Source organism: Balaenoptera musculus, chromosome 15, assembly GCF_009873245.2.
Source record: "Balaenoptera musculus isolate JJ_BM4_2016_0621 chromosome 15, mBalMus1.pri.v3, whole genome shotgun sequence".
In the NCBI taxonomy this organism is placed as follows: Eukaryota; Metazoa; Chordata; class Mammalia; order Artiodactyla; family Balaenopteridae; genus Balaenoptera; species Balaenoptera musculus.
Window position 1 is genome coordinate 79092657 of NC_045799.1, and position 274066 is coordinate 79366722.

General features: G+C 45.6%; 5 protein-coding genes and 1 non-coding gene across 8 annotated transcripts; 1 reads left to right on the forward strand and 5 right to left on the reverse strand.

The window, feature by feature from the left end:
• Positions 1-5646: 5646 nt before the first annotated feature.
• Positions 5647-158432, reverse strand: HIP1 (huntingtin interacting protein 1). 3 transcript variants are annotated; one of them, XR_005016555.1, is made up of 32 exons: positions 158265-158384; positions 57040-57103; positions 52948-53090; positions 52653-52709; positions 44882-44962; positions 42396-42472; positions 41887-41948; positions 38287-38427; positions 36519-36576; positions 33279-33354; positions 33038-33178; positions 32685-32782; positions 32249-32321; positions 31492-31675; positions 30875-30963; positions 30385-30501; positions 29291-29392; positions 28916-29059; positions 28345-28480; positions 26555-26641; positions 26235-26342; positions 26017-26153; positions 24212-24322; positions 23378-23436; positions 22884-22977; positions 15962-16062; positions 15173-15278; positions 13600-13723; positions 13090-13151; positions 10227-10335; positions 9161-9462; positions 5647-9035 (listed from the first exon to the last, which is right to left on the reverse strand). XR_005016555.1 is itself a non-coding variant. In XM_036826525.1 (32 exons), the coding sequence occupies exons 1-31, from the start codon at positions 158382-158384 to the stop codon at positions 9410-9412; spliced, it is 3114 nt and encodes a 1037-aa protein (XP_036682420.1). In that variant the 5' UTR covers positions 158385-158432; the 3' UTR covers positions 5647-9035; positions 9389-9409. The 3 variants fall into 3 exon arrangements, 2 of the variants coding, with proteins under 2 accessions (XP_036682420.1, XP_036682421.1); XM_036826525.1 differs by having other exon boundaries at positions 9389-9462; positions 158265-158432; XM_036826526.1 differs by lacking the exon at positions 158265-158384 and adding an exon at positions 90422-90567 and having other exon boundaries at positions 9389-9462.
• LOC118882112 lies at positions 54405-54537 on the reverse strand. Its single transcript, XR_005016667.1, has one exon. It is a non-coding gene; the product is annotated as a small nucleolar RNA SNORA25 (small nucleolar RNA).
• A 28855-nt stretch (positions 158433-187287) lies between the features above and the next one.
• Positions 187288-190998, reverse strand: CCL26 (C-C motif chemokine ligand 26). The gene is made up of 3 exons (XM_036827458.1): positions 190803-190998; positions 190599-190713; positions 187288-187478 (listed from the first exon to the last, which is right to left on the reverse strand). Exons 1-3 carry the CDS (start codon positions 190873-190875, stop codon positions 187382-187384), a joined length of 285 nt encoding a protein of 94 aa, XP_036683353.1. The 5' UTR covers positions 190876-190998; the 3' UTR covers positions 187288-187381.
• Positions 190999-217969: 26971 nt separating this feature from the next.
• CCL24 (C-C motif chemokine ligand 24) lies at positions 217970-220720 on the reverse strand. The gene is made up of 3 exons (XM_036826142.1): positions 220524-220720; positions 220166-220283; positions 217970-219088 (listed from the first exon to the last, which is right to left on the reverse strand). Exons 1-3 carry the CDS (start codon positions 220594-220596, stop codon positions 218920-218922), a joined length of 360 nt encoding a protein of 119 aa, XP_036682037.1. The 5' UTR covers positions 220597-220720; the 3' UTR covers positions 217970-218919.
• A 39171-nt stretch (positions 220721-259891) lies between these two features.
• LOC118881391 (probable ribosome biogenesis protein RLP24) lies at positions 259892-260816 on the reverse strand. The gene has a single exon (XM_036826272.1). It carries the CDS (start codon positions 260776-260778, stop codon positions 260293-260295), a length of 486 nt encoding a protein of 161 aa, XP_036682167.1. The 5' UTR covers positions 260779-260816; the 3' UTR covers positions 259892-260292.
• Positions 260817-265049: 4233 nt separating this feature from the next.
• Positions 265050-266460, forward strand: LOC118881867 (glia maturation factor beta). Its single transcript, XM_036827159.1, has one exon. The coding sequence runs from the start codon at positions 265063-265065 to the stop codon at positions 265489-265491; it is 429 nt and encodes a 142-aa protein (XP_036683054.1). The 5' UTR covers positions 265050-265062; the 3' UTR covers positions 265492-266460.
• The last annotated feature ends 7606 nt before the right edge of the window (positions 266461-274066 follow it).

Here is a 274066-nt window from a genome sequence, read left to right on the forward strand (position 1 = left end):
GTCACATCTCACCCCACCCCCTCCCCATATCCTCAAGTCCATTCTCTAGTTGAACCTATTTTTAAGTAGACATATTAGAAAACAAAATTATTGTTGAAAAGTTTATTTATAAACTTTTTTCATTCGTGTCTATTTAATTCTCTTGTTCTTAACACTTTTGAATTAGCAATGCTTGACTTGCTTGTGAAAATGTCATGAGACAATAAACAAAGCGAGCCATCATCTCAAGTTATTTTTCTTGTTGACAAATCAGGCACGTATCAAAAATATCGCAGAAGCAAAGAGCCTTCAAAGTTAAACATAATTTTTTTTTAAATTGCCATGCTTGACACATCAAGCAATTCATTTCTATTGTGAATATTGTTCTTAGGTTGGATTTATAGTTTTATAATCTTAAGTATCTAGTAGAGATAACTTAAGCTTGTTTGACTTAGTATAAACCTAGGTAGGAAAAAATTGTATGTCTGCATTATATTTAATGCTGACAACTCCAAAGACATGCCCATTTTTATTTTGCCAACAATTTTAAGACTAGCTTTATTTACCAAATATTTATCCCAGATCATGTGAACTTAAAAAAAAAATTGGGTTAGTTTCTATACTTCTCACTCATTTATCTCTAAGCCAATTCAAATAGAACTTCTTTAATGGATTTTATAACTAATTTGGTAATACCATCCAAAGGTAGAAAAATATCACCTATACATAACATACATGCATAGACATACACATACAGACAAATGCAGTGATCCTAGAGCTTTCATTTTATAATTTTAAGCATGAGTCAGTAAAACTTAGTAATACAAACTCACTGGTTTATACCTACTTTATATATATATTTTAAAATATTTATTTGGCTGAGTTGGATCTTAGTTGCGGCACGCAGGATCTTTGTTGTGACGCACAGGCTTCTCTCTAGTCGTGGTGTGCAGGCTCTAGAGTGCACGGGCTTAGTTACCCCGCAGCATGTGGGATCTTAGTTCCAGGGATCGAACCCACGTTCCCTGCATTGGAAGGTGGATTCTTAACCACTGGACCACCAGGGAAGTCCCTATACCTACTTTATATTTTTAACCAAATTGTGTTTCTGGCAAATGGGACAAGTTGAGGTTACCTGCTCAATATGAGGGCTAATTCTTTTTATCAATATTTGTGGAGCAAGTTTCTAGGATTTTCACTTGACCTGATAGGTAATCTTATGGAGGCTGAGAACTATGCCTTAGGTGAGTGACTGAGGAGACATCTAGCGGCTGTCTGGATGTCTCCAAAGCTCATCTGAGTGGATAAAATATTCAGCCTTTTTGCAATTAGCCTTTTTCCTTTTCAGCCTCAGGTAGTTGCTACTGGGGGACCCTCAGTCCCTTGAGAGCAGGGGCCTAAAGTTCAAGTGGCTGAAGGGCTGGTGTATAACAAGGTCTGGCAGAGGTGGACAGAAGGATGGAGGAGCCAGGGGCTTGAAGGGAGTCACAGCAGAGGACTCAAGGGAAGTGACGGAAGATCAAAGAAGGCACAAGGGAAAAAGAAGCAGAAGCAATGGCAAGGGAGAGGTTGAAGAGGGGCCAGTTCGGGGAGATCTTATGTTTCCCAAAGAATCCAGTGACGATCCAATTATCCTCAGCAGCATCATGTCAACAAGAAGGAGGAAGACAGGGCTTCCCTGGTGGCACAGTGGTTAAGAATCCGCCAGCCAATGCAGGGGACACGGGTTCGAGCCCTGGTCCGGGAAGACCCCACATGCCGTGGAGCAACTAAGCCCGTGCGCCACAACTACTGAGCCTGCGCTCTAGAGCCTGCGAGCCACAACTACTGAAGCCTGTGCGGGTAGAGCCGGTGCTCCACAACAAGAGGAGCCACCGCAATGAGAAGCCCACGCACCCCAACGAAGAGCAGCCCCCACTCGCTGCAACTAGAAGAAAGCCCGCGCGCAGCAACGAAGACCCAATGCAGCCACGAAGACCCAATGCAGCCACAAATAAATAAATAAAATTAAATTAAAAAAACATTAAAAAAAAAAAAAGAAGGAGGAAGACGGATCTGGTGCACCATACAGTTGGCAGGGGCTCGAGAAGGGGGTTTCAGTTGACAGCAGTTCCCAGGGAGCAGCAGGGCCACACAAACAAGAGACGCCTTAAAAAACAGCTCCTATCAGGGTCTGAATATCAGCTTCCAATTAAGCCAACTTCTGACAACAGAGCTCGTTAAAAAAAAATTTTTTTTTTTGGCGCGGCTTGCAGGAATCTTAGTTCCCCAACCAGGGATTGACCCCAGGCCATGGCAATGAAACCGAGTCCTAACCACGAAGCCGCCAGGGAACTCCCCTCGAAAAAAATTCTTTCAAATATCTTATCATCAGCTGAGATAAACAACAAATATTCCTGGCAGTGTTGACTACCCCCTCCTTTTTTTCTTTTTTTAAAACCAAAGTCATACCTATGCCAACTGACTCAAAACCAAAACTAGTAAAAGCTGTTTATGACCTAACAGAGGACACAAGAGGCCTCCGCACAGAGGGTGCAAGTATGCAGTCCTCCTATGATCTGGAGCCACTCCCAAAGAGAGCCAAAAGAAAGAAAGAAAGATCACTGTTTCCCCCAGAGAGCTGGGAACAATTGGCAGGATGTTAGCTGCAAATGAGGTGCAGCCCACATTTCTGTGCAGCCATATTCTTGGGGACCCTACCCGCTGGTTGGCCTCCTGCACAGGCAAGAACTGACAATTTTCATGCTTTGGCAGGAGGAAAGCCAAGACAAGCCCCCAGGACACAAAACAAGACAAACAGGAAAGCAGGAGCTGACAAACAGGAGAGCAAGATCAATAACCAATGGGTCCCCCAAACCAAATTTAACCAGAGTCACAATCCAAATAATTTTTTTAAAATATTTATTTATTTGGGCTGTGCCTGGTCTTAGTTGTGGCACATGGGATCTTCGTTGTGGCCCGTGGGGTCTTTAGTTGTGGCATGCGGACTTCTTAGTTGGGGTTATGCATGTGGGATCTAGTTCCCTGACCAGGAATCGAACCCGGGCCCCCTGCATTGGGAGTGTAGAGTCTTAACCACTGGACCACAAGGGAAGTCCCACAATCCAAAGAATTAATTTTGACAAATGTTTTTCTCGTGCTAATCTGAATTTGAAAAGGAAGGGACAAGGAGATATTTTTTACCTTGCTCTCTCAACTGGGCCCTACAGATGGAGATCCGGGAGAGCTGACTTTGGTAGTACATTCTTACCTTTCACTGGTTTTGGTTAGTTTTCCCAGGATCCTATCTACAGGCCCCAGATCCAATGAGGTGTCCCAGCCATCCCTCTGTGGTTGCCAGAAACTATAACAGAGGGAAAAGGTCATTTCCCTTTACCCTTCTATGTTCGCAGCTGGGGCCCTTGTAACAAAAGACTAACAAGAGAAAAGCACACAAATGTCTTTGATGTAAGTTCTATGTGATGTGGGAGGCTTCATAAGGGAATGAAGACCTAAAGAGGCAGTCACACCTGAGTGTTTTTATGCTCGATTGGATAAAGAGCGGAGAATTAAGGGAAAATGGGAGAGGACGAAAGGACATGAGCTGAGCGTAGGAAACTGGGAAACAGCGAGGTCTGCTCAGATTCCTCTCGGCATCCCTCACGTGGAGATAAGGAGGTTCCTTCCCTCTGGGTACAAGGAGGGCACCTCTCACATTATCTGCTTCAGAGGAAGGTCAGAAAGTCCCTCCTCCGTATGCCATTCTCAACTTCCTTCAGTTTCAAATATTCCATAGGCCAAAGTGCTATATTTGGGGGTAGCATGTCCTGAACCCCATCAAAAGAAAACAGTCCAGGTAAAAACGAAATTCCCTTTGTACCCCACCCAAGTGGCATCCTTACATGCTCTCAGAGAACTCTGTCCCGTTCCTTTACTGCACTTCCTCCAGTTGTCGTTACACACTTGTTACTGTGATTATTTGATTGTCCTGTTTGTCTCCTCCTGTAGCCTGTAAGCTCCAGAAGGGCGGGACCACGTCTATTTTTGCTCTCCACCGTGTTCCCAGTGCCTGGTAGATTAGACACTTAACAACGACTAATGAATATGTTAATGTAAGGACAGGGAACGGAAAGGCTTCACTGGAAATTTCAGAGCCTGCGCAATGAACGGATGCATAAAATATGTGTATAACTAAGCATGTGGTGTAAAAAGAGTTCATTCACTCCAAAATGTTTAAACAGACGTTGGGTAATGTGTTAGAGGCTGAGTACAGCCATGGTGAGCAAGGTTAAACCTCACTGGCTTTAAATCACAACAGTATAGTATGTAGGATATTTTGGCTATATGCCCTTGGCTTCAATTTCATCTAGGCTACCCTCCCACTTGCCCATTTCAACCCTTTGTTCATTTTCACTTTGCCAGGGCCACGCCTGGGTCCCAAACAAATGTGGCTCCTGTCTGTATAAACCCTAACTCCCCCTCCTTCCTTCTCTATGGCTTGTTAGCCATAAAACATTCTGGTGGCCTGATCTCACGATTCCCCGCAAGAAATACTCCACTGGCCAGAGTGACCAGCCACCCAGGCTGCCCTCTTAGAACTGGGGCCTGGTCACAGGGCCCCGGGAAGACCCCTAAGGGGGTAAGTACCAGAGCCTCTGGGGCATCTGGTCAACGTCATGTGCAGGTTTCGGGAGAAGGCACTTCAAAGCCTGGGGCCCCTGTTTTCTCCAGGTAGTCCTCTACTTGGCTTTCTGGACCTCTCAGTTTCACACTCAAGCTCCAGGAGTGACATGCAAGAGGGCTGTGAGCAAGAACCGTCCATTCTATCAGCAGGGCTTTAAATGGAGCGGGCTCACCTTTGTATCCTGCTAGAGAGAGCAGAAAAACACAGCTGTAGGCAAGTGTTTCCCATTTTCTGTATTCATCCAGATCATCTTCCCCACTGGGCACTTTCAACACTATTTTCCTTCAGTTTTCCTGGTTATTTGACCTCCTTAGTTATAGACTCTACCGATGGCTTTCTTCATTCTCTCTGTCCTTTATGAGTCATTTGGGCAATTCTCCTGATTGCCAACCCCAGGCCTTCCCCATCTCCCTTCCTCCCTTGCAGGTCCCCTGGGCTTAACACACTGGCAGCATGAGGTTACAGACGATCCTGCCAGGGAAAGTCACCATGCAGCCGGCCCCATTCTGTCAGCTCCCTCTGCAAATCCTCTGGTAGCTGTGACTGGCTTGCTCTGAATCCCCTTATGATTGGCAGCTTCTGGCCCTGAGCAGAATTTGCCCCATGCATTTTTAAGGTGGCAGATTATTTTTACATCTTTAGGGTGGAGAAGGGAATATCCATAGCTCAAGACCCCAGATTTCATGCAGTGACCTGGCCTTCTAGATAAATTACAGTACTATATTGAACACTTAGACACTGTCTGTTTGATCACTCCCAAGGACAAGAGAGTGTACAGTCGATGGAAAAGTGCTAAGGGGTGCAAACTAATGTTTCTTTTTTCTAGAGTAGCAAGGGAAATGCAATAGTTTTACGCTTCAGAAAATGTCCTGTTTTTAAGACATAGTCCCAGAGGTGCAGAGCTAAGTGGATTCAGTGAACCTTGGGATATAAATGTAGGCTTTTCACTGAAACCCCAGACCTCAAAACCACTTTGATTGGTCAGTTATCACCACTACTCTCCATTGCCAGGTTGAAATATTTATTGAAAAATTGAAAACACAGATGCAATGTATTATACAAAGAAAAGTCTTAATACCATAATAAAAGTACTGTTGGAAGGAAACAAAGCCAGTGGCTACCTGCCCTGGGAAGGTAGGCACTCAGTGAAAAATGAAATTCATTTATAGGAACTATTCTAATGGAAAATTGGGGAAAAGGTTAAAAACAGAAGAAAAAACCCAATCCCATCCCTGAAAACCTAAATGTGAGAGTTTGTTGTAAGTTTGAGACAATTGCATTATCACCAAGATTTATCTGAACCCCCTCAGTTTGTCCCTGTGAGTAGTAATCAGCCTAATTTAGGGCCTTCAAACCTGAGGTAGTTGAGGGTCACCTGAAAGACATGTCTGGAAATCACCTACTCTCAGAATCGGACCCAACGATGTTTGACCAATTGTTTCATGTTGCTTTGGCTCCTGGGGTGAGAGGCCAAGTTGCCACTGTGGGTTGCTAATCCTGTATTTGCTCTGGACCTGGGAGATGTGAGCAGTAGACAGCTGGCCTGGTTTGCTGTGTTGATGGCTGGCAGGCCCGAGGTGGTGGTTTTCTATGCAACAGGCAGCGCGGTCTCTGGAGGACCGAGGATGGTGGAGAGAGGGCAAAGCCAGTCTGGTTGGAAGGCCAATGCCAGGACTGAAGGCTTTCACTGGCAGAAAGGATTTCCAGAGACGCAGAAAGGTGGTAGAAGGTAGCAAGAATATCACCACTTGGTAAAGACCAAGGTAAGTGGAGCCAGGAGATCCAGACTAAGGAGCTGCCCAAGAAGCAGGCAGCAGCACCCAGGTGTGAGCCCAGAACCGGCTTCTCAGTGAGAGGCTGAAGCAAACCAACCGGCCTGGAGACACGCGCTCGTGATCCCCGTGGTACCCGGTGTAAACCCTGCTCTCTGCCTTGGCAGCCCAGACACTTCCAAGAAAGGATGCTCTGGACAGTGGTTCTTCCAGCCACTGGGTCAGGGACTCAAATTCAGGTAGGATCCTAGGGATCCTGCTGTGGGCAGCAGAATCAGCAAACAATCTAAATTCGAGTCTCATTGAAACTCCGTGCTCAGATATAAATAACCCCACAAAGGTAGGTCTTTCCTTCAATTTTTGTTCCTTATTATGTACACTCATATCCTTCCTTACTCTAGAGATATGAGACACTGTGCTACACAATTAAAATACTGGATACGGCTGTATTTCGGCCTCTCGTCAACCCTAAGCCATCACTTCATTGTTGTCCTGCCTTGCTCTGACCCATTTACACTGACCCATGAGACTCAAGTCACGAATGATGCTCAGTGACTAATTTAAAAGGCTGTGAGGTTCATTTTTAGCCTGAGGATGTGATTCCTGTTTTAACCAAGGCATTTCACACCCAGGATAGCACACTCATTTTTAGAGTAGCCAAGGTACGACATTTTGATTTGCGCTAGAGAACGGACTAGCTTCTAAGTCAAGCGATTATGAAAGTAATTATACTAATTCTGACATATATTTCCTCATGTGAGACTGAATTAGCCTGTGTTCCTGTTTAAGTGCTTTCTTAACTGTTTTATTACTCCGGAGAAGCCCATGAAGGTTTTAAAAATGACTGTGGCTTCTTTTTAGAGGGAGTGTTACTCAGGGAATCCTAATCTGGTCCCATATACTAGATTTTTCCCCCATTGGTAATTTGGAGCACAATAGTCTGAATGGCTGAGATTCTGGAAGTGAGGACCAGCCACCTTTGGAAATGTTGACCCACGCTGAGAACACACCAATTGGCTTAACTGGCACAGCTGGGCCAGGGGTGCTACACATCATTCCTTCTGAGGCTTGGGTGGAAAAATAGTTGAGCACAAAGAAGCAGTAAACGTAAGACCGGTCAATTTCCACTGCTGCTATCTCGTTAGCCCAGTATGGAGATCACACGTCTGAGTCTCATAATCTGAGCTAATGGGACGCAGCTTTTTGAGTGCCCTAGTTAGAAATTGCAGAGAAAGGGAGTTGGCGGTGGGGGCTTAGGAAGGAGAGAGAGTTGATTCACAGTGATCAAACGAGAGTCTCACAACCTGTCACGTAGCGACACTCAGCAATGGTCCCTGGGGACAGGTCCTGGGAAGTGCTTGTTGGCTACTACCTATGAATCGCTACAGATAAAGGAAGACATTGTTTGTCCAAGATGGGAAGGTCACTTAAATGCTGGGGTCCATCTGGAGGTGAAGAAGTGCTGGCGGGCCGCCCATCTCCAGGACATCATTCATGCTCCTTCTGTCCTCATCCTGTCCGCAAGGCATCCAGGGCCCGGGATGTGTGGTTGGAAGGGGTTAGAGCCAGTGGTCCCCCTCTCTTGTTTTCCCTGACCCAGATGCTCTGAGGAACTTTCTTGCTTCAAGATCCAAACCAGCAATGACAGATCGGGATGGCCTCTAGGTCTTGTTTCCGATTCTTGAAGGCGGATGTACTCAGGCAGCAACGCAAGCCCAGCCATAGTCACACCTGAAATCCTGCTTGCTGCCAGCACTGCTGCTGATGGGGATTAGTCATAATATTCAAGGTACCAAACCAAGCCCAGGGTCTTTCCTGCTGGGAGCAAGTTGGCCTGATCTTCTGGGTCTGTCGATTAGGTAGAACATGGAACTATCTTCTTGAGATTCAAGAGGATGCCAAGGCAGACATTTGGAGAAAGGGATTGGAAACCCCTCACGTGTTCCCTCTTAGGGCCCTGCCTGGGTATGAAGGGAGGTGTCAACTTGACGGGCCATGGAAGATTCCTTCTGGGGGGAGGAAGTGTGGCTACTCTCACCGGCTGGGTTCAAGCATGGGATAAGGCTTTTCAGCCCGGTCACAAGGAGTTTCCAAGAAAGGTGGTCTCCTGAAGACCTGGGCTGTGTGCACCCTTCCTCTCCCTCTCTCTGTCGCCCCTCACTTGTGAAGGTGGGCAGAGGCTTTCGGCTGGGCTCCAGCTTTAGAAGGCAAGGCACTCGCTCTCCTTCCGCCCGACCCCGGGGAGTGGCCTCGGCCGACCCATACTCGCTCAGCAGGACACTTGGCTCGGGGGGCCGGCGGGGAGCACCGTGGCGAAGCCTAGGCAGCACCATTGCTGTGAGCTGCTGTGGTTAGGGGCCCCCAATAGCTCAGGGCTTCAGGGGCGATCCCCTGGGAGTGTTGGCTATGTGAGTGAAACTTGGGAAAAAAAGACCCGACCACCATGAGAAGCAGTGGGAATCCATGGAACTGCCAAAAGAGGGGGGCACTGCCTTGGCGTTCTCAGCCAGGACACTCCTGCTCTTCTTCCGACTCCGTGCAGCCTCAGGGTCGGGTCACGGTTTGGAATCCACCAGTCCCCCAGTGTTCACAAGTTTGTGCAAATGATGAAACGGAAAAGGCTGAGAAGAAAACAGAAAAGAAAACGCGTAAGATCTTCGCTCTCCAGCTCAACAGCGGTAGCAACAAGCCTCCCACCCCACCCCCCAACAAGGACACCAACTGTTGGGGGTAAAACAGGCAGGACCTGGAAGGAGGTCCCCTCTGTCAGGGTGGCCCTGGGCTCCCCTCTTTTTGGCGGTCGGGGGGGCGGGTAGTGAAAGAACACAGAACATGGGCTGTGGAGGGAGTCTCTGGAAGGCCGGGCAGGTCCTCAGCACTGGATGACGGGCGTGGCGTGGACCCCCAGGGTCTGGCCCGTGACTGGGGGAGTCACACACACACACAGATGGGCAGCAAGGATTTACACTCTGACCTGTGGGATGTCGGTGTGACTCTATTCTTTTTCGGTGATCGCTTCTTGCAGCGTAGGTGGTGATGCTTCTGTTCCTAAAAGACAACAGTCACTTATGTTTCATAGTGTTTGGTGCACGCACGCACTCATCTAGCCAACAGAAACGGCCGCCAGGGTGGGCTCTAAAATACATTATCATAACCACCTATTCCTGGGTCAGGTGTCCAGGAATGTCTGGGCGGCATCTGTTCTGGGTTCCCAGAGTCAGTGAGCCCAATGAGAATCACGATCTTGCTTGTGATCAAGTTGGCCCCTTTGGATGTTCAGAAAAGCAGCCCGCACAGACTCCGGGCGACCAAGAGTCCCTGGGCTGGTGGGGTGAACCTTACTCCACTCCACACTGTTTCTAGCTCCTGACCCTTTCTATCTCTCGCCATTGCTACCCATCGCTGGCTCTAGGCAGCCAGAAGCTTGGATTTCACTTGCCCTGTCTGCTGGACCTTCACTGACCACTATTCATTCATTCACTACTCAACTTGATGCTGGCCTGAAACTAAACTCCTGGGGAGAAAAACCAGGCTAACTGGGTCTGGAAGGCAATGGGGTGAGTGAGTGACCATTCAGTCTACTGGTCAACATTCAGGTCTTGAAAGATGACCACAAAAGCTTTCTATTCACCACAATGTGCCCCAGTTTGGGGCTTGCGGGTTATTCACCACTGGAGAAAAAAGATGCCCTGTGAATAGAAGGGAGGAGGGAGAAGTTCCTGGTTCCGCTGTATGGGAGGGGGAGGCCCTCATCACACAGCAGCCCCCCACCTCCCTCCCTGGGGGCTGTGCCAGTCCTCGGCCAGGCTCACCTTCCTCCCAGCCCTCGGCGACACCAGCGAGCTCGTAATGCTTTTTCCGAAGCTCTCCCAGTTTTTGACGCTCCTTTTGCAGTTCGTTTTCTAGCTCCAGCACCCTAACCTGTGGGGAAAGTGGCCTTTGCTTTGAGCAGGGACCTGAGAACGGTCTCACGTCAACCTAATCCCTTTCCTCTGTGGGCCAGGACTCATTGTCTATGTTATCCATCGCTTACCCAGTCCTCAATTTCACTCTTGTCTCTGTTCTAATTTTTCCATCCTCTCGTTCATCCATCTATCCCAATGGCTTTTATGCTTTCTCACTGGGACCCTCTACTGGAAATGAATGATACTTTACGGTCCAAATGCCTAAATGGGAGTAGGGCTTATCTTACGTTCCTCTGATAAATCACTAACTAAAAACATACTACTCAGCTATTAAAAAAAACCCCAAAATCTTGCCATTTGCAACAACATGGATAGATCTAGAAGGTATTCTGAAAAGTGATGTAAGTCATAGAAAGACAAACACCATATGATCTCACCTAAATGTGGAATCTAAAAAACAAAACAAACAAAATAACATGAAAAGAGACTCACAGATACAGAGAATAAACAGGTAGTTGACAGAGTGGAGGGGAGGTTGAGGGGTGTGAAATACGTGAAGGGGATTAAGAGGTACAAACCTCCAGTTATAAAATAAATAAGTCACAGGATATAATATACAGCATAAGGAATATGGTCAGTATTATTGTAATAACTTTGTATGGAGACAGACGATTACTAGACTTATTGTGATGATCATTTCGTGATGTATGCAAATGTCAAATCACTATGTAGTATACCTGAAACTAATCTAACAGTGTATGTCAACTCTATTTCAATAAATAAAAAGAGAAAAAATGGAAAGAAAAGGACAACTCTCATGTTTAGTCTATCTATATGATACATTCTAATCCAGTTGTAACCCATCTCCTTCAACCCCAGTTCTCTGGAAGTCTAGGCAGGAACCAAATACAATGGTTCTGGCATTTTTGAGGGGTTGGTATAACTTAGGGTTATTATTGTGCAGGAAAAGGTACAATCTCGCTAAAGGAAGGGTTGGTTCTTGGCTATTCCTCCTCCTCATTAATTATTTTATTTACTATTGCAAGAAATATTTGCTGAGCACCCATAATGGACCCCAGGCTCTGTTACAGGTGCTGGAGACACAGTGGTGCACGGACAGACAAGGTCCCTGCTTACCTCATGAGGGGAAGAGACAAACTAATGAACAAGAAAAGACCCGATCATAAAGCAAATGACACAGGGCGACTTAGTGATAAAGACTAAGGGTGAGCAGCAAAGGCTACTCTCAGGAAGTAACTTTCGACCGGGAGAGAGTCATGAGGTGAGGTTGGAGAAATAGGCAAGGATCATTACGCCTGCGGCCCACGGGCCAGGGGAAGGAGTCTGGGTATTACTCCAAGTCCAAAGGAAGCCAGTGGAAGATGCGGAACTGACATGTCGTCATTTACATTTTTACAATATGTCGAGGCTGAATGCATTGAAGATGGGCAGAGTGGAAGCAACTAGACTCAGTAAGGTGGCTCGTATTTTTTGCTTTTTAAACTTTTTATTATGGAAAATGTAAAACATATACAGAAGGGTGGAGACTGGTACAGTGAACCCCACCATGTGCCTTTCATGTTATTCCATCAACTACCAACTCGTGGCCAGACTTGTCTCAGCAATACTCTTTCCTGTTCTCCCTGCCCCACCACGGGATAATTCTAAAACACATACTTGCATACAATATAGGTAAGCTGCTTCTGCAGTAGCTCAGCAGAGACAAGTGGCTTAGACTAGGTTAGGGAGATGGAAGAGTGGAAAGGTTAAGGCTATGTTTTAGAGACTGAGAGTTGACAGGACTTGCTGGTAGGTTGCATGTGGAGGGGGAGGGAGAGGAACCAAGGACGACTCCCAGGTTTGGGGCTCAGCACCCAGGTGGGTGGTGGTGGTGCCATTTACTGCGATGGAGAAAACCAGGGGAGGGACAGATGTGGGTGAGAGGGAAACCAAGAGACCTGTTTTGGACACATTAAGTCTGGATGCCTGTACTTCTTGGGCATGAAGTGGAGACATCACATAGGCAATTGAGCAAGTACAGAGCTCAAAGAGAAGAACGTGGGGACCTAAGTTGGGGAGAAGAATGGGGTATTTGTCGGCATATAGATGGTATTTAAAGTCAAGAGGGATGGGATGAGAACAGTAAGCAGGAGGGTGTAGGCGGAGGAGACTCAGGCCTGAGCCCAGTTCTTTCAGTGTCTACAGACATCTGGCACATGACTTTTCCTAAAAGTCCTGAGTGACCCACCTATAGACTTCACCAGTCTCAATCTGGACTTTACCCCAGGCCTGTGACCAGAAATTCTAGAACAAGGATGTCAGGTATTTTCCAGGATCCTATTTTGCATGGCATAACTTTACTAAAACTGAGAAATGGCGTTGCCTTTGATGGGTTAACAGTGGACTGACTTTTTAAAAAAAAACCCTGAAGGTCATATACAAATAACTCATATTGAAAGTTTTCAAAAAATTGTCAATATAAGACTATTAAATACCAGTTTATGGTCTGCTTAGGAGAGAGCTGATAACATTTTGAGGGATGCCAGACTAAGACGGGTGGGCAAGAGTTAAGATTCTGATCTTTACTAATCACCTCTGTCCACCTCTGCTGTTTCTTCCAGCATCACTTATGTTCATTCTTGGGGTGCAATGTACCTCTGTGTTCATTTCCCCCGTGAGTTTCTCTCTGACTTCTCCCCATGGGAATAATATTTGGGGTCAGTGTCATAGGCAATAGAGTCTGACCAGACTTAGAGATGGGAGTTCCTACCTGGGAATCCATCTCCTGGCGTTTGATCTGGGTCAGCGTCATGCTTGAGAAGTCCATGCTGTCTGCAATGATGGAAATAGGAGGGTCTTGTCGAATGACACCCCAGCTGACACTTACCTGAGAGGCGGCCGGTGCCAACGCTCTGCTGAAATGCTTGGTTTGTCATTTACCAACACACGCGTGAATGTAAGTGAGGGGTGGAGAGGGAGGAAGGCAATGACAGGGTAACTAGGGTCAGACCCCACCCCAGTGGACAATCAGGCCTGTGGAGTCATTTCTCTGAATTCAGAGAAATAGCCAAATGGAAAATCTAGCTAAGGCCTGTCCCTAGAGTCATCAATAGCATGCTTATGTGGTGTCTCAACTTTTGAGAAGGTAAGTTTGAATGTACAAAGATGAAAAATAAGAGAGAATTTGGAAACAGGACTGTGGGAAATCGGAATCGTGGAGAAGAATGTAACGAGCAGCCACATAGGATGGACGAGAAAAGCATTGCTTCTGAAAGGCTACCTGTGTCCTCGATCTGTGATTTGCCGGAAATGGTTGAGGCCACAACTGCGGCGGTGGCCTGGTTCACGCCCCGAGAGGCCTGCTGCAGCTGGGTCAGGTTTGGGCTGTCCTTATCCGCTTTCACCTGCCAGGACCAAGCAGATTTAGGGTCACACAACATAGAGCAGCAAGGATGGAATCAGATAGTCGGTCTGATGGTTCTTGACAAATATATGGGCTCTGCTGTGGTCACCAATCAACTTCTCAAAAATCGCTACCTAGGGGGTCAACTCCTGGCATCTCTCTCTAATATCAAAAATCATTCCTGGGGCTTCCCTGGTGGCGCAGTGGTGAAGAATCTGCCTGCCAGTGCAGGGAACACGGGTTTGAGCCTTGGTCCAGGAAGATCCCACATGTCGCGGAGCAACTAAGCCCGTGTGCCACAACCACTGAGCCTGCGCTCTAGAGCCTGCAAGCCACAACTACTGAAGCCCGTGAGCCGCAACTACTGAAGCCCGCAAACCACAACTACTGGAGCCTGCGAGCCACAACTACTGAAGCCCGTGTGCCTAGAGCCCGTGCTCCGCAACAAGAGAAGCCACTGCAATGAGAAGCCCGCGCACCGCAACGAAGAGTAGCCCCCGCTTGCCGCAACTAGAGAAAGCCTGCACGCAGCAACGAAGACCCAACACAGCCAAAAATAATAAATAAATTAAATAAATAAATTAAAAAAACAATCATTCCTGGCTTATTTGCTTGGTGGCCTCGAACTCTAGCTTTATCACTTATTTTGGGACAACAATAAATAAGGACAGTAAAAGAACACTCCCCGGGGAACTCTACAACTCATGGAAGGATTTTGGTGATGAGCTTTGCATTAGGATTGGCTGGGGCAATGGTTCAAATTTGGACCCTTTTTTTTTTTAAATTAATTAATTAATTAATTTATGGCTGTGTTGGGTCTTCGTTTCTGTGCGAGGGCTTTCTCTAGTTGCGGCAAGTGGGGGCCACTCCTCATCGCGGTGCGCGGGCCTCTCACTATCGCGGCCCCTCCCGTTGAGGAGCACAGGCTCCAGACGCACAGGCTCAGCAGTTGTGGCTCACAGGCCTAGTTGCTCCGCAGCATGCGGGATCTTCCCAGACCAGGGCTCGAACCCGTGTCCCCTGCATTGGCAGGCAGATGCTCAACCACTGCGCCACCAGGGAAGCCCTGGACCCTTTTGAAGAGAGGCAGACATTAATTGTGGAACTGCAGAGCCAAGCCAGGTAACCAGCTTACTGGGCCAGCATTTTCCTTATTTGAGCGCTCCTTGAATGTACGATTGCTCATCAGAGGTCGGCATGGCTGAACCCTTAAAGGCCACTTGCAATAAAAATGATGAAGCCAAAAGGCATGCACGTGGAGAGGTGGGTTAGAGGGGCTCCCTGCCGAAAGGCTTTTAGGGGACCCTTGGAGGCAGAATTTTTATCTGGGACTCAACTTACCTGGATGCTGGATAAATAATCAGTTCTTGGGGCCAGTGCCATGGTCCAGGTATATTTTCTAACCCAGTCAGAACTTACAGTGTCCTGGGGAGCCCAACACAGGTCCTACCTTGGATGCGGCCACAAGCTGGGCGGTGCTAGCAGCAATTTCATGCGAACAGACCATCAGCTCCTCGAATTTCCCTCGGCCTTGTACCACCAGATCAGCTGCATCCCTGAGAGTCAGGAGACAACCAGACGGGTTATGAAACTGATAGCTGCAACCCCTAATGATCTCACCTTTAGACCACTCTCATCACCCTGGCAGACAGGAAGCCCAGCCTGCCTGCCCCACCCCTGTGTTGCTCCAGGAGACACAGACTCCTTTTTTTTTTGAAATTTATTTTTTTTATACAGCAGGTTCTTATTAGTTATCTATTTTATACATATTAGTGCATACATGTCAATCCCAATCGTCCAATTCATCCCACCACCACCACCCCCCACTTTCCCCCCTTGGTGTCCATACGTTTGTTCTCTACATCTGTGTCTCTATTTCTGCCTTGCAAACCGGTTCATTTGTACCATTTTTCTAGATTCCACATATATGCGTTAATATACAATATTTGTTTTTCTCTTTCTGACTTACTTCACTCTGTATGACAGTCTCTAGGTCCATCCACGTCTCTACAAATGACCCAGTTTCGTTCCTTTTTATGGCTGAGTAATATTCCATTGTATATATGTACCACATCTTCTTATATTCAGACCCAGACTCCCTTTTAAACTTTCAGTCCTATTAACTTCCCTATCAACAGTTCATTTCTAGGGGGCAGATTTTTCCCCTTAGTTGTTCTCTGGGGTGGATCACTGGAAAGCAGGGTGAAGGTGAGGAGCCTTAGGACGGACGGATACTTACACCATGACAGTGGCTCCCCAGCCCACAGCTTTAGAGGCTGAGATAAGTCCTTCCGTCCATCGAGAATTCTTGGCATAAAACTCTTTAGGGGATGCTGTACCCTAGGGAAGTGAAAAATAATATTAGCTATCTTTTATTGTGTGCCTACTATGTGCCAGGTGCTTTTATATATATTATCCCATGCAGTCTTCACAGTAACCCCGAGGGGTGAGCATTATTATTCCCATTTTTAAAGATGAGAAAACTAAGATTCAGAGAGGCAAAAATACTTTCCCTAAGGATATGCAGGAAATAAATGGAAATAAATCCTAGGCTTTTCTGACTCCAAAGCCTATAGCATTTCTATCACATCCCAATATCTCTATATTGTATATATAAGAATATATATATTATTTATATGTATATACAAATAACTTATGATCTGAGGGGAGTCTAGCCGCTCTCTGTGATTTGCCAAAAGAGGACAGTGAGTACACAGTGAGTGATTAAAAAAATAATTGCTGAGGGGTGGGGGAGGGAATTGGAGGAAGGGAGCCAAAAGGTGTAACTTCCAGTTATAACATAAATAAGTACTAGGGACGTAATGTACAACATGATAAATATAATGAACACTGCTGTATGTTATACATGAAAGATACTGAGACTAAATCCTAAGAGTTCTCATCACAAGGAAAAAACTTTTTTTATTTCTTTCATTTTGTATCTATAAGAGATGACAGTTGTTCACTAAACTTACTGGGATAATCGATTCATATGCATAAGTCAAAGCATTATGTTGTACACCTTAAACTGATACAGCGCTGTGTGTCAATTATATCTCAATAAAACTGAAAGAAAAATATAATAATTCCTACTTGGAATTTTAAAATGCTTTTATGCTTCGGAAGTACCTGACAGTCTGAGAATCTACAGATACTCCTTGCTCAGTCCCTCTTTCTATTTTGGGGGCAGAAAACATCACCTCTCAGACTGATAAAAAGCGCCACCAAAGCAGATATAGCTTTGTTCTTTTTTTTTTTTTGAATTTTATTTATTTTTTTACACAGCAGGTTCTTATTAGTCATCAATTTTATCCACATCAGTGTCAATCCCAATCGCTCAATTCATCACACCACCATCCCCACCCCCCTGCAGCTTTCCCCCCTTGGTGTCCATATGTTTGTTCTCTCCATCTGTGTCTCAACTTCTGCCCTGCAAACCGGTTCATCTGTACCATTTTTCTAGGTTCCACATATATGCATTAATATACGATATTTGTTTTTCTCTTTCTGACTTATTTCACTCTGTATGACAGTCTCTAGATCCATCCACATCTCAACAAATGACCCAATTTCGTTCCTTTTTATGGCTGAGTAATATTCCATTGTATATATGTACCACACCTTCTTTATCCATTCGTCTGTCGATGGGCATTTAGGTTGCTTCCATGACCTGGCTATTGTAAATAGTGCTGCAATGAACACTGGGGTGCATGTGTCTTTTTAAATTATGGTTTTCTCTGGGTATATGCCCAGTAGTGGGATTGCTGGATCATATGGTAATTCTATTTTTAGTTTTTTAAGGAACTGCCATACTGTTTTCCATAGTGGCTGTATCAATTTACATTCCCACCAACAGTGCAAGAGGGTTCACTTTTCTCCATACCCTCTCCAGCATTTGATGTTTGTAGATTTTCTGATGATGCCCATTCTAACTGGTGTGAGGTGATACCTCATTGTAGTTTTGATTTGCATTTCTCTAATAATTAGTGATGTTGAGCAGCTTTTCATGTGCTTCTTGGCCATCTGTATGTCTTCTTTGGAGAAATGTCTATTTAGGTCTTCTGCCCATTTTTGGATTGGGTTGTTTGTTTCTTTAATATTGAGCTGCATGAGCTGTTTATATATTTTGGAGATTATTCCTTTGTCCGTTGCTTCGTTTGCAAATATTTTCTCCCATTCTGAGGGTTGTCTTTTCGTCTTGTTTATGGTTTCCTTTGCTGTGCAAAAGCTTTGAAGTTTCATTAGGTCCCATTTGTTTATTTTCGTTTTTATTTCCATTACTCTAGGAGGTGGATCAAAAAAGATCTTGCTGTGATTTATGTCAAAGAGTGTTCTTCCTATGTTTTCCTCTAAGAGTTTTATAGTGTCTGGTCTTACATTCAGGTCTCGAATCCATTTTGAGTTTATTTTTGTGTATGGTGTTAGGGTGTGTTCTAATTTCATTCTTTTACATGTAGCTGTCCAGTTTTCCCAGCACCACTTATTGAAGAGGCTGTCTTTTCTCCATTGTATATCCTTGCCTCCTTTGTCATAGATTAGTTGAGCATAGGTGCGTGGGTTTATCTCTGGGCTTTCTATCGTGTTCCACTGATCTATGCTCCTGTTTTTGTGCCAGTACCATATTGTCTTGATTACTGTAGCTTTGTAGTATAGTCTGAAGTCAGGGAGTCTGATTCCTCCAGCTCTGTTTTTTTCCCTCAAGACTGCTTTGGCTATTCGGGGTCTTTTGTGTCTCCATACAAATTTTAAGACTTTTTGTTCTCGTTCTGTAAAAAATGTCATTGGCAATTTGATAGGGATTGCACTGAATCTGTAGATTGCTTTGGGTAGTATAGTCATTTTCACAATATTGATTCTTCCAATCCAAGAACATGGTATATCTCTCCATCTGTTGGTATCATCTTTAATTTCTTTCATCAGTGCCTTATAGTTTTCTGCATACAGGTCTTTTGTCTCCCTAGGTAGGTTTATTCCTAGGTATTTTATTCTTTTTGTTGCAGTGGTAAATGGGAGTGTTTCCTTATTTTCTCTTTCAGATTTTTCATCATTAGTGTATAGGAATGCAAGAGATTTCTGTGCATTAATTTTGTATCCTGCAACTTTCCCAAATTCATTGATTAGCTCTAGTAGTTTTCTGGTGGCATTTTTAGGATTATCTATGTATAGTATCATGTCATCTGCAAACAGTGACAGTTTTACTTCTTCTTTTCCAATTTGTATTCCTTTTATTTCTTTTTCTTCTCTGATTGCCATGGCTAGGACTTCCAAAACTATGTTGAATAATAGTGGTGAGAGTGGACATCTTTGTCTTGTTCCTGATCTTAGAGGAAATGCTTTCAGTTTTTCACCATTGAGAATGATGTTTGCTGTGGGTTTGTCGTATATGGCCTTTATTATGCTGAGGTAGGTTCCCTCTATGCCCACTTTCTGGAGTTTTTATCATAAATGGGTGTTGAATTTTGTCAAAAGCTTTTTCTGCATCTATTGAGATGATCATATGATTTTTATTCTTCAGCTTGTTAATATGGTGTATTACATTGATTGATTTGCGTATATTGAAGAATCCTTGCATCCCTGGGATAAATCCCACTTGATCACGGTGTATGATCCTTTTAATGTGTTGTTGGATTCTGTTTCCTAGTATTTTGTTGAGGATTTTTACATCTATACTCATCAGTGATATTGGTCTTTAATTTTCTTTTTTTGTAGTATCTTTGTCTGGTTTTGGTATCAGGATGATGGTGGCCTCGCAGAATGAGTTTGGGAGTGTTCCTTCCTCTGCAATTTTTTGGAAGAGTTTGAGAAGGATGGGTGTTAACTCTTCTCTAAATGTTTGATAGAATTCACCTGTGAAGCCATCTGATCCTGGACTTTTGTTTGTTGGAAGATTTTTAATCACAGTTTCAATTTCATTACTTGTGATTGGTCTGTTCATATTTTCTATTTCTTCCTGGTTCAGTCTTGGAAGGTTATACCTTTCTAAGAATTTGTCCATTTCTTCTAGGTTGTCCATTTTATTGGTATAGAGTTGCTTGTAGTAGTCTCTTAGGATGCTTTGTATTTCTGCGGCGTCTGTTGTAACTTCTCCTTTTTCATTTCGAATTTTATTGATTTGATTCCTCTCCCTCTTTTTCTTGATGAGTCTGGCTAAAGATTTATCAATTTTGTTCATCTTCTCAAAGAACCAGCTTTTAGTTTTATTGATCTTTGCTATTGTTTTCTTTGTTTCTATTTCATTTATTTCTGATCTGATCTTTATGATTTCTTTCCTTCTGCTAACTTTGGGTTTTGTTTGTTCTTCTTTCTCTAGTTCCTTTGGGTGTAAGGTTAGATTGTTTATTTGAGATTTTCCTTGTTTCTTGAGGTAGGCTTCTATAGCTATAAACTTCCCTCTTAGAACTGCTTTTGCTGCATCCCATAGGTTTTGGATCATCGTGTTTTCATTGTCATTTGTCTCTAGGTATTTTTTGATTTCCTCTTTGATTTCTTCAGTGATCTCTTGGTTATTTAGTAACGTATTGTTTAGCCTCCATGTGTTTGTGTTTTTTACGTTATTTTCCCTGTAATTCATTTCTAATCTCACAGCATTGTGGTCAGAAAAGATGCTTGATATGATTTCAATTTTCTTAAATTTACTGAGGCTTGATTTGTGACCCAAGATGTGATCTATCCTGGAGAATGTTCTGTGCGCACTTGAGAAGAAAGTGTAATCTGTTGTTTCTGGATGGAATGTCCTATAAATATCAGTTAAATCTATCTGGTCTATTGTGTCATTTAAAGCTTCTGTTTCCTTATTTATTTTCATTTTGGATGATTTGTCCATTGGTGTAAGTGAGGTGTTAAAGTCCCCCACTATTATTGTGTTACTGTCGATTTCCTCTTTTATAGCTGTTAGCAGTTGCCTTATGTATTGAGGTGCTCCTATGTTGGGTGCATATATATTTATAATTGTTATATCTTCTTCTTGGATTGATCCCTTGATCATCATGTAGTGTCCTTCCTTGTCTCTTGTAACATTCTTTATTTTAAAGTCTATTTTATCTGATATGAGTATTGCTACTCCAGCTTTCTTTTGATTTCCATTTGCATGGAATATCTTCTTCCATCCCCTCACTTTCAGTCTGTATATGTCCCTAGGTCTGAAGTGGGTCTCTTGTAGACAGCATATATATGGGTCTTGTTTTTGTATCCATTCATCAAGCCTGTGTCTTTTGGTTGGAGCATTTAATCCATTCACGCTTAAGGTAATTATCGATATATATGTTCCTATGACCATTTTCTTAATTGTTTTGGGTTTGTTTTTGTAGGTCCTTTTCTCCTCTTGTGTTTCCCACTTAGAGAAGCTCCTTTAGCATTTGTTGTAGAGCTGTTCCTTCATCTGGTACACAGCCCTCTGCCTTTTCATCTTGTCTATCTTTCCGTGAATGTGGTTTTTGTTCCACAGGCTGCAGGATTGTAGTTCTTCTTGCTTCTGCTGTCTGCCCTCTGGTGGATGAGGCTATCTAAGAGGCTTGATGGGAGGGACTGGTGGTGGGTAGAGCTGACTGTTGCTCTGGTGGGCAGAGCTCAGTAAAACTTTAATCTGCTTGAGTGCTGATGGGTGGGGCTGGGTTCCCTCCCTGTTGGTTGTCTGGCCTAAGGCAACCCAATACTGGAGCCTACCTGGGCTCTTTGTTGGGGCTAATGACAGACTCTGGGAGGGCTCACGTCAAGGAGTACTTCCCAGAACTTCTGCTGCCAGTGTCCTTGTCCCCATGGTGAGCCACAGCCACCCCCTGCCTCTGCAGGAGACCCTCCGACACTAACAGGTAGATCTGGTTCAGTCTCCTATGGGGTCACTGCTCCTTCCCCTGGGTCCTGATGCGCACACTACTTTGTGTGTGCCCTCCAAGAGTGGAGTCTCTGTTTCCCCCAGTCCTGTCGAAGTCCTGCAATCAAATCCCACTAGCCTTCAAGGTCTGATTGTCTAGGAATTCCTCCTCCTGTTGCCAGACCCCCAGGTTGGGAACCCTGACGTGGGGCTCAGAACCTTCACTCCAGTGGGTGGACTTCTGTGGTATAAGTGTTCTCCTGTCTGTGAGTCACCCACCCAGCAGTTATGGGATTTGATTTTACTGTGACTGCGCCCCTCCTACCATCTCATTGTGGCTTCTCCTTTGTCTTTGGATGTGGGGTATCTTTTCTGGTGAGTTCCAGTGTCTTCCTGTTGATGATTGTCCAGCAGCTAGTTGTGATTCTGGTATTCTCACAAGAGGGAGTGAGAGCACGTCCTTCTACTCCGCCATACATTTATGATGAGCCAGAAACATTTTACTCATCAAAATATTAAACAATTCTGGAACCTGACAAGTTCAAACTCAGGGTGCTGGCAGATTTTACTTTTGATGAGACCCTGCTTCCTAGAAAACTGTCAGTCATTTCACTGTAACATCACATGGTAAATGGTATAGCTTCGTTCTTTATAGGTTGTTTTTAGGCTCATAGCCCCCTCTCTGGACCTTTGTCTCCTGAGCTGCAGCCGCACAAAGGGATGTGAGAAAGGAAAAAAGAGGCTGATGACGCCAGCAAAGAAGCAAGATAACTGAAGTGATGATGTCAACAAGGGATGGAGGCAGAGTCTGTCTGAATCATTGCGAGTTAACTGCTGTCGGAAAGAGACGGCAGGGACTTCCCTGGCGGTCCGGTGGTTAAGACCCTGCGCTTCCACTGCAGGGGGTGCGGGTTCGATCCCTGGTCGGGGAACCAAGATCCCGCATGCACAGAAAGAGACACGGGCAGAGCCTATAGTGGAGAGTCAGTGCCAGGTTGGCATTGCTGATTTGCCTGGTTTTAAAAGTCCTCACTCCCTCCTCCGAGAGCCCAGACTTGCAATGCACACTGGGCTTCCATGGCAGGTTCCGGTGACGTCCACCGGGGTGAATGAGCCTGCCGCTGGAGGCTCTGGCCGACTGCCCTCTGGGGACCTGGCCATACCCCAGCTTCTTTCCATAGCATTTGTTGACGTCCATGGGAGTGGCAGCTGTGCCCTCAGGTGGACACACACGGCTGGACGGCAGCACACCTAGACCTCACTGTATGTGTATCAAGTAGACTCCACCTCTCACTGAGCTGGGAATCAGTAACTGATGTTTGCTCTGTCTAGGGCCCTCACCCACGCTTACCCGGCCACTCTCCACTATCTCTCTCTGGAGCTCCTTTGAGGCCACGATCAGGACCTGAATAGCCTGCATTAGGCTGGTACAGGAGCCAAGGATCCTGCAATAAGCAAAAACACAACAAAAATGTCAGGGACACAAAACAGATACCAAAAACAATGCGGAAGACTTGTTTTCTTTTTCTCTCCTGAACACAGGCAAACTTGGGATGGGAAAAAAGGCAGGGAATATTCTGGAGGTGAAGCTCTGAAGGAAAGGTGGGTGAGAGAGGAGACTTGATTGTGGATCTTCTTCATAAGGAGTAGGTAAGTAGTGGCTCTTGGGGTTTCTTTCCTCTATAATGCAATATTGATATCATGGTCATCATTAATACTGATACTGACAATTCCATAGACTCAGCCCTTCCCTGTGGCGGCTAATGTTCTATTCTAATCAGTATGATCCAGTGCAGGAAAGACGGATCCTGACCACCTAGGTGTCACCACGCCGCTCAGACTGACCTTTCATTCACCTCCAATTTAACTCCTGTGTCTCCAGCTCGGGATTTGCTGAGCATCTCCTATTAAAAAAGAAGCAGAGTTTCTCAGTACATCACAGGTACTGAGAACCCACTGGTGTCCTGCTACACCTGGGGTCCAACATCCTGCAGTAGCTGAGAAACCTAGAAGTGCCCACCCATGTCCTCGTGAGAGTCAGGAAAAGAACCCAGACCTCTGATCTACTCAGTGGGAGGCAGCTGGAGCTACAGTCTGTGTCTTGACATTTTGGCACCTGGGCTGACGTGCACAGAACTCTGAGAGCTACGGCACCATGCCAACAGGGGCAGCTGCTACCAGGTCCTCGAGGCAGGCAGCACACCAAGGCAGGTGCCTGAGTCTTCCATCAAAGGAGTAATACGTGACCTTTCCAACAGTGCCCGCTCAGCTTTTCCCTGAGACAACAGTTACCGCTGGTTTACTGAGTGCCTGGCACTGAGATCCATGTGCATTACCTCACTGAGCTCTTTACAACACCCCTCTGGGGAAGGTACTGTTATCGTCACCATCATATAGAAACGGAAGCCAAATCTTAGCGGGGTTAACGTAACTTAGCGGTCAGTCTGGAACTCGAATGTAGGATGGCCTGACACCAAAGTATGTGATCCTTGAGGAAACTGCTCATTTTCCCTTGGAGAACTTTCTATTTTCTGTACCTCAGCGATCCCAGGGGATTTGGGTTTTGGTTTGTTTTACAGGGGGCTCTGCAGAGAACGGCTGAGATATACCCAGCGGGCAATGCTGCCGAAAGGTAGCTGCATGGCATCACTTCAGGTGATCCTGCAGAGACTTCCATACCTCTATTCTGGCCGTAGCGGTTTCAATGGCAGCGGAAGTGGCAGCCATCTCTTTGTCCACCAGGTCCCCCAGTTCCTCCTGTTTGATGTCCAGGCCTCTGGGCAGGAGCTCCTGTGAACAGCATCATGAAGGTGGAAATGACCCTTTGACCTCCTCTCTACCCTCCCGTGGTGGACAGGTAACCCCCACATGACGGCAGAAGGTAGGAGGGTCCCACCACGTAACACACTTCTGCATGCCGTGGTGGGACTTGTCTGGAACTCTCTACCACATGAGCTCTGCAACTCCACGCTCCTCCCGCCTCTATTCTCACTCAGAACCCACCTCTTTCCAGAAGGCCATCCCTGTCGAACCCCACAAGGCCATTCAGTTGCAGCCGCTCAGACCCTGACCCCACCATTGTGCAGCACTGACTGTATTTGCTGCTTGGGAGGTACTTTAAAAACACCTTCAGGGCTTCCCTGGTGGCGCAGTGGTTAAGAATCTACCTGCCAATGCAGGGGACACGGGTTCGAGCCCTGGTCCGGGAAGATCCCACGTGTCGCAGAGCAACTAAGCCCGTGCACCACAACTACTGAGCCTGCACTCTAGAGCCCGCGAGCCACAACTACTGAGCCCACGTGCTACAACTACTGAAGCCCATGTGCCTAGAGCCCATGCTCTGCAACAAGAGAAGCCACCGTGATGAGAAGCCCGCGCACTGCAACGAAGAGTAGCTCCCGCTCGTCGCAACTAGAGAAAGCCCGCGTGCAGCAACGAAGACCCAACGCAGCCAAAAATAAAATAAATAAAATAAATAAATTAAAAAAAAATTCAGATGAGGGAATTCCCTGGTGGTCCAGTGGTTAGGACTCTGCACTTTCATTGCCAGGGGTTGGATCCCTGGTTGGTGAACTAAGATCCTGCAAGCCACTCGGCGGAGTTCGAATGAGAGATGATGAGGATATGACCTCTGGCCCTGGTCTCTTCCTTCTCTGAATTTATCATTCCCACTATTTTAGGTGGCAATATTCCTACTATTCTAGGAATTAGAAGCTGCCTTGCACTGTACTCCTTAAATAGATCTGTATCACACTGTATAGAAATGGTTGATTTCCAGGACTCCCCTGATGGTCCAGTGGTTAAGAATCTGCCTTTCAATGCAGGGGACCCAGGTTCAATCCCTGGTCAGGGAACTAAGATCCCACACGCCACGGGGCAACTAAGCCCATGTGCCACAACTACTGAGCCTGCGCACTACAACTGGAGAGCCCGTGTGCCACAAACTACAGAGCCCACATGCTCTGCAGCCCATGTGCCACAACTAGAGAGAAGCCTGTGTGCTGCAACAAAGATCCCGCAACTAAGACTCAACACAGCCAAAAAAAAAAAGGTTGATTTCCTTATTTTTCTTCCCCAGGGAGGCCATGCCTTATTCGTCCCTGTAGAACTACACCTGGCACAATTCACTGTACATAGGTCACAGTCACTACATCGTTATTGAGTGAATAAATATATTATCTTCATTTTAGGTGTTACCTGCCCAGCTAGATAAAAACCCTTAAAAACAGGAAAACTGTGCTCATCCTTCTTTGACACCGCTTAGCACGGTGATGATCACACAGAAGACTCTCCATTAATAATATCCAGTGAATTAAATATAACTGGAAAGTCATTCAGAAGGTCAAGTTTTACAGTTCTAACTCTACTTTCCAGAGTCAAGTTTAAAGTACAGAAAGAACTGGCTTAGAACATCACTGATCCCTGAAGAAATCCCCAGCGCTCATACCAAAAAACGACCTTCCCAGGGATAACACTGATGATACCTCGCCAATGGCTGTGATCCTGCTGAGGCAGCTCCTCATGGCTGTGCTGTCGGCATTCTCGACGATTCCTTCATCCTCCAGGAAAGACAGATAGGTGAGGGTCTCCCTGCCATACTGCTTACAGGCCTCGGTCAGAGCTGCAGAGGCAAGGCGACAGAGACTTTTAAAGGCCCCCCGCTCCCCGTGCTGTGGTGGTGACCCCTCACCCTGGTACTTACAGTCGGCAGGCTCTGGCGGGGCTCTAAGGCAGGTGGTGCTGCCATGAACAATGGTGTCACTGGTTAAGTGGGCCAGGAGGGTTACCGAGTGGAGAAGCCCACTGATATCTGCCAGGAGTTTAAAGGAAACTTTCTCAGTCCTGCTGGAGGGGTGGTGGGGGTGGCGGTCACTTTCATACCTCCTTCCTCCCCGCTGTGCAAGTTAGACACACACACTCCTTTCTGGGTGCCTAGGAACTGGTCGCCATTGCCACGTTCCAGCGTTTCGGACCCCTGCCCAGCTGTCACTAGCGACAGACCCTATCCTTCACCTCTCTTACCTTCTGGGCAGGCCAGATACTGGCTCCAGCATTTTTCCAGTTGCTCGATGCAGCTGGAAACGGACCTGACCGTGGAGAGTAGGTGATCTGTGAGAGGGAAGACAGGGCAAAGTCAGAGTCAGAGTTGTCTCAGCTCGCTTCATCCCTGTTAGTTAAGCTGCCTGACGGATGGCCTTCCCAGTGGGGGGCCCCAGCCCTGCAGGAGCTTCCCTAAGTAGGGGGAGGGAGGAGAGATCAATGGCTATGCTGGTACGTGATTCTCTTACTGTAGCTTCAAAGGCTGTACTTCTGAGCCTACCTGGTCCTTTAGCCAAGAACCACGGCAATGGCATCACGGTCTAGCTTCTGCCCCTCATTTCCCATCACTGCCCACTGAATCAAATCCAGGCCTTCCTGTTAAGTCTTTCAAGGCCCTTGGACTCTCATTACTCTTGGGCTCAGACCCCTGGCTCCATGAGGGCTAATCTACACTCACGTTCTGCCCACAACACCGTCATTCCCACTGCTGTGCCTCTGTGCACTGGTCCACGGAGACTGAATCGCACACACAGGAGTTAAAGTATGGGCTCTTGCGTCTCGTGGCATACGTGTTGTAGCTCCTGGCTCTATCACTACTGGCTGTGTTCTCAGGCCACATGCGCCTGCTTCCTCATCCGACAAAGGAGGAATAATAGTACCACCTCCCGGCATCACAGTGAGATTGCTGGGCCAAGGCACATAAAGCGCGCACAATCGTGCCTGGCATATTGCAGCACTCGGTAAATGTCAGCTGTTTTTATGATTATTATTCCCCACTCTTGTTCCTCTCCACGGCTTTATGTCTCTCCTCTTCCTTCAAAACCCAGCTCATACCATCTCTTGTGGAATCCGCCCACAGCTGCCCCATGTCCTGGTGTTCTCGCAGTACATGAGGTACCCAGTGCGCTACTTCATTTGCAACTGTTGGATTTCCCTACAGACGGGTTCCCCGCTGAACAAGATATCACAGTCCTTCCTGAAACACTTCACTGAATCGAGACCTTTCTAGCTGATAATAAAAATCACCCGTCAGCTGTTTCCTCCCGTCTGCCTTGTTCTGAACGGGACCTCTCAAGACTACCGACAAGTCCCCTCTGCTCGAAAATGAGCTGTAATGAGATCTGTTCATGGCTACGTCCAGGACTTCACAAATGCCCCGGGCCTGGATGCTCTCCCATCTACTGTGCACCAAGGCCCTCCTCTCATCACGGGGGCTCCTGACTTCACCACACGCCCCGAGAACTCTGGGGCAAGCGGAGTGGGCCCTTGCTCGTGCCCGGGACCCTCTGGGGATTTTATTGTATCTGCCTCTCCATGCTTAAGGATGATGACTCCCTGTCTAGATTTGAAGCTCATGGCAGCCGCCTCTGGATTCAGACCACACTGTTCTCCTCAGAGACACAGAGGCCCGTCTGTTCCTCCTCCTCCCGGCATTCAGAATTGTTATCAGGCCTCAGCTCCCGGGATGCATTTCATCAGCGTGATCCATGACCAAAGCAGTAGTTATCACACCCGGGGGTGAGGGGTGAAGGCTGGGCGGCGGGGAGGGGGGGTGTTAGAAAATACTATTGCGCAGGCCCTGTGCTGCAGAGCTGCCGACTGAGTAGAACTTAGGCGGGGGGGTGGGCATCCCTGGGCATCCCCAGGTGATCCTGACGTGCAGCTGGGCTGGGAACCCCTGAGATCAGGGTCTCACGGGATTCAAGGCCGATGCCGAAGAGCATTGGGCTGTAAGGATCCGGCACCTGCAAGCCGGGCAAGGGGAAGGGCACCTGCAGATCCGGCGCAGCTGAAGAGAGTGGGCTCCTCAAACCGCCTCAGGGCCTCCTGCACCACCTGCACAGCAGCCCTCCTCGACTCCGCCAGAAGCATTTTTCGTTGGTCCTTCGCGAGCCGGCTTACAGATTCCTAGAGATGGTCCAGGGAGGTGAGAGTCGGCCATGGGCCCCCTAATGAGCCTCCATGCAGCAGCCACCTGTGACACAGCTGGGATTCCTGGCACCTGAGCTTGAGCTGCTGCTAATGAGGCCGAAGCCAGTTAGCTTGACACAGAGGAAAAAGCCTTTAACTTTGTCCACAGGTGTGTGCCACGGAGCACAGGAGGCTATGGGGATGGACCACGGCAGCCCGTCCTCCACCCTTGGGGAGAGAGTGCCAGGTGCATCCCTTCTCACCTGCTCTGTGTGCTGGCATTAGGAGCTATGCCCGCAGAATATTCGCCTTCGCGATCCGGCCAAAGGCCCCAAACCCCTTTCACAGCCCCCCTGCCTCCATGCATACACTGCCGAGGCCCACGGGTATGAAACTGGACTTGGTCAGCCCCAGTGGGTGTCCGTTACTTGCCTGTGTGCTGGACAGTTTGATCTGGGTGTATTCCAGCTGTTCCCGAAGACTGGACAGTTCCTCCTCTCGACAAGCCACGGCATCCACCAGGCTGCCCCGCTCCTTCTCCAGCTCGGCGATCTGGGCGGTCCATTTTGCTTCTGACTGCATGGCGACCGAGTGGGAAGAGGGAGTTGCTGGGAGAATTAAACTGTTCCCTTTCCAGAGGTCCAAACCCACCACCAGGCCACAAGGAATCTGCCCCTTCCCAAGGACACACCGATACCAGATGGGACCAAGGTGGGCCATGTGCTGATGGTGATGGATGCCGGGTGCCAGCAACACCAAAGCCAGAGATGGAAAGGAATGAGGAAGGGAAAGACAGATGACGCTTACCTGGGCAGAACTTTCCAGGCTGCCTTGGACAATACGGAGTTCCTGTTTGCTGGTGGCAAGTTCTTGCTTCAAACTCTCTAGTACTTCCGTCTGTTCTTGAGTCTGAAAGAGAAGAAAAACAGGAGTGCTCCGACCTGGGTGGTGATTTCACGGGATAAACACGTGTAAAAATTCCCAAGCTATACTTGTGAGATTTGTATACTCTTTTATATAGAAGCAAGTTTTACCCTGACAAAAAAGCAGGGGGAAGGTGAGAGCTCAGAATGTTCCAAAAATTCTTTTTCCAGCTTCAGGAAATGTCAAGGGAGCGGGGCGGTGGGTGGGGGGGGGTAGTTTTAGGGACATTTCCCAAATGTCATGCTTGAGCCCATAATACTAATTAAAGCAGAACCAGATCTTTAATTCAGGCATCCCAACACCCGGTGGTAGGTATATTGCTGACTCACCCCATCCCACCGTCTTGAAACAATTTCCCTTCTTTGATTTCTAAGTGGTGTTTTTCAAAGAGCGGGTTGTGACCCATGAGTAAGAATTCACAGCTAACATTTTTAAAAGAATGCAGTAAACAGAGCTTCCCCCGCCAAAAAAATCCACATGCATTCACATAATAAGGATAAGTATTGCTCTGTGAAACTTTGATTTCCATTAGATGTATTTTTCACTTTGGGTCACAGGAAAGCGTGAAAGCCACTACTCTAAGTGTAAGGCATTCCATTTTATCCACCCAACATCTCTTTACTCCAGTCGGACCTGCCGCCAACCCCATCCCAACTCATGGGAGTTCTGGCTGTGGGTCTTTATAAATGCCACTCCTCTCTGACATCCACCTGCTTCCACTTCAAAACCTCCTCGAGACTCGTCCTAGCTGATGAGCCCCACTCAACTTCAGACCCTTCATCACGTCATGCCTCTAACCCCTTACACATGGGTAACCACGTCCTGTCCTGTACGGTCCCTTGTCACCCTCCCACAGGGCTCTACCTGCTCGTGAAGCAGACGACGAGGTCTTTCAATCTGTGCAGTGCTCAAGGCCCACCTCCATCTCGGACAGACACCCTCCCCCCCACCAATTCCCACCTAGTTCGTCTACTCACCTTCCGCTGGGCCTGGTCGCTTATGCGCTGGAAAGAATCCTCTAGCTCTTTTTTCTCTCGTTCCAAATCCACTTGGGCTTGTCTGGCCACGGACACCTGTTTGGTCACCTCTGCATTCTGTAAGAGAAGAACAGTGTCTCGAACTAGCTTATCTCCAGCATAAAGGCCATCTTCCTTCCGGAACAAATGATGGCATTCAGACCGTGAGTGCCCTAGAGTCGGACACAGACATCACTTTCTCACCCAGAAGGAAGCTGTCACCTTCAGATGCTCAACTCTCAACTATTTGCCAAAATGATAAAGATGGGGGATAATGCTAACGCTAGTGGGGTTGGCACCTAAGGTGGAGCTCGAGATAGAGGAGGCCAGGGAGCTGTGGTTTCCAAGAAACGGAGGGGGCGCCAGCCCTGGAGAAGCCACGTGGCCCAAGTCACCGTCTCCCCCGTGCAGTGGGGCCTGCGCATGCCGATGGGGGCGGTGAGGGGCCTACCTTCCGCAGCAGGTCGGCGTGGTTCTGCACCAGCTCGCTGTACTTCTCTTTTAGCTTGCTGTAGCGCTGCTCGTTGGCTTGGGCTTTCCCTGTATTGTCATGGACCAAGGTGAGGGGTCTACACTGGCGGGGACCCTCTGCCCTCCTTCCAATAAGGCAGAACCCCTAGAAGATCGTCCCTCCTTTTCGCAAGCATATATACCTCCTTCTTCCTCGAAAACCCTACTGAAATCAAGTCCTCTGGGAAGTCTTCTTTAATGAACAATTCACCTAATTCAAATCCCTCCACTGATGAACGCCCTGAGCATTTCATGCTCGGCATTTACTTTATCAGAGTTTTTGGTTTTTATGCCACGAATTTTCTTAGGCTCCCTCTCCTTCGTCATCCTCTGTATCCCCATCTCCGTGTTCCCAGCAGGGCCTCAAGTGGGGCTCTCAACCTGCCGGACGCCAACCTGCCCTTCTGACTGGTGACACTGGCATCCACGGTGGCCTCCCGGACAGACTCGAGGCGGGGGCTCTGGCGCCGGGCCTCAGCCTCCATCCAGGGTCTCGCTGGGCTCCGCCCCCCCCACCCCGGCCCGACCCTCACGCCCAGCCCAGTGGCAGCCCCTCACTCTCGATCTCCGTCAGGCTCCGCTGAGCCTTCTCTGTGTCCTCTCGCTTCTTCTTGAGCTCGTCCAGCTCGGCCCGGAGGAACTCGCTCTCGTCGGCCGCCTGCTGCCGCAGGTGCTGCTGCTCGGCCAGCTCGGCCTCCAGCTCGCTGACGCGGCCCTTCAGCTGCAGCATGGCTCGATGGCTCTGCGGGAGGGCCCGGGGATGAGCGCTGGGCGGGCCGAGCGGGGCCGACCTGCCGCGTCTCCAGCGCCAGCCGCATCAACACCTCGGTCTTCCTAAGAAGCCCACTCCCAAGGCCTCATGAGAGCGGACCCCTCTGGTCACAACAAGCCACCCACCCAACAACAACTGGGGGCGACGGCAGGGGAGTTCTGGTCCTGTTAGAGGGGCCTGGGAGCGGTGATGGACCAGCTGGAACGAAGAAGGAGAGGACATTTGCCGGTCCCAGGGTAAAGCCTCAGCACCAGACACTGCAAACTGCCAGCAGAGCTACAAGTCAGACCTTCTCATCGCCAAGTGAGAAGAATAGGTCTCTCACCGCACAGCTTCACAGCCAGCTGGTGATCACAATTATCTCTCACTATCACAGGGCCCCTGGAGCGTGGCTTAAATGCTGCTCTCAAGGGTAAGTGCACTGGAAATGCGTAACGACCTGGTGAAGATGTGGCCCAACAAGGGTGGATGTGAAGCAAATGTAATATTAAAAGCTGTCATGTTCCGGTGAAGCCCAGCTGCGGATCAGAGCCCAATTCATACCTCAGTCTTCATGTTTTCCAGCTGTGCTTTCAGCCCACTGATCTCTCCGTACAGTTGATCAATTAAGTGATCCCTGGGAACAGAAGGAGAGCAAGTTTGCTTCCACTGTGCTTCTATCCCTTGCCTTTTAAATGCGAGCTAGGAGACCCAGGGAGGAGGTTAAAAGCCGATGTTAATTTGGGAACAATTCTTTGAAATCCTGTAAGTTATACTCTAAGACCGTCAGTGTTTCCAGATACTAATCTACCACCCACAGGTCCATGGGTATTTCAGCCTCATTCGATTTTCCTCTGGGATTTTAAAGGGGCCAGTATTCGAAGGTCAAGACATTTATCGAAGAAGCCCAAGAATTCCTCTTTGGTTGGGTGTGGCAAGTGAGATCGTGGCTTAATTTAGCTTTTGCACCATGTGCTTTAACTCCACAGCCCGGACTCACTTCTCGTCCTTGTTCACGCCGTTCTGACTGTTGAAATTGAAGGGATCGCTGCTGGAGGAGCTGCCAAAGATGTCATCGAACTTGCTGTCGTATGAATTCTGCGGCGACCAGAAAGGAGTAAGGACAAGGTTAGAGACCCAGAGAGGTCTGCGTGGGTCTCACGAGTGCCACGTGGGAACGGATGCTTTCTTAATCTGGTTCAGGTCCACTTACGGCACCTCCTAGGGACCGCAGGGCAGCATGATCAGCCTAGGTCAGCGCTTGGGTTAGAAGGTGGCTGAACTTGTCCCGGGTCCTCCCGCCCTCCCCGGGGGCAACGGGAAGGCCTGAGCTTCCTCCTAAGTGGTCCTCACCTGCTGGGACGCATCCATGTCCATGAGGTCATCCTTCTCTAAGACTGGCTCGCTGTCGGGGGACGAGGCCTCGGCTGGGATCACCACCACGGGGCTGATGTGCTCTGACAGGGCGGAGGCTCGTAGGAAGTTGGGTGGGTTCTGAAAAGGGAAGACGCATCCTCAAACCCTGCCCACCTGCCAGCCTCTAAGACAGCCTCCAGGACTCAGCAGCTCCCTGGGTGTGGCCGGGCACACTTACGTCTGGCAGCTGAGGGATCTGAATGAGCCGCTTGAAGTACTGAAGGTTGCTGGAGCGGTAGAAGAGATCTTTCAACCTAAGGGTGGAGAAAGGCCTGAGGGCTGCTGGGGGCCTTCACCAGCCCTGAGGAGGGGACACCCTGCTTTCCTACTGCCTGCCCAGCCCCCGGGCACAGGCTGCCAAGGAGATGGCCTCCATGGTTCTAGGATGCAATTATGATGCTGCAGGGAGAGATTATTTATAGCCAGTCCTCACTGAGGAAAGAGTAATTCAAACCACAAAATCCTTTGGAAGAGTAGACAGTCCAAAAACTAATTTCTGCATCACCGTAGAATATATGCTGTTGTTTGGCAGATGTATCTTCCTAGGAATGTTTGGCTTAGAGTAATATTAAAATAAATTTCTGAGGATAAACCAACTAATGATACGAAGAGGGAAGGGAACTTAATTACTAAGGTAGATCTCTTTTTAATGAATTCCCCTTATTTGAGCGCTATGTGTTATCTCCTCAACTAGACTATAAGCTTCTAGAAGGCAGAGACTGGGCCCTGCTGAGCTAGGTTTAAAGTAGTACCGGGCCAGCCATAAAAAGGAACGAAATTGGGTCATTAGTAGAGTCGTGGATGGACCCAGAGAGTGTCATACAGAGTGAAGTGAGTCAGAAAGAGAAAAGCAAATATCGTATATTAACACATACATGTGGAATCTAGAAAAATGGTATAGATGATCTTATTTGCAAAGCAGAAATAGAGACATAGACGTAGAGAACAAATGTATGGATACCAAGGGGGAAAGGGGTGGGGAGGGAGGAATTGGCAGACTGGGATGGACACATATACATTATTGATACTATGTATAAAATAGACAACTGATGGGAACGTACTGTATAGCACAGGGAACTCTACCTAATGCACCGTGGTAAAATGGGAGGGAAGTCCAAAGGGAGGGTATATCTGTTATGTGTGTGGCTGATTCATTTTGTCGTGCAGTGGAGGCTAACAGAACATTGTAAAGCAGCCATGCTCCAATAAAAATTAATTAAAAAATAAAAATAAAGTAGTACCAGGCATGGAGGAATTACTCAGCAATATTGGTTGAAGAAAAACCATTTATACTGTGTCCTAATCTTGGATGAATATGGGAATAAAGAAACCCCAATTTTTTCTCTTCCTCAAGTCTCCATTTTGAATCTAAACACTGAAGGCCAACAAAACTGAGGGCACCAGACATATTTTCTGAGATATAATAAAAGAGGGTCAGGGATCTCAGCACCCTCTCTCTGCAGCACAGAATTTTCTCCAGCTCAGCCCAATAAACGAAACTCCTGGGGTCTCACGATAACCCTTCAGACCCCAAGGTTAGGACTGTCCCTGTGACATCACTGTTGCTTTCCCCGAATTCGGGGACATTGAGGCCTCAGCCGCCGTGTCTGTGGAAGAGAAGGTGAGGCGGCACTCATGGGAAGTGCTTTTATAAGCTCAAAAAATGAAAGGAAATAGAATCACCTGACCATACGTTCCCCGCTTTCTGGGCTGGAGCCAACAGTAATAGGCTCTGCTGCTTTCCTAAGCTACTGGAATTTAACATTCCAGGAAATCAGCCCCAGGGCCTGTCTCCTAGCATTTAATAAGTCATTTATTATAGAATAAACATACGAGGCTTTTCAAACGGAACAAGGAAACCGGGAGGATAGCACAACCCCGAACTTGCCCTCTCTGATTGTTGCTCAGGAACCAGCAAAAGAAGCCTAAGCTTGGGATCCGGGGGGTGGGGGTGGGGGGGCGATGCTTTTCCTGCAGTCAAGGGTGAAGAAATTAACAAGGAAAACATCATGCTAATGCTTTTCCCGCCCCGCCCCGCCCCGCCCGCAGTCCTCCTGTCTCTCCCTTCATTCCGTCCCTTCTTCTTGGGGCATGCTTGATTGAAAGATGAGCTGGACTTCTCATCTCGTCACCAATTTTCTTTCCCAAATGCACCAGAATAACTTGCCCTTTTGTCAGACAAGCTCTTCCTCTTCTAGACTAGCTGATTAGCTTATTAATTCATTCAAACATGACTGAACACTATAGGCTTAATTGACTGCTGTGAATCAGTTGCTAGAGATAAAATAATGGGCAAGACAGTCAAACAAAAATAAAGTCATCCTAAGAACTAGGAAGGAAATAAACAGGGTGCTGTGATGGAGAATATGAGGGTGGGGTTGGAGGAGCAGAAGGTAGGGAAAAAGACCCCAAATGAGGGGCCAGAGACTGCCTTTGTGTGGGGGTGACTGAAGATGACCTGGATGGAGCTGGCCAGGCTGGGAGAAGAGCATACTGAGGACAGGGAACAGCAAGTGCTAAGCCTCTGAGCGCAGGCTATGTTCCGGGAACTGGAAGAGGGCCTTATGTGGCTGAAACACTTGGAGAGCTGGAGACAAGGTCACAGATGGCGGGCTGGGGCCAGATCATGTAGGGGCCTTGCAGACCACAGAGAGGAGCTTCGAATTGATTCTCAGTGTAATCAGAAGCCATTGAAAGGTTGTAAGCAAGGGATTTATGTTTTTACAACTGCTGGGTGGGGACAGGATTGCAGGGGGCAGGAGCTGAAATCCAGAGCATCCCGTCCATATCGGAGGGTCCTGGTAGACAGCAATGGAAGTTGAAGAGATGGGAGGTATGACCAGAGACAAGATCTCTTTGTCAATTATCACCTGAACTTGCTAATAGATTGGACATGGGGAGTGAGGAAAATGGTGAGTTCCGGATCTCTGTCCTAAGTGGATGGTGGGCAGCATTTATTGAGATAGAAGGGAAAGAAAAAGGTTTTTGAAGAAAACCTAGAGTTTAGTTTGAGATGTAAGTTTGGTATAGTGATGTCAAATAGACCACTGGGGATGTGAACCTGGAAGTCAGAGGTAAGGTTCGGCTGGAGTTGTATCTTTGGGAGTTGTCAGCATGTATACGGTATAAAACCATGAGAACTTAGGGAGAAGAAAGACGGAAGAGGATGAAGCCCTGGGAATAAAGCAGGATGACTGAATGAATGAAACTGTCTTTCTCTGTGAGATTTATTAGAGAACCGATAGCTTCCCCAGCCATTGGTAGGTTTGCTGCCATCTTCTTTTTCCTTCGCTTTTTAAAGCATTAAAGCAGATACCCTCGCCCCTCGATGATTTAAAAGCAAGTGCTTCCTGCATGGATTAATTGACTTTATAGCACTTTTAGATTCGCCTTCCCTTCTCTCACTTAAGCCGCTTACTTTGTGAACTGCTCCATGAAGCGGTCCCGGTGGCCTTGCAGGGTGTCGGCTGGAAGACCTGGAAGAAATTGGAAAAGACTGAGAGGGAACAGGAGGACCAGAGGGCAGGCAAGACACAGCAGGAAGGGACCATCCCTCCTGGGGCTGGGGGCCAGCCCTGCAGGAAGGCATTCTTGACCTAGAGTTGCCCTGGGGCTGGTAACCAAGAGGGCCCAGTGGGGCCAGCAGGGACTCTGGGGCTACTTATCAGTCAAATCTTTCCTTCTGTTTGCTCCTGGACTGCAAGCCACTCTCGGCAGAGCAGGATGGAAGTTACGTCCCTGACTACGGCAGCGGTGACCTGACCCAAGCAGCAGGGTGGACCACGGCAGGCCCCAGAGGGGGGCTCTCTCCCAGGGGTTGTGTGCAGTGGGCACACTGGGTGAGGCCCAGCACAGACATGAGTCTGGGAGAGATCCAGAGAGCCTGCCAGAGACAGGCAAAGACCGCAGGACTGAGACCCTTGGGTTCAGGGGTATATGGGAACTCTCTGAACTATCTCTGCCACTTTTCTGTAGATCTCAATCTATTCTAAAAGAAAACGTTTATTTTCAGAAAAGCATATACTGTATGGAGCATCCCTTTTGCCCTGACCACACAGTTCTCGAAGGTCTTGTGTATTGCTCTGCCTTTAAAGAAGGCCTTTAAACCCGAATAATTACCTGTCTCTTATCACAACTCACCACTTTATAGAAGGAAGTGGGGATGTCCTAGTGTGCAACTGGTTCTGTAGTATCTTAGGAACAAGTTCATCTGTATTCAGAGCTTCTACGCAACTGCCTGCCTTCTTTTCTTGGGATTTAGTCTACCCTCTCTGCTTCCTTCAGGCATGCCCCCCTGCTCCAAAACCCTTCTAACCCTTGAACATAGAATTCCAACCTCCCTCCCACGAAACCCTCCTAGATTAATGACAGTGACGCTGCTTCCCTTGTTCTGGTCTAAATAACCAGATCTACTCCTTGTCAGTGACCTGTTCCAGAGTACCCCGTGTCCTAGACTTCTGCAATAAAACCTTGCTAATATCCATTTGAGTCTTGATTTTTCTCGGTTTTCCATCATCCATGCACTCTGAATGTGTATACCCTTCACGATGGCCACCTCACAGTGTGACCCAGGGACCACCCACATCTGATTCATCTGGGATATGGTTTAACAATGCAGACCCTGAGGAAGCAGCACCCACGCACATCGTTTTCAATAAGAAGCACATAAACGGATAAGAACTTCCACAAGACCAGTAGTTTCCAAAATACATTCCGCGAAACCATCCCAAGGATCTGTGGCTAGGGAAGGTATGGCCTTCCATTTCTTTGAGCAGCCCTGTTTTATATTTTACATTTCTCCACAAAAACCCACTTGTACGAAGAGGCTGCGTTGATGAACTCTTTGGAAACTGCTGCCTTTGCTCCTGTGGGTCTAGGCCAGGTCTGTTCTCATCTGTGTGGTCTGGAGACTACATGACACATATGGATGGAGACGTGGTCAAGCTGGAGGTGGAGGGTGAGGGCCATCCTGAGTCACTGCTCTGGAAGGCCAGGTGCTTCCCTGAGCGCAACAAGGCTTGGCCCTGCTCTTCTATTCTCAAGACAGCCGGGAGCTCCAGGACCTTCTGGATCAGGAGCAGAAAGCCAAGGGCACTGGGGGGGAGCTGCTTCCCTCCAGGGACAGCCTCAGGCTGTGAACCTCTTTCCGGCCAGAAGCTTCCAGAGATCAAGGCTGGTATACTCACAGGAGTGGAGTTTGAAGAGAAGTTTGACAGTGTAATCATAGAGGTGGCTGCAGTCCAAGATGACCTGGATCAGCGGGGCGAGGCGGCACTGCCCAGCTGTTGTCACTGACACGGAACGGGACATGTCCAGGGAGTTGAACACTAGGGGACAGAAAGGGGAGAGGCAGCAGAGCTGGGAAATTAGAGGCGACCTTCTCAGACGGCAGAAGGCAGGAGTCTAACACACGAGGACCTATTCTGTGCAATCATGATCTCATGTAATGCATTTAACCCTTTCAACACTCCTATGGGGTAGCTAAGAGTATCCCCATCATACAGGGGAGGAAACTGAAGGTAAGTAACTTGAAGGTGGTCACAAAGCCAAGAAGCGGTTTTGCTGAGAGATGGTGAGTTAAAAGCCAGAGCCCCTGTGGCCAGCGACGGCTAGACCAGGAGCCTGTGGCCCTGGCAGCCAAGATGCTCTGTGTGTCACAAACAGGTGAAATGTGGGGAAACTACCAAACATTGATCAGAACACGAAGAAGGAAATAATTCAGCCTTGGCTTCCTGCTGGCTTGTCACAGGGTTCTTGGAACACCACAAGGGGGGAAATGCAGGAACCCTGGTGGACAATTGGAGGAGAGGCTGCGAGGACCCAGGGCAAGGAGCCAGGAAGAGGACGAACCATCAGGATCAAGGCTGACGGAGGTCCTTGGGGGAGCCGGTCAACAGAAGTACTGCCCTCCACTCTCCCGGGCTCCAGAGAGCAAGCTGCTCCCACAGACCCCTCCACGTTAACCCCCTGCCCCTCGCTCCTAAACCAAGCAACTAGATGCCTGGCCGTGGACCCTGAGTGCACACCACTGGCCAGGGCTGATTTCCTCCCTGCAGAGGCTGCCCACCACCTCCGGAGTCCCTGCACGTGGCCGGCACCAAAAGACTTTCCCTGCAGTCCCTCAGCGAGTGGGACTGCCCCGGAGAAAAGCCCAGAGCCACTGTGTTCGGCCTTCCCTGGCTGTACTAGTCCCTGTTAACAGGCTTAGTCTGGCAAGTGAAATAAAAAAAAAAAACCCAACGGTTCTAATTAAAAGGCAGCTTTTCTTCTTGACACAAATTAAAAGCAGCTGTCACTGCGAGGCGGCCATCCCCAAATCTCCTGGCTTCCTTAGGCTCCACGCTGGCAAGGAATCCCAGGCTGCTCCATCTCCCGGCCTGCCCCATCTCCCGGCCTGCCTGCCGCTTTCCAGGAATGCCCCTTGGCATCTAGAGCTGTGTGACTGTGGGCAAGTTACTCAACCTCTCTGTGCCTCCAGATGCTTTTCTGTAAGATGCAGATGGTTCTAATAGCACATACCTCTTAAAGGTCTTGTAAGGAGGTCTCGTAAGGATTAAATGAGAATGTCCTATAAAGTTCATGGCAACGTGCAGTGGTCCTTCCCATTTGCTTTGAGATTGATTAAAATCACCTGGGGAAATTTGAAAACTACTAATGTCTGCCTGCAACTCCTCCATGCCTCCTTCTTTTTTAATTGGTCTGGGGTAGGGTTGAGCCATTAGTGGGTTTCAAAAGCCCACCAGGTGATTCTAATATGCAGCCAGGGTTGAAAGCTATTTTCTAGCTCAGTGCTTCTCAAACTGTAGCATGCATCAGAATCCCCCCATAGGATCACTCCATTAGAATTCTGTGATGATGGAAGGGCTCTGTACGTGTGTCCAATATGCTAGCCGTGTGTGGCTGCTGAGTGCCTGCAACGTGGTGAGTGCAACTGAGGCCCTGACTTTTGAATGTTACTTAATCATAATTAATTTAAATAGTCACACGTGGCCAGTGGCTACCCTGTTGGACAGTGCAGACTTGGGGAGTTTGTTAAAACAGATGGCTGGGCCCCACCCACAGAGATTCTAATTCAGAAGGTCTGGGGTGGGACCCGAGAATGTGCATTTCTAATACGTTCTCAGGTGATGCCGATGTTGCTGGTCCAGGGACCACACTTCGAGAATCACTGCAAGTGCACCAAACAAATGTTAATTGTAATTGGCCCACGTTTCCCGCAGTTGAAAACGCAGGGCCTCCTTCCGAAGGTTCTGGTCCCAATCTTACAGGGTCACAGACTAGGACTCAGAAGCTGGACAGACTTCTTCTAATACCAGCTCTCTCGATTTCTGTGGCTCACAAGAGGTGACTGAGGATGGGGCGCGGGTGGGGAAACGTGCAGAGGACGCTCTTGATTCCAAATCACTGCTCTGTGGGGAATGAGAAAACCACTGCCATTTCACCATGGAAGGGTTTGTGCGAAGACTTGGGGGAGCTCTCTCTAGAAAACTCTAGCTAATTCTCCCCAGATAATTCCAGACCATTCAGCTGGATGTTGACAGTATTTTTTTAAAAATAAATTTATTTATCTATTTATTTTTGGCTGAGTTGGGTCTTTGTTGCTGCGCACGGGGGCTACTCTTCGTTGCGGTGTGTGGGCTTCTCATTGCAGTGGCTTCTCTTGTTGCAGAGCACGGGCTCTAGGCGTGTGGGCTTCAGTAGTTGTGGCTCACGGGCTCTAGAGCACAGGCTCAGTAGTTGTGGCTCGCGGGCTCTAGAGCACAGGCTCAGTAGTTGTGGCTTGCGGGCTCTAGAGCACAGGCTCAGTAGTTGTGGCTCGCGGGCTCTAGAGCGCAGGCTCAGTAGTTGTGGCTCGCGGGCTCTAGAGCACAGGCTCAGTAGTTGTGGCTCGCGGGCTCTAGAGCACAGGCTCAGTAGTTGTGGCTCGCGGGCTCTAGAGCACAGGCTCAGTAGTTGTGGCTTGCGGGCTCTAGAGCACAGGCTCAGTAGTTGTGGCTTGCGGGCTCTGGAGCGCAGGCTCAGTAGTTGTGGCGCATGGGCTTAGTTGCTCTGCGGCATGTGGGATCTTCCTGGACCCGGGCTCGAACCCGTGTCCCCTGCATTGGCAGGCAGATTCTTAACCACTGCACCACCAGGGAAGCCCGTTGACAACATTTTATGAACTCTGTCCACCTGTTGTTTCTTCACTGCTGTTAATCCAGAAAGCAAGCATTCTAAACTTGGTTGTCGAGCACTTGCTATATGCCAGGAATGGGGCTGGAACAGAGGTGAGCAGGCATGGTTCCTGATTTTTGAGGAGGAGCTCAGCGTCTATTGCTAATAACCCAAGTGATCAATGCATATGGAAACAGAGCCGGGTATCATGGGATGCCAGGGCAGAAAGGGTGACTGCGCAGGCCACCTGGGCAGAAATACACCCTGAGGGCCAGCCCAGCTGAGCAGCAGACAGGCCTGGGCCAAAGGACCAGCCAGTGCTGGGGCCACAGTCTAGGGTCTGTCAGAGGCCGGAACTATCTTTGGACTCTTGGAGGCCTGGGCTTAGCGGGGAGGCCAGCAGGGTGGGGACCGCAGTCTTTCCGCTCACGTGAAAATGCCCTTGGGCTTCAGCCCCTCCCTGCACCAGGGCCAAGAGAACAGGCACGGTGTGGGCAGCTCCATCTCCCTGGCCCTGAGCTGCACAACTTGTATGGAGACGGGGGCTAGGCCAGCTGGTCCAAGCAGGGAACCAGGCTGGGGGTTAGGTGATGCCCAGGAAAGCCTGGGCCAGACAGGAGGGAGAGACTCACCAGTTTGGAAGAGGTTAAGTTCACACTCCAGGTAGTCGAACATTTCCACTGTCAGCTGGAAACTGGACCCAAGAGGAAAGACAGCTTAGACTCCACGGCCCGAGGCCAGCGCTCCCCCTGTCCCTGCCGCCAAGCCCTGTACTGCCGCCAATGTACACGTGCACACACACACACACACACACACACACACCAGCTTCAATTCTTAGCCCCGACCTAAGTGGGTATTAAGGCCATTGGAAGATCAAGCAGGGCGAATTCAACAGTGACAGCAGCAAAGAAAGAGGGCAGAGGGGCACAGAGACGGGAGGCCTGGAGTGGGAGACGCCCTGGAAGGGTTCTTGAGGAGGCGCCAGGAGTAAGTGGCCCCAAGGTCAAGTCACTCAGGGGCTTTAGTCCCCACCCCAGCCACTGCCCTTACCCTCAGGCCCTCTGTGACCCTAACCGGAAGTGGCAGCATCTACCCAAGCTTTCTCTCCCATCGGGTCCAGAATGTGAGGACAGCCACTTACAAGTTGTTAACATCACTCTCTCCGGCCTCGTCCAGCTGCCGGTCACTCATCTGAAGGTTGCCTGGGAACCTAGGATTCTGGAAGGGAGGCAGAGGAAGTCAGAACAGGGCACCTCAAGAGCTCTCTACACAGACCAACTAAGCCGGCATCAAGCAAGCCAGCCCCGCTGAGCTCGGGCCTCAGCAGGTGGATTCTGCTTGGCGCAGGTGCCTGCATGCTCCCTGGGGAGGTGTGGCAGCGCTCACAGCCTCACACACGCACACACAGGCCCTGCGATTGGTTCACAGCAAAGAACACCCACCGCCCACCATCACAGGGGAAGGCTTCATCCCAACCGTGGGACCCAGCGGAGGGCCGCTCTCTCACAGCCTGTGCCACGGACATCTTCTCCGTGGTGCAATGACACCGAGCGTGTGAGAGTGGTCGGTCTTCAACTTGACACCCACACCATGCAGGCAGTGCAGCCTTTGCTTGTTTCCAATATGTTCTGAATACTATCCAGGCTTCCCGCTGCCCTCTGGCCATTTCCTGAAGCTGCTATTGTGAGCTCAGGGCAGGCAAACCCATTCTCATATTAACTTTAGCAAAACATAATTAGTAAAATAAACTTGAAGGCTGGAAAATATTACATCAAGCACCCGCACAGTCAGGGGAAATTATGTGGGATCATCAGTTGTCGAGTATCTGTATCCTGCTCTCTTTCTCGGTGTGGTCTGTCTGGAGCGTGTGGAACACAGGGCAGCGGGGCAGGTGGAGGGGAGCACAGAGAGATGGGTGGCCAGGCCACCAAGGGGGCTCTAAATGCCAGTGTGAGCTCTTCAGGCTCTGAAGACAGAAATCCTCCACTCCGGCACCTCCCTCTCTGGCTGTAACACCCAGCGCTCTGCCCTTACAGCCCCTTCCTGCCCTCAGGCCCACCACCCCTGCTCCTCTGCCTCAGAGACTCAGGCCGGTTCCTTTATCCTTCTGGTCGCATTTACTTCCTCACTCAGTCTGGACATTATGATGACCTGGTCCCCTTCTCTATTTCCACCGCCAGCTCCCTAATTCTGGCCATTTTCCCTCCCACCTGGCACGCCATTCTTCCTTACCTCCTATCTGCCTCATAACCACCCTTCAAGGACCACCTCAAGACCCACTTCCTGCCCTTTAGGATGCCATATTCCTCCATCATTTCAAAACATCCCTGGCACTTTTCTGCAGGCACACATACTTGCCTGGCACTATTACACAGCTACTGCAAGTGTATAAGCTTCTCTCCCCAACAGATCTGTAAACGCCTAAAGAGTAGACCCTTTTTTCTTATTCTTATATGCCACTTGGCACACAGTTTTACATGCATTAAATGTGTAAGAAATACCAGCTAGGGCTTCCCTGGTGGCGCAGGGGTTAAGAATCCACCTGCCAATGCAGGGGACACGGGTTCAAGCCCTGGTCCGGGAAGATCCCATGTGCCGCAGAGCAACTAAGCCCGCGAGCCACAACTACTGAGCCTGCGCTCTAGAGCCCGCGAGCCACAACTACTGAAGCCCACGTGCCTAGAGCCTGTGCTCCGCAACAGAAGAAGCCACCGCAGTGAGAAGCCTGCACACTGCAACGAAGAGTAGCCCCCGCTCGCCACAATTAGAGAAAGCCCGCGTGCAGCAAAGAAGACCCAACGTGGCCAAAAATAAATAATAATAAATAAAATAAATATAAAAAAATCTTAAATATATAAAAAAGAAATATCAGCTAAAGTCATATCTTGATTAGAAGGTCCTGTGTGGAAACTTACTATATAAATGGAAGGCGTGGGGCTTCCCTGGTGGAGCAGTGGTTAAGAGTCTGCCTACCAATGCAGGAGACACGGGTTCGTGCCCTGGTCTGGGAAGATCCCACATACCGCGGAGCAACTAAGCCCGTGAGGCACAACTTCTGAGCCTGCGCGTCTAGAACCTTTGCTCCGCCATAAGAGAAGCCACGACAATGAGAAGCCCGCGCACCGCGATGAAGAGTAGCCCCTGCTCGCCGCAACTAGAGAAAGCCCACGCACAGAAACGAAGACCCAACACAGTCAAAAATAAATAAGTAAATAAATAAATTTTAAAAAAATAATAAATAAATAAATAAATAAATAAATGGAAGGCGTTGTTTCTATTAACAGTCAAGTCAGTGCTTCTGAAGTATTTTTATAAGGCCACCTGGTGGATTGGGTTCCTCTTTCTATTTGCAAAATGGGGAACAAAAGGTGCAGAAGACCCGGGCCAAAATCCCAGGCCCCTTGTCACATCCCAGGGGCCTGACTGCAGTCACTCTATAAAATGTCTCCTCTTATGTAGCTGGGATATGGTGTGAACACTCCCTGAGAAGCCAGGCTGTCTCATTACCTGGAAAACCTGACAATTAAGCCCAGCCAGGTGTGAGGGGGCAGGGCGGGGAGGTGGGGGAAGCAGGGGCGGGGGGAGTGCACGGCTGGCAGTGGCAGCAGGATTGTCACAAAGACTCACTTTGGTGTGGTACTCCATCTTCGTTCTCAGCAGTTTGAGGTAGATGCTGCAAAGCTGCCCATACCCCTCACTCAGGTGGCCCTTTCAGGATGAGGAAAGAAAGCAGGGTGTCAACACGAAGAACACTGGGTTGAAAGATCTACAGCCAGGATTTCTTTTTGAAAGAATATATATTTTTTCTGAGTATGAAAATTACATACATCCGCTGTTGAAAATCTGGAAAACGTAAAAAAGTACATATGCAAACAAATCACCCTTAACCTAACCACCAGATATAATCATATATATACTATTGATACTATGTATACGATACATAACTAATGAGAACCTACTATATAGCACAGGGAACTCTACTCAATGCTCTGTGGTGACTTAAATGGGAAGGAAATCCAAAAAAGAGGGGATGTATGTATACATATTGCTGATTCACTTTACTGTACAGTAGAAACTAACACAATATTATAAAGCAACTATACTCCAACAAAAATTAAAAAAAAGAACTACAATGAGATACCACCTCACATCTATTAGGAAAGCTAATATCAAAAAAAAAAAAGTGCTGGGGAGGATGTGGAGAAATTGGTACCCTTGGACACTGTTAGTGGGGATGTAAAATGGTACAGCAACTGTGGAAAACAGTATGGCAGCTCCTCAAAAAATTACAAATAGAATTACCATATGATCCTGAAATTCCACCTCTCAGTATATACTCAAATGAATTGAAAGAAGGATCTTGAAAATATTTGCACACCCATGTTCATAGAAGCATTATTTACAATAGCTAAAACATGGAGGCAACCAAAGTGTCCATCGACAGATGAATGAATAAACAGAATGTGATATACCCATACAACGGAATATTATTCAGTCTTAAAAAGGAAATTCTGCCACGTACTACAACATGAATGAATCTTGAGTACATTATGTTAAGTGAAATAATCCAGTCACAAAAGGACAAATAGTGTATGATTCCATTTATATGAGGTACGTAGATTAGTGAAAAATCTTGAGACAGAAAGTAAAATGGTGGTTTCTAGGGGCTTGAGGTGGGGAGGGGAATGGGGAGTTATTGTTTAATGGATATAGATTTCCAGTTTTACAAGATGAAAAGTTTCAGAGATGGATGGTGTGATGATTATACAACAATATGAACGTACTTAATACCACTCAACTGTACACTTAAGAAATGGTTAAGGTAGTAAATTTCATGTTATGTGTATTTTACCACAATAAAAATTTGGAAGAATTTTAATAAAATGTTGATATACATTGAAAAACAAAATTAGAAAGAACATTTGAAAAATGTAAAAAAGTACATATGCAAACAAATCACCATTAACCTAACCACCAGATATAATCATGGCTAACATTTTGGGGTTCACGATGTTATTTTTTCAATTTAAACAGACTTAATTTTTTAGGGGAGTTTTAGGGTCACAGCGAAATGGAACAGAGAGTACAGAGATTCCCCATGTCCCCCCTGTCCCCACACATACACAGCCTCTTCCACTGTTAACATCCCTCACCAGAGTGGGACATTTGTTATAATTGATGAAACTGACACATCGTTATCATCCAAAGTAAAGTTTACATTAGGGTTCACTCTTGGTGTTGTACATCCTATGGGTTTTGACAAATGTATAATGACATGGATTTACCATTATAATATCATACAGAGTAGTTTCACTGCCCTAGAAATCCTCTGTGCTCCACCTTTATTTTAAAAGATAAAATGGGATCAATATGGTTTTTTTCACTTAATACACTGCAATTTTTTCCATCTTCTTAAATTTTCTTCTGTATCATTATTTTTCGTGACTACTCAGTACATTATAAGTCTGTACTGTAATTTATCAGACCAGCTCCCTACTGTTGTGTGTTTTAGTTGTAGGCAAGTTTTTCTATGTAAACTATGTTTCGATGAACATTCTTACAGTATCATCTTGTGTACAAACATCCTTTGGGTAAATTCTGGACTATGCTACTCATCTAAGAACCTTAAGTCTCCCATCCTTAGTAATCACAGTCTGACTATAGACTCTCTCCTTCCTTTTGTCTCTCTATCTAAACACAGGAGAGGAAACACCTCCTCCAGATGGATTTCAACAGACTAAGAGCATCTATGGTATTATACCTGGGATGGGGGTTTGAAATGGGACTAAACCTAGCTGGTAAAGAAGAAGCCTTCCCATGGAGTCTGCCCATGCAGTCATGTCCTAGGTGCCTGGGCAGAAGCTAGGCTTAGCAGAGTGATGCTGGCAACTCCCCATTACATACAAAAGAAAAGGAAAATGGGGCACAAAGAACCTTAAACTGAATAACTATGGCTCCCACGTGAGTCTTGACTTCTACATCCTCTAGCGTAGAGGAATCCCTTTGAAAGATGTCTCAAGGGGCACCAAAGAGAGTTGAGTAATCAAAGGAGTTTAAAAACATCAATGCCAGAGATGACAGTATTTCATAATGTATTAATTTTCTATGAAAATTCGTATTTTATGATATACTTGTTCATTATAGAAAAATCAGAAAGTAGTGAGAAGTAGAAAAAGCAAAAATATGATCATCATCAAAGACAACTATACTTCATGTGAAAATGTATGAGGATCAAAAAGGTGGGGACTTCCCTGGTGGTGCAGTGGTTAAGAATTCACCTCCCAATGCAGGGTATGCGGGTTCGATCCCTGGTCAGGGAACTAGATCCCACATGCATGCTACACCTAAGAGTTCCTATGACACAACTAAGGAGCCTGCTGGCTGCAACTAAGGAGCCCACCAGCCACAACTAAGACCTGGCACAACCAAAAATAAATAAATAAAATGAATAAAAATTTAAAAAATGGATTATATTAAAAAAAAGTAAAAGGTGAATGGATCAAAGACTTAAATGTAAAATACAAAACTATAAAACTCCTAGAAGATCACAAAGGAGAAGACCTGGATGACCTTGAGTATGGTGATGACTCTAGATACAACACCAAAGGCACAATCCATGAAAGAAATGATTGATAAGCTGGGCTTCATTAAAATTAAAAACTTCTACTCTGGGACTTCCCTGGTGGCGCAGAGGTTAAGAATCCACCTGCCAATGCAGGGGACATGGGTCCGAGCCCTGGTCTGGGAAGATCCCACATGTTGCAGAGCAACTAAGCCCATGAGCCACAACTACTGAGCTCACACACTGCAACTACTGAAGCCTGCACGCTCTAGGGCCCATGCTCCGCAACAAGAGAAGCCACGGCAGTGAGTAGCCCATGCACCACAAAGAAGAGTAGCCCCCACTCGCCGCGACTGGAGAAAGCCTGCGTGCAGCAACGAAGACCCAACACAGCAAAAACAAACAAACAAACAAACAAACAAAAACTTCTACTCTGCAAAAGACATTGTCAAGAGAATGAGAAGATAAGCCACAGACTGGGAGAAAATATTTTCAAAAGACATATCTGGTAAAGGACAGTTATCTAAAACATATATACTCCTAAAACTCAACAATAAGAAAACAAACAATCCAGCTAAAAAATGGGCCTAAGACCTTCACAGAAACCTTATGAGAGAAGATGTTTAGATGGTCAATAAGCATATGAAAAGATGCTCCACATCCCATGTCAACAGGGAAATGCAAATTAAAACAATGAAATACCACTACATACCTATTAGAATGGCCAAAATCCAGAACACTGACAACACCAAATACTGATGAGGATGCAGAGCAACAGGAACTCTCATTCACTGCTGGTGGGAATGCAGAGTGATACAGCCACTTTGGAAAACAGTTTGGTAGTTTCTTACAAAACTAAACATACTATTACCATAGGATTCAACTATGGAGCTCCTTGGTTTTCACCCAAAGGAGTTGAAAACTTAAGTCCACACAAAAACCTGCACATGGATGTTTTTAGCAGCTTTACTCATAATTACCAAAACTTGGAAGCAACCAGGATGACCTTCAGTAGGTGAATGGATACATAAGCTGTGATGCATCCAAACAGTGGAATATTACTGAGCAGTAAAAAGAAATGAGCTATCAAGCCATGAAAAGACGTGGAGGAAACTTAATTGAATATTACTAAGTGAAAGAAGCCAGTCTGAAAAGACTACATACTATATGATTCCAACTATATGACATCTGGAAAAGGTAAAACTATGGAGACTGTAAAACGATCAGTGGTTGCCAAGAGTTGGGGGGGTGGGGTGGGATGAACAGGTAGAGCACAGAGGATTTTTAAGTTGGTGAAAATATTCTGTATGATGGACACATTTGTCCAAACCCACAGAATGCACAACACCACAAGTGAACTGTAATGTAAACTATGGACTTTGGTGACTGTGATGGATGTGTCAGTAGGTTCATCCATTAGGGGAGGCTATGCATGTTTGGGGGCAGGGCAGGTATATGGAAACTCTGTACTTTCCACTCAATTTTTCAGTGAACCTAAAACTGCTCTTAAAAAAAATTAAGGTCTTAATTTTTAAAAAAAAAGTAAAAGAAGTTTCTAACTTCAGAAACTCTTAGTCAAATGGAAGAGACAGACTACATAGGAAAAAAGACCTAAAAGAATTCTATTTTGGATAACAAGGCAGGCAGGCTAGGTACCTGGGTTGACCTTCCCACTGAAAACTACTAACAATATTGAGTGAAATATTAAAAATGCTTTGAAGGCATTAATGAACTTGCAAGAGAGTAAGGAATCCTCAGGCCAGGAACTGAGTAATTCAGATATTCAGAGAGCAAATGACTTGACGGGGTCAGGGAATGGTGGGGAGGGGGCACTTTGCCACACCAAGTGAACCTGAGTTTTGGTTTTCTGGGCCTTAAGGCCCAGGTGGTGAACAGGAGGCAGGGCTCTCACCTGCCCAACTTGAGGAGTCTAGTTGAAGAGCCAAAAGACTTACTCCTCGGTGCAGGGGAATTAAGGGTCAATTGGAAATAACACACATGTACTCCTACACTGAAGGAGTCCCCCCTGAGGACTGCAAAGAAAATCTACTGCCTTAAACCACTGTTGTGATCAGAGGGCGGAAAAAACTACTGCTGAGAATTGGACCGGTGAGCCAGTCCTCAAGGGGATCTGCTCAGAATTCACAAAACTTTTAAGCTGAGAATTTAATTTAGAGTGATCTTAATGGATGCAAGTGCCAATTCCCTCTGGAGGAAGCTGCCTTTGTTAGAATTCAAAGAATTCCCACCAAAAAAATCTCCAGGAAAATGAGCAGCTCACAGTAGAAAAGTAACTAAATACAAAAAGAAACTACACAGCAGGAGCAAAATTCATCAAAACAACAGATGGCAGAAACAGACCTCTAAGGGCTTTAGATACTAGAATTATAAAAAGTGATATATAAAACCACTATATTTAACAAGCCTAAAAAAATTAGAGACTGTTTCAAAATATATGCAGGGCACAATAAATTATAAAGAATGCCGAGCAGATTAGAAAAAACCAAACCAAACCAAACCTAAAATTCCAAGAAATGAGAATGATACTAAAATTGAAAACCTTATGGAGAGGTTTAGCAACAGATTAGACCCAGCTGAAGAGGGAATAAGTGAACTGAAAGCTAGATCTACTGAAATCATCCAGAATGCAGTATAGAGACAAACAGGTAGAAGAAAATGAAATGGTGGTTTAAAGACATGGGGAATAGAGTGAGAAAGTCTAAAATACTGCTAACCAAAGTCTCAGAGGAAAACAAAGAATGAAGCAAATCAATATTTAGAGACAATGAGAATTTTTCATAACTGATAAAATATAATAATCTACAGATTTAAAAAGTCCAAAGAATCTAGAATAAATTCACACCTAGATAAATACTAAGAACTTAAAAACAAAGAAACAAACACAGATTAGCTTCAAAGAAGCAATGGTAAGTCTGACAGCAGACTTCATAAAAATGATGGAAGCCAGAAGTCAGTGGAAGGACATCTTGACTAATATCTTCCATGTGCTGAAAGAAAAGAACTATTACCCCAGAATTCTAAAGTCAGAGAAAATATCTTCCATGAATGAGGGTGAAATAAAGACATTCTCCATCAGGTAAAAGTGGTTGTTTGCCACCAGCAGACTCTCACTAAAGGAAGTTCTAAAGGAAATAACTCAGGCAGAAAGAAAGAGATCCCAAATGGATGGCCTGAGATGTAAGAGGAAATGAAGAGTGCAGAAGAAAACAATTAAAATAAAATATCTTCTAGGGTCTAAAAGCAACAAAAATTAAAATGCATGACAACAACATACAAGGGAGTGAATGGGGTTAAAATATTCTAAGGTCTTTGCTATACTGGAAAAAGATATGATATTTAGACATTGATATGAATTTTAGACATTGATAACCTAAGCATGCACTTTGTAATTGTTAGATAACATTATCAAAAAATTAAAAAAAAAACAAAACCTCTGCTTTTATTTTTTATCTTCCCACTAGTAATGAGGGGGAAATTGAATGAGAAAGAAAATACCCAATCAATCCAAAAGAAGGCAAACAATGAGAGAAATAGAAACAGAACAGATGGGACAAATAGCATAAAATAAGATGGGAGATATATATCTAAACATATTATGAATTATAATAAATGTAAACAGAGTAAACGTCCAGTTAAGACAAAGACTGCTATCTTGAATTTAAAAAAAAATCCAACTAAATGCTATTGACAAGTATATTTCTAAGACAAAAGACTATAGAAAAGTCAATCAGTCAATCACTATGCTGTACATCTGAAACTAATATAGTATTATAAATCAACTATACTTCAATTTTAAACAAAAACTGACCATGAACTAGCTCACACAGCAAGTCGCAAAAAACCTTTGAAAATCAGTATCATATTGATTCTCTGGCCACACTGCAATAAATATATATGTAAAAAATATTAAAAAGAATATAGAAAAGTCAAAAGTAAAAGGATGAAAAAAGATATACCAGGTAAATTCTAGCAAAAAAAGGAAAAAGACCTAAGCTTTCCATGTTACAGAAATGTAATAGAAAGCTCTCTAGCATACAGTTGGGAGTTTTGGGGACAAACCTCTGCTTTGTTTAGGTTAACTAGACTTGTGACATAGGAAAAGCTGCTTCCCTCTCTGGGCCTGTATTTCTCATCTATAATGGGTAGATTGGAAAACATAATTGCTAACATTTTGTGAGTTCAGACAGACACAGGTAAGAATTTGAAGGAAAGGGCTAACATAGTAGTTCTTAACCAGTGGGGCAAAATGACACATCAGAATCACCTGGGGAGATTCTTCAAAAGGCAGATTACCTCCTGTCCATACACATACTCCTTGAATCTAGAGGGATTCCGGTATGTGTACAAAACCACTCTTTTCAATGTATTCTGATATTGCCACCTACCTCCTCCCTCTTCCTAAGGCACTAAGAATCCCTAGACAGTAAAGAAAAACCACTGGCATTAAGGATTGGGAATGCCAGTTCTCAATGTACTGTGACCCCAATGGGACCAGTAGAAGGAAAGAAGTAGGAACTGTGACAGTGTCACTGCGGAAGGATCCCAATGCCCAGAGAGCATTATGACATGAGCTTCCATCGGCAGGAGAAACTCCCAGGCCCTAGAACTTCCCTACAGCTTTCAGGGACCCCAGGTAAGACTGTGGATATCATGGTTCCATTTGGGGGCATCTTTGACTCCCTCCCTGATGTTCATGAGAGAAATGCTAAACAAGCTGAAAGAGATGAATTTGTTCCATTCCACAGTCCTTGTTCTGTGGCCTCTGGGAAAGGATAAGGTGGCACAGGTGGCCCCTGGGTGCGTGTCCAAACTCACCCACATCCTGCTCATGTCACTCAGTTCGTTTTTGTATCTCAGAGAGTCCTTCAGGACCTGGAGAGAGAAGGAGAGGAGACAGAGGATGGTGAAACATGGGTCTGGGGTGGAGTAGAGAGGGTGATGGGAGAGAGACGAAGCCGTCTCTGAAATTGGTACCCAAGAGGCCAGGAGATGCGGGCAGATGCCATCCCCTGTGCGAGAGTGGATAGTGGCTCTTGGGACTCAGGCAACTGCACTTTCCCCACGTGGGTCCCTGGATCCCTGCCCATCCCCTGCAGCCCCAGGAACTCACATTTGGGTGTCCATCCCGGAGGAGTTTGTGGAACACGTGGCAGAACTTCCAGCAGAGCACAGCGTTGCTGGAGAGGGGCAGCCGGTTGACAACAGACCAAAAGGTCTGTGCCCCCTTTTCATGGTGGGTGCCCAGTATGCACGGTGAGGGAAGGTCATGGAAAACAAAGACAACCAACCCTGGGATGAAGCCTCTAAAGGCCACCATGGGGGCTGTGTGTTGTTCATGGCGCCTGGCACTACCCGTCAGAGGGCACCGCTTATAATGAAGGCACCACAGATCTGTATAAGTATCCTGGCAGTTTTCTGACAGATGGCAAAAAAGTGCCTCCTTCTAATAAAATCCATTTTATTAGACGATTTCCAAAGAGACAGCAATGTCTTTTGGGAGGGGTGTCTTTTCCTAGTTTGCACAAGTGCGTTCTGGGCCAGCAGCGGCTCTGGTTGGCCTTAGTGGGAAGATGATTCGGTTGGAATTAGGGCTTTGCTGTGGGAAGACAGACTCTGCCCTTCCTCTAGGTTTGCTGAGTTTGTGGTGGGGCCTTTGTGGGGAGGTGGGTGGAGGGTGTGGTGTGTGTTTATAATTACAGCTAACATTTTAACAACACAATACAGCCTCTCAAAATTCTTTCTTATGCACTATTCCAAAGCAAGGGTGTGCTTCAGCTCTTCAAGTGCCCCGGCCCCTGCTGGGGACCTTACCCCCTGGCTACTGACACCCTTGGCTCCTCTTCCAGGTAGCATCTGACTCCTCTCCCATTAGACACTGTGCTCTTACCCTGAAAGCGGCAGTCTTTGTTTAAAATGTATTTTCCCTAAATTTAAAATGACGCTTTCGGGGCTTCCCTGGTGGCGCAGTGGTTAAGAATCCGCCTGCTGGGAAGATCCCACGTGCCGTGGAACAACTAAGCCCGTGCACCACAACTACTGAGCCTGCGCTCTAGAGTCCGTGAGCCACAACTACTGAAGCCTGTACGCCTAGAGCCCGTGCTCAGCAACGAGAAGCCACCGCAGTGAGAAGCCCGCGGACCGCAGTGAAGAGTAGCCCCCGCTCACCGCAACTAGAGAAAGCCCGCACGCAGCAACGAAGACCCAACACAGCCATAAATAAATAAATAAATAAATAAATAAATAAATAAATTAAAAAAATGACGCTTTCACTCCACCTCTTCTAAAAACCTTCCTGGCCTCGTTCAGGGGTGCCTTCATTTCCCAACACCTTGAATTCCCTGTATGCGGACTCCTGGGGCCACTTCCTCGTGAGATCCAATTCCAAACACACCCGCCACATGGAGCGGCTGCCACGCTTTGCGTGTAATAAATGTCCTTCTGGCCTCGAGTGACTTTAACAGAGCTCCAGACCTCCGTAATTAGGGAGCCCCCCCCTACTTTTTTTTTTAACATGGAAGACATTTACATTTATTTTTACTTTCCCACATCACCAGTCATGGATGAGTGGCTTGTATCTCCATCAGGAAAACATAGCACTATCGAGTTACTATTAATATTATATCCAATAGAGAACTCAATCTTTGGTCACAGTGTTAACAGCTCCTGGATTTAGTCCCATCAGCCCTCTCTGAAATGACCTAAGGGAGCCCTTTTTGAGGCAAGTAGAGGATTTCCACATTTCCTTTGTAATGGATGCTTACACAGGCTTCACACACTCGGTAACTGGGCACCATTAACCCCAAGTATGGCAATGTCCTCTGAACTTTCGGCTTTTTAATCCAGGCTCAGGTAAGAAGCACCACACCATTTAGGAAAGACTTGCCTCAGGTTAGAAACTATGGGACTCACCCAAAAGACGTGTTGTTTTGCTTCTGAGCTGGAAAGTGTGGTAAAGTTCCCTCCCTGGACTGAAATTTGCATTTTGAGAGGGGCTGCCTTGAACACGGACTTTTGGGTCTAGAAGCTGAAATCAGCTTTTGGTCTTCGAGTGATTCTGAAATAACTTATGGTTTCACCTCAAGCACAGCCCCCTGGGACTCGAAGGAAGCCGAGAGGAGAGATGGACAGCCCCCTACCCTCAACTGAGATGATTTCTCACGGCAGATTGTGGCTCCTTTACCGCAGAGCAATCTACTGAAACAGTAGCCAGGGACGTGTGGAGCTGGCTGGGCACCCTGGCTTGGAAAGAGGCAAGCAGACCTTTCTGTCTTTCTTTAATTTTCTAAGCATTTTAACGCACCCAATTCGTGTCAGGCACTTGGGGATATAAAGAAAATAAGACTTCAGTCCTCAGCCCTCTAGGAGCGGATACCACGGTCGGGGGTGTCAACCTGTTTACCAGTCAGGCACCCGGGATAAATGGTTGTCTGAACAGCATTTCTAAATGAAGCCAGGTTTCCAAATGCTCATTCAGTTGGTAGTGAGGGTAGCTGATGATCTTTAAAAGTATTGATAAAGAATAAATGTTCTGTGAGATCTTTAGGCTTTAAAACCCTACTGTATGGAGCGGATCTTTTCAACATTTATCCACCCCTTAGAAATTGTGAGGCAGAGAGACTCCCAGAATGTCAGAGCTGGAATGTTAGGCCTTTGAAAGCTTCTTTGGCCAACACTTTCATTTGACAGACAAGGGAATCAAGGCTCACAGAGGTCCCACTGGGCCCACTCGAGGTCCCAGAGGAAGTCAGAGAGCTCCAGAGATGAGATTTCGGAATGTCCCTCCAGGTCTGTTCCATCGCCCCAGGGAGCCTCCCTGGCAAGGCGTGACCTGGGTCGGCCACTACAGGCCTGGCCCTCTCTGCTCACACCCGTCCAGAGGAGCACACTGCCCTGTGACAACTGTCTCTCTTACTTCATATCTTGCACCAGACTGACTGATCAGTATTCTTAGCAGGGAACGGTCAAGACTGGGTAACTCCCTGCGAAAATCAATTGGGCCACTAATAATGAGGGCTTTTCTTGGTTTGGTTTTCTTGACTCAGTAAAGCATCAAGGGAATAAAAAGGCAAGGTCTGGCTAGGCTCACGGTTGGGCCAGGCTTCTGGGGTACCCGGTAGAGGTTCTAAAGCCCCATCTTGCAGCAAAGCCCTAATTCCAACCAAAGCATATTCTGCTAAAGACAAGCTGCTTTCCTTCCAGTGCAGAGCGGTACATGCTGTTAGCGACATTTCCGGAGGGCCTGACCTGTTCTGGGCATCGCACTGGCAGTGCCGGGCTTCCATGGCCTTCTAACCTGGAGGGTCTCCTCCACGGAGGGGCGGGGGTGGGATGGCTTCAAGACGGGTTGTTCCAACCCGACTGGCTGGGAAGGAGCTTCCCATCGCAGACAGAAGCCCAGCCTCCCCTTGCCCTGTGCTTGGCCCCAGCACACACAGAGACAAAGCCTTGGCCCACTGGCAGCCTCTCCTCCAGGCTTTGGGGATTAGCACTCGAGCACCTGGACTTGACCTCAAGGGCAGGTCCCGAGGGATCCATCGGCCAGGCTGCCTGCACTTCCCTCCAAAGCCACAGACCCATGACGGTGGCCGCCCAGGACCTCCACCAACTCGGCGTGGGGGGCTTGGCGAAAATCTTCAAATCGTCAGTTCCCTAGTCTACTCTGACCTTCTCATCTTCTTCCCTCTGGTTTGGGGTGAACCAGTTCACACAAGTGGCTCTTATTTCCATGGTAGAGCCCTTGCGTCGGCTTAAGGCCAACCGCTGCCGCCAAGGTCTCTATTTTGCTTTCATGTTCAGAGAAGGGCATCTGATCATGTCCCCAAGGGGGTGGTCAGTGTGGCAAGGTGCAGGGCCAGAGCGCTTTGATGATACAGGTGAAAACCCCTCCAGTGCCCCGAGGAAATCTCTCAAAGGAGAGTAAATTCAAAGGACTCGGCAGTTCTGAAAAGCTAAGTCCCAGGAGAGAGGCGAGACTGGGCTAGATGGCCGCTTTGGTCCCTTCCACCCCAACGGGCTGTGGGCCCTGAGGCCAGCTGTTGCCAACCCACACTGTTCAGACCCTGCTGGGGCCTGGCCGGTGGGGGGCGGTTCTCCTTCCTGAAGCTGAGCAAGGATGCCTCGCCCCGACCTCATTCCCACCCCCCGCCCCCCGCCATTTGACCCCCCTTGGGGTCGGTCCTCCGAGCAACATCCAAAAGGATATTTCTGGCGTGTTTTTCCTTTACAGCCACTTCCTGCGTATTAATGGCCTTATTGATGCTGACAGTCTGAAAAACAAGAGGGAGGGGGGAGGGGAAGGAGGATGAGATGAATAAGCTTCTGACAGTGGCTGGGACCCTCTCAGACGCCCCGCCCCTTCCCCTCCCTCCGCAGACCCCTCTGCTCCACTGTCCCCTTGCAGGGCCCCCTGCGGGGGTTAGAGGTGGGCAGCACTCCCAGGCCAGCTGGCCCGGGCTGTCCTAAGGCAGCGGGCTTTGCTGCCTGGCATTGGCTGTGCCCAGCTGCTGCGCCTGCATGCCACTCATTCACTTGGCCCAACATGGCAATTAAAGCCTGCACAAAGGGATGCCTTTCATCCCCCAGGGAAACATTATTTCTCCGGGAGCAGGAGGAAGAGGCGCTGAGATCAGGGAGGGGCTGTGGCTCAAAGAAGGTCCGGCCACCCCTCTCTCACAGCTAGAACCTTCCATGGAGCCTACCCTAGCTGGCCCGGGGTTGACAGTGGTCACTCTCCTCTCTTGTTTCCCTGCTCTTGGGCACCTTCCAGCTCCTAACCAAATTCCCTTTTATTTTCTTACTTCTGTCATAGGACATGACGAATATTCACCCCTTTCTGGTCGTTTTAAAAATTGTAACTCTCTTTTGAAGTAAGCAAAGCACGTTATACATGTAAATATAACTTACACACACACATACATGGGATCGTATCATGTAGGCTGTTTTTTGAAATATAGCCTTTTTCTGTTTTGCTTTGCTTCCTTCCACAGACATCATTCTACCCCAACCCATGTTAGCAACTTGTTATGCATCCTGCACGCGTGCACGTGCGCGCGCACACACACACACACACACACACCCCTACATTCCGAAGGGGTTATTTTTGTCACTGTTCTATAAAACTGGGACTGTCATGCACAGACTTTTTTACATCTTGCTCTTCTCACTTGAAAATATCCCATGAAACATTCTCCAAGTGAACTGGTAAAACGCTAGTTCATTCTTTAAAAAGATAACATAATATTCCAAGGCATGGGTGGATGTGATTTATAGCATCCTGTATTGGGAGGCAATTTATTTCCAGTAAACTATTTTAGTAAACATCCTTATACATATATCCTTATTAATTGAGGCTTTCGTTTCCAAGGGATAGCGTACTAGGAGTGAGATTACTGGGTCCACTTTATTTTATTTTTTTTAAACTTTTCATTATGGAGAAGTCCAAGCACACACAAATATGATGATTAGTCTAATAAGCCCTCATATAGTCAGTCCCCAGCACCAATTATTATGAACTTGCAGCCAAACATGCATCCTTATGGGTGAGGGGTCACAAACATTTTCTGTAGCGCCAGTTAGTAAATATTTCAGGCTTTGCAGGTCACATGGTCTCCATCACAACTATTCAGCTCTGCTGCTGGAGGGAAAAAGCAGCCTCAGCGATACTAAATGAATACGGAACTGAAAGACTGTGGCTGAATTCCAATAAAACTTTATTTACAAAACCAGGAGGTGGTCTGGATTTGGTCTGCACCTCTACTGTGCTGACCCTTGCTTTATACCATTGGTCACTGATGCCCTTGCTCCCTGGATTATCTGAAGTAAATTCTAGGCGTTATACCATTTTACCAGTAAATATTTCAGTATGAACTTCTAAGAAAAAAAAAAAAAAGACTCTTTAAAATTTAACCATACTATGATCACACCTAAAATTTTAAGGATAATTTCTTAATGTCATCAAATGGTTAGTGTTCACACTTTTCTCTTGTGTTAAAAAAAAAAACAAACAACTTTCTTGCAGCTGTTCTAATCAGGATCTAAACAAGGCGGCCATCAGGCTTTGTAAACAGGCTACAACAATTCACATTTCCACTGGCGATGATCAAAAGTACCCCCTCCAACAGGGGTTATCACTTCTTTTCATTTTTGCTGGTCTTACGGGTATAGCGACATTTCATCATGAACTTGTAATTTCCTGACTGCTAGTAAGTTTTGAGTATTTTCTTATATGTTCTCATGGTTGTTGATTGCCTTACCTAGTGAAGTATGTTCATCTTATCTTTTATAGCTTCTATGTTTACTTACGGTTTCTCCTGCCCCATGTTTATACTGGTAGACTCTCACGTTTTCCTCTAAGTGTTTTATTGTTTGTATTTTATTGTTTGTGTTTGAATCTTCATCTGGAAAAAATACATACTTATGTATATGTCATATATGTATATGTACATGTATATGTGTATGAGTATATTTGGTACAAAATAGGTTATACCAAGATATGGTCTTTTATATCTGGTTTACATAACTTTTAGGTGTGTTCTTTAAGTCCACTATTGCACGTATTTTTTTTCCTCTACCAGAATCAACACTTTTGTGTTAGTTTCAAGTATACAGCAAAGTGATTCAGTTATACATATATATATATTCCTTTTCAGATTCTTTTCCCATGTAGGTTATTATAAGATATTGAGTATAGTTCCTTATGCTCTACAGTAGATCCTTGTTGTTTACCTATTTTATATTGGGTTCGCCAAAAAATTCGTTTGGTTTTAAGTACAAATAAAAGACGTTTTTCATTTTCATGAAGAACTTTATTGAACAACGTATTCACTAACCGAACGAAACTTTTGGCCAACCCAATATATAGTAGTGTGTATACATACGTTAATCCCAAACTCCTAATTTATCTACCTCCCTCCCCCATAAATTTGTTTTCTATGTCTGTGAGCCAGACTCAACTTCTTTAATAGCATAAGCTCTGTTGTGGGTTGAACTGTGTCTTCCCAAAAAAGACACGTTCAAGTTCAAATCCCCCAGCGCCTGTGAATGTGATCTCATTTGGAAACAGGGTCTTTGCAGATGTAATTAGTTAAGATGATGTCATACTGGATTAGGGTGAGTCCTAAATCCAGTATGACTGGTGCCCTTATAGGAAGGCCAGGTGAAGACACAGGGACACAGACACTCAGGAAGAAGACAGCCATGTGAAGATGGAAGCTGACACTAAAGTGATGTGTCTACAAGCCAAGGAATGCGAAAGATGGCCAGCAACCACCAGAAGTTAGGAAGAGGCAAGGATGGATTCTTCCCTAGAGCCTCCAAAGGGAACATGGCCCTGCTGACACCATTATTTTGACCTTCTAGCCTCCAGAACTGGGAAAGAACAAATTTCTGTTGTTTTAAGCCACACACTATGTGGTAATTCGTTATGGCAGCTCCAGGAGACTAACACAGGGTCCTTTCCCCATCATGCTCAGTCACCTCCGAAGACAAGGAGAGGGCAGATACTCTTTTCCCTCTTCCTTACAGCACACACAGGGGGCTCCACTGAGCACAGCTGTTGGCTGTCAGTGCAACGGTAAGACCAGTCCAGAAGGAATCTCATATAAGAGATGCTGCAAGAAAGAAGTAAAAAGTTTATCCCCCTAAAATCTCCCAGTGAGGCAGCACTTGTGTCCTGTGGAGACCCAGTGCTTCCAGCTTCCTCTTCACAAGTCCTTCCTTGGACCTTGTTTCTCAGCTTCTGCTTCCAGGCCTGTCCCACGTCATCCTCTTTCCTTCAGATTTCCTCAGGTGAGTTACACGCTTTCAACTATGTTTCTCTCCTGGCTCTAGAACAATGATGGGATCCTGGCTGCAGACAGACCTCTGGGCAAAGTGACCACATTTGCCGAGCCTTTAAAGGTTGCCTGCGTTCATAAGGAGTTATAAGGGACCTAAATATGTAAGGTGACACCAAGAGATGCAAATCCAGTAAGGTGCGAACTGGATGTGGTCAAGTTCTAGGGGGTTGGTAGAGACAGCCAGTAGCACAGGCTGTGATGGAAAAAGAGAAATCCATGTTGGCCGGAAATGCTAGAAACTGCGTCAGGGCCTTGAGGGAGGACTGTGATGGGTGGGGTTTAGACTTAGTCCACAAATATCTATTTATACTGATGGACCAAAGACCAATTGCCCAAGCCTGTGGTCAGTATGAGCCTTGCTTACAAAAACAAACAAAAAATCCTTAAAATTCCCTTAAGCCACATAAAATAATATACCATGAGTTTGTAACTGTAGACTGTGTGTGTGTGTGTGTGTCTGAAAACTGAAAATATCCTGTACTCTACATGTTGAAAGGAAGCAGAGATCCTGTGAAACTGCGATGCTGCTCAGGGAAACTTTGTCGAAGGAAGAAAGGGGTCACCTGTCTGTCCCCGGTGCTTCCCCTGCCATTGACTGACTTCTCTCAGTGACACTGCCTACAGATTTGAGGGGCACTTATGGTTGTTGCACAGAAAGGCTAAGCCACTTGCCCAAGGTCATACTATTCGGGCGGCCGGATCCTCGAGCCCAGCTCTGGAAAGGCTTGGAACACGAGGGCTGGTTCTGCTGCAGGGCCACGTGTGTGCAAGGGCAGAACGGGGGATGAAGGCAGAAAGGGAGGTAGCGCTGGGTGCGGGGGGCCAGTGGGTTTCGGAGGGGGCGGGAAAGGATGGAAGCAGCTGAAGGGAAGAGAGTTGAAGGAGGCAGCTATTAATAGCAGAGAAGTGAAGGAATAAAGGCCTTAATCTAAAAGGTGGAAGTGAAATGGAAAGAACCCGACACAAGGTGGGCTATGAAGCAATTCCAATAGGATTGGCCAGTAGGAGCTCCCAGTTACAGGGAACACAACAGAGGGAAGAATCAATGGTGCTGCAGAGGTTTTGAAGCTGGGCAGGTGGCAGAACAGAGGCAGGCATCTGGGGCTGAGGGGACACTGTAAACAAAGGACAATGAGGCTGGGGGGGCTTGGGGTGAGAAACAGTCATTTTTAAAAGATTGAAGAAGTAAACTAGCAGTAGCAGTGGTTATAATCATCAAGATAATGGCAGCTAATGAGTACTTACTACCCAGCCCTGCGTTAATAAGTATTTTGTATGAATTATCTCATTAAAGTCTTATAACTCTACATCCTACGAGTGAGTATTAGTATCAGTCATCTTCATTTTACAGATGAGGAAACCAAGGCTTTGAAAGGCTATGTAAATTGCCCAAGGCTGCTCTACCAGCCAGTGTAGAGCTGGAACTCAGACTCGGAAGTGGGGCTCCACAGCTCAGGCTCTGGATCACAATCCCCACATGAGACATGGCCCTCCACACCCCAGAGACACAGAACCAGAGTCCAAATGATTTCCACAGACTGGAAAAATGGGTGAAACTTCACTGGATGCAATCCAGCAGGTATAAAGGAAGCTTCCTATATTTAGGTCTAAACTCGCTGGCACAGGGGAGATATGAGTCAAAGCAGCACTTGTGAAAATGATTTAGGTGTTTTATTTGGCTGCCAACTTAATACAAGCAACGCTGTGATGTGGCTGATCAAAATGCAAGTCTGAGCTCTGGAGGTATTAAAAGGAATACAGTGTTCAGAATGAGGGAGGGGATGGTTCTAATTCTCTACGAAGATAAATTCACAGGTAAAACACTATTCAGTTTTAGACCTTGTACATTATGAAGGAAACCAACAAACTAGACTGCTTCTAAAAGAGAGTGACCTGGACTGGGATAAGCCTGGGGCCTGAAGAAAACTTAGAGGAATATCAGTATTCTTAAAGGTGGTCATGTGGAAGGAGGAATAACTCCAGGGATCAGAACCAGACCAACGGGGGCTTCCCTGGTGGCACAGTGGTTGAGAGTCTGCCTGCCAATGCAGGGGACACGGGTTCGAGCCCTGGTCTGGGAAGATCCCACATGCCGCGGAGCAACTAGGCCCGTGAGCCACAACTACTGAGCCTGCGCGTCTGGAGCCCGTGCTCCGCAACAAGAGGCCGCGATAATGAGAGGCCCGCGCACCGCGATGAAGAGTGGCCCCCGCTTGCCGCAACTAGAGAAAGCCCTCGCACAGAAACGAAGACCCAACACAGCCATAAATAAATAAATAAATAAATAAAAATTAAACTTAAAAAAAAAAAAAACAAACAAAAAAACTAGACCAACGGGTAGAAGTACAGTCAGGCCGTTTCTGGATAAACTTAAAGCTGTCTCATGAAAGAGAGAATTCCCCATTATTAGAAGTATACAGGTAGAGGCATGGCAACGTCTCCTTACAGTTACTGTGAAAAAGATTTACAGGCTCAGGCTGGATTAGGTGATTTTTAGGTTCCTTCTCACTGTTAGACTCTGTAAATGTCCTTCAGATGATGGAGGGCTTTGGATATAAGGGCAAGAAACTGTGACCTGGTGGACACTGAGATGCACAGAAGGCTCTTCTGTTTTTATGTTTTTTATTTTTGGCTGTGCTGTGGCATGTGGGATCTTAGTTCCCTGACCAGGGATCGAACCCGTGTCCCCTGCAGTGGAAGCACGGAGTCCTAACCACTGGACCACCAGGGAAGTCCCAACAGAAGGCTCTTGAGCAGGGGAGGGACCGGATACAAACGCCCCTCCATCCTCCTGAGTTTGAGGAGTTACCTTTTCAGTGCCCTGAAAAAGGAAAGTGTGAAAACAACTTGTGTGTGGACATTCAGAGTCACAGCCCCAGTACGAGCCCAGGACCCCAACACAGCACCTAGCCTAGCACTGGGCTATGGAACGAAGTCTCTACCCAAATCAATAGCTACAAGACACCTGCAAGCCTTGTCTGCCCTGGTCAGGACTGCCCCAGACCCTTCTCTTGCAGCTCTGGCAGGCTCCTGGGAGTGCCCACCTACTGCAGCCAACATGCCCAAAGTTCTCCAACCAACGCTTCCCTACCGAGAAGTTGGGCAGGGTCCAGCCCACAGCTGCAGGCCCACCGCCCGGTTTCTGTAGCAAGGCTTTCTGGGCTCAGAGGCAGGGCTGAGCCTCTGGGCCCGTAAAGGCAGGCTGTGGTCCTCCAGGGTCCTCGGAATCTCAGACACTGGACACATCCAGGGCGGAAGTACCACGCCAGGCTGAGTTTCCTGTACTTGTGCAATGCTCGGTGCCTGGGATGCCACCCCGCGTCACACGCCCCTCACTTCCTTCTGCATCCCAAATGCTGCCCCGTCTTCTTTCTTTTTAAATTCCTATTTCTCTTCGTGTGTTTGACAACAAGTATATTGTCTTACCTCCCCGTCAAGATTAAAATCCCAAGGGCGAGGACCCTGCCTTCTGCCCTTGTGGGCCCGCAGCTGCTAAGGCAGGGAAGAGTCTTAATAAATTATTAAATCATTAAGGACTTAATGACTGCTTCCCAGTGCGCCTGCCTCTAAAAAGTACCAGGTATGTGATTCATGGTGTCTTGAGAAAATCTGCTCTCTTCCCCTCCCCTCCCCAGACTCTCTCTGAAGTAAATAATTGGGTTCGGAGCTGGGCGATGCCTGGGGGGACGCTCCCAGGGCAGAGGGTGGGAAATTCGGGGCTCCACTGCTCACCTCCGGCCTACGTTAGAGAGCATCCTCTGAGAACAGGCTGTTCTACAGATTTCGCCGGAGTCACACAGGACCTCAGACCGTGCAGTGTCCCCCCTGAAAGAGCAGCATTGTACACCACTTCCTGACCCAGCTGGCCCTCGTGTCCCAGGCTGGTTCCGGAGGGCCAATTATCAGCAGGCACCGTAGGAAGGGCGGCTTTCCGCTCCCCCCTCCCCCCCTCCCACCCCCGTCCCTGTCCTCTGCTCCCTCAGGACAGCCTCAGCCAGGCTGCAGCCAATGGGAAAACTTCGGGCCTTGCTTCTGCGGGGGGCCAGGCCTGGGCCCGTGCTGCGGGGGCAGCTGGCCACAGTCAGGTCACGCACACAGCTGCTGGCAGGGACCAGCGCTTGGGCTGCCAAGGCCGGGCTGGCTCGCAAAGGTTCCATGGCAGGGGCAGGCACGGAGGATGTGCCCGGTGTGGGAGGCAGGTCCCAAAGCCAGGGACCGGAGAGCCCAGTGCCCGGGCCAAGTGTAGGAAAACCTGCGACCAGGCTGGGCAGAAGGAGAAAGGAGGGAGTAGGCTAGAAAGGACACAGAAGGAATGAAAAGCGCATCAGTGGGCGGGAGGCATTTGCTCAGCAAAGGCAGAGGTGGCCACCACCGATGGCCCTGGTAATGCTGCCCAGCACGGGCGCTGCACGCTGCATCCCTCACCGCGTCAGGTTTGGAGGCTTGGGGTAAACAGACGAGGCAGGTGCTCCTGTTAACACCTGCTGCGCAGGGCAGAAAGGGATGCTTTGGGCCGTCGGCTCCTCCTGGAGAGGAACAAGGCTGGCGATGGGGGAGGGTGGGCTGTGATGCCGGAGAGAGACAGGCTCAAAAGACTGCTGGGGCACGTCATGGTAAAGGTGGGGGCAGCCTGAGCGAGGATGACAGATTCAGAACCGAGTCGCAGTCACATGAGTCTCGGGGAAGAGACAAGCGAGGCACAGAAGGCCGAACGTAGCCTTCAGCACTGAGTGAGACTGGTCTGGTCTTGGTCGTGATACTTGGAAGTGGATGTCCGACATCAAGTCTTTTGAATTCTTCTCTTGATCAGAAATAATGATACTAGAATGTCGTCGTTGTTGTCACTGGATTGATTAGTGGTAGCAGCTGAGCCTCTGCCAGGCGCTGCACCTGGGGATTTGCTTCTGATCCTCCCTCCCCTGGAGGGCAGGCAATGTGACCCATTTTCCAAGTCGCGTTGCCCAAAGCAGCACAGGCAGCCGCGGGTGGAGCCAGAATTCAAACCCAGGTCCCTCTCCCCACACACACTGTGCTACCTTCAGCAACTCGGCAGCCTCAATGCCATCCACCTGCCTGATTTTCTCTCTTTTTTTTTTTCTTACTCTGGCTACACCGTGTGGCATGCGGGATCTTAGTTCCCTGACCAGGGATTGAACCCGAGCCCCCTGCAGTGGAAGCGTGGAGTCCTAACCCCTGGACCTCCAGGGAAGTCCCCTGCCTTGCTTTCTACCCCACGGCAGCTACGCCCCCAGATCTCTACTGCTCCTGAGTGATCTCAACCAGGCCCATGGCTTTGAACTCTTCATTTCTGCCAACATGCCCCACTGCCCAACTATTCCTCTCCCAGTCTCCCTAGAAGTCACCCTTAACTGCTGCCTTTGTCTCAATGCTCCCATCCAACCCTTCAGCAATGCTGCCTTTCCGCCTCCCAAATCCCTCTGTTATCTCTCCATCTCCTCTGCCTCCAGCCAAGCCCAAACCTCTATCATGTCCCCACTGGACCACTGAAATAGCTTCCCAAGTGGATTAGCCCTCCCCAAGCGGCTCTCTGCCCAGCAGCCAGAGTGATCTTGATAAACCACACCTGAGATCACGACACCTGGAGCAGAGCCCACCACCACCAATGAAGCCCACCCTCCCTCACGGCGGACAAAGCCCTACACCGGCATCAACTCCCATTCGCCCTCTTACTTGTTATACCCCGACCACATGGGCTGCCTCTTTGTTCTTCAAACATTTTAAGTTCTTTCTGTCTCTGATGCTCCTTATGCCTGGAATGGTCAGATTTTTGCCTCCCATTCTTTGCAAGGCTGGATGTTCCTTCTTTTCCAGGCTGTTCAAATACCACCTCCTAGGCAGCCTCTCTAATCTAAAGCATCTCCCCACCCCTTGGCCTGCATTACCTCTTTATCATGACACAACCATCCTGGTTATTTCCTGTAGAGGCTCTTATCTCAACCTGAAATCCCCTTGTTGGTTCCTTTGCTTGTGGTCGGTCTCACCACTAGACAGTGAATTCTGTGCTGGCAGGGACCGTGTGATCCTGCTGTTCCCCCCCAGTGGACACACTGTGCCTGACACATGGATGGGCTGACAGAGGAAGAAGGCTGCTCGGCCCAGCCCTCTCCAAGAAGACATCCTCATCAGCACGTGATACCTTGTTTGTTCCACTCACCTGTCTAGGAACCTCCATCTTCCCCTTCCCAAGTCACATTTCTTTCTCTCCAACGAAAAATCTTGCTGATATTTAAATATAAACTATCTTAACTAATGATATCCAGTTATCCTTTCTTACAATCCTTTAGCACTTAGCTAGGCTCCATATGGCTAAATACTTTGCCTCATTTAAATGCTTTTATAAAAGGTATGTGCTATAGACTGAATTGTGTGCCCCCCAAATTTGTATGTTGAAACCTTAACCTCCAGTGTGATGGTACCTGGAGCCTTTGGGCAGTACTTAGGGTTAGATGAGGTCATGAGGATGGGGCCCTCATGATGAGATTAGTGACCTTAAAAAAGAGACACCAGAGCAGGCTCCCTTTCTCTTGCTCTCTTTTTCTCCACTATGTGAGGACACAACAAGAAGGTGGCCGTCTACAAGTCATGAAGGGAGCCCTCATGGAGATCCAAATCAGCCAGCACCTTGCTCTTAGACTTCCCAGCCTCCAAAACTGTGAGAAATAAATTCCTATTGTTTAAGCTACCCAGTCTGTGATATTTTATTATGGCAGCCTGAACAGACTAAGAGTATTTTTTTCTCTTTTTTTTTAGTATTTTGTGAGTCTTATCTACTTCATAAGCTGAGGACTATTGAAATTAGGATCACATCTCCCCCTCCCCTCCCACTCTAAAGCCCCCAACCATCCTCTGGCTTCTGGAGAGGTGGTGAGTAATCCAATTATCTGGGTCATGCAGATTTTGAAGGGTTTAGCAAAAGGAAAGGCACTCGCTCTTCTGCAGTCTGATCTGGAGGGGAAGATGGAGTAAGAAAGTTGAGAAGATTAAAAAATGTCAATCAACTCTGTAATAGGTGTACAAACCTGTGTTGGGAGCAGGGTGGCCAGGACTGTGAAGCACCCAGGACAACTGAAGAAACAAGCATCCAAAGTGGAAAACACTGGGGGAAGCCATCCAAGTGTCCGTCCACAGAGGAATGGGTACACAGAACATGGTCTATCCACACAATGGAATATTATTCAGCCCTGAAAGGAAGGAAATCCTGACACCTGCTACAACATGGCTGAACCTGGAGGACATTATGCTGAGTGAGATAGGCCCGCCACAAAAAGACAGACCCTGTTGGATTCCACTTATATGAGGTACCTAGAGCAGTCACATTCAGAGAGACAGAGGTAGAATGGTGTTTGCCAGGGGCTGGGAGGAGGGGCAAGTGGAGAGTTATTGTTTAATGGGGACAGAGTTTCAGTTTGGGAAGATGAAAAAGTTCTGGAGATGGATGGTGGTGATGGTCACACAGCAATGTGGAAGTACTCAATGCCACTGAACTGTACACTTATAAGTGATTAAAATGGTAAATTTTATGGTATGTACATTTTTACCACGATAAAAACACACACCCACACACAAAAAGGAGGAACTGATTATGCTACAACAGGGATCAATCTCAAAAACATGATGCTAAGAAGCCAGACACAAAATGTCACATATTGTATGATTCCATTTATACGAAATACCCAGGATAGGCAAATCCATAAGAGACAGAAAGCAGATTGCTAGTTGCCAGATTCAGGTAGGAGGGGGAATGGGGAGCGACTGCTTGATGGGTACAGGGTTTCCTCTTGGGGCGATGATAAAAATGTGAAGTTAGATAGTTGTGATTGGTGGCACAACATCATGAATGTACTAAATGCTACAGAATTATATACTTTATATTGGCTGAGATGGTGAATTTTATTTTATGTGTAAAACAATTTCTTTTTTTAAAGGTGGAAACCACGGAGGAATTATAATTCTGACTGAATACCTACTTCTTGCAGGGCAGGGCCACCATCTAGGCTGTAGGACTATGCTACACAACTCCAGGTGGGCCTCTCCCAGACTGTGAGGGATGATCCTTGTACCTAGACCAGGGATTAGGAGTAACATGCGTGGTGAGATTGTGGGGAAATGGAGTGGTGCCCAAAGACCACGCATGGGTGAAGATAATCGTGATTTACCGAAAGAGAAGAAGGCAAAATTCCACCTGTTATTCATGAGAGATTCCCAAAAGGAAAGGCGGCGCCGCTCACCAGGCACCAACTTACGTTCACGGAAGCAAGTCAGGCCAGAATGACCTCGTTTCCTGGTTAAAACTCTAGGCCACCGTTTCAGGAAAACATCAACGTCTGTGTCTGATTTTCCATCATCAAGGTGCTTACCAGTCTCTTATAACATCTCATCGACAAGGATGAGAAAGAACAGGGGCTACTGGGGGTCGAAACTACTGACTGCCAGCCAAACCTGACCTGCAGCCTGAGAATAACCTATGAGCTGGGATTGGTTGTGGGATCTTAGTTACCCGACTAGGGCCACCGGCAGTGAAAGTGCGTAGTCCTAACCACTGAGCTGCCAGGGAATTCCCCTGGTTTTTACATTTTTAAAGGAAGCAGAGGAGGTGGAGGAGGAAAGAGGAGGAGGAGGTGGAGGAGGGGGGAGGAACAACAGCTGCAGGAGAAGCTGGCCACAAAGCCAAGACTATTTCCTATCTGGCCCTTGGCAGAAAAAGTTTGGCGTCCCCTGAGCTAGACAGGGAGGTCCATGAGGGTAGATGTCTGCCCTTACAGGTGCTGGTTGTTGGCTACCATCATCTTGATGTTGGGAGTAAATGCATTTGGATGATACTGGCAGACCATGACCATGGGCGAAAAACAACAAAACAGATTATTCCTGGGCCCAGAATCCTAGTACATACGGGCGAACAGCAAACCAGGTGAAAAGGACCGAACTCATTCCCGGTAAGTTCGTTAACAGTACGATGTGGCCACCATAATAAGATAAAATTTAAGAAGGTAATTTCATTTTGAGCTACATCAACAGAATTATAAGATCTAGAACAAGAGCCAATCCTTGGTTTTACAGCTTTCAACCTCACCTGGAGTACTGATTCATCCTACCACATGCGGAGAGGCTGCTGGGCAGTGAATAATGCGTTCAGCTCCGGGCACCCCATTCTAAGAGAATTACAGATCAAGTGGGCGTGTGCAAAGGAAACCAACTAGGATGGTGGACCACAGAAGGTCAGATGAGAGAACAGAAATCAGGGAAAGTGGTGGTGGGGAAGAGTGATGGGGAAGAAAGGGCACAGGTGTCTTCAAATATATTAGTTCCCAACACCCGTGAAACGGAAGGTCTCAGGGCCAGATGGGGACCCTTGAGTGAGGATGAAAAGAAGCCAGGTTCTGTCTTCATCACCTTCCCAAACTGGGAACAATCCCAATGTCCTTCCACGAGGGGACAAACTGCGGTATAGCTACACCACGCAAAGCTACTCAGAAATAAAAGGAAAAAACTACTGATTCATGCCAACTATAGGATGAATCTTAAAAGTATTATGTGAAGTGAAAGAAGCCAGTGTGGTTGGTGTGTCTGGGGAACAGCAAGAAGGCTGGTAAGGCTGGAGCAGAGCGAGAGGAGGGCAGGAGGCAGCCAGCCCAGGCAGGGCCTTGAAGGCCATTAAGGACTTTAAGCAGAGGAGGAACGGGATCTGATTCTGTTTTTGAAAAGGAAAAGAGGCCCAGATGGAGCCCCGGGCCATTCCACCCGCATCGGGGAGACGAGGAGGAACCAGGGAAGGAGAGGGAGATGAAGCAGCAAGCCAGGCAGGAGGGGAATGGAGGCAGCAGGTGACCTCTCTCCCGGAGGAAGAAAGTGAGGCAGCTTAGAGGGAGCTTCAATTGTGTTGACCCCTGCTGAAGGGGCGGGGGCACCAGGACTGAGAATTAGCCACTGCGCACGACAAGGATGTCACAGGTGACCTGGGCAAGAACCGCTGCAGGGGGGTGGGGAGGGGAGCAGAGAACGGGAGGAGGAGGAGTGGGAGACAGTGGGGACAGAACGGACGTCTCCTCCCCTCCCAGGGCCCGGGGCTCAGCGCTGGGGCTCTTGGGGTGTATGAACAGCCCCTCAACTCCAGGTCCCCCCTCCCCCACCAGTGACCCTATTTAGAACCAGCTCCCTGGCTGGTTCTCCATCCCCTGATGGGGTCACATAGACAAGAAATACTGGCACTAGGAAGGCAGAACCAAGGCTTCCTCTGTGACAAGAGAAACAGAACGGTGGGGGGCAGGGCATGCCTGTCTGAAGCCACAGCCGCCTGCAGGTGGGGAAGAGGGAAGATGGGCCAGCATCTCCTTTTCCCTGAGACCCGGCGTCTCAGTATCTAACCCTCATGCCCTACATCCTGGGACCTTCTGAAGGCCCACGTGGGTACCCTGTGGTTGTCACAGACGCTCTCCCTTGGGGGGAGGCTGCTGGTGTGCAGCCTCCCCGTCTGCAATCTTTCTAGATCGGGTATAGAGAGGCTGCAAAGAACACTCTTTTTCCAGAGACAAATACCTATATTTCCTTCTCTGAAAGCTATCCAGGATGCTCATAAATCCCCAGAGAAGTGATCTCCCTTTCTACATGACAAGACCCCTCTCCCACCTGCCTCCTCATTACCAGTTCCCAAGGCTCCTCTTCAGCCACGGTTCCAGCTTCTGTGGGGACAGAGTGAGAGAGCCGACGGGAGCAGCCTCCCTCCTGTACCTTCAAGCCTCTGAGAGGCCTTCCCAGGGCAACCCGGGCCCCTTGCTGTCGTGCAGCCCTCGTCCTCTTGTTTTCTCTGCCACTATGCTGGGAGAGACCCCCCGGCTCTGCATCCCCAAAGGTCCCCAGAAATTTCCTACAGACTCTGAATCAGACCATCCAGCACAGGGGCAACTGATTACAGAAAGGGGGACCCCATCGTGTCCTCCTGACCCGGAGAAGAAGCCAACAAGCTCCGTCTTCCCTCCCTCATTTATCAGGACTACTGAAGAGTCCCCTTCAGCCAGGTCATCCTGCATATCCTCAGGCAAAGATCAGCATCTTCCCTGCACTTTGTCCCCCAATGTAAGCCAAGCTCAGGTCACCCACCAACTTGAGCAGCCCAATGTCTCCTGTGGGTCTCAGCCACTGTGCACACCAGCAGCCTCCCCCCAAGGGAGAGCGTCTGTGACAACCACAGGGTACCCACGTGGGCCTTCAGAAGGTCCCAGGATGTAGGGCATGAGGGTTAGATACTGAGACGCCGGGTCTCAGGGAAAAGGAGATGCTGGCCCATCTTCCCTCTTCCCCACCTGCAGGCGGCTGTGGCTTCAGACACGCATGTCCTGGCCCCCACCGTTCTGTTTCTCTTGTCACAGAGGAAGCCTTGGTTCTGCCTTCCTAGTGACCCAAACTGCACTGCCACATTCACGGGGGCTGCACCAAGAACTCATTAGAGTCCTTCTTAGGGCCAGGCCTCTGCCTAGAAAGTGATGTTGGGGCAGGCCCATCAGATGCATCTTGATCATTCAGGAGGCACCGAGCCAAGCTCGAGTGGCCTTTCGCAATGGCCTTGGTTTCCAGATAGACAGCTGGTCTGCAAGAGTGGAAACCCTGAGCTGTGTCTTTCCCCAAATCACCAGCATTGCTCAACTTCCTCTCCTCCCCCCACCATGCTCTCCAGCACTCTCCACCTCCCAGATTTCTAATGGGGAGGTTAGTTTTGTTTCTTCTCTTTCAGCAGCACAGAGCAACTTTGCTCTCACTCTCTCAAGACACAGGGGGGAGGCGGTGGCACACCATAGGACCCACCCTTCCTCAGCTCCGTGCCTCTCCCAGACCCCATTCCTAACAGTGTCTCCGTGTCAAATGAATGAGCCGGGAGGCACTTGAGAGACCCAGACAATGCCAGTGCCTGCCACTTCCCGCCCCCCAAACCTCTGTTTTATCATCTATTTCTACAGCAAACTCACCCCATATTACTATATAACTGACCCTCTACCTTTACTCTCCACCGCTACGGACCCAAATAAAGCAGCAAGAATACCTTTCCTCCTGAGTTCTCCCAGCTGAGAAAGCCAGGGGTCCCTGATCTCATGAAATCCAAACTCTCCCACGTGGCTTCAGCGACACCCCTCGCATCTCCTTCTTCAGCTTCACTTCTCACTTCAGATGGTGGTCTTCACAAGACTGTGACCCAGTTTTCCAGGAATGCAATTTATAAATAAATAGGGTCCCATTTTACACAAGAGGGCGGCTGCGGGAAGATATGTTACTTGACTCCAACAATGAATTCGGTAACCTTAGATCTTCCCAATTCACCGGTTTGGCTCATTCAGATGTGTGAAGACAAGGTGTGCATGGAAAATAATGACAAGAGCATTTCTCCTTTATTGTCTAGCCCTTCACATTCTGCAAAGAGCTTTCATTTGCAGTCTGACTGATGCTGAGAAACCCTGGTGAGAGACCTGGGCACACTTTATGGGTAAACAAGTGGGCTTGGAGAGGTCCAGCCACACCAGTCGGGCACATGCTCTACACTCTACAACCTATATGGTTACAACTGAACTCTTAGCCAGAGCCAACTTGTTTACTAAACCCCTGCTCTGACCTCTGATGTGAATCAAAAGGAGAAAGTTTTTCAGAAAACCTAGAGTGGGTACCTGAAGAAGACCATCCCTGAGGTCAAACAACCTCTAAACAAATCAGCTTGTACTATTGTCATGGAAGCAGGTTCTAGTCTTAGTTGCTCGCACACCTCCCACCAAACCCCCATAATACACAGTTTTATTCTTTCTCGGGAAGAACCTGTTCCAGTCTGAAGGGAGACAGATTGGATGTTGGGCCTGTAAAGTCCAAGGTCACTGCAGGCAGACACTGTTGAGAGCACCTGGACTAAACTCCATCAGGCAGAGGTCCCAGGAGCTCGCTCTCCTCTGAGATTTCCGCAGGTGGGTGACGTACCGAGAGGGGACAGTCCGGAGCCCTGAACTCCAGCCCCCAGACAAATCAGCCAGTCCGGTCACAGTCTATGGTCGAATTCACATCAAGCACCTTCTGCAAAGCCCCATAGGGGGGCTTCCCTGGTGGCGCAGTGGTTGGGAATCTGCCTGCCAATGCAGGGGACACGGGTTCGAGCCCTGGTCTGGGAAGATCCCACATGCCGCGGAGCAACTGGGCCCGTGAGCCACAACTACTGAGCCTGCGCGTCTGGAGCCTGTGCTCCGCAACAAGAGAGGCCGCAACAGTGAGAGGCCCGCGCACTGCGATGAAGAGTGGCCCCCACTCGCCGCAACTAGAGAAAGCCCTCGCACAGAAACGAAGACCCTACACAGCAAAAATAAATAAATAAATAAATTTATTTTAAAAAAAAGCCCCATAGGGGATGCCCGTCCAGCCTCATTCAGCAGCCTCAAATAGCAATACAGTGTTTTTTTGGTCAGTGGCTCTCCAATCTGGCTGTACCTGAATATCACCTAAGAACTGACCCCTGTACCCCCCGTATGCATTCACCCACCCCTAACAGATTCCTTTGCTCCACCCAGGATTGGACTCATCTGGTCTGAGAAAGGGCCACTGTTCATTACACTCTAAATCCGGCCGTGTTACAGAAGAACATTCTATGTCAGAGTCTAAGGGAGGAAAAAAGCTCAGCTAAAGGAAAAGCAGGAATGAAGAGGGGGAAGAATGGGAGGAGCAAAGAAAAAGGGAATAATAAAGACTTTATATTATAATATTTACTTTTATAATAATAAAGTGGAAAAATGGAAAATGAAGAGATTTCCTCAGCTCAGACAAGCATACCTTGATTTAAGTAAATATAATTTTTTTTCCCGGAAAATATGAATTGACACTAAGGACAAATCAGGAGATTAGTCATTTTACAAAAGAATTTGACATCAGATTCCTTTAAATAGCAGTCTCCGCTAGTACATTTAAAATAGGATTCCTTTTACAGAAGTGTGATTTATACAAAACCACATCTGTTGCATAAACCTCAGAAAAAGAGCTCTCCTGCCATATACTCTGGCTAACTATAGAACTGGCCCAGTACAGATGGTCACCTCTTTTCTTCCAAAAGATAGATACCCAGCCCTGCTCTCTGTCACCTATTTCTCTGTTTTACCTGATTATGGTTCATTGATTCCTAAGGGCCACTGGATTCTTCCAGTCTTCCCTAAACTCAGGGAGCAACTGCTCTGAATTCTTTTCATACTCATTCATTAAACACATATTTCTTGAAGGCCTATCATGGGCACTACTCTAGGGGTACAGCCGTGAACAAAAAACGATGTCTCTGGTCCTGTGGATCTCATATTTTAGTGGGAGAGAGAGGGTAAATAATTAAAATACACAGTACGTGAGATGGTGCTCTATGGAAGAAAAATAAGGCCGACAATGAGGCTGGCGCATACTAGGCTGGTGTTAGCACCTTACACAGGGTCATGAGGGAAGGCTGTACTAGGAGACAAAGGGCTGCATTTGTAGGTGATGAGGAAGCAAGCCCGGCAGACACCTGGGGGAATAGCTGCAGGCAGAGCCCACCTGGCAGGTATGAGGAACAGCTAGAGGTTAAGCGTGGCTGGCGCTGAGAGGTCAGAGGTGGGAGGGGCCAGATCACAAGGGACTACTTTAAGGACCAGCCTTTGTTCTGAGAGAGACAGGAGCCACTGGGAGGTTTTTTTTTTTTAAGATTCTTTCCTATTGGTTTCACATTAAAGCGAGACAATTCTCTTTTTCTTTTAACATTTATTTATTTTATTTATTTATTTTCCTTTTTTTTTTTTTTTTTGGCTGCGTCAGGTCTTAGTTGTGGCACATGGGATCTCTTTCGTTCCGGCGCAGGGTCTGCTCTGGTTTCTCTCTAGTTGCAGTGCGTGGGCTTCTCTCTCGTTGTGGCATGTGGGCTCCAGAGCGCGTGGGCTCTGTAGTTTGCGGCACGCGGGCTCTCTCGTTGAGGCGCGGAGCTCAGTAGTTGCGGCACGTGGGCTTAGTTGCCCCGCGGCACCTGAGATCTTAGTTCCCCGACCAGGGATTGAACCCACGTCCCCTATATTGGAAGGCGGATTCTGTACCACTGGACCACCAGGGGAGTCCCCCTCACTTTTTTTTCTTTTTGAGCAAAAGGGTGACATTATCGGACTCAGTGTTTTAGAGGATCCCTCTGGCTGCTGTGCTGAGAAGAGGCTGCAGGGACCAGCCTGCAAGCGGGGAGGGGGGATGATTAAGACGCTGCTGCTTTAATTCGGGCCAGAGATGATGGTGGCTTAGATGCGGCTGGCAGCAGTGGAGGTGCTGAGATGTGGTGGGATTCGGATACATTTTGAAGGCAGAGCTGACAGGATTTGCTGCTGTTTGGACGTGGGGTATGAGGAAGGAAGGAGTCAAGGAAGGCACCATAATTATTTGCCAGAGTAACGAGAGGGCCCAAGTTGCCATTAACAAGATGGAAAGAATCACGGGAGGACAGGCTTGGGGCAGGGCAGATTGGAGCTTGTTTTTGGACATGTTAAATAAGAGATGTCCATTGGATATCCAGACAGAGCTGTAAATGAGCCGGGGGATGTGCAAGCCTGGAATTCGGGAGAGGTTCACGCTAGATGCATCAATTTGATAGTCATTAGCATATATAGAGATGGGATTTAAGAATGAATAAGATCACCAAGGAGTAAGTCCAGATGAGAAGTCTGGGGACAGCCTGAGTACACCCAATATTCAAGAAAGAGAGACATGAGGGAATGAGTAACGGAAACAGAAAAGCAACCAGGAGAGGGTGTGGCCTCCTGGAACTGCATGAAGAAACATACTTGAACTTCAGTGGTGTTGGACGTTGCTGATAGATCAAACAGGATGAGAGCTGAAAACTGACCACTGGCTTGAACATCATGGTGACCTTCACCAGGGCTTTTTGGTGGAGTGGAAGAGAGAGCCTGATGGGGGATTCAGGAGAAAAGGGGTAACAGGGGCACTGGAGGCAGCAAGTGCTGGTAAGGGGGGCAGAGAAAGAAGAAGGTAGGGTCTAGGTTTCCTTGTTTTAAATGGGAGAAGGTATAACCTGTCTGTATAGACATGAGGGGAGAGAAGGGAGAGGGTCGCTGGGATGGGGAAGGGGTCCAATGCACAACAGGAGGCAGCCACCCTGTTAGAGTAACAGGCCAGGTCACAGAGTACAGACACAGGTGTAGGCAGGTGCGCTGGAGACAGCTTGTGTGAGCTCTCTTGGGATTGCATCTCCTTTCACAGTGAACTAGGAAGCGAGGTCAAGGGCTCAGCATGAGGGCAGCAGAGGAGAAGGCAGGAAGTACCGTTGAGGAAAGTGGAGGGCTGCTTAGACTGCAGGGACGCACAGGCCTCTGGAAGCAGCACCAGCACCCATCGAGGAAGGAAATTCAGCTGGCCCTCTGCCTCCTCTTCTCCCAGCCAATTCTCCTCCATCCCTTTCACTTTTCCTCACACCAACTCTTCTCCTCCTTCTCTTTGCCTTTCCAGATTTAAAACAGTTTGGACCTTGATGGACTCAGTACTCAGATATACTTGGTCACTTTGGTGCCCTTCTTCTTCTTCTTCTTCTTCACTGAGGCCTTGCAGGAAGGAGAGGTGGGGTTGACCTGTGCTTGCTTTCGTAACATGGGCACCAGGGACTTGGTGGTCGATGTGTTTGTTTTCGGGGGATGAGGTGGGGGCAGGAGTCTGAGGGAAGCAAGGGAAGTATAAGGACAAAACATCGAGACTCCCATCACATCAACAAAAGAAAAGATAGAAACTACATGATCATCTCAGATGCTGAAAAAGCATCTGATAAAATTCAACATCCAGTCATGATAAAAACTCTTGCCAAAGTGGTCATAGAGGGAACATATCTCAACATAAAAGCTACTTATGACAAACCCACAGCCAACATAATACTAAACAGTGAAAAGCTGAAATCTTTCTCACTAAATTCTGGAACATGACAAGGATGCCCACTCTCACCACTTCTATTCAACATAGTATTGGAAGTTCTAGCCACAGCAATCAGACAAGAAAAAGAAATAAAAGGTATCCAAATCAGAAAGGAAGAGGTAAAACAGTCATTATATGCAGATGACATGATACTCTATGTAGAAAACCCTAAAGACTCTACACAAAAACTATTAGAACTGATAAATGAGTTCAGCAAGGTAGCAGAATACAAGATTAATATACAGAAATCTGTTGCATTTATTTATGCTAACAATGAAATAACAGAAAGTAAAAAAACAATCCCATTTAAAATCACATCAAAAAAACAAAAAACAAAAAACCTAGGAATAAACCTAACCAAGGAGGTGAAAGACTTAAATGCTGAGAACTATAAAACTATAAAGGAAATCGAAGATGATCCAAGGAAATGGAAAGCTATCCCATGCTTTTGGAATGGAAGAATTAATATAGTTAAAATGGCCAAACTACCCAAAGCAATCTCCAGATTTGATGCAATTCCTATCAAATTACCCATGACATTTTTCACAGAACTAGAACAAATAATCCTAAAATTTATATGGAACCACAGAAGACCCAGAACTGCCAAAGCAATGCTGAGGAAAAAGAACAAAGCTGGAGGCATAACGCTCCCAGACTTAAGACAATACTACAAAGCTACAGTGACCAAAACAGCATGGTATTAGCACAAAAACAGACATACAGATCAATGGAACAGAATAGAGAGCCAAGAAATAAACCCACACACCTATGGTCAGTTAATCTTCAACAAAGAAGGCAAGAATATACAATGGGGAAATGACAATCTCTTCAGCAAGTGATGCTGGGAAAGCTGGACAGCCGCATGTATATCAATGAAGTTAGAACACACCCTCACACCATTCAGAAAAATAAACTCAAAATGGCTTAAAGACTTAAATATAAGACATGACGCCATAAAACTCCTAGAAGAGAACATACACAAAACATTTTCTGACATAAATCTTAGCAATGTTTTCTTAGGTCAGTCTCCCAAGGCAATAGCAAAAATAAACAAATGGGACCTAATCAAACTTACAAGCTTTTGCACAGCAAAAGAAATCATAAAACGAAAAGACAATCTAGGGACTGGGAGAAAATATTTGCAAATGATGCGACCGACAAGGGCTTAATTTCCAAGATATACAAACAGCTCATACAACTCAATAACAAAAAACCAAATAACCCAATCAAAACATGGGCAGAAGACCCAAACAGACATTTCTCTAAAGAAGACCATCTGGCCAAAAGGCAGATGAAAAGATGCTCCACACTGCTAATTATTAGAGAAATGCAAATCAAAACTATAATGAGGTATCACCTCACACAGGTCAGAATGGCCACTATCAAAAAGTCTACAAATAATAAATGCTGGAGAGGGTGTGGAGAAAAGAGAACCATCCTACACTGTTGGTGGGAATGTAAACTGGTGCAGCCACTATGGAAAACAGTATGGAGGTTCTTTAAAAAACTCAAAATAGAATTACCATATGATCCAGCAATCCCACTCCTGGGCATATATCCAGAAGAGATGAAAGCTCTAATTCGAAAAGATACATGCACTCCAATGTTCATAGCCACACTATTTACAATAGCCAAGACATGGAAGCAACCTAAGTGTCCATCAACAGATGAATGAAGAAGATGTGGTACATATATACAATGAAATATTACTCAGCCATAAAAAAAAAGAATGAAATAATGCCATTTACAGCAACATGGATGGACCCAGAGATTATCATACTAAGTGAAGTCAGATAGAAAAAGATAAATATTATATGATATCACTTATATGTGGAATCTAAAGAAAAGATACAAATGAACTTATTTACAAAATAGAAACAGACTCACAGACCTAGAAAACAAACTTACAGTTACCAAAGGGGAAGGGAGGAGAGGGATAAATTGGGAGCATGGGGTTAAAAGATGTACACTACTATATATAAAATAGATAAACAAGGACCTACTGTATAGCACAGGGACCTATATTCAATATCTTGTAATAAACTATAATGGAAAAGAATTTAAAAAATAGATATAGGGCTTCCCTGGTGGCGCAGTGGTTAAGAATCCGCCTGCCTGAGCAGGGGACACAGGTTCGAGCCCTGGTCCGGGAAGATCCCACATGTTGTGGAGCAACTAAGCCCGTGCACCACAACTACTGAGCCTGGGAGCCTACAGCCCGTGCTCCGCAACAAGAGAAGCCACCACAATGAGAAGCCCGCGTACTGCAACGAAGAGTGGCCCCCACTTGCCACAACTAGAGAAAGCCTGTGCGCAGCAACAAAGACCCAATGCAGCCAAAAATAAAATAAAAATAAAATAAATTTAAAAAAAGAAAAAAATAGATATATACATATATCTATATATAACCAAATCACTTTGCTGTACACCTGAAACTAACACAATATTGTACATCAACTATACTTCAATTTTTAAAAGAAGAAAAAAAAAACCCATCCAGACTCCCTCCTCAGTTCTCTCACCTTCCTTCCTTCTCTCCTGTCACCCCCTCCCTCCTTTTGGTTCTCAATTTTCTTATCTAAAAACACAGACTAAAGAGTCACTTACCTCACTGTGGCTCAGGTGCTAATTCTCTATTTCAATTAACCTCTCCTGGCCTGTAATAGATCCCAGATTCATTTGCACGCCTTCTTTCATGTAACCCTTAGAGTAACACTGAGACTGCTACCTCCATTGACTAGATGGGGTAACTGAGACTCAAGAATGGTTAAGTGACTTGTCCAGCTGGTTGTGATGCCTGACTAGCTAGATGACCTGGCTGGTAAGTAGCAGAGCCAGGATTTGAACCAAGATCTCACTCCAATTTCAGGCCCATCCATCCCAGCAACATCGTTCCAGGCCTGGGAAGGATCATTCTGACTCATTTCCACTGAGAGAACACACAGGTCAATGTCAAGCCCAAGGTTCCAGGAACCGAAGTCCTTATTAGCATATAACTAAAGCACTGGCTCACTGAACTCAGGTCAGACCCAACAAGAAGAGAGTGGAGTGAGTAGGGCAGGATCTGGTTACCCCCCGGAAGGCCATCAACTGTCCCAGCTGGCAGGCAGAAACCCGAAGGATATTTCCAGCCCCGGACCCAGGGAGTAATAACGAGCTGGGGTGGATTTGCTAAACGGTTTTCTAAAGTGGAGAGACGGGTGGTTGCTAATTCTGTAGGTGGATTTCGTCATCAGCTGTAGGGCTGCGATGTGACTTCCTCAGAAATCAGAGCAGCCAGAAACTCTCACTTCTGTTTCTCGAAGGGTGAAGGAGAGCCCTTCCTCAGGGGAAAAGCCACAAGGTTCAGGATAAGTGTAGGGGTGTAGAGGGAGACACCCAAAGGGCCCAGGCAGGGTGAACCCCCGCTGGGCACGCAGGCCTGACATCCTGCTGGTTTCTGGGCTACCAGCACCTGGTGGTCATGACATGGCCAGACCTCTCTTTCTAAAGCACAGCTCCTGGACTTCTCTGGCGGTCCAGTGGTTAAGACTCTGTGCTTCCACCGCAGGAGGCACGGGTTCGATCCCTGGTCAGGGAACTAAGACCCCGCATGCCGCATGGCACGGTCAAATAAATAAATAAATAAATAAATAAATAAAAATAAAGCACAGCTCCAGCGATGCCAGACACATCCAGGGGCTCTCAGCTGCACCCCAAGCCTTTGCTTCAAGCCACCCCTATAACCTAGATTAACCCCATCCTCCCCAAACCACCTCTGTTTATTTAAGTCCTGCCATTAATTAGTCAGTCATGATTGTATTCATTCAATAAATTCAGCCACCAAATACTGAGCACCTATGTCAGGTGCTGTACTAAGTTAACTCACAGATGAGTGAGACTTAAGTCCTGGCTTCAAAGAGAGTGATCTAGGTGGGGAGAAAGATGGTGGCATTGTGTACACAGCCCGTGGGAGGAGGGGTTGGTGGGTGCAGGTTGTAGGGAGGGTGGGGTGAGCATCGAACCAGGCTGAACGGGTCAGACCCGGCGGCCCTTCCCTGGGACCCAGTGAGCTGGCCTAGAGAAGGGGTCTGTAGGCGCATTCAGGGGAGAGGCCAGCACCGGGCACAAAAGTGGGGGCCAGTGCCCAATGGCAGTGTTGCCGGAGTGTGAAAAAGAGAAGAGGAGGCCGGGCCCAGAGAGCCTAGCGTACAGCTATAGGGCAAAGGAAGAGAGAACCGTCCAAGCAACTTTCCCTGTAAGCACCACTCAGCCCAAACACACCAATTAAAAAAATTCTGAAAAGCCCAAATCGTTTTTTTTTTTAATTGATTAATTTATTTTTGGCTGCGTTGGGTCTTTGTTGCTGCGCGCGGGCTTTCTCTAGTTGCCGAGAGTGGGAGCTACTCTTGACTGTGGTGCGCAGGCTTCAGTAGTTGTGGCTTGGGGCTCTAGAGCGCAGCCTCAGTAGTTGTGGAGGACAGGCTTAGGTGCTTCATGGCATGTGGGATCTTCCTGGACCAGGGCTTGAACCCGTGTCCCCTGCATTGGCAGGCGGATTCTTAACCACTGCGCCACCAGGGAAGTCCCAAGCCCAAATCTTAAAGCCCAAGTTATCAAAGTGTAAAGCAGTGACCAGATAGACACACTTAGATATGTGTATAAGGATCTTACCTCAACTGTGGAAAACGGATACAGCTAAATGTCTATTAGTGGGAGAGTGATTACAATGAAACGATACATGGCTCTACTCATCTGGAAATATGAATTGCTAACAGTTGCTGAATCTGCCTTCACAACAACACTATACGGAGGTTACTGTGATTATCCCACTACACAAGTGGGAAAACTGTGGCTCAGGGAGCCTCGGTCCCCTGCCCCAGTGAGTAAGTGGTGGCTACGGAATTTGAACTCCAGGACCGATGCCCTTCACCACTCTGATATAACTGTTTCTAGATCTAAAGTGTAGTGAAAGCTAAAATACAAGTTTACAAAACTGTATTATGACATGGCCCCATTTTGTTTAAATATGTATTTGTCTATGTGTATATGCTTGTATTTTGTTAAATCAAATGAACATTTGGCCATTTTTGACTTCTAAAAAGTTCTTTGCCCTTTCATATGGTTCAACCTAGCACACGTGCATGTGTGTTGGTGTGTACACATTCACACCCATGAATAAAAAAGTCTGTAAGGACCTATACCAAATTATTAGTAGTTTTGGATGGTGGGAGTATGCCTGATCTTGCTTTTTTTTTTTTTTTTTTACATTTTTTCATATTTTCTGAAAACTAGCGTAAGTTAAATGTTTTCCTGTGGGTTACCTGTTTCCTCACCACAGCTGCTGATGACTACAGCTATGTGAGATTAAAATGTACCAAAAGTGCAGGAGCCCAGCCCTCCTAAATTACAGCATCCGAGGCCAGTACACTCATGGCCATCTCCCCTCGGGAGCTGAGAAGTCAAAGCATAGGCAGAAAGTTGTCACAGAAAGAACTCAGAGTCTGCTGACTCAGGGGACAATGCTGACATATGCACAGGACAAAAAGGATGATAGCCAGGACCCTAGCTGACAGCACTGGGAAAATCGCCGTCCAGCACTAAAACTGCTGACACGGATCTTTGAGCTAGGGGGGCCAAGGAGGCAGTGACTTGGTAAGACTACTTCCCTAAGAATCCAGCCTGGGAGAAATCCAGCAAAAGAAAGCTATTTTAGGTCCCAGAAAATGAGGCTGAACTCGTGCTCCAAAGAGAGGTCATGATAGAAAGTTAATGAAATGCTCATCTCCAAAAAACTTTCCCCCACCCATGGTGTGCAGCTCCCCCGCATATCCTGGCACCAGCAAGGGCCACCTCCAGGCACTGGGACCAGAAGCAGGTGTAAGCCTGTTGGCCAGAATAGCACTTTCGGGTCTGACTGTTCAGTGGAGACTGCCTCACTTATGCAACACCTGCTGATTATTTTTAACTTGGACCCTCACTCCCTGCTCCCACTCATCTCTCCTCTCTCATTCCTCTGGCCCTGCTCCTGACAAACCTACTCAACGTCCGTTCACCTGCACACAGCGCCACTCTCCTAACCGGAATGTCTTCTCATCATTTCATCACCCATTCAATCAGCACCTACTGTGCGTCATGTATTTTCATCAATGAAATCACCACTCCCCAGATTCACAACACAGCTTAAACACCACCTTTTTCCAGGAAACACAACACCGAGGTATAAAGATTTAGACCCCATGTTCTGGGAACTTTGCTAGTCCCACGGAAACAGGGACTACACCTAATCTTCTGGTATAAAGAACAGGTGGGTCCTGAACCCATCCCGTGGTCTTGTGACCTTGCGCTTTTGCATGCATGGCTTTCCTCTGCCTGGAATGCTCTTACCTTCCTTACCCTCTGGGCAAATTCCTTCCCCCTCCTCCTCCAGTTTTCTCAGTGAGCCCCCTCCTCTAGTGCCAGGCAGTTAAGCCCACCCTCTCCCACCCTAGCACATCCCTCAAAAGTACCCTGTGCGTTTTATCACGTGTACTGTAATTACTTATAACATGTCTGATTGCCCTGATTACCAGCAGAGGGGTGGTCCCGAAAGAAGGACTGTTCTACTACTTCACCTAAAGTTTCAAGATTTTATTTGGTCTCTCTTGGAAACTGATGGCTTAAACAACACAAAAAGCAAATTACAAAGATGAAGAGATGTATTAAGGTTAAACTAATAAATATATGGAGAATTCACCCAACAGAGAACAGACATCCTTTTTGGGTGCACATAGATCATTCACAAAAATTAAACATGGATTAGGCCATAAAGGAAGATTCAGTAAATGCCAGAGAATCAACATTATACACACCATGTTGAGACCATAACATAATAAATTTTTAAAGTATTAACAAAAGGATTGCTTGTAAATCCAAAAAAAAAAAAAAGATTTTATTTGTTGCCTAAATGAATAAGCAAAAATACTAATAATTATAGCCATGGCTTACGAAACCCCTCCATGTGCCAAGAACTGTAAACAGGCCATCTCAGCCTCTCACAAGTTGGCAGACACCAATCGATCTGAGAAAGTTAGCTGATGTATAGCAAGGTCAGCTAACCTGTCCGTGGTCCTAGAGTGGCAAGTGGTGGCATCAGGATTTAGCCTCTGGCCTTTGTGACTCCAAAGCCCCTGGTCAGCAAGTAGGGCAGTCTCAGGACACGGAAGTCACCTCCTGATCCTCTGTGTGCAGGGGGCAGTGCTGGCTTCCACTCACATTTATAAATATGCCTCCCACCCTGTAATCCCTGTCCTATTTGCTCACAAGCAATCACCTCCAGATCAAAGACTCACTAGGATTTAAGGAATCTAGAGGAGACACGGAGATTTTTTTTTTTTTTCTTAAAATGGCTTAATTTCTTTGGTGGCCCGGGGAACATGAATTTTGTCTGACTGCGAAAATCCTTTGGTTCAGGGGCAGCTGACAGACCACGTGCCTGTCTGGCTTTGGACTGGGACCTCTAGGGCAAGAAACAAGACAAATGTAGAGCAGAAACAGCCCCTGGACATGCTCTTCAAAAAAATCACCGAGCTGTGTCTGGGGGGATGGGGTTTGGGGTGAGGGGAGTGGAGTAGGGGGAAGACGGCAGGGAGGGTCGGTCGGCAGGGAGGATTGGTCATCTGTGGGCTGGGTTGTCTTAAAACCTACATGTGCATCTGAACTTAGGACACTAAATCCTGTTTCTTTCTCAAGGCTATTTTGAGGGAGCAAATAATCCGGGTGGGAGTGTTCTATCAACTACAAATGTCTATGAGTCCTCCCACTCAAAGCATTTCAAGGAAATCTGTCTCCCTCTCTTGACTCTAAGCCTTTCAAGAGACAACTCGGCCATCCTCAGCTCTGGGTCCCCAACATCTTAACACTCACTCCCCAGGGGCCTGAGCATACAGTGAGGATTCAACATGCGTCTGAATTGAACGGAACCTCATCCGGGTAGGATAAAATCTTAGTGTTCAGTGACAACAAGAGACAGCAATCAGATGGTAAATAAAAAACTCTTTTTTTCGTAAGCATTTTAAAAAGAGGCAGATAACAGATTTCCTTCCCCACTGGCACTTGGCTGAGGCCAATGTCATCTCTGATCCCTGACCTTATTCCACGGGCTGTTTGGAGAAGGTGGCTGGTCCATGATGCTCTGCTCAGTTTGAGAAACTGTGCTTGGTGATGCATAAAGCTCACTTCTCTGGAACTGCTCCCCAGTGTGAAAAGGAGCTGCCTTTCACCTGGGGCCAGCCACACCTTAGCCGAGGAATGACAGGTCTCTGAGGGCTGTTCCCGAAGTCTGAGCACTGAGCCAGAGTCTCTAGGTTGGCAAGGACTCGGAGGCCATGCTCCTCTAGGGTCCTTGGGCAGCTCCAATGGCCAGGGAGGTGCTCTCCCTCTTCAGGGAGTTGATTCTGCCATGGGATGCTCTGCTGTGGGGCGGTCCTGGCCAGCCAAAGCCCCACCTCCCAGAGCCCCCCCCACCCCAGTACATAAACTACCTCTTCCTCCCCACAGCCCTCAGCTGTCGATCAGCCTCTCTGCAGTCTTCCCTTCCACAGACGGAACGACTCATTTTATGAGGCTGACGTCCTCCTCACCGCTCTCTGGACAGCCTCCAGTCAGAGGCTTCAAATCTTCTTTGACTCTGACCACGGTAAAAAGCACATCTTACAAGGCCAGTCCATGCTCGTGTGTGCGTGTGTACACAACCAAACCAATTTCATGAACCTTCTTACATGGAATATACTTGGATGTTTTCTAGTCTGTTTCACTCTTTCGAATGCTTAGCTGCAACCCACTAACGGATATTTTGTGACCCAGAACTGAAAACACTGCTCTGGTTTCACCAAGCCGGTCATCCATGTCCAGCTTTGACTGGTTATTTAGCTCAGACACTAAGCCTTCCTTTCCACATGGCTTAGCTGATGCAAGCTGTGGATAGAGTCCTGGGCATCATTCTACCCTGGGATCTCTCTGGCTTCGCCTTTCCCTCTACCACGCCTCTCCTCGACCCAGCAAATACACACGAACCTCAGCAGGCGGCAGGTTGGCCTGAAGCTTCTTCCTGCCCCACCATCAACATCATTTACTCAGAATACCTGAGATGCTTTTCTCTGCTTTTTTCCTGACCTCTTCCCATCTTCCTGCTGTGTAAGCTGGAAGATCCCAGGGGTCAGAAGTCTCACATTTGAGGCAGGCAGCCGAGATTCATAAAGAAACCCCAAGCATTAAAAACAGCTGTAGATGACTGACGAGGGGCGTAGTCCACATAGATGGAGGCTAATCCCTTCTCCCTGAATCTTCTCCCCTGGGGGACCCAGAGGCCAAAGGCCACCACCTCCAGCTCATCGTTTTAGATCAGCTTCTGTCCATCCTAGAATCTGTTCACTAAATCTTTTCCCGTACCCTTTATTGGCTTTGTCATAATTTTGGTGATGTGGAGAACTGGGGATACCACATCTTGCTCCAGGATTACACTTTTCTGAACTTCAGTTTTCTTATCTGTAAAATGTGGCTAATTCTTTCTGCCCTGCTTTTCTCAGGGGGTTGTGGTGAACAGGAACAGGTGTGAAATGCATTGTAACCTGTAAAGCACTATGTAAATATAAATCGTTACATAAACTATACGTCCTTTTGCTAAGAAATGACAGCGATGACTCTGATCCCCTAATTACAGCACGGTGCATTCATGCTCTGTATTCAGTAAAGGCACAGACCCCCACCATCAACCCCCAAAAGGCATCTGCACTTTACCCCTGAGTGCCGGGTTAAACCAGCTCTCCCTTGGGCAGATATCTGATGTCATCAAAAATTCATTGGGTCACAGCAGCTGGCGAATCCATTGTCTCCACTCATTTGTACCTTCATTCAGAAAGATAACTAGACTTGGGAGAATTGGTCCCCAAAGCAGTCAACTGAAATACAGCCTAAGTTCAGCTCTTTAGGCCAATCAAGAAAATAAAGGATGTGTGTGTGGTTGTGTGTGTGTGGGGGAGATCAGAGTCATCTTAGATCAGACTTTGGGGACCATCATTATCATAATAGCCACCATGTATGGAGGACTTACTATGCTAGGTCCTGTGCCTTAAAGAATTATTTCCAACCTTGATGAGGATGCTCAAGGCTCATTTTACGCACGAGGCTAAAAGGTTAAGAAACATGCTCAAAGGGATAAACTATAATCTGCTTTTTCTCATTCAGCAATAAGCAAGTGAAACCCCAAGGCTGGTGTTGGGCTTTGCCAAGGATGTGACTGAAATGCTGGGTTTGAGGTCTACCCTGGAGCCAAGGGCCCCCAGAATGAGGACTTTAAACCGGAGATGGGGCTTTCATGGTCAGAACAGAAAGTAACTTCGGCCTTTTGCAGGAATAGGAAGCAGATGCCAATTCCCTGGGGTGGGTAAGGTTCTCGTTGCTACACAGTCCAGGGTCTGTGCTCTTTACAAAGAGCTGAGAACAATTGTTTCTGGGCTGGAAGCTTGGCTGCTCAATGATTAATGAGAATCTAATATCACTTTTGTTTGGACCCCAAGCTAAAAGAGGAAAGAGGCAACACATGTGCCTCTCCTGTGTCCAAAATTCTCTGAAGGTTACCCACTGCCTACAGGCCAAAGTCGGAACGTCTTGGCTGGCACTCAAGGCCTTTCTGGTTGGGCCCCAACCAGCGATCTTAACATTTTCTGATCTCAAACTTCTGTCCCAGCCAGACGTCCTCAGCCTCACCCAATGGGTTCTGCCCATTTGTCTTCCTGTGACTCCCAACAGGCAATGCCCCTCACTGCTCTCAGCAGAGCCGACTCCACTCAGCCTTGAAGACCCAGCCTAGGGCCTCATCTTTCTTCTGGACTCTGCGGCCCATCCCTTCGCAGACCCCACAGCCTTCTGATCGGGGCCTGCACTAATAGCTGTTAGGTTGGCCTGCATCTCTCTGGACCCCTCACCCAGATGCTAAGGGCCTGAGGAGCAAGGAGGCCATACGTTACGTTTCTGTGTCCTTCACACAGCACTTGCTATAGAAATGACAGGAATTAAATAAACACTGTTGAGTTAAAGAGGGGATGGATGGAGGGAGGTGGTAGTGTCAGAAGTGGACCAGATCTCTAGGCACAGAGGTCCCTAAACCCTGTAAGCTGGTCCTCACAGACCAGCCTTTGGAAAGAATCTAAGCTCAGGGACAGAAGGAAGCTCAGAGGTGATCTGGTTTGGCAGCCATTGGACTAGAACTTCAGGTTCCCTGTCCCTCCCACCCGCCCTCCCCCATAGCCTAGACAGGTGACTCTGGTCTTGCTAAGACACCTCTTGGAAAGGGTCTGGCTGCTGCTCAGCTTTCCACCTTCCCACCCCCACAGATGCATAGATGACTTTTTTGAGGGGTATTTTAATAGTTACCCAGAGAAAATAAGCTTTCATGATACACACATAGGGAATGGTGGTCCAGCCTCTTGGCATTGCCCAACCATGGGCAGGTTTGTGTCCTCAGACAAAGATGAGAGCCAGTGAGGCCCCTCGCCCCAGGGGCAGCACTCAGTTTGAGAGTGGTCTCCTGCCACGGGAAGGAATGACTCTCACCCATCCTCTGCTCCCTGTCCCACTGTCGCCTACCCAAGACAGAATGCCAAAGGCCTGGCAGGGCCCGGAGCTTACTGGTCTTCTCCAAAGAGATGGCTATTTCCAAAGGACGCTTTCTGGGAAAAACTAGCCTAATTCTGTACAAGACCAACTGAAATTCCAGTACCTTCCCTTCCCTAAGGTATAGGCAGATCCAGAGCCCCCCTTCCCCAGACACACCCCAACCCAGGTCTTTTCCTCTGAAGCCCTGGGGCCCCCATGAAGCACAGGCCATCATGGGGTACCTCTCCAACCTGAGGCACCGGCCCTCAAAGGTTGTAAGGCTGGGGTGTGGGTCTAAAGCCAGGGTCAGGGTGGTAGTGAGCTCAAGGACACCTTTAAATCTTCATTCAGAGTGGGAGCCAATCAGAACTCCTAGACAAACCTACCCCAGGTCTCCAAGTGCTCCCAGAGAACCCCTCCCTTCAGAGTCCCCCAAATCACATCCCACCGCTACTCCCACCCCAACCCCCAGGGCTGCTCCTCAATCAATCAATGAACAACACTGTATTCAGCTCCTACTGTGCCCCTGGGGGAGTGGAGGGCTGCCCTGGGGGAAGAATCAGCTCCCTCCAGAGAATTAGATGCTTAAGAGTCAATGGTGTCTGCTGCCCCCTAAGCCAAGGCAGTTGGGGGTCTACAAGTGGTAAATCTAGAACACCCCTCCAAGGATTCTATGCCAAGGGGTCCATCCCTGTCCCCTCACCCTGTAGGATGGTTAAAGCCCTGGCTTCTCCTCACTGCTCTCCCAGGCCACCCACCTGTGCCCTCCTGCCCACTGGCTCAGTCCAAAAATCTTCCCATAAATCTCAAATACGTGTGAGGGCAGGGGCTCTGGAGGAGATAGGACGAGCCCCCTTCCCGCAACCCTGCCCTCCCTCCACCAGGCTGGTTCCCCAGTGTGGGAGGCGAGCTCAACAGCCCTCTCTCCCTGGAGTCTAGCGAGCTCTCCGGGGCAGCCCTGGCGGCAGCGCGGCGGGAAACCGGGAAGCCCAGCTGTGTCGGCCACCCGCCTCCAGAATCCTGGCCCCGCTCCCTCCTCCAGCACGCCTGGAGTTGGGGCCAACAGGCAGAATCAACCTTCCAGAAACTTTCAATGGATCAAGCCGACTGGGAGGGAGAGAGGGACGGGGGGAGGGACGGAGACGCGGACGCGGAGGTTCCAGGGCAGAGCCCCCGCTCTTCACTTACCATCTTGCTCACATCCATGACCGAGGCTGCAGGGCACCCCCCCGCCCTTGGAGATCCCGCGTGCCCCGAACGTTGCTCCCGGCTAATTCAGCCCGGATGGTGCCATGCTGCGGGGAGGGCGGCCGGCAGGGCCCCCGCGGACCGGGGAAGGCGGCGGCGGCGGCGGCGGCAGGACCGAGGCTGGTCCGGAGAAAGGAAGGGGAGGGGGAGGGGAGGGGAGGCGGGGAAGGGGAGGGGGCCGCGCGCCGAGCCGCAGCGCGCACCGGGGGCGGGGGAGGCGCGGCCCGGCGCGGTGGAGCGCCCGGGGGCCGGGGAATCCCGAAATCTGCTGCAGGCGCCCGAGCCGCCGCGGCGGTGGCGGTGACGGTGGTGGCGGTGCGGGGATGCCGGGCGGGGTGGGATCAATGGACGGATTCCCGGGGCCGGAGCCTGCGGCCCGGGCGCGCGGCGAGGGTGTGATTTGAATAACAAAAGGTCGCTTCTCCCCGAGGCCCGCGGCCAGGATCGCTGAGCCCGCAGCGAGGCCGCCGGGGAGTGAGTGTGAGTGTGTGCGCGGGTGTGCGCGTTTGGGTGGTGGGATCAGTGGGACTCAGGAAGTGAGCGGCGGAGGCGGCTGAAAAGCGGGGAGAGCTGGGGGGGCGCACCGAGCCGACATTCCAGTGGGGGCAGGGGGTCTGCTCGGCCCCTCCCCACTTGGCTTCACTGGACAAAGGCGGAATTCAGACCCAGTGGTTAGCCGCCTGTGGCTAATCCGGAGGGGACGCCCAGAAGAGTCTGGGGTCCGCAAACAGATGGACGAATAGCAGGAAGTGGTACAGGTATCCCCGGAAGGCTCCGAGGCCCCCCGCAAGGGAGCCCAGAGCCAACCTGCCTAATGGCTTCTAAATGATGTCTGCCCTGAGCTCAGAGCCCCTTTCTCTCAAGCCAGACTCCCTTACTCAATGCCTAGTCTGCCTAAGAGAAATGGGAGAGACTCCTCTCTGCAAGGAGATGCGGCTGGTGGTGGAAAAGGGCTCCTGGCAAATGCTCTTTTGGGGCACGGTCTCCAGAAAAAGGCTGGAGGCCCAAGCCTATGGTTTCAACACAGGCTGCCTCACATCCTCGGAGGAGCAGGAAGAAGCAGCCTTCCAGGTCAGCCGAGTCAGCGCGGACCCCAGTCCACTTACACCAAGCCTGCTTTACAGGGTAAGGAAACTGAGGCCCAGAGAAGGGGAGTGATTTGCCCCAGGTCACACACCTGGCGAGAAATGAGGGCAGAAGAAACCTCACTAAGGACAGTGCAGCCCAAGCCCAAAAGAGCTTCTCGTGCTGCCACGGAGTGAAATCCATTTTTATAAACAGGTGACAGGATGCATCCACAACGCTGGCCCTCTGACCCACACCAAGGGGCTGGGGAGGCAGCACTGGTAAGGCCCCCATCCTGGCCCCAGGGCCTGCTGGGCTGACAAGGACAGCACCCTCCCCTTCAAAGCTGAGTTCTTGATCTATGTCATAGGGGCTGTTTCTCTGCCTGCCTTCTAGGGGGTTGTGAGAACCCCATGATATAAAAGATGATATAAATAAGATATAAAAGCAGAAGTACAGGAAGGTCAGGGGCTTTTTGTCGTGGTGGTTATTTTTACTTCCCAGCTCCAGAGCCCAGTCCAGGGTCCCTCAGCTTCAGGAAAGGGCTCTCTGGGCCCAGGTCTCTCTGTCCAACCCTGAGTCTGGACCGCACACTGACTCTCCTGTCCCACTCCAGGGCTGCCCCTGGCAAGCCCAGCTCTTCCAGCACTGTGCCCCAGCCAGGGAAGGCAGGAGGGTGCCCTGGTCAGTTCTGGTATTCTGGGCTCCATAGACCCTGCTACTGACTCACGTCTACAAGAGTCAACCCAAATGAGGTACGAAGCAGGAGGGAAGCATGCCACCACTTCCTCATCCTCCAACCCGGACACCCAAGGGAGGTCAGGGCCAGGTGAGCCAGCAGGAGTCACCCAACGCAGAAATGAGTTTTGGATTATCTGCTGGTTGTTTAAATGGACAACCACCTTTTTTCTTTAAAAAAAATAAAAGATAGATTTCATGTTTTAAAAATATTATGAACCTGGGACTTCCCTGGCGGTCCAGTGGTTAAGACTCTGCACTTCCAATGCAGGGGCCACGGGTTCAATCCCTGGTCAGGGAACTAAGATCCCATATGCTGTGCCTCGTGGCCAAAATAATAATAATAATAAATGAAAAAATGAAAATAAAAATATTATGAACCCTTAGGCCTGGGGTTGATCAAGGTCTCCCAATAGATCTTGACATCTTAGCTGGCAAAGCCCATTTTCTCATTGCTAAAATGGGGATAGTGACACCTGCTTCACACACAGGTGTTAAGGGTTGAATGAAAGATCTTTCCCAAACCTTACCTGTAGTAGGTTGAATGATGCCCCCCCCCGCCCCGCCCGCCGCCACACACACACCACCAAAGATATCAGGTCCTAATCCCTGGAACCTGTAAATACTACTCTACGTGGCAAAGATCATGTGCACATATGATTAAGCCAAGGCTCCTGAGGTGTGAAGAAGACCCTGGATTATCTGCGTAGACCTTTGATGCAGTCTTGGACATCCTTGTAAAAGGGAGATATGACACACAGAGGATGTGGAGATTAGAGTGATGCGGCCACAAGCTAAGAAGTGCTGTCAGCCACCAGAAGCTGCAACAGGCAAGGAAGAGATTCTCTCCTAGAGCCTGTGGAAAGAGTGGGCCCCGTCAAAACCTTGATTTTGGCCCAGTGATGTGACTTCGGACTTCCGGCCTCCAGAACCAGGAGAGAATCAATTTCCGTTGTTTTAGCTACCAAGTTGATGATAATTTGTTACAGCGGACACAGGAAACTAACATACTGCCCAAAGGCAGTGAGGGCCAGTGTCACCGCTCCAGACAGGCGCCTGCCTCAGGGCTGCTCTCTGTGCTGGACTTCTTTGCTGGGGAGCCGCTCTTGTAAAAGAGAGGCCAGCAGGAGCCACGAATAGGGCTGTTCCTCTCCTGCTCCATTTGGGGGGCGGGGGGGGCACCCCGGCAAATAAGAAAGTACCTACAGGCAAGCATATGGATGCACGTGCGCACACAACATACAAATACAGGGAAGGAGCAAACAGCTTCTTAAGAGAGCCTGGGCTTCTTTGCCTTGGCTAACCCATCACCTGCTAGGCCTGCCCAGCACACAAACATCTTTGGGTGCCTGCCTTTCCTGCAACTCTTCTTGGGGTGACAGGTTCAGACTTAGAGAAGAAGTGAAAAGATGGGGGCTTTGCATTCCCCATTCCACAGCGTCTGTGCCACGAGGCATCCTGTGGTCTCAGGTTTTTAAGGAAAGACATTTCTAATTGTGCCACTACAGAGAGAAGCAATTTGAAATGTGCATGAAACCCAGCTCAGGCTGGAGGAGTCTCTTTTGAATAAACTGGATAGAAAGAGAAACAGTAGGTCAAAATAAGAATGCTGTGCCCCTCAGGCTGCTGTCCTTTCTTCATCAGCTCCAGGTCACTATATTCAACTGTCTACCGGACATCAACACCTGGGAAAGTCTCACAGGTACCTCATACTCAAGGAATCCAAAGATAAGATTTTCTTTTCCCTCTGTTTTCACAATCTGCTCCTGCTCCTGTTTTCTGTCTTCACTAATGGTTCCACATCCACTTAGTTCATCAGGCTAGAAACATCAAGGTCAGCCTTAATTCCTCCATTGACAACCGCCACTCTCAGCCCATCTAATCAGTTCCCGTGTCCATGCAGTTCTTTCTTGCCAACAGTTTCCAGTCTATGTCTTCCCTCCCCATACTAATTGCTCCTGCACTGGATAAGACTTTAAACCACAGCCTCCTAACCGGCCTCCCTGCCTCCAGTCGCTACATGTCCAGTTCATCTTCTACACCTTTAGCTGTGACTCCTTACTGGCTGACCCCAAATGGAAACAAAAACAAAATGAAACAAAAAACCCTTCCACAGTTCATCTGGCCCTCAAGGTCATTACTAACCTGGCTCATCCCCCTCCATTCTAGCCACCTTCTCCCATCCTTTCCTGTCCACCCCATCAGTGAAGTCCTGGCCCACCTCAGGACACTCCTGGAATGCCCTTCCCACCTCCTCAGCCTGGAAGATTCTTTCTCACCTTTTAGAACCCATCTCAAACATCACCTTCTCTACAAAGACCCATCCAGACATAGCCAGTCACTCAGAGTCCCTTCCTGCAATGGACAGCCTCTGGGTATAGCCTGCATCAACCTTGGATGGGGGTGGTCCTTGCCCTGGGCTCTCTCTGCTCACCTGTGAGTTCCCTCAGGCAGAGGCTGAGCCTCCCTGAGTGCCCCACCCCATACTTACTTACCTGCCCCAGGCCTCTTGTCAACCCAAATTCCACACCGGAATCACTGCTCCACCTAACTTCAACTAAGAACAGAAGGTACAGAAGGTGCAGAGGATGTGTCCTGGTGGAGGGTGACACCTACTGGAGAACCGTGATTCTGCCGCCTAGCCCTACAACTACCACACTGAAGACCCCGCTGAGAGGCTCAGGGCTGGGCCTTCGAGTACTTTGAGGAATGAGATTCCATTAATTCCCAGTAATGAGGTTTAAACTAAACAATAGGGACTTCCCTGGTGGTCCAATGGGTAAGACTCCGCCCTCCCCATGCAGGGAGCCCAGGTTCAATCCCTGGTTGGGGAACTAGATCCCACATGCATGCCGCAACTAAGAGTGCACAAGCCTCAACTAAAGATTCCGCATGCTGCAACTAAGAATTCCACATGCCGCAACTAAAAGATCCCGCATGCCGCAACGAAGATCCTGTGTGCCTCAACTAAGACCAGCGCAGCCTAAATCAATAAATAAATATTTAAAAAACAAAAAACAACTAAACAACAACACTCCCTACAAAATGGCCTTATATAATGTATGTTACTATGCTACCTGCTACCACTAACAGTAAGCATATACAGAGGGCTGCAAAGTTTATAAAATGCCTTTTTGCCCATTATCTCATTCAACTCAGGTAAGGCAGATAGAATAGGTATTATGATTATTACAACACTTATTTTGCACGTGAGGTGTTGTAGAAGAGAGAAAGCCAGAAAAGGCACTGAGATGGGGAGGGGAGGTCCAAAGCTTCTTTAGCTTTGCCTAACGTGTTTTAGCATTTCATAAGGAGAATGTAATGAAATATTTTACCTGCATCATAACGGTGGCTGTTAAATTAAACGGTGGCTGTTATATTTCTTTCTCGAAAATGTAGGCTCCGGAGTGAGACAGACCTCAAGTTGAAATCTGGCTGCATGACTTTCTAGATATGGGTTAAGTTCCTTAACCTCTCTGAATTTTAGTCTTCTTCCCTGAAAAGAAATAAATATTCTACCTCCCAGGACCGATGTTGAGAGTTAAAGCAAACCAGTGCCTGTAAAGCACACAGCACTGTGGGGGGCTGGCCTCAGGCTTGGCTTTAGCACACCCATCTCCCCATTTCCTTGGTGGCTAGTTCCTGAAAAGTTCTAGATATTTTCTTCTTAAAAAGCTGAACTCATAAGAAAAAAGAAACAACAACAAAAAAAGCCAAGGATAGGGCTTCCCTGGTGGCGCAGTGGTTGAGAATCTGCCTGCCAATGCAGGGGACACGGGTTCGAGCCCTGGTCTGGGAAGATCCCACATGCCACGGAGCAACTGGGCCCGTGAGCCACAACTACTGAGCCTGCGCGTCTGGAGCCTGTGCTCCGCAACAAGAGAGGCCGCGATGGTGAGAGGCCCGCGCACCGCGATGAAGAGTGGTCCCCACTTGCCGCAACTAGAGAAAGCCCTCGCACAGAAACGAAGACTCAACACAATCATAAATAAATAAATAAATAAATAAAAGAACGTGAATTTCTAAAAAAAAAAAAAAAAAGCCAAGGATAACAGTAGTCATTCTGATTTAAATGACAGTAAGTTAATAGGTTTGTAGGGAGAAAAAATATAGAACTACAGCCACTATACCCAGCCGAGCCACAGAGGACATTAGCCAGCAGCCACCAGCTGAGTAGCTCCTAATCTTCCCGTGCGGGCACATCTGCAAACAGAGGCTTGGCCAGGGTGACTGCGGTCCCAGCACCGCCTGTGATCCTGGTGGCTCCGTCATGGAGGATTTCCACGGGTCTTTCTTTGGACAGAACTTGGCCTTTTCAACGAGTCACTCTGACTCCAGTGGGAAAAGCCTTCCGCTGCCTCTCTCTGCGGGGACATGATTACCCTTAAAAGTTGAAAAAGAAAAAAACCTCAAGATGCATAAAGAGTCCCCTGACCTAGTACGTATCTCGGGATACCTGAAGGGCAGGGCATCACAAGGCGAGTGGGAAGGGGGGTGCTGCTGGCAGCGGGGGTGGGAGGTGAGGTGGGGGCACTGTGTCAGGCTGTGAATAATAATAGCAACTGATAACGTCTCCTGAGTTCTTACCAGGTGCCAGGCACTATGACAAGTACTTTACAGGCGTTATTTCTTTTAGTCCCCACAACAACCCTGTATACTAAGCGTTACTATTATTATCCTTATTTTACAGATAAGGAAGGAGACCCAGAGAGGTTAAGTGCCTTTCCCAGGGCCCCATGGCTAACAGGCAGGGGAGCCAGGGTTGAACGCAGGCAGTGTATTCCAGAGCCCCAGCTCGTAGCCCCTACTCCGCTCGTAGCCCCTATTGCGGGTTCATGCTGAATCGCACTGGGCAGCATCCTGGGCACCTGGCACTGCCCTACCTGTGGGAAACCTGCCCTCACTGGGGTTGGCAGGAAGTGTGAACTATGTTATTGTTAGTATGTATTTTAATTTACGGGGTTGTTTTTCTTCATTTTAAAACCTTGTTTATTAATTATATATTAATTACACTGAATTCGGCTGCCTTCCCCTCCTTCCCCTAAGTGATTGGCATAAATCCCCAGTGCCAGGTACCGAGCATCAGTGATTCAAATGCAGGGCCTGCTAGCTGCCTCTTGGACTTCAACCCTTATTCCCTCTCCCTTCGCTGTGTGTACTGCTGTATAATAGGCTTATCTGCTGTGGATATGCAAGGATGGGCCCTAAGAAATGACTCCTTAAGCAGTTGAAACATTTCCCCTGAACACACTAAACAGGCCTATATCTTAGAGATACCTGGCATTGTCCCAAATTCTGAAACTGAAGTTAAAATAAATATTGACTATAACACGCCAGGGAGAGAGAAAATGATTGCAGCTTAGGCAGGAAACTAATCAATGAATGAGATATCTGGGCATGACCAAGAAAATCCCTTAACCATAGGGGAATGAGGGGAAGTAAAAGAAAAGCAGAGAATGCAGAAGGGAGACCCCAGAGTTAAGAAAGTACTAGAAAAGAGAGTGAACTGCTAGGTAGGGACTAAAATTCCCACCTCCTTGGTGGTTACAAATGTTACCCCAGCATCTGGAGGTTACAAAGGGAATCAGCCTCCATCCCCACATTATCTTGCCAAAACCTCTCAGCTGGAACCAGTGGGAAGTCTTTCCCATGACCTCTTGGAGCATACCTCTAATTTATATCGAATCCTAGTTATTTGCTTTCAATATGCAAATTTCATTCTATAGGAACCTCTCAGCAATACCCAGGTGCTGGTGACATGGTGACAATAAAATGTGAAGCTGATAACTCTCTTGGGGAGGCCTTCGGCTGGCAGGGGCAGCTGGTGGCAAAAAGGTTCCCCACCTGGACGTTTCTGCCGAGCCCTGGATCTCGGTGGGCATCCGTGTGAAACGACTCAGCTCAATGAGTTGCCACAGCTGCCCCCAGAAGCCTCATCCTTTGTGGTCCTGAAGGGCCAGGTTGTCAGAAGCTTAACTCATCTGATTGGAGTCCCGAGCTCACGCCACAGCCAGGTACCGGGTCTGCAGGAACCCCTGGCTTCCTTGTGGACAGGCCACCAGCCCTCGTCACCTGGACCAGCCTCAGGTGTGTTGATGTTCACAAGAGGCCCAAACAGGAGCATGGGTGGTAATCTCCATAAATCTCCATTTTGGGCACTGAGCAGGCAGTGCCACCAAATTGGCACAAGGGCTCTGGCCTGGCCTCTGAGCAGCCGCTCAATAAAGGTTTAGCTACTGAAGGGCAGTGTTGAGCCTGCATTAAAAGTAATAAACATCTGTGAGTGGCCTGCCCATCACAGGGTCCATGGGAGCAAGGAACTCACCTGCAACGTGCCAGGCACCAGACCAGATGCTCTGCCTACCCTGTCCTGTCTCATCCCCCCAGCTCACAGTTCTACAGATATGGATGATGAGCTACAGAGAGGCCAGTGTCTTCCCAAGGTCCCATAGATGCGACTATGACAGGTCGTCTGCCTGCAAATTCCCTGCTTTCCCTCTGTATTCACAGCCCACTTCCCCAGGGTAAACTCAGGCACTGCTGGGGCTCAGATCACTGTCTGCTGACAGCTTGTCAGCCTTCCAGGAGCGAGGCCATGGAAGCCCCTCCATCAGCTGGGATGTGTCTGCCCCTGCTGGGACCGCTGGAGATGTCACAGCTACCCCTGGGGACCCTCAGCATAAATGAGTAATGAGAAGAGGCCTGAAGTGCCACTTAGAGCTGGGAAAGGTCAAGGGCTCTGCTATCATCAGGCCCCCTCCAGGACCAAGGGAGTTGCGGGCGCATACCCGGGAGCCCAGGGGTGCAGCTCCTGGAAATACCTGCTCCTGGTCAGGGAAAGGGCCTTCCTAGGAGGAAGAGCCAGTGGTCTGGGGTACCCCTCTCACTCTGGCACTAAGTGTGCATGAGCCTGAGTGCCTAAGCCCTGGTTTTATCATCTGCGAACCTCCAGATCTAGAATTCTATTTCCAGTCCTGCTTACCAGTGGCTCCCTTTGGGACTTCAGTTGCTGCAGCTGCTAAAGCATCCGGGAAATGTGCTTCCCTCCAGAGAAATGATACACATAAATGGGCTGGGGTATGAGTGGGCCAGACAGCAGTTTCAAATTGAGAAAACCAGAAGCTCTCAGGCAATTCAAGAGGACTGTGCAGGGCTGCTACCAGGCCCCTGCCAATCCTGGAGCAGCTCGTGCATCTGCACGGACAGGGACTGCCCTACACCCCATTTCAACTGCCAGCGCACTTGAACTTTCCTCCTGTGGGGTCCGGGGAAGGAGCGTGTGGATGGAACTGTGGCGGGAGATGGGCAGCTGGGGAAAATCGGAGCACGTGCAGGAAGACTGGGCGGCAGGGCTGAGCAGGAGGGTAGCGTGACCAAGCATGGCGAGTGAAACAGGCCATGTGCATCTGTGTGGAAGCGGCAGGTCCACGGGGAGGGAGGGGGACTCCCAGCTAGGACACTCAGGCTCATGTGTAGGCAGCAGAAAGACAGACAGGCTGCTGTGTACCAAGAGCCAGACACAGACTCAAGAGGTAAAGCGGGGCTAGTGACCCTCGGCTTTCGGAGCTGGGCTGAGGCTGGCTGGAGCCCCTGGTGAAGGTGGAGGGGAGTCGGGCCATAGAGGGTGGGCTGAGTGATGGCTCCTGCTGCCCCTCCAGCCTGTAGGTTCTCTCTTGCCCCGCTGTGTTTGAGGCCAGCCGCTGGGAGTGCTACCTGGGAGGCTCCAGGGAGGAGACAGGCTGGAGGCTGCAGGTGGTCAAGGGCAGCAGTGGGGAGCCAGGAAGACAGGGCTCCAAGAAGGGAACAATCGGGAAAGGGGAACGGCTGCAGGGTGAAGGCGGGGCAGAGGAAGATCTGACCCTGGGGGCTGGGGGCAAGTGGTCCTGTAAAGAGGAATCAGGAGGAATTAGGACAAGGGCCCTGCTTTCCGGGGCATTGCGGGGAGGAACGTGGTCTTCACTGCATTAAGTCCGCCCTGCTGGCTGGCCATGTTCCCAGGGAGGGCCTCTGGCCACGCTGCAGTTTGAGTAGGTGGGGCTCAGAGACGCAGATCCAGGAGTCTCCCGGGAGTCAAGGGAGCCAGGAGGGCCATGTGGGAGGCTCGCTTGGTCCTCAGGACAAGAGAACCCAACTCAGGCCAGGCCCAGGTGAAGGCAGTAAAGCTCTCAGAGGATGGGTCATTTGCTGGCTGTGGGCTAAGGGGAACCTTTGTTTCTAAGCCCCTTGGGGGACTTCCCTGGTGGTCCAGTGGTTAAGACTCTGCACTTCCACTGCAGGGGGCACGGGTTTGATCCCTGGGGAACTAAGATCCCTCATGCCAAGTGCACTGTGGCCAAAAAATTAAAAAAAAAAAAAAAAAGAGCCCTTTGGGACCTTAAGTACAACTTTCAAACTGATCTTTTCCCTTCGGTATTTATAGGGGACTCTTTGTAATGAAGTCATAGCAAAGGACTTTTCGAATGCTTCTAGTCCCTAGAGTGTGGCCTAAATTGTCATCATCATCGTCATCATCATCATCATCAACGGCACAGCAGCCCTCAACATTATTTACCCAGCCCGTTACGTAGGACATGATGCTTGGTGTGGCAGTGCCCACCTCTGAATTTGAGAAATCAGAAGCTGAGAAGCAAGGCGGAGGGTGGAGGAAAACAGGTTATTGCCAGCGGTGGCTCACCACCCCCGCTGCACGCTGCCATCACCTGGGAAGGTGGGGCCCCACCCCAGGGATGCTGATATAACTGGCCTGGGGACAGTGCCTGGGCACTGGCATTTTCAAGCTCCCCCAGGATGTGCTGATGTGCACCTGAGACCGGGAACAACTGAACCACCAACCAACCACATAGCTGGGGCACAGGAAGCCCCGCCCCAGTCCTGGCTGAAGCCGAGGGATGCAGGAGACTAGGAGGTGTGGCACTTCCCTTAGCACTTCTACACTGGGAATTTCTGAGCTTCCACCTGGAATTTTCCATCCCTTGGCCAAGGTTCAGCATAAGCGGGGACCTCTGAACCCTTTGCCCCTGGTAGGTTTCTTTTCCCTCCTTACATTGCCATTCCATTCCCCCCCCACCCCTGCCATATTACACACCAGTGTCCCTTTCTACATATTTGACATCACAGGCGAAAGAGACTCCAAGCACGGCTGAGCTGTACAAAAATGCCTGGCATACCCCCAGAACCAATCCATTCTGCAAGACTTCCGCCGAGGAAGAAACGTAGCCCACTCTCAGGATGCCGCTTTTAGCTGGCGGGTTGTGGGCAGCAAAGATCTGCTGGATTTCTAAATCCTCTCCAGGTGGCCTGTGGGTGGCTGGTGGGGGTAAGGGGCCTGTTAGAAGCACAGAGACAGATGCGAGCCACTCAGCCAAGGCCCTGAGTCAGCAGACGGCCTGGAAACCTCGATGCGGGGGCCCAGGCTGCCAGAAAGCACTCCACTCCTGCCCTCCAGGCTCCTCCCTGGAGGCAGGAATTTGGGGCTCCCTCAAATGGCCCAGCCCAGAAGCTACCAGCCTCTTACTTGGAGGGGTTTTTCCACTGCTCCTCCATGGGGAGGACAAGTCCAGGGATCTGTCTCGCCCAGTTATCTGATGAACAAGGACCTGTCCCGGGAGCATGGACCAGGGCAGGAAGGCAGCAACTCGGAGACGTCTGTAGTGACCAAGCACTGGCATTTTTGTGTTGGAGAGGGCAGCCGCCAGGCTAATTCCGTGTTATTACAGCCTTACAGGAAGCCAGCCTGGCCCAGCTGTCAGCCAGCAGCAGTTTATGGGCCTTGGGGGCAGAAGGAGGGAGGGAGAGGAGAGAAAGGAAAACAGCCCTCTCCCCACCCCAACCCACCCCGCCCAAAAAATTGATCCGGAGTTATTTTTAGGTGCTTATTCATCCCACACATTCCTTTTCAAGAGCCAGGACATGGGCTCTGTACAAAAGCCATTTAGCAGAAGGCAGTTGCTCACACAGGCAGATGGGGCAGGGGACACCTGTGAGCACAGGGCCTGCGGGAGAAGGAGGGAAAGTGAGAGGGTCTTCGAGGACCCCCTCACAGTAAAAACATCCCAGGATTCTGAAGGCAGAGTCAGAAGTCTGGATGAATAAAGGTTTTTAAATCCAAATTCCCAGGTTCAAGTCCAACCTCCAGCTTTCTCTTGCCATATGGCCTTGGGCAGCTTACTGGGAAAGTCAGATAAGACCCTGGGCTGCAACCCTGGCCACATGTGGCCTTGGGCAAGTCACTCAACCTCTCTGTGCCTCAATTTCCCCATTGATGAAAGGAGGCTAGTTAATGTAGGTAAAACACAGAGAATTGCCTGGTATATCCAATGTTATGTAAGAGTTAGCTGTCATTTCTATTACAGCACCACACATATGTTAATTATCGCTGTCAGTAATAATAATCATTGAAATAGTACATTGGAGCAGGATGGAGTATGAAGCCACAGAAGGTCTGAGGTGGAAGAGGTAAAGTTGCAGCAAGCTGTAGTCATGACCCAACGCCTGCCAAGGATGGAAAGAGGCTTTGCTCTGTTTAGGTGTGAATGCTGAGACTTAGCTTCTCTTCTTGTATGTAGGGTAGTACCCACTCTTGGAGGGCAAATGGATGCACATAGCACGGCCACAGGGGGCTGCTTGGTAATGCTAGTTGACTCTGAAATCACCTAGCCTGCTGTGATGGCTAATTTTGTGTCAACTTGACTGGGTCACAGGGTGCCCAGATATTTGGCTAAACGTTATTTCTGGGTGTGTCTGTGAAGGTGTTTCAGGAAGAGATTAACATTTGAATCAGGAAACTGAGTACAGAAGATGGCCCTTCCCAAAGTGCGTGGGCATCATCCAAGGTTGAAGGCTTGAATAGACCAAAAAGGCAGAAGAAGGGAGATTTCAGTTCTTTTTCTGCCTGATCGCATGAGCTGGGATATCAGTTAGGCCTGGAACTTACACCACTGGCTCCCCTGGTTCTCAGGCCTTTGGACTTAGACTGAATTACACCACTGGCTTTCCTGGGGTGTTTAGCTTGCAGATGGTAGCGTGAGCCAATTTCCTATAATCAATCAATCAATCAGTGTGTGTGTGTGTGTGTGTGTGTGTGTGTGTGTGTTGTTTCTCTGGCTGCCCACTCAATCAGACCCACATCTGGCCTCTCTCTGCCAGCTGTCACCCTTATTTGCACGGGCCACCCTCCACCTGCCCCCTCCCCAACACCCACCTGCCTCACTTGTGGCTCCTTCTGCCCTCAACACCCCTTACATGTTAACCCAGCTTTTACTAACCTCTCCCTTCTAGTTCCATTCAGTAAACCTTTATTGAGTGTCTACTATATGCAAGGCACTGGGCTAAGTGCCATGACTACTGAGACAAATAAAGCCAGGGTCTCAGCCCGCAGATCATTTCAAGCCCATGTGAGGGTTACCTGCACAAGAAGACAGTGCAGGTGGCCAGGGAGCACCAAGCAGAGGCTGGAGGCAGGTGGGGGAAGGGGCAGAAGGCCAGGGACATCTTCCTACAGGAATGTGATATGCAGTGCATGGGATGTGTGCTCAGTGGCCATGAGCTCTTGGGCCACCTCCAAGGGCTCCTGAGGGGCAGGGCTCAGTGAACAAACCAGATAAGCAAACCTCTGTCTCCCATGGGGCCAAACAGGGCCAAAGTGTCACCAGCAACATTCCTAGGCAGACCTAGTGTTGCAGAGAGCCTGGTGACAGTCGCCCTGATTCCCACCCCTAAACTCCTGCAAGAAGAGGCTTGGAGGCTCTCACATTTTTCCTGTGGGTGGCAGTCAGGGGAGTATCTGGAATCTTTTCTCTCCCTTTGCTTCACACAGAAACCCCCAAAAGTTCCCCTCCCTCATGGCATTTCAAGCTGCTTGATTTGCCAAGTACCTGGCCTATTCTTTGTTTTACATTTTCAAATCCATTTTTCTCCTTAAAGCTGGAGACACCTCCTTAAAATACAAGCTCTCCACTGGCATTTCTTGCTGTGTTTTTAAAAAGTCTAGAGTTGGTACCAAAAGCATTGGGAAGGCAGTTAGGACTCTTGGGGTTTGTTCTTGGATCTTGTTCTTGAGCAGATTGATGAGGCCAGGGCCTTTTTGTCTCTCTTGCTCATGGCTGAAGCCCAGCCTCCAGAACACTGCCTGGCACAGAGCAGGCACTCAGTAGATAGTGGTTGGATGTAGGAATGAATGCATGCAAGAAATCAGTTCACCGATGTGCCAGGCTCTATTCTGAGTGTGGGGTACACACGGGACTCTGCGATCCCTCCCGCTAGTGAGTGCCTTTGACGTCAGCAAAGGGCTTTCATACCCAGATCTCATGTCTCAACATCCTGTACAGCAGGAGTGCAGTTGCCTTTCACAGATGAGCTAAACAAGACACACAGAAACTAAGGGCTCATGTAAGAAACAGAACTCAGGTCTCTTGTTGGATGCATGCGCCAATAGTATGGCTGCAGGCTCGTTCCATTGCTTCTTGCTGTCCCGTTATACAGTCAGGGAAAATCTTGCTCTTCCAGTGGTCTGGAGTTCATCTGTCCATCCACCCACCCACCCAGGCCGGCCTTTACTTGGTACCACCATGTGCCGAGTTCTGTGCTTGGCTCCAGGGGTGGGGGGAAATGTGGGCAGGTGAATGTAAAAATGGAGTAAGAACAGGACTCAGGGACTGATCTTTCTACTAACAGTGAAGGAAATGACATCTCCTCTGTGGCCACCAAGGAAAAGAGTTAAACACAGAATTACCATAGGACCCAAGCAGTTCCACTCCTGGGTATACACCCAAGAGCATTAAAAACAGGGACTCAGGTAAGTGTACGCCAGTGTTCAGAGCAGCATTATTCACAATAGCCGAAAGGTGGAACAACCCAAGTTGCCCGCCAACAGATGAATGGATGTATAAAATGGAGTATATCCATACAATGGAATATTCTTCAGCTATAAAAAGAAATGAAGTTCTGATATATGATACAACGTGGATGAACCTTGCAAACTTATTCTAAGTGAAATAAGCCAGACACAGAAGCCAGACACGTTTTCACTTATGTGAAATCTAGAATTTGGAAATTCACAGACACAGAAAGTAGGGTAGATGTTACAGGGCACAGGGTTGGAGGGGAAAAGGGAGCTATTGTGTAATGGGTAGAGAGTTTCTGTTTGGACTGATGAAAAATTCTGGAAATAGTGATGATTGTTGTACAACATTATGAATGTGATTAATGCCACCAAACTGTATACTTAAAACTGGTTAAAATGAAAAATTTTATGATTTTATATATATATTTATATATAACCACAATTTTTTTTTTAAAGGACAAACACACTCAAAACATGATTGCAGTAGTACAGGAGCAAACATATGGGTCAGTGAAATAGAACAGCAAGTCTAAAAACAAAGCGGACTATTCACGTGGTACCAATACAATGGAAAAAGTCCCCCTCCCCGGGGCGGGGTGTGTGGAGCCAAATGTAAAAAGCAAAACTACAGACTTTGAATAAAAATACAGAAAAATCTGTTTATACCTTTAGCAATGAGAAGACCTTCTTATGCAAGACATGAAATGATGACACCAAAAAAGAAAACATTTTTCCTGTGGTAGTACAGTCTTTGATCTGGACAATCTGGCAGGATCTAATAAAATTTCAAGTACATATAAATATATATATCATGTAACCCCTGGGCATCTGTCCTAGAAAAATGCTCCCATGAGCCGTGTTCAAGGGCATTCCCTGAAAACATTGTTCCCAGGGAAAAAGCAAAAACAACTTAAATGTTTCCACAAGAGCAGAAAGTTCAAACAAACTAGGGCACGTTAATTCTAAGGAATACTATGCAGTAACCAAAAGGAACTAGGTTGATCTAAAAATGCTAACAGAAAAAAAATCTCAAAAGAAAAAGAAAGAAAGAGAAAGATACCCTGGACCACTCCAGATGGGTCTGCTTGGTGGCTTACCAGCTTCGTCCTCATTTTCAGAGAATTTTGCAGGTGGAATACACATCTGTCCAGCTCCACGATGACACCGTGTGATGCTATTTGAAGAGTTGTCAGACTTGTGATAAGACCTTGGAACGTCCTACCCTAGCAGCTGAACTCTGAGGGAGGGAAAGTAAGGAAGGGGGCACCTGGATTGGGTACTGGTATTCACGCATGTAGTGGGGGCCAAGGGAGGGAGGAACGCAGAGAAAAAACTATAAAAACAGCCAGAAAGCAAACTAAGGCAAGCCGGTGTGAAGGCCAAAAGGGCCATACCAAGTGCAGTAATATTCTAACCACTGGCCCGTCATTTATGGGTGGAGACACATCCTGTGATATCAGCATGTCCTCAGATGATGCTTTAGGTCATTTTGTCTCCTCCTACTTCTGGCCACTTCCAGGGCTGAAACTGTAGATCATTCATGGAGGATCCTGGGTTATGGTAAACGAGGGCAGTCTCGCAGATGGCTTTCCCTCGAAGCCTGCAAAAATGCTTGGCTTTGGTCTCACTGGGTGTCCTAGCGTCCCCCACGCTGGTGCCCAGCCCACTCCATTTTTCCCAGCTCCTTTCATCTCAGGAAGGGGAGGGGACTCACACTTCTTGAGCATCCAATATCACATTTCATCCTCACGATGACTGTAATTAGAAAGGTAAGCAATGTGCCCGAGGTCACACAATGAACAAGGATCAAGGCCAGGATCAGCATCAGAATCTGGGTCTGTTTACTTCTAAGACTCATGCCCTTCCCGTTAGCTGACGCTCCTGAGGAACACTGAGTACCCGCTGTGTGCAAGCGTCTCTGTTACATGTTCCAGAGTTAAAATAAGTCAAGTCCTGATCTCCAGACAACCTAAGTGAACTCATGGAGAGTATGAGCTACAGTACGTGGTAAAATGACTACAATGCCATATTTGACTGGTAAGAGAAGTATGACCAGAATGTTACAAAGGTCATGAGCAGGGGGGTAAGACACAACAGGTAGAGAAAGACCACGAGGCAAAGAAAGTTTGGGGCACGTCCAGAAAATAGCAAAACAGACATGTGGCTTGCTGGTCTTCTTCCAACCCTTTTTGCTGTACCCTAAGGAATCCCTCATGCCATTCTGCCCAAACCTCCCCCCCAATAAAAAGCCAACAAAAACCCAGCAGTACCACCAAACCAACTCAAAGAACTCCCCCTATCCTCAAAGTCTTCTCAGCACCTCTCTTCATCTCCTTGTTTATTACTATAGATAATGGAGAAAGTGTCAAGAAGAGAAAAGCCCGAGGACAGAGCATTGGGGAAAGTCTCCATCTAGGATGCGAGGAGCGGCCACTGCAGGAGCCCAAGAAAGTGCAGACAACGCGGTAGGAGAAGATGAGGACCGGGGGCTGCCCTAGAAAGAGGAGTTGGCCAAATCCTTCAGGGAGATCCCTGAGGATGGGAACCAGGGGGAGAGGGGAAGGCAAGGCACTAAATTAAAGATGCTGGGAATTCCGTGGTGGTCCAGTGGTTAGGACTCCACGCTTTCACTGCTGAGGACTGGGGTTCAATCCCTGGTCGGGGAACTAAGATCCTGCAAGCCGTGTGGCATGGCCAAAAAAAGAGAGAGACGCTGGCTAGGTCTCTGATGCCATCTGGGGAGCAGCCGCAGCAGAGGAATTCAGGCCTAAGTCAGACTGTGAGATGTTGAACATCTGGGGAGAGGGGAAAGGGGGAGGCAGGGAAGTGGCCTTCTCTTTGGAAAAGGCTAGTGGTGAAGGGCAGAGAATCCCAGGAAGTTCCTAAGGGGATGGAAAATTCCTGAGAAGGCAGTAGGGTGTGTAAGGAAGGGGAAGATCTGTACCTGCTCGTGGGCATAATGGAAGGAATGGGCAAGAAGTGCAACAGAAGAGAGATGGACGACCGAGCAAGGAGGAGGCGAGCTCAAGGGAACCAGGGAGTCAGTGAAGCATGGTCGGGGAGAGGTGGGGAGGGCAGGGTGTATCTGACGACGTCATGGTGGAAAAAAATCAGAAATGGGGAAGCAGTTTGCATTGGAGGGTCTCCATCTTTCCCATAAGGCTAAGTTAGCTTCTGGAAGGAAGGAAGAACCAAGAGAACGTGGTGTCCTGGAATCAAAGGTGGGAAAAGGGTTTTCGGATAGTAAGCAAGGGGATGGTGAGGAGGGGGAGGCGGTGAGGATCTCTTCTTTTGAGAGTGTGAAAGGAAAGGATGGGGAGGGGGGCACCCTGAGGAAGAGGCAGGGTGGGAAAGTGGGTTTTAAAGGTTGGGGGACACATGGGCATGTTTACAGGCTGAAAGGACGGATGGGAGGGAAAATTACTGAAGAATGAGAGAATGGGGACAATGACAGAGCAACGTCTCCGGGACACCAGCTGGGCAGGCCAGCGTCCCAGCAGCGTCCTGCAGCCTCGCCACACTGGCGACCCACGTCGAGGCTGCTTCCCCAGTGAAAATCCCCACCTCTTATCACATGAACTGCTGCAAAGCCATGGTGGTCCAACCCAAAATGCGCACGCTTGTTACTTTTGGATGTAACTACAGGAATTTACACTTATCCTAATGACATTTCATAAATTGTCTTTATGACCATCTGTTCCAGTACAATGACCAAGAAAACATTAAACTCGGTCTGTGGTTTGCCAAGTCCCTTTTCAGTTCAGCTGTAGCACTGGGTATGTGCCAGGCCATGTGAAAAGCAAGACACTATCCTTGCTCTCAAGATGCATATAGTGTAGTGTGGGGACAAACACAAAGACAGACCATTTTAATACAGTTTCAATATCGTGACAGATGCTATGAAGGAAGGAAGTGGGACGGTTCCCATTGCCCTAGAATTGGCTGCTGGGACCCAAAGCTGAGGTTCAAGCGGTGATATGAGCTCTATATGCTAGAGTCAGCTCCCAGCCAGCCTCCTAAGAGGCATCCAGACCAGCAGGCTGCTCAACAAACCACTTAGGAATGTGCAGGATGCTAGGATTACCTGGAGGAGGGGGGTCACGTCCCCAGCCTGGGGCTCAGGGCCGAAGATGGCTGAGCCGCCGGGTGAAGTAGGGCAGTAAGCGTGTTCTTGGAAGGAGTGGGGTAGGTGTGTGGCACGTTGGTGTCACTAAGACATAAAGTCCAAGGCAGGTGAATCTGGGGAGCTGGGCAGTTAGAGGTAATGGAGGAGAGGGCTTTGCAATGGCAAGCTATCAAGGTCTGGGACTCGAATGGCATGGGAGGCTTTTTTCCAAATTATAGGCGCTCCCTCACCGACAAGGGGATTCCTTCCACACCGCTCTGACCCCCAGGCTACAGCAGATGAGACTGACCTATGGCAGGGGACGAGAGTAGGCCCGGGTTTTAGATGCTCCGCTGGCACCTGTGTGGGGGACAGCATCAAGGATGGCCAGGTTGATGGTGGTCCAGTGGTTAGGACTCCACGCTTTCTCTGCCGAGGGCCTGGGTTCAATCCCTGGTCAGGGAACTAGGATCCCACAAGCCACGAGGCGCAGCCAAAAAAACAAGGATGGCCAGGTTGAAAGAGACCAGTGAGGGAGCTACTGCAACGGTCCAGGCGTGAAACGATAAGGCCTGTCCCGGAGCAGGGGAGGGAGACAAGCGAGCGGAGGGCAGAGACAAGACATATCTAGAAGGTCAAACCCAGTGGGCCAGGGTAATACACAGGCTGGGAGCAGCAGGGAGGGCAGGCTGACGTGGGCAGTTAACAGAGCCACGGTCCTACTAGAGCAAGATGGGATGGGATTCCAGCACAGAGGTGGCGTTAGCTTCAGACAGGAGGGGAGACACCTTCTGTTTTAACAGGTGAGAGGTGGAATGGATGGGTTTGAGTTCAAATACATTTTGAGGTCTGGTGGTGGAAGCAGAGAACATTTGCACCTGATGACTTTGGTTTTCTGTGTAAAGTACAAGCCGAGCAAACGAGAGAGTCACGGAGCAGTGTTAGAGCCCCAGTTGAAGGTAGAGGCTGTTTTGTCTTTTGACTTTGCTTATGGTATGTTTTCCTATACTGAAGCTTCTAATTTTTACGTAGCCAAATCAATCAACTTCTCCTTTATAGCTTCTAGGTTTCATGGCATGCCTTGAAAAAGCCTTCCCCCATATGGCAATTTAAAACAAACAAAACGAAATAAACAAACAAAACAAAAGCAAGGCAGTGCCCTATGTGCTGATATAAATGACATCCAAGATGTATATTGTTAAGTGAAATAGCAAGTCCACGTTGACGATAAGCTTGCAGACGCACAGACTGTCTCAGGGAGATCGTCCAGAGACTGTAAGGGAGCTGCCTCTGGGGAGTCAACTGGTTGGAGTGGATGTTACGGAGGTCACAGGGCGGGGGGTGCGCAACAGATCAGAGGGTATGAGCAAGATGAACTGACAGCAAGGACGCTGCTGGCCAAGGGCAAGGGGAGAGGATGTGTTTCAGACACAGAGCAGTTCCTGAACCCAGGAACAGAGATCACCTGGTCTGAGAGGAGAGTGCACAGGATAGACCATATTTTGCACTAAGGTTTGTAATAGCTAATATTGTTCTAAGGTACAAAAAGGCTAAGCAGCATTGACAAGGGCGCACAGCTAACAGGCCCATTACATTCTGGCTTCAGGGCCTAATTAACCTTCACCACAAGGCCATGCCACGTCTCACAACATCATACTATGTGAAAAAGCAAGACACAACACTGTTTATAGTATGAGTACAATTTTGTAAAAAAAAGTATCAATATATATGTATGTGTATATATATGTGTGTATGTATATATATATGTGTACATATTTATAGGCAGTATATTTATTTATAGGCAGATACTGGAAAGAAATACACTAAATTGTTAACAGTAGTTATCTGCGTGGGATTAAAAACAAGTTTTTCTAGATTTTCTACAGTTAGCATTAATATTATTAACAGAAAAGAAATGTTATCGGAAATAATCACTGGAGTGGGCAAGCATTAAAGACATTTTACAAAAATAGGCTTTCTGGAAAAAGATACCTTGGCAACATACCCTGAGAATTTGAATAGGCAAAAAAAGAAGTACTCTGCTTGATTCATGGGGTAATAGTGGAAAGAACGTGAGATTTAGAAGACCTGGATTCAGACGACTTAGAAAAGTGTTAACTCCCTAAGCCTCCATTTCCTTATGTAAAATAAGTGTGAAAATAATAAAACTTGCTTTACGTGGTTGTTGTAGAGACAAAGAGTAGCCCTGCTCGCCACAACTAGAGAAGGCCCGCACGCAGCAATGAAGACCCAACACAGCCAAAAATAAAAAAAATTAAAAAAAAAAATTAAACTGTGATTGTAAAAATACAAGGCCTATTCTTGACTAATCAGTCACTTTGATTTCATAAAATGGACATTAAAATCAGGCTATGGGTTGTATTATTGAGCCATAATTATAGAATATCTCAAGTTTCCTCTTATTCTTTTTTTAAACATTTTTAAAAATTGAAGTATAGTTAATTTATAATGTTGTGTTAGCTTCAGGTGTACAGCAAAGTGATTCAGATTCTTTTTCAGATTCTTTTCCATTATAGGTTATTACAAGACATTAAATATAGTTCCATATGCTATACAGTAGGTCCTTCTTTCTCTATTTTATACATAGTACTGTGTATATGTTAATCCCAAACTCATAATTTATCTCCCCCCTACCCCCATCCCCTCTGGTAACCATAAGTTTGTTCTCTATATCTGTGAGTCTGTTTCTGTTTTGTAAATAAGTTCATTTTTATCAATTTTTTAGATTCCACATATAAGTGATATCATATGATATTTGCCTTTCTCTGCCTGACTTACTTCACTTAATATGATCATCTCTAGGTATCCCCCTGTTGAAGTTTCCTCTTATTCTAGCTCAAAAATCATTGTTAGGTCCAAGAGGACTGCTTCCTTGACATGCAGCCCTGTATACCCAGTCTCAGGGCTCCCGATCTTCCTGGAAGCCAAGGCCATGTTCTCTGCTTGCCCACAGCTATTTCAAGCTTCCAGGCATCCTCTGCCCACAATGGCTCATAACCCTTTCTGTACCAAACCAAAAGACAGATTCAATTTTCTAGAATGCCTACCCCTGTGTCTACATCCCTTCTTCCCTCTTACTTTGGTGTTGGGAGTTGTCCCTCTTCCTGCTGAAGCCAGCATCTCCAAAGGATTCCTGTCCTGAGCTTTCCTATCTTTTAAAGCCATCATGCCCTTGGCCTTAGAGTGCCATCAGCTCACCACTAGACTAGACTACAACAACCTTCCAGTTCCCACTCTCAGTTGCCTATGGTCCATCCCTATATGCAGCCAGAATAATCTTTTTTTAAAAGTTGAGATATAATTCAGATACCATAAAATTCACCATTTTATATTCCCAAAGTATGAGGATTCCAATTTCCTTGATGGGAATGCTAGGCCAGAAGGATGATGGCATTAAAACATCTACATTTCCTTCTAAGAATTTTATAGGCTTAGCTCTGACATTTAGGTCTTTGATCCATTTGGAGTTCATTTTTGTATAAAGCATGAAGTAGGGGTCCAACCTCATCTTCTGCATATGGATATCCAGTTGTCCCAGCACTGTCTGTTGAAAAGACTATTCTTTCCCCATTGAATGGTCTTGGTACCCTTGTTGAAAATAAACTGACCATAGACATATGGGTTTCTTTCTGGACACTCAAAACTATTCCACTGATCTGTATTTCTGTTCTTATGCCAGTACCACACTACTTTGATTACTATAGCTTTGTAGTAAGTTTTGAAATTGGGGAGTATGAGCCCACCAACTTTGTTTTTCTTTTTCAAGATTGTTTTGGCTACTGGGGGTCCTTTGAGTTTCCATATGAATTTCTGTATCAGCTTGTCTATTTCTACAAAAAGGCACTGAAATTTTGATAAGGATTGCATTGAATCTGTAGATCAGTTAAGGGAGTACTGCCTTGTTAACAATATTAAGTCTTCTGACCCACGATCATGGGATGTCTTTTCTTTATTTAAGTCTTCTTTAATTTCTTTCAACAATGTTTCATAGTTTTTAGTGTAGAAGTCTTGCACATCTTTCGTTAAATGTATTCCTATTTTATTCTTTTTGATGCTATTATAAAAGGAATTATATCCTTTATTTCATTTTTGGATTTTTCGTAACTAGTGTATAGAAATCCAACTGATTTTTAAAATATTGATCTTGTATCCTGTAACCTTGTTTGATTCATTTATTAATCTAATAGTTTTCTTCCTTTTTTGGTTGTTGTCGTTGCTGGACTCTTTAGAGTTTTCTATACATGTAAGATTATGTCATCAACCAATAGAGATAGTTTCACTTCTTCTTTGCCAACCTGGATGCTTTTTATTTCTTTTTCTTGCCTAACTGCCTTCATTACGACCTCCAGTACAATCTTGAACAGAAGTGTAGAAACAGACATCCTTGCTTTATTCCTCATCTTAGGGGGAAAACCTTCAGTCTTTCACTATTAAGTATGATGTTAGTTGTGGGGTTTTTTTTTTTTTTAATATTAATTAATTTATTTATTTAGGCTGTGTTGGGTCTTCGTTTCTGTGCGAGGGCTTTCTCTAGTTGCGGCAAGTGGGGGCCACTCTTCATCACGGTGCGCGGGCCTCTCACTATCGCGGCCTCTCTTGTTGCGGAGCACAGGCTCCAGACGCGCAGGCTCAGTAGGTGTGGCTCACGGGCCTAATTGCTCCACGGCATGTGGGATCTTCCCAAACCAGGGCTCGAACCCGTGTCCCCTGCATTGGCAGGCAGATTCTCAACCACTGCGCCACCAGGGAAGCCCAGTTGTGGGGTTTTTGTAGATGCTTTTTCTCAGGCTGAAGAATACCTTAATTTCTCCTTCATTTTTGAAGAATAGTTTTACCAAATATAGAATTTTTGATTGGCAGTTCTTTTTCTCCTTTCATCACTTTGACTATGTCATCCCACTGCCTTCTGGCCTCTGTGTTTTGTCTTGTTTTTTAATGAGAAATCAGCTGTTAATCTTATTGAGGATCCCTGTACATGATGAGTCACCTTCCTCTTGCTGCTTTCTCTCTTTGTCTTCGGCTTTTGATAGTGTGATTATGATGCATGTAGGTGGGGATCTCTTTAAATTTACCCTACTTGGAGTTCGTTGAGTGTCTTAGATGTGTAGATGAATGTTTTTTCATCAAATTTTGCATGTTTTCAGCTATTATCTTTTCAAATAGTCTATCTGCCCAGCCCCCCTTCTCTTTATGGGATTTCCATTATGCATATGTCAGGTCACTTAATGGTGTCCCATAGTCTGTCCCACAAGTTCATTTATCTTCATTCTTTTTCTTTCTGTTCTTCAGACTGGATAATCTCAATTGACCTATCTTCAAGTTCACTGATTCTTTCTTCTGCCTCCTCAAATCTGCTGTTGAGCCCCTCCAGTGAATATTTTTGTTTGAATAATTATACTTTTCAATTCCTTAATTTTCTCTTTGGTTCCTTTTTATAATTTCTGTCTGTTGATTGTCTCTATGTGAGACTCCATTTTCATACTTTACTTTCATTGTTTACATATGGTTTCCTTTAGTTCTTTGAACAGATTTAAAATAGCTGATTTAAAGTATTTGTCTTGTAATTCCAGCTTCTGGGCTTCCGCAGGATCAGTTTCAATTAATTGCTTTTTTTCCCTCCTGTGTGTGGATCATATTTCCTTATTGTTTCTTTGCATGTTTCATAATTTTTGTTGAAAGCTGGACATTTCAAATAATATAACGTGACAACTCTGAAATCAGATTCTGCCCCCTCCACAGGGTTTGTTGTTGCTTCTTATTGTAGTTGTTGTTTGTTTAGTGACTTCCCTTAAGTAATTCTGCAAAGTCTGTATTCTGTGTCAGGTGTACCTACTGAAGTCTTTGCTCAGTTAACTTGAGTGGTCAGCTAATGATGAGGCAGATATTTCCTTAACCTCCTGGAAACAATAAATTGCCCACTCTTCACTGAGGGGTTCTGTATGTGTGTTGGGACATACCTTTAACACTCAGCCAGGCAGTTTATAACTCTGCCTCAACTTTCATGTCCTGCTTGCACAGAGCTTCAAGGGGATTCAGAGGTGACAGATTATTGTCTTCCCAAGCACATGGCCATCACATGCACATAGATTCCAGGAATATGTCAGAGCTTTTTAAAGCCCCCTATGGACACTTCATTCCTCAGCCTTTCCTTTTTAGTTTTATGTTAGTCTATTGTTTACGCCAACTGTTTTCCATTGCCTCAGGCAGCTGTGATGTCAAAATCCTTGACAAATGTTCCCAGGAAAGGCTTTTAGCATTGGGACAGTTCAAGTAAGGTCAAAAAAGGACAAGCCTTCCAAGTGAGGTCTTCAAGGGAAGCACTAGCAGGTCAAATAATGACTATTCTACATGATCTGGCTGCTGCCTAACTTTCAACTTCATCTCCTATCCTTCTCTGCCTCATTCACTCTGTTCTAGATACTCAGGCATTCTTGCAGTTTCTTGAACAAGCTTGTTCCTGCTTCAGGACCTTTGCACATACTGTTTCTGCTGCCTGCAAAACTCTTTCCCGGGCTCTCTGCTTGGCTGGTTCCATCACTTCATTATGGTCTGTGGTTAAGTGGTACTTCATCAAGGAGGTTTTCCAACTACCCTCTCTAGTATAACCTCCTTCTTACCCAACCCCCACCTCCAACACTCACTATTCTCTTTCTCTCTTTTTTTTTTTTTTCAAATAGTACTTTTCACAATCAGGCATCATATCACATATGCACTTGCTATTGTCTGATTTTCCTGTTGGAACCTCAGTTCTATGAGGACGAACTCTGTCTAACTTACATTGTATCCCCAGTTCCTAGAACTGTGCCTGGATCCACTAATAAACAAATATTTGCCTAAAAATAAAGTCACTTCCTAGGATGGATTTGTATTATGTCAGATTAGCAAAACTGAACTACACTTTCCTTGTATAGTTCCAAATTAGTATGAGACTTTGCCCAAGGTTTGGAAGGCAGCCATGAAGGAGCGACCATGCTCCTTTATGCTCAGAAGTTGGGGCAGGGCACCAGGCATGGCTGCAGCTCATGCACATTGCCAGGGTCATCTGGCTGCCCTGGAGCAGCAGCTGGGCCTGCAGCTCCTCCAGCCCTAGCTTCTCTAACTCCTGGGCCAGGTGCATGTTTAGCTCTGTGACAAACACCAGTACCCCACATGACACCCTCATTATCCGAGTTGGAGGAATGGAGTCAATGAGAAATTGACAAGGGTTCCAGGCTATCTTTGTGGGTTCCAGCTCAGCCTATAAGGTTCCAGCTTTTTCTTGCTTTCTCCACTTCACATCCCTCTTCCCTTCCCAACCGGCCTATGGCCTTCAAGGTCCCTGTGGCCTTCAAGGTCCAGCACCAGACACAGAGACAACAACTTCTCAATGACAGGGTAATGGGTTCCCACAGCTGCACAAGGTCAAATCTTTATGATAGATCTCTTATTACATGTATCTCTAATCTGCTTCTCTGATTGAACCTACCTGATACGTCTCCTCTGTCCTATAACTTCAACCATTCTCTATTAATTTATCCCTATCTGTTTTTTTAAAAAGTTCCCCAATTAAAAAAATTAATTCCCTCCTTGAACAACCCCTCCTCCCTTTCCTAGTCAAACTTCTTGAAAGACCTGCATTCATTTACTGTCTTCATTTAAAGAACTCCTCTTGCTCTTGCTAGGTCAACAATAAGTTCCATCTGCAAAATCCAAAGGATACTTTTTTTTAGTTCCATCTAACTAGAGCTTGTCACTCTGACCTCCATGAAACTCTCTTCCCTTGGTCTCCATGGTACCAAGCTTTCCTGGTTTCCCTCCTTTCTCTCTTCATTTTCATTTCCTTGGCTGGCTTCTTCTCAACCTGCGTGTTAAATGTTGGGGTCCTCAGGGCAGTTGCAGACTCCCTTAGCCCTCTGTACTCTCTCCTTCAGGGGCCTCATCCACCCCCATGCCTCCAATTACCACCCATACACCAGCATAACTTCCATCTTGATCTCCAGATCTTAGCAATGCCACAGTGACCTCAGACACGTCACAAATCCACCCTGACCATCCCTGCAAATCTAACAACACCACTGTGCTTTCAGTTGTGGCCAAAACCAGAATCCTGAGGATAATCCTTAACCAGTGACCGAGTCCTGGCAATTCAGTCTTTTAATGCAGCCCCCCCCCTCCAGTCCATGTCTCTCTGTGTCCATGGTTACCACCATCATCCTCCTAACTGACCCTTTGCCCCACCATCCCATTCTTCACAATGAGGCCTTCCTTTCATCCTGTCCTACCACCTCACTCAAAAATTTATAGGGTAGCAACTATATGCCAAAAGGATCTTTAAAAAGTGCAGGGGCAATCATGACATTATTTTGCCTTGAAGGTTTTCCATTGTCCTTAGGATGAAATATAACACTCTCAACACAGCTTCAAGGCCCTGTGCATCTGTCCTGTCTCTTCATCCCTACCTTAAGCCCCTTAACCCCTCCTTGTCTACCCTGTAGACATGCCACACCATTCCTGGAATGAGCAGCATCTTCCTAACCCTCTGGCCTTCGCACCCTGGAATTTTCTTGACCTTTTCTTCCAGCTAATTCCTGCTCTTCCTTCAGATCTTGGCCTGAATCTCCCTTCCTGCCATCCCCAGACCAGGGCGGTTTTCCTATTATTCACGCCATAGCGCCTGTTCTTCTTTATGGTCACGACATGTTTGTCATTACATGTTGAACATCTGTCCACCCACCAGACCCATGAAGGTGGCACCTGGTCCTGCCTTGTCCACCCACCATAGGTGCCAGCAAGGCTGGCACAATGCCTGCACATAGCAAGCAAGCAATAAATGCCTGTTAAATAAATAAATTTAAAAGGCTTGAAAGCTGTTTATCTAGATCAATATCCTCATTTCACACACACACACACACACACACACACACACACACACACACACAGCCCAATACAAACAAACAAAAAAATCCTGTAGCCCAGAGGGAATTAATATTCCTGTTTTCCAGGACACAAGAGTTTTAGTTGTTTCTGCAGGCCTTTGACCTTGGAATGCTTAAGGAGGCATTGACAAATACATATATACACTCACTGGAACATTCCAAAACACACCTGCTACAAAACTCATAAACAGAAGCAAACTGTTCTGACCATGCACCCACCTCCTCCTTGCTAATGTGTCCTCAACTGCTGCCCTAGAGGCATTTGCTGCTAATCCGTTCTTGCTCTGCTGGTCAGGCAAGGCCAAGGTACCTGGGATGGGGCATGCTATTCAAGGACTTCAGGAGTGAGGCTGGAGGATTTAAATGAACTCCAGGCGGCAAACATTAGTATTCATCATCCACATAAGATTTATGAAGGGCTGGGAGGTGCCTGGAGTGGGGCACTGCGGAGAGGATCTAAGCATGCATCAGATGAGATTGTTTGACCAAATGAGCTGTGAAGGTCCCTTTGGACCCCAAAAGGCTGTTCCTGTGAGGTTCCTGGGCAGGAACTGATCGGAACAGAGTGAGAAAGATGGTTTTGGTAGCTGTGTACACGCTGGAAGAGAGGTGGCCTGGCAGGAGGCACAGGCTTTCCTTCAGGCTTGTGGCAGAGAGGCATAGGACAGCAGGGCGTGTGCATGTGCATGTGTGTGCGTGTGTGCACACGCATGTGTGTGGATGTGCCTCAGGGAAGCCGTAGGGGCAGGAGGAAAACAAGCTTGGAGGAAGAAATGAGACCACTTGGGGCCTCTACTTTTCAGGCATGGAGGAGAGAGGCATCTTGAGGCTCTAAGCCTCTGGAAGTGCAGCTCGTGGAGGCTCAGAGCTCATGGGCATCTCTGTATCCTGCCCCTGCCCCTGCCCACGTGGCACTGGGGAGAAAAGAGCACCTGGTCCCCACTTGTTAAAGGGTCTCTTCTGGTCTCTGAAGTTCATCAGGGAGGAACGAGAGACAAAGAACCATTTGTACAGCCCTTCACAGTTTATAAAACCCTTTCGTGGGCATTATTCCATAATGGGAGACAGTGTGGCTTGAGTCAAGTCCCAGCTCTGCAGCCAACCAGCTCGTGAACTTGGACCAACTACTCCCCCGAGCCTCAGTTTCCCCATCTCTAAGTAAGGGTTAGAGATCACCTCTAACCACTTCGTGGGTTGCTGATTAAATCCGGTAAAGTACAGCACAGCATCTGGTGCCAGGAAGCACTGTATACCTGCTGCTGATCGTTCGTATTATTATGTGGTCCTCATAACAACTTTGCAAATTGGTATTATCCCCATTTGCCACTTGAAACTGCTGCACAGAGAGGTTAAGTGATTCCCCGGGAGTCTCACGGCTACATGCGTGACACTGCTCCTTCCAGGGCACCATGGTGACGTGGTGCTTCAAGAGTTTCAAAGAGGTTCACCGGTACGTGAGTGGACTGCTTAGAAGTGAAATTGCTGGGGCTCAGGGCATGCAAATTTTAAATTCTATTTCCAAACGGATCTCCACAGTGGTGACAATGTACACTACCACCACCAGGAGACAGTGCCCCAGGGGGCCCATCTACTTGCCATCATTTGTGTTCTCAGACATTTCGATTTTTGCCAATCTGATGGGTGTGAAATGGTTTTTCTTATGTTCGTTGGCCGTACACATTTCCTCTTCCGTGAAATACCTATTTATGTTTGTCCACTTTTCTACAGCGTTGCCTGTCTCCTTTCGTGTAGATCTGTACTAGTTCTTTATATCTTCTCATTACTAGTTCTCTGTCAGTTTTCTACAGGTATTTCTACAAATACCGCCTTCGGCCTGTGAACTGTCTTTTTATTTACAATGGCATCTTTTGTGGACAAACTTGACAATTTTCTTTGATATTTTCCTTTATTTTTGCACTTTTAGTGTCATATTTAAGAATTTTTCCCCTGCTCTAAGATCATAAAGAGACTCTCTCATATTTTCCTCTAAAAGTTTTAAAGTCTTGGGTTTTACAGTTAGGTCTTTAATATACTTTGAATTTATTTTTTAGTTTGGATATAAAGTAAGATTCTAATCTTATTTTATGTTTCTCCTATGGAAAACCAGTTGCTTTGGCATCATTTATTGAAGAATCCATCTTAGTTTGGGTTCCCACAGAAGCAGACTCCAAAGAGAAGAGGATTCTAGAGCAGACAGTTTACTTGGGAGGGGCCCCAAGCAACCCTGGGGCAGGGGGTCAGGAGGGTGAGATGAGGAATTTCTCTTACTATCGGATGAGCACTTCTATGCATGTGAAAGGATATTTGTTCTCTTTATTTCACATTTCTAAGTGTTTGTGGCATCAGGGTTTTCAGGTTGTCTGGTCCACTCTGAGGCTATAACCAAAAGTCTCCAGCAGCTCCAGGACCTCTCCCCAGGAGCCCAGCTGGTGCCTCATATCTGCTCCCTCACACCACGCCTTTAAAATCTAAGGTGACAAACACACACCATCTGGGCCCAACCTTCCTTCCCAGCTTCATTTCCTCTGTGCCTCACTCCCTTCCCAACCTGTATCCCCAAACTCTCCTTGATCCCAGAACACCAATCTCTTTCATACCTCTGGGTCTTTCCACATCATGTTTTCTTCACTGAATTTTTTCTTTGGTGCCCTCAGCTGTAAGACTTCAAGGCATGGCTCAAGGGTTACCTCCTCTGTAAGCTTATCCTCCCCGTCTATTAAGAGTCCTTCACGTCCCTCCTAGCGCCCCTAGAGCATCCCTACATCCCTCAGCTAGCACACTCACTCTAGCTGGGGATGAGTCTCTCCTCCAAGAAACTGGGTGCAATGCTGGGGTCTTTCCTCCATCCTGGACCCAACACAGCACCTGCCCAGGCTGCTGGTGCCCCACCCTGTGAGCCACAATCCCAGAGGTACTGTCTGCAAACCCACCAGGGCTTCCTTGCCTTGAGCCGGGTGGGACCTCACAGAACTTTCTGTGATCGGAGAGTGAGACTCCCACCACCATGAAAACAGAAGGCTCTCAGCCCCACAATGAGTGGGCAACGCTGCGTGGACCCACAGAATGTGGAGCCTGGGTTTCAAAGGGGTGCCCACCTTCCTGGGTCTGTAGAAGGGGGGTGGGGAGGGGCTCTTGACAGAGACCCTCAAGGGGTGAGTGGCTGGAAGGCGGCCAGGTGCGGCCTGGAAGAGAGGGAGCGGGGTTGAGGGGAGATGTGCTTGGCCACCCCTCCAGATGAGGGCACCCGGGACACAAGCTCCACCTGTCAGGCTCCACGCAAATCCTCCATCTGCCTGGTTCTCCCAGGCCTGGCCCTGTGCCCGCCACCGGCAGCTGCCACCCTCCCTCCCTTGCTCCCTCCCACCCTCGGGGGCCTCTGGTCCTCTCCCGGGGACAGCTGCACTGCAGCAGCAGGCGGAAGGGGGTTTATCACAGGCCTCCCAGCTCGGGGTCCGAAGAGCAACCTTCAAATTGCTGGATCCTCCCTGGCAGCCAGTGGCAGAGAGTGGCCCCATGGCACCTGGTGTCCTCAACTTGAGTGACAAGCAAAAGACAGGTGCTTCCAGCTGACTGGTTGACCAGAGGCTCTCTTCAAGGCCCCCTTCCTCCTCTGTGAGCTCCCCTGGCTCAGCTCCACACTGTGGCTATGCCTGGGACCCCTGTTCTCCCTCTGCAGAGCCTTCTGGACAGCCTGCAGCCAACCCAGACAGCAGGACAACAAAGCAAACACACAGAAGGAAATCCTAAAGAGAAATGCGGAGCAGACTATTTTTAAATTTTTTATAAAGGCAATACCCGCTCATTGTACAAAATTATGTATACATGTATAGATGCATGAATGTATAAATTTATGTATACACATACATATAGGAATGGATACTATAAATACAAATTTTGGCTGTGCCCTGGCACTGGGGGGCAGTCAGTCTCCTTGGAGTACAGTCAGTGACTGTGTCTGTGTTTCCACGAGGAGCCCAGGCCACAGACCACGAGAATAAATAGAGGGTGACGACTGTCAACAAAATGAACACTCAGGTATCTTAGAAACGGCTGCAAGTAGAGAGATGTCAGCTGAGTGGGTTTTGACAGGTGCATGTACGGAAGATGGTCTGGAGCCCTGATGGATCTTATTTGATCTTGAATGTGAACTCCCTGGTGTGAGAGGTTTCTTGAACTTTGTGTCCTTGGTCCCTGGTGCAAAACAGGTGCTGGTAAGAGCTAGAGAATAAATTTCATGCATTTTGCATTTCCCAGCATGCTCAGAGTCAGATGCCCCAGCCCCAAAGAAGGTAGAAACCTTTACGTAAATAATCACACAGGGGCAGCGAGAGCCCAGCCCAAGCTGTAGTCTCCACTTTCTGATCATTCTCTCCCCCAACCCCAGGTGACGAAATCCTGGGAAAACTGTCCTAGCTGAGACAGGTTGGATGATTGTGCAAAAGCTAAGGAGATGGTGTATTTTTGATTATTTAATATTCCACCACCCAGAGGTAACATTTTTATTTACTTCCTTCTTTTCCCTATGCTATCTTTTCATCTTTATTTTTACCAATAAATAAAATCTTTAAAAAAGAGATGGTTGGGAGATTAGGAACCAAGATGGCGGAGTACAAGGACGTGCTCTCACTCCCTCTTGTGAGAACACCAGAATCAAAACTAGCTGCTGGACAATCATCGACTGGAAGACACAGGAACTCACCAAAAAAGATACCCCACATCCAAAGACAAAGGAGAAGCCACAATGAGACGGTAGGAGGGGTGCAATCACAGTAAAATCAAATCCCATAACTGCTGGGTGGGTGACTCACAGACTGGAGAACACTTATACCACAGAAGTCCACCCACTGGGGTGAAGGTTCTGAGCCCCACGTCAGGCTTCCCAACCTGGGCGTCTGGCAACGGGAGGAGGAATTCTTAGAGAATCAGACTTTGAAGCTTAGTCGGACTTGACTGCAGGACTTCGACAGGACTGGGGGAAACAGAGACTCCACTCTTGGAGGGCACACACAAAGTAGTGTGCGCATCCGGACCCAGGGGAAGGAGCAGTGACCCCATAGGAGACTGAACCAGACCTACCTGCTAGTGTTGGAGGGTCTCCTGCAGAGGCGGGGGGTGCCTGTGGCTCACCGTGAGGACAAGGACACTGGCAGCAGAAGTTCTGGGAAGTAATCCTTGGCCTGAGCCCTCCCAGAGTCTGCCATTAGCCACACCAAAGAGCCCAGGTAGGCTCCAGTGTTGGGTCGCCTCAGGCCAAAAAACCAACAGGGAGGGAACCCAGCCCCACCCATCAGCAGACAGATGGATTAAAGTTTTACTGAGCTCTGCCCACCAGAGCAACAGTCAGCTCTACCCACCACCAGTCCCTCCCATCAGGAAACTTGCACAAGCCTCTTAGATAGCCTCATCCACCAGAGGGCAGACAGCAGAAGCAAGAAGAACTACAATCCTGCAGCCTGTGGAACAAAAACCACATTCACAGAAAGATAGACAAGAAGAAAAGGCAGAGGGCTATGTACCAGATGAAGGAACAAGATAAAACCCCAGAAAAACAACTAAATGAAGTGGAGATAGACAACCTTCCAGAAAAAGAATTCAGAATAATGATAGTGAAGATGATCCAGGACCTCGGAAAAAGAATGGAGGCAAAGATCGACAAGATGCAAGAAATGTTTAACAAAGACCTAGAAGAATTAAAGAACAAACAAACAGAGATGAACAATACAATAACTGAAATGAAAACTACACTAGAAGGAATCAATAGCAGAATAACTGAGGCAGAAGAACGGATAAGTGACCTGGAAGACAGAATGGTGGAATTCACTGCTGCGGAATAGAAAAAAGAAAAAAGAATGAAAAGAAATGAAGACAGCCTAAGAGATCTCTGGGACAACATTAAACGCAACAACATTGGCATTATAGTGGTCCCAGAAGCAGAAGAGAGAGAGAAAGGACCAGAGAAAATATTTGAAGAGATTATAGTCGAAAACTTCCCTAACATGGGAAAAGAAATAGCCACCCAAGTCCAGGAAGCACAGAGAGTCCCATACAGGATAAACCCAAGGAGAAACACGTCGAGACACATAGTAATCAAACTGGCAAAAATCAAAGACAAAGAAAAATTATTGAAAGCAGCAAGGGAAAAATGACAAATAACATACAAGGGACCTCCCATAAGGTTAACAGCTGATTTCTCAGCAGAAAATCTACAAGCCAGAAGGGAGTGGCATGATATACTTAAAGTGATGAAAGGGAAGAACCTACAACCAAGATTACTCTACCTGGCAAGGATCTCATTCAGATTCGATGGAGAAATCAAAAGCTTTACAGACAAGCAAAAGCTAAGAGAATTCAGCACCACCAAACTAGCTCTACAACAAGTTCCAAAGGAACTTCTCTAAGTGGGAAACACATGAGGAGAAAAGGACCTACAAAAACAAACCCAAAACAATTAAGAAAATGGTCATAGGAACATACATATCGATAATTACCTTAAACGTGAATGGATTAAATGCTCCAACCAAAAGACACAGGCTTGATAAATGGATACAGAAACAAGACCCATATATATGCTGTCTACAAGAGACCCGCTTCAGACCTAGGGACACATACAGACTGAAAGTGAGGGGAGGGAGAAAGATATTCCATGCAAATGGAAATCAAAAGAAAGCTGGAGTAGCAATACTCATATCAGATAAAATAGACTTTAAAATAAAGGATGTTAGAAGACACAAGGAAGGACACTACATAATGATCAAGGAATCAATCCAAGAAGAAGAGATAACAATTATAAATATATATGCACCCAACATAGGAGCACCTCAATACATAAGGCAACTGCTAACAGCTATAAAAGAGGAAATCCACAGTAACACAATAATAGTGGGGGACTTTAACACCTCATTTACACCAATGGACAGATCATCCAAAATGAAAATAAAGAAGGAAACAGAAGCTTTAAATGACACAATAGACTAGATAGATTTAATTGATATTTATAAGACATTCCATCCAGAAACAATAGATTACACTTTCTTCTCAAGTGCGCATGGAACATTCTCCAGGATAGATCACATCTTGGGTCACAGATCAAGCCACAGTAAATTTAAGAAAACTGAAATCATATCAAGCATCTTTTCTGACCACAACGCTGTGAGATTAGAAATGAATTACAGGGGAAAAAACGTAAAAAACACAAACACATGGAGGCTAAACAATACATTACTAAATAACCAAGAGATCACTGAAGAAATCAAAGAGGAAATCAAAAAACACCTAGAGGCAAATGACAATGAAAACACGACGATCCAAAACCTATGAGATGCAGCAAAAGCAGTTCTAAGAGGGAAGTTTATAGCTATACAAGCCTACCTCAAGAAACAAGAAAAATCTCAAATAAACAATCTAACCTTACACCTAAAAGAACTAGAGAAAGAAGAACAAACAAAACCCAAAGTTAGCAGAAGGAAAGAAATCGTAAAGATCAGATCAGAAATAAATGAAATAGAAACAAAGAAAACAATAGCAAAGATCAATAAAACTAAAAGCTGGTTCTTTGAGAAGATAAACAAAATTGATAAACCATTAGCCAGACTCATCAAGAAAAAGAGGGAGAGGACTCAAATCAATAAACTTAGAAATGAAAAAGGAGAAGTTACAACAGACACCACAGAAATACAAAGCATCCTAAGAGACTACTACAAGCAACTCTATGCCAATAAAATGGATAACCTGGAAGAAATGGACAAATTCTTAGAAAGGTATAACCTTCCAAGACTGAACCAGGAAGAAATAGAAAATATGAACAGACCAATCACAAGTAACGAAATTGAAACTGTGGTTAAAAATCTTGCAACAAACAAAAGTCCAGGACCAGATGGCTTCACAGGTGAATTCTATCAAACATTTAGAGAAGAGCTAACACCCATCCTTCTCAAATTCTTCCAAAAAATTGCAGAGGAAGGAACACTCCCAAACTCATTCTATGAGGCCACCATCACCCTGATACCAAACCAGACAAAGATACTACAAAAAAAGAAAATTACAGACCAATATCACTGATGAATATAGATGCAAAAATCCTCAACAAAATACTAGCAAACAGAATCCAACAACACATTAAAAGGATCATACACCATGATCAAGTGGGATTTATCCCAGGGATGCAAGGATTCTTCAATATACGCAAATCAATCAATGTGATAAACCCTATTAACAAATGGAAGAATAAAAACCATATGATCATCTCAATAGATGCAGAAAAAGCTTTTGACAAAATTCAACACCCATTTATGATAAAAACTCTCCAGAAAGTGGGCATAGAGGGAACCTACCTCAACATAATAAAGGTCATATACGACAAACCCACAGCAAACATCATTCTCAATGGTGAAAAAGTGAAAGCATTTCCTCTAAGATCAGGAACACCACAAGGATGTCCACTCTTGCCACTATTATTCAACATAGTTTTGGAAGTTTTAGCCACAGCAATCAGAGAAGAAAAAGAAATAAAAGGAATACAAAGTGGAAAAGAAGAAGTAAAACTGTCACTGTTTGCAGATGACATGATACTATATATAGAGAATCCTAAAGCTGCCACCAGAAAACTACTAGAGCTAATCAATGAATTTGGGAAAGTTGCAGGATACAAAATTAATGCACAGAAATCTCTTGCATTCCTATACACTAATGATGAAAAATCTGAAAGAGAAATTAAGGAAACACTCCCATTTACACTGCAAACAAAAAGACTAAAATCCTAGGAATAAACCTACCTAGGGAGACAAAAGACCTGTATGCAGAAAACGATAAGACACTGATGAAAGAAATTAAAGATGATACCAACAGATGGAGAGATATACCATGTTCTTGGACTGGAAGAATCAATATTGTGAACATGACTATACTACCCAAAGCAATCTACATATTCAATGCAATCCCTATCAAATTACCAATGGCATTTCTTACGGAACTAGAACAAAAAATCTTAAAATTTGTATGGAGACACAAAAGACCCCAAATAGCCAAAGCAGTCTTGAGGGAAAAAAACGGAGCTGGAGGAATCAGACTCCCTGACTTCAGACTATATTACAAAGCTACAGTAATCAAGACAATATGGTACTGGCACAAAAACAGAAACATAGATCAATGGAACAAGATAGAAAGCCCAGAGATAAACCCATGCACCTGTGGCCAACTAATCTATGACAGAGGAGGCAAGGATATACAATGGAGAAAAGACAGTGTCTTCGGTAAGTGGTGCTGGGAAAAGTGGACAGCTACATGTAAAAGAATGAAATTAGAACACTCCCTAACACCATATACAAAAATAAACTCAAAATGGATTAGAGACCTAAATGTAAGACCAGACACTATTAAACTTAGAGGAAAACATAGGAAGAACACTCTTTGATAAATCACAGCCAAGATCTTTTTTGATCCACCTCCTAGAGTAATGGAAATAAAAACAAAAATAAACAAATGGGACCTAATGAAACTTCAAAGCTTTTGCACAGCAAAGGAAACCATAAACAAGACGAAAATACAACCCTCAGAATGGGAGAAAATATTTGCAAACGAATCAACGGACAAAGGATTAATCTCCAAAATATATAAACAGCTCAATATTAAAAAAACAAACAACCCAATCCAAAAATGGGCAGAAGACCCTAAATAGACTTTCTCCAAAGAGACATACAGATGGCCAAGAAGCACATGAAAAGCTGCTCAACATCACTAATTATTAGAGAAATGCAAATCAAAACTACAATTAGGTATCACCTCACACCAGTTAGAACGGGCATCATCAGAAAATCTATAAACAACAAATGCTGGAGAGGATGTGGAGAAAAGGGAACCCTCTTGCACTGTTGGTGGGAATGTAAATTGATACAGCCACTATGGAGAACAGTATGGAGGTTCCTTAAAAACCTAAAAATAGAATTACCATATGATCCAGCAATCCCACTACTGGGCATATACCCAGAGAAAACCATAATTCAAAAAGACACATGCACCCCAATGTTCATTTCAGCACTATTTACAATAGCCAGGTCATGGAAGCAACCTAAATGCCCATCGACAGACGAATGGATAAAGAAGGTGTGGTACATATATACAATGGAATATTACTCAGTCATAAAAAGGAACAAAATTGGGTCATTTGTAGAGACATGGATGGATCTAGAGACTGTCACACAGAGTGAAGTAAGTCAGAAAGAGCAAAACAAATATCATATATTAACGCTTATATGTGGAATCTAGAAAAATGGTACAGATGAACTGGTTTGCAGGGCAGAAATTGAGTCACAGATGTAGAGAACAAACATATGGACACCAAGGGGGGAAAGTGGCGGGGTGGTGGTGGTGGTGGTGTGATGAATTGGGCGATTGGGATTGACATGTATACACTGATGTGCATAAAATTGGTGACTAATAAGGACCTGCTGTATAAAAAAATAATTAAAATTAAATTTAAAAAAAAAAGAGATGGTTGGACCATATTCCAGATAAACTTTTAAATGTCATTTTTGCCTTGAAGTTTAAGAATTTCATATTATTAAAAATAATATAAATACAATTTTACAAGATTGCATAATATCTCATCCTATGGATGTTTTGGTTCATTCAGCAACTACTTATTTTATGCCTACTATGTGGTAGGCATTTTCAAGCACTGGGTGTATCAGAAATTACTCATCCACCATCTGTTGAATGTTTAGGTTGTTTGCAATTTTTCATTCTTAAGCTAACACTATGATAAACATCTTTGTATGTAAGAGGGTTTTTGTATTTCAAGTTATTTTCTTAGGGTAGATTCTTAGAAGTTGAATTACTGGGTCAAAGAGTAACAGTATTGTTAAGATTCTCAGTACATTGTGCCAAATTGCTTTCCAAAAAGGGTACCAGGGACTTTCCTGGTGTCCAGTGGTCAAAACTCCATGCTCCCAATGGAGGGGGCCGGGGGCCCAGGTTCGATCCCTGGTCAGGGAACTAGATTCCACGTGCCGCAACTGAGAGCCCACATACCTCAACGAAGACCCGCTGCAGCCAAATAAATAAATAAATATTTAAAAAACAATAAGGCATACCAATTTGTACTTCCTTTATCAGAAGAGTATCTATTTTGTATATCCTGACATTATTCAATTTTGTCACTAGGAAAAAAAGTACAAATATCTTATTAGATTAATTTGTATCTCTTACTAATTTTTCTTGTGTTTTAAATTGTTTTTCTCCTTTGTGAGTCATCTATTCATGTCCAGTTATCTATTGGAGTCTGTGTCTTTCTTACAGGTCTGTATAAGTTTTTTTTATATACTAAGATAGTTACTCTACATTTTTAAACATATTATCTTGAAAAAATAATATCTATGATTTTATTCTTTTACTAATTTTAATTTTTTTAATAAAGATCATCAAAATCACCCATGAATATAGTTTTAAAATCAGATGGTAACACTATCAAGAAAGTGAAAAGACAACCAACAGAATGGGAGACAATATTTGCAAATCATATATCTGATCAGAGTCTAGTATCCAGACTATATAAAGCACACTTACAACTCAGCAACAAGAAAAACAATCCAGTTTAAAAATAGGTAAAGGACACGAATGAACATTTATCTAAAGAAAATATACAAGTAGCTAAAAAGCACCTGAAAAGATACTCAACATCATTAGTCATTAAGGAAATGCAAATCAAAATCACAAGATACTACTTCACACCCACTAGGATGGCTATTAAAAAAAACAAAAACAAAACAGAAAATAACAGATGTTGGCAAGGATGTAGAGAAACTGGAACCCTCATACACTGCTGGTGGGAAATGTAAAATGGTGTAACTTCAGTGGAAGAGTTTGCGAATTCCTCAGAAAGTTAAATATAGAATTACCACATGACTCAGCAATTCCACTCCTAGGTTTATACCCTAAGAATTGAAAACAGGTATTCAAACAAATACTTGAACAATGAATGTTCATAGCCTCACCATTCACAACAGCCCCAAGTGGAAATAATCCCAATGTCCTTCAGTTACTGAATGGATAAACAAACAAAGCTGGTATTATTCACGCAAGAAAATATTATTCAGCCATAAAAAGGCATGAAATACTGAGACATGTTACAACACGGGTGAACCTCAAAAACATCATGCTAAATGAAAGATGCCGACACAAAAGGTCACATACTGCGTGATTCCACTGAAATCAAACTTCCAGAATAGGTAAATCAGTAGAGACAGAAGACAGATTAGTGGTTGCCAGGAGCTGGAGGGTGGGGGGAAAGAGACAGGGGGTGGGGGGGGGCTGCTTGATGGGTATGTGGTTTCCTTTGCAGGGGGGCATGAAAATGTCTTAAAACTAGACAGGGTAGAGGGTTGCACAACACTGTGAATGTACTAACTGCTACTGAAGTGTATACTTTCAAATGGTTAATGGTTCATTTTATGTTATGTGAATTTTACAACACCACCACCACCAAAATCAAGTGGTAAGGACAGCTTGTAATCATCAACAAGCCATTATCTGTTCCATCCTCCCGATTCTACTTCCCAAAGGCAGTCACGCTTTTGATCTCTTTTCCCTTCTCATAATGAATTCGAGATGTCCAATTAATATACTTAGGCTGCCATTTCTTCATTTACTAATTTTAAATGTTACCTAATGACTTCCTATTATGACAGATAAGATATAATTCCCTTAGCCCTCCCACCACCTCTCCTTCCTCATCTTCTCATCATAGTTATACAAATATTTTAGTGAAATAATCAGTGTTTAAATGATGACTACAGAGAAATGTCACTCAGGGCTTCCCTGGTGGTGCAGTGGTTAAGAATCTGCCTGCCAATGCAGGGGACACAGGTTCGAGCCCTGGTCAGGGAAGATCCCACATGCCGCGGAGCAACTAAGCCCCTGAGCCACAACTACTGAGCCTGCGCTCTAGAGCCCGCGAGCCACAACTACTGAAGCCCGCGCACCTAGAGCCCGTGCTCCGCAACAAGAGAAGCCACCGCAATGAGAAGCTTGTGCACCACAATGAAGAGTAGCCCCCGCTCTCTGCAACTAGAGAAAGCCCACGCGCAGCAATGAAGACCCAACGCAGCCAAAAATAAATAAATAAAATAAATTTAAAAAAAGAAATGTCACTCAGCACAGATTCAAGTGGAAAGGGATGATTACATTTCCATTCTTGCTCAATTTTTTACTTTTCTGGGAGTTAACAATTCCTCTGTTCTTTTAGTTGCATAATTTCCTACATACACGTTCTGAAAGTTTCCCAACTGCTCTGCTGTGTCGGATATTGTGTGGGGTGTCTCATCTCCAGGAGGCAACCCTCAGCATCCTTTGCCACTTGCCTGTGCTGGATCCACTTTTCCTGAATCTCACGTTCCCCATTCCTCTTGTCTTGCTGAAGTCCACCCTCCAGTAAAAGGATTCCCAGAGATACATTTTTTGCATCCTAGATTATCTGGAAATATCTTTGTTCTGCTTTCACACTTTATTATTAGTCACTTGGCTGGGTATGAAATTGATAGAAAATCCTCTTCCCCCACAACCCCGGGGGGCATGCGACACCTAGCCTCCAGAGTCACTCTTGAAAAAATTTGGTCCCATCCAACTCTCATTCCTTGGCCTGATGCCTGTTTTTCCTCTCTGGAAGCTTGGAGAACCTCGTTACACCTGGTGTTCTAAAATTTCACTACGTTATGCCTTGGCGTGTCTTTTATTATGCTGGCAACTGGTGGTCTGCAATTATGTTCCTTGTACAAATTCTCTGATTTCCTCACCTCTGTTTCCTCTGTGTCTCTTTCCAGAACTCTAAGTGTGTTTATATTGAACATTCTGGATTGATTCTCCATGACTCTCATCTGTTCTCTGTACTTCTCAACTCCTTGTCCTTTTTTGCTACTTTGTGAAAGATTTCTTCAGCTTTAGCTCCTCTATCTTCTACTGAAATTTGAGTTCACTGCCCTCTTGAACTCTATGAGAATACTACTTGGAAGTTCCTGAAGTTCTTCTGAAACTGGCATTGTCTTTGTTTTTATAGATTGCTCTTTCCTGATTGTTAAGTTCTTTTGTTCATGCAGGGGCTTGCCTTTCCTTAATCCGACAGCTAATCCTTTTTTTAAAAACATAATTAATTAATTAATTAAATTATTTTGGCTGCGTTGGGTCTTCATTGCTGTGCGTGGGCTTTCTCTAGCTGTGGTGAGCGGGGGTCTACTCTTTGTTGTTCGTGCACAGGCTTCTCATTGCGGTGGCTTTCTCTGTTGAGGAGCATGGGCTCTAGGCACGAGGGCTTCAGTTGTGGCGATGCGGCTCATTAGTTGTGGCTCGTGGGCTCTAGAGCGCAGGCTCAGTAGTTGTGGTGCATGGGCTTAGTTAATCCGCGGCACGTGGGATCTTCCCGGACCAGGGCTTGAACCCGTGTCCACTGCATTGGCAGGCGGATTCTTAACCACTGCGCCACCAGGGAAGTCCCCGATGGTTAATCCTTGATTAGCTGTTTCTATTAGCTGTGTGGCTCTAAAAAGTTAATTGGAAGTTCCATGTGGAAGTTCCGGGGGGTGTAATGTACCAACTGGCAAATTTCGTTTTAGGGAGGGTGCACAGGGAGCCAGGCCCCCTCTGGGCCTCCCAGAGATCAGGCTGGGGAGAGTTCTGCTCTGAGGACTTGAATTTCTCCAGAGAAGCACCTTCTGATCACCTGCCTGGGAGGTGGATGTACTTGACTCATCTGGATGGTGTGAAGGTTCCAGGCTAATCCCTTGTTTTCAATACCCTCTGCCACATGGAGTTTCTTTTCTTTTTTTTTTCTCTTTTTTTGGGTGTGTGTGTGTGTGTGTGTGTGGCTGCACTGCAGGCTAGCAGGATCTTAGTTCCTCGACCAGGAATCGAACCCGTGCCCCCTGCAGTGGAAGCGCAGAGTCCTAACCACTGGACCGCCAGGGAATTCCCAACAAGGAGTTTCTGAGTGAGGATCTCCCCTGGGTCAGTTTCTCCCACCTGGTCCACAGCTGCAGTATAAATGCCTGCCTGCTTGAATACAGCGGGGGCGGCAGGGGGCGGTGGTCAGTTCTTACAGACGGACATCCTCTCCACCTGACTTCAGTCCCGCCTCCCCCCGACCCCCATCCCCACCATGATGTCTCCAAGCTCAAGCGCCTCTGCACCCAGCAGAACACATCTGCCCTCCTCCTGTCATCATCTCTTCCATCCTCTCCAAACTGTGTTAAGTATCTCATTTAATAATGATCCCTTTCTCATTCTTTGTCTTGGTGGGTCTTCATCATTCTTATTTTCACTATTATTGTAGCAAATCTTGGGAGATGAAGGTGTGCAGCCAATCCGCTACTTTAGCTGAAGTCCTGTGTTGTGCTTTGACATACGAAGCCAGTGATGGGTTAAATGACGTCCCCCCAAAAAGATATGTTGAAGTCCTAAACCCTAGTACTGCAGAATGTGACCTTATTTGGAAATAGGGTTGTTGCATGTGTAATTAGTTGAGATAAGATCACACTGGTTAAGGATGGGCCCTTAACCCAATATGACTGGTGTCCTTATAAGAAGAGAGAGACACAGAGACCCACAGGGAGAACTCTACAGGAACACGGAGACAGAGGCTGGAGTGATGCGCCTACAAGCCACAGGCTACCAAGGAGTGCCAGCAAACACCAGAAACTAAGAGGCAAGGAAGGATTTCTTCCTGGAGGTTTCAGAGGGAGCATGGTCCTGCCAACAGCTTGATTTTGGACTTCTAGCCTCCAGAACAGTGAAACAATAAATATCTGTTGTTTTAAGCCACCTAGTGTATGGCACTTTACTACAGCCAACCTAGAAAACTAATACAGAACCCTTAACTTTTTGTGATCGCATAAATCAGCGTTGTTTTCACTGTGTTTTTCTTGTTTTTATTGTTTTTGGCTGTGTTGGGTCTTCGTTGCTTCATGCAGGCTTTCTCTAGTTGTGGCGACCAGGGGTTACTCTTCACTGTGGTGCGCAGGCTTCTCATTGCGGTGGCTTCTCGTTGCGGAGCATGGGCTCTAGGCACGCAGGCTTCAGTAGTTGTGGCACGTGGGCTCAGTAGTTGTGGCACACGGGCTTAGTTGTGGCTCATGGGCTCTAGAGCACAGGCTCAGTAGTTGTGGCACACGGGCTTAGTTGGTCTGTGGCATATGGGATCTTCCCGGACCAGGGATCGGACCCGTGTCCCCTGCATTGGCAGGTGGATTCTTAATCACTGTGCCACCAGGGAAGTCCTCACTGTGATATTTTTGACTGCTTTAAAACTCAAAGGTCCTCCTCTACCCCGAACTTCCTTCTACCTTCTTCAAGTGTTTTTCTAATGGTTTGATTTTTTTCCCCCTCAAATTTAACTTTTTTATCTGTTTGGAATTTATACAGGCATGCAGCTTGAGGTGAGAATCAAAAACATCCTCTTCTCCCAAACGAGCCCCACCTAATTTATTAAATAATCCTTCCATTCCTATTGACTTGTGAGGTTACCTTTGACATAAAATTAATTTACATGTGTATAAAGTATGTTTCTGGGCTGTTTATACTATTCTACTGATCTACTTATTCTTAAACGAGTAAGTCACTATTTTAATCATTAAAATGTGTTTTGATATTTAGTAGGGAAAGTTTCTCCTCACTGCAGTCTTTTTCAAAGTTTTAACATTTTTCTTTTTTTTTCTAAATTTATTTACTTCATTTATTTATTTTTGGTTGTGTTGGGTCTTTGTTGCTGCACGCGGGCTTCTTCTAGTTGTGGTGAGCGGGGGCTACTCTTCATTGCGGTGCGCGGGCTTCTCATTGCGGTGGCTTCTCTTGTTGCGGAGCATGGGCTCTAGGCACGTGGGCTTCATTGGTTGTGGCTCACAGGCTCAGTAGTTGTGGCTCGCGGGCTCTAGAGCACAGGCTCAGTAGTTGTGGCGCATGGGCTTAGTTGGTCCACGGCATGTGGGATCTTCCCGGACCAGGGATTGAACCCGTGTCCCCTGTGTTGGCATGTGGATTCTTAACCACTGCGCCACCAGGGAAGCCCTTAAAATTCTTCTTATTTATTCTTCCTGATAAATTTTAGAAAAACTGAAGTTCCAAAATAAATTCTACTGGGGTTTTGGTTACAAATAAGACAAGTATAAATTACACTAGGAAGAGATGAGCTCTCTACAAATTCCATAGTTTCCATCTGGAAACAAAGTACGTCTCTCCACTAGCACATCTGCTTTATATCTCTCAGTAAAGTCTTATAATTTTCATCAGGACCCCTCTATCACATATACCCTCCCCCCCCAAAGTCACTCCTTATTCCTTTACCTTACCCTGCATGTATAGTATATTCATCATTATAAGAAGAATAAGAAAAGCAGCTAATATTTAGGGGGCTCACTAGATGCCAGACATTGTTCTAAGCCCTTTTATAAGCATCATCTCACTAAATTCTTGCACCAGTATGACTTGGTACCTATCATTTCCACTTACACATGAAAACAACTAAGACACAGAGAGATAATTAGTTCAAGGTCATAGAGACAGAACCAGGTTCAAATCTAAGCAATTTTACTCTGGAGCCCATGGTCTTATCTCAAATCAATATTTTTACTATTCAGCTGTGAAATAGAATGAGGAAGCCTTTTATTTGCTGATATATAAAAACTGCCAAGATAGTTGGTTAAGCGAAAAAGTGATTCTGAACTATCATTCATATAAAAAGTGGGGAAGAGGGTAATATTCCAGTATATGTACATTTGCTTATACATAAAAATAAAATATTTGAATGGACACAAAAAGAAATTAGTAAGTGAGCGGTTCTCTCTCTTGGAGTTGAGCAGAAACTAGGCAGTAGGGGGACAGGAGTGGGAGGGAGACTTTTTGCTTTTTTTTTTTTAATCAAGTAAGTGTATTACTTCCTCAAAATTAAGTAAATTTAAAAAATTTTAATTTAAAATAAAATACATAGCAGACACTCAATAAATATAAGTGAAGGATTAACGATTATATAGATTCTTACAAAGATATTTTATGGTCTTGCTGCTTCTCTGAATAGGATCTGTTTTATAGTATAGTTTCAAGCTGCTTGCTAATATATAGGGAAATATATTATTCATTTTTATAATCTCACTCCTAACACTTTTATTCCTTATAGTGAACTTGCTTATTAATTCTAAGACCCTTTTCCATTGGTTCTTCTGGGTTTTCAGTGAACAGGGCAGGTCCATAAATGTGTTCAGACAGGCCAGGGATGAAAACGAGGAACGGTAAGGATGGTGGTAAAGGAAAGAGTGTGTTTTCCATGTAAAGACACTGAGTTCCATTTTTAAAAAAACACTGTGTGGGCCAAACGAAACAAGCCCACAAAAGAATCCAGCCCTTGGGCTGCCAGTCTGCGGCCTCTGCTTTGCTTGCAGTATTCTCTGTTCACTCATGCTTTCCCCCTCCCTCTTCCCCTCAGCTACACCGTCTCCATGCCTCCCCCCCCACCCCCCACCCCCGCCTCGCCCCACCGCATTTTCCAAAGCCTTCCTCCAGACCCACCTGCCCCCAGGCCTCCCCAGCTCCTCCAGTCTGCATGGAGCTTTCTACTCTTGTCCACAGCTGTCAGGTTTAGAACCACTTTTAGAATCACGGCAAGACTCAGTGTGGCCCCGGGCTCTTTAATAAGCAACTTGAGACAGTTAATCCTGCCTTGCTGGGCTCCTCCCACCCTTGCCAGCATCTTCTGCTTCTGTGGTTAGCGGATCAGATCACAGTGACCGTTCAGCCCACCCATTCTTCCTGGGGTCTAGGAGCAACTTAAACTCAGCAATCAAGTCTGATTCATGCACGACGCCTGGCGCCTGGCATTGCAGGCGCTTGGGAAACCTTGTCTGCTGAGTGACGAAGGCCGTCGGGCAGGTCTTCCTCTTGGCAGGCGTTCCAACTAACCCACGCATCCAAAACCCTGATGGAACTTTGTAGAGCAAGCCAAAGAGGATGACGGCACCCCTGTCCTCCAGGGACCAGGCAGAGCCTCCATGAGGGTGGGATCTGGTTTTCACACCTGTCACGTAGAGCAAGCCCTCAGAAATGTATTTATTGGCTGGCCGACATGATGCTTACCGCCCGTACAGCCACCCAGAGACAAAAAAAAAAAAACGATGTATGAGGGACACCAATAAGAAGGGGGTGAGAAAAGTCTCACGGGGCTTCATGACCCTGGAGCACCCATGGAGCCCCTCACTGAGACGTGAATACTTCTGCCCCTAAATGAGAATGATTGCCTTCGCCCCTCCCAAGGCTGTGCGAACATTCACATTTTATTCTAGCAAAAACTCTATCTTGTACGGTGGTCCTCACTTGAGAGATGAGAAAATGGAGACTGGGAGAAGTTAAGTGACTCGTCCACGATCACACGGGGAGCGTGCCCTGCAGCCAGAACTGGGACACTGGACTTTGACTCTACCTCCGCCGTTCTTTCCTGGGAGATTCCAGGTAGGAATTCTGAAGAGAGGTGGCAGGGGTTTGACTGATCTGACCTGCAGAGGAGAAGCCCGGGGTTAACTGCTGTCCCACTGCACTGTGGTAGAGACTGAGGTTGTAACTGCAAACGACACAGATCCTTCTGTTGCTCATGAAGCCCCCATTCTGGCATTGGTGGTGGGAGGGAGACAAATGATGAAACCCGAAAACAAATAAACAAGGTGACTCTACCCAGTGGTAAGTGTCATGAAGAAAATACAATGAGCTGATGAGACAGTGAGTGGGTACAGCTTTCTGGGGAGTCAGAAGAAGCCCCTTTAAAGAGGCAGCAACTGGATGGAAAGCAAAGAGCAGATGCAAAGTTTCTAAGACAGGAGCAAGAGGCTGACACATGGTAAGCAAGCTGAGGCTGGTGAGGGTGTGGGCAGCTTACAGAGGACCTTACAGTTCAGTTAACGAAGGTGGATTTTATTCTAAGCAATCAGGAAGCCCCTGGAAGGTTTTAAGCAGGACAGTGAAATAATCTGATTTATGTTTTGTTTTGTTTTTTAATTTTAAGCTCTCTGGCTATGCTGCAGAAGATGAATAATAGGGGACTAAGACTCAGATAAAAAGAGCAGACTGAGCTGCCATACATATGACCTCTCCCCCACAATATGTAGACATACTAGAGAAAAACACATTAAAAAAATATCATTAACATGGAAATGAACTTGAAAGCATCTCCAGGTACCAGAAAGCTACCGTGGCAAATGAGATTTGAAGCCACATGCTACGGGATAAACACACCAGATATGTGCTATGAGGCAGGGGTCCCCACCCCCTGGGCCACGGACCGGTATCCCGTGGCCTGTTAGGAACCGGGCCACATAGCAGGAGGTGGGTGGCGGGCGAGCGAGTGACGCTTCCTCTGTCGCTCCCCATCGCTCCCCATCGCTCCCCATCGCTCGCATTATGCCTGAACCATCCCCCCGCACCGTCCGTGGAAAAATGCTGGTCCCAGGAGTGGGCAGAGCAGCTCTTACACCTCCCTGTGCACTCCACCTCCCCCCGCCCCCCGCGCCATGCCGGGCTTGACAGGGAGGGCACACTCGTCCGAGGTAACTCTCCAGGACAGGAGGTAGTTTTAAATACAGACGAGAAGGAATTAACAAGAAATGACTCCCTGGCCCCAAGCACTAAGCTGGTGATTTCATAATTAAGACACCGACACCACACTGGCACTCTGCTCCCTGTGGACCCACAGAAAAGCTGGTATAACTTCACTCTTCTATCAAGAAAAAAAAAGTTATTTTCTTCTCCGTCTTCTCTCTTCAGACATAACATCATCAACGCAGCTCTTTAAATATCTGTGCCAGGAGGCTATATTTAGTGACTGTTTGGCCCTTAAAATGAGCCTGATTTCCTGTGGCAAAAAGTTCTCAGCAACAAGGAGAGAGGCCTGGAGAATTCTGAAGTACTGACAAACAGCTTTAAAGCTGGAGATGTTCAAACAGTGTAAGAAAGGAGTTGACTGCTTTTTCTGGAGCGATGACTGGCATCCAAGATAGAGGGAGAAAAACCATAATAAAAGGGTGTTCGCTCTGAACACCACCAAAGTCGTTCGAGAGAACAGCCTGACACCAGGCAAGTATTTGGGCCGATAATTGAATGTGGTACATGGTCCTCTTTCAGAGAGGCAGGAGGGAGATCAGTTTACTCATTCATTCACTCACTCACTCACTCATTCATTCAGTGACTCATTCATATACTCATTCATTCATTCACTCACTCACCCACTCATTTACTAACCACATTTGTGCATTTCCCCACGTGCAAAGCCCTTTGGTTTACAAAGCTCTAAGTCATGGGGCAAACAAGATACACAATCCATGGGACTTAGAAGGGTGTCCCTAGAAAGGGCCCTTGGAGGGACACAAAGTGACTGCTGGGGGGGACCTGGAGGGCGATGGGCACTTCCATGGGGGCCGCTCAGGAAGGCTTCATGGGGAGGAGAAACCACCACCAGCACTGGCTACTGCTCCGGGCCCTCTCATTCAACCCACTCACTGAGCCCAGATGTCAGTACGTTACCCCATATTCCAGATGAGGAGTTTTCCCAAGGCCCCCCCCAAGATAAGTAACCAAACTGGAGCTGGAGCTAAGGTTGTTTGACTGCTAAGTGCTTAACTACGTGGGCCAGGCCGTCTGCAGCAGAAGGAGGCCAATAGAAGTACATCTGCCAGACTGCAGACAAAGGTCTTACACCATTTCTCCCTTGAAGACCTGGGGCACTCAAAGCGGCTCCTCTCTGGAAAAGGCACCAGATCTGCTCCCTCCTCCAATGCAACCTAGACTTTCCACACTTTCCCTCCTCAGACACCACTGTCCTGTCCCTCTGCGCGTGGGGTCTCCGGGGTCTCCACGATGACCCAAGGGAGTAGAGGAATGCACACTTACTTAGTCCTGACTAACGTTTGCCAAGCAACATGCCATTCTTTTTTTTTTTTTAACATTTTAGTTTGAGATAATTTTAGACTTTCTGAAGAATTGCAAAAATAGTACAAAGTTCCTGTACATCTTTGCCTGGCTTCCCCTTATATTAACTAACATCTTATATAACCTTAGGAAAAATCATCAAAATGAAGAAATTCACTTTGGTACAATATTATTAACTATATTACAAAATTAATTTGTATTTCTCCAGTTTTTCCATTAATATCCTCTTTTTTTTTAAATTTTTTTAATTTAATTTTATTTTATTTATTTATTTATTTATTTATGGCTGTGTTGGGTCTTCGTTTCTGTGCGAGGGCTTTCTCTAGTTGCGGCAAGTGGGGGCCACTCTTCATCGTGGTGCGCAGGCCTCTCACTATCACGGCCTCTCTTGTTTCGGAGCACAGGCTCCAGACGCGCAGGTTCAGTAATTGTGGCTCACGGGCCTAGTTGCTCCACCGCATGTGGGATCTTCCCAGACCAGGGCTCGAACCCGTGTCCCCTGCATTGGCAGGCAGATTCTCAACCACTGCGCCACCAGGGAAGCCCTATCCTCTTTTTTTTTAATTGAAGTATAGTTGATTTACAATGTTGTGTTAGCTTCAGGTGTACAGCAAAGTGATTCAGTTATTTTATATATATATATATATATATATATATGCACATACATATTCTTTTTCAGATTATTTTCCATTATAGGTTATTACAGAATATTGAGTATATTGGGGCTTCCCTGGTGGTGCAGTGGTTAAGAATCCGCCTGCCAATGCAGGGGACATGGGTTCAAGCCCTGGTCCGGGAAGATCCCACATGCTGTGGAGCAACTAAGCCCATGCGTCACAACTACTGAGCCTGCGCTCTAGAGCCCGTGAGCCACAACTACTGAAGCCCATGTGCCTAGAGCCCGTGCTCCGCAACGAGAGGCCACCACAGTGAGAAGCCTGCGCACCGCAACGAAGAGTAGCCCCAGCTCGCCACAACTAGAGAAAGCCCGTGCACAGTAACGAAGACCCAACACAGCCAAAAATAAATAAATAAATTTATATATATAAAAAAAAGAATATTGAGCATAGTTCCCTGTGCTATACAGTAGGTCCTTGTTGGTTATCTATTTTATATATAGTAGTGTATATGTTAATCCCAAACTCCTATTTTATCCCTCTCTCCCACCCCTCGGTGTCCTCTTTCTATTTCAGGATCCAATCCAGGATCCCAGCTTGTATTAATTGTCACATATCCTTAGTCATTCCTGGTCTTTCATGACCTTGACATGTTTGAAGAGGACTGGTCAGTTATTTTGTAGAACATCCCTCAATTTGGGTTTGTCTGATGTTTTCTCATGATTAAATTGAGGTTATGCACTTTTGGCAAGAAAGCCACACAGGTGATGTGCCCAGGTCAGTCTACACCGTCATTCATTTCAATACACTGCCCTCTTTGACTTTCTCTGTATCCTCAGGGCAAACCCATTCGAGAGGTATTACTACCCCCACTAGATAGATGGGAAAACTGAGGCAAAGAAGTTAAGGCATTTGCCCAAGGTCACAGAGGTGGTAAGTAACAGAGACAGGATTTGAACTCAGTTCTGTCTTTGGATCATGCTATTACACACCAAGCTGCTACTTCAAGTCTTTCTAGTTTAAAATAATTCATCATGACCTTGACTGAATATAGGAAGTTGGACTTGGATGTTAATATAATTATTCCTAGTTCTACAAGTGTGATTCTAAAACCAATGAATAATAAGGATAACAGCTAACATTTACTTATTGAGCACCTACTATTTGCCCGGCATAGTGCTTCATCTTTTCTATCTAAGGTATCGTATTCAGATCCTTCCAACAACACGATGGAGTGGGCACTCCAGGGCACAATCCCTTATCCCAAACTCTTGGGGGCCAGGTGTGTTTGGGAATTTGGGGGTCTAGGTAACACCTTCTAATTAAACACAGTAACGTCTTTGCAGTGTATCATATGACCATCCATTCTAAGATGGGCAAATAACAGACTATAAATAGGCCCAGACAAGAACAGGTTGGGTACCAAACTTTGAAAAGAACTTTAGGTTTCCAGAGCCTCTGGGATTTTGTGGGGATAACAGACTGCAGGCCTGTTCTATTATGTAAAGTAACTTGCAAATGAGGAAACAGAGCTTTAGGGGGTCTCACAGCCAGTCATTACCCAGGCCTGCCCCCTCACTCTGAGGCCTAATTCCCCTGACATTTAAGACTCTCTCCTATCACTTGGTTTTTATTCCCCGTTTTCCATGACAAAACACATTCTAAATATACTCAACTGGCACTCAGAATAAATGAAAATAAATTTTCAAAACTCCTAGGCTCAGCTGTTCCTGGAGCAGGGGTCTGGGAGAGATGCAGGTTGTTCTCAATGACATAAGGACACGCTTAATCGCTCAGACTTTCCTTCATAAGTCCCAGCTACATCATCTATGACTTGATCCAAACTCCTCATGGACCTGGAAACACGTGTAGCCTATTTTGCCTCTTGGGTTGGATGTGCCTTAGTCCCCACTGTTTTCACAGGGAGGTATCCTTTCATTTGCCCTATAATTACTGTCCAGTTGGGAGGTTTGCGAAGAAAGTTCTGGACTGCAGCCATTATCCCCAGTCTAGGTCATCTTCATGATTCCTGACTCCTTACCGAGCCCCTGCCCATCCGCATTCTCACTTGACCCTAGGATGATGAAACTGACAATACGTACTGTATTAAGTAGGTGGTGATTTACACACTGGAGGGACGGTCCTAGATAAATCAGTGATGAGCCCAAGCAAACAAAGATAATTCATTACTCCAGGAATAACAAAAATGCATGCAGGAATGTATATCAAAATATAGGAGGGGGAGCTTCCCGGGTGGCGCAGTGGTTAAGAATCTGCCTGCCAGTGCACGGGACATGGGTTTGAGCCCTGGTCTGGGAAGATCCCACATGCTGCAGAGCAACTAAGCCCGTGCGCCACAACTACTGAGCCCGCGTGCCACAACTACTGAAGCCCGCATGCCTAGAGCCCGTGCTCTGCAACAAAGAGAAGCCACCTCAATGAAAAGCCCGCGCACCGCAACGAAGAGTAGCCCCCACTCGCCGCAACTAGAGAAAGCCTGCGCACAGCAACAAAGACCCAATGTAGCCAAAAATAAAAATAAATTAATTAATAAAAATATGTATATATAGGAGGGGCTTAGCTGTCCCTAGCATGTACAGGGTCATGATAAAGTTGACACTGAATACAGAGTTAAAACTCTGGGGGGATAATGAAGGGAAAGTGATTGTCAGGGGATGGAAGGCACCTACATTAATGAAAGCGAGATCTTTCTCTTATGTAATGGCAGGTTCATACTAATGGCTATAATGAAAGCAGTTTAAGCAGGAAATAGTTGGGGAGGGAGAAAGAACTGGGCCAGGAGACTGCTGGTTTTTGGTAACAAGCCTGTGGAACTGACTCTTACCTCCTGTACATGTATACCTTTAAGGAAAATAAAATCACACAACTAGTCATGGGTAGAGCCTCGACCCAAACCCCATGCCCTGCCCTGGGGGCCTGTGTTCGTTCCCGTCTGCATCCTTGCTTCAGCCTCTGTCTTTCCAGACTGGGCAGTTCTCACTGCATGCCCTCTGTCACCTTAACTGTCACCTCTGAGCCAGCTTTGTGCCTCAATGTCCTTCCTGTGGCCTTAGAACCAGAAATGCAGATTCCTCCAAGCAGGCGGTTCACCCGAGAGCCTGTGCAAAGGCAGGCCGATGTGTTCAGGTCATGGTCCAGGAAAACACCTCCTGAGATCTCCGGGTAATTCCTCCTGTGGTTCTGCACACTACCCTCTGAAACGGCACCCCTGAAAACCCGGGGTCTTCCCTGTGTAGGTTCTTGTCTAGATGAACCTCAACCCGGGCCTCATCAGGGAGCAGACAAACCAGACCAAGACCCATCCATTTACTTATCCAACAGCCACGTGCCTACACTCTGTGCCAAATAGTGCACTAACCCCCAAACTCAGATGTTACTAAGTACAAGTAAGAGAATAATTATAAGAGCTGATATTTCCGAGTGCTCACCACGTGGAAGGCAATGCACTGAGCATCTTTTATGTATTATGCCATTTGATCCTTTCAACAACCCTATGAGGTAGGTATTTTTATTACTGTAGATGCTCTTTCAACAAATCTCTACTTCATTGATCCAGATTAACCTATGCCCACCAGCATCTCTGTAAAGCGGGCTGCCTGGGACCCCAGGCAGGTAAACTGTCTGGCTCTAAAGCCCATGCTCATCACGTCTACAGAGTCTTGGGGCACGACCCAGACCCAGACACAACTGGGTCTGCCTCAAATTTGGGCAGTGACTTGCAGTATGGACTCTATTTGTCTTTTCTAATCTTCATTTCCCTTTAGGAAACTGGATTGAATCAGAGGTCATATCTATATAACAACAGGAACCAGGGAGGTAAGGTCAGAGCGTGAAGCAGGCTGGCAGAAGACAACAGGGAGTGGTGGAGACTGTGGAAAATCAGTGTTTATGCCCTGGCCACAGGTTTCAGGTTTGTTTGTAAAATTTAAAGAAACACATCTGTAGCTGCTAGCTTGAATCTCGCACATCCTGTCTGGCTCTAACATTCTCTAAATCGAATAGATTTGATAGGTCGGCCTCAAGTTCACTGCAATGGCATCATGACAGACACTCCATGTGGCCTCTGATTCAGTGTCAAAGAGTTTTTCTGGAAAAAAAATTTATGCTACAAAGTTAGGCCTGATGGGCTACCACTGGGAAGGTGAAAATCAAAAGACACTTCCAAAGTTGTGCAGTGCTCAGCCTGGGCAGATGCATCTGGCAGTTCTAAGCAGAAGACAGAAGATGGTGCCTGGGCAGAAGTGACCAATTGCAAAGGGCTTCTCACTGGGTGTTTTCTGAGTGACTTTGGGAGGCCAGTTCTTTTGGTGGGGGGACAGGCCCATCTGACCAACGCAGAAGAAGTTACCCATAGAAACTAAGTGCAGCCAGGGTTATCCAGGAGGAAAGGTCTCACACAGAGAGAAAAGCCAAACAGAATTCAGTGTCTGAAGCTGAGAACCAAAAGCTGGGGTAACAATGGCCAGGTGTTGTTAGAAGGCAGCCAATTCTGACATGGCTGTTGCTTCAGTAACTACACTTGCAAGGAATCCCAATTTTCTAAGCCTTTGGGGCAATCTCATCCAACCCCCTCACTTCACAGACCTATAGAGGGTAGGGAACATGGCAGAACAGAGAGAACCACAGCCAGGAGAGGCCAGGCTTCCCAATTCTTAATCCAGAGCTCCAGGACCTCCTGGCTGCTCTGCAGCTAAGCCCAAGGATATGGGAACATTCCAGACCACCAGCGAACCTGAGTAAGTCTCAGGACACAGCAGGCCCACCCTGAGGGAAGCCCTTCATTTATTCCCACCTGTGCTTCCTGCCTTTAAGTCAGTTCCCTCAAGCAGACACCATCAGGATCCTATAGTAACAGTGGGATTTCCCACCTGCCTTTTTTTTTGTTTAATAGACAGCACAGCACTTGATCAAAAAAAAATGTTTTTAAGGCTAAGTAACTTACATCTATGATCCTCAAACTTGGAATTGCACCAGAGAACTCCATGGCCCCGCAGGAAAGAATGTTTTGAACAGGCTGCTGAATTGTTTTTTCCAGGATAAAGCACCTGTGAATAAGTGCCAAGCGTGGAAACCCAATGTTTTATCTATAGCCACAACAAGCATGGATGAAATAACAAGTGTTCCTCTAGGTTTAAAAGCGTGGCCTGTCTGTGCAGCGAGGCCTGGGCTCCACTGGGCTTCTTGCCCTGGAGCGTGTGTTACCTGTTACCACCCTGTATTAGCTTTTATCACTGCTGTAACAAATTATCACAAACTTAGCAGCTTAAAACAACACCCATTCACCATCTCACAGTTCCATAGGTCAGAAGTCCAACAAGGTCTCACTGGGCTAAAATCAAGGTGTCCGCAGGCTGCATTCCTTGCTGGAAGCTCTGGGGAAAATTTGCTTTGAAGCTCACTCCAGTTGTTGGTAGAATTCAATTCCTTGCTATTCGAGACCCGAGGTCCCCGTGTCCTTGCTGGCTGTCGGCCAGGGGCCACTCTGAGCTTCTGGAGGCTTCCCTTGGGTCCCTGCACGTCGGCCCCTCCATCTCAGAGCCAGCAATGGCACATTGAATCCTTCTCTCACTTGGAATCCCTCTGACTTCCCCTTCTGCCATGTCTCTCTTCTGCTTGGCAGCCAGAGAAGATTCTCTGCTTTTAAGGGCATGTGTGATTAGACTGGGCCCACCTGGATACTCCAGGCTCCTCTCCATATCTTGAGGTCCTTCATTACATCTGCAGAGTCCCTTTCGCCAGGTAACAGAACATAGTCACAGGTGGATATGTTGATGGTGGGGACGTTATTCTACCTACCCCATTTCACTTCACATTTCTGAGCTGCAGAAACAACACCTATCAGTCCACCAACAGAACATAAATCAGGCTCCTAGTCCGCTGGCTCTAGGTGTACCGTGCCTGCACACGGAAGTCACCTCTGTAAATCTGTCCCTCCCACTGAATTCTCCACTCCTAAAACACTCACCTTGAACCCACCAGTGTTGCCAAAACTTTCGTTTCAGTCCAATGTGACACAGATCAGATGCGTTCACCTCGGTGTTAAGCACCTGCCTTGGGGTGGGAACTGGGCCCATTCCCTTTTCCGTTACAGCAACAATCAAATACAATTAGGTCCTTAAGATGCATCATTAGTTCATTTGACAAACATCTGCTGAGGTCCTACTGGGCACTGAGCCCTTTGCTCAGGGTGGGGAGGCCTACAGAGCAGGCTAAGCTAAAAGGAAGCTCACGGTCCAGTGTGGGACAGACACCCAGATAATCACGGTAGCACAGAACACACAGAAATAGCAGTCAGTAAATCTGCCTGGGTGGGGGTGGAGGGAGACTTCCCAGAGGAGGGGCCATCGAGGGTGGGACTTAATGGATGAAAAGAGTTTGGCAGGTGGATGAAGTGGGAGAGGCGTTCTAGGCAGACGAGAATGCTGCCACCTGGAACAACCCAGGAATGAAGCAGCCGTGGGCTGTGCTGGGAAAGCGCTAAGGCGCTTGGTAGGGCTGCGGGTGTTAACATTAAGGCGGGCCAAGCTGGGCTGTGTGCGTGACAAGGAGCTTGGGTTTCAGCTTAGAGTAACGCATAACAAACAGAGGTTGTTAAAACCTGGAGTGATACAAACAGTTGGACCTCTTAAAACCAAACTCTGACGGCCAAGGAGAGGGTAGATCTCATGAGGGTCGAGACTGGAGGGCAGGAGGGCCGGGTGGGCCATGCAATAAATAGCTCGGGCTTGAGATGAAGGCCTGAACTAAGGTGAAGGCGGAGGCGGTGGTGGAGAAGTTGTGGCGATACGGCATGCAATCAAGGAGGCAGGAACAACAGGCCTCCGTGACTAGCTGCAGGGGTGCAGAACAGAGGGGTCTCCTGGGATGACTGGCAGAATTTCAGGTGGAACAGCCCGAGATGGTTTATAAACTGAGACTCTCTGAAACCGTGAACAAAGGAGAATGAGCAAGTCTGTGGCAGGAGATGGAGACCAAGTTTAGGTGGTTGGGTTTTTCTTTCTTCTTTTTTTTTTTTTTCTTTTTTTCTTTTTTGAGTCGGATTTTTCTTATCAGAAGTAACCAGGCCTTGGCTGTACAGGGAGATCCCATCCTGGAATAAGGGTCTCAAGGGAAGCAGGAGATCGCAAGTCACTGTCGAGCATGAGTCAGGGAGTTGACATTCAATAGGAAGTCCCCAAGGACAACCCACGGTTACATTAGAGAGACGGTGTCTTCAGGGATCCTCTTGGTGGCTCCAATTGTGCTCATGTGACCCCAGATTCAGGGTTCGCAAATCAGGGTTCACATTTTAGAACTGGGACCAAAAATGGTTGATGCCCATTCAGTCCTTCACCCAAAATATTTTATCCTTCATTCCACGAACCCTTATCAAGAGTCGCTCGAGGGCTTCCCTGGTGGCGCAGTGGTTGAGAATCTGCCTGCCAATGCAGGGGATACGGGTTCGAGCCCTGGTCTGGGAAGATCCCACATGCCGCGGAGCGGCTGGGCCCGTGAGCCACAACTACTGAGCCTGCGCGTCTGGAGCCTGTGCTCCACGACAAGAGAGGCCGTGACAGTGAGAGGCCCGCGCACTGCGATGAAGAGTGGCCCCCGCTCGCCGCAACTAGAGAAAGCCCTCGCACAGAAACGAAGACTCAACACAGCCAAAAATAAATAATAAATAAATAAATTTATTAAAAAAAACGAGTCGCTTGGGGCCAGACACTGAGCCAAGAACTTGAGCTGACAAAGAAAAGGCACTCAACATATATATTTTTTGAATTTCTACCATGTGCCAAGCCCAGAGAGGTGGAGCCCTGGGATGACCTGTGACTCCAAGGGAAGCTGATCTGGATCTTGCTCGGAGAGGAAACCACAGAGCTCATGCCTGTCTCTGAAGGATTATGGGAAATGGGAGGGAAGAATATAGCAACAGTTAAGCCAGATCCAAGGAAAACCGAACAGAGAAGGTATCTGCTTCCAGGCCAGTATGGGAGAGGGGACACGTGACAGCCTAGTAAGATATAATAACACACACAGTAACTGTCTAGCCTAAGAACTGTCACCATGGTCTGGCCCCAGGGACCACACAGCCAGACGGAGACCTCAAAGAACCACTGTTAGAAGGTCAGCGTTTCTGCCATGTTCCCAGGTGACATTCTCCAAGCTCCCAGATTCTCACAGTGGCTCATCATGCCTGGCTTGATCTAAATCTTTGGAACAGGAGCCAAGCCTGTTCTGTGTTTCAGAAGCCTATCACCCAGGTCTTTGGTTTATTCAAATGTGCTTCTTTTGAGCCTAGAGGCACCCTTTCTTCTCTCATTCTCTCCTTTGAGAACTTCTCACCACCTAATTTATTTCGTATTTAACAGACATCCTGAGCTTTCGCTGGTGTAAAGCCCTCTGCTAGACACTGGGGCAACTCACCAAAAGATGAGTGAGAAACGAGGGCCCGGGACTTCCCTGGTGGCGCAGCGGTTAAGAATCCGCCTGCCAATGCAGGGGACATGGGTTCGAGCCCTGGTCCGGGAAGATCCCACATGCTGCAGAGGAACTAAGCCCGTGAGCCACAACTACTGAGCCTGCGCTCTAGAGCCCATGCTCCACAACAAGAGAAGCCACCGCAATGAAGAGTAGCCCCCAGTCGCCGCAACTAGAGAAAGCCCGTGCGTAGCAACGAAGATCCAACGCAGCCAAAAATAAATAATTAAATAATTTTTTTTAAAAAAGAAATGAGGGCCCGTCTGCCACAAAGGAAGGTAGACACAAGACACACATGAACGGGAGCCAAGGGCACCATGCTAAGTGTGGGCTAATGATAGGTGTCAACTTCCCGGCTACGTGTTACAGCAGGGCTCAGGGTGTGCTGCTTGTATATGCGTGATTCATAAATCAAACATTTCCCAGTTCTAGGGCAGCATCAGAAGTGCTTTCACGGGGGAGGCTGTGTTTGAGAGAGACCTCGAAGTGTGGGTGGATATCTAAATGGCAGGTTCTTACTTAGCCTCCTTAAGACATTCTCCTACTCCCTGGGAGGAACCTTTTTATAATCCTCTGCATTCTGAAATATATAAATAGAGAAAACTGCATGAAGCAAAAATGGACAGCTTAATGAATTATCATAAACCACCACCCAGGCCAATAAACAGATGGATGGCAGGACCTCAGAAGCTCCCCTGTTCTGAACATCCTACCATCACTAACCTCTCCTGCACCAGGGATGACCTTTATCTGGACTTTTATAATAATCACTCCCTTTTTTTTCTTTTCAGTTTTATCATCTAAGCAAGCACCCCTAAATCCCAGTTTTGTTTTGCCTGTTTTTTGAACTTAATATAAATGGAAGCCTTCAGAGCTGTCCTTTGGGGTCTGCCTTTTTTCCCCTCAACGTTATGTTTGCAAGAGTCACCCGTGTTGTTGAGGGAAACTACAGTTTGTTCATCTTCACTGCTGTATAGTATCCCAATGAGAGACTAGATCACAGTTTATTTATCCATCTACTGCTGATGGGCTTTTGGACTGTTTCCAGTTTGGGGTTATTACAAGACATGATTAGGAATAGTCTTCTAAATATCTTTTGGTGCATGTGCATGCATTTCTGTTGGGTATATAGCTTGCTGTGGACTTGCTGGGTTATTCAGTGTGCTTACATGCTTGCCAACACTTGGCACTGTCAATTTTTTTTTCATTTTTATTTCAGCCATCCTGTATCTCACTGTAATTTTAATTTTCACTTCCCTGATTTATAACGAAGTTGCACACTTTTTCATATGGTTACTGGCCATTTGCTTATCCTCTTTTGTGAAGCACCTCCTGCCTGTTTTTCTATTAGGTTGTCCTTTTTTTTTCTTTTAAGTTTTTTTTACATATTCTGGATAAAGGTCCTTCGATAGTTACGTGTGTTGCAAAAAATCTTCTGGGAGGAATTTCAAATGTCCAAATAAGTCAATTTGGAAAAGACCTAGGGGGAAAAAAAAAGAAATCTCTGTACCTTTTCTAAGTTACCAGCCCCAGGCCAGGCTTCAGTTTTAAAGGGAAGTATGGAAAGGAAAGCGTACAGTTTGAGATCAGACCCACCAGGTTCAAGCCTCAGCTCCTCAGGCCACGTCCTGAGCGCTCTTGGGCAAGTCACAGAGCTCTCTGGGCCTCAAGTGTCCACACTTGAGAACTGACCAAAATTACCTCCTGCACGGTTGTTCTGTGGCTGAAAAGAGGTTATGTGTAAACGTACTTTAAAAACTGCACATGGTGGTAGCTGTCGTTAAATCAGAAGCAACTGGCCACACTGGCTTCCTGAACGGCCCGACCAGCTTCCTGAGCTGTGTCCCAGCACTAAGAGCAGAGGTGGCAGTAGCCACCTTTCAGATCCAAGAAGATCCCTTCTCTCCTTCCCGCGGGCTAAGCCAGAGGAACCTTCAATCCCCAGCTCTCTCCCCGCAGTGTCAGACTGTACTGCCCACAGCCTGGGACAGGGCTCCTCCCTGCCTGCCCAGGCAGGAAAACAGGAAGCAGTCCCCACCCTGCCAGGAGGTGGGGCTGACTACTTCCCTCTCCAGGTGGGCATCTCTCCAGGACATCAACCCTTCTGGATGCAGGAGAAGCACTGGCCGCTGGCCTGTGGCACCACTGCACCAAGCTGTGCCCTACGCCCCGCCCAGGTCACTCCCACACTTTGTCCCGAGGTAGTGGAATAAGTGGGCCCATGCATGGGGAGCATAATACGGGCCTCATCAGTGCCTCACAAGCAAGGAACGCTTTCAGTGCCCAAGTGGGGCTGGGAATCTGCTCTCCTGGACCACACGGACACACCCTATCCCTTCCCAAGGTGCACCAGCATCCTTTCATGAGCCCCACGTCACTGGTACCTGGGCCCCATTCCACATACAGGGGGCAACTGGAAACCCCTTTCAAGAGAACAGTTGAGCGCTCAGAAGAAATGTGTGTCCTTATTCTAATGGCAAAGGCTGCTTACAGGAGTTTTATAAGCTGAAATATTTGAGAGCTGGAAGGACCCTCAGAAATCTTTTCCAGCCTCCTCATTTTGAAATGAGAGATGCAGGGGCAGAGCCAGAGACAGATTTCCTGTCTCTGCACTCATCCTAACCTCCCTTATGCCCTGCTGCAAACTCCAGCACCTGCACGCAGGCCACTGCCATCAGCCACGTCCAGGTGCCCGGGACACTAGGCCAGTTTCTCTCCCTACCCTGTAACCTCTTCTAGCTCAGAAAGATCTGATCTGAAGCAGAATGAAGCCCTGGGAAGTCCAAGACCACAGTTTGGGAATGTTTATCAAGTGTTCTGAACCTGACGGAAATTCAAACCGTCAACCTTGAGCCCTAATTCTGTTTCCAGCCCCTGCAGGCTCTTTCCTAAGTGAAGTCTCCAACCTAGAGGGCCATGTACTTCCATGGTACCCTGGGTGCCCAGGCCTGGCACACAGGGCAGGCACTTAGTGAGATATGCTCATTGGGGAAATCAAAGGAGACAGAGGGAGACTCTCCAAAATGTGCAAAGGAAAAGCACTCTGCAAGTGGAGGTCTGCCTGCGGCCCCCAGGCTGCTGTAGATCCTCCGACTGTTGTATGTTCACATGTTTGGCAAACAGGCCCCAGTGCCTGCCTCATGCAAGGGCCCACTGGGCACTGAAACCCAGACCCTGCCCTCAAGACCTTCCAGTCTGGAAGGGAAGCCAAGATGTGCGTGTGGATGAATGGGAGGGACATACAGTAGCTAAGGGACCCTGCTCACCTGAACCAGACGGCAGGGGCTGCCTGGTGGAGGGATGCCCTGTAAGTTAAGGTCTGCAAATGACAGGGACTAGGGACCCCGATGGTGCCACATCATGTGGGGTCTCTGGGCAGCCAGCAAAGGTTCCTGGAAAAAGGGAGTTATATGGGCAGTGCTGGGCTTTAGAGACAATCCATCTGGCATCAGGCGCTTTGGGAGGCAGGGAGGATGGGATTACAACGATGCATGCAAAGGAGGAAATAAGGGCAGCGACAGCGAGAAGCAAAGGAGGGAAGGACAAGAGAAACATCACAGAACAGAGTGTGGCTGTGAGGGCAAGAGGCGGGGAGGGCTCAGAGCTGATGCCCGGGAGATGATGGGCCTGATGGGGACCAGGCACAGGCGTTCACAGGCTGGGGAGGCCCAAGTAGAGTTTGGGGCATGTGTGGTTTATCAGGGGGCAGACATCCAATGGGAAGTGGTCACACAGGCCAGGAAGTCAGAGAGTCGGCGTCACTGAGGTGAGAACAGAAACCATCCTAAGGAAGTGAGGGCAGAGGAAGTGGACAGGAGGAAAAAGAGAAGTGGGGTGAGGACAGAGCCTTGGGGACCCCAAGTGTTAGGGGAGGAAGGAGGGCGAGAGCTGGAGGGGGCCAGGCAGTGCCACAGGGATGGCAATCGGGGCCAGTTTTCCTGGGTTTGAGTCCCAGCTGTCACTTACTCACTTCAGAACCTTGAGCTGGTTATTAACACCTCTCAGCCTCAATTGCCTCATCTGTAAAATAGGGTTTATAAACTGTAAGTTTGTTGTAAGACTTGAAAGGGGAGATTTGTGCAAGGCCCTTACACTTGCACAAGAGTAAGTGTGATAAGTGCAGGCTTTTCTCATTAGTATCAGTGGGAGGAAACCAGAAGAGGACAAAATCACAGACCCAAAGAAAGCTCTCGGCATCCTTTCTAGTTTTCAATACCAACTAAGGGAGCAAGCAGGGGACAGGAGGGGTACAGCACCTTTTATGTTAGAAACCATTCCTGTGTAGCCAGGGTTGAGACCCACTGATCCCTCTAGCCCAACCCTAAAATTTTTCAGCTGGTTAATTGAAGGTTGAACATCTTCTGAAGATCATGAACGAGATGGCAGAAACACCCCCTGACTTAAACGTGGAGAAGAGGACTTGTCATCTGATTTTGAAGCCCTGGCTTGTCTGTCTACTTGCTATGTGGCCTTGGAAAAGTCACTTGGCCTCTCTGAGCCTGAGCTATGAAATAGGTTAAAGGCTATAAATCCCCTAGCATGTTCCTAGGACCCAGCAGGCCCTGCATAAATATTTGTTTCTGTTCCTGGCTCTTTCCAGTGTATGATTGGTTAGGTCCTTTACTCCATCGTGGGTTCCATCCAAGAGATTGTGACTAAGGGTTTGTTCCTTCCCCTGTGTTTCCAGAGCCCCATCCTCTCCTCTGATCCCAGCATTCACCTGCCGCAGAGCAGAGCTGCTCAAACTTCCGTGTCTGATTGAAATGCAGGCTCTGATGCAGCAGGTCCTGCCTTGCTAATGGCTCCAGGGATGCCGGTGCGACGGGTCCTCTGTCCCCCTTGCAGAGAAGGCCCGCAGTGGCCGGTCCACCTCCCTGCTGACTCAGGAGCTCCTCTGGGGCCACTCTCTTTACATTACTCATCTCTGAGTTCCCTTCATGGTATGTACTCACTAAATGGATGTTGAAAAAACAAGTAAACCATAGAGAAAACCATCTTCCAGCTAAGTAAATACAGACAGGGTATTTTGTTTGCGAGTGGACACCCTCCCGATTCATTCCAGAATTGCCCTCTTGCCCGACTTGAGGACAGTGTGGTGGGCCTGAGACCTGGAACTCGGGGTCCTGGGTTTGAATCCTGACCCTTTCACTCACCGACCAGAGGCCCTGGGCAAGTTACCAAGCTCTCATCCATAAAATGAGGGTGATAACACCCAACCACAGTGCAACCCCAAGGATGGCTAAAACCTGATCTATAAACTGTAAAGTACTCCAGGCAACGTATCATTATTACTGCAGCTTTTTTGAGGGCGGGAACTACTTTTTATTTCCCTAGAGCCTGAAGGTTGCTTGTGATGGGCTGGGTGGGAGACACACCAGGGGTCTGGTTGCAGATGGGGACTGAGGCAGGCAGGGCAGGGGTCCCCACTCTGGCAGGGACACTGGCCACGTGAAGTGTGAGGATGATCCCAGGAGAGTCGAGGCGGGAAGGCTTCCCGGAAGAGGCTGGCAGTGGTGGGGAAACAAGGCGGGTCTGAGGGCACAGGCAGCTGGGGAACGGGCCTGACCGGAAGGAAAGCAGAGAAATCAGAGTCCCCTGATAGGCCTGGGGCAGGGCTCCCGACTGAGACTGTAGAGACAAGGCAGGACCAGGAGGGAACTTGGGGCCATTAGGAAAGAACATCAAGTAATTACAGATGTTCCCTGCAGCCCAGAGCTGAGTTCCCCATCCAGGCCAGGCCTCCCTGTGGGACCAACCAGTCACTCTGTACCCTTGACTACAGCCACTTCACCACTCACATGAGCCTCAGGCATGTGAGGACAGAGGCAAGAGCAACAAGACACAGTCTCGCCCTCAGGAAGCTCACAGTTTACTGAGGGCCACAGAGAAATGGGGACAGGACAGGTAGCAGGTGCGAGGCGTTCAGAGGTGGAAGGGACCAATTCTGCTCCTGTCTCCACTCAGCCAATAAGTCTCATCCACACCCATCTCCAGACCATTCCCCATTCCTGGAATGCCCCTGTCCCTCCTCTCCACCCAGCAAGTGCTAGCTCAGGCTGAAGGGTGGGGTTCAGACCTCAGAGGGCTCCCACCCCCTTCCCACCCCCATAGCCTGTACTTTAAGCACACACTCTTAGTAATTACTGCACTAACTAGTAACACTTCTGTCCTTTTACTGAAGAGTTAATCACAGCCCGCCCCAGTACTTACCCTTGGGCTTTTTTTCAGGTCCCCTCTCCCCCTCAGAGTACAGCAATCATCACTGCAACAGTGCTCCTCAGTTTACAAAATGCCTTCACGCATATTATTTAATTGAATTCCCCACAATCAACCTGTGACGTAAGTAGTATCCTTATTTTACAACAAGGAAACTGAGGCTTAGAAAGGTTAGACAGGGACTTCCCTGGTGGTCCAGTGGTAAAGAATCTGCCTTCCAATGCAGGGGACGTGGGTTTGATCCCTGGTCGGGGAACTAAGATCCCACATGCTGCGGGGCAACTAAGCCTGCGTGCCGCAAACTACAGAGCCCACGCGCTCTGGAGCCCACGCGCCACAACTAGAGAGAAGCCCGCACGCCGCAACGAAGATCCCATGTGCTGCAACTAAGACCCGATGCAGCCAAAAAATAAATAAATAAATAAATTAATTAATTAAAAAGAAAGGTTAGACAACTTGCCTGGGGTCACACCACCCACCCACGTGCCTGGCAATCAAACTCCAACCTCTTCTAGCTCCCATGCCAGTGCTCTGCCCAGTACTCAGAGGCCACACAAGGTAGTAGTTAAGGCCACACAAGGTAGTAGTTAAAGGCTGGGATCAATTCCAGCTGTGTGACCTTGGGCAAGTTACTTAACTTCTCTGTGCCTCAATTTCATCCAGGTAAAATGTGGCTGATACCCACCTCATAGGTCCTTATCGATACCACCTCACAGGACCTTACTGAGATTAAAGAAGGAAATATAATAAAGTACTTAGAATAGTGCCAAACACAATAATTAGTTACAATTATTCTACCGCCGCTAATTCTCATGGTCTCTTAACTCATTAAAAAATTTTTTTCCAACTCATGTTTATATCTCATAATACATTTCATAGGTAGTCATTAAACAAAATACATTTTTGCAGCCTAAGGTGAGGTTTTAGGATTATCCTCTTTCCTTTTCTTCACTCTCCTACTCCCCTAATAGTTTCAACAATAGAGAAACTCTCTTTTCCTGATTCATTCTACCTCCCCTCCACACTACACACACACAGACACACACACGCACGCGCGCACATGCACACACACATGCACGTGCACACACACAAGCCACTAGGTCAAATCTGGCCAATTATCAGTGTTCCATAGAATGTAAAATACTGGCAAACACTGACCTAGACTCTCCTTATTGGGCTGTCCCTGGATAGCTAGAGAAACTTTCATAAACCTAATTTCTATCACTATAATGGGTCAAAGTCTTACGTGTATTTCTCTATTGCTCCAGTTTTTACTTATTTGAGACTCTAGAAGGAATGAATTACCATTTATTTTCCTTTGCCGTTAAAAAAAAAAAGATTCACACTGTTTCCTGGAGCAAGAACCCTCATGTGCCCAGGCAGCTAGTTGAGGCCATAATGCCCACAGCAGACAGGTAGCTTCCTTCTTTTCTGGGGTCCAATCCACAAAGTCAGAGAATAAACCTTAAACCCAGCTGGGCCCTGAGAGACAGAAGTGAACAGCCGTCTCTCCCATCCCACCTGGGGTAGGATGATGACCTAGGAAGGGGACACTCCCTACTTTACATCACCCAGACACACCTGCGAAGGGCCTGGAAAAAGAAGAGGAGGAAGTCCCCTGGGATGAAAAGCTTCATTCTTTGCAAGATTCTCCATGTAGAACACTCAAGTCAGGACCTCACCATCTGTATCTACAACCCCAAAGCCCTTCCCTCACACGGTACTGTATTTGGGGGTGGGGGGGAGCAGAACACAGCAGGAGAACCAGCCTCTGGCAGTGGAGGTCCCACTGGATCTTCGAAGGTTCCACTCTGAGAGCAAGAGTGAAGAAAAAATGTGCCCATACAGTTTTGGCCCTGGGATTAAAAGAGGTGCTGTGCCCTTGGAAATGGATTTTGCATACAAACGAGCCAATGAACACCATAAACATGTCAGCTTTATTCAGTCCGGTCAATACACAAGGCATTAAAACTCTGAGGTAAAAATGGATTGTGGCTTTTTGTTGATGCCAGCGAGGAATTTTGGCCTCCAGCCCTGCTCAGGCTGGACAAATGGGGCAGTCTGCCTGTTAGTTGTCTGGCACATCTTGGGGGATGAAACCAAAACCCCAATTCAGGGTTCTGGGCACCCCAGGGCAGCTCAGCTTGACCAGCATGGGGCCACTGGTCCAAAAGCCTCAATTCCTGCCCCCGGGCCGGCCCCCTCCTCCAGCCCCCAGTCATCTTCCAAACTCGGCCACACATCACATTTCCCACATTCCTTCTCACCGCTCAGACCCCTTCAGCCGGGCCCTCGGAGACCGACAGCTGGGGGTGGTGTGAGCCAAGCAAGAGGCACAAGGAAGGGGGTGCTAGGGGTGGGGGGAATGTCAGCGCACCCCTGAAGCGGTCGAGAGGGGAGGAAAGGGCTCCCCACCCTTCACATCCCCGACCCAGCGCCCCACTCTCGGCCGCCACACTTGCGACCCTCAGTACTCCCCCAAGTGAGCTTCCCCAGCCTAGGGGCAAGCCTTCCATTCGGCTCCTTCTCGGGTTCCTTCCCCTCTCACCGCCCCTGTGACCCGTGCCTTGCCCCGCCGGGGTGGGCTCCCCTCAGAAGGCGCCGCACGGATCCTGTCAGCTCCTCGGAGCCGCCCTGCCCTCTTCCCCAGGCCAGCCGGGTGTCCCCGGGGTCCCCGACCTTCCCTGACCGCCCTGACCTGCGCACCAGATGCCCTCTCTCGCGGCCCCCTTGCTCTGTCCTTTCCTGGGTCTGCAAGATCCCTACTCCCTTCAAGTCCGCTCCAGGACACGGCGTCTCTCGGGATGCCCCAGCCATGCGCGACCCGGGGTCCCCCGGTCCTCACCTGAGTCCGCTCGAAGCTCTCCCGCTCCGCCGCCTCCATCCCCGCGCCGACCCCACGTCGGCTCAGCACCTTTGGCAGGGGGTTGGGTACTTGCTTCATGGAGCTAGTCATCCGGTCCATGTCGCCCAGCGGAGCCGAGTCAGGGGCCCTCGGCAGCCCCGGGATCCCCACTGCGCCGCCCGCCCCGCCCTACCGACTGGGATCCGGCGCTAACGGGACGGCTCCCGCCTCCCATTGGCTGAGAGCACTGCTACTCTCCTGAGGCCCCGCCCCCGCCCAAAGGCTTCCCCGTCCGCCCCCGCCCTCTCCAGAGCCCCTTGACTCGCCCTACCCGGCTGGGCCCTAGGGACGGTGAGGCGCGCCGTGACCGGTCCGGAGGCCTGTCCGTCACCGGACCCCGCCTCCCCTGGCGGGGGCGGGCCTGGGGCGGGGCTTGGGGCGGTCCTGACCTGCCCTCGCCCTCGTCTCCCCCGACGCCCCGCGCACCGCTCTCCCCGCCCTGCCGGCGCCCGAGTCTTCCCCGCGACCAGCGCTCTCCCAGTGTCGGGGCCGCTGCGAGATCCCGGCTTGGTGGGTGGGGGTCAAGCTGGCGGGGAGTCGGACCGCCCGCAGGGAATCCGGGCCCGCTTGGGACTGGCCTATTTACTCCTTTCGGGCCGGGGACGAGAGAGCGCGCGTTGGACCGGCTCGGCGGCCGGAATCCCAAGATGCGCTGCCTCGAGGCCCGACTTGCGCAGGTTGGGTCAGCTTGTTGCAGACCTGGCCGCCATGGGTAGCGACTCCCGCCCAGCTCCCTCTGCTTCCTCCCTTATCCTCCCCCTGCCTCGAATCCCTGCCCATCCCTTTTGTAATGTTCGCAGACTAGGGAGCGCTGGGCTGGGTCGGGTCAGTGGAAACTTCTCGACACCTTTCCAAACCTCTCATCATCTGGATCTGGCCAGAACGTATTCAGACACTTTATATTTATCCCCGGCTCTGGGACACCCCTCCCGTCCTGCTCAGTCGTCAGCCAGGGTACCGACAGGCGGAGGGAAGTGTGATCCTTAGCGGAGATGCTGAAGAAAGTTAAAAAGTTTTCCGTTCAATGCCAATTTTGGTGTTTTAAAAATAAATGCTTTTGAAACTCAAAGAAAGCCGTTACTTTTTTTAAAAAAACTAAAAGCTTTTGATAAAAATTTGCACATTCAATAGAGAAGTGGAAGAGGAGGTGGGCCTCGGTAGGCACTAGGGAGCTACTGAAGGCTTTGCCAGCTGGCATTGTGTGGACGGGATTATGGGGGCGAGAGGGAAGGGAGGGAACCAATGCGGAGACTCCAGCAGTAGGTGAGACAACGGGGGGCCTCCACTAGCGAGGAGAGGAGAGAGTTCGGTCCTGTGGGAGGTTCTGTGAATAGGTTTGGACAAAGGGAATGCGGGGAGGGAGTGTCGGGGCCAGAATTTCTGTAGAAGAAGGATTTAAGGGTGGCATCGTGATGGAGGGGAATTGCATTGAGGCTACATTTGCATAGCAAGAACCCTGGTTTCGCCTTCTCTTAGACTGTGTTTTTAGGGGAGGCCTTAGGAGTGGCTCTCCTTGGGTTTCTCTGGGATGGGGTTAGCTGTCACCTAGTTTTGGGTTCTTTGCTCTAGTCATGGGAGAGGAGGCACCTGACAAGAATTGTGACCTAAGGTAGAAAACCAGTCACCGGGAGACCGCAGTCTCTGTCTTTCCCCTCCTCTCATTTCCTACTAGTGCCTCCCCCTGGCCAAACCCAGCTGGAGGCAGGAGGGCTAAGGGTGATGGGTCAGGTACTGCCCCCTCCCCTCCTTGCAGGCTCAGAGCAGAGTGGAGAAGAGCGGAGGCTGGATCTGGAGGTTCCTAGCCTGGGGTGGGGGTGGGGAGGGGCTCACAAGAGTGTACCTACAAGGAAAACAGACAAGCTTCCTAAGCTTTACTTCTCTGTGCCCATTCTGTCCTGTACCCACCTCCTGCTCTGGACCCAGCTAAAGAGTGATTTATGATCCTTTGCCCTGAGTTTATGGCTTCAATAAACAGCGGCCCTTTAAACAGGGATTAAGGGATCAGCCTACTTCTTATTAGAATCAACCAGAGTAGGAGTCAGGAATTTGTGGTTTGGAGGCACCCTGTGGAGACAAATTCAAGCGAGTTACCTTCCACTGTGAAACTCAAGAGTGAGTTAAAAATAAGATTTCCCACTTGCCGCAGCAGCAAAACCCTTTGCCAAGGGTGGAGGGAAACCCTCCCCCAGGAGGTAAACTACAGGATTCTGCCTGCTTCCTTCAACTCTTAGCATCTCTCCCAGCAACGTTGAAACCACTTGTCTTATACGTTCTGGGGATGCCATTTCCAGACGTGGAATCTATCTCTGGGAAACCCATAGGGGGATCAAAACTGTCTTGTTACCTGCCTCTCCACAACTGGTGAAATCTGCCCTACCCCACACCTAGTTTGGATCTGATTTAATATCTTATGATACATAAGCTGACCACACTGTTCCTACGGGTTCCTGGAGCCCAAGTATACATATGTCGATAGCTTGATGAGATATAATTAATATATATTAAACTGCATATATTTAAAATACACAATCTGATGAGGTTTGACATACATATATACACTCATGAAAACATCACCACATCAAGAACATATCCATCAACCCCAAACGTTTCCTCATGCCCTTTTGCAATCCAGTCTTACTTCCTCCCAAACCTCTGTACTTAGGCAATTACTGATCTGCTTTCTTCTACTATAGATTAGTTGCATTTTCTAGAATTTTATATAAATAGAATCATACAGGATGTACTCTTTTTTGTCTCCCTTTTTTCACCAAGAATCGTTAATTTGAAATTTATGTATGTTGTTACATGTATCAATAGTTTGTTCCTCTTAATTGCTGAGTAGTATTCCAATGTATGGATAGTCCACAATTTGTTTATCTATTAACCTGCTGATGGACATTTGGATTCTTTCCAGTTTCTGACTATTACCCTTCTCCCCGAAAAATGCTATGAACAGTTGTGTACAAGTCTTTGTATGAATATATGCTTTCATTTCTCTTGGGTGAGTATCTAGCAACAAATGTCTGGGTTGTATGTATGTTTAACTTTTTAAAAAATTGCCAAATTGTTTTCCAAAATGGTTGTGCCATTTTACATTCCCACCATCAGAGAGTTCCAGTTACTTCACATCCTTGTCAACACTTGATATGATAGACTTTTAGATTTTAGCCGTTCTAATGAGTGTGTGGTGATATCTTATTGGTTTTTAAATTTGCATTTCCCCAATAACTAATGATGTTGATTGTCTTTTCAGATACTTATTTGACATCTGTATATTCTTTCTGGTAAAGTGTTTATTTAAATCTTTTGCCCATTATAAAAACCTTTTTGTATTGAAATAAGAATAGACAGAGTTGCAGGATGGTGGTGGTGTCTATCATTTTTCTCCACTGTGAAGTTACTGTTTTTCCCTTTGTAATAAATAAAAGTTGGGGGGAGCTACTTTGAGGCTATGCCAATACGCTGCTTCTCCTTAAATTTTTTGCCCATCTTTTAATTGGGTTGTTTGTCTTTTTACTGAATGAATAAGTGAGTTTAGCAAGGCTGAAGGAATCAGAGTCAGTATACAAAATTCAATTGTATTTCTGTACACTAGCAGTTAACAATCAGAAATTTAAAAACAATACCATATAGAATAGTATCAAAAATATGAAGTACTTAGGGATAAATTTGACAAAAGACATGAAAGTCATGTACGCTGAAAACTAAGACATTCCTGAAAGACATAAAGAAGACTTAAATAATGGAGAGCTACACCATGGTCATGGGTCTGAGACTCAATTTTGTTAAGGTGCCAGTTCTTCCCAAATTGACTTACAGATTTGATGCAGTTCTGATTAAATTTCCAGCAGCTTTTTTGTAAAAGCTAGTAAGGTGATTCTAAAATTTATATGGAAAGGTAAAGATCTAGACTATCCAAAATGACTTTGAAACAGAACACATTTCCACTATTTACATTACAAGATCAAGACTTATAAGGCTACAATAGTCAAAACAGTGTGGTATTGGTGAAAAGGTAGATATATCAATCAATAGAACAGATTAGAGAGCCCAGAAATAGACCCACACATATACAGTCAGTTGATTTTCCAAAAAGGTACCAGGAAATTCAATGGAAGAAAGATAATCTATTTTAACAAATGGTGCTAGAACAATTGGATAACCATTAAAAAAAAAAATCCAAATACTTCAGTCCTTTCCTCACACCATATATCAATACAAAAATTAACTCCAGATGGATCATAGACATAAGTCTGAAAACTAAGACTTAAAACTTATACAAGAAAACAGGAGAAAATCATAGTGACCTTAGGTTTGGCAAAGGTTTGCTAAATACAACACCAAAAGCATGGAGTACAAAAAGAAAAAAAAAATCAATAAAAAGGACTTCATCAAAATGAAAAACTTACGCTCCTCAAAAGACAGCTATGAAAATGAAAAGGAAGGCACAGACTGGGAAAAGATATTTGTAAAACATTCATCCAACAAAGAATTTGTAACTAGAATATATCAAGTATATATTTTTAAAGTTTGCATGGCTTGGATTTTAAATTGTTCACACAGATCAGGATGACCCAGGCACAAGAAGACAGTGTAGGGAACGACATACAGACTTTACAATGACAGGGATCTGAGTCTGAGATGCTGCTCCACTGAATTTTTTTTTTTAACATCTTTATTGAGTATAATTGCTTTACAGTGGTGTGTTAGTTTCTGCTACATAACAAAGTGTATCAGCTATACATATACATGTATCCCCATATCTCCTCCGTCTTGCGTCTCCCTCCCACCCTCCGTATCCCACCCCTCTAGGTGGTCACAAAGCACCGAGCTGATCTCCCTGTGCTATGTGGCTGCTTCCCACTAGCTATCTATTTTACATTTGGTTCCACTGAATTTTAGTTGTGGGTTCTTGAGCAAGATACCTAATGCTCTGAGCCTCTTAACCCAGTGTAAACCAGGAAGAATAATAATATAGCTTTCATTCACTCAGCAGACGTTGGTTGAGCTCCTAGTCTGGAGAAGGCACAGGACTAATGGGGTTATAAATTTACTGTTTGGTTATGGATACACACGTTAATAAAAACACATCCTACACAAGGAGGCAAGGTATAGAATAGAGGTAGGAGAGTGCCACATTTCTCCAGATATTTGTGGGATTAAAGAAGAATTGGAGGGAATTCCCTGGCGGTCTAGTGGTTAGGACTCTGTGCTTTCACTGCCGAGGGCCCAGTTTCAATCCCTTGGATCCCATTTATGCAAACGTAAAACATATATCTCTCTATGTGTGCATATGTGTGCATGAAGAATACATAAGAAAAAAAGGTAGAGTTAGATCTGTATTTACTGAATTATAAGAATGTCTGTGTTAAATTGTCAAGAGGAAGAGAAGAAGCAAGCTGCAAAGTAATATGTATAGAATGATTCTACTTTGGTAGAAACAAGCAAACAAAATTTGCATAGAGCTGTAGATAAGCTTTTGTATGTGAATGAACACAGAAAAGGGTATGAAACGACATAATCCAGGCTGCTAATACTTGTTATGAGATGGAGATAGGGTTTTTTTTAAAAAAAGTATTATTACTTATTTATACATTTACACGTTTATTTATTTTATTTTTGGCTGCATTGGGTCTTTGTTGTTGCACGTGGGCTTTCTCTAGTTGCGGTGAGCGGGGGCTACTCTTCATTGCAGCGCGCAGGCTTCTCATAGCAGTGGCTTGTCTTTGTTGTGGAGCACGGGCTCTAGGCACGCGGGCTTCAGTGGTTGTGGCAGGCGGGGGCTCAGTAGTTGTGGCTCATGGGCTCTAGAGCACAGGCTCAGTAGTTGCGGCGCACAGGCTTAGCTGCTCCGCAGCATGGGGGACCATCCTGGACCAGGGCTCGAACCCATGTTCCCTGCATTGGCAGGCGGATTCTCAACCACTGTGCCACCAGGGAAGTCCCGGAGATAGGGTTTTATAGAGATAGAGATTATTGCTTTTATGGATCTTTTAATTTAGAAAATAAAATTAAGAAAATGTAAACATAATAGTTGATAAACACAGAAACAACAAAACACACCCCAAGAAGTGCTTTTAATGTTGGTTAAAACAGACTCTCAGCTTATTACCAGCTGGTGCACAGTAGGAGCTCCAAGACTGAAAACTTTCCTTAGTTATGCAGGGATGACTTATACTTTATCATCCAAAGGCTTTGCCAGATCTTGAAATGTTCATGCCGGTACTCAAAATGTTAACTCTGTGTATGTGTGTGTGTGTGTGTGTGTGTGTGTGTGTGTGTGTGTATTGTAGGGGAGTCAGGGTAGATTGGAGAGAAGGGTGGTGACCACTAACAGGGCAGCAGAGACCTACCAGGAATGGTCTGGGGTGCCCCACACCTGACCAGGCCAGGTAAGCTGGAATGGGGCACCTATCCTGGTTGAATCAGGAGCTAAGGCAGAACCTGATCCTGGAGCCTGGGGCTGTGTCAAGTCAGAAGCCAGGGAGACAGGAATTAAGCCAAAATGGGAACCCCAGCTAAAGCCGGACAAGCAGCCTGCAAACCAGGAGTGGGGGGACAGTGCTGAATTGACCCCAGTGATGGACCAGGGTCAAGTGTCTGCAGGGCAAGCTGATCTTCTCCTGCACTGGCAAAATAATGCCATTGACCGAGATGAGGAATACATTCAGGGAAAGATAATGAGTTCACTTGTGGACACTCCGGGGTTCAAATGCCACACAGAGATGTCCATCAGGCTATTGGAACCTCAGAAGGGCTGTCAGAGCTGTAGATGTAAGCTGAGTGTCACCCTCATAGAGATGAGAGGGGAAGCTGTGGGCCTGGATGAGATAAGAGAGGAGGATACAGAGAGAAACTTGGAGCAAGTCACACACTGGGAGAAAATATTTTCAAAACATTTATCCAATAAAGGACATGTATCTAGAATATACTAAGTATACATATTTAAAGTTTACCTGGTTTTAAATTATTCACACAGGTCAGGATGACTAAGGAGCAAGGGGACAGTGCAGGGGACCAAGTCAGGGATTTGCAACAACAAGGATCTGGGTCTGAGCTTCCACCCCACCGTGTTTAGTTATCACTTGGACAAGTGATAAGAAGCATCCTCAAGAAATGGTCAAGGAAAAGGAGACTGAGAAAATGAGGATGGAGAAGTAGAAGGGAGGCCAGCAGATCTCAGTGCCATCAGAGCCCAGGCAGGAGAGTATTGCAAGAAAAAAGCGGTCCAATGAAAGTGTCAAAGGTCACAGAGGATGAATGGGAGAGGCCCTCGAAAGTGGAAAGTTGTGCCTCTGATGCAGCAGTTTGCGTACGTGTATGGATGCTGCAATGTTCAGGGGTCCCCAAGGTTTGATAATTCACTGGAAAGACTCACGGAATTCACTGAAAGCTGTTAGACTTGTGGTTACAGTTTATTACAGTGAAAGGACACAGATCGAAATCAGGAGGGCTCTGCACTTGGAGCTTCCAGTTTTCCCTCCCAGTGGAGGTGTGGGCAGTGCTAACTTCTTCCAGCAATGACATGTGACAATATGCATGGAGTATCGCCAACCAGGGAAGCCCCCCATCCCCAAGCCTTGTGTGTGGAATTTTAATGAAGCTCCATCACATAGACATGGTGGTTGCCCTTTAGTCTCCATCCCCTCCAAAGGTCAAGCTGATACTGTGTGGCCCCAAGCCCCCATGATAAATCACACTGTTAGACTGTCCAGTGTGGCCAAGGCCCCCAGGTAAACAGAGATGCTCTTATCAGACAGAATGCTCAAAGGGCTTTGAGATCACCACCCAGGAGCTGAAGGCAAAGCCAGCCCTCTCCTTGGGTAAGGTCAATGCTTTACGACACAGATGCTAACTTGCAGTGAGTTGAGAAGTGAACTAAACACGAGCAGGGGAAGTTGTCACTGTGGCTCTATGGCACTAATCCAAATCATGTGTCAGGAAAAATGAAGGTGGAGAAATGCGGAGGAGCAGAAAAATGGAAAGATGACGAGGGGCTACAGGTATGCAGAGATGCAGGCTGCCACGAAAGCACAGAGTGGAGTCCAAGGCCATGAGAGAGGAGACAGGTGGAAGACACTTAGGCTGTGTCCAGAGAAGGGTAGGATTGGGAAAGGATTTCTGCAGGGAAGATGAGGTTCCCCATCTGGCAGTGAGATTCTAAAGTGGGACCGGGTATCACCTCCGGGAAAGGAGGAGACAAAGAACTGGGGGTGAGAGTTGATGGGGCCATTCACACTGGACGTGAGATAGCCCAGAGCAAAATCAGAAGAAAAATTCCCTGAAGGGAGAAATCTGTGACTAGGGGTGTGGCAGGATAATACTGAGTTGGCCAAAAATTTGTTCAGGTTTTTCCGTTAGATGTTAAAACCTGAACGAACTTCTTGACCAACCCAATATTTTTGCAATACGTCACTGAGGTCTGCTCCCCCCTCACCACGCTTCCCACAGTATATTCCCTTGCCCCTTACCCAGTGGCATTTACTGCCTCAGGGGAAGAGAGATACAGCAGAAAAGCAGAAAGAAATGCTTTGGGGTTACAGAAGCCTAGAGTTTGAGTTTCCAAAGCCTGGAAGGGCACAGTTATGCCATAAACAGTAGACAGGAAAGAACAGAGGAAAGATCAGCCTTTCCCATCCTCAAACCAGAGAAGTCAGAACGTCTCCCATGAACCCAAGAGCTGTGGGCAGTGGCCCAGGGAGCTGGCATCGACTTGTGGGGACCGTGCTTTGAGGGCACAGAGTGCACAAGGATGTCTTGGGGGTGTCAGTGTGGACAGATGCTGACAACCAAGGACCTGATGGCTCCCCCCCCCATTCCTTAGCACTATAAGGTCCCCTGGAGAAAGGCACCATGAGACCCTGAACTGCTGGAGATGGGCTCTGCCCTCTGGAAGACCAGGAGCTCAAAGGAGAACTCCAGCTCGCTTATGGAAAAACAGGTACATTTCATCTGACTGTGAATTTTGCAATCTGGATACCTAACACGTGTAGACTAGGGAAAGACTTCTTTCTGATACGGTGTTTGGACCAAACTTCCATCCTTATTTGCCCAGGGTTCCATTTTACAATACCCATCAGTTTTCTTGATTATGGGGAAACATAGCCTTTCTTGAGTAACACTTTTTTCTCTGTAGTTTCTAATGGTCTCCAACCAATAAAAAGGGCTGCTAAGGTCATTTTCAGGAAGAACTGAAGGAGCCAGCCAGACTCCAGCAGTAGTGAGTAAGAGAGGGTGGAGGGCTTCTATAGGCGGCAGTAAGCAGGGCCATGGTGGGTGGCAGGGCACATGGAAAATAGGGCCAAGGGTGATCCCAAGTTCTCAGTTACACTCTGGGATGAAGCAAGTTCCCCTACAAAACCATTTCCTTGAAAGACTCTTTTGTCCTTTCCAGGACCACATCTCTGTGCTCCTGACCATATGACAGGACCTGTTTGGCAGCCTTTGCCCCCACCCATCTCTCCATCATTTAGCAGCAATGGGCTGTTATGGGCTAAATGCGTCCACCCAAATTCATGTGTTGAAGTCCAAACCCTCAGTTCCTTAGAATGTAACTGTATTTGGAGATAAGGGTCTTTAGAGAGGTAATTAAATTAAATGAGGTCATTGGGGTGGGCCTTAATCCAATGACAGTTGTCCTTATAAGAAGAGGTGATTAGGACACCGAAACATACATAGAGGGAAGGCCATGTGAGGACACAAGGAGGAGGTGACCATCTACAAGCCAAGGAGAGAGGTGTCAAAAGGAACCAACTTGCTGACACCTTGATCTTGAACTTTTAGTCTCCAGAACTGTGAGAACATAAATTTGTGTGGTTTAAGCCACCGGGTCTGTGGCACTTCGTTATGGCAGCCTGAGTAGACTAACACACCTGCTACTCAGAACACTTAACCCTCTCCCTCTAATGTGAGGATATAACCTCCTTTCCAGGGACTTACATACCTGTAAAAATATGTTCAGTTGAGAAACTCAGGAGAACAGAACTTTGCTTGTGTTTTCATATTGCCTCTTATCCTGTGGCTCCAATCCCATTTCTCATTCATTCAGCTAATGTCCATGGCTGATTTTGTGCAGGAGGACTACACAGGCAGAGAGACAGACGTGGTCCTTGCCTGCATGGAACTTGCAGTCTGGTGGCAAGGTATTGTCAGCCTGACAAATAATACAGGGCCATAGACACACAAATGCCACAGATTCTAAAGCAATATGAATCACTTGAAATAGAATGGTATAGAGAAAAGAGCATGAGCTTTGGAATTAGACATATCTGGGTTTTCATTTTCCTTTCTTGTCTGTTCTTTTTTTCAGTTAAATATTTAATGACCACTTGCTATCCATGTCCAGAGACATAGGGATGACCACAGAGGATACTATCTTTCCCCTTAAGAAAAACATAATCAGAAACTGTTCTTAGGATCTGATATATAATTTACATTTCTGTCAGTTTGCATTCATCAAGAAACGCTGGCTCAGTGTCTCTACATGCTGGTCTAGACTGCATACAAATATGAATGGGAAAAGTTACTCTATCATAGAGCTTTAGTAGAAAGAAAGAAAGAAAGAAAGAAGGAAAGAAAGAAAGAAAGAAAGAAAGAAAGAAAGAAAGAAAAAGAGGAAAGAAGGAGGAAAGGAGGGAGGGAGAGAGGGGGAAGGAAGGAATGAAGGAAGGAAAGAAAGAAAAGAAAGAGAAAGAAAGAAAGAAAGAAAAACGAAGGAAGGAAGAAAGAAAGGAAGAAAGAAGGAAAGAAGGAGGGAGGAAGAAGAAAGAAGGAAAGAGTTAATAATTCTGACTCATTCAAACACAAGGGAATTTATAGGAAGACTATTTGGCAGGACTAGTTACATAATTTGGAGAGGCCGGTGCCAAATGAAAACGCAGGGTCCCTTTTTCAAAAAGTATCAAGAATTTCAAGACAACAGCAGAGCATTGAACAAAGTAGGGGTCCCTTCCAAGTGCAAAGCCTTGTAAAACTGCACACACAGGTCATAGGTCCATGAAGCAAAGCCAGCCCTGCTATGCAGGCAGGGCAGGCAGGAGAATAAGGCTTGCAAATGGGAAAACCATGATAGCTACAAAGGACTCATCAGTGACTTCAAGTTATGTTCACAAAATCTTTAATCCACACTTTAAGGGGTGGAGCCTAATTCTCCTCCTCTTGAATGTGGGCTGGACATAGTGATTGGCTTCTAATGAATAGAACAAAGCAGAAGTGACAGAGTGTGAATTTGGGGACTAGGTGGTGAAAGGCACTGCAGCTCACTGCAGGGAAGCCAGCTGCCATGACATGAGGACATTCAAACGGCCCAGGGAGAGGCCCACAAGGCAAGGAACTAAGGACTTCTGCCAATAGCCATATGTGTGAATGAATCACCTTGGGAGCCCATCCTGCAGCTGCATTCGAGCTTTCAGATGACTGCAGCCCCTGGGGGCACGTTGGATGAAACCATGGGAAACCATAAGCTGGAAACACCTAGCTAATCTACTCCTGAATTCCCAACTGTGAGATAATGAATATATACTGTTACTATTTACTTTTTGGGGCAATTTGTTACACAGCAGTAGACAACCAACACAGCACAGAAGCTGGAGCTACATGATAGGTCTTATAGTAGACCTTTCTGGTGGATCCATCCCTTTCTTCTTCAGCCTTCAAGCACTTGCTCAAGATTCAAAATCTTGGGAGAGAGTATCTGAGCTTAGGTCAGGCTGAGCAGGATAGTTAGAGAAAGGATGTCAAAGGTGTCCCTTTGACAGTTTTCTGTCTTAATGGGCAGGTACTTTGGGTTTACCCTCCCTCTGAGGTTGTCCTTATTGGGAGAGGGGTGCTGTTGGGAAGAGAAAAGGGCCCAGGTACAACAAATGTCTGCTAGTTCTACTTAGGGAACTCAGATCAGATTCTTTTTTTTTTTTTTTTTGGCCACACCTGGTGGCTTGCAGGATCTTAGTTCCCCAATCAGGGATCGAACCCAGGCCCCCTGCAGTGGAAGCTTGGAGTCGTAACCACTGGACCTCCAGGGAATTCCACATGAAAGAGGACTCACAATAAAAGTGGCCAATGAGCATCAAGGGAGAGTCCTTGCTTTCATAATGGCTGTGGGATGGGAGGTTCTGTCCTCTCTTAAAGGAGTTTCAGGCATCTGTAGCATACAAGGAAGGAGATGTTGGGTCTGGAAACTTCCCTTGGGACCACCCGTCCCAGGTCAGCTAATTCCTAGAGATGGCAACTTCCCTGGGAGTGTACCTTTCATATGCAAACCTTAACCACCTTCTTTATGGAGTGCTCATTCCAGGCCACTACCCACCTGCCCTAATCACCCCTGGGCCAGGTACCAGACAACTAGGGATGGCCCTATCATACCCCAGAGCCCACTGAAATTATCCAAAGGAGCCAATCCTAAACCTATTGACCCTGCCTCGCCCATTAAAACCACAACAAAGGCTCTTGCCATTTTCCTTTCTCCCTCTGCCTCCTGATGGGATCTGTGAGTATAACAAACTACTTTTTCAATGGCAGTCGTCTCCCGATCTGTCAGCCTTGCCATACCTGAGTAATAATAAAACCTGCATTTTAAAACATTGATGATTCTAGCTTCCTGGCTTACTATCACTCTCACCAACATTACTCCATCTTGATTCCTGGTGATTTCCGTTTGCACGCAAATCATCCTCCCGCATCCCCGGTTCTCAGTTCCTTGTCCTCCACCCAATCCCAGCCACCCATTCCCAAGTTCATACCCTTGACTTCATAGATATCAATCACTCGATTCTGTGCTTTCCACTCACTGACCACCACCTCTTATCCTTCCACCTTCCGCCTCTAGAACCTGACTCCAGTTCCGTGGGGTCTGCAATCCTTTGAGTCTACCACCTCTTCATTGCCCCCGCTGCCACAGTCCCCCATCCCTCTCTTAGCAATGAAACCGAGCAGGACACTGTGGGGCTCCTGGGCACAAAAGGCTTCCTGTGTCCCCTGTTTCTTGTGTGTAGGAAATAGACTTCATTCAGCCTCCATGACCTTCCCTGAGTTCCAAAGGGCAGGTTCAAACAGTTGCTAAACAGGGAAGGGAGGCGATGCAGAGACAAGGGAGGAGAAGTCAAGATACAATAGTGCAGCGTTGGGGCAGGGTCCTGGTTCCCCCTCAAGGGATACACATAACAATATCTTTGAGCTCTTATGCAGAACTAAAACCCCCAACAAATGGAAGATGTTAGCTACTAGATGAAGCATTCTTCACTCCAGAGAGAAGGTCACAGTTTGCCCATCACCAACTGATGCCAGGTGATCTCTGGATTGAAGGAATGTGGGCCCTGCAGGCACACAACACAAGGTTGTTGATCCTTATCAAAAACCCCGCCCCTGGGCTATAAGACTCCTCACACACACACACCCCCACCCTCATCCCCAGGTTGCAACAGACACACAGTTTTGCGGGCATTAGCCTACTGTGGCCCCCTTTGCCTGGTACAGCAATAAAGCTATTCTTTTCTGCTTCACCCAAAACTGTCTCTCAGATTCAATTTCGTACCAGTGCACAGTAAGAGCCAAGGTCTTGACAATAAGCCACAAGACCCTACATGCTTTGTCCCCCATTATCTCTCTGATATCACCTGCTATTCTTCTTCACTTCATTCACTTCTCTTTCATTATACTATCTCCTCTAACAAAGCCAGGCACACTTCTACCTCAGGCCCTTTGCACTGGCTATTGCCCATCCCTGGAACATTCTTCCTTCAGATACCTGCAGAGCTCAGGCCCTCACCTCCTTCAAGTCTTTGCTCAGAGGTCACCTTCTCATTGAGGCTTTTGCTGAGCACCTCCCACCACTTCTACTCTTTCAGAGCTCTTACCTTCCAATGTACTATCTAGTTTACTTATTTATTATGTTTATTGCTTATCATATAGCTCCCCTCCCCCTACAAACATGAAGGCAGAGATTTTTCTCTTTCACAGCTGTATCCTCAGCCTCTAGAAGAGTGCTTTGCATACAGTACATGCTCAATAAACATTTAATGAATGAACAGAATATTAGCCCCTGAGATCATCTTGTCCAACTTCCTCATTGTAACAATAATAAAGACAACAGAAGACCCCGCTGCAGCAACTGACATAGTTAATCACTGACCATAGACCCGGCCCTGCCCTCTCAGCTTTTAATGCATTACCTCATTTAGACTTCAGGGCGACTCCTTGAGCTTAGTATCACTACAATCTCCACTTTCCTGGTAAGGAAACTGGGGTTAATGGAGAGTTCAGGCTCAGGAACTTATCTTAGATCCGCAAAGTGATAAGTGGTGGTTCTGGGCTCCGAGCCAGGCAGCCTAAGTCCAAGCCCGAGCTCCCAGCCGCCGGCTCTGCTGCCTGCAGCGTGCAGATCACGTGCAGAACGTCCCGGAATGAGAAAACTGCTTCGCACGCGGGAGGAATTATTATGTAGGACGCTGGGGACCTGCTTGGTGCAGACGTCCTTAGTCAAGCTCCTTGAATTTGCTGGGGTTCCTGGTTGGGGGGAGGGGTGGGGAGCGGACGGGCAGGCGGGTGGGTGAGTGGTGCCTCTCTGCCCGCACCCTCTCCACTCTAATGCACTTGGTGGAGCCTGACAGCCCCAGGAGAGCCTTAATGGACCTGCAGAGTCACAGCTTCAGCTGAAACAGTGGCTAATAATGGAGGAGGCAAGGTCATTAAGGACCAGAGCAGGGAGGTAGAGGAAAGAAGAACTGTGATTGGTTTCTAAGGATCCAACCCCACTCTGGCCAATCCTGGGCTCCTATCTCTCCATCCACAGCTTCTCTCTTCTCTGTTTCAGGGTCCCAGTGTCTACCAAGCCCCCAATCCATCTGTATGCCTGGGTTTCTCACCTGCCAGGAGTCCACCTCACCTGATTGCTTATCCCCCAGCCTCCATCCCACCTGAGACTGCATTGGAATTTGGGCGTGGTGCTGGGACAGGATTCCTTGAAGGGCAGGAGCAAGTTTATGTAGTAAAAGCTTCCCTGTGATTCTATGATGCCACCCCCTCTCTGCCGCGTCTGCTGAGAGCCACTGCTGTGCAGTTCTGGTTTTTTAATTCCTTCCTTCCTTCCTACAATACATTGGTATTAAGTATTTACTGTATGTCAGACATTAGCCGAGGCACTATATCAAAGATGTATTAGATAATTGGACAGCTACATGTAAAAGAATGAAATTAGAACACTCCCTAACAACATACACCAAAATAAACTCAAAATGGATTAAAGGCCGAAATGTAAGGCCAGACACCATCAAACTCTTAGAGGAGAGCGTAGGCAGAACACTCTATGACATAAATCACAGCAAGATCTTTTCTGACCCACCTCCTAGAGAAATGGAAATAAAAACAAAAATAAACAAATGGGACCTAATGAAACTTCAAAGCTTTCGCACAGCAAAGGAAACCATAAACAAGACCAAAAGACAACCCTCAGACTGGGAGAAAATATTTGCAAATGAAGCAACTGACAAAGGATTAATCTCCAAAATTTACAAGCAGCTCATGCAGCTCAATATCAAAAAAAAAACAACCTAATCCAAAAATGGGCAGAAGACCTAAATAGACATTTCTCCAAAGAAGATATACAGATTGCCAACAGACACATGAAAGAATGCTCAACATCATTAATCATTAGAGAAATGCAAATCAAAACTACAATGAGATATCATCTCACACTGATCAGAATGGCCATCATCAAAAAATCTACAAACAGTAAATGCTGGAGAGGGTGTGGAGAAAAGGGAACCCTCTTGCACTGTTGGTGGGAATGTAAATTGATACAGCCACTATGGAGAACAGTATGGAGGTTCCTTAAAAAACTAAAAATAGAACTACCTTACAACCCAGCAATCCCACTACTGGGCATATACCCTGAGAAAACCATAATTCAAAAAGAGTCATGTACCAAAATGTTCATTGCAGCTCTATTTACAATAGCCAGGACATGGAAGAAACCTAAGTGTCCATCAACAGATGAATGGATAAAGAAGATGTGGCACATATATACAATGGAATATTACTCAGCCATAAAAAGGAACAAAACTGGGTTATTTGTAGTGAGGTGGATGGACTTAGAGACTGTCATACAGAGTGAAATAAGTCAGAAAGAGAAAAACAAATACCGTATGCTAACACATATATATGGAATCTAAAAAAAAAAAAAGGTCATGAAGAACCTAGGTGCAGGATGGGAATAAAGATGCAGACCTACTAGAGAATGGACTTGAGGACACGGGGAGGGGGAAGGGTAAGCTGGGACAAAGTGAGAGAGTGGCATGGACATATAAACGCTACCAAACGTAAAATAGATAGCTAGTGGGAAGCAGCTGCATAGCACAGGGAGATCAGCTCAGTGCTTTGTGACCACCTAGAGGGGTGGGATAGGGAGGGTGGGAGGGAGGGAGATGCAAGAGGGAAGAGATATGGGGACATATGTATATGTATAACTGATTCAATTTGTTATAAAGCAGAAACTAACACACCATTGTAAAGCAATTATACTCCAATAAAGATGTTAAAAAAAAAAGATGTATTAGATAATTCATAGCAGTAGCATAACAGAAGCAGACAATTTTAGAATAGAATCAAAGCATGTGAACCCTGAAGAGGATCCAGATGGGAACAGCAGCCTCTGGATCTGAGCTCTGGGTGATTCGGGAGTTTATCTCTCCCCATACCGCCCACTGCCGTCCTGCCTGTGTGCGGCCCTCGGCATTTCTCACGTGGACTCCCCACCATTTTTTTAAAAAATATAAATTTATTTATTTATTTTTGGCTGCATTGGGTCTGCATTGCTGCGCGTGAGCTTTCTCTAGTTGTGGAGAGCAGGGGCTACTCTTCCTTGCAGTGCGCGGGCTTCTCCTTGCAGTGGCTTCTCTTGTTGTGGAGCACGGGCTCTAGGCGTGCGGGCTCAGTAGTTGTGGCATGAGGGCTCAGTAGTTGTGGTGCACGGGCTTGCTTGCTCCCCGCGGCATGTGGGATCTTCCCGGACCAGGGCTCGAACCTGTGTCCCCTGCATTGCCAGGAGGATTCTTAACCACTGCGCCACCAGGGAAGTCCTCTCAAGTTTTAAAAAATGATTTTTCATTGTGGTAAAATATGTTACATAACATAAAATGTATCATTTTAACCATTTTTAAGGGTCCAATTCAGTGGCATTAAGTACCTTCACAATGTCATGTGACCACCACCACTATCCATTTCCAGAACTTTTCCAGCAAGACAAACAGAAACTCTGAACCCATTAAACAATAACTCACTACTCCTCCCTCCTGGTCCTCAGTAACCTCTCTTCTACTTTCCATCTCTATGAATTTGCCTCTTCTAGGTACCTTATATAAGTCAATCATACAATATTTATCCTTTTCTGTCCGGCTTCTTTCGTTTGGCATAATGCTTCTCCGTGTTGTAGCATGTATCAGCATGTGGCCCTTTTAAGGCTGAATAATATTCTATTGCATGTATATTCCACATTTTGGGTATCCATTCAGTGGTTGATGGGCATCTGGGTCATTTCCACCTTTTGGCTATTGTGAATGATGTTGTTATGAACACGGGTGCATCCCTGCTTTTGATCGTGTTCCCAGCCTGTTCTCCATACAAACGTCAGGCACGGTTTCCTAAAATACAGATTTGATCATTTACTCTCCTACTTAAAATCCACAAAATGCTCCCTGTTGTTCACACAGTCGAGTCCAGACCTGACCTGGGTGTTTGAGTCTTTTCACAATTCCAGCCTACGCTTTCTGCTCCCCTGCAACCTTCCCTTGTGGTGCTCTGTGTGTTTTCCAAACACACCCTGCCCTTCCCAGCTCCCGATGTTTCTGCATGTGCTCTTCTCTGCTTGCCAAGACGCAGTGTAAACACCAGTCTTCTTCAATCCTGATAGTGAATGAACCCTACCTTCTGCCATGTCCTGGTTCTGAGGATAGAGAGAAGGGATAGGAATTCCCACCTCTGTCACTTGTTAGCTGGTGACTTTGGGCAAGTTTCTTAACCTCTCTGAACCTCTTTCCTCATCTCTAAAGTATATTACTGAAAGATAATTTTCAGAAAAAGGCAAAATCATGGCTTCATACAGGTATAAAAATGAACACACGGTAAAGATTTTATTTTACTCATAATAAGGGAACCAGGCAGATGTTATGACTGGTTCAAAAGAGAAACAGACACCTTTACAGATCAAGAATACTGAAATGAATATGCAAATAGAGGCAAACTGGTTTTTCCACAAAGAGAGAGTGCGCTTAATTGAACTTCTGTCGGATGGAACAGAATTCACGTGTCTATCAGTTACCTGCACCTTGCAGAGTTGTAAAAGAGTTCCCATAGAATCAGAATCTGATAGAGCGAATGGTATGCTATAGATACTGCATTGCTTTCTCTATTTGACTTCAGTCCTCACCAATATTTTTTTCCTTTCTTTCTGGGCACAAGGAAGACAACTTCCAGGCCCCCTTATGGTTGACTGAGGTCTTGTAGGGGGATCTGTACAATGAATGGACAGGTGTCACTATGGGCCACAACATTTAGCTGCTGGTTCAGAGTTCATTTTATCCTGTTGTTGCAATCACAAAAGCGTGCTCAAGATGGAACCTCAGTTGGCCTGGATCCCTGAGTGACCATGTGAGCAAAGCTTCTTGACCACCCATGTTAGAGTGGGACATAAACTGAGATTTGGGCTTATTTGTTCTGCAGCATAACTTAATTTATCCTGTCTGATCTCAAAGGACGTTGTGACCAAGCCCTTTATGCAGGGCTTAGCATATAGAAGCTACCCAATCACTGTTCTTACTTTCCTTAACATTCCACTGTAGCACTTATTACATTGCAACATAATAATATATTACTGTGTCTAAATTTTTTGCTAGAACATGATTGCCACAGGCTAGGGAGCATAATTTGTTGGCCTCCATATTCTCAAATAGCACCTGGTCATCCAGTGGTTCGTAATAAATATTTACTGATTGAATAAATCAAGTATCTGTTGAATTCAAGCTCTGCCACTTGAGCTAGTTATAAATTTTTGGAGCCTTAGTTTTTTTTATCTCTAAATTAGAGGGAAAAATTTCCTAACAGAGTTGTAAAGAATGAAAAAATATCATGAGGATGTGGGAACATGTTATCGGTTTTAAAATTACATGCAAATGAGAGGGATTATTATAAATTTAAAAACTAAGTTATAAATTAAAGGTCCCCAAAGATGGAGTGACTGAGCTCAAACCAGGACTAAAACTTGAGATTTTGAGACTTAAAAGTTCAGCGTAGAAGGGGACCTGAGAGGCCTTCTGGAAGTCTCTTTGGGGGCATCAACCATTGGATCTCCAGGGTCCTACATGAGTATACTCCTTTTTTGACCAAATGGAACTGGAGACTGAGTGACTCACTGCTGATGTCAGGGGCTCAGCAGGGAGGGACAAGTGTCTCATGAGATTCCCATCAGCCTGGGTTGAGTTTGAGGGTCCCTGGAGAGCCAGTAACCATGGGACAGGGCAAGGACACCAGCCCCTGGCAGTCACTCTGGGAGTATGTGTTACCCAAGTAGCCCAGGATTTCCCTCAAGGGACCAAGAGGTTTGTTTGTTCCCTAATTATTAAAGAGTAAAGGAGGATATTTCTGATGTTCTGGTCTGAGAGCCAAGATTTTCGATTTTGTAGCTGACCAGCGGGGTCTTATTGCAGCATGAGGAAGTAGACAAAACCACAGGATATGGATCTGGAGAAACTGGTGATAGCCTGCGCTCCACCACTCCCAGAAGTGTGACCTCAACCCCAGTACTTCATGTTTCTACTTCTGCTTCCTTGAAAATGGGAATCCTTGTCTTCCTTACCTCACAGGATTGAGGAATACTCTAGATGTGTTTTTTAAATGATAAGGCAATAGGTATATCAATGTTAGCTATTTTGACAATTCTCATCACATGGTACTGTACAAATTTCACTGTAAATATTTGTTGGCATGTCAGTCCTCTGTTAGACCATGAACTCCTAGGAATCAGGGAAAGTCTTTGCCACTTTTATGTGTCACCCCTCCCCCGCCTCAGGGCCCCCAGCACCTAACAGAGTGTCTAGCACAGAGCCTGTGAAAGTGGCTGAGAAGAAGAAAGGACTGAATGGAAAGAACCAGGTGCAGCATGGACAAAGATGTTTATTTCTACAATTGCCTCTCCCTTACCAAACCCTGCCCATCTTTCTGGACCCAGCCCCAGTCTCCTTCACGAAACCTTGCAGAGCTAGATCTGCACATGGTGATCTCTCTTTTAGCATCTATTCTAACCTTCTGATTTTATGAATGAAGAAACTGAGGCCCAAGGAGATTGTGTCTCCACTCAAGCTCCCACAGGTCCCGTATCTTGTAGGGGGTCTTAATTGCTTTGTGTGCATTTCCTTCCCACCCTCCCCAGACCCCCAATCCCTGAACTGTACCCTCTGAAGACTGAGCCAAGTCTTCCTTTTCTCATATCTCTCCTTTGCCTTCCTCCTCCAGTGCCTGTGTGTGACCCTGGATCTCAGGTAGATCCTCAGTAAAGACTCATAGAATGGACTTCTCTGCAAATTGGCCCCTTGGCAGGGAAGAGGTAACAAGAGTCTTGGAAAGATGGTAAGTGACTGTTGCCATCTACTGGTAGCTATGTGGAACTACAGACAAAAGTCCTGCAGGCTTGCATGTCTTGCCCTCTTCCTGTATATATACCACTGTTACTGGAGCCTAGGCAAAGGGTGTCTGGCAACGTTCGTGCCATAGTCCACAAATGTTTGCTGAGTCCTTCACTTCTGCAAAGATATTTACACTTAACTCCTGACCTCCAGGAGCCTACAGTCCTGTAGAGAGCTAAGAACATCAGTAAATATGTTACAATTGTAAACGAGTACTGTAGGGGAACAAACAAAATATGCCAGTGTCCTCCAAAGGCAGGGGTGGTCTGCTACTGTTTGGGAGCATGGAGGAAATCACCAACATCCCATGGAAAATCTCAACATTCTCACCAAAGGGAAGAAGCATTTTGGCATTTGGGGTCTCATTTGGCAAATAGAATTTTGAAGGGATAGACTGGGACAGAGAGGGATGCTTTTGTAGAGGAAACAGCATTGAGGAGATGGAAGGAAATTACCACTTGACGGCCTGAAGTGAGCTAGGGATTGTCTCTTACGTTATTCAGGAAAGCACAGAGTGGCCCAGTGTGTTTGGTTGGGTAAGTCGGCTGGAAAAATAGGCTGCAACCTGGTCCAGTGAAGCTGATGTTGTCAGTGCCCCACTCATAAGCCCTCAGGCCTTACCATTGTATCCCAGCCTGCCAGCATCTGCATCTCTTGAAGGGTCTCTCTGGTGGCCCACTCTGCCCTTATACACAGCAGAGAGGAAGGGCATCCCTCCCGTACCCCAGCATCCATTAGCCCATGACTGACTGGAATTGGTATATAAATACCCCTGCTCCCTTGCCCCTTGTGTTGTGTTAACTCTGAGACATACGTTCAACCATCACTTCCTAGAGGTCCCCCAACAGGACTAAGCTCAGTTGCCCACAGTGGCAACTTGCCTAATAAAACACCCTTATTTGTTGCCTTCCCTTCCCTGTCTCACTTCCCCATTTCTTACCGGTGTCTCCTCAGATCACTTCCACAATATATTATATACTTTCAAATTTTTTATCTCAAGGCCTGTTTCCAGGGAAAGTCAATCTAAAACATCATGGAAGACCTGGGATGTAAGTTAAGACGATTGGACTTCGAGCAATAAGTGCTTCCTTAATGCCAAGTCATAATATAAATGTTAATTTTTTTTTAAAGTAGCTTTTCTTTTATTTATTTTTAATTTTTTTAAAAAAAATTTATTTGTCTGTGTTGGATCTTTGATGCTGCGCACTGACTTTCTTTTTGTTTTCTAGTTGTGGCGAGCGGGGGCTACACTTGGTTGCTGTGCGCGGGCTTCTCATTGCGGTGGCTTCTCTTGTTGTGGAGCACAGGCTCTAGGCACGCGGGCTTCAGTAGTTGCGGCACACGGGCTCAGTAGTTGCAGCTCGTGGGCTCTAGACTGCAGGCTCAGTAGTTGTGGTGCATGGGCTTCATTGCTCTGTGGCATGTGGGATCTTCCCGGACAAGGGCTCCAACCCGTGTACCCTGCATTGGCAGGTGGATTCCCAACCACTGTGCCACCAGGGAAGTCCCCATGTTAATTAGTTTGACAATCCTTATCTCATTGCACCGTACAAATTGCACTGTGATTATTTGTTGGCGTGTCGGTTCTCCCATTAGACCTTGCACATTATTTGCAGATAGTGTCTTATAAACTGCCATCCTCTCCTCCACATTCTCTCTTGTGGCTGTGGGGCTCTCCCAGCCAGTCTGCACTTAGCTGGGCACATATTGCTATACAGTGACCCAAGAATGAACACATCCTAATCTCTGCCCTTACTTTGAAGATCTAACTCAGCCTGATGGAATGCTGCATTTTTTCATCTACTATTGGTCACAAATTTCCAAGATTCCTTCTTTTATCATTTCCCTTCTGTTTAAAGAACTTCCTTTAGCCATTCTTTTAAGGCAGGGAGCCAGGACTTTCACCCCCTCCCAGCAGTTATTAGGTATTGCTCCCTACTGTTAATGGATTAAATGTACCAGTTAAAAGAAAAAGATTGGCAGAACAGTTTTTTTTTTTTTTTTTTTTTTTTGGCTGTACTGCACGGTTTGCAGGATCTTAGCTCCCCGACCAGGGATTGAACACGGGCCATGGCAGTGAAAGCGCTGAGTCCTAACCACTGGACCACCAGGGAACTCCCCAGAATAGATTTTTTTAATGACCAAACTATATGCTGTCTGTCTATAAGAAACTCAATTCAAATATAATGATACAGGTAGGTTAAAAGTAAAGGGATGGAAAAAGGTCTAGCATGCAAATATTAATCAAGAGAAAGCAGCCAGGGCTATATTAATATCAGATAAAGTAGACTTCAGAGAAGAAAAATTACCGAGGACAGAGAGAGACATTACATAATAACAAAGGGGTCAATCTACTAAGAAGGCATAGAAATCCTAAACAGCAGACCTGCAAAGTGTATGCACCAAACAGCAGAGTTTCAAAACATGTGAAGCAAAAACTGATAGAAATGAAAGGAGAAATAGACAAATCCACAATTATACTTGGAGGTCTCAACACCCCTCTCTCAAAAACTGATAGAACAACTGTACAGAAAATCAGCAAAGATATAGAAGAATTCAACAACACCATCAACCAATAGGATTTAATTGATGTTTATAGAGGGCTCCACCCATCAACAGCAGAATACACATTCCTTTCAAATACCTGAGAAACATACATCAAGATACACTCATATTCTGAGCCATAAAACAAACCTCAGATCAAAAAGAATTGAAATCATACAGAGTGTGTTCTCTGACCACACTGGAATAAAACTAGAAACCAATAACAGAAGGATAACAAACACTTGGAACAAATACTTGGATACTAAACAACAGACTTAAAATAATCCATGGTTCAAAGAGGAAGTCTCAAGGGAAATTTTAAAAATATATTGAGTGAAACTACAACATATTAAAATGTGTGAGACACAGCTAAAGCACAGCTAAGAGGAAAACTTATAGCACTAAATGCTGACATTAGGAAAAAGAAACAGTCTCAGATCAATCATCTAAGCTCCTACCTTAAGATATTCGAAAAATAAAAGAATAAACCCAAAGCAAACAAAAGGGAAGAAATTGTAAGAAGTAGAAATCAATGAAGATTGAAAACAGAAAAACAATAGAGAAAATAAAAGAAACCAAAAGCTGATTCTTTGAAAAGATCAATGCAGTTGACAAACCTCTAGCAAGAATGACAAAGAAAAAAAGAGAGAAAATGCAAATTACAAAATTCAGGGATGACATGGAGGAAACCACTATAGACCCTGCAGACTTCAAAAGTTTAATAAAAGAACACTTGGAACATCTACGTGTAGAACATCTACACGTACGAATTCGACAAAGATGAAATGAACCAGTTCCTCAAAAACTACAAACTATCACATATAAACAACAATATGAAATAGATAATTTGAATAGCCCTGCAACTATTAAGGAAATTGAGTTTGTAATTTAAAACTCCTAAAAAAGAAATCTCCAGGCCCAGATGTTTTCATTGGAGAATTTTGCCAAGCATTTAAAGAGGAATAAATGTCAATTCTACACAATCTCTCATAGAAAGTAGAAATGGAAGGAGCACTTCCCAATTAATTTTATCTAGAACTACTCTGATACCAAAACCAGACAGACAGTACCGAGAGAGAGAGAGAGAGAGAGGACTACAGACCAATATCTCTCATGACTATAGACACAGAAATCCTTAACAAAATCTTTCAAATAGAATTCAGCAATATATACACCATAACAAGTGAGGTTTCTTCCAGGGATGCAAGACTGGCTCAATATTTGAAAATCAATCAACGTAATCCATCATATTAACAGACTAAAGGAGAAAAATCACATAATCGTGTTAATCCAAGAAAGCATTTGACAAAATTGAACACTCATTCATGATAAAAACTCCCAAAAATAGGCATAGTGGGGAACTTTCTCAATTAGGAGCAAAAAAAAAAAAAAAACCTAAACAACTAGAACTAACATCATCCTTAACAGTGAAAGATTGCTTTCTCCCTGAGATTGGGAACAAAGCAAGGATGTCTACTCTCACCACTCTTATTCAACAAAGTACTTGAAGTTCTAGCTAGTGCAGGAAGTCAAGAAAAGGAAATAAAAGGCATACAGATCAAAAAGAAAGAAATAAAACTGCCCCTGTCTGTAGTTGACACAACTGCCTGCTTAGAAGTTCTAATATCTAATAAGGTTCCAGTATTTAGAATATATAAATACCTCTTACAACTCAACAGTGAAAAGACAAAGGATTTGAATAGACATTTCTCCAAAGATGTACAAATGGCCAATAAGCACATGAAAAGATGCTCAACATCATTAGTCATAAGGGACATACAAATCAAAACCACAATGAGATACCAATTTCCATTTACTAGGATGGCTATCATCAAAAGGACAGACAGGGTTGGCAAGGATATGGAGAAATTAGAATCCTCATACACTGATGGTGGGAATGTAAATTGATGCAGCTGCTGTGGAAAGCAGTTCTACAGTTTCTCAAAAAGTTAAACATAGAGTTACCATATAACCAACAGTTTCATCTGTACATGTATACACAAGAGAAATGAAAACATATGTTCATAAAAATTTGTACACCAGTGTACACCATCATTCATAATAGCCAAAAAAGTGGAAACAGACCAAATGTCCTTCAACTAATGAATGGATAAACAAAATGTGGTATATCCATGCAATGGAATATTATTCAGCCATAAAAAGGAACAAAATACTGATATATGCTACAACAGGAATGAAACTTGAAAATTATGCCAAGTGAAAGAAGCCAGATGCAAAAGGCCACATATTGTATGATCCCATTTATATGAAATGTTCAGAATAGGAAAATCTATAGAGACAGAAGTAGATTAGTGGTTGCCAGGGCTGGGGGGTGGGGATGGGGGAAGAGGTTGCCAGGGCTGTTAGGGAGTGAATACTAACAGGTATGGGGTTTCTTTAGGGAAGTGATGAAAATATTCTGGAATTAGTAGTGATGATGGTTGCAGCACTTTGTGAATATACTAAAAATCACTGAATTGTACACTTCTGAGTGGTGAATTTTATGGTGTGTAAATTAATTTCTAAAAAATAAAATTTAAAAAATTGATTGTATTTATGAAACAGATGAGACAGAACATAGAGCCCAGATATAGCTCCACACAGAACTGAAGGGCAAAAGCAGTTCAATGGGGGAAGGAGAGTCTTTTCATTAAACGGTGCTGGAGCAATTGAGTTGGTAGGTAGTAGGTACGTAAATCAATCAGCCAACCAACCAACCAGTCAACCTTGACCTAAACCTCACACCTATATAAAAACTAACACCCAATCCACCCTAGGTTCAAATGTAAATTTAAAATTATAAAACTATAAAACTTTAAGGAGAAAACAGAAAAAAAATGTTTGGGACCTAGGGCTTGGTGATGAGTTCTTTGGGATGACACCAAAATCATTCTCCATAAAAGGAGAAAATCAATAAATTAGACTTCATCAAAATTAAATCTTTGAGGCTTACCTGGCGGTCCAGCGGTTAAGACTCCCCACTTCCACTGCAGGGGGCATGAGTTTGATCCCTGGTCAGGGATCCTGCATGCTGCGCAATGTGGCAAAAAAAAAAAAAAATTAAATCTTTAACTCTGTGAAAGACGCTGTTAAGAAGATGAAAAGACAGGTTACAGACTGAGAAAAAGTATTTGCAAACCACGTATCTGACAAAGGACTCATATCTGGAATTTATCTGATAAAGGACTCATATCAAAACTCAACAGTGCTATTTACAATAACCAGGTCATGGAAGCAACCTAAATGCCCATCGACAGACGAATGGATAAAGAAGATGTAGTACATATATACAATGGAATATTACTCAGCCATAAAAAGGAACGAAATTGGGTCATTTGTAGAGACGTGGATGGATCTAGAGACTGTCATACAGAGTGAAGTAAGTCAGAAAGAGAAAAACAAATATTGTATATTAACGCATATGTGTGGAACCTAGAAAAATGGTACAGATGAACTGGTCTGCAGGGCAGAAATAGAGACACAGATGTAGAGAACAAACGTATGGACACCAAGGGGGGAAAGCAGCGGGGGTGGTGGTGGTGGGATGAATTGGGAGATTGGGATTGACATATATACACTAATATGTGTAAAATAGATAACTAACAAGAACCTGCTGTATAAAAACTAATTAAATAAAATTTAAAAAAAACCTCAACAGTGAAAACAAGCACTCTAATTAGAAAGTAGAGAAAAAACACAAGAAACATTTCACCAAAGAGGATATATGGATGGCAAATAAGCACATGAATAGTGATAGCCATTCAGGAAGTGAAAATTAAGACCACAATGAGATTCTGAAATGGAGCAGGGCCCTATGGTCCTTGCCCCCCCATGTCCTCCGCCTGCATTTTGTCTGTGGAAAAACTTTAGCCAAAGAATAAGTTTAATCAGAGAAATGAGAAAATGCAGAAACAAAGGAAAACAGTCAAAGGAGACCAAATAATAATAGTTTAGTCACTAAGCATAGTCAGGGACCTTTAGTTCCTCCCCACAGGCTACAGATAATATTCTGAGCCATATCCTGTAAGCTGTTTTGTAGATACTGAAACCCGCACCAGGTGGAAGAAGTTAACTACATGATGACCAGACTGTAGCCATGACGTAAGCTGCCACAGTTCCGAGAACTGGCCTCAAGGAAATGCGAACAAACCGACCCTGAACTGAAGACTAACTGTACTTAAAACAATCAAGATGACGCCGGTCAGACCACTTCATGATTAATTTCAAGAGGACTGTCAGAGCTGACTGTGCTGTTTCTGCATGGAGCCCCCTACCGCCGCCTATAAAAGCTCTTGCCCCCTGATTGTCAGTGGGGGGAGTCGGCCTTTGGACAGGCGTCCGCCCTCCCGCACCCCCGCTGCCAGCATCCAAAATAAAGCAAACTTTCCTTTCCACCTACTTGGCCTCTTTATTGGCTTTTGAGCCATGAGCAGCTGGACCCCACTTTCGGTTACAATATCGCTACACACCTATTAGAACAGCTAAAATGAAAAACACGTGATAATACCAATGCTAGCCCAGATGCACAGAAAACTGGTGGAAACATACATTACTGGAGGAAAGGTCAAATGACACAGTCACTCTGGAAAATAGCTTGGCAGTTTCTTTAAAAAAACTAAACATATATTTAATTTATGACCCCAGCAGTTAATTGCATGCCTGGGCATTTATCTCAGAGAAATGAAAACCTATGTCCACATGAAAATATCTGTGTGCATGATTGTTCTTATTAGCTTTATTTGTAATAGCCCCAAAATGAAAACCTACAAGAGGGTAGTGGTTAAATAAACTGCAGTGTGTCACTCCATGGAATACTAGTTAACAGTAAAAAAGAACAAACTATTGAAACCCACAACAACTTGGATGTATCTCAAGAGCACTGTGTGAAGTTAAAAAAAAAAACAATCTCAAAAGGTCACGTATGATATGATATGATTGTTTGTATCACCTTCTCGAAATGACAAAATTATGGAGAAGAATAGATTAGTGGTTGCTAAGGTTTAAGGATGGTGGGGGAGGGGAGATGTGACTGAAGAGAGAACACTGGTGAGATCTTTGTGTTGACGGAAAAGATCTGTATCTTGGTTGTAATGGTGGCTACACGAATGTACACGTGATAAAGTAACAGAATGATACAGACACTTTATACCAATGTCAATTTCCTAGGTGTGATATTGTACTGTAATTATGTAAGATGTGACTATTGGGGAAAACTGGGTAAAAGGTACCCCTGACTTCCTTGTATTGTTTTTGCAACTTCTGGTGAATCTATAATTATTTTTTTTTTAAAGTTCTTTAGGCTATATAGACATAGGCATCTTAGGATTGGTAGGTAGACAATATTCATGCTTATTAATTAATGCCTTATGAGAAAACACTGCCCAATATGGATGCATTTCATATACCCTGCACCAACAGGCTATGAGGTATTGTACAGAGTTTAATTTTCCATACAACATAAACTTATCTCTCTAAATAATGTTAACACATTTCATGGGCATTTTGCCAAAATATATTAACATTGTCCCTGCTTTTTTTGCCCAAACAAAAACATAAGGCAGAATTCAATACCAGGGTCAGTTCAGGGATTGGGGACTTGCCAGGCAGTCAGCTGCAAATATCGACTGCTTTATTTTCTTTGAAGAAAACTCAGTTTTTATTGAATAAGAATGTTTATTGAGCAAATGAAATCTTTACTTAAAAAAAAAAAAAGACTGGTGAAAAATAGCCTCTCCTCCCCACCAGACCCATGCAGCCTTCTGTTGGAGAAATTCTTCAGGCTCCACCAAGGGGGGCAGAGCCAAGAGCAGAGAAGGATCCAGGCGTTTTGGACTGAGAATTCAGCAGTCACTGTTGTTGCTGGGCTCTTAGTAAAGAAATGTACTTTTGCACCCATGCTTCCTTCGGTGTTGCACAGAGTTTCTGGCCTCTTTTGGTGGTGAATCTATGGAAAAGAGATGCTGACAGTCAATGCTAAAAAATTTTGCCTCCCGGAAAGGGATGGAAAGGGAACGGCAGCCCCCCACCCCGATCTTCTTGCTTGCTTTGCGGTACCCCTGTCACACTGTCCCTGCTCCCTCTTCTGGCCCTTGACCTCCCTCTTCTCTGCTACCTCTGTTTTCCACTGGAAACCACACTTCCTGGCCCACCTTCACCAGGAAAGATGTAACAACAGCTCTGCTCTGAAGCAGGTAATCTGCACCGCGCCTCTTAACTCTTCCGTTTTAATATAACAGTTTTGTTGGGATATAAGTCACTAATTTGCCCACTTAAAGTGTATAATCATAATTCAGTGGTTTTAGTATATCGATAGATGATGCAACCATCACCACGATCAATTTTATAACATTTGTATTGCCCCGCAAAGGAACCTCTTACGTATTGTGCCACTTAATTCTTTTTTTTTTTTTTTATAAGCCTTCTTTACAGTTTTTTTTTTTTTTAAATTTATTTATTTATTTTTGGCTGTGTTGGGTCTTCATTTCTGTGCAAGGGCTTTCTCTAGTTGCGGCAAGTGGGGGCCACTCTTCATCGCGGTGCGCAGGCCTCTCACTGTCGCGGCCTCTCTTGTTGCGGAGCTCAGGCTCCAGACACGCAGGCTCAGTAATTGTGGCTCATGGGCCTAGTTGCTCCGCGGCATGTGGGATCTTCCCAGACCGGGGCTTGAACCCATGTCCTCTGCATTAGCAGGCAGACTCTCAACCACTGCGCCACCAGGGAAGCCCTGTGCCACTTAATTCTTAATCACATTATCATGGGTTGTTAGCCACGGCTGCTTATATGGATATGATTCCTGCCTTCCTGACCACACTGTGAGCTCATTAAGACTGGGGCTTGTGGTTGATGTCCCTGAATGGCTTCCAGCCTTTACTCCCCGAGAGTACTCGGAAGTGACAAGAGCCTAGGTCAGGGGGTGCTCTAACCTGGAGCAGGGGAGAAGAGCCAAAAGGATGGGGAAATAAGAGAGAGGAAGGGCTTTGTGGGTGTTTGAACATCCATGTGACATTGCTCCCATTGAGAGATGGGAGTCTATGTCCCCTCCCCTTGAATTTAGGCCAGTCTTAAGGACTGGTTGACTAATAGAGAATGGCAAAAGTGACGCTATGTGATTTGGTAGCTAAGTCATAGAAGGTCGTAGAGCTTCTGCCTGGTTCACTGAGCACTTACGCAGGAGCTTTGGACTTCCTCGTAAGGAGTCCTACCACCCCAGCTCGCCATGGTATGAGGAAGCCCAAACTAGCCCAACAGAGAGACCAGACAGAAGGGCCCTGGAGGGACATGCCTCCAGCCCCCTGAGCTGTGCCAGCTCCAGCACCATCTGTCTGCAACCACACAAGAGACGCCTATCCAGAACCTTGCAGCCAAGCCCTCCTGGAATTCCAGACCCATGGAAACCACGAGAGATAAGAAGATGATCATTGTTGGATTAAGCCACTAAGCTTTGGGTGGTTGGTTATACAGCAATAGTTGACTGATATAGGCCCTTCACCTTCCTTCTACAAATGAGGAAACTTGACTTGCCCAAGGTCACACAGCTTATAAGTGAAAGAGCCACTGCTTTGAGCTCAGCTCAGGGCTCTTTGCCAGCTGTTGGTTAAGTGTTGGTGTCTTTAAAACTCCAGAAAGCCAATCAAGACACAAAGGAGAAGACCCAGGACATCCTGAGCCCTGGAGCATCCCCCACCATATCTAGGCACTTGAGTGCCTCTTTCCCGTCCTTAACTGTCTCAAAATGATAACATTCAGCTTTGTCCCTGGAGCCCTTTTCTCCCTTTCCGCACCGTTCTCTCATGCTCAGGAACCCAAGGTCCCCTGATTGTGTTTTTGCACTTAAAGATCGCTTCCATTTGCTGAACGTTTACTGTGTGCAGGCTCAGCGCTAAATTCTTTGCATATACTAGCCTCACTTAGTCCTGCCAGGGACCCTTCCAGGTGTTGTGTCATCTCTCCTGCTACCGATGAGCTTGGCATGACATGCCTCCTGTCTACCTGTCTGCCTAGTCAGTAATACGTTAATCCTTCTCCCCTCCACCATGCTTCTGCCTGCCCCCTTCCCCTGGGCCACTCCCACTTAGCCTTGGGGGGGGGGTCTCAGTATAAATGTCACTCCCTCCAGGAGACCCTCCCAACACTAAGTTAGGTCCTCCTGTGACTGTGATGAAGGGTGGCCGAATATGCCGCCCCCAAATATGCCACTTTGACGTGAGGATTATTTTGAACGAAAGACACTAAAAAAAAACCCCCAGTGAAACAAAACAAAACAGAAAAACCCCAGCAGGGGCAAGAAGAGCGTTCTGACCTCCCCTTTTTTCCCTGAAAGCAGGAGATAAAACTCCCATGTGAAAAATGTCCTCCTTGTACCAGGAGGAAAGAAATATTCTTAATGCCAGAGATAGAGTCAAGGCCAAGAGAACTCTGTAAAAACAGACCTTGTTAAGATAACTCTTATCAATCTTTAACTTTCCCCACCCACATATATTTTAATTACTTTTCCACAGTTCCTTCCTTGTTCAAAAGCATGTAGGTTTTGTATAAAAGCACGTAGCTTTTGCCACTTCTTTGGGTCTTCATCTTCCCGTGAGGCTCCTGTGTGCGTGTAAAAAGCTATATGTTTTCCTCTTGTTAATGTCTTATGTCGATTTAATTCTCAAGCCCAGCTGGAGCCCCTAAGAGGGTAGAGAGAAAGTTTTGCCTGCCCTACAATATGCTCCCTCCTGCTCTCTTTCCCGCTGTCTTTTTCAAGCACTCATCACAATCTTGATTATCTATTTTGTGCAAATGTCTTTTAATGCCCTCTTTCTTATGCTAGATGTAAGGTCTGTAAGGGCTGTTTATTCTTTTATACCCAGCACTTAGCACAGTGCCTGGCAGGCGCCGGGCTCATGGTCTGCAAGCTAGGAAACCAAGCTCAGGGTTACGCTTCTTAATGCCCGAGGTAAGGTGATAACCCAAGTCACCGGGTTCCCATCTTGAGGCTCATCCTGGCACTGTGGGGGTCTTCCCAGCATCCACCCAACAGCATGAAAGGTAAGGGACCCTAAAAGCCCAAAGGAGAAATACTCACATCACAGCCTGCTGGGAGCAGCTGTTTCTGGTGAATTCATAGCTACTCACCCACCTCCAGGGAGGGATCTTGTGGGTGTATTGAAAGCAGCAGAACTTAGCCACATCACTGCCACCTAAAGAAACAGGGAGAGAAAGGAGCTTGGACATGTCCCTTTGCTTCCATCCCTAGTCAGCCTGGGAAGGGAGTTGGACAGCGCCGTACGTGCAGCAGCTCCGAGATGAACACTCAGGATAAAAACCAGGAAAAGAGGGAAAGCCGTGGGGAAGCTCTTCATGGTGCTACAAGCTGGGTCCTTCACAGCCTTCTTGCTAATTCCTCCAGTCTCAGCAGTGCTCTCTTTTATGGGGCTGAGTGGTCCCTGAAGATAATTCCAGAGAATTTTATGGTAGAGCACAAAAACAGCTCTTTTGTACTACAGCGGGGAAGCAACCTGATACCCACGAAAAGGAGATTGGAAAGTGAGGAGGTGTCATGGGGCGGGAAGAGGCGGAGCCAGCACACCCCTGAGAGTCTCCCAGCCAGTGCAACGGTCTGAGGCAATGCTTGATTGTTTGCAAAGCAGAAGGAGAGGAAATGAAATAAGAATTCCAGAGAATTGACCTTAGTTGTTGCAGATAGATTCCTGGCTCTTGGCCAGAGTTTTCTTTTCTTTTCTTTTCTGTTTCTGGCCGCATGGCATGTAGGATCCTAGTTCCCTGACCAGGGATCGAACCTGTGTCCCCGCATTGGAAGCACAGTGTCCTAACCACTGGACCACCAGGGAAGTCCCCTTTCTTGGTTTTCTAAACATTGTGTATCTCTTGGTGAGGTCTGGACAGTCTCAGGACAGGAGCATAGAGCAGCCTGACCACACAATGGATGTTCTAGAATGACGCTCCTGGGGAGAAGCTTCAAGATGGCAGAAGAGTAAGACGTGAAGATCACCTTCCTCCCCACAAATACATCAGAAATACATCTACATGTGGAACAACCCCTACAGAACACCTACTGAAGGCTGGCAGAAGACCTCAGACCTCCCAAAAGGCAAGAAACTCCCCACGTACCTGAGTAGGGCAAAAGAAAAAAGAAAAAACAGAGACAAAAGAATAGGGATGGGGCCTGCACCAGTGGGAGGGAGCCGTGAAGGAGGAAAGGTCTCCACACACTAGGAAGCGCCTTCGCGGGTGGAGACTGCGGGGGGCGGGGGGAGGGAGCTTCAGAGCCACGGAGGAGAGCGCAGCCACAGGGGTGCGGAAGGCAAAGCGGAGAGATTCCCGCACGGAGGATCGGTGCCAAGCAGCACTCACCAGCCCGAGAGGCTTGTCTGCTCCCTTGCCGGGGCGGGCGGGGGCTGGGAGCTGAGGCTCGGGCTTCAGAGGTCGGATCCCAGGGAGAGGACTGGGGTTGGCGGTGTGAACACAGCCTGAAGGGGTTAGCGCACCCCAGCTAGCCGGGAGGGAGTCCGGGAAAAGGTCTGCAGCTGCCGAAGACGCAAGAGACTTTTTCTTGCCTCTTTGTTTCGCGGCGCGCAAGGAGAGGGGATTCAGAGCGCCGCCTAAACGAGCTCCAGAGACGGGCGCGAGCCGCGGCGATCAGCGCGGACCCCAGAGACGGGCATGGGACGCTAAGGCTGCTGCTGCCGCCACCAAGAAGCCTGTGTGCGAGCACAGGTCACTCTCCACACCGCCCCTCCTGGGAGCCGGTGCAGCCCGCCACTGCCAGGGTCCCGTGATCCGGGGACAACTTCCCCGGGAGAACGCACGGCGCACCTCGGGCTGGTGCAACGTCACGATGCCTCTGCCGCCACAGGCTCGTCCCACATCCGTATCCCTCCCTCCCCCCGGCCTGAGTGAGCCAGAGCCCCCGAAGCAGCTGCTCCTTTAACCCCGTTCTGTGTGAGCGAAGAACAGACGCCCTCAGGCGACCTACACGCAGAGGCGGGGCCAAATCCAAAGCTGAACCCCAGGAGCTGTGCGAACAAAGAAGAGAAAGGGAAATCTCTCCCAGCAGCCTCAGGAGCAGCGGATTAAATCTCCACAAACAACTTGATGTGCCTGCATCTGTGGAATACCTGAACAGACAACGAATCATACCAAATTGAGGAGGTGGACTTTGGGAGCAATGATAGATTTTTTTTTCCTTTTTTCTCGTTTTGTGAGTGTGTATGTGTATGCTTCTGTGTGTGATTTTGTCTGTATAGCTTTGCTTTTACCATTTGTCCTAGGGTTCTGTCTGTCCTTTTTTTTTTTATTTCTTAGTATAGTTTTTAGCACTTGTTATCATTGGTGGATTTGTTTTTTGGTTTGGTTGCTCTCTTCTTTCTTTCTTTTTTTTTATTTTTAAAAAAACTTTTAATAATTATTTTTTATTTTAATAACTTTATTTATTTTATGTTATTTTATCTTCTTCTTTCTTTCTTTCTTTTTTTTTCTACCTTTTATTCTGAGCCGTGTGGATGACAGGCTCTTGGAGTTCCAGCCAGGCATCAGGGCTGTGCCTCTGAGGTGGAAGAGCCAAGTTCAGGACATTGGTCCACAAGAGACCTCCCAGCTCCACGTAATATCAAACAGTGAAAATCTCCCAGAGATCTCCATCTCAACACCAAGACCCAGCTCCACTCAACGACCAGCAAGCTCCAGTGCTGGACACCCTATGCCAAACAACTAGCAAGACAGGAACACAACCCCACCCATTAGAGAGAGGCTGCCTAAAATCATAATAAGGCCACACACACCCCAAAACACACCACCAGACGTGGACCTGCCCACCAGAAAGACAAGATCCAGCCTCATCCACCAGAACACAGGCACTAGTCCCCTCCACCAGGAAGCCTACACAACCCACCGAACCAACCTTAGCCACTGGGGGCAGACACCAAAAACAACGGGAACTACGAACCTGCAGCCTGCATAAAGGAGAACCCAAACACAGTAAGTTAAGCAAAATGAGAAGACAGAGAAACACACAGCAGATGAAGGAGCAAGGCAGAAACCCACCAGACCTAACAAATGAAGAGGAAATAGGCAGTGTACCTGAAAAAGAATTCAGAATAATGATAGTAAAGATGATCCAAAATCTTGGAAATAGAAAGGAGAAAATACAACAAACGTTTAACAAGGACCTAGAAGAACTAAAGAGCAAACAAACAGTGATGAACAACACAATAAATGAAATTAAAAATTCTCTAGAAGGGATCAATAGCAGAATAACTGAGGCAGAAGAACGGATAAGTGACCTGGAGGATAAAATAGTGGAAATAATTACTGCAGAGCAGAATAAAGAAAAAAAAATGAAAAGAATTGAAGACAGTCTCAGAGACCTCTGGGACAACATTAAACACACCAACATTCGAATTATAGGTGTCCCAGAAGAAGAAGAGAAAAAGAAAGGGACTGAGAAAATATTTGAAGAGATTATAGTCGAAAACTTCCCTAATATGGGAAAGGAAATAGTTAATCAAGTCCAGGAAGCACAGAGAGTCCCATACAGGATAAATCCAAGGAGAAACACTCCAATACACATAGTAATCAAACTATCAAAAATTAAATACAAAGAAAAAATATTAAAAGCAGCAAGGGAAAAACAACAAATAACATACAAGGGAATCCCCATAGGGTTAACAGCTGATCTTTCAGCAGAAACTCTGCAAGTCAGAAGGGAGTGGCAGGACATGTTTAAAGAGATGAAGGGGAAAAACCAACAACTAAGATTACTCTACCCAGCAAGGATGTCATTCAGATTTGACAGAGAAATTAAAACCTTTACAGACAAGCAAAAGCTAACAGAATTCAGCACCACCAAACCAGCTTTACAACAAATGCTAAAGGAACTTCTCTAAGCAGGAAACACAAGAGAAGGAAAAGACCTACAATAACAAACCCAAAACAATTAAGAAAATGGTAATAGGAACATACATATCGATAATTACCTTAAATGTAAATGGATTAAATGCTCCAACCAAAAGACATAGACTGGCTGAATGGATACAAAAACAAGACCCGTATATATGCTGTCTACAAGAGACCCACTTCAGACCTAGGGACACATACAGACTGAAAGTGAGGGGATGGAAAAAGATATTCCATGCAAGTGGAAATCAAAAGAAAGCTGGAGTAGCAATTCTCATATCAGACAAAATAGACTTTAAAACAAAGACTATTACAAGAGACAAAGAAGGACACTACATAACGATCAAGGGATCAATCCAAGAAGAAGATATAACAATTGTAAATATTTATGCACCCAACATAGGAGCACCTCAATACATAAGGCAAATACTAACAGCCATAAAAGGGGAAATTGACAGTAACACAATCATAGTAGGGGACTTTAACACCCCACTTTCACCAATGGACAGGTCATCCAAAATGAAAATAAATAAGAAAACACAAGCTTTAAATGATACATTAAACAAGATGGACTTAATTGATATTTATAGGACACTCCATTCAAAAAAACAGAATACACTTTCTTCTCAAGTGCTCATGGAACATTCTCCAGGATAGATCATATCTTGGGTCACAAATCAAGCCTTGGTAAATTTAAGAAAATTGAAATCATATCAAGCATCTTTTCTGACCACAATGCTATGAGACTAGATATCAATTACAGGAAAAAAATCTGTAAAAAATACAAACACATGGAGGCTAAACAATACACTACTTAATAACCAAGAGATCACTGAAGAAATCAAAGAGGAAATCAAAAAATACCTAGAAACAAATGACAATAAGAACATGAAAACCCAATACTTATGGGATGCAGCAAAAGCAGTTCTAAAAGGGAAGTTTATAGCAATACAATCCTACTTTAAGAAACAAGAAACATCTCAAATAAACAACCTAACCTTACACCTAAAGCAATTCGAGAAAGAAGAACAAAAAAACCCCAAAGTTAGCAGAGGAAAGAAATCATAAAGATCAGATCAGAAATAAATGAAAAAGAAATGAAGGAAACTATAGCAAAGATCAGTAAAACTAATAGCTGTTTCTTTGAGAAGATAAACAAAATTGATAAACCATTAGCCAGACTCATCAAGAAAAAAAGGGAGAAGACTCAAATCAATAGAATTAGAAATGAAAAAGGAGAAGTAAAAACTGACACTGCAGAAATACAAAGGATCATGAGAGATTACTACAAGCAAGTATATCCCAATAAAATGGACAACCTGGAAGAAATGGACAAATTTGTAGAAATGCACAACCTTCCAAGACTGAACCAGGAAGAAATAGAAAACATGAACAGACGAATCACAAGCACTGAAATTGAAACTGTGATTAAAAATCTTCCAACAGGGCTTCCCTGGTGGCGCAGTGGTTGAGAGTCTGCCTGCCAGTGCAGGGGACACGGGTTCGAGCCCTGGTCTGGGAGGATCCCACATGCTGCGGAGCAACTGGGCCCGTGAGCCACAACTACTGAGCCTGCGCATCTGGAGCCTGTGCCCTGCAACAACAGAGGCCGCGGCAGTGAAAGGCCCGCGCACCGCGATGAAGAGTGGCCCCCGCTCGCCGCAACTAGAGAAAGCCCTCGCACAGAAACGAAGACCCAACACAGCCAAAAATAAATAAATAAATAAAAATAAAATTAAAAAAAAAAAATCTTCCAACAAACAAAAGCCCAGGACCAGATGGCTTCACAGGCGAATTCTATCAAACATTTAGAGAAGAACTAACACCTATCCTTCTCAAACTCTTCCAAAATATAGCAGAGGGAGGAACACTCCCAAACTCATTCTACGAGGCCACCATCACCCTGATACCAAAACCAGACAAAAATGTCACAAAGAAAGAAAACTACAGCCCAATATCACTGATGAACATAGATGCAAAAATCCTCAACAAAATACTAGCAAACAGAATCCAACAGCACATTAAAAGGGTCATACACCATGATCAAGTGGGATTTATCCCAGGAATGCAAGGATTCTTCAATATATGCAAATCAATCAATGTGATACAGCATATTAACAAACTGAAGCATAAAAACCATATGATCATCTCAGGAGATGCAGAGAAAGATTTCGACAAAATTCAACACCCATTTATGATAAAAACCCTCCAGAAAGTAGGCATGGGGGAACTTACCTCAACATAATAAAGGCCATATATGACAAACCCACAGCCAACATCGTCCTCAATGGTGAAAAACTGAAAGCATTTCCACTAAGATCAGAAACAAGACAAGGTTGCCCACTCTCACCACTATTATTCAACATAGTTTTGGAAGTTTTAGCCACAGCAATCAGAGAAGAAAAAGAAATAAAAGGAATACAAATTGGAAAAGAAGAAGTAAAGCTGTCACTGTTTGCAGATGACATGATACTATACATAGAGAGTCCTAAAGATGCTACCAGAAAACTACTAGAGCTAATCAATGAATTTGGTAAAGTAACAGGATACAAAATTAATGCACAGAAATCTCTTGCATTCCTATACACTAATGATGAAAAATCTGAAAGTGAAATTAAGAAAACACTCCCATTTACCATTGCAACAAAAAGAATAAAATATCTAGGAATAAACCTACCTAAGGAGACAAAAGACCTGTATGCAGAAAATTATAAGACACTGATGAAAGAAATTAAAGATGATACCAACAGATGGAAAGATATGCCATGTTCTTGGAAGAATCAACATTGTGAAAATGACTATACTACCCAAAGCTATCTACAGATTCAATGCAATCCCCATCAAACTACCACTGGCATTTTTCACAGAACTAGAGCAAAAAATCTCACAATTTGTATGGAAACACGAAAGACCCCAAATAGCCAAAGCACTCTTGAGAAAGAAAAACGGAGCTGGAGGAATTAGGCTCCCTGACTTCAGACTATACTACAAAGCTACAGTAATCAAGACAGTATTGTACTGGCCCAAAAACAGAAATATAGATCAATGGAACAGGATAGAAAGCCCAGAGATAAACCCATGCACCTTTGGTCAACTAATCTATGACAAAGGAGGCAAGGATATACAATGGAGAAAAGACAGCCTCTTCAATAAGTGGTGCTGGGAAAACTGGACAGCTACATGTAAAAGAATGAAATTAGAACACTCCCTAACACCATACACAAAAATAAACTCAAAGTGGATTAAAGCCCTAAATGTAAGGCCAGACACTATAAAACTCTTAGAGGAAAACATAGGCAGAACACTCCATGACATAAATCACAGCAAGTTCCTTTCTGACCCATCTCCTAGAGAAATGGAAATAAAAACAAAAATAAACAAATGGGACCTCATGAAACTTAAAAGCTTTTGCACAGCAAAGGAAACCATAAACAAGACGAAAAGACAACCCTCAGAATGGGAGAAAATATTTGCAAATGAAGCAACTGACAAAGAATTAATCTCCAAAATTTACAAGCAGCCCATGCAGCTCAGTATCAAAATAACAAACAACCCAATCCCAAAATGGGCAGAAGACCTAAATAGACATTTCTCCAAAGAAAATATACAGATTGCCAACAAACACATGAAAGAATGCTCAACATCATTAATCATTAGAGAAATGAAAATCAAAACTACAATGAGATATCATCTCACACTGGTCAGAATGGCCGTCATCAAAAAATCTACAAACAATAAATGCTGGAGAGGGTGTGGAGAAAAGGGAACCCTCTTGCACTGTTGGTGGGAATGTAAATTTGTACAGCCACTATGGAGAACAGCATGGAGGTTTCTTAAAAAACTAAAAATAGAACTACCATATGACCCAGCAATCCCACTACTGGGCATATACCCTGAGAAAACCATAATTCAAAAAGAGTCATGTACCACAATGTTCATTGCAGCTCTACTTACAGTAGCCAGGACATGGAAGCAACCTAAGTGTCCATCAACAGATGAATGGATAAAGAAAATGTGACACATATATACAATGGAATATTACTCAGCCATAAAAAGAAACGAAATTGAGTTATTTGTAGTGAGGTGGATGGACCTAGAGTCTGTCATTCAGAGTGAAGTAAGTCAGAAAGAGAAAAACAAATACCGTATGCTAACACATATATATGGAATCTAAGGGGAAAAAAATGGTCCTGAAGAACCTAGGGGCAAGACGGGAATAAAGACGCAGACCTACTAGAGAATGGACTTGAGGATATGGGGAGGGGGAAGGGTAAGCTGGGACAAAGTGAGAGAGTGGCATGAACATATATACACTACCAAATGTAAAATAGATAGCTAGTGGGAAGCAGGGGACTTTCAGATCCATGTTTCATAACCCCATGCTCGGTCATTCTCACCCCCTGATATGCCCCCCGGCTTTAAAATTTTGAATTTAAGCTTTTTAAAAAAACCCATCTAGAACTATAGAATTTTTCAGGGCTAGCTGGGACCTTACATCTCACCTAGCCCAACCCTTTAAAACACCCCCTCAGAGCCATCCAGCCTGTTTTGACCACTCTGAGTGATGGGGAACTCACCACTGAACTCCTCAACCTAACACAGCTCTCCCTGTGACAAAGTCCTTTTAAGTTCTTTTTACAATTTGGCTGAAATCTTTACTTCTTTTGTTTCTACCTTTTGACCCAGTTCTATACAAAAATGCCTCATTTCTCTTCTTCTTTTGGAAGGTGAGGAAATTGATTGTCATTGCTTTTGTTTGGGTTCCTCTAAAGCAGACCCTGAGCTAAGGATTCCAGTGCAAGTAATTCACGCGGGAGGTGATTCCGGAAGACACCAGTCAAGGAGGGGGGAAGCGAGGCGGGGAAGGGAGGGTGCCAGTGTGGGGCAGGTGGTCAGCAGGTTACGGCCACAGGCAGCTGAAGCTCGGTTCTACTGGGGGATTCTGGGAGAGGTGCAGAATAAGCCGGGGTTGGCCCAACTGCGGGGTGAGGAAGCGGGGATGTTCTCTGCATGTCTTTGGTTAAGGGCTCTGTCCCACACTCCACTCCCAGCTCGTCCTATGAGCAAGCTGAGCGCGCTCTGTGATCAGAGAAAAGGCCCTCTGGCAGAGTTGCAGGTGTCCCCAGTGAGGAGTCTTTGGCTCACAGATGTTGAATGATGAGGGGGTATAGGCGGGGCCCCAATGACACCTGCTATGACCATTACAGTGTTTGCCCCCTAAATGTCCTCTTCTCTACACTAAGCTCCCCTACGCCTTCAATTTGCCCCACACCATCCTATGTGAAGGCCACCTTCACACACCAGTTTCTATGTTAATGAACAGCTACTGTGTGCTGGGGACCCAAATATTGCATAAATGGAACACAATAAACACTAACCATAAGGGGTTGATAAATCATTGATAAATTGGACAATATTCGAATTTGGAAATTTTATTCATTAGAAGACACCAATAAGAGAGTGAAAAGCAATCTGCAAGGGGGGAGATTTTTGCAATACATCTGTACTGGGTTGAACAGTGTCCCCTTCAAAATTCACGTCAACCCAGAACTTCAGAATGTGACCTTATTGGAAAATAGGGTCTTTGCAGTTGTAATTAGTTAAGAGGCGATCATGTTGGATTAGAGTGGGCTCTTGTGATATTGTTTTCTTTTTTTTATTGGAGCATAATTGCTTTACAATGTTGTGTTAGTTTCTGCTGTGCAATGAAGAGAATCAGCTATATGTATACATATATCCTCTCCCTCTTGGACCTCCCTCCCACCCCACCCCCATCCCACCCCTCTAGGTCATCACAGAGCACCAAGCTGAGCTTCCTATGCTTTATAGCAGGTTCCCACTAGCTATCTATTTTACAGATGATAGTGTATATATGTCAGTCCTAATGTCCCAATTCGTCCCACCCTCCCCTTCCCCCCCTGTGTCCACATGTCCATTCGCTACATCTGCATCTCCATTCCTGCCCTGGATGTAGGTTCATCTGTACCATTTTTCTAGATTCCGCATTTACGCATTAATATACGATATTTGGTTTTCTCTTTCTGGCTTACATCACTCTGTATGACAGACTCTAGGTCCATCCACATCTCTACAAATGACCCAATTTCATTCCTTTTTATGGCTGAGTAATACTCCATTGTATATATGTACCACATCTTCTTTATCCATTCATCTGTTGTTGGACATTTAGGTTGTTTTCGTGTCCTGGCTATTGTAAATAGTGCTGCAATGAACATTGTGGTACATGACTCTTTTTGAATTATGGTTTTCTCAGGGTATATGCCCAGTAGTGGGATTGCTGGGTCTTATGGTAGTTCTATTTTTAGTTTTTTGAGGAACCTCCATACTGTTCTCCACAGTGGCTGTATCAATTTACATTCCCACCAACAGTGCAAAAGGGTTCCCTTTTCTCCACACCCTCTCCAGCTTCTATTGTTTGTAGATTTTTTGATAATGGCCATTCTGACCAGTGTGAGGCGGTTCTTGTGATATTGTGATTTATAATAATAAATAAATATTTAGTCTACATCTCCTGGCACACAGCTTCTAAAACCCTTGTAATTTTCTAAGCAATAAGAGGAATGGGAGCATCTTTTGATTTGGTATTGGGTCTTTTGTCCTCAGTTCTTGAAGTAGCTCCAGAGCAAAAAGGTGAAAGGAGTGTCGTTATTCACAAAAAGCCCCTTTCAACCACACCTGAGTTTATGTTAATGATGTGATTTTGGAAAACCCCCTAGATAACCAGAGGATGGGGGCTGGTTGCCAAGGGAACCAACCATGTGATTGATTACAGGGTTGGAACTGTCAGCCCCACTCTCCAATATCCAGGGAGGGAGAGAAGCTAGAGGTTGAATTAATCCCCAGTGGCCAATGACTTAATGAATTATGCCTACACAATAAAGTCTCCATAAAAATCCCCCAAGAACAGGGTTTGGAGAGTTTCTGGGTTGGTGAACGCGTAGAGGTGCTGGGAAGATGGCATGCCTGAAGATCTGTGCCCCTTCCCATAATTTACCTTATGTATCTCTTCCACTGGGCTGTTCCTGAGGTGTATCCTTTATAATAAAGTGGTAATCTAGTAAGTAAATCTAGTTTTCCTGAGTTCTGTGAGCCACTCCCGTAAATTATTAATCCCAAGGAGGGGGTCATGGGAAGCTCTCTGATCTGTAGTTGGTCTGTAAGAAGCACAGGTGTTTCCAAACTCAGATTCGGCTGCTCGTCACTCAAGAATCCAATACTGAGAGACAAGTGTTGGGTAAAAGGAAAGATAGCTTTATTGAGGAAGCTGGCAATCCTGGGGAGAAGGAGGACTCATGTCCCAAAGAACCACCTCCCGGCTCCCCAGGTTTTGCTCGGAGATTATATATGAAAAAGAGGAAGGGGCTATGTGCTGAGGAGGGGGTAATCTTCTATTTTCAGAGATGATTGTCCCTATCACACTGTTCCAAGTAGCTGTCATGTCTCACTTGTGTTTGGAACATTATCTGAGCCATAAATCTCTGGTCAGCTAGTCCTTCTGCTTCCAACATGTGTGGGGTCTATGTGCTTGTGGGCAGCATACAGTTAACTTCTTCCACCTGGTGGAGGTCTCAGTATCTGCAAAATAGCTCAAAGGATATGGCTCAGAATATTATCTTTAGACCTTGAGGAGGAACTAAAAGTCCTTGACTTTGTTTAATGGCTGAACTGTTATTATTTTGTCTTGCTTGACTCTTTTCCTTTCTTTCTGCATTTTTTCATTTCTCTGATTAAATTTATTCTTTGGCACTCAGGGAAGGCCTAGAAGGCTAAAGTTTTTCTACAAATGAGAGGCTGGCGGAGGATAGGGGTGGGGTGGGTCTGTCCCGGGAAGGACCCATAGGGTCCTGCTCAGTTACAAGGTGGCAACCTGGGCTTTCGATGGGCATCTGAAGTGGGGGCAATCTTGTGGGACTGAGCCCTTAGCCTGTGAGATCTGACACTATCTCTGTGTGGATAGTATCGGAATTGAGTTAAATTGTAGGATACTCAGCTGGTGTCTGAGAATTTCTGGGTGTGAGGAAAACCCTCCCACATCTGGTCAGAAGTGAAGTATTGAGAGTAGAGTGCTGTAGTGAGTAGACAGGAAACAGAGAGTATTTTCCCCTGTCAGCTCTAAATCCAATGACTGGTGTCCTTATAGGAAGGCCACGTGAAGAGGCAGAGGGACACACAGGGAAGAAGCCCACGTGAGGACAAAGGCAAAGTTTGGATTGATGCAGCTACAAGCCCAGGAACGCCCAGGATCTTCCAAAAGATGAGAAGAAGCAAGAAAGGATCCTTCCCTAGAGGCTTCAGAGGGAGTGTGGCCCTCCTGACACCTTGATTTTGGACTTCTAGCCTCCAGAAACACGAGAGAATAAATTTCTGTTGTTTTAAGCCACCCGGTTTGTGGTCATTTGTTTCAGAAGCCCTAAGAAATGAACACAACCTATTATCTGTAAAAGGACGAGAGTTCAGAATATATAAGGAACACTAAAAATCAACAAGAAAAAGACGGACAACCCAATAGAAAAAAAGTGGCCAAAACTCAAACATTTTATGGAAGAGGAAACACCATTGATGAAGGGAAAGGGGCTTGATTGTATGAGTCATCAGAGAAATGCAAACTTAAACTGTAATGTGATATTACTTACACACCCACCAGAATGACTAAAATGAAAAAGATGGAAAATACTAAATGGCAATGAGAATATGGCACATAGGAAACTCACATACTGCTGGCGGGAGTGGAAAACTCTTGGCAGTAGTTACTAAAACTGAACATACATATATTCTACAATCTAGCAATTCTACTCCTAGGTGTATACCCATCAGAAGAGTGTACATACTTGTACCAAAAGACATTGTTTGTAATAGCCTCAAGCTGGAAACTACCTGAATATCTGTCAACATAGAATGGAAAATAAATTGTGGTTTATTGATGTAATACAATACTGTACAACAATGAGAATGAACTACAATTACACAAAACCATGTGGATGTATCTCATGACCTAATGCTGAGGAAAAGAAACCAGACGTGAAAGAGAAATATTGTAGGGTTCCATGTATATAAAGTACCAAATAAGCAAAACTAACCTATAATGATGGAAGTTAGAATAGGGTTACCCCTTGGGCATAGTGACTAGAAGAAAGGAAGGTCCAAGGGGGAGCTCTAGGGGGCTGGTACGCTCTGTTCCTTGATCTGGGTGCTAGTGGACCCTTTTATCCTTGTGAAAATTCATTGAGCTGTACCCTTAGGATTCATGTATTATATTTCAATAAATTAGTGAAGGGAAAGGAAATGATATTGCAAATAAAACAGATCACTATGCAATGAAGAAACTGTTTTATCAGAGTCATGACCTTCTCATTTCCCTTCCTTCCTCCTCCTTCTTTTGTATTCAGAATGTTCCTCATTTCAAAGAAAAGTGCTGGCTGGCTGTCACATCAGTCTGCATCTTGTTTGCACTGTTTCTGCTTTCTTCTTCCAAACCCTGACTCTCCCCGACCTGGCAGAGTCCATTCCAAGAGTCATGGCTCAACTGCAACTTCTAGACTCCTGCTTGTCCTCTAGAGTTTGCCTTTGCTGCCATAGTCCCTGGATCTGGGGCACCCCAGGAGTCCAAGTTAAGACCTCTTCTTAGCTTAAATAATTATATCTGCAAAAACCCCTATTTCCAGATAAGGTCACATTCTGAGGTTCTGAGTAGATGTGAATTTGGGGCAGGGGTATGATTCAACCTAGTACAGATGTATTGCAAAAATCTTCTGTGGGCCTGCAGATTGCTTTTTCACTCTCTTATTGGTGTCTTCTAATGAATATAAGTTCCAAATTTCAATGTAGTCCAATTTATCAACTTTCCCGCTTTATGGTTAGTAATTATGTATTTATGAGACATTTGGGTCCCTTCAGCCAAGGAGCATGTCTATAAGTGGACTTCTGCTGAAACCCCTCCTCCTTGGTACTTGTGTAACAGGCCCATCTGGCCAGGGCCTTGAGTATGTCCTTAATGCCAGCCCAAGACTGGTGGCCCTGGATCCCACTGTTCCTCCAAGTCCCTTTCCTATGGCTGAAGCCTCTGCCCCTACCTTCCAACCTGCTGGCTGGGCTCCCAGCACATACGTAGGGATTTCTCAGAGCCCCCATCCCATGTGGTTCCCAAGTTCTGAAATGTCATCTGCATTTCCACTGCTATGGACACTCTTTTAGAATCAGGCCTACTGTTCTGTTGTCATGGGCACTGGGCTTCAGCAGCCTCTCTGAAGGAAAGAGAGCTGCCTCTCTAGGCTCTCCTTTCTCAGCTGAGTTGCTTCTTCCTAGTTTCCCTCTTTATGGACTGAATTGTGTTCCCCTCAAATTCATATATTGAAGCCCTAACCCCCAATGTGACTACACTTGGAGATAGGGTCTTCAAAGAAGTAGTTAAGGTCAAGTGAGGTCATAAGGTTGGGGCCCTGATCCAATAGGACTAGTGTCCTTATAAGAAGTGGAGGAGACACCAGGGATGTGCGTGCACAGAAACAAGATGATATGAGGACACCGGGAGAAGACAGCTATCTACAAGTCAAGGAGAGAGGCCTCAGAGAAACCAATCCTGCTGACACCTTGGATTCCCAGCCTCTAGAACCGTGAGAAAATAAATGTCTATTGTTTAAGCTGCCCAGCCTGTGGTATTTTGTCACAGCAGCCCGAGCTGAGTGACATAGCCTCACGCTTCAGTGAAGGCTTCTCCCCTCCTCCTTGTTTCTAGGGTTGGGTTCTCCCAGAGGCAGATCCTGAGACAAGAATTTGAGTGCAAACATACTGGGGTGGAAATTTCAGGAAATGCCAGCCGGGGTGTGGGGAAGTGAGACAGAGATGGGAGGGCAGCTGATAAAGAAAGGACACTTTATCAAGCATGTTCCTTGTAGGCAACTGGGGCTCAGTCAGACCTCTGAATTACAACCAGAGTCCTTGCAGTTGAGGGCAAGGAAGTTGCAGCCTTCCCACCCATCGCCACTGGCTGGGGGCACTTGGGCCAGCCCTGCACATGGGCCAAGAGGGAGCCCTCAGGTGGAGCACCTCAGGTGTGTGCTGATGGAGGACAGAAGGAACAGTGAGAATGGGAGGGTGGGTGCTGAAGGATGTGGGTTGGGCACCCCCAGTATCTGCTACATGTGGACTCATGGGTAGGGACCAAATATCCTTCCACTGGGGGCAGAATGCCCCATTCTGTGTCTGCAAAGACTTCACCCCTCTGTACCTATGACCTATGTCACCAACTCACAGAAGCTTTCCTCCATCCTCCATTCCAAGCTGGACCGGGTAGCCCTCCCCTGGTTTCCAGAGAACACTGTGCTGCGTTGAATCACAGACACCATCGTCATCCCTTGCACACTCATTAACCTTTTTATCTGCCCTCCTTCCTGGCCAGTGAATTCTTTCCATTCGTTTCATCACTGACTCTTTCATTCAACAAATTTTTTGTGACCTCTGCACTATGCTAGATGCTGAGATCCAGAGGTGAACAAGGCAGACACCGTCCTTGCTGTCGGGGAGTGTATATTCTAGTGGAGGGGCTAGACTGAGCAGAAAACAATTACTCAATAGATTATTAATGCTACCTGGATGGAGAAGCCCAGGGAGCTTTAAGAGTGTAGACTAAGGGAATGTGAACCAGGCTAGGGAGTCAGAAACTCTTCCTTTAAAGAAAGTGGCCTTTGCAACTTAACCCTGAAGGACAGCATGCTGCTTATTCTCCAATTGCATGCACGCACACGTGTTTGCGAGCACGTGCACGCACACGCGTGCACCCACACACACTCTGCCCCTGCCATGCATGATTCTCTACCCTCCTCTGCCCTGCTCAGCGCTTGGGGTTGACCTCTGTGGACTGCATCTTCAAGCTTCCTGGCCCTCTGACTGCCTCCTGGGTCCTGCTCATCCCGCTCTCTCCCTGCCCGGCCATAGCCTTGGCAGTGACCTGTGTCTCTCCACGGATTGAATTGAATCATGCAGGACCCTGTTTATCAGCAGTGAACCCTTGGGGCTGACTACATGCCAGGTACTGTCCTACAGTGCTTCACCCAGTGAGCTCCTAACACAGCCCTATATGGCAGATTTGTTACTACGTATTCTCTTTTTACGGGCGAGGAAACTGCGGCACACCTGTAAGTGGTGACACCACGATGTGAATGCAGGTAGTCTGGCTCCAAAACTCGTGCTCTTCACCTCCAGGCTTAGGGGCGGATCTGGGTTTGGTGGAAACTAATGCTTATACAATTTGGTGGCCCTCTTTTTTTAAAAAAGACACAATGCTACCAAATGAGGTGCAGGGCTCTCGAAGGGACCATGCAAGTGAGGGGCCCGAGGTCAAAGCTGCAGAACCTCGTGGTGAATCCCCTCTGATTGCATTCTACTGCCTCCTGTACAGAGCATGGGTCGAGCATTTTCCTCTTTATCCTAAACACTATGGGGAGATATTAAGGAGTTTAAAGCAGGGGATAAGGTTAGAGGAGGGATTTATAAAGACTCCCCTGGCTGTTGTATGGAAGATGCACTAGAGAGGGACAAGGGGGGACGTGGAAGACCAGTAAGAAGCCTCCTTGTTTGTCTTCACAAGCCTTCAGCACAGAGTCTGGAACCCATTTATTGCACAAACGTTTGTTTAGTTCTTACCAGGGGCCCAGGCGCTGTCAAAGGCTCTGGAGGTGCATGGTGGACAAGACCCCAGCCCCGTCCTTACCAAAGCTGAGTAAATGGACGTGAACCCCCCACCTGCTGTCGCAGTGGGACCTCGATCAGGGAGGGGGAGAGGCCAGAAGGAGGCACAGTGTGTTAGGGGGGTTTCCCCAGGGCTGAGAAGCTCCCCCAGGAGGTAGGAAATGTCCTAGTTTGGATCTAATAGAAGCAGGATGGAATCAAGAGAAGAAAACATGTTTCCAGGAATTGGAAAAAGACAAACCTTTTTTGGTTTGTTACCAGTTACTCCATCTATCTTCATGGCAGTTCTGTGAGGGAGGTTTTCTTATCCTTCCTTTTCATCCAAAGAAACTGAGGTTCAGAGAGGGGAAGTGATTTGTTCAAGGTCACAGAGCCAGCAGGTGACAGAGCCAAGGTTCAAAGCCAGGTCTGTCTTATGCCTGTGCCTTGTGCCTCTGAGTGTCTTAGGGTCCTGTCCCCTGGGCCCTTACCCTGAGAAAGGGCCTTAAGGTTAACTTGCTTCAGGCTCTGTCCTGGAGCCAAATGACTCCGCAATTAAGCAGGACATCAAAGCAAAGGGCTAATAAGCACTGGATAGATAAGGTGCTGGTGCAGGTGTCAGGCTGCAAGGGCTGGCAAACTTTCAATGAGCCAATACAGAATGGAAAGTGCAATCAGTCCCAAGATTCACAACATAAACAACCATAAAAATGAACCGCTGGTTGCGTGGGATTCGTGCAGCTCTTCCCAATTCTGAGGCCCGAGAGAAGTTTCTCCAGGTGACTCTTGGAAAGCGGTCACTGGGTGATATCTCGATGGGGCCATACCCACAGCATCCTGACAGGAAGTGCTTTTTCCATAGGGCTTATCATTATTCTGAATTTAGAAAGCCAGGAGAAGAATGGTGAGATTTCCAGGGAAAGCCAGTCACAAGATATTTTTTCTCTAGAATCAGGAAATGTAGAGGCCAAAAAAAGCTTTCTTGGAAGTGGTTATTCCCCTTGGCAAAGTGGGAAGCAGCAGCATAGCACAGGGAGATCAGCTCGGTGCTTTGCAACGACCTAGAGGGGTGGGATAGGGAGGATGGGAGGGAGGCTCAAGAGGGAGGAGATATGGGGATACATGTATACATACGGCTGATTCACTTTGTTGTACAACAGAAACTAACACTGCATTGTGAAGCAATTATACACCAATAAAGATGTATTAAAAAAAAAAAAAAAAGAAGGGGCAGCAAGAGTAGAAACAGGATTGGTCAGGAGTCGAGGTGGGGAGGGTGTCTGGGGTCATTTCGCAGGGCCGTTTTCCTCCGAGTCTTGCCTGTGTCCTGGGTGGAATGCTGGGTTGAAAGACCCAGGCATACAGCTTTAGGAGAGCAAATGCTGCATATATTCTGAAGGGATTTCCTGGAAACTGATAAGCCTGTAATTCTGGGAATTTAGATTTAAATTTTTTCTTTGGCCGGCTCAGCTTGCAGGATCTTAATTCCCTGACCAGGGATTGAACCTGGGCCCCTGGCAGTGGAAGTGCAGAGTCCTAACCACTGGGTGGCCAAGGAATTCCCAGATAACTGCCTTTTAACAAGGCCTTGGAGAAACAAGCCTGTGGAATTCTTTGGAACAAATAGCTTTGCAAGAGTTGAGACTTAGATCTGCAATGGGTCCAGAAGTTCTGACAGCAAAACATCTTCCTCTGCCAAACAAGCCTCTTGCCAATAACCTCTCCCAGCACATCTGTTTCCAAGAAAGAAGTGGGAATGGGGAAGGAGAGAGAGGCTGCCTCTCCGAGGGAACCAATCACCGGGGGGACAGCTGTGCAGGGACTCGCATGGTCACATGGTTGTCCTCTCAATAGGTGCGTGGAGCCTTGCTGAACCCAGTAGGAAGACTGGCTGGTGGGAGAGAGGAGAAAACCCAGGGAGGAGGAGAAGAAAGAGAAGTGGGAGAGGAGGAGAAGGGAGGGGATGAAGCTCTGAAAAGTTCGAAGGCTTTAAGCAAGTAAAAGACTTTATGATGTGGATTTGGAAGAATTAACATTGTTAAAATGACCATACTACCCTTGGCAGTCTATAGATTCAGTGCAATCCCTATCAAAATACCAAGGGCGTTTTTCACAAAACTAGAACAAACCGTTTTAAAATTTGTATGGAAACACAAAAGACCCTGAATAGGCAAAACAATCTTGAGAAAGAACAGAGCTGGAGGAATCCCACTCCCTGACTTCAGACTATATTGAAACCGTGCAACTCAGATTGGGACTTGAACCCATGTGCCGGGACTTGAACCCAGCCAAAACCCAGATTGGGATTTGAACCCATGGTCTTTTAACTGAGATCACACACTTGGTCTCAGGACTTAATGAAGCTCAGGTTCTTGATGTCTCATTGCAGAAAGAATTCAGTGAGAGACAAAGTGATGGGTAAGAAGTGGATTTATTTAGAGAGAAACACACTCCGCAGACAGAGTGTGGACCACCTCAGAAGGTGAGAAAGGCACCAGGGTATGGGGTTGTCAGTTTTTATAGGGGTGGGTAATTTCATAGCCTAATGAGTGGGGGGAGTATTCCAGATATTTGGGGGAAGGGGTGGGGATTTCCAGGAATTGGGCCACCACCCACTTTTTGACCTTTTATGGTCGGCCTAGGAACTGTCATGGCACCTGTGGGTGTGTCATTTAGCTTGCTGATGTGTTACAATGAGGCTCAAGGTCTAGTGGAAGTCGACTCATCCGTCATCTTGAACCTATTTCGTTCTAATCAGTTTATGTTGTGTCCTCGGGCTATGTCATTCTTTTAAAGGTTGTGCCCTGCCCCCTTCCCTCCTGTTTCATTACTACAAAGTGACAGTAATCAAAACAGTATGGTTCTGGCATGAAAACAGACACATAAATCAACAGAACAGAACAGACAGCCCACATATTTATGGTTAATTAGTCTATGACAAAGGAGGCAAGAATATATAATGGAGAAAAGACAGCCTCTTCAATAAGTAGTGCTGGGAAAACTGGAGAGCTACATGTAAAAGAATAAAATTACAACATTCTCTAATACCATATACAAAAATAAGCTAAAAATGGGTTAAAGGCCTAAATGTAAGGCCAGAAACCATAAAACTCCTAGAAGACAACATAAACGGAACACTCTTTGACATCATAGCAATATTTTTCTGGATCTGTCTCCTAAAACAAAGGAAATAAAAGCAAAAATAAACAAATGGGACCTAATTAAACTTAAAAGCTTTTGCACAGCAAAGGAAACCATCAACAAATTGAAAAGCCAACTTATTGAATGGAAGAAAATATTTGCAAATGATATGACCTAAGGGGTTAATATCCAAAAATACATAAACAGTACAGTGCATACAATTCAACATCAAAAAAACAACCCAATTAAAAAATGGGCAGGGCTTCCCTGGTGGCGCAGTGGTTGAGAATCTGCCTGCCAATGCAGGGGACATGGGTTCGAGCCCTGGTCTGGGAGGATCCCACATGCCGCGGAGCTACTAGGCCTGTGAGCCACAACTACTGAGCCTGCGCGTCTGGAGCCTGTGCCCCGCAACAAGAGAGGCCGCAATAGTGAGAGGTCCGTGCACTGCGATGAAGAGTGGCCCCCGCTCACCGCAACTAGAGAGGGCCCTCACACAGAAACGAAGACCCAACACAGCCAAAAAATAAATAAATTAAAAAAAAAAAATCGGCCGACAAGCAGGCGCGGACTTTATTAAAAAAAAAAAAAAATGGGCAGAAGACTTGAACAGACATTTTTCCAAAGAAGACATACAGATGGCTAACAGGCACATGAAAAAATGTTCAACACTGTTAATCATCAGAGAAACACAAATTATAACCACAATGAGATATCGCCTCATATTTGTCAGAATGGCTATCATCAAAAAGAACACAAATAACAAATGTTGGTGAGGATGTGGAGAAAAGGGAACCCTTGTACACTGTTGGTAGGAATTTAAATTGGTGCAGCCACTGCAGAAAACGGTATGGAGGTCTCTCAAAAAACTAAAAATAGAACTACCATATAACCCAGCAATTCCACTCCTGGATATACAGCCGAAAAAAAAAGAAAACACTAATTTGAAAAGATACATGCACACCAATGTTCATGGCAGCACTATTTACAATAGCCAAGATATGGAAGCAACCTAAGTGTCCATCAACAGATGAATGGACAAAGAAGATGTGATACATATATATATATATATATACAATGGAATATATATATATATATATATATACACACACACACACACACACACACAATGGAATGGAATACTAAGCCATAAAAAGAATGAAATTTTGCCATTTACAACAACATGGAAGGACTTGGGGGTATTATATTAAGTGAAATAAGTCAGAGAAAGACAATTACTGTATGATATCACTTATATGTGGAATCTAAAAAATAAACTAGTGAATATAACAAAAGAGAAACAGACTCACAGAGTTAGAGAACAAACTAGTGGTTACCAGTGGGGAGAGGGACAGGGAAAGGTGCAATATAGGCATAGGGAATTAAGAGTACAAACTACTATCTGTAACAAAAATAAGCTGCAAAGATATATTGTACAACACAGGGAATATGGCCAATATTTTATAATAACTATAAATGGAGTATAACCTTTAAAACTTGTGAATTTCTGTATTGTACATCTGTAACTTATATAATATTGTACATCAACTATACTTCAATAAAAAATTAAAAATAAATTAAAAATAAAACAAACTAGTGAATATAACAAAAAAGAAACAGATTCACAGATATAGAGAACAAACTAGTAATTACTAGTGGGACGAGGGAAGGGGGGAGGGGAAATATAGGGGTAGGGGATTAAGGGGTACAAAGTACTACGTGTAAAATAAATAAGTTACAAAGACATACTGTACAAGACAGAGAATGTAGCTAACATTTTAAAATAACTATAAATGGAATATAACCTTTAAAAAGTGAATCACTATGTTGTACACTTGAAACTTATATAATATTGTACATAAACTATACCTCAATTAAAAAAAAAAGACTTTATGATGACCCCAACATTATTTTGCCGCTCCAGCTGCCACCTGGAAGGAGAGGTGGCTGAGACCAGACTCTGCTCATCAGCTGCCCCTGCCCCCAAGCAGGGGTCCTGAGTCACTTAACCCAGCTCAGCACTTCCCAACTGGCCCTCCTGTGCCAGATGAAGCCCAAGGTCCCTCTCTCCTCCCCGGTCCCTTGTCTGCCAGAGTGGTAGATAAAGTCTGTCAACCTGGCTGGCCGTGACAATCACCTGGACTACTTTTTTTTTAATTGAGATACAATTGACGTATAACGTATTCATTTTAGGTGTACGACACAATAATTTGATATATGTATACACTGTGAAATGATTGCCACAATAAGTTAACATCCATCACCACACAGAGTTACAAATTTTTTTTTCTTGTGAGCAGAACTTTTAAGATCTACTGTCTTAGCAACTTTCAAATATACAATACAGTATTGTTAACTACAGTCACCATGCTGTACGTTATATATCTCCAGGGCTTATTCATCTTATAACTGGAAATTTGTACCTTTGACCCCCTTCACCCATCTTGCCCAACCCCTAGCCCCTGCCTCTGGCAAGCACCGATCTGTTCTCCGTATCTATGAGTCTGGGATTTTTTGTTTTATTGTGTTTTAGATTCCACATATAAATGAGATCAGATGGCATTTGTCTTTCTCTGTCTATCTTATTTCGCTCAGCACAATGCCCTCAAGGTCCATCCATGTTGTCGCAAATGGCAAGATTCCATTCTTTTTTATGGCTGAGTAACATTCCACTGCGTGTATGTGTGTGTGTGTATTTTTTTCTTTATCCATTCATCCTCCAGTGGACACTTAGGCTGCTTCCATGTCTTGGCTGTTTTAAATAACGCTGCAATGAACGTTGGGGTGCAAATAGCTTTTCAAGTAAGTGTTTTCATTTCTTTCTGATAAACACCCAGAAGTAGAATTGCTGGATCGTATGGCAGTTCTGTTTTTACATTTTTGAGAAAGCTCCATACAGTTTTCCACAGTGGCTGCGCCAACTGGGGCAACTTCTTCAAGAATGCAGATTTCTGGGCCCCATCCCAGCAGAGTCATCACGTATGGGGAGGGCCCAGGAATCTGCATTTGAAGTCAGATTCTGATTCTAAAGCCCTGCTAGGGTTGAGAACTGCTGTTCTGTGGGTCTCCTTTGTTCCTCCTCCCACCCCTTGGACTCAAGGGCTCACCTGTGCTTGCTTCCTCTCCCACCCTTGGGTTATGATTGTACTTTTTGATATACCAGCCGTGGGCTATAGCAGAGCTTATTAACTCAGTTTCAGTGAGTCATAGGACAGGTTTTGTCCGGGCTGGAAGCACTGTCCCAAACACAGACCAACTCTGGCTTAACGTGGCCACAAACTAAGCCCGGTCCCTCCCTGACCACAGCAGCTTCCGGCACCCCTCCATCTCCAGAATATCTCAAGGTACCTTGAGAAAGACTGTGGGTGACTCAGTGCATTGTCATTGTGCTGGTGGTCCGCCCAGAACCAGGGCAGGAGGTGTCACCTCCCCACACACAGACTGGCCATCCACGTCCAAGGCTCGCATCCCAAAGCAAGATCGGGCCAAGGCAGGACAGGACTTCTGGTGGACAGTTCAGGTGCCCCGCGATCAGCACTCCAATCAGTGCCTCCTTTCTCCAGAGGCATTTAATGGCCACCAGAGAAATGAGACAGGAGGAAGCAGGGGGCACAGAGCCACTGGAGTGGCCATAGAAGTATTAGCAGGGTGCCCTGGCCACAGCAAGACCAGCTTCAGCTTCTCTGCCTCCTGCCTAAACTTAAGCCTGCCCACAGCCTTTACTATGGGCCAGGCATTCAGCTAAATGCTTCCCATGCATTAATTGCCTGTTTAATACTCACAGCCGACCCATGAAATAGGTACTTCCATTATGCTCATTTTACAGATGTGGAAACTGAGGCCCGAGAACTCAATTAGCCTCCTCCAGCACCACACAGCCAGAAACCGAGGAGGCTGGGATCAAATCCAGGTCCATCTGATTTCCTAGAACAAGTCATTTCTCCTTTATTTATTTATTTATTATTTGTCATCTAAACTAGTTGACTTGGTTTGTATTCTCCCAAATACAAACCCTGGGACAAGGGTTTGGGAGTATGTAGTTTATTCAGGAGAGGCAGACACAGGCGAGAAGGGCAGGCAGCCAGAAGTGTGTGTTGTCAAGCCAGTGACTGATTGGGAAACAGGGCAACGATTGGCAGAGAGCAGAGAACATGCTCCCTAGAGCTATTCCGACCAGGGAGTTAGGGACCTGGGATGGTGGTTAGACACCCACTTTAATTAGCCGTTGGTTGAGGGCTGCCCGGGGGCTGTTCATTTCCTGGCACTTCTGGCCTGACCCAGCAGAGCAGCCTTCGGGACGAAGCACAGAGACTCAGATCCTCCTGGCTGATGGAAGAAGTCAGCAGCATGATGAAAGATACAGTCCGAGGGAAAGGTGCACGGGCAATGCATCGACAGCTTCTGTACACTAGTTTTTATTACAAAAGGGATGAACGCACATAGCAAGAAGTTTAAACACCCCAGAAAAGTACTGATAAAGATGTATCTTCTCTCTCCCTGGCTCCCAGTCTGACTTGCCTAAGGCAACCACCTGTCACCTACAAATTGGCACTTGCCCTCTACCTCTACAAGGATCAAATTATGAGCTGCTGCAGCTGCTGACCATTGACACCCCCTGAAAGGAGTTCAGGGTGGAGATTAGGAATGAGGCGCTCTGTGCTCTGGGAAAAACTGGCAGAACATGTCTTTAGATAGTTAGATATTTTCAGGAGACGTTATGAGCCCAACTCTTGCATCTCCTCGTATCTAGAAAAGCACTAAAATCCTTCATGGTGATGTTTGCTCCTCGTGACTAGCAGTAACCTTCACGAGACTAGCGGAAATCTTTTGCGAAAAATATGTGCTTGATTGCATGTACTCCCCCTTCACCAGAATCACATAGATACCGACCTTCCCCCCTACCTCTTTGGAGCAGTTTCTCAGAGCTATCTGAAATGCTGTCTCCTGGACTATAGTCCTCATTTTGCCCCTCATTAAGTTTGTAAAACTTAACTCACAGCTCTCACATTGTGCGTTTTTTTCAGTCAACACAACTTTGATAGTTTGCATCCATCAAGTTGCTAAGCATACGTGGATCTTTTTTTTTTTTTTTGCATGAACAGGATCATACAGTGCATGTCCTTGTGCACCTCGGTTGTTTTCACTTAAAAATATATCTTTGCTGAGTCCCCTATGAATTGGAAATTAGGTTGTTGCTGGTTTTCTATAACCACAGATAGTGCTGCCTGCATCCTTGTACATGAACCTCTGTGCAAATGTGTAGGACACATTTCTGGAGGTGGAATTGCTGGGTCAATGGCATGTGTGTGTATGTATTTATTTATTTATTTTGGCTGCGTTGGGTCTTCGTTGCTGTGCATGGGCTTTTCTCTAGTTGTAGCGAGCGGGGGGCTACTCTTGAGGTGCGCAGGCTTCTCACTGCGGTGGCTTCTCTTGTTGCAGAGCGCGGGCTCTAGACCACAGGCTCAGTAGTTATGGTGCACGGGCTTAGTTGCTCCGTGGCATGTGGGATCTTCCTGGACCAGGGCTCGAACCCGTGTCCCCTGCATTGGCAGGCGGATTCTTAACCACTGCACCACCAGGGAACCCGGTATGTGTGTCTAGCATTTTAACATATGCTACCAGACGTTCCTCCAAAGAGGCTGGCCCAGGAGACACACCTGTCAGCAGAAGGACAGGGTTCCAGCTTTGCACACTCTTGGAGGCTGTCCCCTCCTCACCACTGCCTGCTTCAATCCTTCCATGGTCCTGGCTGCAACTGTACCAGATTTTACAGTTTCCCTGATGAAATAAACGAGAACCATCAGATGGGAATCAGCAAAGGTAGTTTATTTAGCGCTTGCCTAGCAAGGGAATCAGACGCATCACCTGTGTTTGGCAGAGACTCACAGGCCTCCAGGGAGTGGGAGAGCTTCAGAGAGGACCAGAGGGAAGGCGCAGGTATATCTTGAATGGAGGCTGTTGGCCCGGGAAGCTGGAGGCGGGATAACTAGAAGCAGACATCTTCTGTGATTGATTCGGGAGTATATTTGGCCTTCTCTGGTTGGTTCTGAGTTGGAGAAAGGGGACAATTAGGAAGCTGGCGGTCACTGACCAATCTCATGATTCTGGGTTGTTTGCCGCAGAGGCTGTGCGTCAGAGTTCTGTTGTCACCTACAGTCTGACCAATGTCTGTTTGTAGTTCCGTCTCTCACCTGAAGACAACCAGCTCTCTTCCATCCTTAGAAAAACACTCTTGGGGGAATTCCCTGGTGATCTAGGGGTCAGGACTCTGTGCTTCCACTTCTTGGGAACTGGTCAGGGGTGAGGGTGGGGAAATAAGATCCCTCATAGCTGCATGGCGCGGCCAAAAAAAAAAAAGAAAGGAAGCAAAGACTCTTTTTAAAAAGAAGAAGAAGAAACACTATTCTTTAGAGAGTGAAAGCTCAATCACGGTTCAGAGGTCAGCTCTGGGCCGAGGATTTCTGCAGGCTCTCTTCCCCCATCAGAATGTCCTCTCTTGTTATTTAACGCTACCCTTGATTCTGCTTTGTATCGAGTTAAAAGATCCTTAATAGTCTGCTGCCAGGCCTTTCCTGTGCTCTGCAGACTCTCTGTACCTGAAGGCTTGTTTTGAACCGTGGAAGGTTGCCCTGCTCCCACCTGCAGGAAGACCGACCCTCCCCGCAGCTGACAATGACTAATGGAGGGGGTGTAATTCTGAGGGGTGGGTCTCACACCACTGCCCAGTGGCTGGAGCCCTAATTCCCCTCTGCTTGATAACACACTCTTATTGGCAGCTTTCCCTCCCTTGTATTACCTCCTCATTTTCCTGGTGTTTTTTCCTGTACCTCCCAAATATAATATCTGAACCCAAATCTTTGTTTTCAGGGACTGCTTCTGGGGAAAACCCAAACAAAATCAAAAGGTTTCCTTATCCCCATTTTACAGATGAGGGAAACTGAGGCTCAGAGAGGTTAAGTAACATATTTCAAGGTCATGCAGCTTATCAATCAGGATTGGTATTAAACCCACACTGCTTTTATTTATTTATTTATTTATTTATTTGTTTATTTATTTATTTATGGCTGTGTTGGGCCTTCGTTTCTGTGCGAGGGCTTTCTCTAGTTGCGGCAAGCGGGGACCACTCTTCATCGCGGTGCGCGGGCCTCTCACTATCGCGGCCTCTCTTGTTGCGGAGCACAGGCTCCAGACGCGCAGGCTCAGTAGCTGTGGCTCATGGGCCTAGTTGCTCCGCGGCATGTGGGATCCTCCCAGACCAGGGCTCGAACCCGTGTCCCCTGCATTGGCAGGCAGATTCTCAACCACTGCTCCACCAGGGAAGCCCAAACCCACACTGCTTTTGATTTGTGAGTGTGGAGGTGTTATTTTTCTCACTAATCCTTTGAAGCCAGAGACCAACCACCTTTTATAATTTAGCAGTCTTTTGATGCCTAAACAGCTCCTTGTGCAATAATGTGTTCTGTTCAAATTTTTTTACAAATTTAATTGAATCCAGCTATGCATGTATGTTTTTCAGGGTTCATAACAGGACTCCCAAGGGCAGGCCAAGACCACTCCTGAGATACCCTGTGCTCAGGCTGTCTTCATTCCCTCCCAGCCTCGGATGGGCAACTCAGAGTGATTTCTGGGGCACGCAGTCCACTGTTGACACCCCAACCCTGCCGCCCAAGGGAGATGAGAACAGGTAAGACACAACCACCTTCGAAGGAGAAGTCACATTTTACTTAGATTGTTATTTGAGAACAGCAAGTGTGTCCATCTACACTCGACATACACATCACATAGTATAGAAAAAAAAAAAAAAGCTGGGATCCTCTCACCCCTCAGCTCCCACCCCATCCTCCCCTCACCAAAATGTGGGGAAAGACCAGTCTTAAAGGCAGAGAGGGTCTTTGTCCCCAAAGTAGCATGGAACACGCTGTGCCATGAAGCAAAACGTCTCCTTAAACCCATATCTTCACAAAGGAATTCAACTCCCCAGGCTGGCCCCTCATCCAGGTCCTCCAGGTCCATTTCATTACAAAAACTAATGAGTTCCTGAAAAACTTTATTAGTCGTATCCCACGAGAGGTGTGCAAGGAGGGCCAGGATCTGGCAGTGAACGCAGCAAAGAGCCCTATGCTTTTGTTGGGCTTTTATTCACCTGCGAGGCTGCAAGTGGGACAGGCCTGGAGCATCCCCACTGTAATGGAGAGCTATGGGTGTTGAGAGGTCACCCATCCCCAGACAGACAGACAGACAGCCCGTAGGCCCCACCGCAACACCAGAGGGCCCATAGAAGACGGCTGCAGGCTAAGGTACAAGCAGAGTCTGTCTGCAGGATAGGACTCATGCACTTGGGCTCTGATGAAACCCGGAAGTCAGAGAATTGCCAGCTCCAGCTCAGGATGAGGACAAAGGGCCGCCATTGCCCTCCTTCTGGGACCTTCTCCCCCAGCTCAAGAAAGTCAAGAGGCCCGGGATGCTTGGATTCCTCATTCAGCCCCCAGGAGCAGGCCTCCCCTGCCTTGGGTTTTTTAATAGACTAGACACATCCCCTGAGAATGATGCTAAGAAACAGGACCATAAACCCTTTGCCTACCACCAATGGCTCACCAGGCCCCAAGCAGCCTGTTAGGAGGCGAGACCCAGGCCCAAGCTCAGGGCTGAGGGCCGGGCAGGGGTTAGATGAAGGTGCTGTTGGCAGGGTGCCTCTGGACAGTGACTTTGGCACCCATCACTCTGGTCCTAGTGGAGGCTTTCGTCTGCTTGGCATCCAAGTTCTTCATGTACCTCTGGACCCACAGCAACTTGGGGTTGCCACAGAACCTCTGGCCCTTCCTGGTGGTGAAGCTGTGGGAAGAGTGACAGGGCACACGTGAGGTCTGGCAGGGGGTTTGGATCCCTTCACTTTCTGAGGAGGTCGTGTGGAAGCCCAGAGGACACGCTGCTGTCCCAGCCTCCTGGCAGGTTCCTGACACTATGTCTCCTCTCTGTGCGTCTGCATCCCTTTGTTTCAATAACCTCATGTTCATGTTCAGTCACCTCCTTGTCATATGGGGGAGGCCCAGCCCTGCCTTTAGATAACACTGGGTCTGAAGAGAGAGACACAATGTCTACCCACGGGGATGAGAGAAGATGCATTGAAAACCCCGAAGAAAAAAGGCCTCCAGTTCACACAGTGTGCAAGGAAGCGTGGCCGATAAGGATGCCAGAGCTGGGAGGGGGCAGTGGGATGCCCTTTTCCAGGCCAGCTCTGAGCGGTGGATGCCAGGCTGTGGAGCTGGGTCTGGAGCCAGTGGGGAAAATTATGGTTAATAATTAATTTTTTTTCTCAAAGATGCAGACAAAATTAAGATTCAAAGTTTTAATTAATTTCCATACTGATAAAAATAATTCCATGAATTCTGTAAACCATTGCATAAATGCTATAGTGTAAAAAAATTTAAACAGGTGTTAACAACTTTAAACAATTCACTACAAGTAAATGATTATGCATTATAAATACTACCTTCTGGGTTAAGAAAAGATCACATTTCTATGGCATGCCACTGTTTACACAGTGAGCTCACATTTGCTGTCTTGTAACTCTGAAGTTATTTGGAGTCCTAAGTGACCTTGAATAGGTCCCCTTTCTGAGCCTTAATTGCCTCCTGTAAAATGAGGATAATCAATCCTAGCTCATAGAATGGCTGAGAGGGTTCGATAAGGGAATGTTATATGCCCCCAATGGTGCCTCGTATATATCTGGTGCTCAATACATGATTATTGACTCTGAATCCTCTTCCTAATCTTATGGATGAGGAAGCTGAGGCTCAGAGAGGTGAGGTGACCTCCCCAGGATCACAGAGCAGGGCCCTCAGTGATCCTGAAGGCTCATGTCTCCCTGCCCCACTCCTGCCAGGTGGCCGAGGAGTAGTAGTTACTTACATCACTCCTGCCTTGGGGCAGACACTACTGTTGGACAGCTGGTAGTTTATCACTCGTCTCTCAGGAATCTTCTTGGAAATGAAGGATATGCAGCAGGAAGAGGGGATGATCATGGAGCCTAAAAGACAGGAGAGAGAAGAGCCAAGTTCTTTGCCAGCCTGCTCTAGACTCTGGGCTTCAACGTGGAGCCCGTCCCCTGCACTAAACACCTCCCGTCCAGCCACTGGGCTGCCCCCTTCTCAGCAGTCCCCTCCAGACCCAGGCTGCTCGGGCCTCCATCCTCTGCTGTGCCATTCCAGCCGTGCCCTTGGGACGGCTGTCCTGCGTGAGAGACCCAGGGTGGGGTCAGAGATCTTACCTGCAGGGACAATGCAGTAGGTGCACAGGGCCATGAGCAGAAGGCTGGTTGCCATGGTCATGGGGCCTGCCATGTCCTGGAGAGCAGAGGAGGCAGCTCAGAGCTCAAAGCTGGGGGCAGGAGGAGCGGGGCTGGGACAAGGGGCGTGGTTCCCTGCGGAGCACTCAGACTCAGCACTCAAACTACCCTCTGGCCTTTACCAGGGCAGCTAGGAGGAAACATGTGCTTATATAGCCTCCCCGGGGGAGCCTTCCCCTCCCCTCCTTCAAAGTCTTAGAAGCCTCTGAGATCTGCGAAAAGGAAGTTGTTGCTAGCTGAGTCAGGGGTTATCTTGTACTCTAAGAAAGGGCTGGGGGAGGAGGGCATTGCCCTGCCAGGGCAAAGTGTAAACGCATTGGATGCATAGTCAGAAGGCTGATGGAGATCCTGGCTCTGCTGCTTATTTCCTGTGGGACCCTGGGTAAGTCATTCACTCCGCTGAGCCTCAGTTTCTTCATCTGAAAATGAGTAAAGTTATCCTCTCTCCTTCCATTCATTCATTCATTCATTCATTCACCAACTCTTATTGGGCCTGGGCCATGTGCCAGGCTTCTAGTGCGGAGGCAGATGTGAGATCAAGTGTGCAGAATCAATAAGCCATAATACTCGGCTCAGTTGTCAGACAGAGTGGGACATGACACCCACCCCACCCCGCCCCCATTCCAGGCTCCCAGCCTGGGACCCCATGTTTAGAGACTCTTGTCACTGCTGCTTCCATTCCCAAACCCTTCACGTCCTCTCCATTTCACCTCTCATGGAAATACTTCCTTTTCTCCAGCCTCCCTGCTGTGGCCTCCCAGGAGCACACCTGTGTGGCAGCACAGTGGCCCACATCACCTGGCTGATGATGGCCAGCTGTGAGTCTACATCTCCCGCTTGACGACGAACACCTTGAGATCAATGTCTCATTTCCACGCCCACCAAGTCCCGTGCAGATCACCTGTCCCATGGCCAGTGTTTGTAGAATGAATATATAACGGACCGACTCCGAGTCACTCTCCTCTGGATCAGGGACTCCCATGTGGTCTCTGCCCAGCATGACTGGGGTCAGTGTGTACACAGGGGAGCCATGCAGCACGTCCTCTGATGGGGACAAGACTGAAGCTGGGGAGGCCAGCAGTGCCTGATCTCACAGTCCTTATTTATGGAGTGAAATACGCTGAGGACCCCACTCAGCTCCTCACTAGTTTTGCACATTCCCCTCCCCAGCCAGCAGGAACCACCCGCACCTGGCAGAGGATGGGGAGCATTCAATGAGAGCCCTTTACATATGCAAGGGTTTCTCACTGAGTCCATTTTAGGAAGCCGTTTCTAATCTTTGCTCCTCAACAATTCAGAGGGGATAGCCTGCTCTCTGTCTGGGTTTTATAACAGGGGGCGCTGGGAAGGGTGGCTGGAGATGGAAGAGACAGAGGCAGCACGCAGGAGAAGGGTGAGGACTGGGCTGAGCAGGGTGGGAAGCCTTCACGCACTGACCATATGTTGCGCACTGACCATATGTTGCGCATTGACCATAGGTTGCAATTCATTGGGATGGCAGAAGGTCATTGGGCGGGACGGTTTGGGGTGGGGTGCCTCGCCCCAATTAGTAAAGCTATTTAGGTGCTTTCCCAAGACGCTTTTTTTTTTTTTAAAGGCATTTCTTTTTAAGTTTATTTCTTTTATTTATTTATTTTTGGCTCCGTTGTATCTTCGTTGCTGCGCATTGGCTTTCTCTAGTTGCGGTGAGCGGGGGCTACTCTTTGTTGCGGTGCGCATGCTTCTCGTTGGGGTGGCTTCTCATGCTGCGGAGCACAGGCTCTAGAGCACAGGCTCAGTAGTTGTGGCGCACGGGCTTAGTTGCTCCGCGGCATGTGGGATCTTCCCGGACCAGGGCTCGAACCCGTGTCCCCTGCATTGGCAGGCGGATTCTTAACCACTGCGCCGCCAGGGAAGCCCCCCCCACAAGATGCTTTTTAAAAAAACACCCAGTCTCGCTGCTCTGTATAGGAAAGTAAGGCAGGGACTACCAACCCATTTTACAAAAGGAAAAACTGAAATCTACAAAAGGTGAGTAGACACCACCACAGAGCTACTTATGCCGACTCCCAAAATGGGAACTGCACGTTCCCGCTGGAAGGGGGGATTCCAACAGCCCGAGCAGTTATTCAAAGTAAGAGTGGGAGAAGTAGGAGGTTCCAGGAAAGAATAGAAAGGGATAGCTATTGTAAACTGTGCTGCAATGAACATTGGGGTGCATGCATCCTTTTGGACCATGTTTTTCTCCAGATATATGAACAGGAGCGGGATTGCAGGATCATATGGTAAGAGAGCTAACATTTAGATAGAGAAGGAGGAGGAGAAGGAGAAGGAGGGAGAGGGAGAGGGGGAGAGGGAAGGGGAAGGGGAGGAGGAGGAGAAAGAGAATGAGGGGCAGGAGGGCAAGACAGCAGATGCAGGCAAAGACTTGGGGAATGGAGGGGGAGAGGAGAGCGGAGAAGAAAGGGGGTGCTGTGAAACACCCAGACCCCCTCAGCTCCAGCTCAGACCCTGCCCCTCTCCCAGTCGTGCTTTGTCCGTCTGAGAAAGGGGGTGTTGGCCAGATCTGCGTTTCTCCAAATGTGGCAGTCACACCACCATGGGTGATACCAGAATGGGCATTTTTCATTTTAATTTAAGTATGCCTTGTTATGGCCTCCCTCTGTGATGAGGGGTTTTATATTTATAATAGTGATAGAAAAAATACGAGTTGACAAAAAAATTAAATAAAGCAAATCACAGAACAAATGGTATGCACATAAGACAAAAACAGTGACGATATATCTGATCAGATATCCAAGAATATCTGAAGTCTGGGAAGACTGGCCAAGGTCCCGTCTGAGGGGATGGCCAAGGTCCCCACCGTGAGCAGTGATGTAGCACAGAACTCAAAGCTGTGGGAAGCTGGACCAATCAATGGACAGTAGCCAAGGGGACAAGGGGCTTCCAAGACACAGCCTAATAAGAAACAATTGGAAGAAGTGAGCTGTTAGCTTGGACAAGAAATGCCTTCCATACCTGAAGACATGTCCCAACAAGGGAGAATGGGCCTTGATGGCCCTAAATGGTGCAAAAGTAGACCACAGACAAGGGTTGCGACCTTAGGGTGGGGTGGATGGGGCAGGAGGGATGGCCGATGGAGCAGAGCCTGGTTTGCCTGTGAAGTTGCTAAGTACTTTGGAGCCCTTGTCCTCCGTTAATTTTCCCCACTTTCTACGCAAGGGAACTGAGGCTCAGAGGTCAGGAAAGGGGAGAGCTGGCGTTTGAACTGAGCTCTGAGTTCAAGGTTCGTGTGGTGCCTCTCACCAGTAGAGCTCAGCCTTGATCCTGTGCACAGTGCGGCCACCTGGTTTGAGGTGTCGGGTTAACAAGGTCAGATCTGTGGTCTCATGACGTGACAGGTATGGTAGGAAGGGGCTGGGGGCAGGGAGGCTGACTGGAGGTTATGTAGCTGCCCAGCGGAGGGACAGTCAGGGGTTGGAGCAGGGGTCCAGAGAGCTTAATTTGACTCTGCTTCATATATTAGATCTACCTGAAGAACCTGGAGGAGAGGGCGATGCAGAATCTGGGGTGCCCCCTGGTGCATTCCGGGTTGTGGGTAAGAAGCACCTGCACGTTCCCTAAGACCCACGTCATGGAAGTCGGCCCAGAACCCACCTTTTTAAGCCCCTCCCTAAACCAGAGGAGACTGGCCGGTAGCCATGGCTCAGAGGATTTGAGAGTCACCTGCAGGATTGAAATCTTAGCTCAGCTGTGGGACCAATGTTACTTGACTCCTCCATGGCTTAGTGTCCACACCCCATATGTAAAATGGGACATAATGACAATATCTGCCTCATGGGTTATTATGAGGATTCAATGAGATGATTCATGTCAAGTGTTTGGCTCCCCATCTGGATAGGTCAAGTGCCCACAAAAAGATGGTCATTGTTTTTCCTTTTTTTCCCAAAAAGTATTCATTGAGTATCTACTAAATGACAGAGACAAGGGATCCAGGAGTGAACACAACTCAAAAAGCCCATTCCTTCATGGAAAGGCCATTCTTATGTTGGGAGCTAATATGTAATGTACAAAATGGTGATAATTGTATCCTATAATCTGTCAGGAGATGACATATAAAATGCCTTTTGTAAGTAGCCTTTTATAAACTCTTCATTGACCTGGAAGCATTAAAAATTTTACAAAAATATTGGCTTAGGGACTTCCCTGGTGGCACAGTGGTTAAGAATCCGCCTGCCAATGCAGGGAACAAGGGTTTGAGCCCTGGTCCGGGAAGATCCCACATGCCGCGGAGCAACAAAGGCCGTGTGCCACAACTACTGAGCCTGTGCTCTAGAGCCCGCAAGCCACAACTACTGGGCCCATGCACCGCAACTACTGAAGCCCGCGCGCCTAGAGCCCATGCTCCGCAACAAGAGAAGCCACGGTGAGAGAAGCCCACGCACCACAACGAAGAGTAGCCCCCATTCGCCACAACTAGAGAGAGTCCACACAGCAACAAAGACCCAACTCAGCCAAAAATAAATAAATAAATAATTTTTTTAAAAAAAAGGAAAAAAAATATTGGCTTATTTATTAAAGAGGTAGTTGAGTAAAGTGTATACCTGTTACTATATTTCAGCAAACAAAAAGTGGTCCTTCTTGTTCTGTTGTTTTTGTTACAACTCGTTTACAAGCTGGTGAACTGACTAAGCAATCCACAGGCTCTTCCGTGACCTTTAATATATCATGGCATCTAATCTAACCTTTACAATAATGACCCTGTGGACTAGATATTATGCATTTTGTTGCACGGAGGTGAAGTAACTTGTTCCTGGTCACAGTTCCTGACTGCACCTTGTTTGCAGCTGAAACCTGAAAACAAGGGTGTTAGAAATATGGGGAAAGTGAGGCAGAAAAAGGCTAAGAAAGAGGAGGAAAATGGACAAGATGATCCTAAAATTCATGTGGAAATGCAAGGAGCTCAGAACAGCCAAAACAATCTAGAAAAAGAAAGACAAAGTTGGAGGACTAACACTTCCGGATTTCAAAACTTACTGCATGCTAAAGTAATCAAGGCAGTTTGATACTGGCATGAGAATAGACATACAGATCAACAGAACAGAGCTGAGAGTCCAGAAAGAAACCCTTACATTTATAGTCAGTTGATTTTTGACAAGGGTGCCAAGTCCATTCGATGGGAAAGAACAGTCTTTTCAACAGTTGGTGCTGGGACAACCGGATATCCACATGCAGATAAATAAAGTGAAACCCTACTTCATACCACATACAAAAATTAATTCAATATGGAGCAAAAATCTAAATGAGAGATAAAACTATAAAACTCTTAGAAGAAAACAGGTGTAAATCTTCATGACCTTGGATTAAGTAACAGTTTCTTTGATGTGATATCAAAAGCACAAGCAAGCAAAGGAAAAATAGATAAGTTGGACTTCTTTAAAATTAAAAACTTTTGTGAATCAAAGCACACTATCAAGAAAGTGAAAAGCCAACCCACATAATGGGAGAAAATCTTTGGAAATCACCTGATAATTCTAGTATCCAGAATATATAAACAAGTCCACAATACAAAGACAAATAACCCAATTTAAAAATAAGCAAAGAATTTAACTAGACATTTCTCTGAAGAAGATATACAAGTGGCCCATAAGCACATGAAAAGATGCTCAACTGTGGATTGCTTAGTCAATAGGGAAAAGCAAATCAAAACCACAATGAGATATCACTTCACACCCACAAGGATGACTATGAAAAAAAAAAAACAACAGAAAATAAAAAGTGTTGGCAAGGAAATGGGAACTCTCATATATTATTCATGGGAATATAAGATGGTATAACCACTATGGAAAGGTTTGGCAGTTCCTCAAAAAGTTAAACATAGAGTTACAATATGACCCAATAATTTCACTCTAAAGTATATACCCTAGAAAACTGAAAATATTTACACAGAAACTTGCACATGAAGGTTCATAGCAGCATTATTCATAGTAGCCAAAAAGTGGAAACAACCTAATGTCCATCAATTGATAAATGGATAAACGAAGGTACAATGCAATATACAGTGGAATTTTATTCAACCATAAAAAGGAATGAAGTACCGATATATGCATTATGTTAAATGACAGACACAACAGGCCAGACACTGTATGATTCCATTCATAAGAAATGTTCAGAATAGACTCCATTCATAAGAAATGTTCAGAATAGACAAATCCATGGAGACTTAAAGTAGATTACTGGTTGCCAGGGGCCTGGGAGGAGTAGAAAGTAGGGAGATACAGGGTTTCTTTTGGGGGTGATGAAAATATTCTAGAATTCGATAGCAGTGAGCGTTGTACAAATTATGAGTATACCACTCACAGGTACACTTTAAAGGGGTTAAAATGATGAAGTTTATGTGATGTGGATTTTATCTCAATTAAAAATTAGACAAAAAAAGAAAGAAAGAGAAGATGCTGTGGAAACATTCAAAATGTTTGTTCAGATGGTGGGGCCTTTATTAATGGCTTTATTAAAGCTGCGCCCAGTTTCAGAGACCTCGTCTGCCTCCTTCATGTGGCCTGACTTTCATCAAACAGTCTGATATATTAGACTGGAAACCGAGAGGGCACAGGCAGGCAGGGAGCAGTGGGTTTTCCCCCGGTCCTCCCTTACCTTGGTCACACTTCCTGGCAAGCAGGCAGACAAGGAAACTTCCTTCAGTGGGTCCCATGGCCAAGTCCTTAGAGAGTTGAGGCTTGAGGGCCCCCTTCTCTCTCTCTTTTTCCTCCTGTGACCATCCTCAGACCCCAGTGCCTCCTTACTCCCTCCGTCCGTTCTTATATCAAAACCTACTCTAGAGACAGGCAATAAAAGGCACACATTCTCTCTACACCTAAGTGACTGATAACAGCTTAAAATAAGAGGCTTCTTGTATTCTAGGCCTCTGCAAATGAGGACCATTGAAGCCAGGTTTCTGCTTCTTGGAGAGGGGCATTGAAAATATGCAAAGGGGGAAGGAGTGCGTGAACCCAAGGACGCTGAATTGAAAGCAGAGGTATCCGTGTATATATCATCTTTTAGAAACACTGATACACCAATAGAGATGAGCATACCTAGCAAAGATATTTCTCCTTGGAGAAATAAATGATTCTGGTCCTGGGTCAAAGAAAGTAGAACCTGGAATATCTTTTTGGTGCCAGAAAGTAAGAAGTTGCTCAAAGAATCATGGGGATATGTCAAGAGGACATAGGAGCCAGCTCTCAGGAGCTCACACTGGCCAAATCTGAGACAGTTGGACCAGTAATAGTTGATAGTGATGTATTGAATAAAATAAGAATCAATCAATCAATGAACAAACAAAGTAAGTTTGAGGTTGAATTTTGTCTCCCCACAAAAATGAATGTTGGGGTCCTAACCCCCAGTACCTCAGAATGTGACCTTATTTGAAGATAGGGTCTTCACAGAGATAATCAAGTTAAAATGAGGCCATTAAGGTGGGCCCTAATCCTGTATAACTGGTGTCCTTACAAAAAAAGGAAAATTGGACACAGAGGTAGACACACAGACGGAATATGATGTGAAGATACAGGGAGAAGATGGTCATTTACAAACCAAAGAGAGAGGCCCGGAAGAGATCCTTCCCTCAGAGCCCTCAAGGAAGAACCAACCCTGCTGACACCTTGATCCCAGACTTTTAGTGTCCAGAACTGACTGGGAGCAAATAAATTTCTGTTGTTTAAGCCCCTCAGTTCATGGTGCTTCGTTATGGCAGCCCTAGCAAACTAGGGAGAGAAGAGAAAGCTTTACACTACAGTAGGATGCCAACTAATAAATATAGAAGAAATGATGGAGTTAGAAAATCATCCATGGATGCTAAAATTAGTGGGTAAATGGGTGACGAGAGATGGGATATTTACATAGTCTCAAAGTATCTCCCCACAAATCACATGTTAATCACAAAGAAAAAATCAGTGACTCAATAGTGAAGAAACCTGGGGGACAAATTTCTTAAAAACCATGTGAGTCTTCCTAGGAAGGTTTGGAACTGGATTGGGGATCAAGGAGAGAATCAGCTATGGTATACTGGAATGTTCTATACCCAGACCGCTAAAAACTAGCTGTATAAACTTGAGCAAGTCACTCCCTTCTCCCAAGCTTCAATTTCCTCATCTATGTAATGGGCAGGGGGTGTGGGTGACATGATCATGAGACTCCAAGGAAGTTATGGATATGAGAGCTTTTAGTAAACTTCAAAGCATGGTGCCCCTGCAAGTCTTCACCATCTAACAGCAATCAGAGCCTTAAACTAGAGGAATTAAGCCCATTTCAGGCATTAGACAGCAGAGGAGCAAATATATGGGGTCATTGAGGTCTTTCTTGGGCCCCTAAAATTGAATATCAAGGCAGTTTGGCTCTGCTGGCTCTTTTTCTTTTCAGGGCCACACCACATGGCATGCAGGGTCTTAGTCTTCCCCCAGGAATGGAACCCATGCCCCCTGCGGTGGGTGGAAGCGCGAAGCCTCAACCGCTGGGCCACCAGGGAAATCCCTCTGCTGGCTCTTGAATGGGCTTTAAGGAAGAAGGGAAATGACTTGGAAGATAGGACCAACAATATTGGTCTTGCCCTTTTCTTGGGATCTGGGGTCTGGGTGACAGACAGCTGTTTCAAGATCCTTCCTGGGGTAGATGAAGTGGATGTGTTTTAAGAGGTTAAAAAAAATCTGTCTCCTGGCCCTGCTAGTCTGATACAGATAATTGACAATTGCCCTCTTAAATAACTCGCCCTTTGTTAAAATGCAAAGGTGTTTCTTGGTAGGGATAACAAATCCCTCACGTAAACCCACTAATAAAACTTAACCAAACTAGTCATCCGTGTAGCCATCCACCCACCCATCCATCCACTCATTGAACACTGCTGTATGCCAGGTGCCCTGCTCATCCCAGCATCCCAGGGGGGAACTATACACAGCTGATGCCCTTGGGGAACTCACACTAACCTGTGAGAGACAAAGGCAATTATGATACAAGTGGTAGGTGCCCGAATGGAGGGGCAGAGGACCACACTTTAGAGCAGAAGAGGTCAGAGAAGACTTCCTGGGAGGGGTGTCTCCAGGGCTGAGTAAGGCTGACCAAGGGGACTGGGTGGGGGTGGGGAGGAGTGGAGATGTGCTAGAGAGAGAGGTGTTCCAGGCCCTGGAGGCCACAGGTATGAGGTCAAGGAGGAGGGGGTGACTTGGTTAGGTATGGAGTTTCGCAGAAATCACTCTGGTTTTGGTAAATCAGAGTGGAGAGATAGTTGTGGAGGCGTTGCTGGGATCCAGGAGGGATACGAGGAGCCAGTGAGAGTGGAAAGAAGGGGAAAGATGTGAAAATTATTCACAAAGTCAACTCGTCAGGGTTTGCTGTCATGTTGGTTGAGGAGGGAGAAGGAGGTGACTAGGGTAACACTCAGGTTTCAGACTGGGCTGCGTGTGTGTGTGGGGCCGTTCCTGGAGGAGAATTCACCAGCAGAAGCAGGTCTGAGTGAAAACCATGTGGGGCGGTCGGGTTCAGAGTACTGGGGGTTCTAGGAGAGCCTTCTAGTATGTGGCAGGTAGGGTGGTAGCGAGAAGTCTGGACATCCAACAGACTATTCGAGCAGGAAGGCTCTTAGGGAGTCTCACCTCTCCTGACACTTTGCAGACGGCAAGTGGAGGCCCACAGAGATTGCACAGACCCCAGTGCCCCCACCCAGCCCAGCCCGAGACCGTGACAGAGTAGCACCAAGAGTACAGCCCTAGAAGCAGCCCATCCTGGGTTCCAGCCCTGCCCCTGCTGGGGGCCCCAGGCCAGATGTTTAACTTCTCTGAACCTCAGACAATTTGCTGGAAGAAAGGGGTGTGAAAGCTCACCTCCCAGGGTGATGGGGGTTCTTGAGCCTCAGTGAAGGACTCCATTCCAGGCCTGCCTTCTACGACTTGACGAATCACCACCAGACCAGACCAGCAACCCTCTAGCTTTTCCCTTAAAGCCCCACTTGGCTCTTCTGAGCTCTTACCTGATCCTCTTATTATTCCTATTTCATAGGTGAGGAAACTGAGGCCCAGAGAGGTGAAATGACTTACTCAGGCCCCAAAAACCAAGATGCAGCAGGGCTGGTCCTACATCTTCCGGTGAAGAACCACGGTGCAAGGCGGGCCGCTGTGTTGCGAGGTGCCGAGTCCAACACTGAGTCCCCTTCCTCAGTACCTCTCAAACCCATCCCTTCCTGTCGACCCTAACTGCCACCACCTCTGTCCAGGCTCCATCAGCTCCCTCCTGGATTCCTGCCCCAGCCTCTTAAATGAAGGTGGCTGAAGACAGACAGAGTGTCTGAGGTTTAAAGTGAGGGAGATGCAGGAAGGAGCCAGGAGGATGGATGGGCGCTGGGGCGGGGAGCTCAGGGGATTCAGGAGAGCAGGCTGGGGGGGTCACTGCTACCCATGGTACCCTTCCCCCTCGCCAGCCAACACACATGCAGTCCCAGAGGACGGAACAGGGGGTGGTCCTGAGAGCCACTTACCTGGAGGTAACAAAGTGTCAGTCGCAGCACCAAATCTAGAAATGTTTCACCTCTCTTATCAGTGTGGGAGAGTAGGAGGGGAGGAGGGGCCTCCCAGGCAGGGCGGGGAGCCTCCCATACATTTCATTTCTGCTTGGCTTGGAAACTCAGGAGCCCAAAGTTCATGAGGACTTTTGAGAAGTTGGCTTCGTGGCATCAGGCAGGTGAGTGCGCAGGGTGAGAGGCCATCCTGTCGGGGAGTGTGCGAGCGCATTGTCAGGGTGGACTTCTCCCCAGACAGCCTAAGCCAGGCCTGAAGAGATGTGGCCCTGCACAGGGCAAGGGGGAGACAGGTGACAGCTATGAAGCAACTTGCCTTTTGGTCTCTTGAGAGGAGGGCTTCCCAGAGCTCAACTTTTTTTTTTTCCATGAAACCCATTTATTTTATTGGGCTATAAAAAAAATACAGACTCAGAAAGTGAATATGATGTAATCTCAAAGGCAAATAAATAGTTGATAGAGATGAAGGTGTCAATCAGCAAGCATCAAGGCAAATGTGTAAAAATAAAGGTCTATGTCCAAGGCTGGTGGAGATAAAAATACCACGCGGTAATGGTATTCAGGGCCGGTGAATGGAGTGTTAACAGGGATGTAGGATGGAGTAAGAAGTGTTTCCTAGTTAGTGATGTTAACTTTTTAATTTCTCCCAAGAATGGTTTTTATTTCCTCAAAGAAGAGAGAGGAGAAAACAACCCTCACCTTTAGTAAAATTTAATAAAATACATTGCAATGAGTCTTTTAACAGACACACAACACCAATATGTAGTATGCTTGTTTCAGACTGAAGCAGGGTTAGAAAATATGATTATGTAATGAATCAAAACTTTAATTGTAGACCTGCTTATTGATGATGTATATAAACATACTAGTAAAAAAGACTCTTGACCAAGTAATAAAAACTAAAGGTATGTTTATGTCAGCGGCTCAGTGCGTGAAATTAACTCAAAAATCAACAATATAAAAATCTCATAATAATATTCAAATAATATAATAATAATATTAATATAATAATAATAAATAATATTCAAATAATAAAATTCAAATAATGTAAGTTTTACTTGCAGCATGAATTTATGCATTCACTATATATGGTTTTTACCATACACCATGCTTATATTATTGGAGGCCAGAGCTCAACTTAAAAACAGGAGCACAGATAGTGGTACTGCTAAGCAGCTGGTCCTCTCTGCCTGGCGAACTGGGACAGCTGTAAACCAAAGGGAACTAGAAGATCCCCTTGTGTGTCTCAGTGTCGTTGCTACCTCCTAGATGTTGGAGGCCCCAGGGGAACAGAAGCAGGGGTCAAGAGATAAAGCTCAAAGAAGAAAGACATTGGTAGTGGGCAGAGCCATTCAGAGACAGATCTGCCCACCTTGGATGATCATGAGATCCCCAACAAAGGGACCATGCAAACACCTCTTGGCAGACCTCCGAGTAGGAAATTCAAGCTTCAGATGAGGAAGTCCCATTCAGTTCTGGGGTTCTGGATCCAGGGAGGACCCATTCGGACTCGATGCCATTAGAACTCTAAGTCCAATGGAAAGACACATACATAAATGAATAATTACACTATAGCATGATAAGGCATACATAGCAGAGAGATTAAGGGCATGAGCTTTAGAGACAATTAGGCCTGGGTTCAGATACTGGCTCTGTCAGCCTCAGTTTTTTAATCTGTGAAGTAGGGATGAAACCCTTTGCTTCCCAGGGGTATTATGAGAAAAGAGTGAACCACGTGCTGTACATAATGTTCCTGGCAGGGTGCCCGGCCTGTAATAAATACTAACAAGGGGAAGTCATTGCTAGTGCCAAGCACCTGCAGGCACAAAGGTACAAAGGGATCTGGGAGTGCAAAGGAAGACACGGTTCTGCGTGGGAAATGGGGAAGCTTCAGAAAAGAAGGCAGCCTACTCCTGGGCATATATCTGGAGAAAACCATAATTTGAAAAGATACATGTAGCCCAATGTTCATTGCAGCACTATTTACAATAGCCAGGACATGGAAGCAACCTAAATATCCATTGACATAGGAGTGGATAAAGAAGGGGTGGTACATATATACAATGGAATATTACTCAGCCATAAAAAAGAATGAAATAATGCCATTTGCAACGACATGGATGGACCTAGAGATTGTCATACTGAGTGAAGTAAGTCAGACAGAGAAAGACAAATATCATATGATATCGGTTCTATGTGGAATCTAAAAAAACGGTACAAAGGAACCTATTTACAAAACAGAAATAGACTCACAGAGGTAGAAAACAAACTTATAGCTATCAAGGGGAAAAGGGGAGGGGAGGAATAAACTGGGAGATTGGGTTGGCATATACACACTACTATATATAAAATAGATAACTAATAAGAACCTACTGTATAGCACAGGGAACTCTACTCAATACTCTGTAATGACCTATATGGGAATAGAATCTAAAAAAAGAGTGGACATATGTATATTTATAACTGATTCACTTTGCTGTACAGCAGAAATGAACACAACATTGTAAATCAACTATACTCCAATAAAAATTATTAAAAAAAAAAAAAGGAAGGCAGCAGGAGCTCCACAGGACAAGGGGTCAAGGACATTCCAAGCCAATGGGAAGCCTGGTGAGCGGCAGATCGGTTGAGTTCCAGAAGGTGATGGGAGGAGGTGAGGTTGGGAGTTTGGGGGCAGAGATAACACACTGCACCTCAATTGTCCTGCCCCCAAAGCAACTCACATATTATTCCTTAATGTCCAGGGAAGTCACCATTGTCCCCTCCCCATATCTGATAATGTCTCTAATTTTGTTGATTGTGCCTGTTTAACTCCCAGACCCATCTGTTCCTTCTCAACCCCATTCCTCTGCCCCCACTTGCCTCCCTCCAATCTGTTCTGCACATAAATGCAAGAAAGCTCCTCCTAAAATGCAAACTAGCCCTGATCGCTCCCCTGCCTAAAATTCTTCACTAGGACCCCATCCCCAACAGCTAAACTTTGTTCATTCCATCATCTCCATAATTTTTACCACTTCTGCCCACCACCCAATCTATTATACACTTAATTGAAATTGACTTCATCCAAAATATCCATGAGGGGGATTCCCTGGTGGTCCAGTGGTTAGGACTTGGTGCTCTCACTGCTAGGAGCCCAGGTTCCATCCCTGGTTCAGGGAACAAGATCCTGCAAGCCATGTGCATGGCCAAAAAACCCCAAAAAAACAAAAACGAAAAAATAAAATATCCATGAAATCACAGATTTAGTGTACTGGCTGTATTTTTCCAATATGCATTGAAACAAACCCACAAGTGTTAAAGTAACCAGGAGTGAGTGTGTGTTGTATGTGTGTGTCTGTAGCAGAAACTATCCATGCTCTGCCCATATCTCCTTGTCCTTGTCAATTCAGGGCATGCTGGCCTGGCTTCCATTGCCACCACCTGGCTGGCTCTGCCCCCTGGGGCCAGGATGACCTGCTGGGAAAGGGGACTCAAGGACTCCACATGGAAGTGGCTGATACCAATACCAGTGATTATGAGCAAATAACTTGGCAGGTCTTGGTTGACAGACAAGTAAGGTGGGGCCAGTGATGTGCTGGTAAATGTTTAACAACTGGCCGTGAGCGGAAAGCTCTGATTTGCAATGTTTGCTGATTCCTATGATGTAAATACTCCTAAAGTTGCTGATTCCAAGCTTTCAACCTGGTTGTCACTGAACGTGGAGTTGGGAAGAGATGCTGTCCCAGGTCGGTATGCGCTGGCTTTGGTGTACCACTGGGTGGGACCCAGGATGAGGACTTAGGGGGCTCATGGTCCTTAAGTTCTGGGAGATGCAAGGAGGGGAAATAGTGGTGCTGAGAGGGAGGTTGGAATATATTTACTAGCCAGAGGCTCACCGAAAGCAGGTGGGTGCAGGAGGAGGGAAGGCGTCTGAGCACATGCACAAAGGTCCTGATGGGCCACAGCTGAGGAGGTCACACCCTAAGAAGGCAAGGAGTCCCCAGGCTTGGGGACAGGAAGCCCTAACCACCAGGTTTTCCTGTCTTGCCTGAGGCCAGGTCCCATCCTTTCTCCTTGTAGAAATAGCTCCTGCTGGAAGCTAAGGAAGGATCAGATTCTGCTGATCGATGAAAGCTCGTGGCTGAGGACCTCACTAAAAGGAGAAGTGAAAGGGGCATTCTTCTTGAAGGACTAGCCCAGCTGGATTTCTTCCTAAGACAGAAAAACATGAGGCTGGAGCCACAGAGGCCCAGCTCTGTCCTGGGCTGGCCCAAAGGATATTGAAGTTCTGGGTCTGGAGTCAGACACACTCTTCCCATTTACTTGACCCCAAATCTCATGGGGTCGGTGGAATAATTGGGAATCTTATGCTTCTGGGATATTCTTGCTTGCCCTACCTCCTGGAAGCAGTAGGAGGCTTGAATGAGAGATCGTTACAAGAGCACTTGGCAAATTGCAAAACATTGGGTAGAAATGAGTGGTGGAATGACGGTGATGCCTCATCCACCCAAGACCCCTGGAAGCAGCTCCACTCAATGACTCAGTGGCTCAGGCTACAGAGAAAGTCCTTGGTGAGTTGGGTAGTTAGCTATCCAGTAAGTTTTGGGAGTCTGGGGGAGATGGGGTTCTAAAGGAGCTCCTGGACACCAAGTGGGGAAATTGGCAGGGGGTGGGGTGGTGGTGGGATGAACTGGGAGATTGGGATTGACATATATACACTAATATGTATAAAATAGATAACTAATAAGAACCTGCTGTATAAAAAATTAAAAAAATAAAATTCAAAAAAAATTAAAAAATAAATAAATAAAATAAAATAAAATAAAGGAGCTCCTGGGAGAGGTGGGAGCACCAAGACAGACGATGGCACTGAGAGAGGAGATGGGAAGAGTCTCAACACCAACCACTGTGCCTGTGAACCCTCTCCATCCTCAGGAAGCTTATAACCTCAGCAGGAAGACAGGGCACATGAGAAAGACCACTTTGCTCATCTTTTCCCTGGTTTCTGCTACCAAGGACCCTCAAGAATGGCTCCTTACAAGGAATGATCTCCTGATGGACAAAGTCTCCCGGAATATGATGACCCCAAAAGGAGAAGCTGTCTATACAACATGAGGAGTTCTAACTATTTTGCAATCTTTGAGAAACATGGGAAGACACTGGATCGAGAGTTGATAGACCTAGATTCTGATTCCAGCTCTGCTACTTAGCAGCTGAGCAGGCAAGTCACTAACTCTTCCAGAGTCTCAGTTTTCCTACCTGTAAGATGGGCATAGTGATCTCCACCCTGTGTGCCAGTCCAAAAGCATTGTCAAAAACTTAGCTGAGTAGTGGGGTGTGAGATGGGAACTCTTATTCAGATATGAAGGCTGATGAGTTCTGTTTCGTTGGACCACAGACCTGGATCTTTAGGAAGGAATGAAGAACATCAGAAATAGTAAATATGGGGTAAATATTAAAGGCAATATTTTTTCTTTTAATTTACTTAAAATATATATAACTGGGGGCTTCCTGGTGGCGCAGTGGTTGAGAATCTGCCTGCTAATGCAGGGGACACGAGTTCGAGCCCTGGTCTGGGAAGATCCCACATGCCATGGAGCGACTAGGCCCGTGAGCCCACAATTGCTGAGCCTGCGCGTCTGGAGCATGTGCTCCGCAACAAGAGAGGCCGCGATAGTGAGAGGCCCCGCGCACCACGATGAAGAGTGGCCCCCACTTGCCGCAACTAGAGAAAGCCTTCACACAGAAACCAAGACCCAACACAGCCATAAATAATAAATAAATAAATAAATAAATAAATAAATAAATAAAAATAATAAATAAATACAGCTTTTAAAAATATATATAACTGGTTATGACAAAGATTTAAACATTTTATTGTGAGGGTTTATTACATATGTAGGTATAATATATATGATAATTATAGCATGAAGAATGAGAAGAAATGAACCTAGATGGTTGCAAAGTTCTTAGAGTGTATATCAGAAGATACAATATTAGCTGTAAATAGCCTGAAAAGTTAAGGATGTATGTTGTGTTCCTTAGAGTAACCACTAAAAGGTAATGTAAAGGATAATAGCAAAAGAGCTAATAGATAAATTAAAAGAAATTCTAGAATAAATATGCTATTAACCCAAACGGAGGCAGGAAAGTAGGAACAGAGGAACATAAGACAAAAGCAAATAAAAACAAACTAAAGGATAAGACAACAGAAGCCAATAAATAGTAGCCCTAAACCCAGTTATACTGATGATTACATTAAATGTAAAGGATTCATATCAGGGTCCCAAGACCATCTCTTCATTAGAGATTCACTAGAAGGACTCAGGACTCATCATATAGTGTACTCATGCCTAAGATTTACTGCATTGATGTATAAGAATGTACAAGCTGTATTATAGGAAAAAAGACTCAGGTGGATCTAGAGGAATCCATATGCAGGCTTCCTTATGCTCTCTGCCTCTCATGAAGGATCATATAGAGCACACTCTTCCTCCATCCATGGAAATGCAACAACGTGTGTGTGTTCCTGCCCAGGGAAGCCCATTAGAGACTCAGTGCCCAAATTTTTATTGTGGTCTGGCCAGGTAGGCACACTCTGCCTAGTACGTACGAAAATTCCAGAATCCCAGAAGGAAGGCAGGTGTTCAGCATAAACCATATTGTTTGTACAAATGTTCTGGACAGAGTGAATCATCCTTATCTGCTAACTGTTGACTGGGAACACTCCAAGGGCCAAGTTCCCAGATGCCAACCACAGGCCAAACTTGCAAGCAGGTCTTCCTAAGGCTAGGTCTAAGGATAAGCCTACTATGTTAACTCTTTTCTGCACAGGACTAAATACTCCAGTTAAAAGGCAGAGATTGCCAGACTGGATAAAAGAGCAAGACTCCACTACATGCTGTCTACAAAAGATGTGTTTTAAATATAAATACACAGATAGATAGGCTGAAAATAAATAGATGGGAAAAGACATATAAATATAAGGAGGGACATTTCATAATAATTAATCAGGAAAACATAACAATTATAAATATGTATGTACCTAATAATAGAGCTTAAAGGTACATGAAGAAAAATTGCCAGAATTAAAGGGAGAAAAAGACAAATCCACAATTATAGTTGGAGATTATAACACAGTTCTCTCAGTAATTGATAGAACAAGTAGATTAAAAATCAGTTAGCGCATAGAAGATCTGAATAACCTTGACCTAACTGACGTTTGTAGAACACTGCATTCAACAAAGGCAGAATACATTTTTTCCCAAATGCACATAATATGGCCATTGAGATACACAATATGCCTAGCCAATTGCTCAGTACATTTCAAAAACTGAAATACTAAAGGAAAATGTCCTCTGACCAAAATGGAAATAAATTAAAAACCAGTAACAATAACATATCTACAAAAATATATTTGGAAATTAAACATCACATTTCTTAATAATCCATGGCTCAAAGAAGGAATTACAGGGGAAATTAGAAAAGATTTTGAACTGGATAATAATGAAAATACAACATATCAAAAGTTGTGGGATGCAGGTAAAAAAGTGATTAGAGGGAAATTTATAGTTTTTAATGCTTATATTAGAGAGAGAGAGAAAGGTCTAAAATCAGTGACCCAAATTTTTATCTTTAGAAGCTAGAAAAAGAGTACAAAAATTAATACAAAGTAAGCAAAAGGAAGGAAATAATAAAGATAAGAGCAAAAATCAATGAAATGGAGAACAAATGTAGAGTAAATTAACAAAGCCCAAAGTTGCTTGTTTGAAAGATTAACAAAATTGATAAAAATCCTAGCTAGATGTATAAAGAACAAAAGAGATGTTCTCACTGCAGATTCTATACACATTACGAAAATAAGGAAAAAAACCAATGGGTCAGAGAAGAAGTCCCAAGGAAAATTAGAAAATACTCTGAGATGAATGAAAATAAGATACACTATAGTAAAACTTATGGGTTGCAGCTAAAGCAGTGCTTATAAGGAAATTGATATCTGTACAGGCTTACACTTAAAAAAAGATATTGATCTCAAATCAATAACCTAAACTTCAACCTTAAGAAACTAGAAAAAGAAGAGCAAATTAAACCCAAAACAGGTAGAGAAAGAAAATAATAATGAATAGAGCAGAAATTAATGAAAAAGAGAATAGGAAAACAATAGAAAAAAAATCAACGAAACCAAAAGTTAGTTCTTTAAAAAGATCAACAAAATTGACACAATTTTAGCTAGACTTACCAAGGAAAAAGGATGAGCAAACTGGGAATGAAAAAGGGTACATTACTACCCACCTTACAGAAATAAAAAGGGTCAAAAAGGAATAATATGCATAACTATATGCCAGCAAAATAGATAACTTAAATGGAATTGACAAATTCCTAGAAGGACACAAACGATCAAAATTGACTCAAGAATAATTTGAAACTCTGAATAGATTTATAACAAGTAAATAGATTGAATTAGTAATCAAAAACCACCCACAAAGAAAAGCCCAGCCCCAGATGGCTTCACTGGTGAATTCCACCAAATATTTAAAGAAGAATTAACACCAGTTCTTCACAAATTCTTCCAAAAAATAGAAGAGGACGAAACACTTCCCAACTCATTCTATGAGGCCAGTATCATCCTGATACCAAAACCAGACAAAAATATCACAAGAAAAGAAAACGACATACCAATATCTCATAAATATGACACAAAAATTCTCAACAAAATGCTAGCAAACTGAATCTAGTGGCATAGAAAAATTATTATACACGATGACCAAGCAGGATTTATCCCAAGAAGACAAAGTTGGTTTAACATTAAAAAACCAATCATATAATACACCATATCAATACAATAAAGGGCAAAACCTTATGATCATCTCATAAATGCAGGAAAAGCATTTGACAAAATTCAACACCCCTTCATGAAAAAACACTCAAAACCTAGGCAGATAGTTCCTCAACCTGATAAAGGGCATCTGCAAATAACCCACAGCTAACAACATACTTAGTAGTGAAAGACTGAATTCGTTCCCCCTAAGATCAGGAACAACCAAGGATGTCTACTCTCATCACTTCTATTCAACATTTTACTGGAGGTTCTAGCCAGGGCAATTAGGCAAGAAGAAGAAATAAAAGGCATCCAGATTGGAAAGGAAGAAATAAAACTATCTCTATTTGTGGATTACATGATATTATATATAGAAAACCCTAAATAACACAGACACAGACACACACACACACAATTAGAGCTGGTAGATGAGTTCGCGATACCATAACAATATTTAAAAAGTTGTATTTCTACACACCAGGAGTGAACAATCTGAAAATGAAATTAAGAAAACAATTCTATTTACAGTAGCACCAAAAAGAATATAATAACCAGGAATACATTTAACCAAGGAGGTGAAAGAATTGTGTACTGAAAGCTACAAAACATTGTTTTTTGTTTTTTTTTTCTTTTTTTGGTTTTTATTTTTTATTTTACAAAACATTGTTGAAAGAGATTTGAAAAGACCTAAATAAATGAAAAAACATCCCATGTTCATGGGTTGGAAGACTTACTATTGTTAAGATGACAACATTCCTCAAGTTGATTTACAGATTCAATGCAATCCCTAGCAGAATACCAGGTGGCTTTTTTGCAGAAATTGACAATCTGACTCTAAAAGTCATATGGAAATTCAAAGGGCCCAGAATAGCCAAAAAGGAAGAAAAAAGTTAGAGGACTAACACTTGATGATTTCAGAATTACTACAAACTAAAGTAATCAAGACAGTTTGGTACTGGTATAAAGATCGATGTATAGATCAATGGAATAGAATTGACAGCCCAGAAATAAATCCTCATATTTACAGTCAATTGATTTTTGACAAGGATGCCAAGGCTATTCAATGGGAAAGAATTGTCTTTTCAACAGATGATGCTGGGACAACTGGATATGCACATGCAAAAGAAAAATAATTGAACTCCTACCTCATACCATATACAAAAACTAACTCAAAATGGATCAGAGACCTAAATGTAAGAGCTAAAACTATAAAACATAGGAAGAAAACATAGGGGTAAATCTTCATGACATTAGATTTGGCAATGGATTCTTAGATATGACCCAAAAGCATAAGCAACCAAAGAGAAAACAGACAGATTGGACTACACTAACATTTAACATTTTGTGCTAGGAAGCATATTATCAAGAAAGTGAAGGGACTTCCCTGGCAGTCCAGTGGTTAAGACTTCACCTTCCAATGCAGAGGGAGTGGGTTTGATTCCTGGTTGGGGAGCTAAGATCTCACGTGCCTCGCCGTCAAAAAACCAAAACATAAAACAGAAGCCATGGCTTCCCTTGTGGCGCAGTGGTTAAGAATCTGCCTGCCAATGCAGGGGACACGGGTTTGAGCCCAGGGCTTGACACGGGTTCGAGCCCTGGCAAGATCCCTCATGCCACGGAGCAACTAAGCCCGTGCGCCACAACTACTGAGCCTGCGCTCTAGAGCCCATGAGCCACAACTACTGAAGTCTGCGCACCTAGAGCCCATGCTCTGCAACAAGAGAAGCCACAGCAATGAGAACCCTGTGCAGCGCAATGAAGAGTAGCCTCCGCTCGCCGCAAATAGAGAAAGCCCGCGCGCAGCAACGAAAACCCAACGCAGACATAAATAAATAAATTTATTTTAAAAAAAAGAAGACATATTGTAACAAATTTGATAAAGGCTTAAAAAAAAAAAGAAAGTGAAAAGACAACTCATAGAAAAGGATAAAATATTCGCAAACCATATATCTGATAAGGGAATTGTACCTCAGATATATAAAGAAATTTTATAACTCAATAATAAAAAGACAAATAACCCAACTAAAAATAGACAAAGGGTTTGAATAGACATTTCTCCAAATAAGATACTAAAATGACCAGTAAGCGTGTGAAAAGATACTCAGCATCATTAGTCATGAGAGAAATGCAGTTCAAAACCACAATGAGATAGCACTTTTAAAATTAATTAATTAATTAATTAATTAATTATTTTATTTTTGGCTGTGCATGGGCTTTCTCTAGTTGCGGCGAGCAGGGGCTACTTGTTGCGGTGCGTGGGCCTCTCATTGTGGTAGCCTCTCCCGTTGCAGAGCACAGGCTCTAGGTGCACAGGCTTCAGTAGTTGTGGCACGCGGGCTCAGTAGTTGTGGCTCGAGGGCTCTAGAGCGCAGGCTCAGTAGTTGTGGCGCACGGGCTTAGTTGCTCTGCAGCATGTGGGATCCTCCTGGATCAGGGCTCAAACCCGTGTCCCCTGCATTGGCAGGCAGACTCTTAACCACTGCGCCACCAGGGAAGGCCCTGAGATAGCACTTTACATCCACCATAATGGTTCTAATCAAAAAGACAGATAATAATATGTGTTGTGGGGATGTGGAAAAATTTGAATCCTCATGCAGTGCTGGTAGGAATGTAAAATGGTGCAGCTATTTTGGAAATAGTCTGGAAGTTCCTCAAAAGGTTAAGAATAAAACCCAGCAATTCTGCTCTAGGGTATATAACCAAGAGAAATGAAGACATATGTCCACACAAAAGTTTGTACATAAATGTTTAGGGCAGCATTATTTATAATAGCCCCAAAGTGGAAACAACCCAGATATCTATCAATTGATGAATGGATAAATAAAATGTAGTATACCCATATAATGGAATATTATTCAACAATAAAAAGAAATGAAGTGCTGATGCATGCTGCATGGATGAATTTTGCAAACATTATGCTAAGTAAAAGGAATAAGTCACAAAGGATCATATATTATATGATTCTATTCAAATGAAATGTCCTAACCAGACAAATCTATAGAGACAAACTATATTAGTGGTTGTCTAAGTTTGGGGGGGCAGGTGGAAAGAAAGTGAGGTGAAAAGGGGAGTGACTGTTAACAGGTACAGGCTTTTTCGGTGTGATGAAAATGTTCTAAAATTGTGGTTATTGTCACACAACTTTGTAAATATACTAAAAACCATTGAATTGCACATTTTAATAGGTGAATTCATGGTATAGAAATATATCTCAATAAAGCTGGTATTAAAAGTAAGGGAATATTATGAACAATTTTGACAAAAAAATTCAACAACTTAGATGAAATGAACAAATTTCTTGAAAAATAAGACTTGCCAAAATGGACAAAAGCATATGCCAGAAAATCTGGTTTAAATAAGAAAAAAAACACCAAAATTACATAAACTCTTTTAGAAAATAAAAGAGGAAAGAATAGTTCCAACTCATTTTATGAGGCCAGCATAACCCTGCTACATTGATAAAACTTGACAAAGAAAGAAAGAAAATTATAGATTGATATTCTTTATGAATGTGGATGTAAAAATGCTTAATAAAAGATTAGCAAATTGAATCGAGCAGTATATAAGTACATCAAATGGAATTCAAGGTTTAATATTTGAAAATTAACCAGAACAATTCACCACATTAACAGAAAAAAGAAGAAAAATGATATGATCAATTCAAAAAAATTCAATACCCATTTTAAAAATACTCAATAAAAAGGGCATGATTAAAACTTTGTATGATCATATATCATATCAGTCCAAAAGCCAGCATCTTACTTAATAGGGAAGGCCTTACACTAGAGTTAGGAATAAATACACTCACTTTTCCAATACTTTTTAACATTGTGTTGGAAGTACCTAACCATTGCAATTAGACAAGAAAAGGCAATCAGGAAAAAGAAAGAGATACAATTGTATTTTTTTCAGACAGTATGATACTATGATTATACATCTGGAAAACCCTAAAGAATCATTGGAAAAATAAAGTCTGGAGTTTAGTTAATAGTCATGTACAAATATCAGTTTTTTAGTTTTGACAAATGTACTGTGGAAGTACAAGATGTTAATGATGGGTGAAATTGGGTGAGGGGTTTACAGAAACTCTTTGAACTATCTTCACAACTTTTCTGTAAACCTAAAATTGTTCCAAACTCAAAAGTTTATTTAAAAAAACACACAGTGATTTGGCATCCCGAGTGCACTATAGCCTGAGGACAAAATGGACTGCAAAAAAAATAATAATATTTAACTAGGTTCAGTAATCTTAGTATTAATAATACTTTTTGCTTTGTTATTCTGAAGCTATATTACACACTCACATAGACACATATAGTAGGGATAAAGTAAATATATAATTATTGTAATAATCATTAAGAACCAAGATTTTTAACATAAGTGAAAAAATACAAATATTAAATGAAAGAAGTTAAGTTAAAAAAAAACATAACCTTACATTTGTATTGGAAATGTTAGTATGAATTTATGATATATTTTCTCTTTTAAAAGAATATACAGAAAAAAACAACCCTAATCACTATGCTGTACACCTGAAACTAACACAATATTGTAAATTAACTATACTTGAATAAAAAATAAATAAATAAAAATGTTAAATGCAGATAACAGTACAAAAAAAGAAAGGAAAATACAGTACGATTCCAACCATATGATATTCTGGAAAAGACAAAACCATAGAGGTAGTAAAAAGATCCATGGTTGCCAGGGGTTCATGGGGAGGGAGAGAGGAGTAAATGGAGCACAGGGGATTTTTAGGGTAGTGAAACAATACTGAACAATATTATATTCGTGGATGCATGTCATTACACATTTGTCAGAAGCCATAGAATGTACAACACAAAGAGTGAACCCTAATATAAACTATGGATTTAATTAATAATAATGTATCAATATTGGTTCATCAATTGTAACAAATGTACCACACTAATACAAGATATAAATAATAGGGAAACTGTGCGTGGTTGGGGAGAGGGGGGTTTGTCGAAACTCTCTGTACCTTCCCATCCACTTTTCTGTAAATTTAAAACTGCTTTTTTTTTTTTTTCTTTTAGAAGTCTGTTGGGGGAGTTCTCTGGTGGCCTAGTGGTTAGGATTCGGGGTTTTCACTGCTGTGGTCCGGGTTCGATCCCTGGTGGGAGAGCTGAGATCCCACAAGCTGCACTGTGCAGCCAAAAAGTATTAATTAAAAAAAAAATCAGAACAACAAAACAAAACAAAAAAGCAACAGAATGATAAACAAAAAATTCTGACTAGTGGTAGCCAGGAGGGATAAAGGGAGGCAGGAGATGACAGGGGAGAAGCAAGCCCCCAGTTTTTAAGGTGGGCAGAAAGTTCCCAGATGTTCAATTTATTAGTTTACATCCATGCGAGCAGCCTGCTATTCTCACTCACGGAGGTTCAACTGACAAGAATCAGCAGGAACGATAGCAGAGGCCCTTGAACTTTAGCAATCATAGTCAGACTTTATAACCTATGATAACCGGTGGTGAAGATCAGGCCAATCTAGCAATAAGTCTGAGTTCTAGACCAGGAAATGTTGTTTTGAAATAGACTTCATTTTTTAGAGCAGTTTTAGGTTCATAGCAAAATTATGGAGCTGATGCAGATATTTCCCATGTATTTCATGCATAGCATCCTTTATGATCAACATCCCCTATCAGACTGGTACATTTGGTACAACTGATGAACCTACGTGGATACATCATTATCACCCAGAGTCCATAGTTTATATCAAGGTTCACTTTAGGCAGACCGACTGATTTGAAGAAACACTTTTGTGGCTTTCAAGTGCCTACATCACACTGATGACAGTGATAAAGAGCAGTAGGGTGTGGATATCTGTGTTAGTTGTTTCATCTCAACCCTTCCAAAGACTCACAAACCTATAATCGTGGGATTTTAGGATTCTTCACACTCCCCCTTGCACCAAAATGTAAATTTAAAAAAAAATAACTTTGTGATATTTAAAATACTGTTTTACCTTTTAAAAATCTTTAATGTTTAAAAACAAAGGGTTTTGACTGGAGCCAATGAAAGAGTGTTGTACTGTTTACCAAGATGGCGGGAAAAAACCACAAAATTTTTGATACATTCAAAAGAAAATATATAACGTGTAATTTATGAAGTTGATAACAATAATCATCACAGCTGTTTGTATATATATTTTTGATATATGTAGTGGGCCCAAAGAATACCATAGAACAAACTGCTCTACCAGTAAAGATTTTATTCTTTGATAAAGAAAAAAAATAAAAGAAAGTCATATTTCCTAGCTCTGCCCACTGAAAAGGCCTGGAAACAATGACCACTTATGGTAGCAATGGGTACTCCTAATGCCAAGATTGTGGTCTCTAAATACTATTTCCCACTAAAGAAACCAGGGAAGTTTGGAGAAAGTGACTTATCTCAGTTCTTGGGTAGGAAATGTCCAAGATAAGCAAAAAAGCAATCAAAGATTACTGCAGTTGTGTTAAAAGGATGCAGGAGCCAAGGTGAAGAGGGCCCTGCTGACCAAAGATTGGACAATTTGAAATGCAACAAAATATGAACTGCAAAGGATTAAAACAAAAAATATTAAAATTTATGAGTTCACAGTGGTATTTAAAAAACAAAACCCCATCGGTTACTCTATCAATTTCCCAGAGCTGCCATAACAAAGTACCACAAACTGGGTGGCTCAAAACAAGAGAAATTTATTGTCTCGCTGTTCTGGAGACCAGAATTCCAAAATCAAGGTGTTGGCAGGGCCATGCTCCGTCTGAAACCTGCAGGGAAGAACCCTCCCTTGCCTTGCTCGTCTAGCTCCTGCTGTTTGCTAGCACTCCCTGGTGTTCCTTGACTTGTAGCAGCATCACTCGGCCTCCATCATCACATGGCCATCTTCTCCTTTTCCTGTAAGGACCGCAGTCATATTGGGTGAAGTGTTTGTCCTACTCCAGGATGACCTCATTTCAACTAACTGCATCAGCAACAACCTTATTTCCAAAAAAACTCACATTCTGAGGTACCAGGGGTTAGAACTTTTTGGGGGGGATACGATTCAACCCATAACAGTCACTTAAGGGATCCTAAGGAAGCAACCCAATCTGAAAACTAAAAAAAAAACCAAAAGAATCAAGTAATTAACCTGGCTTTCCTGTACAAACCATATCCAGGGCAACCAAATAGTTGCCAAGGGGAATGTTCCCTCCACGAATTTCATCTAATAAATGAAAAAGAAACGATGGGATTGAAACGTTGTATTTTTCAACCTCCTAATGAAATAATGAATACAGGCAATGATCATTTCTGTCCAATACCACAAAAAGAGAGAAAGAGAAAGGGACATGAGGTCCCTCCTAATGGAAGGTCACAGTACCCGTAAGAAGTAGTCTTTGCAAAACAACTGAACCTGAATCAGACTAAGCCACTAACCATAGGTTTCCTAGAAATACAGGGAACAGAGGGATATATTAAATAATACCCCAGGTAGTCAATCAGCCATGTAGGAACTCTACAGGATCAACAACCAAGATTCTTCAAGCAACAAATCCCAAGGGAAAAAAATAAAGGAGGAAGGACAAACAGTAGGTGAACAAAAAAGAGACTTAAAAGACATGTCAGCCACTGCAGTGTGTGGACCTTGTTTAGATACTGATTCAAATAAACCAACTGTAAAAAAAAAAAAAAAAAAGAAATATTATGGGGTAGTTGGGGAAATTTGACACACAGACTGGACATTTGATGACATTAAGGAACGATTAATTATTTGCAGCAACATGGATGGACCTAGAGATTGTCATACTGAGTGAAGTAAGTCAGACAGAGAAAGACAAATATCATATGATACCGCTTATATGTGGAATCTAAAAGAATGGTACAAAGAAACCTATTTGCAAAACAGAAATAGAGTCACAGAGGTAGAAAACAAACTTATGGTTATCAAGGAGGAAAGGGGAGGGGGGGGTAAACTGGGAGATTGGGAGGGACATATACACACTACTATATATAAAATAGATAACTAACAAGAACCTACTGAATAGCAGAGGGAACTCTACTCAATACTCTGTAAAGACCTATATGGGAATAGAATCTAAAAAAGAGTGGATATATGTATATGCATAACTGATTCACTTTGCTATACAGCAGAAACTAACAACATTATAAATCAACTATACTCCAATTAAAATTAATTTTTAAAAATCTTTATCCCCTCCCCCAAAAACAGACATATCAACCACTGCAATGTATGGACCTTGTTTAGATATTGATTCAAATAAACCAACTGTAAAAAAGAAATATTATGGGGTAATTGGGGAAATTAGACACATGGATTGGACATTTGATAACATTAAGGAATTATTAATAATTTTTTAGCTGTAATGGTATTGTAGTTATGTTTTTAAAGAGAGTCCTTATATTTTTGACAGATATACTGAAATATTTACAGCTGAAATGATATGATGTCTGGGATTTGCCTCAAGATAATACAGAGTAGGGAGGGGGTGAAGTGGGGAGGCACACGTATGAAGTATGACTTGTCACGCATTGATCGTTGTTGAGCTGAGTGGTGAGTTTCACAATACTGTTCTATTTTTGTATATGTTTAAACTATTCCATAATACAAAGGGGGACAAAAGCGATACAGTATTTCACGATTAAAATATTGTAAAAATAAACGATATGGAAATTTTGTAGATATCACAGGTGGCTGCTTCAGGCTTGTGATAAGATTTCCGGGCTTCCCTGGTGGCGCAGTGGTTAAGAATCCGCCTGCCAATGGAGGGGACACGGGTTCGAGCCCTGGTCCGGGAAGATCCCACATGCCGCGGAGCAACTAAGCCCATGCGCCACAACTACTGAGCCTGTGCTCTAGAGCCTGCAAACCACAACTACTGAAGCCCTCGCACCTAGAGCCCATGCTCCGCAACAAGAGAAGCCACCACAATGAGAAGCCTGCGCACCGCAGCGAAGAGTAGCCCCCGCTCGCTGCAACTAGAGAAAGCCGGCTCGCAGCAACGATGACCCAATGCAGCTAAAAAAAAAAAAAAAAAAAAATAAATAAAATAAATTAATTAAAAAAATATTTTACAGATTTCCAATGGTGACATCATATATGGTTTCCAAAAGTGCTCTATTTAAAGCCTGAGACATCTTAAATATGATGTGCTCTGGATACCCTCCTGAATGATTCAAAATATTGCTCTAGATATACACGCGTTGGAATAAAATTGTTGCATGAAATGTGAGAGTGGGGGAAACAGTATTCTTAATCAGTATATTATTTTCTATAATAGGTGAAACTACATGAAAATTAAATATTGTAAGAAAAAGAGAGAGAGAGAGACCTAAGAAGCATTGCGACCGAGTGTACTGTGTGGTCCTAGTTGGCGTCTTGTTGGAACAAACCGAAAAGACATTTTTGAGATAACTGGGGAAATCAAACACAGATTGGGTATTAGGTGATACTAAAAAATTGTTGATTTTGAAGGATGTCATAATAGTCATTATGACTATATCATAATGAAGGATGTCATTATGATTATATTATCCACCAAAAAGCCTTATTTATTAGAGACATAAACTGTAGTGAAAGAAGCCAAACACGAAAGGTCACATGTTGTATGAAATATCCAGAAAAGTAAACCCAAAGAGACAGACAGCTGATTAGTGGTTGCCAGGGGCCGGGGGTAGGAGTGACTGCATAATGGCTGTATGGGTTTCTTTGAGGCTGAAGAAAATGTTTTGAAACTAGACAGAGGAGGTGATTGTACAACATCGCGAATATACTTAATGTCACTAAATTGTATACACTTTAAATGGTTAATCTTACATGAATTTTACCTCAATTTTTTTTTTTGGCCACACCACACGACTTGTGGGATCTTAGTTCCCTGACCAGGGATTGAACCCGGGCCCTCGGCAGTGAGAGAGTGGAGTCCTAACCACTGGACTGCCAGGGAATTCCCCCTACCTCAATTTTTAAAGAGAAAAAAATAATATGGGAGAGATGAACAGAGTGGACATAAAGAAAACAAGGTTGGCCAGGCATTGATAATTACTGAAGCTGGTAATGGGTACTTGGGGTTTCACTATACTACTCTCTTGATGTGTATATATGATTAAAATGTTCTGTAACAGAAAGGTGTGTGTATTTGTGTGTGTGTGTGTTTAAGAGGACGGTTCTAGTGATAATAAAGATAAAATCTTTGGTGTCAAAGATTCAGGAAAAGATTTGAAACAAATAGTTTCATGAAATCAGAAAGTGGAAAATCCAATATTTGCAAATTAATACATTGTTATATATAACATGCATTTTAAAAAATGAGCATGTATCTAAATTAATAACTTACATTTTTTTAACACCTTTATTGGAGTATAATTGGTTTACAATGGTGTGTCAGTTTCTGCTTTATAGCAAAGTGAATCAGCTATACATATACATATATCCCCATATCTCTTCCCTCTTGCATCTCCCTCCCTCCCACCCTCCCTATCCCACCCCTCTAGGTGGTCACAAAGCACCGAGCTGATCTCCCTGTGCTATGCGGCTGCTTCCCACTAGCTAGCTATTTTACATTTGGTAGTGTATATATGGCCATGCCACTCTCTCACTTTGTCCCAGCTTACCCTTCCCCCTCCCCGTGTCCTCAAGTCCATTCTCTAGTAGGTCTGCGTCTTTATTCCTGTCCTGCACCTAGGTTCTTCTTGACCATACATTTTATAAATAGTACAAATATAATATTATAAATAGGCATCATTCTCCCTAAAAGTTTATATATTCAAGTTGGGAAAAAGACCCTTTATTTTAGACTTCTTCAGAAGGAGCTTTGTCTTTGTGGTCTTTTTATATTCTAGCATTTAAGGCATATTTCTGTGATGAACAAGAAGTTCCCGTAATTAGAAAGGCATCCTCATTCCTGGAGCAGAACTATGTCCCAATGCTTCAGCAGAGCCTGGGTGACACGAGACCGGCCACGCCACTTGGCTCCAAGTCCTCGCCCATCAACCACCTCACTTTACCAACTCAGTTTCCGTGTTGAATAATTCTGATGGTCCATCCACAAAAACGTTAAGTCCAGACCTTCCCCAACAAAGTCTCATTATTTTCATTAAACCCTTCAAATGAGATTTACCTAGAGCCTGCTTTACCCATACTGGGACCCAGGTCCCCTCATATTATTCATCTGTCATTTCTGTGTGTCCCCAAGGGGCTGCTTCTCATGGACTCGAGGTGAATTTGTCAGTTTCTTCCCCTCTGGCCTTCTGACCACATCTGTCCCTTGTGAGATAACCATGCCCTGAGTGCACACCTTTTCTGACAGTGATCTCCACGGCTCTCACCTCTCTTGACTTCCAGAGAGGGCACCAATTTTCCTTTGACACCATATAATCCCTTAATTACCCACAGAGCCGCTGTAATCAGACTATAACATCTGACAAAAGTGTATTGGACGTTAATGGATAATAATCCATAGCAGGGTCTGCAAACTTGTTTTTGTAAAGGGCCAAATAATAAATATTTTAGACATTGTGGGCCACATACAGTCTCTGTCACCTATTCTTTTTGATTGTTTGTTTGTTTTTTTGCTTTGACAGCCCTTGAAACATACAAAACCCAGTCTTAACTCCGTGAGCTGCACACGATGGGCTGGGGTGGATTTGGCTCGCAAGCCCAACATCTGCTGACCCTGGTGCACACCCTCCCAGCTGAGTCTTGGGAGGGGCTGCAGCCGGAGTCCACGGGTGCCAATCCCCCCACAGGACCCCTTCCAGCACTGCTCTTGCCCCACTCCCAGCCTCAGCTCTCGCAGGAGTCGGTTTCTGGAGAGATTGTTTGTGTTAGTGAGGATTCTCAGAGAAACAGAACCATTAGGGTGGATATCTAGAGCTAGAGCTTACAGAAATAGAGACAGAGATTTATTTGAAGGAATTGGTTCACGTGATTATGGTTGATGACAAGTCCAAAATCTGTAGGGCAAGATGACAGGCTGGAAATTCAGGCTGATGTCACAGGGTCGAGTCCAAATTCCACAGGGCAGCTGACTTGGAGGCTCAGGGAGGATGTTTAGTTACAGTCTGGAGGAGGAGAACTGCTTCTTTTCGGGAACCCTCAGGTTTTGCTTTTAAGGCCTTCAACTGATTGGATGAGGCCCACCACATTATAAAGAGTGATCTGCTTCATTCAACGTCTACTGATTCAAATGTTAATCACATCTAAAAAGTACCTCCAGAGCCACATCTAGACTGGTGTTCAACCAACACCTGGGCATCTTAGCCTAGCCAGCTTGATGCATCAAATGAACCATCCCTTTGCCTGTGCCTCAGAGCACATGTTCAATGGGCCTGAGGCCAGGAGAGAGAGAGAGAGAGACCTTTGCTTTCCTGCAGTCCAGTCGGAGCCCTGCCCCGTTCTCACCACCCCCCCACTTCCCCACACTGCCATTTATTGTCCAAGGACTGGCCTCTTTCCAGGATAACTTAAAGTGAAATTTCTACTCCTTCCAGGGAAACAAAACTCCCACCCACACTTCCTTAGTACTGAGTCAACATGATGGGACCCAAATTCTAGTTCCAACTCTGCTGTTAACCCGCTGTGGGACCTGGTTTTCACCAGCTCCAGACCTCCTGCTGAACCCAATACACAGAAGAACCCTGGGGAACAAAGTAGACGTTCAACAGATATTTGTTACGTTGTCTTAGCTTTAGGAAGCCTTATCTGATCAGAAAATAGCTTTATTTCCCTAGGCTAGCCTTCCCTCCCCTTTTGCCCCTCAGCTTTGTGTCTCAGTGCCCATGTTTTGGCCCAGAGAACAGTATTCAGTTGTTTGCAGCTTGGGCCCAAAGTGACAAGTTAGTCTCCCTTCCTAGTAAGGAGAACTTATCACTGACAAATGTCACCACCTGCCAGAAACGGCAAGCGTTCTATCTAACCCTCGAAACAATTCCAGGTACTTTCACCTTCAAGCATCTTTGCCACAAGCATTCTTGCCAGACATTTTCACCACGTAGCTAATTGGCTGTAACGCATTTTTGCCGTGAAAGATAAAATAACTGGTTGACACTTTGGTTTGACAGTTTGGTTTCAACTGGTTGAAACGTGTTAGCATTTCTTCCAGTTAGTGATGGGACTGATGGCTTTTTCGAGCTGACGATTGACAGTGATTGGCCCCAAGAGCTGGTTTCTTATTTTGAAACACACTACATTGGAGGAGAAAGAGGCTGAGAGCCTCAAAGGCGTGGAGTTGAACCCACATTTCCCACAGAACTTCGGAATATCTATTAACAGACATGTGACAACATGCCAAGAACACAAACAACAGTGTAAGAGGCTTTCCCAATACAATACAGAGCTCAGTTACAAATATACATCCTAGTATTTGGAAACTGATAACTCTCTTGAAAGAAGAAATTGTAGCAAAAAGAAAAATAGTAAGATGAGGAGATGAATCAACAAACAGAAAAATGTATGATGCTGTGAACGAAAGAATTCAAAGACAGGGGCTTAGGTACAATCCACAAAATAGAACCAGTTATTTGTGCAGTATTGCCACGAATCTACACATATGTTCAGTCTACTCAAATATTTTGTATTTTGCAATAAAGTCTTTTTAATTTTGTTATTCAGTTTTTATGTTTCAGGGTGTTCTTTTTAATGTCCCTCTTTTTTTTGTTGTTACTTTGCCTTTTACAGCAAACTTGTCTTATGGCCAATTAGTTACGTGGCAAAAAAATGTTTGCAGCAAAAATGCTTGTGGCAAAGATGTCTACAGCAAAGAGCTTAGAGTGAAAATACCGGACACGGGATTTACCTATTCTGGATGTTTCACGTAAATGGAATCATACAATAGGTGGCCTTTAGTGACTGGTTTCCTTCACTTAACATATTTTTTTCAAGGTTTATTAACATTGTAGCATGTATATCAGTACTTTGTTCCTTTTTATGGCTGAATAATATTCTATTTATGGATAGACCACATTTGTTTATCCATTCATCAGTTGATAAACATTCGGTGTCCTCACTTTTTGGCTACTGTGAGTAATGCTGCTATGAACATCCTGGTGAAAGTTTTTGTGTGGACATGTTTTCACTTTCCTTGGGTTGATAAATACAGGTTTTTTAAAATATATCTTTATTGGAGTATAATTGCTTTACAGTGTTGTGTTAGTTTCTGCTGTACAACAAAGTGAATCAACTATATGTATACATATATCCCCATATGCCCTCCCTCTTGAGCCTCCCTCCCACCCTCCCTATCCCACCCCTCTAGGTCGTCACAAAGCACCAAGCTGATCTCCCTGTGCTATGCAGCACCTTCTCACTGGCTATCTATTTTACATTTGGTAGTATATATAAGTCAACGCTACTCTCTCACTACGTCCCAGCCTCCCCTTCCCCAGCTGTGTCCTCAAGTCCACTCTCTACGTCTGCGTCTTTATTCCTGCCCTGCCACTAAGTTCATCAGTACCATTTTTCTAGATTCCATATATATGCGTTAGCATACGTTATTTGTTTTCCTCTTTCTGACTTACTTCACTCTGTATGACAGACTCTAGGTCCATCCACCTCACTACAAATAACTACAAATTTCGTTCCTTTTTATGGCTGAATAATGATAAATACAATTTTAAATTTCAGCATAACAGTGCATGCAGCTATATCATACTGTACTGTAAACACACAACCCTCTTACTGACACTGAAGTTCATTTTTGGATTCTTTTTGCCATTACAAATAATGCTGTGGTGAATAATTTTGCACGTGAAGCCTTGCTGATATTTTGGGTTATTTTCTGTGTGAAAGCTATTCACAAAATGGATTGTATTTAGAGGAGGGTGAACAGGATGGAGATTGAGGTTTGAATCCATGCAATGTAATAACTTCAGGGTATGGGGCACTTTACATTTTATGAAACACTTAACTCTTCCTCCCTTTTGCAGATACATGAAAAAGTGGGGATATTTAACCTGAAAACAGGAGACTTAGGGGGTCGTAATCGCCACCTGTAAATCTCCAAATGGCACCATTTGAAACGGAAGAGACTAATTTCATATGATTCCGAAGAACAAGCTCTGCTCACTATTGGTCAAGCCTGCTGGGATTGAATGTTTTCTCCTAGCCCTTCCATATAGAGGGCAGCCTTTGAATAGCCTGGTGCTTCTGCCTGAGACTCAGAGGGGACTTCCTGTGAAATACAGATGGATTTTATCCGTGAAAAGGAATTCTCAACTCTTTAGCAAGAACGAGATTCATCTAAATTTAGGCTGTCAGCAGAGTCGAGGTTTACCACAGAGCTGACTTCCTGAGGGAAGGGAACTTTTTGTTCTGGGGAGTTGTCAAGTGATTGAGATAGGAGTGTGTGCACGTGTGCGTGTGTTGAGAGATTCAGCTGCAGATGGAAAGGAGGCAAAGGAAGTTGGGTTACAATGTGTAGAAGAAGTTGTGGTTGGGACACAGTGAGACTGAGTTTGTTTCTCGGGAAGGCACGTTGACCTAGGGTGGTGGTTGCCAGCGTCTCAGAAAGGGATCCAGGTCAACGTGTGTTCGTGTCAGTGAAGGTAACACTGAGAAATATGAACCTCTTGTCAGCACTGGGCCATGAGAATGGAAGACTATTTGCCCTAAAGTTGCTCGTGTTTGCCGAAAGAAGATGATTTTTAAATTTTTTATTTATTTATTTATTTTATCTTTGGCTGGGTTGGGTCTCCGTTGCTGCGCGCGGGCTTTCTCTAGTTGTGGCAAGCAGGGGCTACTCTTCGTTGTGGTGCGCGAGTTTCTCATTGAGGTGGCTTCTCTTGTTGCGGAGCACAGGCTCTAGGCTCACAGGCTTCAGTAGTTGCGGCGCGCAGGCTCAGTAGTTGTGGTGCGTGGGCTTAGTTGCTCCACAGCATGTGGGGTCTTCCTGGACCAGGGCTCAAACCCGTATCCCCTGCATTGGCAGGTGGATTCTTACCCACTGTGCCACCAGGGAAGTCCCAAGAAGATGATGTTTTATTTCATTTTATAATTAAATAATGTTTCAATAAGCCGTTTCTAAAATCCTCCTGGCAAAAGTTCCCTACCTTGGATTGGGGGAAACTCCTTGACTTCCAGGCCTCCCTCCACCCCAATATTCGCCAACATGCAATGATGGAACAGGAAAGGTTAACCATAGTAAACACTCCCACTCAGACAGGGGAAAGATGGAAGGCCACTTACCTGGGACTGGGGAAAATTCCTTGACTGGGTCTTGATTCTGTCTCTGGAAGTGTCTCCCTAGTCCATCGCTCCCTGTAGCTCTTGGATTCACTCTTTAAGAAGCTCTGTTTACACCATTACACCCAGCGGCCATATCTGAAGTAGACATTGGACCATAAGTTCTCCATGGGGGCTGAGTAACTTTCTCAGTTTGCTTCCTTCCTGTAGAATGTTGGAGGGTCCAAGGATGATTTCGAGTACTGAAATAGTCACTCTTTCTTTTAGTTCAGATTAATGGTTCTTTTGATGCTACAGCTTTCTCAAAAATTTAGTTGGTTTCATGAATATTTGTCAGATACAACCGAGTTAAACCAACTCATGCTACCAAATTTCTCATTTCTTTATCCAAAGCCAAAAATTCATTAGCTAAATCATCTTCCTTCCCGGTTAGCTCAGGTGATAGTTTTGACAAAGGTTTTGCCACTGTGAAACATGGACTGCCATTTTTTCCCAATCTCTAATGGCCCCAAAGACAATGCCACTTATTTTTAGATTTTCATACTTCCAGGTACCAATTCTTGTATAGGTCAGTATTCACTATAATGTTACAATAACCACCCACAAATCTCAGTAGCTTACCAAAAGAAGTAAAGGCTATTTCTTGCTCACTTTACATGTTATTCTATGGTCAGCCCCAGCTATGTTCCATGTCCCAGGCTGCAAGAGCAGCTCTTATCTGGAACAAACCAGCCTCATGGCAGAGAAAAAGTACAAAGAGCAATGGTGGAAGCATGCAGTAGAAGGATACCTCTACTCACATGGTTCATTAGCTACTTTCAATAAATGCTCCTAAATGACTTTAGGAGTATGGGGGGAATAATCTTCTCTAGGGAAGAACAGTGAATATTTGGAACAATAATACCATCTACCACAGGGCCAAAGAACAGAACCCTCTTTTTTAATTTAATTTTTATTTTATATTGGGGTATAGTTGATTTACAATATTGTGTTAGTTTCAGATGTACAACAAAGTGGTTCAGTTATACATATACATATATCCATTCTTTTTCAGGTTCCTTTCCCGTATACGTTATTACAGAATATTGAGTAGAGTTCCCTGTGCTATACAGTAGGTCCTTGTTGATTATCTATTTCATATATAGTAGTGTGTATATGTTAATCCCAACCTCCTAATTTATCCCTCCCCTCTCTCCTCTCCCCTTTGGTAACCAGAAGTTTGTTTTTGAAGTCTGTGGGTCTGTTTCTGTTTTGTAAGTAACAGAACCCTCTTTTTACCTGAGTTCTAAACTAAGACATAAGACAAAGGAGGCAACATACAGACAATCAAAATGACTCTTTTATTGCTAATATAGGCTAGATCGGAGGATGGCAGCTTGGTATAAGAGCCAAAATGGGATCCCTGATATACAAGCCCAGAGTTAAAAACCTTTCTGCCCAATCGACGTTTTGCTGGATAGGGCAGACCTGTAGGGGGAACCCGTTCCTGGAAGCCAACAGAAAATATACTCCAAGGGAAGGAAGCAGCTCATAAGCAAAGGTGAAGAGGGTGGGAGGTGAGGGGAGACACCTGATTTCTCCTTCCAAACTTTCCAGGCCAGTAAGTTATTCCAACTTCTCTGGAACAGAGTAAGCAGACAGAAAGAGGAAGGCCAGGAGTGTATTGCCAACAAACTCCCACCACATGGAAGGAAACATCCGGAGTGGGGAAGAAACACTTACAAAGTAGGTAACATGTCAGTGAAGACCAATAACTTGCTCAAGTCCCAAGCGGGCAGCTGAGTGTCACCCAGCTCCAGGGGAGGGAGGGATCGATTTCTAGTTAAGAGAGATCAGACTGTGCTTCATGGAGAGGAATTTGCCAATTGGGTAGAAAGGTTAAGATATGAGGAACATTTTCTGCCTGCCTTCATGTATCCAAATTTGTATCTGCTGATTTCATATAAATCTTCTCTTTGTGTTTGATGAGCATAAATTTTTTTTTAAATAGCTTTATCTTTTTAAAATATTTTATTTATTTATTTGGTTGCGCCAGGACTTAGTTGCAGCATGCAGGCTCCTTAGTTGCGACACGCATGTGGGATCTATTTCCCTGATGTGGGATGGAACCCAGGCCCCCTGCACTGGGAGCGCAGAGTCTTAACCACTGCGCCACCAGGGAAGTTCTGAGGATATACGGTTTTAAACCTTCCTCCCGGTCCACTCCCCAGGATGGCCATTCAAGAAACCATAGAATCAGTGAAAATTGGTTGATTCTGAATAAAAACAGCTTTATTGGGACTTATTAGGCCTATTTTACAGGCCCAGAGGGGCTGAAATGGTGCCTGAAACCCAGATCATAGGAGGCAGGTCTGGGATGTAAGCCCTGGTCTTCTGATTCCCATGCTGTGTTCCTTCCCCTGCCTCACCCTGCCTGTCCCCCCCCCCCGATGAGGGGGCTTGAATGTCTCAGTGCACGTGTGCCACTCCCCAATCCCCAGGGGATGGCTGCCTGCTGATGCAAGTATAGGATCCCAAGCCAGTGCCAGGCTGACCCACGCAGGGGCCCCGAAGAGGGGTCTTTGCCTTTCACCAGGCTGTGATTCCTTCCAGGCAGCAAAGCAGACACCGTGAAGGCAAGACATCACGGACGTGCAATTCCAGGATTTACTGCCAGCAGCGGCAGCCCAGGAGCAGGCCAGAGTCACAAACTCTTCTCAAAATTCTCCCCAAATCTGCCCCAAAACGGAGCTAAGAGATTATATGTGAATCGTGATCCCTCTGGATTCTTGTTGCCACCTCTGACCCATCCCCGTTGCCATGGCAACCGGAGGGGGATTCTCCTGGGTTTGTTTTGTGTGTGTGTATGGATTCTCCCTTCATTCTTGGCTTTCCTCACTCTTTTTGACAAAAGAATGCAAACCAGGCCATCCTTCTGCTTCCTTTCTCTCCCTACTTTGCTTCTCTTTCCAAGGTCTGAATCTCCCTAAAAGATCAGATTGACCTCTGTCACCTCCCCCAGCATACTCACTTACATCTTTTAATTCCTCCAGCCAGTGGGTGCCTTTGCCATCTCCTGTAAACAGGCTCTCTCTCGGATTTCTCCTTTAGGTTCCTACCTCCCGACAGTGAGGAGTTTTTTTTTGTTTTTGTTTTTTATATAACCTTAAAACTTGTAATTTATTCTAAATTTTGTCCTAAGGAAAAGAAAAACTGAGTTACTTAATAACTCTTAACATACTTACTCGTAAGTAATGTAAAAATAAGAAAACATGAAGTATAAAGTATACATTTCTCTTTAAATGTATCTCCTACTTCTTAGTATGTGTGAGCAAACTTCATACCTTCTGTTTAGTACTTTTAAACAATAAATACGTAGGCACTTACTTACTTCAGAAACAATTTTATGTGTAAATAATCTATAATGTGCTACCCATACGTCCAATTTTCCACAAACAATTAGGAGTTTTTAAAAAGAAAACCACACAAAAAATTTTAATAGGTACTGGACCCCTAGAAAAATAAAGCTTATTCTACTAGGAATCTCAACTTAGAAGTGAGTATTCTCCAAAGTAGAAATTATAATAGTGCCATTTCAGGAACAGACTATTCAACTCACCCCCAACATCCACAAATGCCTATCATAATAGTTAAAACCAGGTCAAAATGGTCCAACATAATTAGGCTTCAATATATTAGACCATTATGTTCTTCTAAGAAGCTTATAAACCAAAACCAGAAGTACTAAAATCAAAAGAAATTACTAGAGGTTAATTATCATACAGACTGTTTGTTAGTTCCTTGCTGTATCCCTTCTAGAAAAGGAATATTTTACTGCAATGAAAATTTTATTTTATATATTACTCGTCATGAATTTGTCATTAATTATTACATAAATGCTGCCTAGTGCCATTAACCAAATGGCATGACCATTTTATGTCCACAATTCACTTCTGTATTTACAAGCATAATTTTCATGACTTATAAAAGTGTATTTCTCAGGGAAGGCTTAACATTGAGATGCAATCTAGCATCCATATCTGCTGTTCTGCAGATAGCAATGTAGGAAGGAAGTACTTTAATCCCCTTTCATATGAGTGACCTTATATGAAAAAAAAAATCAATAATTTACAAGTTCTATGTCTCCAAAGGAGATTTCCAGATGCACTTATAGAAATGGTTACAGACAGTACGAGTTCTAAGAAACATCTTCCATGTCCACATCCTGTTGTAATTTCTGTACCATTCTGTCTTCCAGCTGCTTTCCTGCAAGAGGGGCCCGGATAAGATGGATGTTTTGCTTCACTTCTTTAATGTCCTGAACTTTCTGTAGTTCTTTATTTTTCTTCAACCTGTTCATTATAAATTTAGCCTGGCGTTTCTGTTTGATCTCTTCAACTCTCTTCATTGCATCAATGGTTTTATTCCATAGCTCTCGCTGGTATCTGACAGGTTCATTTCTACGTTTTTCAAATTCAAATGAATTATCCACTGTGAGCTCTTTACCAGCTGCTTTCCGGAATGCTTTAGTCCACCTGACCTTGCTAGGATTGCGCTTCTTTTTGAAGTTTTTATGACACTTGGATTTACAGAATCTGAACAACTTGCAATCGTTGCGAACGAACATCATGCCGTGGCCTGGGTAAATAGGCCCCGAACAGAAGTAACACTTCTCAATCCGCATGTTGAACGCTCGTGGGGACGCCCCGGCCAACCGCCGCACTTAAGAGCCAGTGAGGAGTTTATACTTCACTTCCGGTGGTGAGGAAGTCGCAGGTGGGATTTGAGCCCTATCTGTTTTGGGAGGAGATTGATCTGGCACTAATGGAGGGTCAATAATCACAGCTACAATTTATTGGCCACTTGCTTTGTCATGTGTCTTACATATATTACTTCTAATGTTTTGAGGGAAGCTTTATTGTACCCATTTTACAGATGAGAAAGTTAAAGAGGATTAAGCCAGGTCCCTAGCTCATGAGTGGCAAAACCAGGATTCAACCCCACTTCTATTTGGCTCCAGCATCTGTGTCCTTCCTGTGTCCTCTCCAGAGGGGAAGCTCCTGGGGAAAATGGAGACCTAACTGAGGACAGCACAGTGGGAATCTAGTGCATGTGGAGGGGGCAAGATGTAAGTCCTTGGGAATGTAGTCTGGGTTGGCTGGTGATCCTCAGGAGGGACACACAGGGGAGGGGAGTAACTCCAGTAAATTATTTTTGGATAGCACTTTATAAAACACTTCCACAAATATTAACTTGTTTGTTGCTCTTCACAGATTTGGGAAGTAAATCCTATTATCCCCTTAAATTCAGGTATTCTGATTCAAAAGCTGATGCGTGTATTCCCACCTTCTCACCCTCCCACCCACTACCAGCAGCACAAACTCTAGGGAATAAACTCCTATAAAGGAGATCTGACTCTTAGCTGTGGTGTAATTTTGGGTAAGAGCAGTAGCAGCTATAACAGGGTGGGCAGGATATTTTCCATCCCCCAGACACACGCTCCACCCTTCTCCATCCTTCTCTGTGGAGTAGGCTGACCTTTAGGCATCACATCAGGAGGCTCCGTGACCATCTGGCTTCAGGGGCGTTGACCAATGGGGGGCACCAGGAAGTTAGCTCTTCCCTCTCCTGGTACAGCTGCCCTCATCAGGCCCAGGAATGGCACCCTCCTCTTACCCCTCAGGCCCTGGAGGTATAATGACTCTTAGTCATTCCCAGCCCTGGGGTACCTAGCAGCCTACCTGGCCCACACCTTTACAAATAGTCCCTTTACTAAGTTTCCCTCAAGGACCCCATTTCGAGTGCGTCTGCCATCCTTTTACTCCAGGACCTTAATAAGAAAGATAGACCTGCAAATCTCTTGACCCAATGAAAGTTTATTTCTTGATCATATCACAATCCATTGCAGGTCTGTGTGTGTGTACACATGTATAGGAACTCTGGGGAGGAGATGGAGGAAGTTGGGTCAGACAGTATAGAAGAAAAGTTGTGGGTGGAGGGTTTGTTTCTCTGGAAGGCTTAGGGCATGCTGACCCAACTTGATGTTTGGCAATAGCTCAGAAAGTGACTTTGTAGGTCAATGTGCATTCACTGTAATGAAGGTTTGTCAGTCACAGAGAAATAGGAATCTCTTGTCAGCATTAAACTGTGGAAATGAAAGAGTAATTGCCCTAAAGATGCTGATGTTTGCCCAAAGAAAATAACTTTGATTTAATAATCATTTACTTTAATCTGCAACTTCTAAGCATAAAGCAATGTACTCACCTCCCTGGGAGTTATCAATTTCATGTAGACATAGGGTCTACCCTCAAGAAACTTGAAATTTCTTCATACTTAAAATTTATTTTTAAATTTACACACAGGAAAATTCATTCTTTTTGGCCTACAATCCCACCAGGTTTTTAGTTTATTTTAAAATTTGTATTTTTTTGCACATATTTTCATTGCGATATAATTCACATACCATAAAATTCACCATTTTAAAGTACCCAGTTCAGTCATTTTTATTTTGTAATCATTTTTATTTTTAATTTTTATTTTTTTGGCCGCGTTGTGTGGCTTGTGGGATCTTAGTTCCCTGACCAGGGATAGAACCCGGGCCCACAGCCGTGAAAGCACAGAGTCCTAACCACTGGACCACCAGGGAACTCCCTCAATCATTTTTAGTATAGTCAGAGTTATGCAACCATCTCCACTAATTCTAGAACATTTTTATCATCCCCCAAAAGAGACACCATACCTGTTAGTACTCACTCTCCATTCCCTTCTGCCTCCGCCACCCCTTTGCAACCTCTAGTGTATTTTCTGTCTCTGGATTTGCCTACTTTGGGCTTTTCATAAAAATGGAATCTTACAATATGTCCTCCTTTTGGACTTGTTTCTTTCACTGAGCATTATGTTTTCAAGGTTCATCCATGTTATAGCATGTTTCAGTACAATTCTTTTTTTTTTTTTTGGCTGTGTTGGGTCTTCGTTGCTGCGCACAGGCTTTCTCTAGTTGCGGCGAACAGGGGCTACTCTTCATTGAGGTGCGCGGGCTTCTCATTGCGGTGGCTTCTCTTGTTGCGGAGCACCAGCTCTAGGTGCGCAGGCTTCAGTAGTTGGGACACGTGGGCTCCGTAGTTGTGGCACATGGGCTTCGTTGCTCCATGGCATGTGGGATCTTCCCGGACCAGGACTTGAACCTGTGTCCCCTGCATTGGCAGGCGGAATCTCAACCACTGCACCACCAGGGAAGTCCCAGTACTTCATTCTTTTTTATGGTTAAATATTTCACTGTGCGTACACACCACATTTTGTCTATCCATCCATCAGTTGATAGACATTTGGGTTGTTTCCACTTTTTAGCTATTATGAATAATGCTGCTATATACATTCCTGTACAAGTTCTTGTTTGAATGCCTGTTTTTCAGTTCTCTCAGGTTTGTACATAGGATTAGAATTCCTGAGTCATATGGTAATTCTACGTGTAGCTTTTTGAAAAACTACTGCTGTTTTCCACAGTGGCTTCAGTATTTTACATTCTCCCCAGCAGTGTATGAGGGTTCTGACTTCACATCCTCACAAACACTGTGATTTCCTCTTTTTTTAAAATTATAACCATCTTGGGGAGTGTAAAGTGGTATCTCATTATGGTTTTGATTTGCATTTCCCAAATGGTTAAAGATGTTAAGCATTTTCTTATCGTCCATTTGTATATCTTCTTTGGAGAAATGTCCATTCAGACACTTTGCCCAGTTTTTTAATTGTGTTATCTTTTATTGTTGAGTTATTTATATATTCTGGATACTAGACTCTTGCCAGATATGTGATTTACAAACTTTTTTTTCCCATTCTGTGTATTGCCATTTCATTTTCTTGATGGTGTCCTTTGACACATAAAAGTTCTTAGCTTTGGACTTCCCTTGTGGCACAGTGGTAAAGAATCCTCCTGCCAAAGCAGGGGACACGGGTTCGAGCCCTGGTCCGGGAAGATCCCACATGCCGCGGAGCAACTAAGCCCGTGTGCCACAACTACTGAGCCTGTGCTCTAGAGCCCACAAGCCGCAACTACGGAGCCCACATGCCACAACTACTGAAGCCTGTGCGCCTAGAGCCTGTGCTCCGCAACAAGAGAAGCCACCGCAATGAGAAGCCTGCGCGCCACAACGAAGAGTAGCCCCTGCTCACTGCAACTAGAGAAAGCCCACGCGCAGCAACGAAGACCCAAAGCAGCCAAAAACAAATAAATAAATAAATAAATAAATAAATTTTAAAAGTTCTTAGTTTTGATGACGTTCAACTTATCTATATTTTCTTTGGTTGCTTGTGCTTTTGATATGAAAACTAAGAAATTAGTGCCAGATCAAAGGTCACAAAGATTTACACCTATATTTCCTTCAAAGAGTTTTCTCCCATTCTGTGGGCTGTCTTTTCACTCTCTTTACAGTGTCCTTTGATGCACAAAAGTTTTATATTTTGATGAAGTTCAGCATATCTATTTTTTTTTATTTCCTGTGCTTTTGGTGCCATATCCAAAAATAACTGCCAAATCCAATGTCATGAAGATTTCCCCTGTGTTTTCTTCTAAGAGTTTTGTAGTTTTAGGGTTTTAACCCAGTTTGGGTTAACTTTTGTATATGGTTTTTTGTATAAGGATCCAACTTCATTCTTTTGCTTGTGACATCCAGCTTTCCCAGCATTATTTGTTGAAAAGATTATTCTTTCCCCATTGAATGGCATTGGCACTCTGTCAAAAATCAATCGACCACATATGTGAGGGTTTATCTATTATGGGCTCTCTGTTTTACACCACTTGTCCATATGCCTGTCCTTACGCCATACCACACCACTTTAATTACTATAGCTTTGTAGAGACCATTCCTCATTCATCCTGCTTCCCTGTTTCTAATGCCTTCCCTGCCCTTTCAGACTCTCCCAATCCTTCCCCTCCTTCAAAATGATTTCTGGGCTGACGGCCGGAAGGAAAATGAGTGAGTCTTTGGTAGTTTGTGATGTTGCTGAAGATTTAGTGGAAAAGCTGAGAAAGTTTCGTTTTCGCAAAGAGACGAACAATGCTGCCATTATAATGAAAATTGATAAGGATAAACGCCTGGTGGTGCTGGATGAAGAGCTTGAGGGCATTTCACCAGATGAACTTAAAGATGAACTACCTGAACGACAACCTCGCTTCATTGTATATAGTTATAAGTATCAACATGATGATGGAAGAGTTTCATACCCTCTGTGCTTTATTTTCTCCAGTCCTGTTGGATGTAAGCCTGAACAACAGATGATGTATGCTGGGAGTAAGAATAAGCTAGTCCAAACAGCTGAACTCACCAAGGTATTTGAAATAAGAAATACCGAAGACCTAACTGAAGAATGGTTACGTGAGAAACTTGGATTTTTCCACTAATGTGAACTTCTGTGTTTCTAAAGTATTTATGTATTAACCTGACCATACTGGAACCAGACATAAATACTTATTTATGCCTAAAAATGCACTGTTATTTACAGTTTGTTACCTGCAGTAAAGAAAAATTCTTCATTTGTTCAAAGTTTGAACAAAGGGGAAATCATCTTCATAGTAATGAAACTTTGTAAAGTGTTTCCTTATATTTGTAATTGTTAGGTGGACTACTTTCTCTCCAGGGACTTTTTGCACTCTTGTGACTAATTTCTATAACTTACGGTTCAGAATTTGTTACTATTTACAGACACCATTGGAAAGTGGGTATTAGATTGTGATAGACAACAGTTGCCTCCTTTTGACAAATACTGGATATTAGTTTATATATGAAAATAGCATATTATCACTTGTCAAATCTTTGAAATCAATTTGGGATAAAAGACTTGAGTGACCCAATTTTGAGCCATGAATAATAACTTACTATAGTATAATCTGCATTACAAGCATTTTTTTCATCAATTCGATGCCTTCTTAATTTTCTATATCCTTTTAATCAAGTCCAGAAACTTTTCATCAATCGCTTGTTCTTAAGGTCTGGAAGTTAGATTTTATAATAAAGTTATGACTATTAGGTTCTCTTCTTATGGAAAATAGCATTTTAGTCTTAGAAATTGATGGATTGTAACTAATTAAAGGCCTCATTCCTGGTTGTGTCATATCTAGATAGTTTTGAATCTAGGTTAATAACACTTTATTTATAAAGCACCTCTTAATGTTGTCCTGTGAATACTAGTTATTTTACATGTGTTAATACTGTGCCTTTGATTTGTTAGCTTTAAGTTTAGTTTAAGACTTTTACACTGCCAGTATTCCAGATTTGGTGAAATTAATACTTTTGTAAAGGGTCCAAGTAAAACAATTTTCTAATATGTGTATCTGAAATTTGTAACAAAATCAACTTGATATTTAAAAAATTCCAACTATCTACTTGCATTGGTGAATATATGGCAGTTGAGAGTTATAATTTAGGGCATATTTGTGATTAGTTTTGTGCCATAGGAAAAAAAAATGGTTATCTTAAAACCTTGGCCATAGTTAATAACATTAACACATCAATAGAAATCTCATCTTACATCCTAAATGTGAGAAGATATTCTAAACTGGACACCTGTCTTGTTAGATGATGGCATCCTTGGCATTTTTAAAGCAAGGATTCTGATATATAGTGTACTTTAAAAACATATGAGTAACTGTTTAAGATTATCTTGACATTAATTTGACAAAAGGTCTTGAGACTCTAAAGACTACCCAGATTTGGTGAGTGAATTCTTATGTTAAGAATATCTTAATCATTTCAGAACTAGCAAAGGCTTTTTTTTTTTATGTTGGCATATCTCCCATTCATATGTGCTTTGCATTTTTTTAAGGTTTCCGTGCCAACTTTAATAAAGAGGTGAAGATAGTTGGAATTTTCACAATATTGAATCTTCTATTGCAACACTGTTTGGCTTCACTAATCTAAAAAACAGGAAGCAATAGGAAGTTAGTTGGAGATGAGGAAGTGCTAGAGGGGGTATTTGTTTTGGTTAAGGAATGGGAAAGGTTCTTTATTCCAATTTCCAGAGAGAGAGAACTTCACCCAGGAAGTTTAAGAATTCTTTAAACAGCTATTTTGATATTGGAGAATAATGCTTATAATTCTGCAGAAATGCAAATGTAATCCAAGTGACTGGACACTTCTTCTAATGTTTTTGAATGAAGGAAATGAGATTTTGTTTCATCAGGCTCACAGCAATAAGAGAATCTAGGGCTGCAAGAATGTATTTTTTAGTGAGGTTCCTTATTTTGTCTTTCACATTTTAGGTGTTTTTTTTGTTGTTGTTTTTTAAATTTAATTGGAAGGTCCTCCATAATGTCAGATAATATTGACCTCCATACACAGAACTCTCAGTTCCCCTGTTCTCTAACAGGGACAAAGAGCTGTGATAAACCATGCTTTTTTGAGCTTGTCTGACTCCTTATCGATAACATATATTTTTGCAAGACAATAGATGAGGTTAGGGGATCAGTAGAACATTTTTTTCACTTCCTTGGTCCTATAGGGAGAGTTATAGATTCCTTGTCCTAGAGTGTTCTCTGTTTTTTATATATATTTCCCTTTCATCTAACCAAATTTTGCATTGTTCTAAGTATATTTCCTATTTAATCTCTTTTTCTGCCTTCTCCCTAATAGTAACTCCAGATTTTGTAATTCCAGTTTTTACATTCCATTTCTGGTACAGCCATTCCCATTCAGCCTTCAAACTTAATCTTTCCTTTTTGGCAGCAGCTTTTTTCCTGGGAACCTCCTTCGTGGTCTTCTAAGTCACCATTAGTTTTGAAATTGTTGGCCTTGTATAAGTTCTGCGTAGCATCTAATGTTGTCAAAATAGAACTGACTCGTAATCACAGCATGTTTTTATAGGGTTTTTGTGGCAACATAAATGACATATGAAGAAAACTGTTCTCAGGTTACTATGCTGAAATTCCAAAATGTCAAAGAGTTTTGAATAGTATTCACTTTGTTCTGGTATTGAAGCAATTATGTTAGGAAAAAAGTTGTTTGACTGGCTGTTTTTGTTCAATTGACTTCTAAAATAAATGTTCAAATTGTCTATTTCTAAAAAGTTTACTAAATGCCTAGTGCAGTTAAACATACTCTTGTTTAAGAGGGTGTTGCTGAATTTTGTATTGTCATTACTAAATGATCTTTGTAGCAAAACGTCAGCACTTTTCTCTCCCTTTTTGTCTCCTATTTTCAGGAGTCGAACGTAGCCATAAACTGTATCCTGGTCTGACACTTTAAAAATTTTCCAGTTAAAGGAGTTTATTGCCAAATTAAATTTGGCTGTCTTTGTTCCCCACTCATATAGATAGTAAGGAAGGCGTTCTTAAAAATATGTCTGGACTACCTTAAAACACGAGCAATGTCATTAATCCATAATGTGGACTAGTGATGAAAAGATATTTTCATAAGAGTTTCAATGCTGATATTTGGTGGAAGCAGAGAGTAACTCGTAATCTATCAATTCAAATATTCTTAGTACGGTTGCTTTCCCTGTTTGTTCAATAGACTGATAATACTGGAATCTACAGAATTTGAGCCTTTACAACTTATGTGAAGAAGTGTCTCAAACATTTCTGGACGAATCTTATTTTGTATTTCTGGAAAAATGTAACTCTTTTAGGCCACTTAACATCAGTGCTCCCAAGTTGAATATTCTTGAGAAACTTGTTTCTCATTATGCCATTTGACATCTCAAATCAGTGATCATCTTCCTATGATATTTAAAACAACTACATTAAGGTTGTGATAGAAACTGTGTTTTCTTGCTTTTTGGAGTATAGTTCATACATGTGTAATTACTTGAATATTGTTTGAGATCACTAACATGCCAGGGTAGTTCCCACTGATTTAGGTGGTCCAATGTAATCTCATTCAGGAGGCTTGAAACATTAATGGTTTAGTCTTGTGAATTTTAACAGTTTCCTGTCATCGTTTAACAAAATCAACAGCTGGCACAACTTCTGAAGCTGTGGTTTCAGTCTGTGCGAGTTCGTATTGCATGTTTATTTTGGACAGTCTTCTGTTAAGCATGGTGCTTGTACTGGTTTAAATAAAATGTTAAAAAAAAAAAAAAAAAAAAAAAAAATGATTTCTGTTGTTACCCTAGTCTTCTTCTCCCCCCTGGTTTTCCCCAGATCTTCAAGGGGTACCACAATTCATGTAGGCATTCCCCTTGACTTTTCTCTTTCTCTTACTCTGCGTATGCACTCCATCAGCTAAATCATAGGTGCCACCTCCAAATTATATTCCAAATCCACTTATTTCTCTCCACCTCGGCTGCTGTGTCCAGCCATGGTCATCTCTCTCCAAGACATCATTTTTTGGTTTCATTTTTAATATTTTATTTGTATTCAAGCATTTCACAAAATGACCATGATCATTAGTCACCATGGAAATGCAAATTAAACCAAAATGAATACTCCCCTGTATTGACAAAGATGTGAAGCAACTGGAACTCTTACTGACTGCTGGGGGGAGTATAAAATAGCCCAACCGCTTTGGAAAACGGTTTGGCAGCTTTTACTAAAATTAATTTTATGCTGGTGCAGGCTGGGTTTTCTGGGAAGCACATTCTGCGAGAGAGGTGATCACTTATTGGGAGAGCGCCCTTGGGGTCAGCACCTAGGGAAGGGAAGGAAGCAGGACTGGAGAGAAAAACTGGGGTATAAGGCAGTCTCGGTGAAGGCCTCAGCCTGTAACCGAACGCAGGTTCGGCCCCTCGCGCCACTAAACAGCCAATTAATCGAGGGGCAAACTTTGGTAGAGAAGAAAGGTACTTTATTCAGAAAAGCCGGCAATCTGGGGAGATGGTGGACTTAATGTTGAGAGACCAACTCCGAAGATTCTGCTCAGCCATGACAATTTTTGAAGGCAAAAAGGGGAAACGATCTCAGTTAATCATTAAGGCAGGAGGTCAGATTCTTTGTCATCTTTCCATTGCATGCAGACCTGCGGACTTCTCTTGGTCTTACTTGGGATGCTGTCTTGTTCGCGTGGCCCACCTGCAAGTTTACTAAGGGTAAGCTAGGGGTAGAGGGTCAGTCATTCTTTAACTGCTTAATTCTTTATTCTTACTCCTTCTAATTCAGGAAAGGAAGCAACAGGTTAGGAAAAGTGTCATATATATTTTTTTTCTTTTTTTTTTCTTTTGGCCACGCTGCATGGCTTGTGGGATCTTAGTTCCCCAACCAGGGATTGACCCTGGGCCACAGCCATGAAAGGGCCGAGTCCTAACCACTGGACTGCCTAAAATGTTGTATATATTCAGTAAAGCAGAAATCAGGAGCTAAATTAAATGTTTTCTAATGATCTCATCTCTTTGATTAATGTCTGAAGAAAACAGGGATGATCAAACAGAAAAGAGGCAAAGGAGCTGCTTACAAGTCGACCCCTGGGGAGTTTGAAGCTACCATGATCCTTCAGAATTGTCACAGGTTGGGGTGAAGGATGCACCTTTATGCTCCCAGTTTATGTCATTGAATGTGGGCCACGCAGAAAAGGGTTGTGACCTCAAGCAAGGCAGCTCTCTTTAGCCGAGCCAATCTCCATAGAGTGCCCGTAGTGGAGGGCTTTCTGCAGGTAGCATGCGTAGCAGCTGGGAAAATAGGCCTTTGTTTCTAAAGGGCGACCTGAACGGTACATCAATGTGTCCACCACTTACACCTGTCCTCCACTCCTAGATATAAATACCCAGTGCAGATGTATACACACACACACACACACACAAATCATGTATAAGAATGTTCATTGACGCTTCATTTATGATAACCAAAGGAAAAGAACAAAAAAAAAGGAAAACAACCAAATGTTAATCAACAGGAAAATGGACACATAAATTGTGATTTATTTATACAACCCAGTATTACACACAGCAGTAATAATAACAACAGGACAAACTACTGCTACTTAGAACAATGTCAATGAGTCTCATAGATAATATATTGAATGAGGGAAGCCATACATAAAAGCATACTACTATATGATTCCATTTTTATGAAGTTCAAGAATGGTCAAAATGAATTCATGATAACAGCTGTCAGAATAAAGGTTATGGGGGGGGTAGGAGGGAGGGGAACGGCATGGAGTAGGGCAAGGTGGAAACTGAGAAAGGGCAGGAGAGGACCTGAGGGATGCTAGAAATTCTCTTCATCTGGGTGAAAGTCACATGAGAGATATACATACATATATATGTGTGTTAAACTTGCCAATTATACTTAAGATTAACTTTTTACTGTAAGTTAGAGATGCTTTCATAAAAAAAAATTGAGTAAAAATATTTCATTAATTTTATTTACTTTTTAAAATAGTATTACTTGCACATATGTCTTAGTCCATTTGGGCTGCTATAACAAAATACCATACGCCAGGGGGCTTAAACAACAGACACTTCATGGGATTTCCTTGGAGGTCCAGTGGTTAAGACTCTGTGCTTCGAATGCAGGGGGTGCAAGTTCAATCCCTGGTCAGGGAACTAAGATCTAACATCCCTCGGGGCGCGGCCAAAAACAAACAAACAAAAAACCCCAGACACTTCTTTCTTAAAGTTCTAGAGGCTGGGAAGTCCAATATCAAATTGCTGGCAGATTTGGTTCCTGGTGAGGACCCTCTTCCTGGCTTGCAGAATGCCACCTTCTTGCTATGTCTTCACGTGATTCTGGTCTCTTCCTCTTTTTATAACAGTAATCCCATCATGGGGCGCCCACTCTCATGACCTCATATAAACCTAATTACCTCCCAAATGTCCCACCTCCGAATACCATCACCTTGGGGGTTAGGGCTTTAACATATGGATTTGGGAGGGACACAAACATTCAGGCCATAACAAAATTTTAAATGTACAAAAGAGATTATGAAAGAGCAAGCCCTCCCAGACCTACTACCCAGTCACTCAGTTCCTCTCCCTGGAAGCCTCAGAATTATTCCACGCAGAGTAAAGTATTCTTTTCTCCCCACCTCTTTATATTTATGGTAGCACACTATATCCACTGATAATAACCTTGCTTCTCCACTCAACAAAATATTTTAGGTATCATTCCATATTGATACATAGCTTTCTCAGTTTTTTGTTCCTTTTTATGACTGTGGAGTATTCCTTTTGAAGGGATGTACCATCATTTATTAATCATTCCCGCAATGACGGACACCTGGGCTGTTTCCAGTATTTACTATTGCAATCAACGCTGCAATAAATAGCTTTTTACGTAAGACATTTTCCACGGATGCAAGTATGTCGGTAGGTTAAAATCCTAGAAGTAGGATTGCTGCATCAAAGATATGTGCATTAGTCATTTTGAAAGACGTTGCCAAACTTCCTTCTACAGAAATTGTACCAATATTCAATCCTCTCAGCAATGTCTGACGGCGCTCATTTCCCCCACTTTCTAAACCATAAATGGCTGATGACACTCTGTCATAACCCCTCTAAACTTCCCACTTTCTTGGAATAACGTCCGCATTCCTCACCACAGCCTGCAAGGGCTTCCACTGTTTGGCTGCTGCCAACCTTTCTTCCCAGACCCCACTGAAGCCAAGCTGGGGGAGATCCAAGGAGGATCATTGTAGAAAATGGGATGCCAGCCAGAAGGGGTCAGGGAACCGGCATTCCTTTCCCTGGGGGGATGTGTGTTTAGGCAGTGAGCTTGCTGCCATGCACCCCATGCTATGAGTGTGGGAAAAGAGAGCTGGGGCGAGATGGCATGGCACACGAATGCCACGGAGGACTGAAGCTACATTGCTTTCGGGGTAGCCATCCAGGATTTTGGACCTACTCAGCTGTCCCCGAATTAAAACCATCCATCTAGATGTGGGCTGCTTCCCAGGACAGCCAGCAGGCGGGCAGTATTCTGCTTTGGGACGTGGCCTCTTCGCCAACAGACTAGAGGAACCCTACACAGGGTTGTCCACCAGGGGCCAGTAAGGACGTGCCTTGAAGGCTCCACAGCAGCTTATTGAAGCTGGAGTTGGGAACTGGTTAAGAAACGTCATTCTGCACCGCTGCCATCCTCCAGGGAATGAGGAGGAAAGAGAGGGACTTACGGGCCAGGAAGGAGTAGCGCTGCTCAGTGGGGTCTGCCCAAGAGTGAACCCAAGGGACCTGCCCTCCTGCGCCTCTGGAACTGCCCTTGGGGATGGATGTGGTCCAGTTCCCACCCTACCCCTAGCCCCCCAGAGCCCTTCGGTCATTCTGTACCTTCTGCAGACATGCACTGGGGGTGGGGGGGGGCCGTAAATCCAGGAACACCCCCGCCCCATCAAGTTGGGTGGTTGGCACTGGTCCCAGTGCTGCCTCAGCTGTGCGAAGTGAGACAGCTGGTGTTTGTTTAGCACCTCCTCAAACCCTCCACAGTCTTTCCTTCCCCACGCCAGAGACACCAGCTGTGGAGAGCAGGGACTAAACAAGTATTTCTGGGTACCAACTGTGTGCCAGGCTCTATTCTAAGTGCTGCGATATGGCAGGTCCCTGCCCTCAGGGAGCTTGTAGTCTAGTAAGGGTGACAGTTAGATAAGCAAAGACACAAACAGGTGAGTGCACTGAAAGAAGGAACAGGGAGAGGTGACCTGGGAAGGCCCTTATGAGGAGCAGCATCTGAGCTGGAGACCTGATGGCTAAGAACGAGGCCACTATACTAAGAGCCAGGAGAGCGTTTCAGCAATGAAAGAGCATGTGCAAAGGCCCTGAAGTGCGAACGGACTGGGCTTGTTTGAAAAACAGAGACCAGTGTAGTGAGTGAGGGAACGAATTCATTTCTTATCGTTGCCATAACAAATTACTATAAACTTAGTGGCTTAAAACAATACAAATTACCACTTCGCACCCATTAGGATGGTTACTATCTAAAAAACAGAAAATAACAAGGGTTGACAAGGATGTGGAGAAATTGGAACCCTTGTGCATTGTTGGATGGAATGTAAAATGGTGCAGCCACTGTAAAACAGTATGGAGGCTCCTAAAAAAATTAAAAATAGCATGACCAT

Coding starts and splice junctions, on each gene's coding strand:
- HIP1 (XM_036826525.1), bottom strand. CDS start 158,384: ATGGACCGGATGACTAGCTCCATGAAGCAAGTACCCAACCCCCTGCCA. Junction 42,473..44,881: donor AGATGGAGTACCACACCAAA/GTGAGTCTTTGT, acceptor CCTCCCTTCCAG/AATCCTAGGTTCCCAGGCAA. Junction 33,179..33,278: donor AGATCCCTCAGCTGCCAGAC/GTAAGTGTGCCC, acceptor TTCCCTTTTCAG/AACCCACCCAACTTCCTACG.
- CCL26 (XM_036827458.1), bottom strand. CDS start 190,875: ATGAAGAGCTTCCCCACGGCTTTCCCTCTTTTCCTGGTTTTTATCCTG. Junction 190,714..190,802: donor TCATCTCGGAGCTGCTGCAC/GTACGGCGCTGT, acceptor CTGTTTCTTTAG/GTGGCAGTGATGTGGCTAAG. Junction 187,479..190,598: donor TGCTCCCAGCAGGCTGTGAT/GTGAGTATTTCT, acceptor TCTTTTCCATAG/ATTCACCACCAAAAGAGGCC.
- CCL24 (XM_036826142.1), bottom strand. CDS start 220,596: ATGGCAGGCCCCATGACCATGGCAACCAGCCTTCTGCTCATGGCCCTG. Junction 220,284..220,523: donor CTACTGCATTGTCCCTGCAG/GTAAGATCTCTG, acceptor CCTGTCTTTTAG/GCTCCATGATCATCCCCTCT. Junction 219,089..220,165: donor TGCCCCAAGGCAGGAGTGAT/GTAAGTAACTAC, acceptor CTCTTCCCACAG/CTTCACCACCAGGAAGGGCC.
- LOC118881391 (XM_036826272.1), bottom strand. CDS start 260,778: ATGCGGATTGAGAAGTGTTACTTCTGTTCGGGGCCTATTTACCCAGGC.
- LOC118881867 (XM_036827159.1), top strand. CDS start 265,063: ATGAGTGAGTCTTTGGTAGTTTGTGATGTTGCTGAAGATTTAGTGGAA.